The sequence below is a fragment of the Cynocephalus volans genome, chromosome 13, assembly GCF_027409185.1.
Source record: "Cynocephalus volans isolate mCynVol1 chromosome 13, mCynVol1.pri, whole genome shotgun sequence".
NCBI classification, from domain to species: domain Eukaryota; kingdom Metazoa; phylum Chordata; class Mammalia; order Dermoptera; family Cynocephalidae; genus Cynocephalus; species Cynocephalus volans.
The window spans coordinates 110,873,722-111,095,472 of record NC_084472.1 but is presented as its reverse complement, the minus strand read 5'-3'; the positions used below and the strand labels follow the sequence as shown (position 1 = coordinate 111,095,472).

The window sequence follows — 221,751 nt, the reverse complement described above, 5'->3', positions numbered from 1 at the left end:
ATTATCTCTGGAAAATAAGAAGAAAATGAGCATGGATTCCTTGATTTCCTAGGATTCAAACCTGCATATTGTGGTTTAACCTGCCCAGAAAAGATACATGAATACATATACATAGTTTAATACACACACATATGTGTGTATATATATACACACACACACACGTATATATATAATTCCACAGATAATTTGTAAGAAATGCCTGATTATGAGTTTTATGTTACATATTTCTTGTTTTTTAAAGTTAGCCCACACTATTTCTGTTAGTCAGTGATCATAAGATTATAGTATAATAAATGTGTTGCGATCATTACAAGCCTCTGTTATATTTTAAACTGCAATGATATGCTGTTATGTTATAGTCTGATGGTTCATAACAATTTGAAAGACAATGATCCTAAGATCTGGAAAAATTTCTCAACTATATACTGCTTACAAAAGATGTTTTCAGGTATATAAGTGTTCAAAGTAAAGGATAGAAAATATATGCATGGGAATTATACTAAAGAAAGCTGATAGACTTTAATGCTGAAAGTATTTGTAGAGATAAAAGAAGAATATATTAGTATGCAAAGGATCAGTCTATAATAGTAAAATTATCATATTTTATGGGCTCTTAAAAAAACTTCAACATAAAGCAAATATAAGGTTGCTTCAAAAAGTTAGTGGAAAAATAGAATTGAAAGATAATGTGAATCTTTTCATAACTTTTTGAAGCGCCCGTATTGACAGAACAACATGATGAACAAAATGGTCTGTTTGACATACAGAGCACTGCACCCAACAGCGATTGCAATGTATATGCACTTTAAGTCCATACGAAAGATTTACTGAAATTCTTGGGTACAAAACAAGCCCTAGCCAGTCTCTCATGGCTGAAATATTTCTGATTAGGTTCTCTATCTAAAATATCTTTAAGATAAATATACTGTAAAAATATATTTTAAAAATCCCCAAATATTTTAAATAAGCAATGTATTTCTAAATAATCCATGGATCAAAGGAGAATATACAAAAGAAATGTAAACATTCTTTAAAATGTATACCATAAAAGTATTACACAAAAAAAAATGTGTTAGTTAGGTCTTGCTGAAAGAAAATCAAAGCCATTTTATGATGTTAAGGGAAAATTGAAAACTTGCTTTAATTTTTTAAGGTAATTGAAGGTAGGAAATAATGTAGGAAAGAGCAAAAATTAATATTGTCGTTTTCTTTATCATAATCTTGAAAATAAACAAAGCTGAAGTTATCTATTTGGGAACACTAATAAAATTTATAAACCTCTTAGAGTATGCTCAAGGTAGAAAAAATTTTGAAGGCAAACACTAGCAATATCACAGGAACTACACTTAATAATAATAACAAAATAAATGTTTAGATGAAATAGAAATATTTTTATAAAAAGACACATTCAAAGCTGATTTATTAAAAATTTAAATATCTGCATAGAAGTGCAGTTTAAAAAGCAATCGTAATTAAAATGTGTTTCCTAGAGAAAACTCTAGGTCTGAAAACTTCCTCATTGAAATCTGGTAAACATTTAGGGAGGTGTAACATCAATCTTATGCAAGAAAATTCCTTTTACAAGGTCAGCAAAACTTAACAACAAACATGGCAGGGATTATTCAGCCTGAAGAAAGAAGAAAATGCTGTGACATGTTGTGACGTGGATGAAGCTTGAGGACACGATGCTAAGTGAGATAAACCAGTCACGAAAGGACAAATGCTGATTGCACTTACAGGAGGGATCTAAAGAAGTCAAACTACTGGATTACATTCAACACAATTGGCTGATTTGTAAACAAACACACAGGACCCACACGTGTCTTTAAGTCCTAGAAATGGATTTGAAGTTTCCTAATCTGAGGAAAGATTAACAAAATCATGCCTGCCAGTCAACATAATTAATTTTGAATTAATGTAATCTTCCCTTCTTTTATTATGAATAAGTTAAGGATACTCACTGTTAATGTTTCCAAATATTCTCATGAAAAACCTTGTCAGAAAAATATGGCTACAAAAGAAAAGTAAATTTTAAGAAGAAACCTTTATCAGATGATAAATTTATTACATACATTTGCCCCTCCTCATCTGTGGGGGATACATTCCAAGACTACTGCAGTGGATGCCTGAAACCACAGATGGTACCCAATCCTATATATAAACACTTTTTTTCTATGCGTACATAGCTATGATCAAGTTTAATTTATAAATTAGGTACACTAAGAGATTAACAATAATAATAATAAAAGTGCAATTCAAATGCACTGTAATAAAGTTATGTGAATGTGGTCTTTGACTCTCTCTTCTTCCCTCAATCTCCTTTAAAAAAATTTCCTCCCTTTTAATTTAAAACTTATAAGGTGACTATTTCTGGAATTTTCCATTTACTATTTTTGGACCTTGGATATCTTTTGGCCACAGATAACTGAAATTGTGGAAAGCAAAACCATAGATAAGAGGAAACTACTACATGCAGAAAATCTAAAAGAATCTATAATTACCAAGTAAACTTGGAAAATCCATTGGATACAAAATCAATATAAAATATCTCATTTCCATATAAAAAATATGAAAACTAGAATCTTTAGAAGCATACTAGAATTAAAAGCATACTAAAGTATTAGTCAGGGTTCTCCAGAGACAGCATCAATAGGATATGTTATAAATATATGAGAGGGGACTTCTTAGGGGAATTAGCTCATGTGATCATGAAGGAAAGTCCCATGATAGGATGTCTGCAAACTGGACGCTGGTAGCGTGGCTCAGTCCAAGTCCAAAGGCCTCAGAACCAGATGAGCTGATGGTGTCCTTGGTGTAAGTCCTGGAGCCCAGAAGCTGAAGACTCTGGAGCTCTGATGTCCACGGACAGGAGAGAAGAGTGTGTCCCAGCTCCAGCAGATAGAGAGAGAGATTTAACTTTTTTCTCTGTTTTTGTTTTCTCTGAGCCCCCAGCAGATTGGATGGTTCCCACCCATATAGAGGCCAGATCTTTCCCCCCCAGTCAGCTTAGGCTGTCATGCTATCTTCTGGAAACACCTTCATGGGCATTTCTTAATCTAATCAAGTTGATACCTAGAATTAACCATCACACATACTGCTATATTATCACCAAATATATCAAATATATGGAAAAATAAACATTAAAAAAAAAAACCTCTACACAGAAAATGTCAAATTATTAGAAATTTTAAAAGACTTACTTAAATTGAGTAATAAAGTTCATAAATTGAGTCAATATTATTTAAAATTTTAAAACAACCTAAATTATATTTTATATATTTTGAAGGTCTGTAATAAGTTTTATGAAGATTTTTAATGTATCATATATCTGGTAGAAGTCTTCCTTATCATTATTAAATGTCCCTGTTTATGTTAATACTTTTATTATTTTGTAAGATAAGATTTCTCATATTAGCTAAGCTTCACTAGATTTCTTTGAGTAAAACTTTTTTTCAAAGGATGAAACCTTTTTTTTTTTTAATCTTTCTGAGTTTTTGTATTTAAAATCTTAATTTTTAGATTTTAGCCATCCTAACTGGATGCAAATATTTTCTCCCACTTTGTTGGTTGTCTTTTCACTCTGTTAATTGTTTCTTTTGCTGTGCAGAAGCTTTTTACTTTGATATAATTCTGTTTATTTTTCCTCTGGTTGTCCATGTTTTAGGGGTCGTATTCATGAAGTTTGTGCCCAATCCTACTTCCTGGAGTGTTTCCCCTATGTTTTCTTTAAGGAGTTTTATTGTTTCATGACAAATGCTGGCAAAGTTGCGGAGAAAAAGGAACCCACGTACACTGTTGATGAGACTGCAAAATGGTGCAGCCCTTATGGAAAATGGTTTGGAGGTTCCTCAAACAACTACAGATAGATCTACCATATGACCCAGCTATCCCACTGCTGGGAATACACCCAGAGGAATGGAAATCATCATGCCGAAGGGATACCGTATGCCGGTGTTAATTGCAGCACTATTTACAATAGCTAAGAGTTGGAACCAGCCCAAATGCCCATCATCAGATGAGTGGATAAGGAAACTGTGGTATTTCTACACAATGGAATACTACTCTGCTATAAAAAAGAATGAAATGCTAATATTTGCAGCAACATGGATGGACTTAGAGAAAAATATATTAAGTGAAACAAATCAGGCACAGAAAGAGAAATACCACATGTTCTCACTTATTTGTGGGAGCTATAAATAAATAAATACACAAACGGAGGGGGAAGAAGACACAACAGTCACAACAATTCCTTGAACTTTTAAGACAAGTGAACAGAGATGATGTGGTGGGGGAGGGGAAGAGGAACAGGTAAAGGGACATGAAAATCAACTACATTGCAAATTGAGTAGTTAAAATAAAAAATAATAAACGGGTACAGGAAAACAGAACAAAAGAAAAATAATTGACTGGTTAACATAAGGTTACTTCAGGTTATCTCTTTCGTGTAAAAATTAAAGCAGAGAGAACTTCATTGTCATACCTATTAAAGTTTAAAACTGAAGTTGGGAAATTGGCATCTGTCTTTCTCCTGACATCTGGGAATGTCAGACCACAGCCTAAGTGACTCCATTCTGATTTTTAGTCTGGTCTTTGTGACCATGTTCAGGAACTTAATCCAAAACGATGGCCCCCTGAAATTTTTATTTAATACCCTGAAGATGGTTATGTGCCTTGGGAAGCCCCAAAGAACACATCATTTCTTTCCTTTACTAATGAGAAGTGCACTATGGAGAGGGGTACTGGATTCAGTTAGGAATTGATTATGGGCCATGTTCATGGTAGGAGGTGCTGTTAAGATCTGGGTCCCCTTGTTGCCATGGGGATGATGGAATCAGACAATACACAACAAGTGGTTTCTCTTAATAATCAGAAATCAGTGCATACAGTTATCATAAGTAGTGGTAAGATCCCAAGTACAGTCATAGGGCCTGGTTTATGAAGAGTTATGGCGATTTCCCCAAGTAGAAATGTGGCTCAATCTATCCAATAAAATGTAATTTGCAATGAATAATTAAAGGCTGAGAGCAGTTGCCCCAATAAAATGTCATAATTCCTTGTCCAGTTTCTGGAACTGAGCAGGGTTTTTGACCCTGAATCACTGACTGAAGGAGAAGCAATGTATTAAAGATACAGGTCCCTACGAAATGACATCAGTATAGTTCCATAGCCAATATTGCTCCAGTCCTTCCCTAACAGAAACTACCAGCATTTTCTCATGTAACTGCTCTGAAATGAGAGAAATATTCCAACATTTTGAGGACTGTTGAACACAAAATCCAATTTGACACTAATACCCAGAGAGTTGGAGAGTCATCCTAGCTTCCCTTTTAGGATACAGACATATAGGGTCCAGATAAAAAATGGAATCCTTTCCCAAGATAAACTGTGTCTTCAGACTTACCTTAAGTCAAGTCCACAAGTGTACATTTGAAATTTATATACATATGGATGCAGTGTGTTTCAAGTTTCAATGAGAGAACCACCATGAAGACTCTTGGGTTTCTGGAACAAGGTCATAACATCCAAAAGGGATGAGTATTCATTTTGGAAAAATAGCTCCTGACATGCTAGTGAGCCTTGAGAGAGAAGTTTTGACCATAGAACACCAACTATTCAGCCATCATTGCTGAGTCACAAATTCCAGTAAAAGCAGAAATAATTTCTTATATAATCTGCCAGTCATGCATCAGTGCCTCTCCCTCAGTTTAAGCTATGGACACATGAAGAATTTTATGACCAGCTGACAGAACAGAAAAATGCACAAGCTTGATTCACAGATGGATTGCCTTGGTGTGTGGGTACAAGCCAAATACAAATAGTGGCTTTCCTATAGCCCCAATAAAGAATGGCCTCCAAAAATCTTGGTGAGCGAAGATCCTCTCAACTGGCAGATTCCAGTTGGAAAACTCATCATAATATTGAGTGAAGAAAGGGGCTGATGTTAAAAATTTTACAGATTCATAGGCTATAGCAAACGACTTGAGCAGCTGATCCAGGAACAAAACCACGACAGTTTGAAAACCCTGGATTAAGGAGGTCTGGTGTACAGTTATATGGGTAAACATATGGGGTGGATGTAATTCATGACAATTTCATTTAGAATACTGACTTATCAGAAGGGATCAACTAAGAAAGAGACACAAGGTAGACTAAATGATTTGGCTAGTTGACACTCACCAGCCTTTATCACTGACTACGCAAGTGCTGACACAATGAGTGCATGAGCAGAACAGCCATTGTGGCAAGTATGGGAATTACGAATGAGCCCAAAAGGAAAGAATGCCACTTGCCAAGGCTGATGTAGTTATTGCCACTGCCTGAAGTCCAGCTTGGCAATAACAAAATCAATGCTGAGCTCCCGGTGTGGTGGCATCCCTCAGAGACTGATCAGTCCCTTGGAAGGAAGTTGACTACATTTGCCACTTTTTAGCCTGGAAGAGCCAGGAATTCATTTTGACAAAAATAAACTCATATCCATGTTTGAATTTGCTTTTTCAAACTTCAAAGCTTCAGCCACCACCCCTTTCCAAAATCTTATCTAGTATTTATTTCATTGGCAAGGGATTTCAATATAACATTATGTCAGATCAAGGAACCAATTCTCCAGCAGTGGAGGTGCCAGCCTGATAGAAGATTGAAATGCCCATTAATGGCGAAGCTGGAATGTCGGCTTTTAGGATATGTTATAAGAGTGGATGTCATCCTCAAGGATAAAGGTGAATTAAAGAACGGACCTGTTTTGGAATCAAGATGGATGTAAGAGTGGCCTCACTTACATTACTATCAGTGATTTACTTGGAAAATTTGTGCTTTTCATCATCACAACTTTAGGCTATGCAGGTCCAGAGGTCTTGGTTTCCGGAGGCAGAACACTTTCACTAATTTATACAGCAAGAGCCACTTGAATGAAAACTTGGACCGCTACCTGGGCAACTTCAGTTTCCTTGTGTCGAGGGACCATCATTCTAAAAAAAGGTGCCACTATCTGTAGGTGTAAATGATCAACACAAGGAAGTAAAGCTATTGCTACAAATGAGAGCAAGAAAAATATGTTTGGCACCCATGTAGTCTACCACGGTACCTCTTAGTACGTCCTTTCCCAATTTTGATATTAAACAGGAAAATGAAGCAATAATAATCTAAAGTAACCACAAATTGCTGTAAGTAGACAATTCTGTATGTTATAACAGCTAATCTACCCTAAGCAGTTAAGAGGGGAGTTCAGTAGACCTACCCTTGGAGGCTAATTCTACCAACCCTCCCCCAGTCTAGAAACGGAATGCTCCTTCAAAGCAGTGGGAGTGCAAGTGGCCTAAAACTGAATTTTTGATGATCAGAAAGACACCTAATAAAATTCCACTTACCTGAATGATAGGTGTGTTAATACAAATGGGGACTTCATCATGGAAGTCTTACATAACCTTGTTCTTAGGAAGCCAAGAAAACATTTAAAGGCAGTGATTTATCTGTTGACTCAGTTAATGTATATAAGGCTACATAATATAAAAACAGTCCAAACTGGAAGATAAGGCACAATAAAAAAGCAATAAAAATATGGGAGAAAGAGAGGAAATTAAGTGTAGGTCTTTGCCTTGGACTCCAATTCTGGGCCTGCCATGCTAAAACCAAGCACCAGGCAGATCCCTGTGATGCCTGACTTCAGACTGATATCCAAGGACTGATTATCTAGACATGCCCTGGCACCAAATAGAAACTTGTTTCCCCTGTGAGACAATCTTGAATTCTGGGCCACATCACAACCAGCTGACCACAGTGTCCTTGGGCTTTAAATAGTCGACATCAGTAGACAGGACTCAGCAGCTTTGGGCTTTGGGTGTGCCCCAGTGCTGTGCCAACCTTGGAATCCATGGGATTCTAAATTGTCATTGTGCCAGCTTTGATGGCCACAAGATTCCTGTGCAGTGTTGCACTGGCTGTAGTGATTTGGGCTTAGGGCACCTCCAAGGGCTTCAACACCTGCAGTGGCCACAGGCTTAGGGATGAAACCAGATGTCCTTTCCAGAATCTCTGGATAGATTTTCTGTTGTAAGACATTTTTAGACAAAGCCATACTGCAAAGAGTAAAATAAGTACCTAATTTTTCACTGTGTAGAAATCTACACATAACCACAAGGATTAAGAACAATCAAAAAAACAATGTTACCAAAGTGCCAGTGACTGACCCTAAACAGATTAAAATGTATTAATTGCCTAACAAATTACTCAAAATATCGGATTTAAGATCAACGAACTTAAAAAATATAAAGAAATGCTACAATGAAATATGGAAAGCAATTAGTGACAGAACAAGTATTTAAGGAAAAGATTTTTAAGAATTAAACTGAAATTCTAGAGATGAAAAATGTGACAGCAAGCATCAACAGCAGAATTAGTCAAGTAGGAGAAAGAATCTGTAAACTTGAGGACAAATTATTTAAAAATATACAGGCAGAGAATGAAAAAAAGAGAGCAAAGAAAGTTTGTCAAACTTATGGGATAATATCCCAAAGTTCAAATGTATGAGTTATTGGCATTCAAGTGGGAGCAGAAAATAATAAACGAGTAGAAAGCTTACTTAATAAAATATTAGTTAAAACTCCTCAAACCTGAAGAAAGATGTAAATATGCAGGTACTGAAAGAACAAAGGCCTAATCAGATTTAATCAAAATGAGACTACCACAAGACATATTCTAGTCAAACTGTCAATGATCAAAGATCAAAGACAAAGAAAGGATCCTGAAAGCAGCAAGGAAAACGAAGCAAATAACATATAAAGGGATTTTAATAAGCCTAGCAGCAGACTTCTCAGCAGTGATCCCATAGGCCAGGATAGAGTGAGACGATATGTTGAAAATGCTGAAGAAAAAAAATCTGTCAATCAAGAATGCTGTGGGCCGACCCGTGTCTCACTCGGGAGAGCGCTGCGCTGGGAGCGCAGCAGCGCTCTTGACGCTGGTTCGGATCCTGTATAGGGATGGCTGGTTCGCTCACTGGCTGAACACGGTCACAAAAAAGGACAAAAAAAAAAAAAAAAAAAAGAATGCTGTACCTAGCAAATCTGTCTTTCAAAAATGGAGAGACAATGACTTTCTGAGACGGACAAAAACTGAGAAAGTGCATCAACACTGGAACTGTCTTACAAAAAGTGCTAACGGAGTAGTTCAAGCTGAAAAAAAAGGGCACTAATGAGTAATACAAAAACATGTGAAAGGATGAAACTCACTGGTAAAAGTAAACATAGTAAAATTTAGTATAATTCTGTAATGATGGAGTGTAAATCACTTTAGTATGAAGGTTAAAAGGCAAAATTATTTGAAAACAAAAATATCTGCAATAATTTATCAAGGATATGCAATTTAAAAATACATAATTGGGACATCAAAAAATTCAAAATATCATAGGGAAAGTGGAGTTGAAGTAGAGAAGTGTTTTTTTTTCCCCAACCAAGTTTAAGTTGTTTCCAATTAAAAATAACCTATTATAACCATAAGATGCTTTTTGTAAGCCTCATGGTAACCACAAAGCGAAAACCTCTAACAGATAAACTAATAATAAAAAGCAGGAAATTAAAAAATATTTTAAAAAATCACTTTAACACATAAAAGACAGTAGGAGTGGAAGAAAAAATCTACAAAACAATTAGAAAACAATCAATAAAATGACAGAAGAAAGCATTTACCGATTAATAGTTGCCTTGAATGTAAATGAATAAATTCTCCACTTAAAAGACATAGAGTATCTAAATGGGTAAAAAACAAACAAAAAAGCAAAACACAACAATTTGCTGCCTACAAGAGACACACTTCACCTCTAAGTAAAGACATAGACTAAAAGTTAAGAGATGGGTAAAGATATTCTGTGCAGATGGAAATCAAAAGACAGCGGGAGTAGCTATACTTACATCAGGTAATATAGACTGTAAAAAACTTTTAAAAAGACACAAAGAATATATATATATATATATATATATATATATATATATATATATATATATATATACACACATACATTGAAACACTTAAATGTACAAAACAAATATTACTACTCATAAATGTAAATGGAGAGATAGACCACAACACAGCACCAGAAGATGAGTTTATACCCCTTTTCACTAATGGAAAAATTATCCAGACAGAAAATCAACTAAGAAACATCAGATTTTTACTGCACTCTAGAGCAAATGGAAATAGCTGAGATATGCAGAATATTCCCTCCAACAGCTGAAGAATACACATTCTGCTCCACTGTACATAGAACATTCTCCAGGATAGATTATATGTTAGACCACAAAATAAGTCTTATTAAATTTGAGAATATTCATATCATATGAGGTGTCTTTTCAGATCACAGTGATATAGGACTAGAAATTAATAACTGGAGAAATTTCAAAAAACTTACAAATACATGGAAATTAAACAATGGGTTCTTGAAAAACCAATGGAAAGTTCAAAATTTTCAAGAGAAATTAAAATGGAGCACAACCTACCAAAATTTATGGTATAGAGCAAAACAGTTCTAAGAGGAAAATTTACAGTAATAAATAAAATAAAAAGAAAGATCTCAAATAAACAGCCTAACACTGCACCTCAAGGATATAGAATAATAATTAAATAAACAAGAACTAGGTAAAACCAAAATTAATAAAAGGAAAGAAATAATAGAAATTGGAGCATAAATAAATAAAATAGAGACTAGAAAAGCAATATAAAAGATCAACAAAATAAAGTGTAAACAAAAACAAGTAGCTAGATTAACTCAGAAAAAAAGAGAGAAGACAAATAAATAAAATCAGGGATGAACAGTAAGACATTACTGATAATACCACAGAAATATAAAGGATGATAAGTTACTGTTATGAACAATTGTTGCTAACAAATTGGGTAACCTAGAAGAAAAAAATAATTTCTTAGGAACATGCACCCTACCAAGGTTGAATGAAGAAGAAATAAAAAATCAGAAAAGACCAATAATGAGTAAAGAGATTAAATCAGTCAAAGAAAAGCCCAGGATCTGAGGTCTTTACTCCTGAACTTTACCGTGAACTAATACCAATTCTTCTCAATTTCTTTCAAAAAATTAAAGATGAGGGAATATGTACACTTATTCTATGAGGCCAGTATTGCACTGATACCAAAACCAAACAAAGAAACAACAAAAAAATAAAACTATAGGCCAATATCCTTGATGAACATAAATACAAATATTTTCAACAAAATATTAGCAAAATGAATTCAACAACACGCAACACATTAAAAAGATTTTTCACTTTGGTCAATTAGGTTTCATCCCAACGGTACAAGGATGGTTTGACAAATGCAAGTCAATAAATGGGATATGTCACAATAGCAGAATAAAAGCCAAAATTAATATGCTCATTTTAATAGATGCAGAAAAAGCATTTGACAAAATTTAACACCACTTTATGACAAAAACTCCCTACAAATTAGGAAGGAATGAACCTCAAGATAATACAGGCCATATATAACAAACCCACAGGTAACATTATACTGCACAGGGAAAAGTTGGAAGTTACCCTATAAGTTATGAAGCAAGACTTTCACCCCTTCTGTCACTTCTATTTAACGTTGTACTGGAAAATTCAGCCAAAGCAGTTAGGCAAGAGAAAGAAATAAAAGTTCCACAAACTGGAAAGGATGTTGGCCATGACAACAAACTGTATGTTGGCCATGACATAATCTTATACGTAGAAAAACCTAAAGATCCCATCAAAAAATGGTCAGAACTAATAGATTTAGTAAAATGACAAGATATAAAATCATTACTCAAAAATGAAGAAATGAAGAGAACAATCCCATTTACAATAGCTACAAAAACCTAAAATATTTAGGAATTTAAGGAGGTTAAAGAGCTCTATATTAAAAATCATAAAAAACTGATGAAAGAAGTTGAACATGAAACAAATTAATGGAAGAGTATCTCCATTGTTTATGAATTGGAAGAATTAATATTGTTAAAATATTCATACTGCCCAAAGTGATCTGCAGATTTAATGCAATCCTTATCAAAATACCAATGGCATTATTCACAGTTTAGTAAAAACAATCCTAAAATTTGTAGGCAATCACAAAAAACCGTGAATAGCCCAAACAATCTTGAGCAAAAAGAACTAAGCTGAGACATCACACTACCTGAATTCAAAAAATAGTACAAAGCTATAGCAACCAATGGCCCTGGAATAAAAATAGGCACATTGACCTATGGAACAGAACAGAGAGCCCAGAAATAAATCCATGCATTTACAGCCACCTGATTTTCAACAAAGATGCCAAGAATGCACAATGGGGAAAGAACAGTCTCTTTAATAAATGGTGTTGTTAAAACTGGTTATTCAAATGCAGAAGAATTAAATTAAACCACTAGCTCCCACTGCTTACAGAAATCAACTCAAAATGGGTCAAAGACTTAAATGTAAGACCCAGAACTATGAAACTACTAGAAGAAAACAGGAGATACATTTCAAGACATTTGTCTGAGCAAAAAATTTATGGAGAAGACTTCTAAAGCACAGGCAGCAAGAGTAAATATAGACAAATGTGATTACATCAAATTAAAGAGCCTCTCAACAACAATAAAAAATATCAACAGAGAGAAAAGGCAACCAACAGAATGAAAGAAACATTTTCATACTATTCATCTGACACGGGATTAATATACAGAATATACAATTCAAACAAACTCAAACAACTCAATAGCAAAAAAATAAAATAAAAACCCAAAAAACAAATAATCTTATTAAAAAATGGGCAAGTAACCAATGACCTGAATAAACATTTCTGAAAAAAATACAGTTATTTCCTTCTACCTCTTGATAATATGAACTAAGAGACACTGGATGTAAACAGATTATTGTTATTTTATTTGAAAATGAATACAGAATAGGATTGATATAAGTATGTTGGCCATGTACTAGCAGAAATATCATTTTCAAGAGAGTAAGCTTAGACAAGAAAAGATGATGACAATTATAAAGTCTTTGATTGATAAAGAGAATCCAGACCATTGAGTTTATGACCATCCTTCTGTACTTCTGCGTCAGTTCTTACCCTTGCACCCCTGAAACCACTTATGGTTGCTGTAAAACTTATGCTCTTGTCATCAAATTTTTATGCTTGAAACTGTTAAGATTGTGTCAAGATGTCTTAAGAAAGAGCTGAGGAAAGACCTGTGTGTATAATATTATGTCAACTTACAACAATTTGTTGATTATGTAAACATCTATATAAATCTTGCAGAATACTAACCTAAATTTATTTAGTTTCTGCTAACTTAAAGATAAAATTGACAAACTTGGTAAATAAAAAGGTGCTGATGGAGATTTTTATATCATGATTTTATGTACATTTTTTTCCTTTATTATGGATCCAAGTGGTTTTTTCTTAATTCTTCATTCTCATTTTTCTAAATGTTCATTGCAGAGTTTGTGGCTTGCTTGGTGTTATGGAGTTAAAGTGGAGGGAAAAAGTGTACCTCCATTCTGATCTTAAAAACTGCTGTGGTTTGAATGTGTCTCCCATTTTCATGTGTTGGAAACATAGTCCCCAATGCAGCAGTGCTAAGAGGTAGGACCTTTAGGAGATGATTAGGTTACTGGGGTTCTGCCCTCAAAGGCATATTAATGTCATTATCACAAGACTGAGTTCTCATTAAAGCAGGTTTGGCTCCTCTCGTTTGCCTTCTCTTTCGCCTCCTGCCTTTCTACCTTTCACCATGAGATGATGCAGGGTGGAGGCCTTCACCCTGTTCTGGCACCACACTCTTGGACTTCCCGTGAATCAAATAAACTTCTGTTGTTTATAGATTATCCAGTCTGTGCTATTCTGTGATAACAGCACAAAGTGGTCCGAAACAGAAATGTGCGAGCTGCACTCATGATGTGCAAAATGAAGAATATTCTATGTGAACTCTCTTCCTTACTCTTTGTTGACTCCTGCTTTTCTCACTTCCCATGTATTCTGCTCAGAAAACCTGCTTCTATGACTTTTTATCCTTATTAACAACTTGGCACAACTGAATGTCAATGCAGAGACAGTGGGTTTGCTCGGGAAGTAGCCAGAACTTCTTAAAACAATTGTAGCCAACATGGCTTCCTATTTTAAAGGTATTGGGGAATTTACTGAGCAGTTTCAATTGTTCCTAAACATATAGGAACATACAGGACATCTAACTGCTTAAAATATAAAAAAATAAAATAAGCCAGGAACAGAGAGACAAATACTGCACGATCTCACTCATATGTGGCATCTAAAGAAGCTGAGCTTATACAAGTAGAGAGTAGATAGTGGCTACCAGGGGCTCAGGGAGGGAGAGTTAGGGAGACGTGGGCCAAAGGACAGGAAGCCTTAGTTAGGTGGGAGGAATAAATTCAAGAGATCTATTGTATAGCATTGTGACTGTGGTTAACAATATTTTATTCTTGAAAAATGCTAAGAGAGTGGATTAAGATGTCCTCACCACAAAAATAACTATGTGAGGTGATGCATATGTTAGTTAGCTAGATTTAGTCATTTCACAATGTATATGTACTTCAAAACATCATGTTGTATACAATAAATACATACAATTTTACCTATCAATTTGAAAATAAACAGATAAATAAAAAATATATATAAAAATAAATTTGACATATATTTGAGACATACTTAATATTCCTAAACTTTAATTCAATTCAAGCAATAATTTGGATCTATAATATTGTTAATTACATTTGAATTCTTATAATGCATTTCAGTATTAAATATAATAGTTATAAGTTACTTAATCTTCACTTACAGTTCCCTCTCTGTTCCATAATACCATAACTTTATATCATTTTAAAGTAATGATGGCAATTATACGGAGGGAAAATAGAAAAATGACATTTTTAAAAGTAGGACATTTTGATATAAAGGTGGATTTTAAATTGAAAATAGAGTATCTTTAAACATTTTTTAAAAATGATATTCGATGAGAATTCAAAATGATACACGCACATTGGATAATAAATAGTTTGGCAGTCTCTCACTAAAGTAAGCATACTTTTGCCGTGTGATACAGTAGTCATGATCCTTAGTATTTACCCAAATGAGTAGAAAGCTCATGTACACACAAAAAATGCATGCAGATGTTTACAGTAACTTTATCCATAATTGCCAAAACTTGGAAGCAACCAACATGTCCTTCAGAGTGTGAGTGGATAAGTAAACTGTGCTACATCCAAACAGTGGACTGTTCATCAATCCTAAAAAGAAATGAGCTATGAAGCTGTAGTGATTGAATTATGTCCCCTCAAAACTCCGTGAGGCTTGAATTGTGTCCCCCAAGTTTTATGCATTAGAAACTTGGCCCCTCCTGTGACTGTTAAGAGGGTGGGAAATCCTATTATGGTCATTGAAAGGTGGAGCCTTGAAGAGGTGATTAGATTGCGGGACCGTGCAGTAGTGAATGGATTAAAAATGGTGGTAAGGAGAGTGGTTCTGAGGGCTTTACAAGAAGAGAGAGGGGAGTCTGTCCCTCTCTCTGCTCTCTCTGCTCCAGCATCTTGCAATGTGAGACCCCTGTGTCACTGCCGCTGCCACCAGACAGACTTTGGACTTCCCAGGCTCAGAAACTGTAAGCAATATTTTCATTTTTACTTTTCTTTTTTTCTTTTTTTCAAATTACCCAGTTCTGTGTATTTTATTATAAGCGACAGAAGTGGACTAATACACAAGAATGAAAATACATGAAGAAACCTTAAATACATATTGCTGTGTGAAAGATGCCTATCTGAAAAAGCTACATATTGCATCATTTCAATTATACTACTTTCTGGAAAAGGCAAAACTATGGAGATAATAAAAAGTTCAGTGGTTGCCAGAATAAGGGGATGCCTTAGTCAGTTCAGGCTGCTATAACACATTGCCACAGACTGGGTGAATTAAACAACAAACATTAATTTTTTGCTCTGGAGGCTTGGAAGGCTAAGATTAAGCTGCTGACAGATGTGGTGTCTGGTGAGGCCCTGCTTGAGGGTTTGCAGATGACCGTCTTCTCATTGCATCCTCATACTGCAAAGAGCAGAAAGAGAAAAAACGAGTTCTCATATTTGTTCTTCTTAGAGCACTAATTCCACCCTCATGACCTAATTTCCTCCTGAATGCCCCAGAATGCTGAGGATTAAGGTTTCAACATATGTATTTTGAGAAGACATGAACATTCACCCATAGCAAAGGAGAAGGGAGGGATAATAGTTACTAGGTTAAAATTTCACATGATCAGCATCAGATGATATTGTTATAATTTTGATTATATTAATTAGAAAATAGGTGTTTATGTAGGTGTTATAAAGACAGATTTAAAACTATTAGAAAATCAGAGAGAAAAATTAAACCTATAGAAAATTTGTTCAAACGAACAACAAAAAATCAGATGCCTGAGATAAAATTAATAAATCAAGCAATCAAAATTATAACCAAAATAACTGTTATTCGAATAACTGTCAATGAATTTAATGCCCTCATTAAGAGACAAGGATTCTGTAACTTTTAAAAAATCACGCACACACAATCCAATTTCACCTAAAATCAGCTAGGTCAGAAAGTTTTATGTATTATAAAAAATGAATTGAAAATATATGTGCAAAAACTGCAATTAAGCTAAAACGAAGCAGTCTTATGCTGAGGCAACTCTTTCTTTCCCACTCCCTTCATCTCCACTAAAGATATACCAGAGGTATAAGAATGAAGGACAAGGCTTCTACTTCTGAACATTACTAACTAGTCGCTTTACCTCTACAAAAATTATAAAATGGCACAGAATAAGTGGAAAATTATATAAAATATTACAATAAATAAAGTAGTCTGCAGTTTATATTTTTAAGTTAGAGTTGTAATACTATTTCCATTGTTTTAAAAATACTTTATATTTCTGACATTTAATCTGGTGTATAATATGTATATAATATATACGCATATAATATGCATGCCTAGAGCTGAATTAATACAATGGTTATAAGAGATTAAATTTCAAAATTTGAAATATTGACGTATTTTTATTTTCAGATTGATTATACTAGACTTTGGTACAAGATTTAAAATACCTTTACATGGAAGTTTAAATCATTTTTTCTCTATTTAGGCTCTGGAAAAGTCTAAACATAATAAAAATAGTTATCTGATTGAACATACCTGGGAAGCTATTTTTGCCTAGTTACATAATCAATGGTAAATGGGAGTTTTTCTATTTGTTTTTTCAGAAACTTTAAATTTTGTGTAATTATTGAATTCTTTCAATTTTCTTCCTTACCTGAAATAATTTTTTTCTTTTAATTTCTACTTATAACCTTTCCCCTTTATTTGAATACTTGCCTTTTTTAATGACTAATAAAAACTATATTAAAGATCAATTCCTTATTTATCACATATTACTATAGGAGTAGCATTATAATAAGTCTTAATATCTGGCATTGCAAACCATCTAAGTTTGAGCTTGTTCTTTAAGGTTGGCATGGTTCTTCCTGGCCTTTGCATTTTCACATAAATTTCAAAAGCAGCTTGTCTGTATACAAACAAACACAGAAAGCTGCTGGAGTTTAAACTGGGGTTTTATGTTTACATACATTTGGAGAGAACTCACATCATTAATAAAGATTCTTATTTATAAACATGGCATACTTTTCATTAATTTAGGTTGCTTTTGATTTCTTTTAATTTTGTAAGAAAATTTCAAGTGCAAAGGAGTTGGGTATTTGTGTATTTGACAGTACTGTAAATATTTTTAAGTTTAACTACCTAGAGGTTTTTTTTTACTGGTATGGAAATATTCAGTTTGTTAAACTTGTACCAGAGAATTTGCTGAAATAAATGATTAATTCTGTCAAAAGACAAAATTACAACTCTTAATTGGCTTTATTTGTGGTTCTAGAATTAGGCAACACTTCATTCCATAAAATTGAATAAGTATTCCAGTGAGTCAAACAGAGAAGGTGGGTTTTATAGACAGTGAAGGGCAGAGGGAAGTAAAAACAAGAACAAAAAATCAAACTGATTATTTAAAAGGTATTTCTCTTGTAATGCAGAAACAGAGAAAAGAAAAATAGAGAAATAGCTGATTGTTTAACATCAGGTTACTTTAAGTTAACATCTTTTGTAAGGATTAAAGCAGAGTGAGCATTCTTATAAACCCAAACCCAATTGAAACTGGTCTGTTCGGAAAAATTAGGCTATTATCTCTCTTTCTCCTGATTTCTTGGAAGATCAGATACCAACTCAGTTTTCATTTGATGATGTGGAATCTTAGCATGAATTACTCCATTTTGATTTTTAGACTTGCCTTTTGGTGCTTAGTGCAAAAGCTTAGTCTAAAATAATTTTTATTTAGCAATTTGAATAAGATTTCCTGTAGATGTTTTTATATTTTATTTACGTAATTATGTCTCTACAAATAAGGATTATATATTGTTTTCTTCCGAATTCTTGGTGATGTTAGTAAAAATGGTAAAGACAAGACCTCAGAAATATTTCCCTATATAAGCCAAAAAAAAAAAAAAAATGGCAAAAACTTGTCCAAATGAACTATTTAAGAATTCTGTAAAATAACCAACTCTGGCAGCAATCCAGGAAGTATATTTAACAAAAACAGCTAAATCATGGTGAGAACACTGAGCTTTGTGTATGTTTATTGGCCTTAGTTCAATCCTCTGTTCTGATGCTCAGTGGTAGCCTTGAAAGAATAACAGCAACAGGTAGGAGCAGAACATAGCTGGAGATTTTTCAAAGCATTATTCCTAAAGCATTGTAATTATTTGGCATTTCTGGTGGTTTCCTGGAAGATATCACCTACAAGGCTGACTTGGAGCTTTCCAAGTGATGTAAGTCTTTGACCCATGGGTATTCTTTGAAAACAATTACTAGCAATTATTTTAACTTCATGTGGTATTTGGAGCAAATAGTAAACTAAACAAGTTTAAAAGGAAAAGCTAACTAATTAGATGTCCATAGAATTTTTGAAAAGTTCCAGCATACTCCTGGGAATCTAGAAAGTCACAAGATATGAAAAACTATGTGCCTACTTAAGATAGACCTGTGTAGGTCCTAAACTCTCACTTCTAGCTGATCTGGGACTCTGAACAAGCAATAACTGAAAGCTAAGGAAGATTTATAAACTGTCTGGATAAGTGAGAAAGGCATGTTCTAACAAATGTGCACAGTGCCCCTTAGCAAAGTCTGGAAGATTGTTGACTCCTGATATTTAAGAAAATCTCTGTCCAATTATTAGCTCACCACTATGCTAATCCAGTATGTATCTCAGTGGCTGCACATGACAACAAACTTTACAGCATTTGTTTTAAACGTCATTGAACAAACAAAAATCAACTACTTCAAAAACAAAACAAAACAGACAAACAAAAACTAGCAATAGCAACATGACCCTTGAAAGGAAGAAAACATTGATTTCCAGAGCAGTAATATTATTTAAAAGGTTCAGTTTTCTACAAAATTTACTAGACATAAAAAACAAACAAACAAACATGAATGTATGGTTTCCTTAGAATTGTTGCTTAAAATTCCTTGTCAGACATTTCAAGGACTTCCTGTTCTATAGGATCTGGTACTTGAGAACTGTTATATTCCTTTGATGGTGTCATATTTTCTTGTTTTCTCATATTTCTAGTATCTCTCCATTGATGTTTAGTCATCTGATAAAGAAGTCACTTTCTTTAAGAAGACTCAGTTAGACAACACAATAACATGAGAAAAAAGTACACAGGACCCAAAGGAGGAAAAGTGCAAAGAAATCAATTCCCTGAAGAAGAATGTAGCAGAGCTTGTGGAGCTGAAGGATTCATTCAATGAAATAAAAAACACAGCAGAGAGCTTAAACAGCAGGCTAGAACAAGAAGAAGAAAGAATTTCTGATCTTGGAGATGGTCTGTTTGAAATAACACAAGCAGACAAAAAAATTGAAGGAAATCTAAGAGAGATAGCAGACAGCATTAAGCACTCAAATACCTGAATCATGGGTGTTCCAGAAGGTGAAGAAAAGGGAAATGGCATTGGAAACATAATCAATGAAAAATAAAGCAGAAAACTTTCCAAGTATAGGGAGAGTACAGATCTTCAGATACAGGAGGCTCAAAGATCCCCAAACATATTCAACCCCAAAAGGTACTCTCCAAGACATGTTATAGTCAAACTGGTAAAGCTCAAAGACAAAGAGAGAATCTGAAAAGCTGCAAGAGAAAAGCACCAAGTCACCTATAAGGGAGTGCCTATTGGACCAACAACAGACTTATCATCAGAAACCCTAAAAGCCAGAAGGCAATGGAATGATGCATTCAAAATACTAAAAAAAATTGCCAGCTAAGAATATTTTACCTAATAAGGCTATCCTTTTCAAATGAAGGAGAAATAAGATATTTCACAGACAAACAAAAACTGTGGGAGTTCACCACCACATGACCAGCCTTATAATAAATTCTCAAAGGAGTACTGTGCCTGGTACCTGAAAAATAACCATCACTACCATGAATACACAAGAGAGAACAAAACTCACCAGTAAAACAAAAATGCAAATGATAAAGAGAAGTTTATCTAACATCTCAAGAAACCAGAAACATAGAAGACAAACAGTAAATCAGAAAGTAAGGAACAAAAGATATTTAAAACATCCAAAAAAATCAATAGAATGCCTGGAATAAATCAACAACTTTCAGTAATAACTTTGTATGTAAAAGGATTAAATTCCCCACTCAAAAGACACAGACTGACTGACTGGATTAAAAAGATAGATTCAAAATATGCTGTTTCAAGAGACCCACCTCACCATAAAGACACACATAGATTAAGAGTGAAAGGAAGGTAAAAGATATTCCATGTAAATAGAAATGAAAAATGAGCAGGAGTAGCTTTTCTTATATCTGATAAAATAGATTTTAAACCAACCCCCATAAAGAGAGATAAAAAGGCCACTATATAATTATAAAGGGATATATCCAGCAAGAAGATATAACAATCATAAATATATATGCACCCAACATCAGAGCATCCAGATTTATAAAGCAAACACTATTAGATCTAAAGGAAGAGACAGACACTAATACCATAATAGTAGTGGACCTGAACACCCCACTCTCAACATTGGACTGATTATCTAGGAAAAAAACAACAGAGAAACACAAAATAAGAAGAACAATTGGACTTGGCAGACAGCTACAGAACATTTCATCCAACAACCTCAGAATATACATTCTCTCATCAGCACATGGAATATTCTCCAGGATAGACCACATGTTGGGTCACAAATCGAATCTCAACAAACTCAAAAAAATAGGAATTATTCCATATGTTTTTTCAGACCACAATGGATTAAAACTAGAAATCAATAACAAACAAAACTCTGTAAACTATACAAATACATGGAAATTAAACAACATTCAATTTAATGACATGTGGATCCAAGAAAAAATTAAACAGGAAATCAAAAAATTTATTGAAAATAATGACACATCATACCAAAATCTGTGGGATACTGAAAAAAGAAGTACTAAGAAGGAAGTTTATCAGAATAAATGCTTACTTCAGAAGAATGGAAAGATGGCAAGTAAACAACCTAACACTTCACCTCAAAGAACTAGAAAACCAAGAACAATACAAACCCAAACATAGTAGACAGAAAGAAATAATTAAGATCAGAGCAGAAATAAATGAAATAGAAACCTAAAAATGGTACAAAAGATCAATGAAACAAAAAGTTGGTTTTTTTCAGAAGTCATAGAAAATTTGAACAGACCAATAACAATAAAAAACCTGTAATCAGCAGTCTCCCAACAAAGAAAAGCCCAGGACCAGAAGACTTCTTTGCATAATTCTACCAAACTTTAAAGAAGAATTAATACCAATACTCCACAAACTATTCCAAAAAATTGAAACAGAGGCCATTCTCACATACTCATTCTATGAGGCAAACATAATCACCCTTATACCAAAACTGGACAAAGTTACAACAAACAAACAAAACTACAGGCCAATATCTTTGATAAATACAGATGCAAAAATTCTCAATAAAATATTAGCTACTAGAATACAGCAACACAAACAGAAAATTACACAATGTGATCAAGTGGGATTTATCCCAGGGATGCAAGGATGTTTCAACATGTGCCAGTCAATAAATGTGATATGCCACATCAACAAAATGTGATATGCCACATCAAAGAAAAAAAACTATAATCATCACTATAGATGTTGAAAAAGCATTTGATAAAATTCAACATCCATTCATGATAAAGACTCTCAATAAATTAGATAGAAGGAAAGTATCTCAACACAGTTAAAGCCATATATGACAAATGCACTGCCAATATCATCCTAAATGGGGAAAAGGTGAAAGCTTTCCCTTAAGAACAGAAACAAGACAAGGATGCTCACACTTGCCACACCTATTCAACATAGTATTGGAAGTACTAGCCAGCCCAATGAGGGAAGGGAAGTAAATAAAGGTCACCAAGATTGGAAAAGATGAAATCAAATTGTTCATGTTTGCAGATGATATGATCCAGTAGATAGAACAGTATAAAGAGTGTACAAAATCTCTTAGAGTTGATGATGACTTAAGCAAAGTTGCAGGATACAAAAGTAATATGCAAAAATCAGTAGCATTTTTATACTCCAACAATTAACAAGCAGAAAAATAAATCAAGAAAGGAATAAAGTTAACCAAGGATATGAAATATCTCTACAACAAAAACTACAAATCACTGTTGAGAGAAATTAAAGAGGACACAAGAAGATGGAAAGATATCCCATGCTCTTGTATTGGAAGAATTAACATTGTGAAAATGTCCATAGTACCCAAAGTGATCTACAGATTCAACACAATCCCCATCAAAATACCAATGACATTCTTCACAGAAATGGACAAAACAATTCTAACATTCATATGGAACAACAAAATACCATGAATAGCCAAAGTAATCCTTAGCAAAGAAAAGCCAGAGACATAACACTACCTGACTTTAAACTATATTACAAAACTATAGTAACTGAAACAGCATGGTACTGGCATAAAAACAGAACCACAGACCAATGGAACAGAAGAGAGAAGTCTGAAACCAACCCATACACCTGCGGCCATCTGACCTTTGACAAAAGCACCAAGAACACACACCGGGGAAGAGACTGCCCCTTCATAAATGGTGCTAGGTAAATTGGACATCCATATGCAGAAGAATGACACAAGTCCTGTACCTCTCACCATATACCAAAATCAACTCAAAATGGAACAAAGAATTAAATGTACATCCTGAAACAATAAAACTCCTAAATGAAAACATAGGGGAAACACTTCAGGAAGTAAGATTGGACATAGACTTTATGAATAGGACCCCAAAGGCAAAGGCAACCAAAAGAAAAATAAACAAATGGGATTATGTCAAACTAAAAACTTCTGCACAGCAAAAGAAACAATTAATGTTTATCACAGCACTATTTACAGTAGCCAAGAGTTGGAACCAGCCTAAATGCCCATCATTGGATGAATGGATAAGGAAAATGTGGTATATCTATAAAATGAAATACCCCGAAAAACTCTGCTGTAAAAAAAGAACAAAATACTACCATTTGTAGCAACATGGATGAACTTAGAGAAAATAAGCCAGGTACAGAGAGAGAAAAACTGCATGTTCTCAGTTATATATGGGAGCTAATAAAAATAAATGTAGAAACAAGTAAGTGGGGGGGGGGGAGAAAAGATACAACAATCACAAGAATTCCTTGAATTTGTTAAAATAAGTGAACAGATATGATGTTGATGGGGATGGGACAGGGAGGGATGAAAATCGGTAAAGGGCTATGAAAATCAACTACATTTTACTTTGATATATTAAAAAATAAAAAACCAAAAGGAGGTATGGCTCATACCGAAAGAAAAAAAATCAACAGTAATTATCTCCAAGAAAGTCCCAATGTTTAACCTACTAAACAGAAACTTTGTCAATTACAGTAAATAATTTCAGAGAGTTAAGTAATCCATGTTTAAATGACTAAAGAAAAGTAAAACAATGTTTGGCCAAATAGAGAATATAAATCACAAGGCCTGGCCTGTTTGCTTAGTTGGTTAGAGCATGGTAATGATAACAAGGTCAAGGGTTCAGATCCCTGTGCCAGCCAGCTGCTGAATATGTATATATAAATCAAGGGACAGAAGTTTAAAAAATGGAACTAAACAGAAATTCCAGAATACAAATGTGTAACAACTGAAATCAAAAATTCTCTAGAGGAGCTCAAAAGTAGATATAAGCATTGGGAAGAAAGAATCAGCAAATGTGAAAGTAGGTAAAGTTTAGATTTTCCCATATATATTAGTTTGCTAAGGCTGCAATAGCAAAATACCACAGACTGGGTTGAGTGGATTAAACAACAGAAATTTATTTTTTCACAGTTCTGCAAACTAAAAGTACAAGATCAAGGTCTTGGCAGATTTGGTTTCTTCTGAGGCCTCTCTCCTTGGCTTAAAGATGGCACATTTTCTGTGTCCTCAGATGGCCTTTTTTCAGTGCATACACATTTCTGATATCTCTCAATCTGTATTCTAATCTTCTCACCATACTAACCACATTTTAACTGAATTATCTTCTTTGAAAAACGTATCTCAAAATACAGTCACATTCTAAGACACTGGGGGTAGGGGCTTCAACATATAAATTTTGGGAGGACACAATTCAGCTCATGACAACATCTGAGGAGTCAAAAATAAAAAGAATGCAAAGAATAAGTAGAGCCTCAGAGACCTGCCAGATACCATCGAGCAAACTACCATACACAAATTAGGAGTCTCTGAAGAAGAAAAGGGATAGAAAGGGCACAAAAATTATGTGAAGGAATAATTGCCAAGATGTTCCCATATGCAATTTTAAAAGTATGAATCCACACACCCAGGAAGTTCAATAAACTCCAACTGAAATAAACTCAAAGAAATACACAATTAGACACTTCAGAATCAAACAACTGGAAGGCAAAGACAAATAGAGAATTTTGAAAGTAGCAAGAGAAAAATAACTTGTCACATACAAGCAATGCTCAGTAAGAATAATAGCTGATCTATCATCATAGAGGCGAGAAGGTAGTGGGATGAGATATTTAAAGTGCTGAAATAAAGAAATGGTCAACCAAGAATTTTTTTTGGTCTTTTTCGTGACCGGCACTCAGCCAGTGAGCGCACTGGCCATTCCCATATAGGATCCGAACCCACGGCGGGAGCGTCGCCGCGCTCCCAGCGCTGCACTCTCCCCAGTGCACCACGGGCTCGGCCCTCAACCAAGAATTTTATAACTGGCAAAACTATCCTTGGAAAACAAAAATTAAGACATTTCCAGATAAACAAAAATTGAGAGATTTTTTTCACTAGCAGACCTGTACTACAAGAAATATTAAAGGGAGTTCTTCAGGCTGACATAAAAGGACGTTAGACAGTAACTCAAATCCCTATAAAGAAATATTAAACATCAGTAAAGGTAACCATTAGGTAATTATAAAAGACAGTACAAGTGCCTTTGTGTTGTAACATTTTTTCCTGTCTTATATAAAGGACAATACATAAAGCAACAATTATAACAATATTAATGAGTACACAATGGTAAGTAAATAATCTGTGACAATAATGCAGGCCTTAATTAAGAGGGGAACAGGACAGCACAGAAACTAATTTTGTATACTACTGCAATCAAGTTAGCATTAATCCAAACTAGATTGTTATATATTAAAATGTTAATTGTAATCCTCAGGCCAATCACTAATGAGATAGTTAAAAAATATATGATGAAATAGCAAGAAAATTAAAATGGCAACTAGAAAATATCTATTTAACTGAAAGAAATCAGTAATGGGAGAAAGAGGAACAAAAAAAAACCAAAAGACATAAAATAATTACAGCAAAATGGCTGATTTAAATCCTATCATATCAGTAAATATGTTAATATAAATAAATTAAATCCTTCTTCACCTGTATTCTTTCCTCCTTTTTCTCTGGCCTATGATAATACCAAAATAGAACAGATGAGGGAAAACTTATAGTATTTCCAAACTGAAGGAGATAGATTTCAAATAATCAGAATTCTGTTTGATATTTAGGAATGCATTATAAAAAGTTTGGTCTTTGTATCAATAATCACTTGATTATTCAAATATTGGTATCACTGCTCAGCTTACTTTTTATGTTTTTATTTCTTTTGTTGTAACCTTTGATCCACAGGAGTCTATTTTTGATGCAATAAGTAGTTTTCTTTTCCATATTCATATAAAGTTGATAGATTTATACTGAAGGATAAATTACTTGTTGTAATTTGGGAAATTAGAAATCTAATTTCTGGCAAATCACTAGTGTAAAAATGTCTTCTACATGTTAGAAGATATTATTCTACAGTGAATGTTTTCCCAAATTTTTCTGTGGTAAATACACATAATATAAAATTTACCATTTTAACCATTTTTAAGTATACTGACTGGTAGGATTAAGTACGTTCATATTGTGCAATTACCATCATTTATCTCCCAAACTCCTTTCATTTTGCAGAACTGAAACTCTCTATCTCTTAAAATTAGCCTCCTCCAACCCCTGGTAACCCCAGTTCTCTTTTCTGCCTCTATGAATTAGACCACTCTGGGTGTTTATATAGTAGACTCATAAAGTACTTTGTTTTGTGACTAGTTTATTTTATTTACCTAAATATTCTGAAGTCTCATCATTGCTGTACCATGTGTGAGAATTTCCTTTCTAAGGCTAAATACTACTCTATTTTTATTGTCCATTGTTAGACCCGTGAGTTCCTTCCACTTTTATATATTATAAATGATGCTGCTACAAGCATGGATGCACAAATATCTGCGTGAGACCCTTTTCTTTTTTAATTACTACAGCATAATCGATAATACATATTTGTGGGGTGCAGAGTTGAATATCAACACCTGTGTTCAATGCGTGATGATCAAATCAGGGTAAGTAGCATGTTCATCGTTACAAAATGTAACCATTCCTTGTGTACATTAACCAATTTCTCATTAACTCCCCTCCCCTTTACCCATCTCTAGTAACCACAGATCTGTTTTCTCCTTTTGAAACTCAACATACTATTGCGATTGTCCTTCCTTCCTTCCCTCCTTCCCTCCTTCCCTCCTTCCCTCCTTCCCTCCTTCCCTCCTTCCCTCCTTCCTTCCTTCCTTCCTTCCTTCCTTCCTTCCTTCCTTCCTTCCTTCCTTCCTTCCTTCCTTCCTTCCTTCCTTCCTTCCTTCCTATTTCTGTTATTTATTTTTAGCTCCCACTTATGAGTGAGGACATGTGCTATTTCACTCTCTGTGCCTCATTTTTTCACTTAACTTACTTTTCTCCAAGCTCATCTGTGCTGCTGCAAGTGGCAGAATTTCATTCCTTTTGAAAATTTGGGGTGGAGGGAAAAGGAAGAAAAGATTTATTTCATCCTACCTCCCTCTCTCCCAGGAATAATATAATTTAGCAAGGAAACCACCTTTCACTACTGCCAGGGCCCCACCAAGGCAGCACGTGGAGGCGGGAAGCTTGCCAAGGAACTTCCCTGGGAACCATGGGTAGCCTCCCCAGACTGACAGCTGGCAGGAACATGCCCTTGGACTTAGGCAGGGGCTGGAAGAAGCCCCCATTTGACAGAAGGCAGGAGCACTGGTTCTGCATGGTGGTCCACCACAGCCACTGGCAAAGCCATTGATGCTGAAAGGGCAGCTTGTCACCTCAGGAGCAGGCATTCCTACCATGCGGGATACACTCTACTCACTCCAATGCATTGACACAAAGAGAGACACCAGCAGAGCCTGGAAAAAGAAGATAAAATCTCCATTCTCAAAGCACACTCCAGAATAGTAACAGAAACAACTGCTCTGCCAGGCAACCAGACAGCAACATAGAGATACTAGAAATATGAAAAAACAAGAAAATATGACACCACCAAAGGAATATGGTAATTCTGAAGTACCAGACCCCCTAGAGCAGGAAACCACAGCCATGACTGAAAAATTAGTTGGAACAACAATCTTAAGGAAACTTAATGAGATATGAGAATACTCAGAAAACACAAAGAAATAAGGAAAAATATCAAGGGTATAAAGAAGAAAATTTGCAAAGAGATAAATAATTACTTTAAAAAGGAATACAGCAGAACTCCTGGAGCTGAAGGATTCATTCAATGAAAAAAAAAAAAAAAAAACACTGAGAACTTAAGTAGTGGGTTAGAGCAAGCAGAAGAAATAATTTCTAATCTCAAGCAAGTTCTTTTCAAAATAACCCACATGGAGAAAATAAAAAGAAGAAAGAAAGAGAAAGAAAAATAAAGACAAAAAGAATTTTTAAAACTGAATGAAATCTAATCCAAGAGAGCTAGCAGACAACCTTAAGTGCACAATCATCCTATCATGGGTGTTCCAGAAAGGGAGGAGAAAGGAAAAGGCATTGAAAACCTATCCAATGAAATAATAATGGAAAACTTCCCAGGTATAGGGAGACACATGGACTTTCAAATCCAGGAATCTGAAAAATCTCCCAAAAGATATAATCCAAAGAGATCCTCTCTGAGACATGTTATAGTCAAGGTGGTGAAGCTAGAAGACAAAGAGAGAATTCTAAAAGCAGCAAGAGAAAAACATTGTCCCCTATAAGGGAGACCCCATTACATTAACAGCAGACTTCTAAACAGAAACTGTACAGGACAGAAGAAAAAGGGATGATATATTCCAAATACTAAAAGAAAAACTGCCAGCCAAAAAAATTAATCCCAACTAAGCTATACTTCAAATGAGTGAGAAATAGTGTATTTCCCAAACAAAAACTGTGGGAGTTCACCACCAAACCGCTAACCCTGCAAGAAATCCTCAGTGGGCCCTGCATCTGGAATCCAAAAAAGAATAATCATTAACATAAATATACAAGAAAGAACAAAACCCAGTGGTAGAACAAAAATGCAAATGAGAAAGAGAAAAAAACTAAATCTTATCACCTCAAAAAGCCAACAAACGTACATCAAAGACAAACATTAAAAGGGGAAGAAAGGAGCTAATGATATTTAAAATATGCAAACAAAATCAATAAAATGCCTGGAATAAGATAATACCTTTCAATAACAACATCAATGTAAATGGATTAAACTCCCGACTCAAAAGACACAGACTGACCAATTGGATTAAAAACCTAGTCACAACTGTACGCTGTCTTTAAGACTCACCTCACCTGTAAAGACACACACAGACTAAAAGCAAAAGGATGGAAAAAGATCTATCATGCTAATGGAAACCAAAACCAAACAAGAATAGCTAATCTTATATTGGATAAAATAGACTTTAAACGAAAAACCATGAAAAGAGTCAAAGAAGGTCACTTTATAATGATAAAGGGATATATCCATCAGGAAAATATAACAATCAGAAATAAATATGCACCCAATGCTAGAGCACCCAGATATATAAAGCAAACCTGATTATACTTAAAGAAAGAGACAGACTACTATGACAATAGTTGGGGACATGAATCCACTTCTCTCAACATGGGACATATCATCTAGGCAAAAAATCAATAGAGAAACACAGTATTGAAACTACATTTTAAACCAACTAGACTTGGCAAATATCTAAAGAACATTTCATCCAACAACTCCAGAATATACCTTCTTCTCATCAGCAAATGGAACAGTCTCCAGGAAAGACCACATGTTAGGTTACAAATAAGTTTCAACAAATTTTTAAAGACTGAAATCATTTCAACTATCTTTGCAGACCACAATGTACGAAAACTAGAAATCAATAACAAGCAAAATTCTGGAAACTTTACAAATGCATGGAAATCAAACAAAATGCTGCTGAATGACCTATGGATCCAGGAAGAAATTAAGCTGGAAATAAAAAAATTTCAAGAAATTAATGAAAATAAAGACACATCATATCAAAACCTGTGGGATACTGCAAAAGCAGTATTAAAAGGGATGTTTATTGCAATAAATGCTTACATCAAAAGAATAGAAAGAGCTTCAAAAAATAATCTAATGCTACACCTCAAAGAACTAGAAAAATAAGAACAATCCAATCACAAAATTAGTAGATGGAAAGAAATAATTAAGAGCAGAGCAGAACCAAATGAAACAGAGACTCCAAGAATGATACAAAAGATTAATGAAACAAAAAGTTGTTTTTTTGAAAAGATAGACAAAATAAACAAATGATTAGGTAGGTTAACCAAGGGGAAAAAATAAAAGAAGAGACAAGACCCAAATAATAAAAATTAGAGACGAAAAAGGAGACATTACAAATGATTCCACAGAAATACAAAGAATCACCAGAGATTATTACAAACAACTATACACCAACAAATTTGAAAACCTGGAGGAAATGAATAAATTTCTGGATGCATAAAAACTACGAACACTGAACAAAGAAGACATAGAAAACCTGAACAGATCAATAACAAGCAATGAGATTGAGTCAGTAATCAGTAGTCACTCAGTAAAGACAAGCCCAAGAGCAGATGTCTTTACTGATGAATTCTAGCAAACCTTTAAAGAGGAATTGATACCAATTTTCTTCAAACTATTCCAAAAATTTGAAACAGAGGCCATTTTCCCAAACTTATTCTATGAGGCCAGCATCATCCTGATACCAAGAAGGAAAATTAAAAGCCAATCTCTCTAATCAACAGAGACACAAAGATCCTCAACAAAATACTAGCAAGCAGATTACAGAAACACATAAAAAAAATTATGCACCATGATCAAGTGGGATTCATCCCAGGGATGCATGGATGGCTCAACACACACACGTCAATAAATTTGATGTACCACGTCAACAAAATCATGGACAAAATCCATATGATTATCTCAATAGAGGCAGAAAAAGCATTTGAGAAAATTCAGCATTCCTTCGTGATAGAGATTCTCAGCAAATTAGGTATCAAAGGAAAGTATCTCAACACAGTAAAGGACATACATGACAAACCCACTGCCAACATCATCCCGAATGGGTTTCCCTTAAGAATGGGAAAAAGACAAGGATGCCCATTGTCATCATTCCTATTTAACATAGTATGGGAAGAACTAGTCAGAATAATCAGGCAAGAGAAAGAAAAAAAGAGCACCCAGACTGGAAAAGTCAAACTGTCCCTATCTGCAGAGGAGATGATCTTATACAGAGAAAAACCTACAGACTCTACAACAAAACAACTGGAGCTAATAAACAATTTCGGCAAAGTTGCAGGATGCAAAATCAACATGCAAAAATCAGTAGCATTTGTATACTCCAGTAATGAAGTAGCAGAAAAAGAAATCATGAAAGCAAGCCCATTTATAATAGCCATCATAGGAATAAACTGAACCACGGAGGTCAAAGATCACTACATGAAAACTACAAAACACGATGAAAAAAATTAAAGAGGATCACCAAAAGATGGAAAGACATTTCATGTTCATGGATTGGAAAAATTAACAGTGTGAAAATCTCCATATTACCACAAGCGATCTACAGGTTTAACGTCATTCCCATTCAAAATACCAATGACAGTCTTCACAGAAATAGAAAAGCAATCCTAACATTCATATGGAACAGCGAAAGACCTGAATAGCCAAAGCAATCCTGAGCAAAAAAAATAATGCCAGGGGCAGCCCTGACTTTGAATTATACTACAAACCTACAGTAACCACAACAGTACGGTACTGACATAAAAAACTGACACATGGATCAGTGGAATAGAATAGAAAACCTACAAATTAAGCCATGTTTTTACAGCCAGCTTATGTTCCACAAATGCACCAAGAACATACATCGGGAAAAGGACCTCCTATTCACTAAATGGTGCTGGAAAACTGGATAATCATGTGTAGAAGAATAAAACTAGACCCGTACCTCTCACCATATACCAAAATCAACTCAAAATGCATTAAAGTCTTAAATATAAGATCTCCTTGAGACACTTTCAATTCTTTTGTATGTATATTCAGTAAAACAACACCTGAATCATAAGGTATTTATATTCTTTACTTTTTGAGTAACTGCGACAGTGTTCCCATGCTGGCTGCACCATTTTACTTTCCCACCAACAGTGCACAAATGTTTCAATTGCTCTACATTCTTTTTTATCCTTGTAATTTTCTGTGTTTTTGAGAGTAGCCATCCTAATGGGTGTGAGATGGTATCTCATTGTGGGTTTGATTTGCATTATGTGTTTATTGGACATTTGTACATCTTCTGTAGAGAAATGTTTATTCAAGTCCTTTGCCCATTTTTGAACTGGGTTGTTTGCTTTTTGTTTTTTGTTTGTTTGTTTTTTAGCATTAAGTTTTAGACATTGCTGAGTTTTAGTTGTTCTACATGTAGTCTGGATTTTATCCCTTATAAAGTATAATTTGTAAATAATTTCTTTCATTCTGTTGGTTGCCTTTATACTCTGTAGTGTTTTCTGATTCACAAAAGTGTTTAGTTTCCATGAAGTCCAATTTTTTTCTTTTGTTTCCTGTGCCTTAAGTGTCATATTTAAGAAATTATTGTCAAACCCAGCTTCATGAACATTTTGTCCTATTTTTTCTTCTAAGACTTTTATAGTTTTAGATCTTGCAATTGTGTCTTTGATCCATTTTTAGTTAATTTTTATACATGATGTTAGGTAAAGGCCCAACTTAATTTTTTTTTTTTTTTTGTATGTGGATATCCCATTTTCCCAGCACCATTTATTGAAAAGACTATTCTTTCCCCATTGTCTTGGCTCCCTTGCTGAAGATCATTTGACCATATTTATAAGGGTTTGTTTCTGGGCTCTCTGTTCGATTCCTTTCATCTATGTACCTGTCTTTATTTCAGTACAAATTGTATTGATTTCTGTAGATTTGTGGTTAGTTTTAGAAGTTATCAGAAAGCATGAGTCCTCCAACTTGGCTCTTCTTCAAGATTGTTTAACTATTCATGATTGCTTAAAATTTCACATGAATTTTAGGATGCATTTTTCTATTTCTGCAAAAAGAAGTCATTAGCATTTTGACAGGAATTGTGTTGAATCTGTAGATCATGCTAGGTGGTACTCATATTTTGACAATATTCAGACTTTCAATCCATGAACATGGGATGTCTTTCCATTTATTTATGTCTTTAACTTCTTTAAGCAATATTTTATAGTTTTTGCTGTACAAGTCTTTTACCTCTTTGGTTAAGTTTACTTGTAATTCTTTTATTCCATTTAATGCTATTGTAAATGTAATTGTTTTTAAAATTTTTTGGATTGTTTATTGTTAGCATATATAAATGCAACTAATTTTTGAGTGTTGATTTTGTCTTAGGCTCCTTTGCTGAATTTATTTATTAGCTTCAGCATTTTTCTTTCTTTCTTTCTTTCTTTTTCTTTTTTTTGGTAGAATCTTTAGGGTTTTCTACATACGAGATTTTATCATTGGGAGCAGAGATCATTTTACTTTTTCCTTTGCAATTTGAATGATTTTTGTTTTTCTTGCCCAATTCCTCTGACTCTACTTTCCAATGACTCTACTTTACTTATTTTACTGTTAAGGAAATTAAAGATACAGAGAAGTTAGTTTTATTTAGAAACATAGCTATTTAAGTGATAGAGCATCATTTTAACACATTTTAGTTTTCTCACCATTGGAAGCGTCATTTAAACAAATTATAGCTTTCTCACCATTATCATACATACTAATACATTCTCAGGGCCCCAGTAGCCTTTGCTAAACTTTCTAATTAGTTCTAAGAATTTACATGTAAAATCTCTCAGGCTTCCAATTTATACAATTGTATAACCTGAAAAAGAAAAAAAAAGTAGCTGGCTTATATATTCCCTTTTAAACTGTATTAATTTTATATTTATTTTAAAAGTATATACAAAATAAATACAGTAATCCTCATTATATTTGTAAATTCACCTACTTGCTAAAATTAATTCATAACCCTAAAATGACTATTCATAGCTCTTTCACGGTCATTCCAGTTCAACACAAGGCAGCAAACACCAAGAGCCACATTTCCAGCTAAGGTGAACCAAGATGGTCTCTGTCTTCTTGTCTCAGCTCTCATATGAAGATGACCAAAGGATGGAGAAGGTAGGGGACAGGGCATTGTAGCGCAAGATGCTTGGGATCTTGGACCCCTTGGAGCAGGTTTGAATCTCTACTCCAACACCTGCTTAAAGGGCCTCTCAGGCAAGTCACTTTTCATTTCTGAACCTCCTTTGCTTCTTTGTAAACTAGAGAAAATAAAATCTATCAGGATGAGTTGTTTTTAGGATTTAAGATTATAAACTATATGAGATATGCAAATATTTCTCATATTCACTAGTTCAACGTTGCAAGACATTTTAACATAACTATTGTAGGAATTGACAGTATTAGTATGATCTCACTTATGTCAGAACAAATGTTTAAATGTGCATAAATGGGGAATGACTACTAATGATTCTGGAGTTCCTATTTTGAGTGATGAAAATGTTTTAAAATTAATTGTGGTGATGGTTGCACAATTCTAGGAACATGCTACAGACGACTGGATTATACACTTTAAATTGGTGAATTGTATTACATGTGAATTATCTCTCTCAATAAAGCTGTTTTTTTTTTAAAGGAAAAAGGTCAAGTGGGCTGTACGGCCTTTTTGTGTCATAGGAATTTGAGGCTCTTTTTTTTTTTTAAATATCTAAAAAAAATTTCCATGGTTTTCATACATGTGGAATAATGAAAAAAGTAAATAAATAATTTGTTCTCTTTCAGACAAAATGGCTCTTTACAAAGTAAATATGAGCATACATACTTTCACAAACTGATATATATCAAAACATTGCCATAGTTGGTGTGCTTGTCCCAGTCTTCTGAGGCACCATCATCTGCAGAAGGGCTGCTTCAGAATCTGCAGTAAGGAAAACACGTGAGCGTTCCCCAGTAAGCAGCGTCCTCTTTCATTACCTGCAGCTTACCTCCCATCACTTTTTAAAATTACACACCCCAATGCCTGTGCACATACCCAAAATCATATTTCAGGAAGAGGGTGCTTCCCCGGGGATGGGAGCATCGCCTGGGCGCTGCCCAGGTTCACCTGGGGCTCATGGGCCTCTGAGTGGGAGCAGAGGGTGGGCTGTGGGTCTTGACCATGTCCAGGTTCCTGCCTTCACCCACCTCCCCAGGAAGCCACGTCCCCTCATGCAGATTTGGTCAGAAAGGGACAGCGGGCCCGGTTCTGCGTAGAGCCCTCTGACCCCAGGGCCAGCAGAACCTCCACTGTTCTGCAGCCTGAACCTGTGCACTGGATGGAGTTTGGATGTGTTGTCCCCTCCAAAACTCATGTGGAAATTTGATCTCCAATGTGGCAGTGTTGGAAACTGATTGAGTCATGGGGGCAGATCCCTCATGAATGGATTAATGCTCTCCCTGGGGGAGGAGGGTAGTGAGTGAGTTCTTACTCTATTAGTTCCCCAGAGAGTTCATTGCTTAAAAAAGACCCTGGCAGCTTCTCTCTCTCTCTTGCTTCCTCTTGCCATGTAATCTGCTCATACCTGCTGGCTCCCTGCCACTTTCCACCATGAGTAGAAGCAGCCTGAGGCCCATGCCAGATGCAACTGTCCCAGAATCGTAAGCCAAATAAACCTCTTTTCCTTATAAATTACCCAGTCTCAGGTAGTTCTGTTATAGCAAACACAAAACAGACTAATACAGAAAATTGGTACCAGGAGTGGGGTGTTGCTATACAGATACTTGAAAATGTGGATGAAGCATTGGAACTTGGTAATGGGCAAAGGTTGGAGGAGTTTGGAAGACTTAGAAGAAGAGAAAAAGACGAGGGAAAGTTTGGAATGTCTTAGAGACTTATGTGGTGATGAACAGAATGCTGATAGAAATGTGGATAGTAAAGGCCATACAGATGATGAGGTCTCAGATAGAAGTGAGGAACTTATTGGGAATTGGACAAAAGATAACCCTTGCTACACCATAGCAAGGAACCTGGCTGCATTGTGTCCATGCCCTTGGACTTTGTGGAAGTTGGAACTTAAGAGTTGTGAACCAGAGCACTTGGCCAAAGGAATTTCTAAACACCAAAGCATTAAGGAAGCTGCATGGTTGCTTTTAAGAGCCTACTCTGAGTTATGGCAGCAAAATCATGATGTAATGCCTGAATTTAAAAGGGAATCAGAGCATAAAAATTTGGAAGATTTGCAGTCTGGTCATGAGCTAAAGAAGCAGAGAGCCAGTGAACTATGCAAGGGTAAAGCAGATAAACTGTTTGCTAAAGACATTATCTTGCCAGATGCTAAGAAACAGGACAATGGAAAAAATGTCCTAAAGGCATTTGAGAAGTCTGGAAGGATGCCCCACCCATCACAGGCCATGATGCCTAGAAGGACTGAGTTATCCTGGAGGACAGACCTGGGGCGCAGCTGCCCTGGGGATCCTGCTCCCTGCATCCCAGCTGCTCCTGCTGGAGCAGCCCCAAGTGTGGTTTGTGCAGCAGCCCTCGAGAGTAGAAGCCTGAAACCTTGGTGATGAAGTCTGCAGGCCGGCAGGATGTGAGAGCAGTGGAAGTGTGGCAGCCTCCACCCAGATTCCAGAGGATGTATGGAAAGGCCTGGGGGCCCAGGAAGAAATCTGCCTCAGGGGTGGAGCCACTGCAGAGGTCATCTACTAGAGCAATGCCAAGCAGGAAAGTGGGGTTCAGAGCTCCCACAGAAAGCCCCCACCATGGAAATGTCTAGTAGAGCCAAGACAGCAGGGCTGCTGCCAGGACCCCAGAACTGCAGGGCCACTGGCAACGTGCAACACCAGCCTGGAAAAGCCACAGGCACCAGCATGGCCCACTGGGCTGTGCCTGGCAGAACTGTGGGAACAAGCCTGCCCCATGCTTTGGGGGCCCACATGCCCCAGTGTGCGCAAGATACAGGACTTGGATACAAAGAAGATTATTTTGGAGCTTTAAAACAAAATGTCTGCCCTGCAGGGTTACAGACTTGTTTGGGGCCTGTTTTTCCTTTCTTCTGGCCTAGTCCTCCCTTCTGGAATGGGAATATGTACCCAATGTCTGTTCCACCATTGGATCTTGGCAGTAGATAAATTTGGTTTGGACTTTTACAGGTTCACAGCTGGAAAGACTTTTGCTTTTGGTCTCAGATGAGACTTTGGATTTTTAAGTTGGTGCTGGAACAAGCTAAGACTTTTGGGACTGTTGGGATAGAATGATTGTATTTTGTATGTGAGAGTGACAAGAGTTTTGGGGGCCAGGGGGGGAATGATGGAATTTGGGTGAGTTGTCCCCTCCAAAACTCATGTGGAAATTTGATCCCCAATGTGGCAGTGTTAGAAACTGATTGAGTCATGGGGGCGGATCCCTCATGAATGGATTAATGCTCTCCCTGGGGGAGGATGGGTATGAGTGAGTTCTCGCTCTGTTAGTTCCTGCAAGAGCTTGTTGTTTATAGGACCCTGGCATTTCCCCTCTCTCTCTCTTGCTTCCTCTTGCCAAGTGATCTGCTTGTACCCACTGACTGCCTGCCACTTTCCACCATGAGTAGAAGCAGCCTGAGGCCCTTGCCAGATGCAGCTGTCCCAGAATTGTAAGCCAAATAAACCTCTTTCCTTTATCAATTACCCAGTCTCAGGTATTTCTGGTATAGCAACACAAAATGGACTAAAACAGCACTCCTCTCAGCCTGGCCTGGGCTTCTGGAGCAAGGCAGGTGACACCCTCCTCTCCGTGGGGCCTGTGACAGGTGTCCCTCCTGGCAGGAGGGGAACACTGACCCACAGAGTGTACAATCCCAGGGGCACCACCCACAGCCTTGCAGAAGCGCTGGGGAGCCACCACGTTTACTCTCTTGGGCTTTATTTTCCAAAACGTTGACACTGAAAATACATTCAGGGGTAACAGAGGTTATAAAGGACATTTTCTCCTCTAGGCCACTTGCTGCTGAAGTCCTTGGCTGTGTTGATATTCCACGTCATTGCTTTCTGGTACAATGGGTGAATTACTGTAGTGAAGGAAAACAGAGAAAAAAGAAATTCACATTATATTTAGTAGCAGCTAATTGCCTATTTTTAAACATATCTACTGCTGGGTTTCTACTTTAAGTTTCAGGTCAAAACACACACACACTATTAAAAATCAATTCTTTTTATGGATAAGTTTGATTTTATGTTGGGAAAATAGAATAATTTAATCAGGTCCCTTTGCCTTAGGTCCATTTGGGGTTGGTACAGCACATTCGATGTAAACAAGTTGTGTGTGGGTGAAGTTAGTGTGCATGGGTGGTGCTGCCAACTTGGATGGCATCTAGTGCCTTGGGCAGCCGCCCCACACAGCCATGCTCTCAAATCGACAGCTCCAAGGACCTTTTGGCCAGTTATTTAGCTCATAGACCTGTGTGTGAGGGGTCTGGTAACACAGCCTGGCATATGAGGGGTTTGGAGACCCGGCCTGGCATGTGAAGGGTTCGTGACCCAGTCTGGAATGGGCTTGAGGTGCCTGTGAGCTCCAGACCCAGCCCTAGCCTGGCAATTGGCCCAGTCAGCAGGATTACAGGCAGGTAAAAGAGCCAGACAATTGGCGTAGTCTGTGACAGGATTCTGAGCAGGTACTGGAGCCGAAAGCCCTTGGAAGAAGGAGCAAATGTGGCTACTTGTGAACATGTTGTGCCCTAATGGCCGCTTTCCTGTTGACCAGTATCTGGTTGCTGCTCACCGTATTGCAAGGCAACATAGACTAGGCACTACGGCAGAAACCCCTTGGGAGGGGAGGAAATGTGGCTGTCCTTGAGCGTGTGGTATCTGGTGGCCATTTTTCTGCTGACTGGAGCCTGACTACTGCTAACTATGCTGCAAACTGATGGAGATTTGCAGCAGAAAGCAGAGTTGTTGGAAGCAAGGATGGTTATCCTGGAGGATGATGTGCAGATACTGGCCACTCCTGCCCCTCACACCAGGGAAGACGACCAACCCAGTGGTGAGTTGGGGGAAACTGTGCATCTCCAGGTACAACCTGTTGTGCATGAGAAAATGACGAACGAGAAGCCTATGGGACCGGATGGACTGGTAGGCGATCCACAGGTGACCCAGTTCACCACCTATGTCCCGTATACGCAGGTTGAACAGGTTGACTTGGGGAGACAGTTCAGGCAGAAACATGAGGAGCCCCTGGCTGCTTGGCTGTTGCAGTTATGGGACCTAGGGGTGGATAGTGTGATATGCTCTAGTGAGGAGGTGGAGAAATTGGCCTCCATCACCATGCACCTGTCCCTAAGGCAGCAGCTACAGAATAGCCACAGATATGCACCAGGGTGAGGTAATCACTCCTTGATGGACTGGGTGAGTGCAGCTGCCTGAAATGTGTGGGCAAATGCTGGAGAACTGCCCAAGACTGTGAGTAAATGGCAAATGTATGCTGAGCTGGTCCAAATCATTTGAGAGCTGGGGATGCGGCAGTCCATGTTTAATGTGAACACTTGTGGACCAGACGATGAGAACTTTACAGGCAGCATGAGAGACATAGTGCTGCAGAATGCCCCATCAACGTCCTTTGGGTCACTGATGGCCATACTGGCCCATACATTGGTCATCCTATACATGAAGTAATGACCATGATAGACAGCTTGGGTGCCATAGGGATAACAGACAAGCAAAAGGGGTCCGGAAGGTGGCTAAGACCAAACCCCCAAGAAGTACTCGGGATTTTATCCCAAAGGGACTAAGCAAGACTAGCTGTAAGCAGATGGGGCTTGACTTGCTCGCAGCAGGGGTTGATAAAAAGAAAATTGACCAGCAGCCAAATGCAGTTCTGTTTGCCTTGTGGCAGCAATTGCACAGTGAACAGCTTTTAACCAAACATCTGGAAACAGGTAGCAAGGTATGTTCAGTGGGTTTAATGGACTTTTTGGTTGCTCCCAAGGAGGTGGACGAACTCTTCCATTCTGATTAGGGAGCAGGCCAAGGTGCTCGTCTTTTGGGGCAGGCAAGGACCAGAGGCCTCATGTTGAATTGGCAATATATTGGTCTAGGACAAATGTGCAGCGTGTTTTGGTGTTGTGGGTACAGGTGCACAATGTAGACTGATATAAGGCAATTCAGATAAATTTCCAGGGGCCACAGTTCATACAGATGGCTACAGAGGACATACTGTTGAGGTCAAAGCTGTGTCATTGCCATTGGGCATAGGAAGATTACCCCCTCATGTGTATACTGTATATATACCCCCAGTAGCTGAGTACATCTTGGGTATGGATTTACTTTATGGTTTGCACCTGCAAACCACAGTTGGAGAATTTTGGCTGTGGATATGGACAGTAAAGCCCGTTATGAGGATATGCTAAACATTACCCACAGGTGTTACCCAAGCCAAGATGTGTGGTTAATGTAAAGCAGTATCACCTATGAGGAGGATATGTGGAGATAGGTGCCACCAAATTGGAATTAGAGAAAGTTGGCATTATTCATCTGGCTCATAGCCCATTTAATGCCCCTGTATGGCCAGTGAAAAAGCTTCATGGTACCTGGAGAATGACTGTACACTATCGAGAACTGAACAAAGTAGTGCCTCCTTTGCATGCAGCTGTGCCTTCAGTTCACGACTTGATGGATCAGCTGAGGACTCAGCTGGGAACTTATCATTATGTATTGGACCTTGCAAATGCTTTTTTGTCTATTCCAATCTCAGCTGATAGCCAAGATCAGTTTGCCTTTACCTGGGAAGGAAGACAGTGGACCTTTCAAGTATTGCCCCAAGGTTATCTGCATAGCCCAACCATCTGTCATAGTTTAGTGGCTGGGGACCTAGCCAAGTGGACTAGGCCCAGCATGGTTACAATGTTTCATTATATTGATGATGTGTTATTAACCTCTGATTCTCTTGCAGATTTAACCCAGGCAGCTCCAATGCTGTTAAGTCCTTTGGAACAATGTGAGTGGGCTGTGAACACAGCCAAAGTGCAAGGACTTGGGCTGTCAGTCAAATTCCTGGGAATGGTCTGGTCAGGTAAGTTGAGGGTCATCCCAGAAGTTATTGTAGACAAGATACAAGCATACCCTCGATCCACAACTTTAGCTCAGCTACAGACATATTTGGGACTTTTGGGGTATTGAAGAGCTTTTGTACCCCATATGGCCGAAATGGCAGCCCCACTGTGTGCATTAACAAAGAAAGGAGTTCCCTGGGATTGGATTGAGGAAGTAGAACAGACTTTCCAGGCTACAAAAATGGCGATATAGCAAGTACAGGCTTTACAAGTGGCTGATCCCATTAAGCCTATTGAATTAGATGTACATATAACCCAAGAGGGGTTAGGATGGGGTTTGTGGCAGAGACAAGACCAATTCCAAATACCTATAGGATTCTGGTCTCAGCTCTGGAAGGTGCTGAAGTGTGTTATTCTCTGACAGAGAAACAGTTAGCAGCTGTGTATTCTGCCTTGATGGCCACTAAGGCTATCCCAGAAACAGCCAAGTTCCTAGTAAGGACAACATACCCCATAATAGGTTGGCTGCACACGTGGGCAACAACCCTAAAATGGGTGTAGCTCAGACTACTACTCCGCCCAAATGGAGAGCATATATGGAACAAAGGAGCACTGTGTCAACGAGTCCTCTGTCCAAAGAGTTGCAAACTGTGCTAAGCCCAGTAGAGGTTGTGGAGGAAACTTTGACACAACCGTTACCCCTGGAGGTGGAGACCACACCTTTCCATGTGGGGCAGGGACCTATCACAGAGTGAGCTTGGAATACAGATGGCTCTAGCATGGGACCTTCAGCATTGTGGACAGCTGTTGCTGTCCAGGCCTTAACAGATACTATGTGGTATGAAAATGGCACAGGGCAAAGCAGTCAGTGGGCTGAATTGAGAGCCATATGGATGGTAATAAAAAATTAGCCTGGGCCATTAACCATCTGTACTGACAGCTGGGCTGTGTACAAAGGTTTAACCCTTTGGTTCTCTACTTGGAAATATCAAGGGTGGATGGTAGGCCACCAACCCCTGTGGGGACAAGCCAAGTGGCAAGAGTTATGGGAATTGAGACATGAGAAAGAAGTAACTCTTTTCCATGTCACAGGACACTTTCCCTTAGCCAGTCCAGGAAATGATGAAGCCAATGCCTTGACTAAGGTAAGATGCTGGAGAGAGCCCCAGCTGCTGATGTGGCCCCGTGGTTACATCGATGAATGTAGCATGCTGGCTGCAAGACCATGTGGATGGCGGCTCAAAGACGGGCGCTGCCTATAAAATGGGAAGATGTAGTGAATGCCTGTCATGCTTGTCCATTATGTGCTCAAGAGAGTCCACACCCCCGGTAGATGCCCCATACAGATGGGCAAATAACTCGAGGAAGGGTGCCCCTGACTCGATGGCAAGTAGACGTTGTCAGACCACTGCCAAGGTCAGTGATTTCGAGGTATATCTTCATGGCTGTTGATATGGCTACTGGTCTTCTGTTTGTATGGCCCTGTAAGGTCCCAGACCAGAATAGCCTTATGACCATGTACGGTCAGTCTCTGGTCACAGAGAGTGACAATGGACCCACTTTACTGGCCATGGGGTTCAGAGGTGGGCCTCGCAGGTGTCCATTCAGTGGAAGTTACATGTGCCATATCATCCCCAGGCAGCAGGAATGATTGAATAGTACAATGGTCTTTTAAAAAAGGGACTAAGGCTATCTACCCAACCCCCATCTCTGAACGGTGGACACGGCGATTATGGCCGGCAGTCAGAATTCTAAATGAGAAACCTCACAAGGGCGGGCCCTCTCTCCAGTGGAAGCTCTGTTGCATAGGACTGCAGCACCTACACAGCTGCAAGTCACTACTAAAGATAAGTTTCTGAAGCCAGCATATGGCAAGAATGGAAATATTCTCTTACGAGCCCCAACCTGTTTGCAGCAGGGACAGACAGTACAATGGGAATGGCCTTGGAGAATAACCCCCCCCCCCCATATGCTCTGGGTAGGTCTAATAGGGCCTTGGGGAAAAGGATTAGAAGAAGACTTGCAAGCCTCACCTTGGGTGAGAAGTACCTGGCCTCCTTGAGTAAAGGTAACATGGCCTGGGACAGATAAGTGCTCTACTCCAAAGGGCACATTTGTATTATCATTATGGCCAATTATGAGTTCCCCTATAGTGTTACATGTACAACCTACAGATCCAACAGTGTTAGCAGATAAAGTATGGTATTATAAGTCAGGTAAGATACCTATGCCTGCAACCATCCTTTCTCAGGATGACAGACTGGCATGTATCTTACCAGAGGGGCAAGAACTCCCCCTATTGGTATCAATAATTCTTCTATCTTTTCGGCCATAGTGTTCTGGCTGCAGGCACTGCACCAGAGTCGACTGGGTACATACATACGTTGGTGTGATCACCTACTGAATGTGTGTTGAACTGCCCATCAGTATGACTGCAGGATTCTCATGTAGAATCACACCAATGATGACTACTAACTGGACATATGCGGCTAATAGTTAAAAGGACAGAACTACAAGCCTTAAGGCATATTGAACAGACTTTGGTTATGTAAATGTAAGGGTCATTTATCCTCACTAAGGGAACATCATGGAAGATTCTGAATGCATAGAATGTACGGTGAGGGACCCTGAAGGGCTGGATTATTGGGAAAATAGAATAATCAGGCCCCCTAACCTTAGGTCCTGTTGGGGGTGGTGCAGCACATTCTTTGTAAATAAGTTGTGTGTGGGTGGAGTTAGTGCACATGGGCGGTGCCACTGACTGGGCTGGCATCTAGTGCCTTGAGCAGCTGCCCCACACAGCCATGCTCTAGAACCTACGGCTCCAAGGACATTATGGCTGGTTACCTAGCTCATAGACCTGTGTGTGAGGGGTTTGTGACCCAGCCTGGCATGTGAAGGGTTTGTGACCCAGTCTGGAATGGGCTTGAGGGGTCTGTGAGCTCCAGACCCAGTCCTAGCTCGACAATCGGCCCAGTCAGCAGGATTACGGGCAGGTAAAAGTGTGACATTTTGAAAAAACTGTCTAAGAAGACCTAATACAAAGCTAAGTTTAAAATGTATGTATGGACCTCTTTATACCTGGATCAGAGCATCTCAGATTTCCTCCCTCGGGCAGAGCCGGGATAAATGAGAACGAAGGGCCGGATAAAGTGAGCTGAGTTCATCGTGGACAAAAGGCAACAGGAGAACCGGTGCCAGAACCAGGACACACCCTCACTCCCGGCTTAAGTGGATCTCCATAAAGGGAGCTACAAACTTACATGTGCAATGACGGTCGCCACTTTTCATCAGCACAATGGAGAAAAGTTTGAAGAGTGTCCTGTGGCTTCCTTTGGGTTTCTGCCTCTCTTTACTGCATATGGAGGTCCACAGAGTCTGCAGGGCAGCCTGCAAGGCGAGAAGGGCCTGGGCGGCTGTGCTCAGCAAGCTCAGGGCGGGTGTTCCTCCCGTCCATCCTCATCCAGAGATCGGTGCGAGTGGATGGTCACTGCCCCCAGGTGCGGCCACGCAGCTTCTTCCCGGGCCACACTGATACTACCTCTGTACTGCTGGGGCTTGGGGCTGCCCTGCTGTGGTCTCCTCAGTGCACGCACCTCACGATTATGGGGAATACGTATGCAGAGAAGGCAGGACCCTTGGCACAGATGTGGATCGTCTCTCTCCTGTTCCCGTCATCTGGTGTGTGAGACAACTTGATCTTGTCTCTAGTGTTGGGCACACTCCCAGTCAAGAGGCCATCCCAGAGAAGCAGCTTGGGTCCCTCAGGGCCAGTGACCGCCTGATGGCCACCACTCCTACCAGGAGAGTCTAGTGGTCTACACCCTGCTCAGCATCTACACCGGGAGTGGGGTCCTGGCAATCCTGCCGACAGCCAACTTCTCAAACCCACACTAGATGCTCAGCAGAAAAGTCAAAGCGAAACAAACCTCCACCTTTCTGGTCCACTTTACTGTACACTTTCAAGCTCTTTAGAGATAAACATCTGTGTCTCCTAATTCTGCTGCCACTGTATGGTGGGTCACAGCAAGGATTCCTCTCTGGTGAATACACACGGTCTACACCCCTGCACCCCGGGCGTCCAGTTTGGAGGCTACACTATGATGTGCTCCATGCTCTGAGGAAAGGTCTCCCAGCACGTGGGCAGGATCACGCTCTTCATGCTGGGCGAGCCCACCCAGCTCTCCCTCCTCACTGCGCTCCTGCTGTGGAGACCTCGCCTGGGCCAGCTGGCGGTGATCTTCATGTTCCCAGCCTCTGGGGTGAGGCAGATGCCATCTGGCAGACACAGAACAAACCTCTCTATGGTGTTCCATTTGAGAACAAAGAAGATGCCTTTGCCAGTTACTGCCTCTGGGAAGTCCTGGGATTCGTCCTTGTCTTTGGACACAGCACACTTTTATGTGTCAATGTCAAACTCTACATTCCAGTGGGAGTCCTGAGTCTGACCATGGTGGCTTATGGAGCTGTTAAGTATGTGGAGTCCAAGAGCTCGATCAAGCCATTTGCTCCAGGACAGACAAACCAAGCAGAGGATGAAAAATACAAACAGAAATGTGGAGGCCGCAAAGTCCGTGGAAGATGAACCCAGAAAGTATAAACAGAAGAGTTTTATTTGAAGATTCTTCAGGGTAGATAGTTGATTCTTCACAACTATTTCAGCAATATTGACCATTCCGAAGATTAGATCATTTCACTTTCATGTTATTTTTTTTCTATCTAACAAATTTTCAGCCCACCCTCTTATCAATAGCGATCAGGAATACACATGAAGGTATCAGTTAATCTCATTTCAGATACAAAAGAAAACAGTTTAGAGTACAACCGGCCAATTAGAAAGTGCCTAGGATCACAGATGTTTTGTTGTTGTTGTTGTTAAGAATTGGAAGACTGTTTAAAATAATGTAGTCTAACACCATAATTATACACAGTGTATAAACTTTTAAAGTTCTAACACCATAGATTTTACACATGGCTCTAGACAAGTCAACTGACTTTACCTCACAGAGGCAGTAAGTGACAAAACCAGACCAGAGTTTATAACTCTGGAAGCTTAGAGTATGAGTTTCTAAATAAATGCAGTTATTTTATGAACTTAAAAATAAATAAATTCATTAATTAATAAAGTGTATGTGTTATTAGCCCTTTGTGTGTTGCTATAACAGAAATACCCGAGACTGGGTAATTTATAAAGAACATAGGTTTATTTGGCTCACGATTCTGGGACAGCTGCATCTGGTGTGGGCCTCAGGCTGCTTCTACTCATGGTGGAAAGTGGCAGGGAGGTGGTGGGTACAAGCAGATCACATGGTGACAGGAAGCAAGAGAGAGAGAGAGAGAGAGAGGAGGTGCCAGGGTCTTTTAAACAACCAGCTGTCGTGGGAACTAATAGAGCGAGAACTCACTCATTAATCCCCCTTCCCCCGGGGAGAGCATTAATCCATTCATGAGGTATCCGCCCGTGACTCAAACAGCTTCAGCACTGTCACAATATTGATCAGATTTCCACAGGAGTTTTGGGGGATCTATCAATGTGTTTTATTATTTTAGTGCTGATTTATAATTTGTTTAAATATTAGGCAAACAAAAATTACAACTATGAAATGACTCTGTAAAACAATCAAAATCCATTTGTTATTCAGTTTTGTTTACTTTTGTTTCTTAGAAAAACCTGTGGCTTAGAGAGACTAAATGAAGGTCTAGACATACATTCTTCCCCGTCAGTATGGGGCTCATACATGGAAAGGCAAGACTTCACAGGATAAGGATTTTCACTTAATGGATAACGTTCAAGCTGATGACTTGCTTAACTTCATTTTTTTCATAATTTCTGTTTATCCTAAAATAATACATTTTTATTGTGGTAAAATACACAAAATTTACCATCTTGACCATTTTTAAGTATCCATTTCAGTGCAATTAAGTACATTCCTACCGTTGTGCACGCATCAACTCCATCCAGAACTCTGCATCTTGCAAGACTGAAACACTGTGCTCATTAAAGAATAACTCTCCATCAAACAATACCCATTAAACAATAAATCCCCTATCCCTGTGGTGCATAAGCACAAGAAAAATATTCAATATTGCAAATCATTAAAAAAATGCAAATCAAAACCACAATGAGATATCACCTCGCATCCATTAAGATGGCTACTATTTTTTTAAAAAGCAGATTAAAAACAAGCTTCGGCAATGTTGGTGGAAATGTAGAATGGTAAAGCCACTATGTGACACAGTACGGTTGTCTCAAAAAATTAAACAGAGAATTACCTAATCTCTATTTTGCAAAATTTTTTTGGCTGGGCATTCTTAAGTTGTCTTTCCATGCAGTACACTCATGCTGCTATACCTTACATGCGATATGTATAGACAAAATCAAATATCGATTTTCGTTCCTGGCTTGTGAAAAACAAACAAAAAAATAAATAAGGATAGGTGTTTTTACAATTATTCTTTTCCATAGTTCTTTTTAAACATTTTTAGGGTTTATATATCAAGAAAATACTTGTTTGAGTTGCAAACAATAAGTAACATAAGAAAATTTAACCTCAAACGAGCCAAGTCTCCTTATCTCACTAAAGTATTTACTTCTTAAACGTGTTTTTTGTTGTAATGTATGCTATATATATATTGAATATTCTACATATCTGAAAGTCATTTTTCCCTATATTTTGCTAAATCTTATGACAAGTGATGGTAACTAATATATCAGGATTTATTGTGTTGCCCTTGAAGTACAATGACTTCTGACTATAATCTGAACATATTTTTGAAATCTAATATATATTGCTGAAGGCATGATAAATATTAAATAGTAATTCATGATTTAATTATAATTTCTGGTTGTCAGTCAAGTATCCAAAAAGGGAAATATATGTTCATTATTTAAATTTCTTACTCAGCTTTGACTGGTTGAAATTATTTATTTATTTGTTTGTTTGTTTGTTTATTTATTTATTTATTTATTTATTTTTTGTCTTTTTTGTGACCAGCACTCAGCCAGTGAATGCACCAGCCATTCCTATATAGGATCCGAACCCGCGGTGGGAGCGTCGCTGCGCTCCCAGCGCCGCACTCTCCCGAGTGCGCCCCGGGGTCGGCCCTGAAATTATTTAAATTTAATTAAACAATTATTTTTGGAATGCCTACTTTAAGCCAAGCAGTAGGCCTCAGTTTTAAAAATATAAAGCTCTGTGTCCAAGTAGGTCAGAGGCTAACAGAAAACAGGAAATGTATAAGAGATGTCATACTTAGAAATTATAAATTCATTGTCAGCACACACACAAATTTCTCTAGGAATGCAGCTATAATAATTTAGCTTTCTCTATATACTTCAAGAGAAACTAGAGAAAAGATGTCACATTTGAGATATGGAAAAGTAATATGAAGTAACCTATGAATCAACTGCTTTTTATATTATGCCATTTCAAATCACAAAGGAAGACAGCAAAAGAGGAAGAAAGTAGCACAGGAACTACAGTCAGAAAAGTACTAACAAAATGAAAATAGTGAGTTCTCACCTATCAGTAATTATTTTAAGTATAGATTGATTAAGTTGTCCAATCAATAGATGTAAAGTTACTCAATAGATAAAACACAATATCCAAAGAGACACCACCTACAAAAACTCACTTATGATTTAATTAAATGCATAGACTGAAAGTGAAAAAATTGAAAAAGATGTGTCACGCAAATGATAACCTAAAGAGAGAAGGGAGGATTGTTATATCAGGAAAAATAGACTTTAAGTCAAAAATTGTAAAAAGATACTCCGAAGGTCATTATATAATGATAAATGGGTCTATTCATCAAGATAATATAACAGTTATAAATATATATGCATCCAACATAAAAGTACATAAATGTGAAAAGCAAATACAGACAAAACTGAAGGGGGAAATACAGAGTCATACAGTAATAGTAGGAAACCAGTATAAACAATTTCAAAAATGAGCAGATTATTCAGAAAGAAAATCAGTAAGGAAACAGCAAATTTAATTGCTATATATCAAAGGACCTAATCGACATCTACAGAACATTCCATTTAACAGCAGCAGAAGGAACATTATTCTCAAGCACACATGAAACATTACTCAGAGTAGATCATATGTTTGGCCTTAAAACAAGTCTTAACACAATCATATCAAGCATCTTTTTTGACGACAATGGTATGAAACTAGAAATCAATAATAGGAAAAGAACTACAAATATGTGAAAATTAAGCCACACACACCCAGAACAACCAATGGGTACCCACATGATACAGCAGATGCAGTTCTAAGGGGAAAGTTCACAGTGCTAAAGGCCCATGTTAAGAACAAAGAAAGAAAATAAACTTCTTAACTCTACACCTTAAACATTTTTTTTAGAGTATAAACCAAGCCCAAATTTAGAAGAAGCGTAGATATATTATAGATTAGAGCAGGAATAACTAAAATAGAGACTAGAAAAACAATGAGAAAGATAAGCAAAACTAAGAGGTTTTTTAAAGAATTTTACTTATTTTTAACTGTAATGTAGTGATTGTACATATTTATGAGGTACAGAGTTATATTCTAACACATGTATACGGTATGTGATGATCAAATTGGGGTAGTTAGCAAATTCATCACTGCAAAATTTGTCATTTGTGCGTGTGTGTGTGTCATGAGAACATTTGAGCTCCTCTAAGACTTGATTTTTTGAAAAAAATAAACAAAATTGACAAACCTTAAGCTAGACTAAAAAAATATGAGAGCAAAGACTCAATTAAATAAAATTATAAATGTAAGAGGAGTGTTACAACTTATACCACGGAAAGGATCATGAGAGACTATTATGAACAAATATGTGCCATCAAATTAGATGACCTAGAAAAAATTGATAAATTCTCAGACACATATAACCTCCTAAGACTGAATGATAAACAAATAGAAAATCTGAACAGACCAATAATGAGTAAAAAGATTAAATCAGGAGTAGTCTCCCAACAAATAAAAGCTCAGGACCAGATTGCTTCACTGGTGAATTCTACCAAACATTTCAAGAAGAATTAATACCAATTTTTCTCAAACTACTCCAAAAAATTGAAGAAGAGGGAATCCCTTCAAACTCTTTATGAAGCCAGCATTACAGCTTTATCCTGATACCAAAGGCAAAGAAGGACACTATAAGAAAAATAAATTATAGTCTAATCCAATATTCCTGATGAACACAGATGCAAAAATACTCAATAAAGTACCAGGAACCGAAATTCAACAGCATACTTAAAGGGCCATATATATACCATGATCAGGGGATTTAATCCCTGGATGCAAGGATGGTTAAACATACAAAAATCAGTAAATGTGATTTACCACATTAACAGAACGAAGGACAAAAACCATATGACCATCTCAATAGATGGAGAAAAGCAAATAGCAAAATTCAACATTCTTTCATAACAAAAACTCAACAAATTAGGTAAAAGGAAAGCACCTTAACATAATAAAGTCCTTATACCAAAAGCCCACAGCTCAGATCATACCAAATGGTGAAAACTGGAAGCTTTTCCTCTAAGATCAAGAAGATGACAATGGTGCCCATTCTGGCCACTTCTATTCAACATAGTAATGAAAGTGCCACCCAGGACAATTAAGCAAGGGAAAAAAAGGGTTATAAAGGAAGGAAGATATAAAATTGACTATTTGCAAATGAGATGATCTTATTTATAGAAACTCCTAAAGACTTGACCAAAAAACTGTTACAACTGATAAAACAATTTAGTAAAGCTGTAGGATACAAAACCAACATACAAAAATAAGTTGCATTTCCATATACTAACAATAAGCTATCTGAAAAAGAAATTAAGAAACAAATCCCATTTACAGTAGCATCAGAAAGAATAAGAGACTTTGGTATAAATTTAACCATAACAATGAAAGGTTTCAACATCAAACCTACATAACATTGATGAAGAATTTAAGATAGACCCAGATAAATCGAAAGACGCCCAGTGGTTATGAATTGGAAGAATTAATATTGCTAAAATGTCCATACTTTCCAAAGTGATCTACAGTTTCAATGCAATTCCTATCAAAATCCTTGTTGCATTATCCACAGAAATAGAAAAACAATCTAAAATTAAGATGAAATCACAAAAGAACCCAAATAGCCAAGCAATCTTGAGCAAAAGAACAAAGCTAGAGGCATACCCTTCTTGATGTCAAATTATATTACAAAGCTATAGCAATCAAAACACTATAGTACTGACAGACACATAAATCAATGGAACAAAATAGAGAGTCCAAAAATAAACCCATGCATATATGGTCAACTAATTTTTGACAAGGGCAAAGGAGAAAGGATTGTGTTGGATAAACTGTATATCCACATATACAAGAAGGAAATTGGACACATCTTACACCATACACACACATCAAGTCAAAACGGATTAAGGAATGAGATCTAAGACCTGAAACTCTAAAACTTGTAGCAGAAAACAGAGAGAAATCTCCTTGAATAGGTCTTGGCAATGATTTCATTGGATATGACACCAAAAGCGCAAGCAACAGAAGCAAAAATAAACAAGTGGGATTGCATCAAACTAAAAAGCATCTGCATAGCAAAGGAAACAATCGATAAAATGGAAAGGCAGCCTATGGGATGAAAAAAAGTAATTGCAAAATATATATCTATTAAAAAGTTAATATCCAAAATATTCATGGAACTTATACAATTGAATCACAAGAAAGCAAATAACCTGATTAAAAAATAGGCAAAACTCAATGAACATTTATCCAAAGAATACATACAACTGACCAACAGGTATATGAAAAAATACTCAACATTGGTGATAATCAGAGAAATGTAAACCAAAACCGCAATATCACCTCTCACTTAGAGTGGCTCACTTCACATCCTAGATTAAGATAGCTGTTATTATTACTACTACTACTACTAATAATAATAATGACATTGACAAGGATATGAAAGAAAGGGAACTTTGTACACCGTTGGTGGGAATGTAACTTGGTATAGCCATTATAAAAAACAGTATGGAAGTTCTGTAAAAAATGAAAAATAGAGCTACCATATGATCCAGAAAGTCCATTTCTGGGTATATATAAACAAAGTACTTGAAATCAGAATCTCAAAGAGATATGTGCACTCCCGAGTTCATTGCAGCATTATTCATAATAACCAAAATATGGGAACAACCTAAATGTCCATTGATGGATTATTGGATAAAGAAAGTGTAGTTTACGTACCCTGTGGAATATTATTCAGCCCTAAAGAAGAGGAAATTTTCCCATTTTTGATATTATGAACGGACCTAGAGGGCATTATGCTAAGTGAAAAATGCCAGATACAGAATGACAAAAGTTGTATGGTCTTACTTACATGTGGAATCTAAAATAATAAAACTCATAGAAGTGGAGAGTGGAATGGTAGTTGCCAGGGGCTATGAGAAGCAGGAAATGGGGCGGGGATGATTAAATGCTACAAAGTTTCAGTTGCGCAAGATAAATAAGTTCTGGAGAGCTATTATATATCATGGTGCACATAGCTAAGAATACTGCATTGTGTACTTAAAATTTGCTAAGAGGGTAGATCTATGTCAAGTGTTTTTACTACAAAAACATCACCAGTAATAATAATATAAAGTGGGTGGAAGAAAACTTTGGGAAGTGGGAGGAAACTTTGGGAGACGTAGATTTATGGCCTTGATGGTGGTTTCAAGGGGGTATGGTTGTCCCCAAATTTATTGAGCTATATATATATGCAGAGATTTTTATAAGACAATCCTATTTCAATAAAGTTGTATAAAAATTGATAGAATAACTAGACAGAAAATCAGCAAAGAAACAGAAGACTTGAATAACACCATTAAGCATCCTGACCTACCTACAATATATAGAACTCTCACAAAAGTGAAAATGCATTCTTTTCAAGTGTACTTGGAGCATTCTCTAAGATAGACCATGTACTAGGTCATAAAAAAGAATCTCTACATAAATTTAAAATGATTTAAAATTTACAGTGATTGAAATTGAATAAAATATGTCCTGTGACCAGAGATAAATTAAATTAAAAATCAAGAAAAAAATATGGAAAATACATAAATATTTAGAAATTAAACAACATACCTCTAACAAATCCGTGAGTACAAGAAAATAAATAAAAATAGAAGATATGTTGAACTTAATGAAAATGAAGAGCTATTATATCAACACATGTAGGGTGCAGCCTAGCATAAAAGGAAATTCATAGATTTAAAAGCCTTTTTAGAAGAACAGAGATCTCAGAACAATCATCTAAGCATTGACTTTACAATACTAGAAAAGAAGAATAAACCAATCCCCAACTAAGCAAAAGGAAAGATAGAAGAAATATTAACCTGCAATCAATGAAACTGAGTAACACTAGAGAAAAATTGTTGTAACAAAAAGGTCTATCTTAAAATATCACTAAAATTAACAAACATTTAACTAGCCTAAACAAAAAAGAGAGAGGAGAGAAAACCCAAATGAACAGAATCAGGAATAAATCACAAGAATTCAGTACTGACCCTACAGAAATTTGAATGAACAGCAAAGGTATGCAACAAATGATACAATTGTGATGAAAGGGGCATATTCCTTAAAGACACAGGCTTCTAAATTTGACCCAGGAAAGAACAGAAAACCTGAATAGATTAAAAAAAATAAAAAGACAATAAATAATACTTAAAACTTTTCCCATTAAGAGAAGTTGGTTTTACTGATGATAGCCCATGTTTTTAATTGTTGATTGATTTACAAATGTTCGCCTGGGTATTTTTTAAACTGTACATACATGTATGCTCTTTTTTATGTTTTCTAGAATTCACATACAATTTTAAGCTATCAATGTAAGTCAACACTATTAGCTCATTATGCAATGAAAAATCATTTGATATAATTTAAACTTATTCCTGTTATATGAGCTTCAGAATACACCTATACAACTTAAATCTATCAGTCCTCTAACTACTGTATCAATTTAGTAAGAAGCCTTATACATATGTATAAGTAAAAAGCAGTACTAAACCATAAACAGAACTCCTACAAAAAGATAAACAGGGAAAAAGAAGTCAAAGGACATGGAAAGTAATTTCTCTGGAGAGAAAAACAGAATGGCCTAGATGAAAGTGAAAAGCTTTGCAGCCTCACTAGTAATTAGAAAAATATAAGTAAAAAAAAGGTTGATACAACTACTGCGCCGTCCCCTCACATACACACTCACGCACAGTAAGACTGGACCCTACCTGGTGTGAAATCTCGAGCACAGGTTTGGGTTGGAATTGGCCTCCAGCCAGATTTTGAATGGCCGTCTCTCATCTTCGGGATGGGTTTGAAGCCGAGACGATTACCAAGTTTCTTCCTAGTATCATTGCTTCACTTTGCCAGCTTGGCTAGACCTTTCCTCTTTTTAAAATTTTTTAAATTATTGTTCACTATGCTACCTTCTAGTGCTCCTAAGGGTTTTGCTTCATATAAACATTTTAATATTTTGTGAATTTCAATGACATTTGTATAAAGAATAGAATTACAGGTAGACCGTTACCATATTTTATGAGATGATCCAGTATTTTGTCTATTAATTTTACATAAGTACACTCAAATGAAAAACTAAATCCATCAAGGATAGCAAGGTCTGAGAGCGCATGATTGCAGACACTACACACGAAGATAACAAAGAGATGGATAAAAAGTTACTCTGGAATACTTAGTTAAACAAATAAGGGGGAAAAACAGGAAACAGGTAATCCAACTCCATCTAACATGAAATATTCACTCAAAGCAGGGGTGACAATCAATATTCCAGAGTCCAAGATTTTCTTACCTGTGGGGGGCGGATAATGAGTGAATTCTCGCTCTATTAGTTCCTGGGGGAGTTTGTTGTTTAAAAGACGCCGGCACCTTCTCTCTCTCTCTCTGTCTCTCTCTGTCTCTCTCTGTCTCTCTCTGTCTCTCTCTCTCTCTCTCTCTCTCTCTCTCGCTTCCTCTCGCCATGTGATCTGCTTGTACCCATCGACTGCCTGCTGCTTTATGCCATGAGTAGAAGCAGCCCGAGGCCCACACCACAAGCAGCTGTCCCAGAATTGTGAGTCAAATAAACCTCTTTTCTTTTTATTCTGTTAAGAATATACCAGGTATTCTGTTATAGCAGCAGAAGAACAGAGTAAGACATTGCCATCCTCAAGGATCCCCAGTGAAGCCAGGCAGTGGGACATACAGTTCTGTAACAGCTGTATCCACAGTTTGCTGAGCTGCAGAGCCCTTTATAAAAGTAAGGAGGTAATGCATGATGGAAATGAATATATTGCCACAAGGTGAAATACTTTTTTTTTTTCCAGCTGGTTAAAATACATTTTTTTCAATAGCCTCAAGTGTATGCTGAGTTGTGGTGTACACAGAAATGAAAGACCTGAGTGTGCACATCCCAAGCCTGCTGGAAGTGTTTATAAGGAGACAGCCATTGAGACAGGGTCAATAGTAATTTTTGGATTGTGGAGATGTATTGAGCATGTAAGTCACCCAGATCCCCTCAATGGTATCACATGTCAGGCATTTCTTTGGATTCCGGATTTTTTTCTCTGTAAAGAATCATGGTAGCCCAATAAAGTCACTTCCTCTTTCAGTGAATATGACCCATCATTACCCGAACCATATGTACATAATATGCGCACAGTGAAAGTCTCTTCATAAGATGGACCAGTAATAATAGCTTTCAAAGAAAAACTGCACTTTGAAGCTGAAACCACTATTTCTGATATTACATTTAGGGACGTGTATGAGGGATTCTTACCTGCAAAGAGTTAAACGTTTGGTCATCAGAAGAGAAGCCCGAATGTAGGAAGAGCATGCACAAACTTATACAAAACACTGTGCAATTTCAAAGGAAGTCTGAAGCAAGGGTGTTTACAGTATGCAGGACTGTTACAGAGTTAGAAGAAATAATCTTTTAATGAAAGTTTTAACACAACTTTTCAATTGGAAAAAGTTTTCCCTGAAGAAAACCAACACCAATACATGATTTAGGCTCAACAAGAAGGGAACTTAAAAGGATGCACCGGATACGTTCTTCTGTGACTTATCGAGTCCCCAGTACAGTGTGGAATACTCATCAGGAAAAGTTCTAGAACAGTTGAAATTTCAACTTGCCCCACTCCCCTAACAACAAATAACTGGAAAACAAAATTTTAAAAGTGACATTTATATTAGATTAAATATTACACATTTAGGAATTAATAGAACAAATGCTGTATAAATTTATTATAGTGGTCAATGACCAGTACAGTTTAACCTAATAAAGTAATTATATAAGTCATATTTACCCCTCAAATTCTGTGTTTGCTCTGTTGCATGGTTTTCTTATTTCATTTCTCTTAGTAATCACAATGATGAAAGTTGTAAAAAATGGCAGAAAAATGCAGAAACTCAGAATAAGCCAGTCGTTCTGATGTGTATTATAGCCTTTTTTAACAAAATATATATCTGGAAATAAACCATATCATAAATCGGTGGGAACTTACTGGATATTTAAACAAATTTATATTTCTCTTACTTTAACTATATATATGTATAAAATAATTAAAAATTTAATGCATTGCAAACTATCACAGGAAAAATAAAAGAACAATTAAGCTCATAAACCAAAAACTGCAGTGATGCATTTTTAATAGATTTCCTATTTGTCTTTTGTGCATATTTGTTTAAATATTTTGGTGCTGTATACAGGTTTTGAGTACTTTTTGCTGCATTCAGCTTATTTGTAACATCAATAATTTAAAAGTTAATACATCAATAGGGCTTAAGTTAAAATTTTAGAAAAAAGTATGCTTTGAGGAATACCCATCCCGTTCTTTTGCTAAATCACAGTATGTCTCCTTGGAGGAAACTATTTTTAAACGACTTATGTTTCTCCACCTAGTATTTATATTTTATGCATATAAAGAAAATTCATATCCATATGTATACCTGTATCCATATATATCTCTGCATCTATACATAATGTGTGCATGTGTGTGAGTGCGTGTGTGTGTAGATTTCCTCTTTCATTGATGTTCTAAAAGTATATTATGCCCTTTAGTTATTTTTACGCTTTTCCAAAATTAAGGTATTACATCATTCCAAAAAGCAGACATCCAAAAAGCACCCATATATAAAGTTATTAGCAAAAATTTGCAATGAATTAACAAAGTGAATATGCATAGACCTACAATCAAGGTCTCAAAATAGAGAATCCCAAAAGCACCTCAGGACATTTCCTAATCATCGCTCCTTTCCAAATGTTACAAACATCCTGATTTTTCCAATTGTTATTTATTTGGTGAATTTTTACTGAAGTATACAACATATCAAAAATGTGTGCATGTAATTATACAGTTCAAAGGATTTGCTCATTGAACATGACCATGTAACCAGTACCAAATCCAAAAATATTGCCAGTACCTCAATCTCCCAATCTAATTTTTTGCAGTCGTTATTCTTTCCAAGAAAAATCCCTATATTGGCCTCTAAGAGAATAGATCGTTTTTGAAAGATTTTAAATGTTATAAATGAAATTCTACATATGCACCTTTTTTCTGTCTGACATATGTGTTCAATATTACTGACTTTTAGGATTCACCCATGTTGTTGCTTTTATTTGTAAAATGTTCGTTCTCATTGATTCATACTGTATTTTTGCATAGAAATAACAGCTATTAATGCATTCTGTTCCAATGGGCATTTGGGTAGTTTGCAATTTGGGATATGGTGAATAGTGCTGCTATGAATATTCTACTATGTGTCTTTTGGTCATTATATGTTTTCGTATCTCTTGGATACATGTATACTTGGGAGTGGCAAAGCTTGTTCGTAGCATATGCCTATATTCAACATTAGTAAATATTTTCAGGGATTTTCCTAATCAGCTGTAACAACTATACTCCCATTAGTAGTGGATAAGAGTCTTGGTTTTTGCATATCTTTGGTATTTTTCTTTTTTTTTGTATGAAGTTATTTTTCATACAAAATGAAATACAAACATTTAACTGTAAAGCTGGATGAGCTTTGACAAATGTATACCACGAGGCAAATATTAAAAAAATTTTTTTGTTTTAACATGTTTAATGTAAAATTCTTATAAATTTATATTAACATGTAAATAAAATGAGTTTAACTAGTGCCTGAGATTTGGCAACCAAATAGTGTAAATATTCCCTTATACATTATTTTGTTGTGTTATTTTAACAGCTCTATTGAGATATAATTGACATAAAATAAATGCACGTTTAAAGTGCACAATTTGATATATTTTGTTATAAGCGTACCACCATAATGACAATCAAAATAATAAATGAAGATTGTCCATAATCTGCAAAGTTTCCTCTTGCTCCTCCGTGATCCTGTCACACTTCAAGTCCCCCCCATTAGGCAACCACTGATCTCATCTGCACTCTGTCATTACAAATTGGTTTGCATTTACTACAGTTTTATGTACATGGAAACAGCATATATTCTTTATAGTCTGACATATTTCACTTAGCACAAATGTTGAGATTCATCTGCGTTGGTTCATATAACGATAGTTTGTGTCTTTTTTATTGTTCAGTGTTGTTCCATTGTCTGGATCTACCACACTTTGTTCATCCACCACCTGCTGATTTATATTTGGGTTGTTTCAGATTTTATCTATTACAAAGTTTGCTGCTATGAATGTTTGTATACGAGGCTTTTGTATGGGTGTAAGCACTCTGTTCTCCTGGAATAGTGGAACGGCTAGACTTATGGTACTTGTAGATTTACCTTTTTAAGAATCTGCACAAGTGTACAATTTTATATTTCCAACAGAAGTGTATGGACACTGCCCCCACACCTTGGCCAAAGTTAATGTGCTCAGTCCTTTTAAATTTAAGCAACTTAAAGGAATATAGTGGTATCTAATTGTGATTTTAATTAGCGTTTCCTTGATGACCAGTGATGATGGACATTTTTCCATGTGCTTCTTTGACATGCACATATCTTCCTTGATACAGTGTCAGTTCTAATATTTTGCCCATTCTATAATTTTTATTATTATTAACTTTCAATGATTTACTATGTATTCTGAATACAAATCCTTTATATCGTGTTTTTTACAAGTGTTCTTTAAGTGGCTGTGGTTCCCCCTTTCATTCCCCAACAGTGACTTTTGAATAGCGAGTCTTAAATTTTGATGTTGTTCAATTTACCAGTTTTTCTTTTTGATCATGCTTTTGGTGTCCTATCTAAGAAATCTTAGCCTATTCCAAAGTCATGAAGGATTTGTCCTGTGTTTTCTTAGAGAGGTATCATATACTCATCTTTTACATTTTGGTCTGTAATCCACTTTATTTTTTGTGCATGGTGTGAAATATGGCTCTAAATCCATCTTCTTTTTTGCACGTGAATATATAATTGCTATAGCAGCATTTGTCAAAAAGCTAAACTTTATCCATTGACTTGATTTGTATTTTTACTAAAAATAGTTTTCCACAAACTTGTGTCTGTGTATCTTATTTCTAGTGTGTCTTTATTCTGCCGCATTGGTTTGTATGTCTGTGTCAATGGCAATGCGACACTGACTTGGTTATTGTAGCTTTATAGTGAATCTTGGAGTTGGGTCGTGCCCTTCCTTCAACGTTGCTGTTCTTCAAGGTCAATTGGGCTATTTCAGGTTTGTTAAGTTTTAAATAAAGTTTATAATCAGCTTTGTCAATTTCTACAAAAGAACTTGTTTCATGATCTTCGTAGGGATTTTCTTATGTGTATAGATAAATTCAGGGAGTACTGTCCTTTTAACAATAGTGAATCTTGCAATCTATGAAAATAAAATGTGTCTTCATTTATTTTAAATATTGTTTAGTTATCTAAGCAATGGCTTGCAGCTCCCAGTGTACGAATTATGCATTTTCTGGCTAGATTTATTTATTTTTTTATTGAAACATACTGATTATACATATTTGTGGGGTACAGAGTCATACTTCAATAAATGTATATAATGTGTGATGATCAAATCAGGGTGATTAGCATATAGTCATCATTGCAAAACTTAGTCATTTCAGTGATAAGGACATTCAATCTCTACTCTTCTAGCCATTTGGTAACATGCAGTAAATTATTGTTAATTATAGGTACCTAGCATGATTGTACACCAACAGAACTTAGTTTTCCTATCTAGCTGCTTCGTGTGCATTAGTCAGCATCTTGCAATCCCTCCTCCCACTTCCTCTTTCCCACCTCTGGTAATCACAGTTCTGCTCTCTCCTTTTAGCAGTTCAACTTATTATTATCATTATTAGCTTTCACTTATGAGTGAGGACGTGCAATATTTCTCCTTATGTGCCTGGCTTATTTCACTTAGCATAATTTTTCTCCAAGGTTATCCATTCTGCTGCAAATGGCAGAATTTCATTATATTTTATGGCTGCTTGGTAATCTATTGTGTAAATTACCACATTTTCTTTATACAGTCATCCATTGATGGACATTTATGTTGGTTCCACATCTTGGAACTTCGAAATGATGATTTCCATTTTTTTAGGTGTATACTCAGCAATGGGATTGCTGGATCAAATGGCAGGTCTATCTGTAGTTTGAGGAACGTCTGTATTGTTTTCTATAATAGCTGTACTAATTTACAGCCCCACCAACAGGGTAAGAGTGTTCGCCTTTCTCTGCATCCTCACTAACATTTATTTCCTGTCTTTTTGAAAATGGCCAGTCTAAATGGGGTGAAATGTTATCTTAATATAGTTTTGATTTGCATTTCTCTGATGATTAATGATATTGAGTATTTTTTTTCACGTACCTGTTGGTCATTTGTATGTCTTCTTCTGAGGTCTTTGCCAATTTTTTCATTGGGTTGCTTCTTTTCTTACTGTTGAGTTGTTTGAGTTCTTTCTATATTCTGGATATTAATCCCTTGTCAGATGCATAGTTTGCAAATATTTTCTGTCATTCTGTATGTTGACTTTTCGCTCTGTTGTTTCTTTGCTGTCCAGAAGCTTTTTAGTTACACAAGTGATTTCAAATGTCCTAATTTCCAAGAGACACTCACTGGTTAAATTCTTGGTTATTTTCTAGCCTGTCTTTTGTCCTAAACATTCCTGCTATGTCAGTCTAGCAGGGCAGCTAGTCCTTCATGTTTTCCTGACAGCATAATTGCCAGTGTAATTGGCAAAACTTCAACGAATCAAGTAATTTCTTCACCCCTCCCACCCTGAAGCCGTGGCAGCCGCACGAATGGTTTTCACTTATTGCTTCATCTTGGTTCAATACCATGTTGATAGAGTTGGGTATCACGGGAGGTATAATCAGCCTAAGAGAAGAAAGCCACAGACTTACACGCTTGTTAACAGAAGTAGTTTTCATGAATAAAAGCTTCTTAGTTTGTTCTCCTTTTGCTGATTTCCAGAGTGGTTTATTGGTTGGTTTTGACAGGGCTTTTTTTTTTTTTTTTTTGGTCCATTTTTTAGTTGCTTTTGAGGGGAGGAGTTGTTGACCTCCCCCCTGTATATTGAAGGCTATCAGAAGTCTACCTTGATCTGATTTAAAATTTCTTATCATTGGTTTTCAGCAACTTGATTATGATTTTCTTAGGTATAAATTTTTTTATCTTGTCCTTGCATAAGGTTTTTTTCTGAGCTTCATTGATCTGAATGTTGACTTTTTTCACCTTGTTCAGAAATTTGGGGCCATTGCTTTTTCAAATATCTTTTGTGTACAGTCTGTTTTTCATCTGAATCTCTCATTACATGTATACAAGAATGTCTGACCCTGTCTCACAAACACTCAAACCATTTACTGTTCCCTTTTTCTCAAAAATCACAATCCTATACTCTTACTTGTTGACAAATATCTCATATATAATTTTCTACTATTATTCTGTCTTGGCCAGGAAAATAAGTCATTTTTACTACTTTTTATTCGTTTTTAAAAGGATTATTAATAATCTCAGAGATTGCATTTCTAAACTACTGCTGCTACCTGAAGATATATCCAGCACTCTTATATCATCTACACACCTTTACTATTCCATGAACTACTTTGATTACCTTCACTATGAATTAAGAATCACCAATCCCTGATGTTCCTCATGAATAAGAAACACCATTGTCAAACACACTGTCACATGTTTACATGAACTCTCCCACGGAAAACCCAACTTCTATCAATCCAAAATGAAACTGGCTATCCCCATGCTCGGTCTGTCCTCTGATTCTGTAACGCAGGTTTGGCTATCATTCTTAACTTTCTGCTCCACATACAAAACACAATTGGTCATCATGCCTTATTTATTGTTATTGACAAATATCTGATATTATGTAGCAAATTATTTACCTTTCCTTGTATTGTCTTCCTCATGCCTTTGAACTAAAGCTATTGCTTTTCAAGTAATTTGCTTTCATTTATACTCACATTATTAATGCCGTGACCCACCTTGCTACTTGGGTGGACTTTGTGAAATGTAGATCTAAACGTTATTGCCTCACCAGACACACAACAACATGTTCGTGGAGGGAATATATAAGTGAATTAATGGTTGAATCAATTAATAGCCTTTGATATTGCCACCATTCATAGAAACAATGGAAAGTATAAATATGTACTCCATGTGATTGATTTACTGTTATTTTCTAATAAACACATACATTTGTATTTTGCCATATGGTTTTTACACATTTCATTCAGAATGAACACTGTATTCTACAGTTGCTTTTTAATACCTAAAAGTTCTAAATAACATGGTATGCAAATCATTTTGTGTAATTTTTATTCTTATATATGAAAAATTTAAAAAATTTAATGATATTTTTAAAACTTAGGAGTATTCTAACTTATTTAACTAAGTTGATTAAAGCTGAATGTCTCAGGAAATCTGATTACAGATGTTGTGTGATGTTATGGTGTCTCCCCTTACCCATAGTTTTGCTTCCACAGTTTCAGTTACCCATGGTCAATCAAGGCCAGAAAATATTAAGTGAAAAGTTCTAGAAATAAACAATTAATAAGTTTTAAATTACAAGTTGTTCTGAGTAATGTGATAAAATCTTGCACCATTTTACCTCTTCTTGCCCAGGACGTGAATGATCCCTTTCTCCAGCAAATCCACACTAAGTTACCCTCTAGTTAGTCACTTTGTAGCCATGTTGGTTATTAAGTTAAATGTTGCAGTATCTTAGTGCTTTTGTTCAAGTAAACTTTATTATATTTAATAATGACCGCAAAGCATTTGTGCTCAAGTAACCCTTATTTTACTTAATAATGACACCAAAACACAAGAGTAGTGAGGCTGGAAATTTACACATACTAAAAGGAAGACAAAACACACTTCCTTTAAATGAAAAGGTGAAAATTCTAGACTTAATAAGGAAAGAAAGAAAATTTTATGCTGAGGTTGCTCATATCTACAGTAAGAACAAACCTTCTATCTGTGAAATTGTGAAGAAAAAAATTGTGCTAGTTTTTCTGCTGTTTTGCAAACGTAAGTAACTGCAAAAATTACTGCTACAGTGCATGACAAGTGCTTAGTTAAGATGGAAAAAGCATTACATTTGTGTTGCTTGTGTTGTTCATGTAAGACATGAACAGTAAAAGTGTTCTGACTGATGGCAACATGTTGCACCAGAAGGCATTGAGCTTATGCAAAGACTTCAGCATGGCATTCTCTGAAATGAGTGACATTAAGCCATTTTTTGCAAGTTAGGAATGGTCGTACAGATTCAGGAACAGGTTTGGACTAAAAAATATATAAATAAATGGATAGGCTGCTTCTGACCCGGAAGGACAGTTAGTTATTGTTGTTAATATCTTATTGTGCCTGATTTATAAATTAAACTTTATCATAGTATATATGCATAGAAAAAATATGGCACTTATATGGTTTGGTACTATCCACAGCGTCAGGCTTCCACTGCAGGACTTGGAATGTATTCCTTACTATTAAGAGGGCACTACTGTAACTTAATAAAGCCATCATTCAAGATGACACTTTTAAATAACTTAGGACAGCATGAAAAATTTGACCCAGCACTAGATTTCTTTAATTAGCTCAGCTCCGTATAAAACAACATTCTATTTTGCTTTAAATATTTAATTTCTGCTCACCGGATTTCTGAACATTTCCATCATCTATACTGCCCCCTGGTGAACCGATCTGGAATTCACAACCTGGGGGCCTATGGTCAGGAAAGCATTGACAATTACCAAAATTATTGCATATCTAAAAGAGAAAAATACATAATCACTTTGCATCATCTTAGTCTTTATACCTGATACAAGTATCTAAATTTTATAGAATAACTATTTTTCTTAAATTACTATGCTTATATAATATAGGAAATGTGTTCGAAACAGTAGTTATAATTTTTTTTTATTTTGAATACCTTTATTTAAATACAATAGGAGACTTCTGGGAAGATGGAGGACTAGAGGTGCCCAGGGAAAGTTACTCCCACAGAAAGAAATCAAAACACAGGAGAAGATCAAAACAGCTGACCGCCACTATCACAGCAGTTGCTGGAGCCATTTTCTGGTCCCAGAACCATTATCCATCACAGAGAAGCTCCCCACACAGCAGCAACCCTGCTGGGGGCTCATCACTGCAGTCACGGACATCCCAGACATGAGAGAGACACCTGCAACAGTTGTCACTGCTGAAGCTGCCACAAGGTAACCTGCTGCCACTGTGGACACTGCAGATGTGAGGGAGGCAGTTGCAGCCACTGGTGCCACAAGGTAACCTGCTGCCACTGCAAACACCACAGATACAAAGAAGGCAGTTGCAGCCACTGGTGTCACTGCTTCTGCCATGAGGTGACCCACTGCCACCAGCTGCATGGGTGGCTGCCTCAGGCACTATGGCTGAGAGGGCAGCTGCTGTGACCACTACTGCTGCAGTCACTGCCATCACTGGCAGTGCCAGCCAGCGACCATCATTCTGTGAGCAGCCTGCTGCTTCAGGAGCCACTGCCATGGCCACCACTGCCACAAGAGTGGCCTACCACCACAGTGGCAGTACAACAGTTACTGTTGCTGTGCAGGCAGACCATTAACCATTCAACTGCATTGACCCAGGAAGGGTCACCAGCAGTCCAGGGAAGGAGGTGAGCAAGCACTTACCCATGATTCAGTGACTTAAGCCACATGGGAAATTATACTGCCCCCTGTGGTAGCACAACTGGGAGTGGGAGCTAATGTGTGGCCCATGCAAGTGCCTTAATCCAGAGAGAGACACATGTGGAACAACTGGAGACTTCAGAAATCCAGGATAGCCAGAGTAAGGAAGAAAATTCCCACTATACCTATCAGGGTTACAGGATGCTAGCTAGGGTGCCACCAGGCCCAGCCAGGATCACCCACCCCAACCAAAGAGTGACAGGGCAACAGGAGCTTCTCTCAAGAACTCAAGATCTTATCCACATCCTTGATGACCCAACATAGTCTCAATAACCTCAGTAAGGAATCAATAAGTGCCCCAGTGCCTAGGCCACAGAGGCACTTACACACAAATCCAGCATTGAATACAGCCCAGGTACCCACACAGAGATACACTATGGCATCTACCAACTAATGCTAAAACACCTTATTCAACAGTAAATATAAAACACATCTACAGGAACTTCTCTCCTGAAAGCCCACTCTAGAGTAATGGAAAAACCAACTGCTCTACCAGATGACCAGATATCAATGTAAAGATACTAGAGATATGAAAACAACAAGAAAATATTACACAAAAGAAATACAATAACTCTCAAGTATCAGACCAAGCAGAGCAAGAAACCTTTCAAATGCCCAAAAAAGAATTCAGAATAACGATCTTAAAGAAACTCAGTGAGATATATGAAGACACAGTTAGATGAAACAATGATCAGAGCAAAACTATCCAGGTGATGATGAAGGAAATTTACAAACAGGTTAATACATTTAAAAAAATGTAGCAGAACTCATGGAACTGAAGGAGTCGTTCAACAAAATAAAAAATACAACTGAGAGCTTAAGCAGCAAGTTAGAGCAAGAAGAAGAAAGAATTTTTGATCTTGAAGACAGTCTTATCAAAGTAATGATGGTGGACAAAGAAAAAAATAAAAAGAAAAAGAATTTTGAAAAACAAAGAAAATCTAAGAGAGATAGCAGATAACCTTAAGCACACAAACACCTGAATCCTGGGTGTTCCTGAAGAGAGAGGAAAAGGCATTGAGAACATATTCAATGAAATAATAGCAGAAAACTTCCCAGGTATAGGGAGAGATAGGGACCTTTAGATTCAAGAGGTCCAAAGATCCCCAAACAGATTTAATCATGAAAAGTGCTCTTTGGGACACATTATAGTCAAACTGGCAAAACTCAATGGCAAAGAGAGAATCCTAAAAAGTACAAGAGAAAAGCATCAAGTCACCTATAAGGGAGTCCCTGTGAGACTAACAACAGACTTCTCAGCAGAACCTCTACAGGTCAGAAGAGAATGGGGTAATATATTCAAAATACTAAAAGAAAAACACTGCCAGCCAGGAATACTATACCCATCAAGGATGTCCTTCACAAATGAAGGAGAACTAGTGTATCTCCCAGACGAAAAAAAAAAAAAAAAAAAAAAGAAAAAGAAAAAAGAAAAACTATGGAAGTTCACCACCACATGACCAGCCCTATAAGAAATCCTTAAAGGAGTCCTGTATATGGAATCCAAACAATGATAATCACTACCATAGATACACAAGAAAGAACAAAGCCACAGGTAGAACAAAAAGGCAAATGAGAAAGAAAAAGAAACTGTATCTCTTACCTCCTCACAAAAACACCAAAGACCAACAATAAAAACAAAAGAAACAAAAAGTATTTAAAATATCCAAATGAAAATCAGTAAGACGCCAATCAATAAGATGTTGTACCTTTCAGCAACAACTCTAAATGTCAATGGATTAAATTTCCCACTCAAAAGACACAAACTAGCAGATTGGATTTAAAAACCAGACCCAACTATATGCTGTTTACAAGAGTCTCACCTCACCTGTAATGACACACACAGAGACTAATAGTAAAGGAATGGAAAAAGATATATCATGAAAATGGAAATGATAAACAAACAGGACTAACTGTTCTTACGTTGGATAAAATCTACTTTAAACCAAAAACCATAAAAGGAGGCAGAGAAGGCCATTTCATAATGATAAAGGGATCTATCCAGCAAAGAAGACATAACAACTATAAATATGTATGCACCCAACATCAGGACACACAGATATGTAAAGCAAATACTGTTAGACCTAAAGAAAGAGACTCAAATATGATAATAGTTGGAGATCTGCACACTCCTCTCTCAATATTGAACAGCTCATCTAGGCAAAATATCAAGAGAAAAACAGGATTTAAACCAAAATTTAGACTAATTGGACTTGGCAGATTTCTAAAGAACATTTCACCCAACAACCATAGAAAATACATTCTTCTCATCAGCACATGGAAAATTCTCCAGGACAGACCAAATGTTAGGTCACAAATCAAGTCTCAACAAATTTTTTAAAATTTGAATCATTTCAAGACCACAATGGATTAAAACTAGTAATCAATAGCAAGCAAAACTCTGGAAACTAAGCGAACACATGGAAATTAATGAACATGCTCCTGAATGTCCTATGGTTATAAGAAGAAATTTAAAAGGGAATCAAAAAATATCTTGAAACTAATAAAAATAAAGACACATCATACCAAAACCTGTGATATAGTGCAAAAGCAGTACTAAGAGGGACGTTTATTGAAATAAACACTGACATCAAGAGAAAACAAAGATTTCAAATAAACAACCTAATGCTACACCTCAAAGAACTAGAAAGACAAGAACATTGATTGGATAGATTGAGCCATATTTCTATGGGGGAACTCTCCATAATGTGGGGCACTGAATAGCAAGCTGACAAACTCCTTGCTATTTTATGGAAATTATGCCAGCAACGCTGGGTTCCCATTTGCCTGCCTCCCCTGTCTCCCTCCCCTTGACGTCTGACATTTGAATAAAACCGGGACCCTGAGAACTTTGTAAAGGAGAAATTTATGCTCTCATTTTGCTGATAGGTCGTTAGCCATGAACGTTCAAGCGCCATGGCAACAGAAAGTGTTCTATAAACAGCTCTGTACCAGACATAACTGGCTTAATCAGTACAATATGCTATTTTTACTGGCTTATAAAAAGAACCTAAAATAAACTAAGGGGCTTCACAGGTCAGCAACCTGTGAAATCCTCCTGATCCCATAAACGTGATGCCTCTTCACCTCCGTACCATCTTCCCCTGGGTACCGGTCGTCTACAAGTGGCACCTGGACGAGGACCTGAGTACACAGAAGCCTCTTGGAAACAGGTGAGGGAACCTTTGTGTTTTAGGGTGCGCACCTATTCTCTTTAGGAACGAAAGCCTATAGTCAGGAGGAAAACTAATGGGACAAGGTGGAGCAAAGAGCGGGGCCTCTTTCTCCAAGTCTTGAAATCTATGCTTAAAGCCCAGGGCTGCAAGGTCTCTATCGTTGAGTTAGAGAAATTTATACATCACATTCAAGAAGTCTGCCCCTGGTTTCCTGAAGAAGGGACAGTCAATATTGAAACTTGGGAACATGTTGGGAGACGGCTCCGAGACCATTATTGCGTTGTGGGTCCTTCTAAGGTCCCTGTTGACACCTTTTCTTTATGGAATTTAACAGGGCCTGTCTTGGTGGAGGCGAATGCCTTTTGTGGAAATCAGAGTTTTCTGAACGCACTGGGAACAATCCGAGCGTAATCATAGGGAAGGACTTGAGGTTACTTTTGATATGCTAGCAGGAGAAGGTGAATTTGCTACAGTAGCACGGCAGCTTGGATTCTCTGCTGGCGTGTATCAGCAGATTAATACTCTTGCTCAACAAGCTTGGAGGAGGCTTCCCACAGCTGGCACTAAAATGGAAGAACTTGGTAAGGTCTGTCAGGGTCCTGATGAGCCATATCAGAATTTCTTGTCCCGTTTGCTGCAGGCTGTGGGATGCCTAGTGGCAGATGGGGAAGCTGGAATGTTGCTAACTAGACAGCTGGCTTATGAAAATGCCAACAAAGCTTGCAGGCTGCTATCTGCCCTTACAGAAAAAATGGAACACTCTCTGATGTCGTCTCTGCACAGATATTGGACCTTCATATATGCAGGGAGTGCCTTTTGCAGCTGCTTTGCAAAATATAACTCCCTCTCAATATTTTAGAGAACAAGAAAAGAAAAAACCTCAACATGGACGCAAAATGTGCTTTAAATGCAGAAGGCGGGGGGGTCATTTCGCAAAGCAATGTCCTAATCAGGACTATGATTCTGGCAATTCACATTCTACTCCTTCCCCTAATATCTGCCTGAGATGTCAGAGAGGACATCACTGGGCTAAAGAATGCCATTCCAAGACCATGGTACAAGGCTGGCCTCTTCCCCAATGGGGAAACAGGAAGTGGAGCTGAGCCTGGCCCCGTCAAACAATGGCAGCCATGTCCATCTATCTTCCCCAAATTCTGGAGTCAGCCTCCAAAACACCATCGCTGACCTCTCCTGAGCAACCAGAGGAAGTGGAGGGTTGGATCTCAGCCCCACAGCTCGGTTTGTGTTAACCCTTAATATAGGACCACAAGCTATCCCTACTGGTATATTTGGCCCTTTACCTTCAGGCAGTGTAGGGATTGTCTTGGGGTGGAGCAGCCATGCTTTAAAAGGTCTTCAGGTGTTTCCTGGAGTCATTGACTCTGATTATACTGGAGAGGTATGAGTTATGGCTGCTGCAGGGCAAGGAATCATGACTGTCTCTCCTGACATGAGAATAGCTCAACTAGTATTGGTCACTCTTCTAATTACAGTCAAACTACCCCACAGGGAGAGCAAGGGTTTGGATCATCTGATGAAGCCTATTTGGTACAGCAAATAGGAAAGGGATGCCCAGAGTTAGTGTTATCTATTCAGGGAAAACTTTTTAAGGGGTTAATAGATATGGGAGCTGACATTTCTGTCATGTCCCGAACATGTTGGCCCATTTCTTGGCCTTTGCAGCCAGCCATGACTGAGCTCCAAGGGATCGGCCAGTCAAGTGCACCTTGGCACAGTAGCTCTTTCCTCACTTGGACTGACAATGAAGGCCATTCTGGGACTTTTTGTCCCTATGTGATTTCTTCTACACCTTTGAATTTGTGGAGACGTGATGTCTTGCAGCAAATGGGAGCTTTACTATTGAGTCACAATGAAATTCTGCACCGTTCCTCTCCCCCTTTATAATGGGGGCCCTGATATCTCCTGTCACCGCTGATCCAATTTCTTGGCTCTCAGATACACCTGTATGGGTGGATCAGTGGCCCCTTACTCAGGAGAAATTACTTGCTTGTCAAAATTTGGTTTGAGATCAATTTCAAAAGGGCCATATTGAACCCTCTAATAGTCCTTGGAATACCCCTATTTTCGTCACTAAGAAAAAGTCTGGCTCGTGGAGACTTTTGCAAGACCTCAGAGCTATTAATGCAGTTATGAAACCCATGGGTATTTTACTACCTGGCCTTCCATCTCCTAAAGCCATCCTGGCTTCATTTTATTTAATGGTCCTGGACCTGCAAGACTGTTTCTTTTCTATCCCCTTGTCTCCTTCAGATTGCGAATGGTTCACTTTTAGCATACCCACGTCTGGCCATCAACAACAAATTACAAGTCATGCTGAAAGACAAACACACAAATTTAAGAGACAGAGCAAAGGACAAAACTAGACTTGAGATATGGCAGATCAGAACTATCAGACTGGAACTTTCAAACATGCTGACGACTGTAGGGAAAAGTAGAAAACAGGGAAGAACAAGTGGGCAATGTAAGCCCAGAGATGGAAACTCTAAGAAAGAATCAAATTAAATGCGACATAAAAAAAAAAAAACCACTGTAACAGAAATGGAAAGAATGTCCTTGAGCAACAGACAAGACACAGCTGAAGAAATAATCAGTGATTTTGAGGAAATGTCAATAAAAAATTCCAAAACTAAAATGCACAGAGAAAAAAGAAAAGACAGAACAGAATTTCCAGAGAGCAGTGTAACGTATTCTTCTGTACATGGATTGTGTGTGTGACCGTGAAGGCTGAGAAGCTCCATGAGCTGCTGTCTGCAGTCTGCAGAGCTACAAAGCCAGGGGTATAGTTCAGTCTGAATCTGAAGGCCCGAGAACTAGGAGCTCCAATGTTCTAATGTCCCGGCTCAAGAGAGAGCTCATTCCTCCACCTTTTTATTCCATTTGGACCCTCAACCAATTGTACGATGCCCGCCTGTGGGGATGAAGGTAGATCTTCTTTACTCAGTCTCCCCTTTCAAATGCTAATCTTTTCCAGAACCATTTCACAGAGACACCCAGAAATAATATTTTACCAGCTACTTGGGCATCCCTTAGCACAGTGAACTTGACACATAAAATTAACCATCACGAGGCAACCCCTTTTCAACTCTTTAAACTATGCCTAATGATGAAAGCAGCCCAATATAATCAATCTGCCACCAAGTGGCTGGCTGATCATTCCAGAGAGTGGTGCCATATTGGAGGCTCAGTGTTCTTTGTTGATGGCAGGTTGGGCACTCAGCAGTGACCATGCCCAGGTCAGCCTTGGCAAGTGAAATTTCATATTACTAAGCCCAGGCCTAACCTTCATCTCTGCCACTATGGCTACTTTGTTCATGAACATATTAGGGGCAGCTGGTAAAAGAGGCTAACTGGTACCCATGGAACAGGTTTTCCTATGCACTGGACCATTACATTTCTCTGCTGGGGTCACCTTTGCTGAACACAAGTATTTTCATGTTTTCTGCCCATCCACAGAGGTCTATCACATACCTCTTCCCCCAAATTTGTCATCAGTTTTTCAATCATACTCCTTCCAAGTCTCTGATCAATGTGGGAGCTCAGAACACAGCACTCCAGACTATGGCACTGTGGCATGCTGAGTACTTTGAACTAAAGAAGATTGGAGAAACCTCAGAAACAAGTCTTTCTGACCTTCTCCTGTTCTTCCATCTCCTGTTCCACCTTCTCCACTGAAGAGGGTCATAGAAGCCAGAATTCTTCTTCCCCAAGTTGGGTAACAGAAATTAGAACTCCTCTCCCTAAGCTGTAAAACCTTGAAAGGTCACTTCCTTCTCCTTTCTCCCATGAAGATCCTCATTCCAGAAGGGTCCTTCCCATACCCAGGAAGAAGAAACGCTGCACAGAGAGGCCAAGAAGAATCTCAACAGTCAGGCTTTGTTGGATTATCCTTCTCAGTCTGTCTCCAACAGATCATACTCTTTTGTCCAATCACAATTGTCCATTCTTCATCAAACCTAAGCATAAAAATAGTACTGCTACCTTTTCTTAATCTCTTTCTTCTTATTTTATTATTTATTATTAGCATATGCGTTATTACAAGTCTTGATTTTTCTTTATGCCATTTAACCAACCTATCACTCCCCAAACCCCTTCCCTCGCTCCCCCCATCTCTAGTATCCTTAGGCTGTGGTCTTTCCTTTCCTTTCCTTTCCTTTCCTTTCTCTTTCTTTCTTTTCTTCTTTCTTTGCACCCAGTTATGAGTGAGAACATGTGGTATTTCTCTTTCCTTGTTTGGCTTACATCACTTAACATAATTTCCTCCAGACTTATCCATGTTCCTGAAAGTGGCAGAATTTCATTCTTTTTTTATGGCTGAGTAGTATTCCATTGTGTATATATACCACATTTTCCTTATCCAGTCATCTGTTGATGGACACTTAGGTTGGTTCCATCTCTTGGCTATTGTAAATAGAGCTGTGATGAACATGAGAGTGCAAGTATCCCTTCAATATGATGATTTCCTTTCCTTTGGATATATACTCAGCAGTGGGACTGCTGGGTCCTATGGTAGCTCTATCTGTAGTTGCTTGAGGAAACTCCATACTGTTTTCCATACAGGCTATGTTAATTTACAGTCCCACCAGCAGTGTAGAAGAGTTCCCTTTTCCCCACATCCTCACCAGTGTTTGTTATTCTTGGTCTTTTTAATAATGACCAGTCTAACTGGAGTGAGATGATATCTTAATGTGGTGTTGATTTGTATTTCTCTGATGACTACTGATGCTGAGTACTTTTTCATGTACCTGTTGGCCATTTGCATGTCTTTCTTTGAAAGATGTCTATTCATCACCTTTGCCCATTTTTTAATAGGGTTATTTGATTTCTAACTGTATGGTTGTTTGAGTACTTTATATATTCTGGATATTAATCCCTTGTTGGATGTACAGTTTGAAAATATTTTCTCCCATTCCATAGGTTGTCTTTCCACTCTGTTGATTGTTTCCTTTGCTATGCAGAATCTTTTCATTTTGATATAATCACATTTGATTATTTTCTTTTGTTGCTTATGTTTTGGGGATCTTGTTTGTAAAGTCTGTGCCCACTATTAGTCCCTTAAGTGTTTCCCCTATATTTTCTATTTGTAGTTTTACAGCTCAGGTCTTATACTTAAGTCCTTAATCCATTTTGAGTTGATTTTGGTAGGTGGTGAGGGGTACAGGTCCAGTTTCATTCTTCTGCATATGGATGTCCAATTTTCCCAGCACCATTTATAGAAGAGGTAGTCTTTTCCCTAATGTATCATCTTGTTGCCTTTGTCAAAGATCAGTTGCCTGTAAGTATGTGGGTTGATTCCTCAGTTTTCGATTCTTTTCCACTAATCTGAGTGTTTTTATGCCAGGACCATGATGGTTTGATTATAATAGATTTGTAATATAATTTGAAGTCAGATAGTGTTATGCTTCTGGCTTTATTTCTTTATTTATTTACTCAGGATTGCTTTGGCTGTTTGGGATCTTTTCTTGTTCCATATGAATGTTAGGATTGCTTTTTCTATTTCTGTGAAGAATGTCATTGGTATTTTGATGGGGATTACATTGAATGTGTAGATTGCTTTGGGCAGAAAGGACATTTTCACAATGTTAATTCTTCCCATTCAAAAGCATGGTATGTCTTTCCATCTTTTTGTGTCCTCTTTAAATTCTTTCAGTAGTATTTTGTAGTTCTCATTGTAGAGATCTTTCACCTCCTTGGTTAAATTGATTCCTAGGTATTTTATTTGTTTTGTAGCTGTTGTAAATGGGCTTGCTTTCTTTATTTCTTTTTCTGCTAGTTTGTTATAAGAGCATGTAGTGGATTGAGTTATGTTCCCCCAGAACTCATTGGAGCTTGAACTGTGTCCCCCAAGTTTTATGTATTAGAAACTTAGCCCCACTATGACTGTTCAGAGGGTGGGAAATCCTATTATGGTAATTGTAAGGTGGGGCCTTGAAGAGGTGATGAGATTGTAGGACTGTGCTGTAGTGAATGGATTAAAAGTGGTGGTCAGGGGCATGGCTCTGAGGGCTTTAAAAGAGGAGAGTCTGTCTTTCTCTCTGCTCTCTGCTCTGCTCTCTCTTCTTCCACCATCTTGCAATGTTAGACCACTGGGTCACTGTCACTACCACCAGATGGACTTTGGACTTCCCAGCCTCAGAAACTGTAAGCAATAAATTTCATTTTCTTTATAAATCACCCAGTTTCAAGTATTTTGTTATGAGCAACAAAAATGGACTAATACAGAATTCCTTTTCAGACATCTCAAGGGTTTACTGCTCTGTGGGGTCTGGTACTTGAGAATTACCATATGCCTTCAGCAGTGTCATATCATCTTGTTTATTTGTAGATCTGGTATTTTTTCATTGATGTTTGGTCATCTGGTAGAGCACTTGTTTCTTCTATTACTCTGGAGTGGGCTATGAGGGGAAAGACTTCCTCCTCTGTAGGCTCTGCTGGTGACTCTTCTTGTATCAGCGCAGTTGGGTGCATAGTGGGCTGCATCTGCTCCTGCTTGGTTGGTGGGTGGGCTGCAGGAAGCTGGCATGGGCCAGCGGCTGTGTAGAGGGCAGTGAGCAGGACCTGGTCGCACTTTTGGTCAGCGGATCGGCCTCTCCGGGACGCCAGCTGACAGCTGTTTTGGGGGTGACTGGTAGGACTGGCACTACCTGGGTGAGCCCATTTGGTCCAGTAAAACAGCCCTTTTGAGAGTCTGGCAATTTTTTAGAAATCTAAACATGTGCTTACCATATGACCCAGTAATTATGCTCCTTTGTATTTACCCAGGAGATGTGAAAACTTATGTCCACACTCACAAAAACCTGCACATTAATATTTACAGCAGTTTTTTTCGTAATTGCCCCAAATTGGAAAGACCGAAAATGTCCTTCAACAGACAAACAGATGAACTGTGGTACATCTGTACAGTGGAATATTATTCAGTGACAAAAGGAAATGAGCTATGAAACCATGAAAAAACATGGAGGAAACATAAATGAATATTGCTAAGAGATATTAAGAAGATCATTGGTTGTTAGGAGTTTGTAGGATTGGAGGGAAGGTTGAATATGTGGAGCACGGGGCCTTTTCAGGGCAGTGAAACTATTCTGTGTGACCTTGTAATGATAAATACATGTTGTTATGTACTTTTCAAGACCTGTGGAATGTACAAACAAAGAGTTAACCCAAAGTAAACTATGGACTCTAGTTAATAATACTGTGTAAATAGTGTCAGATGAATTGTAACAAATGCATCACACTAATGCAAGATATGAATAATAGGGGATACTGGGAAAGGCAGGGGTTAGGGAATTAATGGTAGCTCTCTGTACTTGATATTTATTTTTTTGTGAAACAGAAACTGCTGTAAAAAATGTGTATAATAACTGTTTTCTTAAAAGCTACTAAAGAAAACATATAATAAAGAAGCACTAGCAAAATAGCATAACTCTGATACTAAATTAAAAAAAACATTATTGCAAAATATAAAACTTATTACAATCAATCCCATTTATAAACTAGAAACAATTATATCAAGCAAAATATTCAAAAATTCAATAAAAACATATAGTAATTGGTTTTATTCTAAGAATTTAGAATTTTACAATTGTTTTACTATTAAAAAACTCAATATATGTGTTTGTACATTAACAGATTTAAAAAGAAAAACCTTATGGTTAGGTCAGTAATGCAGAAAAAGTCTTTGATAAAATTTAGCATCTATCTGTGATTTAAAAAGTAGCAAATTAGGAATATAAAGATTTTTTTCATTGAAAAAGAATCATAAAAATCTTCTACAAATACTATACGTGTGAAGTACTGAAATGTTTTCTTTTACAACAGGGACAAGACAGGAATATCCACCACATATTCAATCACGCTGCACTAAAACTTTAAATTGAATATTCTGTTCTTTTCTTAACTTCTTGATATTCATTCTTAGGTTACTAATTTTTAGAGTAATAAAACGATAAATTTGTAGGTAGACTAATCAAGAGAAAAGTATATCATTAATTAAAAGACAGTAACGCTGCTATAACTGCCAACATTTCATGATTAATAATATTTCTGAACGACTACATACTAATAAAATTGAGCTGAAATTGTAAACCATAGAGCTGTCTGTCATTGCAGACTAAACACAGCTTCTCCTAGATTCAGTCAGATTTTACTTGACTTTGTAATTATTTTAAAATAAATAAGCAATCGAGAAGAAATAATTCTTTTTTTTTTTTTTGCATGAGGTTTCATTTCCTATTGGACACTTCTCCATGAGAGCAATAAAAAAAAAAATTCCCTGATGTGCCAACATGTTTTTATAGTATGTTCTCTGTAAAATAGTATATACCCATACATTTTAATTATTAAGTGTTTGAGGGAGAACAAAATATGTTCACAATAGAAGTGAAACATGCATTTATTTGTGTTTTAAAAAGAATAAATGTTTTTCATTTAAACATATTACTAATTAATAAGTTGGGGTGCTTAAAATAAACTTAATATACATCTAGCACAATTCACTTAATAGTGTTAGAATGAGCTAATTTGATTTTCTTTATTAAAATATAACAGATTCTCAATCCTCACAAACAGGATAAATGTTTACTTTGAATTACCTACAAAAATAGCACACAATTTAGAACTACAAAAGAGTTACTTACCCCTTTTCCTTTGCATTTTATAGAGGCATTACAGTTAGATCCCATTAAATGAACTGCTCTGCAAGTTTTATTTACACAATACTAAAATAAAACAAGCAAAAACATTTATAATTATTTATAAATTTCATATAAAATGAAAATGCATTAATAATTTGTTGTATATGCAAGAGATGCTGAAGTTGAAGGACCTCTTATTCATATTATTCTGATTCTGGTAAAAATATTTGCATATAGAAGAATTAAATTAGAGCCTCATCTCATACCTTATACAAAAATCAACTCAAAATGGATCAAATGAAGACATCAGGTAAAATCATCATGACCTTAGTTTGGCAGTGACTTTTTTGGATATGAACTGAAAAGCAGAGGCAACAAAAGCAAAAATAGACAAATGGGATTATATCAAACTATGCTTCTATCAAATGTGCTTCTGCACAGCCAAGGACAGTACCCACAGAGGGAAGAGACAATCTGTGGAACGGGAGAAAATATCTGCAAACCATAGATCTGATAAGGGGTTAATATCCAAAATATATAAGGAGCTCAAACAAATAAATAGTAAGAAAACAAATAACCATATTGGAAACTTGGTAAAGTATGAAACAGAAATTTCTCAAAAGAAGACATACAAATGGCCAACAGATAAACAAAAAAGAACACTGAAAATCACTAATCATCAGAGAAATGCAAATTAAAACCACAATGGGATATCACCTCACAACTTTTAGAATAGTTATTGTCAAAACCACTAAAGACAAGAAGTTTGGAGAGGATGTGGGCAAAAGGGAAACCTTATACACTGTTGATGAAGATGTAAATTGGTACAGCCACTACGGGAAATAGTATGGAGGGTCTTCAAAAACTAAAGATAAAACTACTTAATGATTCAGCAGTCCCACTACTCGGAATATATCAGAAGAAGCAGAAATCAGGACCCCAAAGCTATATCTGCACTCCCATGTTCACTGTAGGATTTCTCACAATAGACAAGATATAGAAGCAATCTAAATGTCCATTAATTGATGAATGGACTAAAATAAAAGTGTACACATACAGTGGAATATTATTCAGCCTTAAACAAAAGGGGATTCTTGCCACTTGCAACAGAGACCATTAGGCTAAGTTTATATATTTAAAAATACTGTATTGTATACTTAAATCTTTGCTAAGAGGGTAGATTATATGTTAAATGCTTCTATGAGAGATAATCATAATTATGAAGAAGTACAAAAATAAATAAGTAAAAGACTAGGAGGAAACGTCTGGAGGTAATAGGCTTCTGGCATAGATTGTGGTGATGGTTTCAAGGATGTACAATTTTCTCCAAACTCATCAAGCTGTGTACATAATTACGTACAGACTTCTGTATTTTAAAAAAAGTTTAAATAAACAATTTTACAAAAAAAGTAAAAATAAACTACAGAATAGAAGAAAATATCATCAGTACAGACATGTCAAAATGGCTACAGTAGGGCCAAGCCCGTGGCGCACTTGGTAGAGTGCTGCGCTGGGAGTGCGGCGACGCTCCCGCCGCGGGTTCGGATCCTATGTAGGACTGACCGGTGCACTCACTGGCTGAGTGCCGGTCACGAAAAAACGACAAAAAACAAAACAAAACAAAATGGCTACAGTAAAAAGTAGTGATAACTCCAGATACTGTGAGGACGTGGAGAAACTTGATCACTCACACATCAGTGGTGGAAATGTAAAATGGTACAGCCACTCGGTCAAGGACCGTAGCAGTGGCTTGTAGAACCAAACATGCACTTATCACATGGACCAGAAACTGCACTCTAGGGCTTTTGTTTTAGGAAAATAAAATGACACACATTTATCATCTCAGTTTCTGTGAGTCCTAAATTCTGGGTATGGCACAGCTTAGTCTTTCACTTCAGGGTTTTGTGTAATGCTATTACAGGGCCAGCAAGTTTTTCCTGAAGACTTTACTCAGGCACATCTGCTTTGGAACTTGTCACGTGGCTGTTGGCAGCCTGTTGGATTAACAAGCTCATTTCCTCAGTGGCTGCTGGATGAAGGCAATACTCAGTTCCTTCCCATGTATTCCTCTCCAACATGACATCTTGTTTCATCAGTGTAAACATTTAAGAAGGAGGGGGCAGGGAGAGAGAGAGAGAAAGCAAAATGAAAGATACTAATGTCTTTTGTAACCTAATGCTGGAATAGACATTCCGTCATTTTTGCCAAGCTCTATTTGTCAGAAGCAAGTCACTAGTTCATCTGTCACAAAGTAGGGTGGAGGGATATGTATTATACAAGGGAGTGAATGAGAAAAGGCGACATCATTGAGAAACATTTTAAAAGCAGACATCCTTTACACATGCAAACTGCATTCATTCCCAAGGTCTCAAAAATTCAAAAATTCTCCTTCCATTACAGTATCAATTCAAGGCCTGTCTGTCCGTCTGAGTTAGCTGCAGAAATGGATTAGGCTACTGGGCATACTTTTTGTGTGTATAAAATGAAAGAGTGGTTCTCTCTCCCCAACACCACGAATATACAGTGGTGAAACAGACATAGAATAACTTCCATAAATATTTTAATGCAAAGTGGGGTGGGGGAGTGGCTGTAGATGGAACTAAAGGGGAATCGCTGGTCCACAGCAACTCTGAAGTCCAGCAGAGCATGTGTTGGAAGTTCCCTGATTAGATTTCAAGGCCCGTGAATGATCTCTGTTGGCTCTTAATTACGGCCTCTCAGCTCTTGTCTGATCCTCTAAATATTCCTTCCTTGTCCATGGAAGATAGTGTGTGTTCACAGCTGAGAAAATTTCTCAGCCTATCTCCTACCAAGAGACTTTTTGGGGGCGGGCGGGGATCCAATGGCCTCTTCTCTTCTGTACCTTCTTTGTCCCTTTCATCCTTGCTGGCGGTTTGCTGGTATTTCTTAAAAACTACAGGCCTCTGTGATTCTCACTGGCGTTCATTACATTAGACAAAAGCCACACTCACAAACATTTTTGAAATAAGCACTTTTCTACCTTAAGGAGATGACGGAAGGACAAAGGCCTAAGGCTTCTGGATGCTCCATTTTTGGTTGTTTTCAGAGGATTTATGAGGCATACCCTTACTTTAAATGGAAATTGTACTTGTATAAGTGAATAGTGCTTTCATCCTTTGGTCTTTCTGAACTCTTGACTAATGTTGATACAGTCTCAGTTTGGGATTATCTCTAGGTCACATTTTTCTGACGATGCTTGGAATCAGTTTCGCGATTTGCTGTCTGGAGAGGCTGCTAATTTTCAAAATTATCAAGTCTTGGTTAAGCTGAACAGTTGTCTCGATTTCTTTCCTCGTGTTATAAGCAAGAAGAAGAAACAAGGAATTATATCACCAGGTTCATTAGGTACATGTTCTGCTTTCCATATACTGTGGAGGACAGTGTGCTAAGCTTTCTGACACTAAATAAAAAGTAACTTCTTCCTTCAGTTTCCAATAATATGTTCCTCACGATCTCTGGAGCTCTCACCAGCAAGGTCCTCAAAGTCGGGGGTTGTGTTCATGGCCTGTCCAAGGCAATGTGAGCTTCCTTTATCATAGTCTTCAACGTTTTTCTAGTCCTCACCCACTTCCACATTTTTAGGTATTTGTTACAGCAACAGCATATTTCCAGGTACCAAAATCTCTATTACCTGCTGCTGCATAACAAATTATTGCCAAAATTAATGGCATTAAGCAACACCCATTATTATACCACAGTTTCTGTGGGTCAGGAATCTGAGCACATCTGCTCTGGCTTATCTTCTTCAGTCTCTTGCACAGCTATAATCAAGGCGTCATCTAGGACTGTTGTCTCATCTCAAGGTCTGACCTGGAAAGAGCCTCTTCATAGCTCGCTCATGATTTTTGGCAGAATTCAGTTCCTCAAAATCTGTTGGACTGCAGACCCCAGACTCTCACTGGCCCACAGTTGCTTTCCTGTGGGCTTCTCCACGATGGCAGCTTGCCTCAGCAAAGCAAGCAATCTGATACGGCAAGAGAGAAGTCCGTGCAAAACAGAGATCACCGTCTTTTCTAACCCAGTCTGGTCAGTGATATCCTATAACTTTGTCACGCTCTGTTTGTTAGAAACAAGTCATTACATGCAGCCCACAGACAAAGAGAAGCTGTTACACAAGCAAGTGAGACGTTTGGGAGGCATTTTAGGAGCTGGCCACCACAGCCAGCAGGTTTCCCATGGGGTTAAGATTGCTGATCCCAGACATAGCAATTGGCTGACCAATCCACCACTTCCAGGTTTTGTTTTATTTTTATTCGGAAAGTAAGTGCTGAATGCCATTTACATACAACACACTGATCTATATAATCTCTGCTTTAAATTTCAGATGACTTATTTACTGTATCTTCTGGAATTGTGTGCCCTCGTGCCTTCCAACCCACTAACCATTGCTGTCCCCCTTTCCTCTACGACTGCATGGATGTAAGTGCTCATATGTATACGTACATGCACATGTACGTGAGCCCATGTGTGTACTCTAGTCATGCTTTCTAAGTACAGATTTCATGTTTGGTTCTTCCAAACTTCTCATACTGATATTTTGATCAGACACATAAGAAGCAGATAACTAAAGAAATATAAAACGTGCATTATGTCTCTTTGTGAAGCAAAGAAAACTAAGTATTAGAATTTTATCATTTAAAACTATTAAAATTCAAAGATCTAAAAAAAAATATCAGCTGTCAGTTAGTGGAAACTTGTGCTTAAAACACACATATATATATACTTTTTTCACATAAGAACTGATGAAAGGTTAATCCAAAAAGCAATATTATTGGATAACCGAGACTTAGTTTAATTATGTTTTCAATGTCATACGGGAAATAAATGCCAGAGCCAGGTTCAAATCCATTCAGTATCACTGTGATAGCTATCATGTTATACATCTAGTAATTAATATTATTCAACACAGCTAAATGTAACATTTTTATAACATTTTGTTACCATTTGTGGACCACACACAGTGCCATCAGCCACATAGGCATTGTCTGTTCCATCCGATCCCACAGAGAGCCCAGCAGTTATGGACAGACACACATGATCTTGAACATATGAATAAGCTGCAGACCGAACATCACTTTCGTAAGTATCTTTATGTGGCCAAACACAAGCTAATTTTCCACAGAGAACATCCCTGGAAATGGAAAGAAGAAAATTCCTTATCATTTTGTGTTTTAGTGATATCAGGCTCCAATTAAGTATTATATGGATGATACATTAAGCATTGTTTAGTTGATGATATAAAACCAGAAAAAATGTCAAAATAAAAGCATTTCATGGTGCATGACAATTAAATTCAACTAGATTAATTTGCACTGTAGTGGAAGGGAAGTGTACAAGCTAACCTCAGATGTGCAGACGTAATTTCGTTTCCTATCTTAGAGTTGAACTTGGTTCCCTTGCCCCCAGCTGTCTCAGAGCACTTGTCATATTTTACCACATTCTTGGGAGAACATCACGTGCTCCCACACTTTGATATGCTTTGCTCACTCCAGTCACTTGTTATCCATAATTTGCTGAGAATGGCTAATGGCATTTACTCTTTCTGTATCTTTCAGTTATGCCAATGACCCCTGTCATGATCTCCTTACAGTACACTTCTGTGGTATACAGACTCTTCATTTTGATCCCAAATTTCTGCTGACGTACAAATATTTCCAGTATATCTAAACCTGTCTTTTGAGAATTTAGGAACTTTTGGATTCCCTCCATGCCTCAAGCATACCAAAGGTTATCCCATAGACACTTAATTTCGCCATTTATAATCGATCATTGGGTAGAATATGGGGTTTCTCTAATAGGCTTAGAGTATTCCTACACTATGAACTGGAAAATAATCCATCTCCCAAGAGCAAAAAAATCACTCAAATCTATCAATCAAATATCATCCTCACTGGAAACAGCATGTCATTGTTATTTTGCCAAAAGTCTCCTCTCAGGAAATTTCATCCATTTGTCTTTAAAGACCATTCTGAGTTCTTTAGTGTCACAGGGATCATTAGCTTGATGACATCGAGAAGTGAGGCTGGGTGCCAAAAGCTAAGTCACTTTTCAAGCTTTCCTTCCCTCCAGCACTTTTTTTTTTTAAGCTTTTCAGATTTGGATATTTATTTTTTGATTGTGGCTCCCTTCTCTTTCTATGGAATATATTTTAAACCGCCCTTGCACGGTATGTCTTTTTCTAGTCTTGCTGTGGAATACAAACTTTTCCTTCAAAGTCCATTTTCTCAAAATTTTCATATATGGTTAAATTCTTAGAGCTGGTTTTTCTTTTCTGAAAAGGGATCTGATATGGATTGTATCCCCCAAGTTTTATGTATTAGTAGCTTGATCCCCTCTGTGACTGTTAAGAGGGTGGGAAATCCTATCATGGCCATTGTAAGGTGGGGCCTTGAAGAGGTGATGGGATTGAAGGACTGTGCAGGGGCGTGGTTCTGAGGGCTTTAAAATAAGAGCTTATGAGAGGCTAGTCTTTCTCTGCACTGCCATCTTCTGCCATGTGAGACCTCTGGGTCACTGCACCACCAGCAAGGCCTTCACCAATGTGTTCCCTGGACTTTGGACTTCCCAGCCTCTGAAACGGTAAGAAATAAATTTCGTTTCCTTTATAAATTACCTCGTTCTGAGTATGTTGTTACAAGCAACAGAGATGGACTAATACAGGGATCAAAGTCTCCTCTAAGCCGTTTATGCTATTCACTTCTAGTCTCATCTAGTGATTTTATTTCAGGAAAATCCACATAGTATTATCACAGCAGACAAAGTCCAGAGACGTCATGTTTGCCACTTTCATGGTTTCTCCCACCTTCATCTTCGTCTTCTCCTGTGGTAACATTAGATCAAAGTCAGCAGACACGCCTGTGGCCATCAGGGAGAGGTTCGGTGTGGCTGGCAGAGACCGTCTTCTGTCTGTGCTGGCATCTGCTGTGTGCAACTCGGTCTGCCTGGTCACTGACGCTCTTATTCGTAGCCAGCAAAGTGTGGCTGACCATGCCTCGCGTCTTAGAGACTTTGCAGGGTCTCCGCGTGTGACCTGCACTCATCAGCATTGTCTTTGTGATTCTACGTCCCCTCTTTCTGTGTCCTAGACCTGCTGTGTTGCGGCATGTGGGGAATCATGCATTCTCCTCGCGCCATGCACGGTCCACGGTAAGTTCACGTGTGGAGGAGGTGCTGGAGGACGCTGTCTTAGTCCACCCAACTTGACACTTTCTTCATGGACTTTTTATCTTCATAAAGGAACCACATTGTTTCTGAGCCATGCTGACTGTGGTGCTCAACTAAAGATTTTATAATTTTTCCTGGCTATGTCTTGGAGGCCAAGAGACTTTCTTGTCCCTGGATTATTCATCTTATCTAACAGTTTTTATATTTTGTTCCCACTGCCTTACTTCTTAAATCTGGCTTGGTTACTTTTTTTTTTATTATTCTTTTCTTTTCAGTACCTCCAAGAAATTCAGGAAGCATTTGTTACAGGGTAGGCACTATCTTTATTGGATTTCATGAATCCCTTTGTTATGTGGCTTACAGTAAAACTATGTTCCAACAATCCAAATTTAGCTATTGACATGTACTTCTATGCTTTACATATGACTGTTTTGAAAATAAACAACAAAAACAAAAATTAAAACTTTCTTCCTCTCAACAATTCTATCTCTTAAAATCAAACCACTTACTTTAGGATTATTTCAATTTATAGGCTTACTACAAAACTCAATTTTAAATTCTCAATATATAGCATGAGTTCTGAGTTTTAGCAGTTTTTGCTCACTTGCTTTCTCTGATAATAAGCATCAGCCCTCTTTTGGCCCAGTCTCATTCTGAGATGATATCAGGGAAAAATAAGAGGGAAAAAAAAAAAAAACCTCTGAATTGCACAGAAGAAAAATACATACATTAATATTTGAAAATATTGCCATGTTATACAATTTATTGTTCATTATCATTTAGTGTGTCTTGAGAAGAAATCTATATTTTTATGATTCAAAAGCAATCAATTTCTACATACATACTTCTGTTCACAAGGCAATGGTTGTGAATTTTTAGAACCACAGTTTCCAAATCCATTACGCAGAGCATTAACTTCTTTAAAACAGGCCAGTGGAGCACCTTGAGCACCTTAGAATACAAACATGTCAGTTGAATTATCATTCTTAATTCCAATGAAATGTTTCTCAACAGGCTAATGAAACTCCTATTTCAAAAAATCATATACTTCATCGTGCTTTTGTTTTTGCATGTACCTTTGTGAAAGCAAGTAGAAAGAAACAATTGTCTTACTAACATCACACAGAAAAGAATTATATCTATTGAAGTAACTTGTATTATTTTTAAAAACAATTTTCTGCCTCTGCCTGTGGTAGCAAATACTTTCTAGTCCAGTGGACATTGGCTTAGCCTTGTAACTTGATCTTCTTAATGAGAAATTTAAAGCATGTCACTTATTGGCAGAAATCTTGGGAACTAGTACACAGTTTGCCGTATTTTCCCATTTCTTGTTTGTTTGTTTCTCTCTGATGTGGGTATCAGCAATGTTTTAAGTACAGGCTCGTCTCTCAGACTGGGTGTCACAGTGAAGGCAATATGAAATATTGAATAGCTGTATGGGATGTGTGAATCTTGGAGATCTGGGGTTATTTCCAATTCATTAAATGTAGGAATTGAAACCTAGAAGCCTAAAATATGTGACACTGGCATAGGATCCTGGCAGTAGGTGGTGAGAAAACTATCATCAGAGGCCAAAAAGTGAGTAACTCATGCCATGTGATGGAGAAGAATTTGAAGAACTATCTTTTCAATCATTTAAAGAGAGATAATGGCCCCAATAAATGCATTGCCTTAAGCAAAGAGGCAAAGAACAGAATGTGTCCTGGTGACTCTTGGCTGCATTTGACCAAGTGGGCAAGTACTCAAGAAAAAGATAAGATAAACTAGAAAAATAGTCAGCTATTTCAAAAGAGGAAAAAAAGGAAACAGAGGAAGCACAGAAGTTTGTCTATACTGCAGACCCAGGGATGGGTGATGACAACTGTTGGCTGATGTCAACTCGCCAAGTCATTTTGTCTATTTCATTGTTTTGTGTCTCTTCCATAGTGGATGCTGTTTGATGGGTGTTAATCTGATGGATTAATATGCAGATCTTCATATTTCTTGCTCACTTCCATGTGTCTATTCATGCATGTCTATTCCAGAGCTTCTATTCCTCATCTTCCAAACTTTCTACATCCAGGCGCGCCATCAAGAAGTGGGGCCTGTTGTCACTGCCTATGAGTACATCCGTAGTCTAACCACTTCTAACCATTTCTACAGAAAATGGATGACCTGGTGGTCATCCCATAACTCCCAAGTGAGGCTGCAGTGTAGCCACTGTCCTTTTATGGTTTATAAGCAGTTACTAAGGCAGCCCACCTCTAAAACAAGCCTAGGCTTGTTCCTCCTGTGTCACTTGGACATAATGAAATCCCATGTGTCTGTAGGTGTGAGCCGAGAGAAAGGCAAAGATGTAAGAGGGGATAAAGGCATACCGTTCTGGATTTTTTGCTCATAAGTTTTCCTTCTGTGCTCTTTTTGCATGTGCTTGAATGCAGGTGAATGACTTCCATCTATCTAATCATATAACTTAGTGGGTCTGAAATAACTGAGCACAGTTTTTTCTTTCTTTCTTTCTTTCTTTCTCTTCTTTCTTTCTTTCTTTCTTTCTTTCTTTCTTTCTTTCTTACTTTCTTTCTTTCTTTTCTCTCTCTCTCTCTCTTTCTTTCTTTCTTTTTTTTTTTTTTTTTTTTGGCAGATGGCCGGTACAGGGAACCAAACCCATGACCTTGGTGTTATGAGGCTGTGCTCTAACCAACTCAGCTAACTGGCCAGCCCTTATGATGCACAGTTCTGAGCACACGGCCACTTGGTGTTCCAGTGTGATTCCACATCTCCACAGGGCCCTACAGCATGCCTGGAGGTGTTTTGTCAAAGCAATATCCTTCTCCAATTTAGATGGTTGCCTTGCACTAAGACTCCAGGAGATGCACGGTCATTCTGCCAAGGAGGCTTGCTGTAGACTCCACACAGCATTTTTTCTCATAACCTAACACCTGAGACCAAGGGTCTGCTGTGTTTTTTGATCAGAAAGGCAGGGTCATTTGCCTTGCTCCTGAACATGTTCCAGAGCCTTTTCCTGCTTTTCATTTCACTAAATGTGAGCAACATCTTATGTCACCCAGTAAATGCAATTGAGCAGTTGCTCCCCCACATGCCTCCAGAATCCAAAGAGGCTGCCAGCTATTGTACTTTTGCTTTTGTCACAGTAAAGCTACTCGACTACACCAGTTGTTGTGCCTGGGCTAATGTCGGAATCCTGTTGATGTCACCAATTGTAGGGTTACTTTTACCTGCTGGTAATTCTGCCGGGGAGACCAATTGTCGAGCTATGGCTGGGTCAGGAGCTCACAGACCCCTCAAGCACATTCCATACTGGGTCACAAACACTTCATATGCCAGGCCGGGTCACCAGACCCCACACACGCAGGTCTATGAGCCAGGTAACTAGCAAACATGTCCTTGGAAGCCATAGGTTGAAAAGGCATGGCCACTTGTGTGGCAGCGGCAGCCCCAGGCAGTAGAACGCCAACCAAGGTGCACTAACTCCACCCACATGCAACCTGTTCACAGCACATGCTCAGCAAGATTCTGCACATCTGAGGGGCCCCAACCATCCTCCCATGCTTTCCCAAAAGTCACATGAGGTGTAAAATACAATAGTTTGTTTCTTACTTGTAGCAGGTGTCAGGACATGCCTCTGACCACTGAGTTCTTAATAATTTTACTGATGTGACAGGTCCTTGAATACTTCTGCAGTCTACCTCCTCTCCTGTTCTTCGCAGCACACACATTTGACCTAGTCCTTTCGGCATGCTAGCTATATTTTGCTTATTTAGCCTGATTAGTATAAGATTGTTGGTTGAGTGGATCAGTGTGATATTTTCTGGGATGTCCAAATCTCTTCAACTATGTCATGACTGAGGGCAGGAGAGTAAATATAACCCTGACACAAAGGCCTAAATCATATTATGCATTCCATGTGAATGCAAATTGGTTTTAATCTACTTTTCAAATAGGAATAGAAAAGAATACATTTGCCAATTCGATGGCTGCACCCCTACTGCACATCTGGGGCCATGTTAATCTGCTCTAGCATAGACACATATCTGGCACAGTAAATGCAATTATGTCTGCTACTGGTTTGTATTTGCAATAGTTTGCTGTAATATTCCAGGACCATCTGCTTTCTGCAGGGATCATATTGAATAATTAAATGTAGTAATAATATAGCCAACCACCTCTGAATGTTTTAGTTCTTTAATGGTAGCACTAATTTCTGGGAAGTGATATTTACAGAGGCTTTCTCCATTATCTTACCAAAAGGCCAAGGACCCAGTGAGGGGATTATACACACTACTAAATATGCCAACCTCAGTTATACACACTAGAACTGAGAAATAACCACCAAATGGATTCATGGACCTAGCAGACCCACTGTAGACTGGAACATGGCCAGGACTCTATTTAATTCATGGACCCCATAAGTCCTCAGTCTCACAGGGAGACCACGATGGCACTGGGTAATGAAGTTTGGATGTGTTGTCCCCTCCAAAAATCATGTGGAAATTTAATCTCCAATGTGGCAGTGTTGGAAACTGATTGAGTCATGGGGGTGGATCCCTCATGAATGGATTAATGCTCTCCCTGGGGGAGGGGGGATTAATGAGTGAGTTCTCGCTCTATTAGTTCCTGCTAGAGCTTGTTGTTTATAGGGCCCTGGCACCTCCTCTCTCTCTCTCTCTCTCTCTCTCTGCTTCCTCTTGCCATGTGATCTGCTTGTACCTGCCGGCTACCTGCCACTTTTCCTCCATGAGTAGAAGCAGCCTGAGGCCCGTGCCAGATGCAACTGTCCCAGAATCATAAGCCAAATAAACATCTTTTCCTTATAAATTACCCAGTCTCAGGTAGTTCTGTTATAGCAACACAAAACAGACTAATACAGAAAATTGGTACCAGGAGTGGGGTGTTGCTAAACAGGTACCTGAAAATGTGGAAGCAGCTTTGGAACTGGGTAACAGGCAAAGGTTGGAGGAGTTTGGAGGACTTAGAAGAAGAGAAAAAGATGAGAGAAAGTTTGGAATGTCTTAGAGATTTATGTGGTGGTGAGCAGAATGCTGATAGAAATGTGGACAGTAAAGGCCATGCAAATAATGAGGTCTCAGATAGAAATGAGGAACTTATTGGGAATTGGACAAAAGATAACCCTTGCTACACCATAGCAAGGAATCTGGCTGCATTGTGTCGATGCCCTTGGACTTTGTGGAAGTTGGAACTTAGGAGCTGTGAACCAGAGTATCTGGTGGAAGAAATTTCTAAGCAGCAAAGCATTAAGGACACTGCATGGCTACTTCTAACAGCCTACTCAGTTATGGTGGAAAAGGCACGATGTAAAGCCAGAATTTAAAAGGGAAGCAGAGCTTAAAGATTTGGAAAATTTGCAGCCTGCAATGGTGAGCATGCAATGGTGCAGCCCAGTGAACATGCAATGGTGGTTAATACAAAGGAAAGGGATTATCAAGAGAAGGAGGAAAATGCCCTGAAGGCATTGCAGAAGCCTCTGGGGCCAACTCTTCCATTTCAGGCCCAAAGGCTTAGGGAGACAAAGTGGTCTTGGGGAACAGGCCTGAGGTGCCCTCCATGGGCTTGCTGCCCAGGGCCACCTTGAGAAGCTGCTTCCAGCACCAGTACCCCAGCTGCTTTGGCTGCTGCAGCTGTGGCTAAATTGGCCCCAGGTGTGGCTGGACATACACTTTGGAAAATACAAGCCAGAAGTCTTGGTGGCATCCATGTGGTGTTCGGTTTGCAGGCTCACAGAATGCCAGAGCTGGGAAGGCTTGGGAGCCTCCACCCAGATTTCAAAGTATGTATGGAAAAGTCTGGGGACCCAGGAAGAGATCTATCACAGGGGTGGAGTCACTGCAGACAGCCTTTGCTAGAGCAATGCTGAGCAGAAATGTGGGGCCAGATTTGCAGCAGAGAAACCCCAACAGTGCCATGCCTAGTGGAGCTGTGAGAGCAGGGTCACCATGGAGACCCCGGGCCTGTGGAGCTATAGAGTGTAACCCCAGCCTGGGAGAGCTGAAGTGTGGCCTGAGACCAGGAAAGCCATAGGAGTGTAACTGCCCAAGGACTTGGGGACCCATCCCCCAACACCAGTGTGCAGAGGCAGTTGAACATGGAATCAAGGTACTGATTCACCAGCCTTGAGATTTAATGCCTGCCCTGCTGGGTTTTGGACTTGTTTGGAACCTGTTTTTCTTTTCTTTTGGCCCATTCCTCCCTTTTGGAGTGGTAACGTGTACCCAGTGTCTGTTCCACCATCGTATCTTGGCAGTAGATAAATTTGGTTTTGACTTTTACAGGTTCAAAGCTGGAAGGACTTTTGCTTTTTGTCTCAGATGAGACTTTGCACTTTGCACTTTTAAGTTGGTGCTGGAGCAAGAATGAGTGCATTTTGTATGTGAGAGTGACATGAGTTTTGGGGGGACCAGGGGCAGAAGGATGGAGTTTGCATGTGTTGTCCCCTCCAAAACTCATGTGGAAATTTGATCTCCAACGTGGCAGTGTTGGAAACTGATTGAGTCATTGGGTCGGATCCCTTAGGAATAGATTAATGCTCTCCCCGGGTAGGGGGATTAATGAGTAAGTTCTCACTCAATTAGTGCCCGTGAGACCTGATTGTTTAAAGGACCCTGGCACCTCCCCTCTCTCTCTCTTGCTTCCTCTCGCCATGTGATCTGCTTGTACCCACTGCTGCCACTTTCCACCATGAGTAGAAGCAGCCTGAAGCCTGAACCAGATGCAACTGTCCCAGAATTGAAAGCCAAATAAACCTCTCTTCTTTATAAATTACCCAGTTTCAGGTATTTCTGTTATAGCAACACAAAATGGACTAAAACACTGGGTTTCTGGGTATCCAGGCAGTTTTCAAAATGCTTGGGTATTTTCCTTTCCCCAGTGAACAAATACCTGACTAAATGGTCATAGGCCCATTTGAGGACATTCTAGGGAAATTGTTAACACATAAATGAGGGTACTTCAAAAACTTCTTGGAAAAATAGAATTAAGAGAGAACACAAATCTTTCCATGAGCCTTTTGAAGTACTTTGTATTTGTCAAGTTGTTTGAAGAGCTTTCCCTCTAGGGCCTTAGACTGTCTCTAAGTCCATGAGTGCTGGTTCTGGAAACTGGTTTAGATTCAGAATTTGAACATGAGATTATGACGTCTATTAAGGTAACTCTCTTCAGTTGACTGGTCATCCCTGTTTTACTTGTATAGATGGTGCAAATTGAGTAACATCCTTGTTGGCTGCATATAGAACACAAGAAAACTGTATTCTATTAACTATCTCCCTGACTTTCTTTAGGTAAGTTACCCATGTCTGCTACTCTGTTCCTACTTTTTATTACAATAATTTCATCCATCTCATTTCTAGCAGTTCAGTGCTGCTATTTGGCTTTGATTCTTCCCAGATCTTTCAACACCGTTGTTGTCACTGAGCCTACTTCTATAAAGGCAACTCCTACCATCAGCCTTGGCTTAGAGAGGAGGCCGTCATTGAGACTTATGGTGACCCTGGTACCCCTCTCAGCAGCACATTCCCTACAGACTTGGGCCTTCCTCCTGGGCCTAATCATCTGGCCTTAGACACGTGCTATACAGTACAGTGTTTTCACTTCCCTGGGCCTTCTCTTTCTTTCCTCCACTATCTGCAATGGCATTTAGGTCATTTAAAGTTCTGGAAGTCATCCTGTAGGAAGTTTTTACCATCTTCTATCGTCCTTGACAGGACATTAAATGTTGTACCTTAGCAGTCTCCCAAAGCAATGCATGCTCCCCTATCCAATACTATGCCCCCTTCTTTAATCTTATGAGCAAGCACTCTTTGAATCCAGTCTCATGGCTACTCCCCTGATTCTGGCAGCAACTGCTGGCAAAGAATACAGCTCTCTTGGGGTATAGTTTATTTACTTCCTTAAAGGTCCAGCACATCTCTGGCTCTCTTACGCTGTGCCTTACCATTATTTTAAGTCAGTGTTCAGGAGGGACAGGGGAATATCCCAATTAGAATACAATTTGTGTTATGAGCAAGAAGCTTTTGCATTATCTTCAGGCAAGAGGGACATTCTTAACTGGCAAGGGTGAAGGGATAGGATGGAACATTCTGTACGTTCAGAAGTGTCAGAGAAGTCTGAAGGCTCAAAATTTAGGGGATCATATTTTTAACTGTTCCTACCCCAAGTGCAGATACTATTCTTTTCCCAACTAGAACCTTAACTCTGGAAAAATAGACCTGATTGAGAATTTAGCCTTCTCAGGAGTTCCTTCAACTTGACAATTAAGTCCTCACCTCTCTCTAACTTCCTTTGTTAAGAGATGAGAGCCTCTTCCTTAGTTAGCAGGGGAGCCCTTTGAGCTCGCACCTTGCTTTCAGACGCACACGTTTTTGTTATCTTTTCCCAGGTTTCATTGGTGTTGGTAATAGCCATCGAGTGCTACTGTCCTTATAGTCGTTATTTCCTTGATGTATTCTAATTGTACTGCATGGCGCATTCTCTTTCACTAGGACTCTACCCCCGTCCATCCAGAGAGTGTATAATCAACTTCCACCCACGACAGGGTGCTCAGTGACAGCCTGGCAAAGACGGATCTGGTTTGAAAGCTCATCTTATAGGCTATTTACTCACACCACTCTAAGTACCAACTGTTAGTGGTAGGGCCTCCAGAAGCTGGCAGCTGGATGAGGTGTAATGTGAAGGCTATTTATTAGTGAACAGAACGTCAGGTAGTGAGAGGGAGAAAGCAGAATGGGGTGGAGCAGTTGCCCAACTGAGGAGCAAGCCCAACAAAGACTGAGACAAGGCTTCAGGTAGCTGCGCAGTATAAATAGCCTGCTGCAGTGTGTCTAATTGGGCCTTTGTATAAAACCCCTACCTCAATTAATTGTTGAATTTGAGCTTCCCTGGGAAGGGTGTTCTCTTGGGCATGGTGTCTATGTGCAGTTGAGACAAATTCGGAAGGAGCTGATAGCTGATAAGAGCTAGCAATATTTTACTTGTTCACTATACCTGATGTTTTTCTTTTTTTTTTTTAGCATGCTATTTTCATTCCTTTAAATGCACTTAGCACAAGTAGAAATTTTTTATTTCTTTTGTGTTTTTGCTGTTTTTGTCTCTTGATCACAATATAACTGTGTGACTATGTCTTTCTTGTTGAATACTATCAGCTCTCTGCACATACACATTCAGTATACATTTTTTTGATGGTCAAATGTGGTTGTACTTTCACAGCTGCTTTAAAAGATTAAATTCACTCAAAGAAAGGATGCAAAATTCATGCAGCTACTCGTTAATTCACATGTCTTACATAGTAGGCTACCTTAAGAACAGCGTTTTGCTGCGTGGATTTTGGTAACATAAGAAAAAAATGCCTGCAGATAAGAAGCCAAGTAATTTAATCAAAGGGGAGTAAAAGAATGAATGAATAAATGAACAAACTGCATCAGAAGATGAAATTTTTAGACCCATTTATGTCAGTTTTGTGATGATACTAGAGTATATGTTAAAATAAAAAAATACACGAGTTGTTAACTCTTTCCTAAACATTCTTTTTCAATCAGAACTCAAAAAGTTACCAAACATCAGGTAACTCAATTCTGTATCAAAGTGTTCTTTTAATTTAAAAAGTAAAGACTATGTTTGAGACCTCCTTACCTGACCTTACATGAAGTATTTATTTAATTCCATTTTTAAGAAATGATTTAAGTTCTGATAAAAAGTTCTTGTGACAAGAACAAATAATAATATTCAACTACAAATAAGCATTTTTTTAAAACCACAGAAAGAAATGCAGAAACGTAGCATCCTGAAAACATAGCAAACAGAAAATAGCACTGACCTGTGATTTAAGAAATCATAACTCTACAGATCTGGTTGAATTTTGGTTGAGTCACCAAATTAGGAAGACAGCATGTACTATATACCATGTATATAGTACATTCCCATAGTTCTAATTAATATTAAATCGATTTAATAAAAAAGCACTTAGAACAATATGTGGTAAACAATGTATGTAGTAGCTACCACCACTGCCATCATCACATTTATTGCTATTATCTGAAAGCATAAAGGCCTCCTTGCTTAGCTCAGATGAATAGAGAAGTTTCTGTGAAATTTTTGTAGTCTACAGACTATATCCAACTGTACACCTTAACTTATCACTGGGCAAATAATTGAAATTTGGTATTAGACTACTGTTATTCAATTAGCAGATGATTATATTTGAATGTGTCTCACTGGGCAATTTTTATGTGTTCAATTTATTTTAATTACTCTAAAAGTATAAAATAATACTGGGATATTATGAGTAATCATTTGCCAGAAAAAGCAAGCACGTATGCATGAGGCCTTACTTGAATTACTCTCAAAAGCTGTTAGAAAAGCAAAACATAAAAATAAATTTGATCAGGTGGCCTATGACTATTGGCATCCTAGCAATTGTCCTTCAGTGTGAAAATATGGTTATATTTGAGTAAAATTTACTATGAACTTTGTAAGTATTATGCCATTAAAATTGGATAATTAACTCAGGAAGTACAAATAAATTGAGTAAAGTTTTGGAATCTACTGACTTGCAATTCCAATCTTCATATGAATCACAAGCTATAAACAAAGATTTTTGCCTGGGTAGCTCACTACCGAAAACAAGAATCAAATCATGCGTTAAAAGTAGAGAGTAGAACCGTGGTTAGCAGAGATTAGTAAGGAGAGGGCTAGAGGGGATGAGGAGAGGGTGGTCAAGGAACGCAAAATTGTAGAGAGAGGAAGAATAAGATATAGTGTGCAATACAGGGAATCTACAGTCAACAACGAATTACTGCAGAACTTCAAGTAACTAGAGCATGTTGAATGTTCTCAACACAAAGAGGAGACAAATGTTTGAGGTGACGGATACACTAAATGTCTTGATATGATTATTGCACACCATATAAATGTACCCAGATATCACACTGCACTCCATAAATATATACAATTATCATTAATCAATTGAAAAAGAATAAATTATTAAAAACCGAATCATAAAAAAAGGAATAGACAGTCCTATTCTTGGAAAATATCTAACACTCCTACAAAATATAACCTTCTTTAATTCAAATTTAATCTCCATTGAGCTTGTGATCTAGGTTTTTCCAGAGTTGCATGGTTTGTAATATAATCTACATAAGAATCCAAATTTAAGGTAAAATAAATATAAAAGAAAGAGCCATACCTTTTCCAAATGTCTTGGCACACTGGTTATCAGTAGTTTGGCATCGTCCATTATAACAATATGCAGTTCCCAACCTGCACACGTGGCCATCAAATGCGTAAGTGTCAGGAACGCAATTAGCAGAAGTTCCATTGCAATACTCTATAAAATCACACTCTGGATCCATACTCTTTCTACATGGAGTGCCTGCTACTGATAACTAAGAGGGTGGGGAGAGAGAGAGAGAGAGAGAGAGAGAGAGAGAGAGAGAGAGAGAGAGTCATGCTCTGTGAATTACTGTTCTCAATCACTTAGGGAAGAGAATATCAAATAAAATGTGTCTGATGATTGATAATTGAGAGAGTAACAAGAGTTCCCAAGGCTGTGAATTCTTCAAAAGAAAAACCAGGCAGAGCATTCAGAGAAAAGTAACTGTTCTGAAGATACAGAAGAATCCCTCTGGCAGAGGACTTGCGACTGCCCACCTGCTGTGGGTTCTGTTGAGAGGCCTCTCACTCAACCAGGGTTTGGAGGGAGACTAAACGCATTGGTTTAAACGCACCTGCTCCTTCAGATCAGGCGAGCACTGCCTCCACCTTTTTGCTCCTGGAGAGACCCAAGAGCCAGACTTCCCAGTTTCAGTCCCTGACTCTGACTCTAATTAGCTTATTTGTGTGGGTGAGACATGGAATATCTCTGTTTTACATTTGTAAACTTGGGATAATAATCATATTCCCATAGTTCTAATTAATATTAAATCGATTTAATAAAAAAGCACTTAGAACAATATGTGGTAAACAATGTATGTAGTAGCTACCACCACTGCCATCATCACATTTATTGCTATTATCTGAAAGCATAAAGGCCTCCTTGCTTAGCTCAGATGAATAGAGAAGTTTCTGTGAAATTTTTATAGTCTACAGACTATATCCGTTACTCGCTACCTTCCATCATGAAGCTTACCACACCCAAGTGATGACTTGCTGTACATGTTGAAGTCGCACGCATGCACACACATATATTACAGTCTAGGTTGATTGAATTAATACTTAATAATACAACAAAAATGAGTAATAAATGAATGAAGTAGTATCTCAAAAGTGATGAAAGAAAACAAAATTTAAACTTAGAATTCCATTCCCTAGAAATATATTCAAAAATGAATGAGAAATAGACTGTCCCAGACAAACAATAACTAAGAGAATTCATGTTCAGCACATCTAAATTGCAAGAAATAGTAAAGGAAGGTCTTCAGGCACAAGGAATATGATGCTGTACAGAAATGTGTAAAAGGAAATAAAGAGAGCTGGAAATGGAATAAAAAGAAATTTTACTTGCTCTAAAAGATAAAAGACTATATAAAGCAAAAATAGTAAATATATTTAGTGTCCATAGTATATGGGAATGTCTTATTATCAGATCCACTCACTACACCAGAAGTGGTATATCATATGAAATTAGTGTCATTAATAAAAGATTTGTGAACTCTGGGGCAACCAGTAAAATGGTTTTTAAAAGCTATACACAACAAGCGAATAGTAAAAATAAAATAAAACTACGTGTTGCATAGTTTTAGTGTTTACATTTAGTTTGCAAAGTCTCGTACGTGGCTAGTGAAAATTCAAAATAGCATAGTCACTTTGAAAAACAGCTGTTTTTTTTTTTTTAGGTCCTTTTTCTTTCTATATTTAGATAACAATTGTCTTGTGTGTTTTTTGACACAGTTGGCAACTAGATTGTTTTATATACACTTCCTAAGCTGTGTAATGCTTTTAACTAAGTAGCAAACCAACTAGTTATTAGCTTTGGGATATAGAAAGGAGCAGAGCAGGCCATAAAGGAGCAGAGAAGGTCATTCCCTTCTGCTTTCTCTATTTTAGCTTTCTCCAAATAAGAGAGAATGAAGCAGTGTTTTAGAAGAGGAAACCACAGAACCACCAGCGTAAGGGAGTCTTCCACACTGTGGTTCACAGATGAGAGCTTTGTAATCTTAGTAAGTATTCTTTAGAGAGAAGACTCCTTAGTGGCAGTAAGACCTTGGCTTAGGGAGAGGGAACACACAGCCTCCCTTAGTAAATCTAGGCACTGGAAAAGGACCTGCAGGTGGTGAATCCAGCTGTCCCACTGTGTACACCCCTGCCACCCAGGTTACCTTTTCCCTGAGGGAGACTCATTCATGCTCAAGTTTGCACACAACTCTCTCTCTCTCTCTCTCTCTCACACACACACACACACACACACACACTCACTCACTCTTGCCACCATGACTGTCCTTAAATACTCAAGACAGATAAATCCCCATCTCTCACAGCTCTGTAAAATGTTTGAGAATGACAAAAACTTCCAAAAAAACTCAATTATAACTGTGGTATATAACCATTCTTTTTAAAAAGTGAAATGAAGAAAAGTATGGAGAAGAAAATTAATTCCAGAACTTGCCCCAATTCAATATCCTATAAAGTTCCATATCCATTTACTCTGTGATCCAGCAATCCCACTCCTTGATATCCAGGTAAGTGAAATGAAACACGACGTTCATACATGATGTGCTTAAAAGTATTATTTATGATAGCTGCATTTTCATCACCAAATCTGAAAACAACCCAAATGTCACTGACTAGGGAATAGGTAAACAATCCCTGGTCTATCCCTACAACACTTGCGATGCTGTTCAGCAAGAAAAAAGCAATGAGCTGCTGATGAACACCACAACATGCATGAATCTCAAATGCATTATGCCGAAATGCCTAATTCATATGTTTACACATGTTGTGTGATTCAATTTATGTGTTATTTTGACAAAAGCAAAATTATAGATGCAGAAAACAGATCAGTGGTTACCAGGGGCTGTAGGTGGAGGTTTAGAGTGACCACACAGGGGCACAGAGGGATTTTCCAGTGGGGGGCAGTGATAGAATTGCTTACTCTTGACTATGATGCTAGTTAGAAGCTCGAATGTGTTTGTCATAACACTCAGAACTCTTCACTAACAGAATTTTATTGTATTAAATTATACCTTAATAGCATAATCTAGGAAAAAAATAAGGAATATTTCTATATAGGTGATTTACCAGAACTGGAATCATAAAATATTTTGCATTGCAGAAATTTCATTTTTATCCAAACACATCTTGGAGATAATATTATATTAATATTAGTACATGTATATTTAGCCCACGTTTACTAAAGCTTGTACAACATACAATAATTTATGTGACCAATACCAGTAACATTGCTTCTATTGTGTGTATATGTGTGATTTGCCTTTCACTTATCAATGTGTGAGAGTTCTTTGCATATTCTGCATGTTACACATTTTGTTTACTAATTCATGTTTTTTCATAATTAGTTATCATTTATTTCATTTTATAATTTTTTGAAAGATAATAATTTTTAATATAATATATTCTTTTTCTTCTTTTTGAAAATTTTGTGCTTTGAACACTATAGAATAATCAGTGCCAATGTGAGATGTCTTCTCTATTTTGTAGTAGTTTTTCTTACAGACTTGTGTCTGTTTTGCTTTCTGTATTTTATTTCACCGAATTATTCCTATATTCGTTTTATTAACACCATACGGATGCAGTTAATAGAGGCTTCTATTAGAACAGCTCAAATTTTTTTCATAAATGTTGGCAACTTACCTCACATTTTGATGTGCAGCACGGCCCGGAGCCACATTTTACGGAACCTTTCAGTTTACATGTATTAGAATCGCAGCACTTTTTAAATTGACATTTCTAAAATTTAATAAAAAGAAATATTATTCAACTTTAACCACTTAACAGCTCTTGTTTCTTAACCTCGGCTTTAATTTAGTATTCGGCAGTGCTCAAATTTTTAGTAATACAATATAATTACATTCAATGCAGATTTACTCTTTTACTGTTTCTAGAATATCCAAAGGTACTGATAACCGTAAGAAGAAAGAAACAACATCTAAACTAGTAGTTGATCAGTTACATTCACTAGATAAAATAATTACAAAATTACCAACATGGAAACATGAGTTCCCAGGAGAAACATAAACTGATCTCTACTGTCTTACTATTGATTTGTTTCCTAAAGATTCCATTATGAATAAAGTTAAAGTAGAATTAAGCAATAATTATAATAAAATGCATTTAGTATATATTCACGTATCATGTTTTACTATAATGGAAATAGACAAATATGGACATGCTCATACATTTTTACAAGGTGAACGGGAGTCAACAATTATTAAAATTAGGTGATAATTTAAAGAATGTTAAAAGCAAATATTGTTTTCATATAAATACATTGCGTTTTTACCATATTTATTTCTTAACTTTTTATTAAATATTTTTATTTACTCAAAGATCTAATTCCAAAGACCTTGTTCTTTAGTATAAAGGTAGGATTCTCCTTCATTTAAAAGTTTTCATCTGCTTCCACTTTTATGTTTGTGTGCGGGTGAAATATGCAATCAAATAGGAAAGAAAATATGGTGTAAATAGACGAGACATTCAGAAGAATGAAATTCCGCCAATGCAGCGACATGGATGAGCTGGGAGAAAATCACGTTAAGTGAAATAAGCCAGACACAGAAAGAGAAATACCACATGTCCTCACCCATATGTAGAGGCTAAAAACGTTGATACGTAAAGTAGAGAGTAAAACAGCGGTTAGTAGAGACCGGTTGGGGGATGGTGGTGTGGAAGGCAGGGCGAGAGTGGTCAGTGGACACAAAGTCGTAGCTAGACGGGAGGAGTAAGACCGAGTGTTCTACCGCGCTCGTCGGGGAGTGTTCCAAATGCAGAGACGTGGCAAACGTTTGAAGGGACGAGTAAGCTAATTACCTTAATGTGATCATGGCACACTGATGAGTACGAGCAGGATTTATTTGTAAGATGGCAAGAAAATTTTGAAATAGATAGAGGTGATGGTCACACACAACATTGTGAACGTAATTAACCCCAAGGAATTGCAGGCTTAAAAAAGATTTAATCACTTTGTATATTTGTATAGTGTTTTACATTCCCAAGTTCAATATCAGTGTATGAAAGTGTGTGCGCGTGTGCATGTGCATGTGCATGTGCGTGTGCGCGTGTGCGTGTGCGCGCACGTGTGTGCGTGTGTGCGCACGTGTTTGTGCGTGTGCGTGTGTGTGTGTTCTTTCGCAGTTAATGAGAATGCTCCACGCACCACCGTGCTTACCAATACTAATGGGAAAAATGATATATCAAAGTTTACATTCTCATTTCTTTGAATAATACTGTTCACATCTAAAATTACCTTTTGAAATTTTATTTATTAGTTAAATGTGTATATTTTGACCATTTTTCATAGTAGGACTTTTTCCCCTTTCTCCATTAAATGGTAGGAAGAGATTTTGTTTGATATCCAGTTATCCTCTTTCTCTTCTGTATGTTTACAGCGTTGTTTTTCTTTTGCAGTCTATTGTTTGTCGTGTTAATGGTGCCTGTCATTTTGAGTAATTTGTAATGTTCTTCCTTTGTTAGCTATTGTGTTTTATGTCTCAATTATCAAGACCTCCACTATGCCAAGACTATAAAATATTATTGGTTCTTTATCCCATTTTATTGCTAATTTTAAAACTTATATCTTTACTTTTTCTGAAATGTATCCCTCTATATTTTGTGGAATATTTGATCAAATATTTATTACTAATCACTGTACTTGCAAACACAAGAATAGATAATGCAAACACCCACATGTGTATATGAATGGGTGCATAAACACGGTTTGGCAGCACCAAGTCCTCGCTGGTATTACCAGGCCAGATCCTTGATGTCAGGGGTGCTTTTCCCTTTCTCATAGGAATGCATCGGATTTATAGACAAATAGTTATAACATTAACCGTTTCCATCCTGGAAATAAATGTTATTTCTCTGTATAACTTTTGCATGTTTAGATAGATCAGCTGATAGATGCAAACGTTTATGTATAAATAGATAAAAATAGATATATAGATGTCTACTTTTATTTCTTTACCCAATAGTGAAATTAAGCAACCTTATGGTATATTTTGATATTTTGTAAGGCAAGATTTCCCCAAACTCAAATATTTTTGTAAAATTTCCTTTGTATTCTTCGTTAGTTTGTTTTGACAAAAACTTTTGAATAACACTATTCCTCATGGGGTATTCTAAGTATACCAAACAGTTGATCCTTATCCCCTGATAAAAAACTGACATATTATTATAAAGATAATTACACTGTCCTCACATTCATTCAATCAACAAGCATTTGTTGACTGCCTAATACGTACCAAACACTATTCTACTTCCTGGTGACACAGTAACGTTCAAGATATGTACTATCCATTCTCTTTACTTTTCTGGTTTTTTTTTTTTGTTTTTTTTTTTAATCTTTTTGCCAATCCCACATCACCTTAATCACAGATTTTTTTTTCCTCTATAGATGGCCACTGTTCCAATTTATTAAAATTGATGCACGTGCTTGCTTAGTTTTTATTTCTAGATAAAATTTAGAATCTGCTTTTGTAGAGAGTTGTTCAATTTAGGTTAAAGGGGGAGTATTTATGGGCATATAATAGAGAATGAATTGGATGTATTTTGATTTAAATATTTTTGTCCAAGAAAAAACTATGTACTTACTCACATTTCTTAGTCTTTCAATTTTGTTATATAATTCAGATCTTTGAAGTACTTATCATTCAGATCTTTGAAGTATTTATCTTGCAAGGTGTTTATTAACTGTATTCATATTTTTCAAGTTTTAATTTAAGTGTAATAAAGTTACTTTTTAAAATTTCGCTCTCTAATTATTTATTGATTTTTTTGAGCAATGCAATTACTACTTTTTGTCTCTTATTTTTATACTCAGCCTGATTTTGAATTCTCTTGGTTTTTAAATTATCTTAAGTTGATTGTTTTGTATTTTATAGAAATGCATAGAATCTATAGAATTTCAAGGCTGTATTCCAGGAGTGATAACCGGCACTCTTCCTTATTGTCAGATATGATGAATGTGCTTCTGGTGATTCACTATTATGTGCATAAAGTTTGTTGTAAATTACTGGTAGGTAGTTTCCTCAAACTGAGGATGTTAAGTTCTATTCCTAAGCATGTTTTTGAAAAAAACGGTATTTAGTTTGTTTCTCAGTTGTGATTTTTTTTCCTTTAACTGTATGATATGGTCATCAAATGGATAAATTTACTTAGTCTGCATTCTTGAGGATAAACCTCAATTGGTTATAATATTTTTCTTTTAATTATACTTGTAGATTTGCTTAATATTTATTATAGGAAATTTGCACATTTGTTACACTGGACTCTAGTGTGTGTGTGTATCTGTGTGTGATTGAATTTTTCTTTACTATTAGAATGAGTTGAAAATTATATCTTTATTGTCTATCAACTACTTTAAATCAGAAGTTCTCAAAATGTGGTTGGAGACCTCAGGTGGTCTCTAAAGTATTTTCAGTGGGTGCATGAATTGAAAACAATTATCTTAATAATTCTTTATTTGCTTTTTTTATTGTGCTGACACTTTCACTGATCATGCAAAAGCAACAGTAGATAAAATTATTGAGGCTATAAGGCCATAGTATGAATCAAGGCTGATAGTCACTGTGTCATTCACCATCATGCCCTCCAAAAAAATTAAGACTGTCCTTGATGAAGCATTACGAAAAGGTAATTTTCTAAATCTTAACCCTTAAATACTCCTTTTAATATTCCGTGTGACAAGTGGGGAGTATACGTAAGCACTTTTCATGCATAACCAAATATAAGAGATTCTCAAGCAAAAATACTTATGTGATTGATTACAGAATGAACTAGCCACATTTATTATGAAAAACAATTTTTTACTTGAAACTGACAGGCAAAGAATGGTTATTTATTTTTGTTTGGTTTTTAAATCTATTTTAATTGAAATATAACTGATTGTGCATTTCTGTGGGGTACAGCAATAAATATCAATACCTGTGTGCAATAAATGATCCTCAAAAGAATGGTTATTTAGATTTGGGTATCAGGCAGACCTTTTCTTGCAATACATACTCTCCATTTAAACATGTTACATATTCATTCATTACAAATGAAGTATGCCTGTCATTTCAAGAAAAATAACTGAATTTCCTGCCACTGGTATAATTCAATCTTTCAAGTGGAAACCAGAATTTTGGAAAATTTCTATCGAAAGGAGTTTGATTTTCTTATTACTTAAAGAATTTTCAGATAATATTGATGATATTATTAATGAATGAGGCTTTTACATTTTATAATGAAATACGTCAACATTTAAAAGATCTGCATAACTCAGTAAACCAACATTTTCCCACATTATCAATGCATGATGTTAAAAAATTATACATGGGTAAGGGGTACATTTGAAGTGTAATGGAGACCAATGGATCTTACTATAACAGGGTATTAAAAAATCCGTTAATTTGTATTTCAGATTTGACAATGCAACTAACCTCTACGAAATTTTTGTTTGTCAAGCTTGGTGTAGTACTAAAGTAGAATATAAACAATTTTCTGAAAAAGCTATTCAAATGTCATCCCTTTTCTAACCACATATTTGTTTGAGGCTGAGTTTTCTTCATACTGCAACGTTCTTCCCATTGCAATAGATTGAATATGGACACAGATATGAGACTCTAGATATTTTCTATGAAACCAGACATTAAAAAGACTTTTAAAAAGGCAAAACAGTGTCACCATCAATATATTTTATTTTGTTTTAGAAAATATGTCATTTTACTTAAATGTTATGTTAACATGCAATGGGTTCATTGTTACTTCAAAATAATTTATTAAACAAATATATTTAAATGTCTGTTTTGATTTCTAACAGGATAAATATAAATAGAAAATTAGAATCCTTTTGGAGTGCTCAGTTTTTAAGAAGTAAAAGAGGTTCTAAGAACATATAGCTTGAGATTCATTCCTTTAAATGAATATGACTTGTGTGTTCCTCACTGGATGGAATATCTCAAATACAGTCCAGGATAGAAATGTATCATAAACGCTTTGAATATTTGTTGCACTGTTTTTGTAATTTATTACTATTTAATTTTTCCATGGTAATTGTAGTATTGCTGGCTTCTCTTATGAGTTCATTCTTTAAATTTACATTATAAAATCACCAATATTGTAAAAACATTAAAATATATTAAGAAAATCTTGAATATTCTCCATATTTCTAGTTAAGCCCTTTTTATCATTCCTAATGTCCCTTACATGTTTCCTTAACTTTGCATAAATAAGTATGCCAACGTTTAGTTCATTGATGTTTTCAGGGTCTCCAACACCACAAATACATTTGTTAATTAGCTATAAACATTTATGAGACTTAGTGTATATACTTCAAAATGTTTGTGGAAAAATGTAATTGAAAGATAATACAAATCTTTCCACAAAGTTCTGAAGAACCTTCATAGTTGTATTCACAGACAAAATTCACTGTGACAATACAGCAAGAGTACATAGCTGGATTAGTAAGTGATAAGTACATATTAGACAGTCTAGAGATTTTCTTACACAGATTTCTCTGGCCAGCCCAAGAGAAGGCACAATGAGCAAGTTCCTTTCTCCAGCACCACAAAGGCAGCATTACACATAAGGCTTCTGCCCAGGGAAACACAGTTGAGACTTAGAATTTTTATTTGGGTCTAGTCATACAGGCACCCTGTCCCTACATGATCAATCACAATAACCTAAATTCTACATCCCCAGAAGGAAAGGAGATGTATATCACAAATCACATTGTTTATATGAACAGTCTTGAAAAGCAAAGCAATATTATCAGCTAAGGAATATTTCAAACATCAAGTTCCCAGACCCCAACTTAAGGCCACCTTGCAGGCAAATTCTTCTAAAGACAGAAACATCAGGCCTACTAGGTCAACTCTCTTCCTGCACAATTGCATTGATATTTTCACAGATTATGTATGCATTTTTGCATTTGCTGTTATTAAAAATTACTACTGTGTTTATGCTTATTTGTCTCTTTTCCTAATCATAGGACTGGAATGTTTATATACATATTTTTAAAATAAATTCTGCAGTTTTTCCTGATTATTTTTTGTATGGTTGATCATAGTTGAAAGTAGACTATTGAAGTCCCCTACAATTATTGTATTGCCATTTATTTCTCTCTTTATGCCCATTAATATGTGCTTTATATATTTAGGAGCTCTGATGTTGAGTGCATATATATTTGTAATTGTTATGTCTTCTTGATGAATTGTGCTGTTTATTATTAAATAATGCCCTTCTTTGTCTCTTGTTTGTTGACTTGACATCTATTTTATCTGATAGAAGTATAGCCACCCCTATTCTCTTTTGGTAACCCTTTGCATGGAATATTTTATTTGATACATTTAATTTTAGCCTATGTGTGTCCTTAAGGCTAAAGAAGGTCTCTTGTAGGTAGCATATATTGGATTTTGTTTTTATATGCATTCAGCCACTCTGTGCATTTTTTTAAATTGAAGAATTTAATCCATTTACATTCAAAGTAATTATCGATAGGTAAGGACTTATTACTGCCATTTTGTTAATTTCCTGGTTGATTTGCTTATCCTTTGTTTCTTCCTCTCTTGCTATGTATCTTTGTGGTTTGGTATTTTTCTTTAGTGATGAGTTTTGATTCTTTTATCTTTATCATTTAAAGATAATGTCCTATTATGGTTACCATGAAAATTGCATAAAACATTTTATAGTTATAACAGACTATTTTACACTGATAACAACTTCACTTAAGTTGCATATGAAAAAAGTTGAGACTTTTACTCTCTCCTCATCACAATATAAATACCTTCAAAATAAAGCATTTCTCCTGATTTTTAAATGGATTTTTCAGAAACAGTGAGTGTATGTTAATATTCAGTTTCCTTGGGTTGTGGAAATGGATGTTTATTTTCAGATTTTTGGTATCTATAATTATTTGCTGCATGGTCTAATGCATGATGGATTTTTTAAATATTCCATGGTATTTAGACAATTATGTACTTTTTTATTACAAAATACACTTTATATTAGATTATGCTTGTTAGTGATTACTGTTATATGTCATCATATAATTGATTAGTTGTTTGTTAACCTGAGATAGGTGTATTAAAGCTTATATTGACTGTGGATATGTACATATTCCATGCATTCGGTTTTACATATTTCACAGACATCTCATTGGCCACATTAAGTACAATATCTTCTTACTCAGTTTTAACTTTTTCAGTAACAGCTACTGCTTAGTTCTTGTCTACTGTTATTGGTTTAAAATTTGGCTTTGTTTCTTAATAATATATTACACACATCCTACTTTGTGATATTTTCCTTTTTTAAGAAAACTTGTTTATTTCAATGTCACAGGATCCTTAGGAAATATTACTTTGAAGATTGAGAATTCTTAGGCCATTTTTCATGAACCCAACCAATTATTTAACTTGAAGAATCATGGGATTACAATTGTCTCAAATTTCCCTAAGGCATCCTATAGTAAGGCTTTCATATTTTCATTCCCCACATTTTTTTTTTTATTGTTGTTTCTGTTATTGTTTTTTTTTTTTTAATTTTATTTTGTCGATATACATTGTGGCTGATTATTGCTCCCCATCACCAAAACCTCCCTCCCTTCTCCCTCCCCTCCTCCCCCCCAACAATGTCCTTTCTGTTTGCTTGTCGTATCAACTTCAAATAATTGTGGTTGTTATATCTTCTCCCCCCCCCCCCGGTTTGTGTGTGTGTGTGTGTGTGTGTGTGTGTGTGTGTGTGTGAATTTATATATTAATTTTTAGCTCCCACCAATAAGTGAGAACATGTGGTATTTCTCTTCCTGTGCCTGACTTGTTTCACTTAATATAATTCTCTCAAGGTCCATCCATGTTGTTGCAAATGGCAGTATTTCATTCGTTTTTCCATTGTGTAGATGTACCACATTTTCTGTATCCACTCATCCGATGATGGGCATTTGGGCTGGTTCCAACTCTTGGCTATTGTAAAGAGTGCTGCGATAAACATTGGGAAACAGGTATACCTTCGACTTGATGATTTCCATTCCTCTGGGTATATTCCCAACAGTGGGATAGCTAGGTCGTATGGTAGATCTATCTGCAATTGTTTGAGGAACCTCCATACCATTTTCCATAGAGGCTGCACCATTTTGCAGTCCTACCAACAATGTATGAGAGTTCCTTTTTCTCCGCAACCTCGCCAGCATTTATCGTTCATAGTCTTTTGGATTTTAGCCATCCTAACTGGGGTTAGATGGTATCTCAATGTGGTTTTGATTTGCATTTCCCGGATGCTGAGTGATGTTGAGCATTTTTTTAATGTTTTATAACAAGATGAAATTTGAAATGAAAAGTGTTCTGTAAACTTTATTCTGAAAAATCAACTTATTTAAAATGTCCATTGCAGAATATAGAAGTACTCCCCTCCACAACACACAAAAAAAGTTTTTATTGGGGCCGAGCCCGTGGCGCACTCGGTAGAGTGCTGTGCTGGGAGCGCGGCGACACTCCCGCTGCGGGTTCGGATCCTATATAAGAATGACCCGTGCACTCACTGGCTGAGTGCCGGTCACGAAAAAACGACAAACAAACAAACAAACAAACAAACAAAAAAAGTTTTTATTGGACGTCTGCATGCAAATGTTTAGGTTATAATAAAGAAGGTCAATGCCCTAATGCTGTTGTTATTTTTACTTGGATTTCTGGAAAACAATCTCAACAGCAGAAAACTAAAAACAAAACAAAACAAAAAAAACAGAGGAAATAATCTACTTATAACTTAATATCATAGAATTTGTTTCCTATTATTGCTGTTACAAATTACCACAAACAATGATTTAAAACAATACAAATGAGGGGCTTGCTAGTTAGCTTAGCTGGTTAGAGCACGGTGCTAGCAACACCAAGGTGCAGGGTTTGATCCCTGTAATGGCCAGCTGCCCCTCCAAAATAAGTAAAATAAAACAGTACAAATGTATTATCTTATAATTCTGTAGTTCAGAAGTTCAACATGGGACTCAATGGGGTAAAATTAAAGTGTTGGAAGGGCTGCGTTTGTTTCCTGGAAGCTCTCTGGCAGAATCTATTTTCTCGCCTTTTCCAGCTCACACAGGCCACTCAAATTTCTTGGTTTCTAGCTTTTCATTCAGCTTTAAAGCCACCAAAGACAAGTCAAATCCTTCTCATATTGCATCACGATTACATTTTTTTCCACCTTCCTTTTCTGCTTTAAAAAATCTCTAATTAGATAAACCTGAATAATCCAGGATACTTTCCCTATCTCAAAGTCCTTAACGTAATTATATCTGTGAAGTGCCTTTTGCCATGTAAAGGTAACATGTATACAGGTTTAGGGATTAGTACGGGCATCATTGAGAAGACATTATCCTGCCTACTGCAATCATATTAATACAAAATTAAAGGGACTTGCAAGGATTCTTTTGGTTTATTTCCTCTGCTTGTTTTATGAGTGTTCCATCTCACTCAGTCAATGAAAAGCACCAATACTATGTTAAAGAGAAGCAGGTATCCTCTTGTTCCAGCTCTCAAAGGAAAACCTTATGTTTTTCCCCATTCAGGATGATATTGGCATATTTGGCTTTGACTGTGTTGACATACTTTTTTTCTATACCTAATTTGCTGAGAGTCTTTATCATGAAGTGATGTTAAATTTTGTCAAATGCTTTTTCTGCAACTACTGAGATGATCATATGGTTTTTGTCCTCAATTTTGTTGATGTGTGTGTCACATTTATTGCTATGCATATGTTGAACTATCCTTGCATCTCTGAGATGAATCCCACTTGATCATGGTGTATAAACATTTTAATGTGCAAATGTATTCTGTCTGCCAATATTTTGTTGAGGATTTTTGTGTCTATGGCCATCAAATAAATTAGCCTGCAGTTTTCTTTTTTGTTGTATCTTTGTTTGGTTTTGGTATCACAGTGATGCTGGCCTCATACATGAGTTTGGGAGAATGGCCTCTGTTTCAGTTTTTTGGGATAGTCTGAAAAGGATTAGTATTAATTCTTCTGTAAGATTCTGTAGAGTTCAGTAACGAAACCATGCAATCTTGGCTTTTCTTTATTGGGAGACTACTAGTTAATACACTTCAATCTCATTGCTTGTTATTGGTCTGTTCAGATTTCTAATTTCTTCCTGCCTCAGTTGTGGTAGTTTGTGTGTGTCTAGAAATTTATCTGTTTCAACCACATTTTCAAATTTCTTGGCCTATAGTTGTTCATAGTAGTCTGTAATGATTATTTGAATTTCTGTGGTGTCAGTTGTAATGTCTCCTTCATTTCTGATTTTTATTTGGGTCTTCTCTCCTCTTATTTGAATTAGTCTTGCTAATGGTTTGTCTATTTTGTTATCTTCTCAAACAAACAACTTTATGTTTCATTAATCTTTGCATTATTATTATTTTTTTTGATCTCTGTTTCATTTAGTTCTGCTGTGATCTTAATTATTTCTGTCTACTGATTTTGATGCTGGATTGTTCTTGTTTCTCTAGTACTTTGCAGTATAATGTTAGGTTATTTATTTGAATTCTATTCTTTTGATGCAAGTGTTTATTGCAATAAACTTTCCTCATAGTACTGTTTTTGTAGTATCCTCTTAGTTTGAGTATGATGTTTTTATTTTCATCAGTTTCAATTTTTTAAAAAAATTTCCTGTTTAATTTCTTCTTTGACTCATAAGTTGTTCAGGGAAGAGCATAAATTTTGTTTAATTTCCATGTATTTGCATAGTTTTTTAAGTTTCACTTATTACTGATTTCTAGTTTTAATCTGTTGTGATCTCAAAAGATACTTGAAATGAATTCATTTAAAAAAAATGTTTAAATGTTGTGACTTAATTTGTGACCTAACATGGTCTATCCTGGAGAATGTTTCACGTGCTGATGAGGATAATGTATATTCTGTAGCTGTTCAATGAAATGTTCTATAGATGTCTGCCAAGTCCAACTGGCCTAATGTGTAGTTTAAATCCTGTGTTTCTCTGCTCATTTGTTGCCTACATGATTTGTCCAATGTTGAGAGAGGGGTGTGAGGTTCACAACTATTATTGTATTGTGGTCTGTCTCTCTCTTTAGGTCTCATGGTGTTTGCTTTATATATCTGGATGCTCCAATGTTGTGTGCATATATGATTATTATATCATCTTGCTGGGTAGATCCGTTTATCATTATATAATGTCCTCCTTTGTCTCTTATAGTTTTTGGTCTAAAGTCCAATAGCTACTCCTGCCCATTTCTGGTTTCCATTGGCATGGTATATCTTTTTCCATCCCTTTACTATTAGTCTGTGTGAGTCTTTACAGGTGAAGTGAGTTTCTTATAGGCAGCATATTATTGGGTCTAGTTTTTTAATCATTTTGTGCAGCCTATGTCTTTTGATCAGGGAATTGAGTCCATTTACATTTAGGAATGTTACTGAGAGGTATTGTCTTACTCTTGACATTTTATCAATTTTCATTTGGATGTTTTAAATATCATGCTCCTTTCTTTCCCTTTTACTATTTGTCAGTGGGTTTTGTTCTTTCTCATGTATTCATGATGCTGATTATCATTTTGTGGATTCCAGATGCAGGACTTCCTTGAGGATTTCTTGCAGGGCCAGTTGTATGGTGGTGAACTTCCACAGTTTTCTGAAGGATAACCTGGCTGGGTATAGAATTTTTTAGCTGGCATATTTTTTTCTTTTAGTATTTTCAAAATATCATCCCATTCTCTCCTGGTCTGTAAGGTTTCTGCTGAAAAATCCACTGTTAGTCTGACAGTGACTCTATTATAGGTGACCTGACACTTTTCCCTTGCTGTTTTTAAGATTCTCTCTTTGTCTTTTACTTTTGACAGTTTAACTACAATGTGTCTCAGAAAGGACCTTTCTGGATTGAATCTGTTGTGAATCTTTGAACCTCTTGGATCTGGAAGTCCATATCTCTCCCAATATCTGGGAAGTTTTCCAGTATTATTTTGCTGAATAGGTTTTAATGCTTTTTTTCCCCTCAATTTCTGCAACACCCATAATTTGGACACTTGTATGCTTAGGGTTGTCTGAGAGTTCTTGTAGGTTTCCTTTACTTTTTTAAAAATTCTTTTTTAAAAAATTTTTTGTCCACCCTGGTTATTTCAAAAAGCCTGTCTTCAAGGTCAGAAATTATTTCATCTGTTTGCTCAAGCCTGTTGCTTAAGCTCTCAGTTGTATTTTTTATTTTGCTGAATGAATTCTTCAGTTCCATGAGTTCTCTTATGTTCCTTTTTAAGGTATTTATGTCTTTATAAAGTTCCTCCTTCAAATCCTGGATTTTTTTTTCATTTCATTGTATTATGTATCTGATGTTTCTTGTATCTCATTGAGTGTCTGTAAGATTGCTGCTTGAAATTCCTCTTTAGTCCTTTCATAGGTTTCCTATTTTGGGGGGTCTGTTACTTGAGAATTGTTATATTTTTAAGAGGGGTTTTCATCTTTTCTTGTATTTTGAAAAAATGTGTTTTTAATATCTCTACATTGATGTCTAGGCATCTGGTTGAGCAGTTGCTTCTAATAGTCAGGAGTGGCTTTTGAGGAAACCGACTCCGTTCTGTCGATGTGTTTTATATTGACCATTGGTAGGGTATTTTGTTTTGGTTCTCAATAGACACAGTAGTTTAGGTTCTGCATGGTTATTTTGACCATATTCAACATCAGAGTCATCTTTGCGTGTCTTCATGGCCTAGGTACTGGTGCATTCAGTGGTTCCTGCTAAAGTGGAGGACACTGGTTTGGGTCATCAAAGTCCTGGGTAAGATCCTGTGGTCTTGGTAGAAGCAGTGGGATACCCTGTCACTCCTTGACGGAAGTGGGTCACCCTCAGCAGCTTCACTGACACCCCCAACTAGTGTCCCATGACCCTGATAGTTACTCTGGAGTGATCTGCAAGTCTTCGGTTTAAGTGGATGGCCCTGGGCAGGGTTTCTGAGGGGTTAGGAGTCAGCAAACATTTTCTGTAATGGACCAAATAGTACATATGTTCCAATACACTTGCTGTAGGGTCTCTGTTGCAAATACTTAACTCTGCAGTTGTAGCACAGATGCAGCCATAGCCAACATGCAAACAAATAGTCATCCCTGTATTCTAATAAAGCTCCATTTACCAAAAATAGGCATCAGCTGGATTTGACAACTGGCCACAGTGTAAAGAACTCTGATCTAGAATATTCCACAAAAATTTCCTCATGAGGGGCAGGAAGTCTAGGACATTTATCCACCGATTATGAGCTTCATAATTATCCGAAGCCTGATCATTAGTTCTGGGACTCATTGGGCCCACCCTGCTAGTGAATGAGCAAACTGCTGAGGCCACAGGAAGCACTTCCGCAGAAAGTCTCTGATACTTGAAATGAAAACACTCATCAGAAACAGTGAATCTCGAGGAGATACTGGTGGGCACTGACAGTATCTGCTGTAGGTGCCAATCTGTTTGCACGGTAGTTGCAGAAACCCATGGTCTTGCTTTATTCTATCCTTCATTAAATATATATACATATATACATATACATTATATATATACATATATATTAATACATGTATATTAAATGTATGTTACATATACAGGTACACGCAGACTCATACAAAATTTTACTTTGTGGAACGTAGGGTGATTAAAAGAACTTGTAGGAATTTAATGGTTTGTAAACGTGCGGTGGCCAACAGCTTTTGTAGGGGAAATGAGTTCATACAACTGCTGGGAGATAAATCGTAAAGAAACTAGACTAAATATGTGGTCCCACCTCTTGAGAATAGTATGCATCAAAACTTGTTTGATGGAATTATAATAAAGTGCATATCTATATTTAGAAATAAAGGAATAAAACAAATTTTAGTCATCCAAAAACTTCTAAATGCAGAAATGATTGAGAATGATTTTTATTATAATGTTTAGAAATTCTTGCAACCACAAGAAAAAGGAAAAAAAAATGAGCTGAATTTAGCAGAAATTTGTAGAGACAATAGAGAATAAGGTCATTTGAATTAGAAACTGAACTGTGAATAAAAAGGACTTCCTTTAGTACATATATTCAAAATCTATCTGCCTGCATGACTGGGGATAGTTATGCAAACCAAGTGTCCATGACACACTTGTCTTCTCAGTTTGAGAGGTGTGGGAAAGTTATCCATAGATCTTAACTTATCCTTTTTCTCATCTCAGTTCTAAATTGAAGACATAGTTGCATATATTATTCCATATGTACCATGACAAAAGTTTTATGTTTTATTATAAACATAAAAGTTGTGCTAATATTTCAATCTATTACTCACCTCTTCATTACCACAGTCACATTCTTCATTAGGTTCCAAAATCCCATTACCACACACTGGTTGATTTTGATATAATGGTTGCAAATTTGAAAGGTTCTGAAGGCATTTAGACTCAAATTTTGAAACAAAATGTCTATAGTCATGCATGCTACAGTTGCTAAAAATCTTTATACCACTGGCAGTCCTAAAATGAAATAATATTCCTCAGGTAAATAAGCCTTGCTAATGAAACCACATCTAAACAATGCTTTATATATAATCATATGAATTGCAAGATGCCCTCCCCCCACAAAAATTGAATCTTAGTACAGATTAAATCAACCATAATTAAATTTTAATTATATTATTGCTCACCTTTAACACTCTCTTAAGAAATTCATCAAAAGAATATATTTCTAGCAAAGCAATGCAGTGAGGTATGATGGTTAAATCTAAATATCTAAGTATCTGTGAAATTATAGATCTATATCTTTATCTACGCCTATGTCTGTATCTACCTGCACCTGTATTTATATCTCCATCATCCGTCTATCTGTCATCCTCACCGTCTGTCTCTTGTCCCCTCCACCTGGTAGGCTCTTCTCCGATATATTCCGATCTTTCTTCCCCCATTTCAGTCAGATGTCTGCTCAAATGTCACCTCCCAATGAAACAACTCTTGACAATAATACCTGAAATTGTGCCCCCTCTTCTTTCTCCATCCACTTTTAATGATTGTTTTTCTACATAGCACACTTTTGCATTATATAAAAACACACTTCTTTAATTTTTATTTTTGCAACTTCATCTTATATGACCTAAATTATATGCTAAAATGTAAGTCCCAGGCAAACATTTATTCACATGTTCACAGCTGTATCTCCAGTGGAATATATAAGAAGTATGTCTAACAGATGCATAATAGACATTTCAAATATACTATGTACAATATTGAACTAATAATTTTCTCAAACAAGTCTGCTCCACCCGTAGTTCTCAGTTGCTGGAAACTCCATTCTTCTAGCTGCTGAGGCTAATAACATCGATGTGATCCTGGACTCTTTTTTTTTCTTTCTTATACCCTACACCCAACATGCACACCACATACCTAAAAAAAATGAATTAAAAGATAATTCAAATATTTCCATGAACTTTTTGAAGTGCCCTTATATACACACTCTCTCACACACACAAATGCATCTGTAGACACATCCCTAACTATACAGAATTTCAGTAGAAACAAGGCAATTTAAAGGAAGTATAAAATGATTGGCTTTTTGTGGAGATTATCATTCTGGCCCAAAGACAACTGAAATAAGGTAAGCTAGGCCAGCTGTCTCAAAATACTTCTATTTCTTATCCAAAGCTCCAAGTTTGAAGGAAGAAAAAATTGATATTTAGTTATTGCAGGAGTATACAGGTTTTTCTACAGCCCTCTTCCTGAATTTCCTGGACATTAACCCCGCAAAATCTGAGCTCTCCACTTTCTTTGCACATGCAGCTCAGAAGCTGAGATCGAATGAACCAAAACAACCATGCTGTTTGAATTCACATTATGTTTGCAATTTAAAAATTTTAGTTCGTTATCAAAATGCTCAACAACCCCATTACATTTTCTAATTATTTCTAATTTCTGGTCTCCCGATGACTGTTTCATACCTTCTATCAAAACTCCTCCATTGCTTGTGCTCAGCTTCCTATCTTGGGAAATTGTCCCCATCTTTACATTCCCAATAATCAAACTACCTACCTCCCCACATGCTTACTCCTCTAAGCTCCTGTCACAGTATCTGCACATACCCAGCTCTGTTAAACACCATCCCGCTACTTATGCACAAAACTGTCTTATATCCAACATCGTCCTCTGTCCCCTCTTCTGTTTATCTCTAGTCTACAGATATGCAGGGTCTCCCGTTTATAAAATCCCTCCTTTGACCATAAATTTCAGCTCATCCTCCTCAAACTGTTGTCTAAATTTACCATCTCCACTTTTTCACCTAATATAGTTTATCAAGTTCCTTAAAATATAAAATGTTGATTTGCACTATAATAAACTTACATACCTATTCTGGAAAATCAGATATTTTATAATAGGTCATTTCTTTGCTCAGTGCTGGTTTTCACATACTATTGGTTTTTTAAAATTTATTCATCCTACTAAACTTTTGTTGTTGTCCTGACTTTATATTGATTTTGTTGGTTTTTCTGTGTGGTCAATCATAATATCTTCAAATAAGAACAATTTACTTTTCTCTAATCCTTCCTCCTTTTTCTTCTTTTCAATTTATTAGCGAATGCTGCTATTACTATATTATAATATTGATGGAGCAATTAGGCATCTTTGTCATGAGCAACGAAGGCCACAACAACAAAACAGTAAAAGCATCAAATGTTTATTCAATATTTTATGGTTTTCATCAACCTCAACTTTCTCCCATTAATTCCCTTAAATGAAAATTTCTTAACAGGACATATCACTTTCCAGACACCTGCTTCACTTAGAAAATATTTTTGTTTGATATGCCTTCAAGCATAACATACCTTTTCAATATTTGAAGTGGAGTTGAAAATAAAACATTAAATGTTTATCACATCTCAGAAACAGACTTATGAAAATATATGTGAAATGAATTAAGAGTAAAAAGCCTTACACTGCTTCCCGATTCATTATGCACGTAGCTCTCACACAAGAGCACTTATCGATGTCATCATATGTTAATCCCAAAGCAAGGCCAAGCAGTTGAGCCACGACAACTGAAAATCCCTCCAAACTTATTGCATCTGGATACTAAAATAAAGAATATTAAAGAGAAAACCATTATATAAGAAAACAAAAGTAAGTACTGGCTTGAAACATTTGTGTTCTTATAAAATTTTAAATTTTGATACTTTTGTGTTCAGCATACTTTGCAATATATTTTAGTATTTCATTGATATGGATATCTGTGCTAATATATTTATTAAGAAGCATGAAACCTAGTAAAAAGTAATCAAGCTATAATATTTTCTGGTTAAAAATTTGGCAAGTCCAAATTCTGTAAATTTAAACACAGTATTTCTAATACAGTCAAAGGAAAAAGATTTACTTTCTCATTAAATCAATTAATCCAGTGAACAAATAGTAATTCAGTGTACTCGGCTGTCAGGAACTATGATAGGTGATGGGAAGATAGTGGAACGCAGGAAAGAAATGGACTTTGTCCACACCTACACATTACAGTATAGAAGGGGAGAAAGGCAATAAACAGGAATCCACAATTAACTTCCTATATATAAACAGATCATTAAAAGTGCTATGAAGAAAATAAAATGTACTCCAATGCAGAATTTTATGGAGAGGTAAAAGATAACATTTTTCGGTAAGGTAGTTAGAAAACCCCCTTTGTGGAACTGATATTTATTCTGAGCTATAGAGTATAGGAAATGATTCAATATGAATATGAGCAGGGTGCTTGAATTGGGACGTGCTAAGGGCTGGTGTATAATAAGAGAAGTAAAAGAATGAAAGGACAGAAGTTAGAGATAGAGGCATGATCATGTTAAAAAAATTTAAAGTGGGAATTTGTTAAAAAATGGTTGGTAGCAGGTCGGACTGGCAGTATATTTCACATTACTTTGATAAATAAATTGTGATTTTTTCTCAGTCCATTACAAGCAAAATTCTTAGAAAATCTCTATTTTTTTCTATACCAATTGAAATTTATAGTGAGAAAATTTAAGTAATGAATAGCTAAAAGAAAAAATATTATATGTATGTGTATGTGTGCAACTGAAAACATGGGTCATCTAGCAATATGTACAAGTAAGTTAATAGGTACCTTCTCCTTTTATCCTATAAAAAATAAGCTTGAAAATTTTAGTGTCAGAATATGAAAGGAGGTTAACCAGAGCAGAACATGAGGACAATATCTGGGCTGACCATTAGGTTTTGGGGGAAAATGTAGAGATCAAAGGATGAAGTTTTCATGCTAGATCAGAGAAGGAAACATGGTCTTGTACTTCCATAATTTTATAGCTGAAAATAAATTTCCAGTACAAAGTCATGGAACAGGAGGAATCCTCTCAAAATAAAATAACCCCCTAGTTAAACTGTATAATCAAAGAAGAGAGATGGTACAGATAACTAATATTAAAAATAAGAAAAGAACTGGCCAGTTATCTAAGCTGGTTACAGCATGGTGCTAATAATACCAAGGTTTGGGATTTGATCCCCATACCAACCAGTGAAAAAACATTAATAAAATAAAAAAGAAGACGTCACAACTACAGATGGTACAGGTTTAAAAAAAGCTATGGTGTGTGTGTGTGTGTGTGTGTGTGTGTGTGTGTGTGTGTGTGTGTGTGTAGAAAGAGAGAAAGAAAATAGAGAAAATAAATTAATATATTGAAAATTTCAGTAGAGAATTGGAATCTATAGCATAAATTTGATCATTTGCTTCAGGTAATAACGTCTTTGGATCATATTATACTTGTTCCCTGGGACACGATACAAAAGGCAGTTACCCAAAGGTGCTAGAAGAAGCTGGCAGCACCGGTTGGAAATTATGCTCAGTGAAAAATAATTGTAGAGAGTGCAGTGTTTGAGACATTTAGCAGGGGACCAGTTGTAATTTTTGTGACATATGCATTTAGAGGGCCCTAATGAGAACCATTTTCTATCTTTGGCCTGGAAAATATAAAATATGAATATGAGGAAATATTGGCTACTGGATAAATGAATAAACACAAAAGGAAAAGTACAGAAAGAGGATACTTCACAGAATTCTGTCTCCACATTCTGGTTGAATCCTGACACATTCACACATAGAACAGCCTCACCACAATTTAGCTAAAGATTAAGGGTATGATGAGGAAAGAGCTGCTTTCCATGATTCAAAGTTGCTGCTATGAAAATAAACAAAAACATTTTTTTGATAAAACAAGTTGAAAAAATCAAGGTGCTGAAGTCATCAGAATGGCAGAATAAGAGATCCTAGCTCTTGTACTCCCATGGAAACACTGATTAAGCAATGATTCACAGACAAAAATACTTTTACGAGAGTTGCAGGGTCTTGTTGAGTGTATCCATCACCCTTGTAGAAAAAAAATCACAGAACAGCCACACTGAAAAAGGCAAGAAAAAAAGAATCACCTCTCCCTAAAGCTGGCACAAGTCAAGCCTAAGAAAGGGCCGCTCAGCCTGCAACTTCTCTCACAAGAGGAAGAGAGTACAAGGTGGATGTAAAGCTCTGCCAGCCTCTCTGGGTAGGGCCTGCTTTGTTTTGTCTTCCCCAGAATGCTGAGGAAATAGGTAAAAGTAGATCATGTAGGGGCAGCTAAGAAGAAGAAAAGGCGCAGGTGTTCATAGAAACACGTGTGCATGTCCCATCAACTGATGTGAAGACCCTGTCATTCAACCTGCTCACAGACCCTGTCAGTCAGTTGACACATTCACAGGCACTGTCACTCTGTGCCCCACCTGCTCCTGAAACAGGAGCTCCATGTGCCTTCACAGCCATTGCTCCATGTGCCCTACATACAGTGCAAACACACTTGAGAGAAAGCATGTTCACCCCAGCAGATAGTGCATATCCCAGAAGCCAGCTAAATTTCAGGAAGAGAGAGAAGTGTAACCATTATCCTGTCATCTCAGTGCACTTCCCTAGGGAAAAGGGGATGTGTTAGTCTTTCTGTTGCTTATAACAAAATGCACATAACTGGGTAATTTATAAAAAAAATGAAAATTATTGCTTACAGATTCAGAGGCCGGGAAGTCCAAAGTCCATGGAACACATCTGGTGAGAGCCTCATTGGTGGTCACAGTGATGGCACATTGTGAAAATGGTGGAGCAGAGGGAACAGCAGTTCCTCATTCACTCTCCTTTTAAAACCCTCACAACCTCTCCCCTGAATGTCATTATTAATCCGTTCACTACCGCAGGGTCCTACAATCTAATCAGCTCTTCAATGCCCCACTTTCAACTACCGTAATAGGATCTCCCACCCTCAACATATACAGTGTGGATTAAGTCTCAATGAAGCTGGAGTGGGGAAGACATCCAATCTACGGCTAGGTAGGTGACTCATACATGACATGACTCTGCAGATTGAGAGAAGGTGTGTGAAGAGTCGAGTGGCTGCACATATAAAAAAAAGTCTGAGAGCTCCACAGAATCCCTGTCTGGGCTAACTCGTCTTTTTATGCTGACACAGCTCATAAACACTGAAAGAAGTGACTGCTTCTTTAAGTGCACAGGCAAAGCTACACAGATGATAAAGAACCGGGCACACATGACACCAACAAAGGAAACCAATAAAGCTCCATTAAACAATTGAAAAAGGATATAGATTTATAAGCTGCTTTACAAAATAAAAGTAAAACGCAAAATAAGTGTTTTGAAGAAGCTCAATAAGATATGAAAACATAGTTTAAAACATAGTATAAAAAATAAGCAAAATCAGACTTCCGGTCAAGATGGCGGAATAGACAGTCCCCAGCGTCACTCTCTCCCACAAATCAACCGATTTACAATTATATCATCAAGTGTGTACGGAACTGGGAGACGTCCAGCAGGGGAGGTGGAAGCTCCCAGAGACCATACCACCGCTGCATGATCCAGCAGCCCAGCCCAGGACGTGCGGAGTGGGGAGATGTCCAGCAGGGGAGGCAGAAGCTCCACAGAGACCACACACCCTGTGGGGCTGCTGCCGTGTGATCCAGCAGGTAGGCTTCACCGCCGCCACCCGGCTCCATCCTAAGCCTGGCCCAGCGAGCACGGAGCTGGGTGACGTCCAGCAGGGGAAGTGGATGCTCCGCAGAGACCACACACTCTGCGGTGCCTCTGTGCATTCCAGCAGCCTGGCCCAGTGTGCATGGAACAAGGAGATGTCCAGCAAGGGAGGTGGAAGCTTGGCAGAGACCACACACCCTGTGGTTCCACCCTGTGACCCAGCAGCCCAGCCAAGTCCATGCTGACCAGAGAGGTGGCTCCCCGGAGAGGTCCAAGACCCGAGGCAACCACACACTCAAGGCACTAGTGGCCAACTGAGTAGTCACTGAGGTAGCCATACCAAATTGGCAACTCCAGCAACAACTAAGTCAGGCAATAGTGTGAAAACTGTGGACTGTGAAACCCCCTGCCACAATGAATAAACATCAAAGAAAAGATACCAGAAATATGAAAAATCAAGAAAGTACACCACCAAAGGGTAATAACTCTCAAGCTCTAGATCCTATAGAACAAGAAACCCTTGAAATGTCTGACAAGGAATTTTGAGTGATAATTCTAAGGAAACTGAATGAGATACAAGAAAACTCAGCTAGACAACATGATGAAATGAGGAAAAGTATACAAGACCTGAAAGAAGAAATGTACAAGGAAATCAATGCCCTGAAAAAGATGTAGCAGAGCTTGCCAATCTGAAGAATTCATTCAGTGAAATAAAAAACACAATGGAAAGTTTAACCAGCAGGCTTGCGGAAGTTGAAGAGAGAAACTCCGAACTTGCAGATGGGCTGTTTGAAATAACACAGGCAGACAAAAAAAAAAAAAAAAAAAAAAAAAAAAGAATCAAAGGAATTGAAGAAAATCTGAGAGAGATATCAGATAACCTTAAGTGCTCAAATATCCGAGTCATGGGTATTCCAGAAGGGGAGGAAAAAGGAGATTGCATTGAAAACATATTCAACAAAATAGTGGCAGAAAATGTCCCAGGTATAGGAAAAGTCAGAGATCTTCAGATTCAGGAAGCTCAAAGATCCCCAAACGTATGCAATGCAAAAAGCTCCTCTCCAAGACATGTAATAGTCAAATTGGCAAAACTCAAAGACAAAGAGAGAATCTTAAAAGCTGCAAGAGAGAAGAATCAAATGACTTATAAGGGACTCCCAATCAGACTAACATCAGACTTTTCATCACAAACCTGAAAAGCCAGAAAGGAATGGGATGATATATTCAAAATACTAAAAGACAGAGATTGCCAGCCAAGAATACTCTACCCGGCAAGGCTATCCTTCCAAAATGAAGGGCAAATAGTATATTTCTCAGACAAACAAAAACTGCCACCACACGACCACCCTTACAAGAAATTCTCAAGGGAGTTCTGGGTTTAGTTCCTGAAAAATAATTACCACTGCCATAAAAACCCAAGAAAAATCAAAACCCACTAGTATAATAAAAATGACATTCATGGAGCAAAAACAAACAAACAAAAATGATATCTACAACCCAAGGAACCAACAAATACAGAAAACAGACAGGAAATCAGAAAGCAAGGAACAAAAGACACCTAAGACAACCAAAAAATAATAAAATACTAGGAATAAATCAACACCTTCCAATAACAACTCTTAATGTAAAAGGCTTAAATTCCCCAAACAAAAGACAGAGACTGCCTGACTGGATTAAGAAGGAGGACCCAACTATATGCTGCCTTCAAGAGACTCACCTCACCCATAAAAACTCACACAGACTAAGAGTAAAAGGATGGAAAAAGATTTACCATGCAAACAGGAAAAAAAAAACCGAGCTGGAGTAGCTATTCTTATATCTGATAAAATCGACTTTAAACTAAAAACCATAAAAAGAGACAATGAGGGACACTACATAATGATAAAAGGATTGATCCATCAAGAAGACATAACAATCATAAATATATACCAACCCAATGTTGGAGCAGCCAGATTTATAAAACAAACTCTATTAGACCTAAAGAAGGAAGTAGACACTAATACAATAATAGCAGGGGACCTGAACACCCCACTGTCAATATTGGACAGATCATCTAGGCAAAGAATCAGCAGAGAAACACAAGATCTAAACAACACTCTAGACCAATTGGACATGGCAGATATGTACAGAACATTCCATCCAACAACCTCAGAATATCCATTCTTCTCATCAGCACATGGATCATTCTCCAGGATAGATCCCATATTAGGTCACAAATCAAGTCTGAACAAATTCAAAAAAACTTGAATTATCCCATGTATTTTTTCAGACCACAATGGATTAAAATAAAAAATAAATAACAAATGAAATTCTGGTCCGTTTTTTTCAAGATGGCGGTGGCTGCGGCAGCTGGCGCGGAGTAGCTGAGGTGGAAAAGGTGGCCACTGGGCCTCAGGCAGCCGGGAAACTTGTGGACCTTCCTCTCACCATCTCTTAAGGAAGGACCGCTGCTGCTGGCCGGTCGTGGGGGGTGACCGCCACTTTGTCCCTGGCAGGAGAGGCTGCCTCACTTACAGGCAACAGCTTTGAAGTGTGGAGCAGGAAAAGAACTGTTTCTTAGCTGCAAAAGCGAGTCTCGAAACAGGGAACACGGCGCCAGGGCTGCTGTGGATGCAGAGAGGATCCCGGAGGCCGGGGCCGTGCTGAAGGCGGCCAGCTGCCCTATTCAGGATTCGAGATTTCAGGCCGGCATTAAAGAAGATTCCTGGGAGCGCCCGAGCCGCGCCGCGACTGAACAGCCCGAGGCGGCAGCGGCCGAGAACGGGGAAGGCAACAAACCAGAGACAGAGAGTGAGCGCCCGACCTGGCACAGCACTGTGAGTGACCCCTGGCACAGCTCTGTTCGGGGGGCGGATGCCCACCCGGCTCCCGCCTGCACCACCAGGCCACTCACCGCCCCGGGGCGGCCTCCATTTTCCCAGGTGCTAGCAGTTCCACCCGGCTCGGCCATCACTGAGCCTTCCCACTTGCTTGGCCCGGCGCGGGGCTTTCCGGAGCCTGCGGGCCAGCCTCCCCTCCCACTCCCTCTGCGGTTCTCTGGCGGGGCTGGTGGTGGGGGGCGTCCCTGGCCTGTGTCAGGAGGGCAAGGACATACGGGCGGGCTGACTGTCACTGCACCACACCCTGGACTCCGACCCCGGTAAACTTCCTGTTACTGGGAGGCAGATACCATCTCTGTGGCCACCAGTTCGGCAAAAAGCCTAACCAATTTCTGGTTAGGAATAGTGTGGTAGGAGAGTTCCCAGGTCCGCTTGAACCTGCCAGAGAGCAGGCTGCAGGCGGGCACTAGACTCGGTTTATACCGGGGGGATACAAAGGTGAACAAGACCCGAGAAAGATCTACATAGTGCTACAAAGGCACCCAGAGAGACCGGTCGTCTGTGCCTAGCAGAAACCTGGTAGACTTCCTGGGCGAGGCGGTGCCGAGCAGGGTCTTGAAGGCCTGACTGATAGACGAGGGGTGCAGAAGACATGCCCCAGCCCAGCACAGTGCGCACAGATTGGGGAGACGTGCGGCCAGGGAGGCGGAGACTCAAAAGAAACCACACACCTGGTGGGGTCACCACTGCATGATCTAACAGCATGGGCCAGAACACACGGAACAGGGAGAAGTCCTGCTCAGGAAGTGAAAGCTCAACAGAGATCACACATCCTGTGGTACGTGATCCACCAGCCCAGCAGAGTCCAAGCTGACCAGAAAGGTGGCTCCCCGGAGAAGCCCAAGACCCAAGACAACCACACACACAAGGCACTAGAGGCCAACTGAGCAGTCACGGAGGGAGCCATACGAAATTGGCAACCACACCAAAATCCTAGTTAGTCATTAGTCTCTAACGGGTGGACTGTGAAAGCCCCTGCCACAATGAATAAACACCAAAAAAAAGATACCAGAAATACAAAAAATCAAGAAAGTACACCACCAAAAGTTAATAAATCTCAAAACTCTAGATCCTATAGAACAAGATGCCCTTGAAATAACTGACAAGGAATTTCGAGTGATAATTCTAAGGAAACTGAATGAGATACAAGAAAACTCAGCTAGACATCATGATGAAATGAGGAAAAGTATACAGGATCTGAAAGAGGAAATGTACAAAGAAATCAATGTCCTGAAAAAAAATGTAGCAGAACTTGCTGAACTGAAGAAGTTATTCAGTGAAATAAAAAACACAACGGAGAGTCTAACCAGCAGGCTTGTCGAAGTTGAAGAGAGAACCTCTGAACTTGAAGATGGGCTGTTTGAAATAACACAAGCAGACAAAAAGAAAGAAAAAAGAATCAAGGACATTGAAGAAAATCTGAGAAAGATATCAGACAACCTTAAGCGATCAAATATCCGAGTCATGGGTATTCCAGAAGGGGAGGAAAATGGAGATTCCATTGAAAACATATTCAACAAAATAGTGGCAGAAAACTTCCCAGGTATAGGAAAAATCACAGATCTTCAGATCCAGGAAGCTCAACGATCTTCAAATGTATTCAACCCAAAAAGACCTTCTCCAAGACATGTCATAGTCAAATTGGCAAAACTCAGAGACAAAGAGAGAATCTTAAAAGCTGCAAGAGAGAAGCGTCAAATCACCTATAAGGGAGCCCCAATCAGGTTAACATCAGACTTTTCATCACAAACCCTAAAAGCTAGAAAGGAATGGGATGATATTTTCAAAATTCTAAAAGACAAAGATTGCCAGCCAAGAATACTCTACCCTGCAAAGCTATCCTTCTGAAATGAGGGGCAAATAGTATATTTCTCAGACAAACAAAATCTGCGGGAGTTCACTACCACACAACCACCCTTACAAGAAATCCTCAAGGGAGTACTGGGTTTGGTTCCTGAAAAATAACTGCCACTGCCATAAAAACCCAAGAACAATCTCAACCCGCTAGTATAATAAAAATGGCATTCATGAAGAGAAAAGAAGCTAACAAAAACACTATCTACAACCTAAGGAACCAACAAACACAGAAACTAAACAGTAAATCAGAAAGGAAGGAACAAAAAACACCTAAGACAACCAAACAACCAATAAAATGCTAGGAATAAATTAACACCTTTCAATAACAACTCTTAATGTAAAAGGCTTAAATTCCCCAATTAAAAGACACAGACTGGCTGACTGGATCAAAAAGCAGGACCCAACTATATGCTGCCTACAAGAGACCCACCTCACCCTTAAAGATTCACACAGACTAAGAGTGAAAGGATGGAAAAAGATTTACCATGCAAACAGAAAAGAAAAACAAGCTGGAGTAGCTATTCTTATATCTAACAAAATAGACTTTAAACTAAAAACCATAAAAAGAGACAATGAGGGACACTACTTAATGATAAAAGGACTGATCCATCAAGAAGACATAACAATCATAAATATGTACGCACCCAATGTTGGAGCAGCCAGATTTATAAAACAAACTCTATTAGACCTAAAGAAGGAAATAGACACTAATACCATAATAGCAGGGGACCTGAACACCCCACTCTCAATATTAGACAGATCATCTAGGCAAAGAATCAGTAGAGAAACAGAAGATCTAAACAAGACTCTAGACCAATTGGAATTGGCAGATATCTACAGAACATTCCACCCAACAACCTCAGAATATTCATTCTTCTCATCAGCACACGGATCATTCTCCAGGATAGATCACATATTAGGTCACAAATCAAGTCTCAATAAATTCAAAAAAATTGGAATTACCCAGGTATCTTCTCAGACCACAATGGATTAAAACTAGAAATGAATAACAAACGAAACTCTGGAAACTATACAAACACATGGAAATTAAACAGCATTCTACTTAATGACATGTGGGTCCAAGAAGAAATCAAGCAGAAAATCAAAAAATTTATTGAAACTAATGAAAACAATGATACATCATACCAAAAGCTGTGGGATACTGCAAGAGCAGTATTGAGGGGAAAATTTATTGCATTAAACGCTCACTTCAGAAGAATAGAAAGATGGCACGTGAACAACCTAACACTTCACCTTAAAGAACTAGAAAATCAAGAACAATCCAAACCTAAAGTTAGCAGATGGAAAGAAATCATTAAGATCAGAGCAGAACTGAATGAAATTGAAAACCAAAAAACAATTCAAAAGATCAACGAATCAAAAAGTTGGTTTTTTGAAAAGATAAATAAAATTGACAAACCATTACCATGGCTAACAAAAAAAAAGAAGAGAGAAGACTCAAATAACAAAAATTAGAAATGAAAAAGGCGATATTAGAACTGATTCATCTGAAATACAAGGAATCATTTGAGACTACTATGAACAACTATACGCCAACAAATTTGAAAATCTGGAGGAAATGGATAAATTTCTGGACACACACAAGCTCCCAAAACTGAACCGTGAAGACGTAGAAAATTTGAACAGACCAATGACAATAAAGGAGATTGAAGCTGTTATCAGAAGGCTCCCAACAAAGAAAAGCCCAGGACCAGATGGATTCACAGCAGAATTTTACCAAACATTCAAAGAGGAATTGACACCGATTCTTTACAAACTATTCCAAAAGATTGAAACGGACGCAAATCTCCCAAACTCATTCTATGAAGCAAACATCATCCTGATACCAAAACCAGGTAAAGATATAACCAAAAAAGAAAACTACAGGCTGATATCCTTGATGAATATAGATGCAAAAATCCTGACTAAAATACTAGCAAACAGAATACAGCAACACATACGTAAAATTATTCATCACGATCAAGTGGGATTCATCCCAGGGATGCAAGGTTGGTTCAACATATGCAAATCAATAAATGTGATACACAATATTAATAAACTCAAACACAAGGACCATATGATCATATCTATAGATGCTGAAAAAGCATTTGATAAAGTTCAGCACTCATTCATGACAAAGACCCTCTATAAGTTAGGTATAGAGGGAAAGTATCTCAACATAATTAAAGCCATATATGCCAAACCCACTGCCAATATCATCCTGAATGGGGAAAAGCTGAAAGCATTTCCTTTAAGAACAGGAACTACACAAGGATGCCCACTCTCACCACTCCTATTCAAGATAGTGTTGGAAGTACTAGCCAGAGCAATCAGAGAAGAGAAGGAAATAAAGGGCATCCAGATTGGAAAAGATGAAGTCAAACCGTCCCTGTTTGCAGATGACATGATCCTATATATCGAACAGCCTAAAACCTCTACAAAAAAACTCTTGGAATTGATAAATGATTTCAGCACAGTAGCAGGATACAAAATCAACACACAAAAATCAGTAGCATATCTTTTCTACAATAGTGAACATGCAGAAAGAGAAATCAAGAAACCCTGCCCATTTACAATAGCCACCAAAAAAATAAAATACTTAGGAATTGAGTTAACCAAGGAGGTGAAAAATCTCTATAATGAGAACTACAAACCACTGCTGAGAGAAATTAGAGAGGATACAAGAAGATGGAAAGCTATCCCATGCTCTTGGATTAGAAGAATCAACATAGTGAAAATGTCCATACTACCCAAAGTGATATACAAATTCAATGCAATCCCCATCAAAATTCCAAAGACATTTTTCTCAGAAATGGAAAAAACTATTCAGACATTTATATGGAACAATAAAAGACCACGCATAGCCAAAGCAATGCTGAGCAAAAAAAAAATAAAGCTGGAAGCATAACACTACCTGACTTTAAGCTATACTACAAAGCTATAATAACCAAAACAGTATGGTACTGGCATAAAAACAGACACACTGACCAATGGAATAGAATAGAGAATCCAGAAATCAACCCACACACTTACTGCCATCTGATCTTTGACAAAGGCACCAAGCCTATTCACTGGCAAAGGGACTGCCTCTTCAGCAAATGGTGCTGGGATAACTGGATATCTGTATGCAGGAGATTGAAACTAGATCCATACCTCTCACCGTATACTAAAATCAACTCAAAATGGATTAAGGATTTAAATATACACCCTGAAACAATAAAACTTCTTAAAGAAAACATTGGAGAAACACTTCAGGAAATAGGACTGGGCACAGACTTCATGAATATGACCCCAAAAGCATGGGCAACCAAAGGAAAAATAAACAAATGGGATTATATCAAACTAAAAAGCTTCTGCACAGCAAAAGAAACAATTAACAGAGTTAAAAGACAACCAACAGAGTGGGAGAAAATATTTGCAAAATATACATCTGACAAAGGATTAATATCCAGAATATATAAGGAACTCAAACAACTTTACAAGGAGAAAACAAGCAACCCAATTTAAAAATGGGCAAAAGAGCTAAGTAGGCATTTCTCTAAGGAAGATATACAAATGGCCAACAGACATATGAAAAAATGCTCAACCTCACTCAGCATCCCGGAAATGCAAATCAAAACCACATTGAGATACCATCTAACCCCAGTTAGGATGGCTAAAATCCAAAAGACTATGAACGATAAATGCTGGAGAGGCTGCGGAGAATAAGGAACTCTCATACATTCTTGGTGGGACTGCAAAATGGTGCAGCCTCTATGGAAAATGGTATGGAGGTTCCTCAACAATTGCAGGTAGATCTACCATACGACCCATCTATCCCACTGTTGGGAATATACCCAGAGGAATGGAAATCATCAAGTCGAAGTTATACCTGTTCCCCAGTGTTTATCGCAGCACTCTTTACAATAGCCAAGAGTGGGACCAGCCCAAATGCCCATCATCAGATGAGTGGATATGGAAAATATGGTACATCTACACAATGGAATACTACTCAGCTATAAAAACGAATGAAATACTGCCATTTGCAACAACATGGATGGACCTTGAGAGAATTATATTAAGTGAAACAAGTCAGGCACAGAAAGAGAAATACCACATGTTCTCACTTATTGGTGGGAGCTAAAAATTAATATATAAATTCACACACACACACACACACACACACACAAAAAAAAAAAAAAAACCCGGGGGGGGGTAGAAGATATAACAACCACAATTATTTGAAGTTGATACGACAAGCAAATAGAAAGGACATTGTTGGGGGGAGGGGGGAGGGAAAAGGAAGGGAGGTTTTGGTGATGGGGAGCAATAATCAGCCACAATGTATATCGATAAAATAAAATTAAAAAAAAAATTCTGGAAACTATGCAAACACATGGAAATTAAACAGCATTCTACCTAATGACTTATGGGTCCAAGAAGAAATCAAGCAGGAAATCAAAAAATTTATTGAAACTAATGAAAATAATTATACATCATACCAAACCCTGTGGGATACTGCAAAAGCGGTATTAAGGGGGAAATTTATCACATTAAATGCTTACTTGCAAGAATGGAACCATGGCAAGTGAACAACCTAAAACTTCACCTTAAAGAACTAGAAAAACAAGAACAATCCAAACCCAAAGTCAGCAGACGGAAAGAAATCATTAAGATCAGAGCAGAACTGAATGAAATTGAAACCCCCAAAACAATACAAAAGATCAATGAATCAAAAAGATGGTTTTTTGAAAAGATAAATAAAATTGACAAACCATTAGCGTGGCTAATAAAAAAAAGAAGAGAGAAGACTCAAATAACAAAAATTAGAAATGAAAAAGGTGATATTACAACTGATACACCTAAAATACAAGGAACATTCGACAGTACTATAAACAACTATATGCCAACAAATTTGAAAATCTGGAGGAAATGGATAAATTTCTGGACACACACAAGCTACCAAAACTGAGCCATGAAGACGTAGAAAATCTGAACAAACCAATAACAATAAAGGAGATTGGAGCTATTATCAGAAGGCTCCCAACAAAGAAAAGCCCAGGACCAGATGGATTCACAGCAGAATTTTACCAAACAGTCAAAGAGGAATTGACACCGATTCTTCACAAATTATTCCCAAAGATTGAAACAGACACAAATCTCCCAAACTCATTCTGTGAAGCAAACATCATCCTGATACCAAAACCAGGTAAATATACAACCAAAAAAGAAAACTACAGGCTGATATCCTTGATGAATATAGATGCAAAAACCCTCACTAAAATACTAGCAAACAGAATACAGCAATGCATACATCAAATTATTCACCACGATCAAGTGGGATTCATCCCAGGGATGCAAGGTTGTGTTCAACACACACAAATCAATAAATGTGATACACCATATTAATAAAATCAAACACAAGGACCATACGGTCATCTCTATAGATGCTGAAAAAGCACTTGATAAAATACAACATTCAGTCATGACAAAGACCCTCTGTATGTTAGGTATAGATGGAAATTATCTCAAAATAATTGAGCCATATATGATAAACCCATTGCCAATATCATCCTGAATGGGGAAAAGCTGAAAGCTATTCCTTTAAGAACAAGAATTAGACAAGGATGCCCACTCTCACCACTCTTATTCAACATAGTGTTGGAAGTACTAGCCAGATAAATCAGAGAAGAGAAGGAAATAAAGGCTATCCAAATTGGAAAAGATGAAGTCAAACTGTCCCTTTTTGCAGAAGATATGATCCTATATATCGAACAGCCTAAAGCCTCTACAAAAAAACTCTTGGAGTTGATAATGGATTTCAGCAAAGTAGCAGGATCAAAAATCCACACACAAAAATCAGTAGCATTTCTATTCTCCAATAGTGAACGTGCAGAAAGAGAAATCAAGAAAACCTGCCCATTTACAATAGCCTCCAAAAAAATAAAATACTTAGGAACTGAGTTAATCAAGATGTGAAAAATATAATGAGAACTACAAACCACTGCTGAGAGAAATTAGAGAGGATACAAGAAGATGGAAAGATATCCCATGCTCTTGGGTTGGATGAATCAACATAGTGAAAATGTCCATACTACCCAAAGTGATATACAAATTCAATGCAATCCCCATCAAAATATCATTGACATTTTTCTCAAAAATGGAAAATCTATCCAGACATTTATATGGAATAACAAAAGACCACACATAGCCAAAGCAATGCTGAGCAAAAAGAATAAAGCTGGAGGTATAACACTACCTGACTTTAAACTATACTACAAAGCTATAATAAACAAAACAGTATGGTACTGGCATAAAAACAGACACACTGATGAATGGAATAGAATAGATAATCTAGAAATCAACCCACACACCTACAGCCATCTGATCTTTGACAAAGACAAAGACCCCAAGCCTATACACTGGGGAAGAGACTGCCTCTTCAGCAAATGGTGCTGGGGGAACTGGATATCAATATGCAGGAGAATGACACTAGACTCATACCTTTAACCATACACTAATTTCAACTCAAAATGGATTAAAGAATTAAATATACACCCTGAAACAATAAAATTTCTTAAAGGAAACATAGGAGAAACACTTCCGGAAGTCGGACTGGACACAGACTTCATGAATATGACCCCAAAAGCACGGGCAACCAAAGGAAAAATAAACAAATGGGATTATATCAAACTAAAAAGCTGCACAGCAAGAGAAACGATTAACAGAGTTAATAGACAACCAACAGAGTGGGAGAAAATATTTGCAAAATATACATCTGACAAAGGAATAATATCCAGAATATACAAGGAACTCAAACAACTTTACAGGAAAAAACAAGCAACCCAATTAAAAAATGGGCAAAAGAGCTAAATAGGCATTTCTCTGAGGAAGATATAGAAATGGCCAACAGACATATGAAAAAATGCTCAACATCACTCAGCATCCGGGAAGTGCAAATCAAAACCACACTGAGATACCATCTCACCCCAGTTAGGATGGCTAAAATCCAAAAGACTCTGAACAATAAATGCTGGCAAGGTTGCAGAGGAAAAGGAACTTTCATACATTCTTGGTGGGACTGCAAAATGGTGTAGCCTCTCTGGAAAATGGTATGGAGGTTCCTCAAACAATTGCAGATAGATCTACCATACGACCCAGCTATCCCAGTGCTGGGAATATACACAGAGGAATGGAACTCATCAAGTTGAAGGTGTACCTGTTCTCTAGTGTTCATTGCAGCACTATTTACAATAGCTAAGAGTTGGAACCAGCCAAATGTCCATCATCAGATGAGTGGATATGGAAAATGTGGTCTATCTACACAATGAAATACTACTCTGCTATAAAAAAGAATGAAATACTGCCATTTGCAATGACATGGATGGACCTAGAGAGGATTATATTAAGTGAAACAAGTCAGGCACAGAAAGAGAAATATCACATCTCACTTATTTGTGGGAGCTGAAAATAGATAATACACACACACACACAAAAACAACCTGGGGGTGGGAAGAAGAGATAACAATTTCAATTCCTTGAAATTGATATGACAAGCGAACAGAAAGGACATTGTCATTAGGGTGGGGGGGGGGGAGAGGGAGGATGGAGGGAGGTTTCGGAAAAAAATATAATTTAAAAAAATAAAAAGATTTGAGAGATCAAAAAATAAATAAATAATTATTCAGATCTTAACTTCATTGTATGCTCCATGCATATTAGAGTCCTCTACCCATGGCTACCTATTGGTTGTGTGATTAACTTATTAAGCAACTCACTAAATGAGAACAAAACTTTGAAGAAAAAAAAAAAACTAAACAATACATAACCAAAATGAGAAGTTTTATAAAGAAATAGAAACCATGGAAAGAACCATACGGAAACTCTGGAGCTGAAGAGTACAATGACTGAACTGAAAAATTAAATAGAGATCTTTAACCGCCTATTTATTAAATGGAAAAAAGAATTAGTGAACATGAAGACAGGTCATTTGAAATCATACAGTTACAACAAAAATATAAAAGAATAAAAAGAGTGAACAAAGCCTGCAGGACTTATGGGGTACCATCAAGTGAACCAATATACACAATATGGGATACCAGAAAAATAGGAAAAATATTTAAAAGGGTAGAAAACATCTCTGATAATCTACTGGCTGAAAATTTCCAAAATTTGAGAATGAAAATGGACAGTTTGATTCATGAATCCCCCAAACCCTAATAAATATTGAACCCAAAAGTTCTATGTGGAGACGAGTTACAATGAAATTGTCAAAAACCAAAGAGAAAGACAGAATTTTGAAGTAAGCAAGAGAAAATTGATGTGTCACACACAAGAATGCCCCTATAATACTATCAGTGCATTTCTCAACAGGCACCTTGCAGAGCAGAGAAGAGAGGAAGATATACTTAAAATACTGAAAGAAAAAAAAAAACTACCAAAGAAAATTACTTTACCTGTCAAAATTGTCCTTTAAGAATGAAGGAGTTATAAAGACTTTTCCATACAAACCAAAACTGAGGGAGTTTGTCACCACTAGCCCTGCCTTACAAGAAGTGCCAAAGGGAGTTCTCTGAGTTGAAATAAAGTCACTAACCTGCAACTCAGAAGCATATAAAAGTATAAATAAGTATCTATATTAATTGAAGTTGTTTATCAACAAAAGACAGACTAACATAAGTAGAAAATGTTCAATGGAAACCCCATGAGATTAACAAAAAGTACAGTAAATTTACAATAAAAAAGAAGAAGCACACCACACACACACACAAAAAAGCCCCACAAAGACAAGAGAAGAAGAGAAAAATGAGAGAACTACAAAACAGAAAGACAACAATTAACAAAATGGCAGCAGTAAGTCTACACCTATCAACCACTTCAAAGTTAAATGGGCTAAACCCTCCAACCAAAAGATACAGAGTGGCCATATGGGTTAAAAAAACAAAACAAAGAAGAAAAAAAGAAAAGAAAAAAACACCCAGCTCAACTCTATGTTTTTTCATGAAAGGGACTCACTTTAGATCCCAGAACACATATAGCCTAAAAATGAAGGGAGGAGAAAGACTTTTTATACAATTGTTACACAAAAGTTTGCAAGGAAAGTGATACTTACATCAGATAAAGTACATTTAAATAAAAAATAAGACACAATGGAGGTCTTTATATAATAATAAAAGGGTCAATTCAATCGGAAGATATAACAAGAATTAATACATATGCATTCAACATCAGAACACCTAAGTATATAAGGCAAACAATGACAAAACTGAGTAAAGAAATAGACGGCAATGTGGTAATAGTAAGAGACTTCAATACCACGTTCTATATAATAAATAGATCACCCAGAGAGAAAATTATAAGGAAACAGTATAACTGAACAGTACCATTTCAAACGGACCTAACATACATAGACAGAACTTCCCACCCAACAGCGGATTTCTCTCAAGTACACACAGAACGTGCTCCAAAACAGATCATGCATTTAGTCACAAAACAAGTATTAACAAATTTAAGACAAAATAATTCCAAGCATATATTGTAACCACAATAAAATAAAATTATAAATTAAGAATGGTGGGAAATTTTTAAAAAATTACTAGTACATGACAACTAAACAACACAATCTTGAAGAACCATTGCGTCAAAGAAAAAATCAAAAGGGAATTTAAAGGGTATCCCTAGACAAATGAAAATGAAAACAAAGAGACATCATACCCAAACTAATTTTATACAGCAAAAGCAGTACTAAGAGGGAAAGTTATAGCAATAAATGCCCCCATTTTAAAATAGGAAGCTCTCAAATAAGCAACATACTGTTACACCCCAGGAATTAGAAAAAGAACAAGATAAACCAACAGCCAGCGGAAGGAAGGAAATAAGGATCAGTGAAAAAATTAATTGGATAATAGAATAATAATAGATAAAACCAACCCAATAAAGTGTTTTTTATTGAATAAAAATAAACCAAATTTTAAAAGTCTTAGCTACAGTAACTAAAAATAAAAAAGTAGATCCAAAATAAAATTAGAAAAGAGAAGACAGTATAACAAATGCCTCAGAAATAATAAGCAATTACATGTCAACACATGGGTTATTCCAAAGATAATGAAAAATTTCAAGAAACATGCAACCTACGAAAACTGAACCAAGAAGAAATAGAAAGCCTGAACAGACTAATTACAAATAAAGAAATTAAAAATTAAAACAGCAATGGAAAACAAAACAAAACAAAATAAAAAACCTCCCAGCAAAAAAAAGCCCAGGACAGGGTGGTTTTATGGCTGAATTCTATCAAAAATTCAAAGGAAAAAATCTCGCTTTAACGCTCTCAAAAAGCAGTAGATGGAATACTTACAAACTTATTTCAAGACGCCAGCATCAGCCTGACACCAAGTCAGACAAAGACAATACAAGAAAAGAAAACTACAGGCCATTATCTCTGGCATGTTTAGATGCAAAAATTCTCAATGAAGTACTCTTAAACAATGTTCAATGGCAAATTTAAAAGATTATGCATTATGATTGAGTGGGATTTATCCCTGTGATGAAAGAATCTTTGACATATGCAAATAATTCAATGTGATACCGAACATTTACAGAATAATAATAATATAATAATAAAAACATGATCCTCTCAGTAGACTTAGAAAAAGGCTTCAACAATGTTCAACACTATTTCATGATAAAAATTCTACAAAAAATGAGGGTCCATCAAAAGGTTCATGGAAAAATAGAATTAAATGATAATGTGACTCCTTCCATGAAACTGTGAAGTACATTTATAGGTACAGAAAGAAGTTTCATCAACATAATGAATGCCATTTATGAAAAGACCCCAGCTAATGTCATAATAATGGAGAAAAAACTGAAGGCTTTTCCTCTAAGATCTGATACAAGCCAAGAACACCAGCTCTCACCACTTCTGTTTAACACGTACTGAAAGGTACGATTAGACATTGTACTGAACGTACAATTAGACATTAAGAGGAAATAAAAGGCATTTAAGTCAGAAAGTAAGAAGCAAAATATGTCTGTTTACAGATGACATGAACATAGCAGGAATCCCTAAAGACTCAACAAAAAACAGGATTAATTAACAAATTCAGCAAAGTCTCAGAACACAAAACCCAGCATAAAAAATTCACTGGCATTTCCATACACAAGCATGAAGCTATCTATAAAGAAATTATAAAACAATTTTACTTATAATAGTAACAGAAAAATAAAATACCTAGGAATAAACTTAACCAAAAAGGAGAGTATATTGATAAAAAAAAAAAATTAAAGGTGACACAGATAAATGGAACATCTGCGTTTATGGATTGTAAATTAATGTTGTTAAAATATCCATGCTAAAGTGATCTAGATATTCAATGTAATTGCCATCAAAATCATGATGGCATTCTTTACATAGAAAAAACAATTCTAAAAAGTACATAAAACCACAAAAGACTGAACAGCCAACACATTCCTGAACAAGCTGACAAAGGTGTAGGCATCACACTTTCTGATGTCAGAATATATTACAAAACTACAGTAATCAAAATGGTGTAGTTGTAGCATAAAAACAGCTATATAGATAAATGGAATAGAGAGCACAGAAATAATTCCAAGCTTTTATACTCAACTGACCTTTGACACAGGCCCAGAAATACTTAATGGAGAAAGAATAGTCTCTTCAGCAAATGGTATTGGGATTCCACCATAAAAAAGAAATCCTGTCATTTGCAAAATCATAAGCGGAACTGTAGGTTATTATGTTAAGTGATGTGAGCCAGGCACAGAAGACAAGAACCATATGCTCTCACTCATTTGTGGAATCTGAAATGTTGATCTTATAGAAGTAAAGAATAGACTTGTGGTTGCCAGAGGCTGAGAGGTAAATAAGGAAGGGGGTTGATGGGAAAATTTGGGGTTAATCGATACAAAGTTACAGACAGATAGAAGGAAGTCACTCCAGTTTTCCAATACACAGTGAGGAGACTGTTTAACAGTAATATACTGTATATTTTAAATTAGTAGGAAGAGAAGATTTTGAAACTTCTGCCAATTACATGTATTGAAACATCACACTGCACCCCATAAATATGTATAATTATTACATGTTAATAAAATAAAAAATGGTATTAGGAAACCTGGATGTTCATATACAGAAGAATAAAATTGGATTCATATCTCATGGCATATACAAAAATCACCTCAAAATGGATTAAAGACTTAAATGGAAGACCTGGTAATGTAAAACTTTTAAAAGAAAACATATGAAAAAAGCTTCTTGACATTGTCCTTGGATATGACATCAAAGCACAGTCAAAAAAAGGAAAAAAGACAAGTAAAATTGCATCAAACTAAAAAGTTTCTGCACAGCCAAGGAAATAATCAACAGAGGGAAAAGGCAACCTATAGAATGGGAGAAAATATTTGTCAAACACATATCTGTTAATGCCCAATATATATAAGAAACTCAAATATTAACAGCAACAACAAAAATCAAATAGATTTTTTAAAAATGGGCTGAGAACCTGTATAGATATTTCCCAACAGAGAACATACAAACAGTCAACAGTTCTATAAAAATGTGCTCAACCTATTAAATGCTACAAAAATACAAATTGAAGCAAAAATAATATGTCTCACACCTATCTGAATGATTGTTATCAAAAAGATAAAAGATAAGTGGTGGAGAGGATTTGGAGACAAGGGAACCCTTGTACACGACTGGGAGCAGCGTAAATTTGTACAAGCATTATAGAAAATAGTACTGATATTCTTCAAAAATTAAAAGTAGGAGTACCACATAATCTAACAATTCCACTTCTGGGCATATAACCTAAGGAAAAAAAATCAGTATCCCATAAACACATCCACATTCTCATGTTCATTGTAGCATTATTCACAATAGCCAAGATACAGTAACAACCTTAGTGTCTAAAAACAGATGAATGGATAAAGATAACGTGTTCTCACTGTATATACCAATATTTATATCTGTATCTATATCTCTCTATATAGTGAGAGATACATATGATAAGTGTATGTGTATGTATAATACATATAATGTATTTATACACACTATATAAATTATAATGGAGCACTATTAGCCTTAAAAATGAAGGAATACCCGTTATTTGCAACAATATGGATAAATGTAGAGGGCATTACTCCAAGTAAATTAAGCCAGACATAGAAAGACAAATACTATGTAATTTCACTTATATGTGAAAGCTAAAATAGTCAAACTCATAAAAGCACAGAGTAAAATGGTGGTTGTTTGGTTTGGGGGTAGAGGAAAATTAGGAGATTTAAGTCAAAGGGAACAAAGTTTCAGTTATGGAAGATAAATATATTCTGGAGGTCTAATATACAGCACGGTGACTGTAATTAACAATACTGCTATATAATTGAAATTTGCTAGGACAAAAAAGTGTTCTCAACACACACACACAAATATAACAATATTAAGTGATGTAGATGTTAACTAGTTTGATTTTTGTGATCATTTCAAAATGTGTATATATACATATATATATATATAAACATCAAGTTGGACATGTTAAATATATAAATATTTTGTTAATTATATCACAATACAGTTGAAAAGTGTATTAAAATGAAGAAAATTCAGAAAAGCCAAATAAAAATTCTACAGAAGAAAAATGCAAGTCTGAATGATAAACACACTGGGTGAGATGAGATTACCATTTGTATAGAAAATAAACAAAAAATTCATGAACTTAGAGACATATCAATAAAAACTACAAAACACACAGTGATAAAAATCAAAAGACTTATTCGAATCAACAGCATCTGTAGGGAGTGGGACTTTAAGTATCCTAATATAGATTTAATCGTAGTCCCTAAATAAGAAAAATCAAAGGGAAGAAAAAAAATGTGGATATATTAAATCCACAGCTTCAAGAAGCTCAACAAATGCCAAGCATGTGAAACATTTTTTAAAAAGAGCCTGTTGTATGTTTAATTGTGTACCCCCAGCACCAAAAATTTATATGTTGAAATCTTAAGCTCCAGGATCTTGAGATAAAATAGTATTTGGAAAATAGGTTTTTTATGGAAATAATGAAGTTAAAATATCGTTATCTGCATGTGCCCCAATCTAATATTACTGGTTGTCTTATACGAAAGGAGAATTTGGACACAGAGACAGAGACACAAAAAGATCATCATGTGAAGATAAAGGCAGAGATTGTGGTAATGCATCTACAATCCAAGAAATGCCAAAGATTGCTAGCAAAATACCAGAAGCTAGTGGAAAAGCATGAAAAAGTTTTTTTTTTTTTTTTTTACTGCCCTCAGGAGGAACTAACTCTGCTCATCTTGATTTCAGAATTACATTGTCTCCATAATTGTGAGACAAAAAGTTTTTGTTGCTTAAGTCACTTAGTTTTAGGTTTTTTTGTTATGGCAGTTCTGGGAACCAAATAAAGACTGCCAAATACATCATGGTCAAAAGTAATAAATCTTAAAATTACTCAGCCTTGAGGATGTTACATTATACACTGGGAAACAAAGGTAAGCATTACAGCAAACTTGTCATCAGAGCAATGCAAAAAAAAAAATGGGGGGTGGTGATGGAGACTTCTTTGTCACTCTGGGAGAAAAGGAAAAAAAAACTGCTAACCTAGAATTTTATAGCAAAAAAAAAAAAAAAAAGTGTATCAAAACTAAGATAACCAGCCAGCCGCACACAAAAAAAGATAAAAACATATGAGTTATACAAAAACAGAAAGGATTCATTACCAGCATGTTCACTTATGAAAAAAAGTCTTTTATGAAACAGAAAAATGATAGCAGTCAGATCTGCCCTAATGAAAGTGAACAGGAAATTTTTATAAAAAGAGTGGATTAATTCAAAATACTTTTTATTGTTCTTTAATGTCCTTTTTAAAAACTCAGTACACTAGTATATTGTGGGAAGTGGGAAATGAAAAAATACTCTTGTAAGATTTATATACTATATTTAAAGTAGTGTATAATTAATAAAAATTAGAGGTTTGGTATGTGCAAGATGTACAGTATAATCCCTAAAGCAACTCTAAAAGGGAAGGGAGTAACAGATAATAACCAAGAAACGGGACAAGTGAAATTAAAAATACTCATTCTAAAAGAAGTCATAAAAGAGGGTGAATGAGAGCTGGCTGGTTATCACAGTTAGCTAGAACACAGTATTATAACACCAAGGTCAAGGGTTCATATATCCGTACTAGCAAACTACCAAAGAAACAAAAGAAAAGAAAAAAGACAAATAAAAGAAAGAAGATATAAAACAAATATAAAAATAGCAGATTTTAAATAATGCATGTCAAAGACTGCAGTGAAAGTTTATGATCTAAATTCACCAACTAAAAGATAGAAATGTGAGACTAAATAAAAAAGTCAGTCCAAATTATATCCTGTCAACCCTCTTTATATATAATTATATAAATAGGTAAAATATAAAAGATGAGAAAATATATTAAATGTTGAAATGAATTTTTTAAAAAAGCATTCATGTATAGCTATGAAGTCAAATTTGGTTTCACATCTAAACTGTAAAGTGAAAGAGACAGGTTCTCAGTACACTCAGAAATTTCACTATCCTCTCTCAATAAGCAAAATAACAATAGACAGAAAATATGTGCAGTATATAATACTTAAAAAAATTAACAACCAACTTGACATACTTTAAATTTATGAGCACACTACCAGACAACATAGAATACACATCATTTTCAAGTAAACACAGTAAATTTGTTATAATACAACACAATCTGAGCCAAGAAATGTCTCAAAAAATGTAAAAGGATACAAATTATACAAAGACAACACCAAGAGTGAATACAGTCAAAGAAGTCACAGAAAGTCTACACTACCATGCTCACCCAGAAACAAACAAAAAATGCCCAGTCTGACTGTCAATGTAGAACACTTCTGTAGGAAAGCCATCAGTGTAAAGATACAAAAAGCATGAAAAACAAGGAAACATGACACTACAAAAGGAAGACAAAAATTCTCCAGACTGCAAACAACAGGAAATCTGTGAAATGCCTGAGAAAGAATTCCAAACGTTAATTTTAAAGAAATTCAAAATGATGCAAGAAAATATACATAGAAATCACCATAAAGTTAGGAAAACATTCCAGGACCTGAAGGAAAATTCAACAAAGAGATCAATACCATGAGAAAGAACCAACCAGAAATCCTGGAACAGAAGAATTCATTCAACAAAATAAAAAATACAACCGAGAGCTTAGGCAACAGACTAAAACAAAATTTTCAGAAAGAATATCTGACCTTGAAGACAGGATTTTAGCACTAACTCAGTTGGGCCAAAAAGAAAAAAGAATTTTAAAAAATGAAGAAATCCTGGGAGGCCTATCAGACAACCTTAAGCATACAGACATCCATATCATGGGTATTCCAAAAGGAGAAGGGAAAGGGAAAGACGTAGAAAGACTATTGAACAAAATAATAGCTGAAAACTTCCCAAGTTTGGGGAAAGATATGGCCACCCAGATCCAAGAGGCTCAAAGAATCCCAAAGAGATTCAAACCAAAAATGTCTTCCCTGATACATATTATAGTCAAATTGTCAAAAGTTGAAGACAGAGAGATTCTAAAAATAGCAAGAGAAAAGTGTCAAGTCACCTATAAGGGGGGAATCCCTATCAGACTTGTAGCAGACTTTTCAACAGAAATATTACAGGCCAAGAAGTGAGGTAATAAATCCAAAGTGCAAAACACACAAAAAAAACCCCTGTGAATCAAGGATACTATCCCAAGCAAAGCTATCCTTCAGGAAAGAAGGAGAAATACTGTATTTCCCAGACACATAAAAATTGAGGAAATTCACCACAAGACCAGGTCTACAAGAGATCTTGAGGGAGTCCTACATCTGTATCAAAAGAGCAATAAATCCAAGTTTCAGCCAGCTGCCAAGAAAAAGGTGATAACTGCCATCATTAATACACAAGAAAGAATAAATCCCACTGATAAAACAGATATACAAATGAGAAAGAGAAATAAACTGTAAAACATAGGAGAAACATGTTAGGAAGCAGGACTGGACACAGCCTTTATGAATAAGAGTGCAAAGCACAGGCAACAAAAGAAAAAAGAAATAAATGGGATTATATCAACCTAAAATGCTTCTGCACAGCAAAGGAGACAATTAACAGAGTGAAAAGACAACCTACACAATGGGAGAAAATATTTGCAAACAATGCACCCAACAACGGATTAATATCCAGAATATGCAGGGAACTCAAACAACTTCACAGTAAGAAAAACAGGAAACCCAATTTTAAAAATGGGCAAAGACGCTGAGTAGACATTCTTTGAAGGAAGACATACAAGTGACCAACAAGTACTTAAAAAGATGCTCAACCTCATTTATCATCAGGGATATGCAAATTAAAACCACACTGAGATATCATCTCACCCCAGTTACATTGGCTATAATAAAAAGACTGAGAAAAACAAACGCTGGTGAGAATGTGGACAGAGGGAAGCTCTTCTACACCCCTGAAGGGACTGCAAAGTAGCATGTCCACCATGAAAAACAATATGGAGTTCTCAAACAACTACAGATAAAACTACCATACGCTATAGAAATCTCACATCTATATAATCAAAGGAATGGAAATTATCATGTTGAAGGGATACCTGCACTCATGTTTATTGCAGCTCTATTTACAATAGCCATGATATGGAACAAACCTAAATGTCCATCAATGGACAACTGGATAAGGAAAATGTGGTATTATACACACTAGAGACTACTACTGAGCCCTAAAAGAGAATGAAATTCTTCCATTTGCAGCAACATGTATGAGCTTGGAGAAAATTATGTTGAGTGAAATAAGCCAGGCATAGAGGGAAAAATACCACATGTCCTTGCTCATAAGTAGGAGCTAAGAGAGAAAGAAGGAAGGAAAGAAAGACCACAGTGGTGCATTGGACTTGCAGAGGGAGAGAACATATCTAGGTTGGCCAGGGGTGGAGAAGGGGAGAGGGAGGGAGATTGGGGAGAGATTGGGTTGGGGACATAGGGAATAGTTGCAATTTTTGGTAATGGGCATACTGATAATCTGACAGTCACATCTTGGACACAAGTGGTGATGGTCAGCTTTGTGCCCCATGAATATGCATAAACAATAACAATAATAATAAAGCATTGAACATATGTATTAGTCCATTTTTGTGCTGCTATAACAAAATACCTGAGACTGGTTAATTTATAAAGAACAGAGGTTTATTTGGCTCACCACTCTGGGACAGCTGAATCTCACATTTCTACCAGACAACATAGAATACACATCACTTTCAGGCCTCAGGCTGTTTCTACTCACGGTGGAAAGTGGCAGACAGCAGGCAGGTACAAGCAGATCACATGGCTACAGGAAGCAAGGTGGGGGGAGGTGCTTGGCTCCTTTAAACAGCCAGTTCTCATGGGATCTAACAGAGAACTCACTCACTACTACCACCGAGGGTGTCAATCTTTTCATGAGGGATCTGCCCTTATAACCCAAACTGCTCCCAACATTAGCAAGTTAGGGATCAAATTTTGACATGAGCACTGAGGGGGACAATACATCATACTCTATCAGCATATTACTTATCAATGCTTAGTTTTTTCCTTATCTGTGAAATGGAAATAATAATACTTAAGTTGAACTAAATAACCTTTCCACATTTGTAGTCAAAAATGTTAATAAAATGGCAGGAGTAAGGCAATGCTTTTTAATAACAACCCTGAAGGTAAATGGATTAAATTCCTCACTTAAAACATATTGACTGGCTGATTGGATTAGAAAATTAGACCCAACTATGTACGACCTACAAGAAACTCACCTCACCTGTAAAAGTTCACCCAGACTAATAGTGAAAGGGATGGAAAAAGATATTCCATGAAAATGAAAATCAAAAACGAGCAAGAGTAGCTATACTTATATCAAATAAAATAGACATTAAGTAAAAAAACTATAAAAAGAGACAAAGAGGGATATTATATAATGATGAAGAGATCAATTTAACAGGAGGATATAACTATCAGAAATATATGCATACAACATCAGAGCACCCAGATATATAAAGCAAATATTATTGGATCTAAAGGGAGTTATAGAACCCTATACAATAATATTTGGGAACTTCAACACACCTCTTTGAGCATTGGACAGATTATCTAGACAAAAAATCAGCAGAGAAACATTGGATTTAAAATGCACTTTGGACCAATTGGCCTTGACAGACATTTACTGAACATTTCTCTGAACAATTTCAGGATTCTTCTCATCAGCAAATGGATCATTCTCCAGGATAGATCACAAGTTAGGTCATAAATCAAGTCTCAAAAAATTTTTAAAAGATAGAAATCATATCAAAATTTTTTTCAGACCACAATGGAATAAAACAAGAAATCAATAACAAGTGAAACTTTGCAAACTATATAAACACGTGGAGATTAAACAACATGCTTCTGAATGACCAATGGGGCAGAAGAAGCAATAAAACATAAAATCTAAAAATTTCTTTAAACAATTAAAAATAGGAGCACATAACACCAAAACCTATCAGATATGGTAAAAGCAGTACTAAGAGAGAACTTTATTGCATTAAGTGCTTACATCAAAAAAGTCCAAAAACCTCAAATAAACAACCTAATGTGATGTCTCAAGGAACTAGAAAAGCAGGAACAACCCTAAAATTAGTAGATGGAAAGAAATAACAAATGTCAGAGAAGAACTAAATGAAATAGAGACCAAAAAATTACAAAACATTGATGAAACAGAAACTTGTTTTTTTGAGAAGATAAACAAAATTGCAAACCATTAATTAACTAGCCATGTAAAAAGAAAGAAGACCCAAATAACAAAAATCAGAAATGAAAAAGGAGACATTACAGGTGATTCCACAGAAATACAAGAAGTCATTGGAGACTACTGAGAACAACTTATATGCCAACACATTTGAAAACCTAGAGGAAATGGATAAATTTCTGGACACATACAACCTATACAGACTGAAACAAGAAGAAATAGAAACCTGAACAGACCAGTAGTGAGCAATGAGACTGACACAGTAATCAGCAGTCTCCCAACAAAGAAAATCTGAGGATGGAATAGCTTCACTGCTGAATTCTACCAAACTTTTAAAGAAGATTTAAAACCAATACTTCTCAAACTATGCCAGAAAATCAAAGCAGAGGATATTCTCTCAGTCTCATTTTATCAGGTCAACATCAACCTAATACCAAAACCAAAGACACAACAAAAAAAGAAAACTACATGCCAATATCCTTGACAAACTTAGATGCAAATATTCTCAACAAAGTACTAGCAAACAGAATCTATTAGCACATCAAAAAGATCATAAACCACGATCAAGTTGGATTCACCCCAGGGATGCAAGGATGGTTCAGCATACACATATCAATATGTGTGATACACCACATCGATAAAATCAAGGACAAAAAACCTATGACCATCTGAATACATGCATAAACAGCTTTTGATAAAATTCAATATCCCTTCATGATAATGACTCAACAAATTAAGTATAGAAGGAAAATATCTCAACACAATAAAACACATATTAAAACTCACAGCTAGCATAATCCTGAACAGGAAAAAGTTGAGAGCTTTTTCTCTATGAACAGGAACAAGATGAAGATGCACACTTTCACCATGCCTATTTAACATAGTTATAAAAGTTCTAGCCAGAGAAATTAGGCAAAAGAAAGGAATAACTGGCATCTGAGATGGAAAAGACAAAGCCAAATATACCCCTTTTGCAGGTAACATAATTTCATATGTAGAAAATCATAAAGATTCCACCAAAAATTCTTAGAACTGATAAACAAATTCAGTAAATTTGCAGAATACAAAATAAGTATACAAAAATAAGTAGCACTTCTATATACCAACGATGAACTAGCAGGAAAAAAAATCAAGAAAGCAATCTCATTTGCAATAGCTACCAACAAAATAAAATACCTAGGAATAAATTTAAACAAGGAGGTGAAAGATCTGTACAATGAAAACTACAAAGTACTGATGAAAGAAATTAAGAAATACACACACAAAAAACCGGAAAGGCATTCCGTGCTAATGGATTGGTAGAATTACTGTGGTGAACATGACCATACTCCCCTAAGTGATCTACAGATTCAGTGGATCCCTATCAAAATACCAATGGCATTGTTCACAGACATAGAAAAAACACAATCCTAAGTTCACATGGAGCCACAAAAAATCTCCAAATAGCCAAAGCAATTCTGAGCAAAAAGATCAATGGTGGAGATCCCAAAATAACCTGACTTCAAAATATGCTCCAAAGCTAAAGTAACCAAAACAGCATGGCACAGGCATAAAATAGACACATGGATCAAAGGAACAGAATGTAGTGCCCAGAAATTAATCCATGTATGTACAGGCAACTGATCTTTGACACAGATGCCAAAAACATATATTGAGGAAAGGACAGCCTTTTTAATAAATGGTGCTGGGAAAACTGGATATTCATGTGTAGCAGAATGAAACTAGACCCCTATCTCTTCTCCATATACAGAATCAACTCAAAATGGATTAAAAATTTAAATCTAAGACCTGAAACTATAAAACATCTACAAGAAAATGCAGCACATGGGACTGAGCAATGGTTATATGAATGAGACCTCAAAAGCATAGGCAACAAAAGCAAAAATAAACAAATGGGATTTTGTCAAACTAAAAAGTTCTGCACAGCACTTGAAATAATCAAGAGCAAATAGACAATACTCAGAATGGGAGAAAATATTTGCAAACTACATGTGACTGGGACTAATATCCAGAATATAAAAGGAACTCAATCTACTCAATATTAAAAAAAAAAATTTAAATGTGCAAGGTGACTGAATTGTCATTTCTCAAAAGAAAACACATAAAAAGAAGACATATGCTCAACATTGCTAATCATTGGGGAAATACAAATCAAAACAATGGTGAAATATCCTCTCACCCCAGTTAGACTGGCCATTTTTAAAAAGACAGAATAACAAATGCTAACAAGGATGTGGAGAAAGGGTAATCATTACACACTGTTGGTGATACTGTAAAGTAGGGAAGCCATTATGGAAAACAGTATGGAAGTTTCTCAAACAACTACGGATAGAACTACCATGTGACCCAGCAATCCCAACAGTGGGTATATACCCAAAGGAATGAAAATCATTACATCAAAGGGACACCTACACTCTCATGTTTCTGCAGATTCATTCACAATATACAAGATATGTAACCAACTTAAATGTCCATCAAGAAAATGTAATATATACACAATGAAATTCTGCCATTCATGGCTGCATAGATGAGTTTTGGGAAAATTATGTACAGTGAAATAAACCAGGCAGAGAAAAAGACATACTGCATATTCTCACTCATACGTGGGAACTAAAAAATTAAAATAAATAAATAAGTTGAACGGTTAAAAGGGGAGAGAAAAACTGAGATTACTAGAAAGGGGAGAAGGGATAGTGAGAGGCTGGTTAATGGACACTAAATTACAGATCGATACAAAAAATAAGTTCTATTGGTTCACAGTCAACCCAGGAATCTATAATTAACAATGATTCAGTGAATATTATTCAGCAACTGGAAGAGAGGAGATCAAATGTTCACACCACAAAGAAATGATTAAGATCTATAATTATGAATATGCTAATTTCCCTGATTAGATCATCACACACTTTATTCATGCATTGAAATATAACTCTGTACCCCATAAATATGTACAATCAAATTATCTCAATAAAAAATTTAAAAATGATAAAACACAATTCAAATAAGGTATATAATTATAAAAAAGGAGACAGCAAAAGGTAAATGTAGTGAGCTATAGGAATGTTAAATCCCAATTTTAATAATAGGAAGTTGATAGATACCATCTGCATTTGAACACTCAGTAAACTTCATGGCATATTTTTTAGAAATGTATATTAAAAGAATTAACAAACTTATGCATATAAAGATGATTTTCACAGACATAAACTAGAGCAGATAAAGGTTAACACATTGTGTTCCATTTACATAATTTTGAAAATAGGTGAAAAGGTGAAACTAACCAAGAGCAATAGGTGTCAGGATAGTGGTTTCCTCTGGTATGGGTAGTAGTGGGAGAAGGCATGATTTAGGGAATTCCAAAGTGTTCATAATATTTTATTTCTTGATCTGTGTGGTATTTATAATTATGCATCAACTTGGTAAAAATTAATTGTGCTATACACTTACAACTTGTGTAATTTTCTCTATAATGTATTTCAATAAAACTTTTATTTAAAAAGAAATAGATATGGAGTCAGTGTCAGCAGAAGAAATATTTTTACAAATTGGGAAAGAGGATTCAGGGGATGTAGATTATGCATATGACTGATTTTTTTTTCAGTATTAGTCTTGTAATACAATATGTATTTATAATAAACATATGTATTACTTGATGAAAAAAAAATTCAAAAGGCAAAGTAATCACACTAGAGTTGCATGTTTCAACATGTATATATATCTTTTAAAAAACTGTTCTAAATAGTTCTAAAATATTACATAAAATAAGAACAATGCAGAAAATAATATGTATTGTTTATGGATACATACATTGATTAAAATAACATAAGGTATGCATGAAATGGCAAGCACAAATTCATAGCTTGATTTTTTTTGGCTTTTTTTTATTATTGGTTATGAATATTCATGAGATACAAAGCTGATTGTCACTACTCGTGCCCAAGATGTGATGGCCAGATATATACTGGCAGCATGTCTATTACCACAAATTGTGACTATACCCTGTGTCCCCCACCCAGTTGTCCCCAACCTCCCTGCCCATCCCCTTTTCCCCACTCCACTTTATATCCCTAGGAATGCTCTCTCCCTCTGCAAGTCCAACGCACCACTGTGGTCCTTCCTTCCTTCTTTCTCTCTTAGCTCCCTCTTACAAGTGAGCACATGCGGTATTTATCCCTCTGTGTTTTGCTTATTTCACTCATCATAAGCTTTTCCAAGCTCATCCATGTTGTTTCAAATGGGAAAATTTCTTTTTTTATGGGAGAATAGAATTCCATGTTGTATATATACCACATTTTCCTCATCCAATCCATGCTATTACTTGAACTTGAAGGAAACATTCAAGAGAATTTAACTTTGCTCTAATGTTTTATCTCCTCAAAAATGTGAAGCAAATGTTAGTGTCCATTATGACTAACTGGTGAATGGAGATACTCATATTTATTCATAATATATTCCTTGTGTTTGAAATTTATAATTAAATTAACCTTCTGAGATCCTAATAATTTTGTCCCGCCAAATAATAATGAATATGTAGATAGAAAAAAATCAAGTTGTCATACACTATTTACTACTTAAAATAATACTTATAAAATATATTTAACTACTTAATACCTATAAAATATAATGTAAGGTTTAAAAATAGTAATGCAAAGAAGAATAAAATTTACATACCATAGCAACACCTGCATCATAGCTCTTATTGCATATGGTGCCAGGAAATGTTGCTCCCACGTATTTAGGATGTTTCCTGTAACTACATCATTAAAATATTGCCTTTTTATTAACATAGTTATTCAGAACAATTTATAACCTTATTTACTAAACTAGATTTCCTTCATATAAAATTTTGAAAATGATTTTGTAAACATACAAAATTCCAGTATAAATATTTCTTAATTATACAAAATGCCCCAATCATGGAAAAGTATAATTCATTTTAATACCAACTTTTTTTCCTCACCTAACTCCTGGAGTTGATATAATTTTGTTATCTCAAATCAGCTTAGTTTCCCTTATTCTGCATCCACTGTTTTGGTTGCGAAATGTTAAAAAAAATTTTTTTAATTTGTGGAAGAAGCAATTTTACCTGTCTTAAAGATAAGCCTTTTAAAAATCAAATATTACCAGTAAAACAAGTCTCTCTTAGTCAAAAGTAAACATGAAATGCATTAACATATCATGGGTAATGTTAACTGAATATTATAAATTTTTACATTATTAATAAGCTAAGGGTTATAGATATTCTGTAGTAAAGTAGATATCATAAAAGTTCATAAAATACAGATTTTCATTAATTATACTCTAAAATATAAAGATATTAAACTTATTGTTGTTTTTATTTTTATTATATTTCTAGCTACACTACCATCACTATGGCAAAAACTATTTTTTTTAACATCTCAAAGGGGCCTACAGAAAGTTGAAGAACACAATAAATGCATTAAATTACCAATCCAATGGAATCATTTATGCATATCTCTTTTTAAATGCAGAACATTGTGCTTACATAAGTAAATGTGCTATGTCGTGGGGCCGCAGAACAAGATAGTCCTGATTCCACGTCAAAAATCTCTGTAATACATCATCAGCATTCCCGTCGGTGGAAATTTGGTTTTTATCTGACCACAGTTCCAAGGAGGACAGTATAACAGTCAATTTGAACTGGGTAAACATCTAAAAATAAGATTTATGTTATTTTTTCATGTAACATAAATCATACATTAAAGCAGTACAGAAAATATTAAGAAAAGTTCATTTGTTTATTTTGAGAATTATTGGTCATTCATTTGCTGTGAGAGAATGCAAATTATTTTCAGTAATTTTTTATAAAAGTAGAAATGTTAAAAAAATTAAAACTTACAGTGTTGACAAGCCCAATAATCTGGATAATTTTCTGCGTCACAGCCATCTTTTCAGAACCCATGTAATCATACTGAAAAGCAAATTTTATTTATTATGATTTTTTAAAGATACAAATAACAGCAATTTTTTTAGATGGTAGATATGCTTTGGTGATATCAGTCAGGAAAAGCATAAGCTTTGTCAAACAACTTAAATCATACCAATATAAAGATGATAATTTTTACAATAAAAGAAAAAAAAAACAAGAAAAAGAAGCATATTTGAGAATTCATAATAGATTCTTGTTGTATATTTTAGAGATACTCTCAAACAGAAAAATTGAAATCACCAAGAGATACTAAAATAAATCTGCAGAGATTTCTTCCTATTATAAAGCAATTCCTTGAGCTAGACATTTTCTGTGAAACAGAGGAAATCAAAGTTTCTCCCACTGAATGCCTGGTAAACAGAGAAGAGCAAATAAATTAAGAAACGAAAAATAATTGAAATGCACTCAAATGACTATAGGAAAAAAGAAAAATTAACATGATGTTTAATAAAAATTATGTGAAATAAATGATTCAAAAATGTTTTAAAAAATAAGATGAGATAATGTAAAAGAAAAGGAGAAAGGAAATGTTCTTTGAATTTAGCAAATTTTTGAGAAGATATGGACTCATTTTGGGAGCTTAATGAATATCCATTCTTTTGAGTCATCTTTGAAAAAATGCTTAATACCTCTGCCAAGATTAGCAATTTTGCAAGTTGAAAATAAGAAATCTTATCAAATCTTAGAAATGTTTATGGCTTATCTACTCAAAATTACTATATTTAATAAATGTACTGCTTACAGATTTTGATGAAAAAGGAGTGTATAATTAATCATGTATTTTCATTGATTTAATAAATATCCAATATATTCTTGATAAAATGCTTTTCTTGTAATACAAAAGATACTGCATCTGGCAAGTGTTAGATATGTAAAATATATTCACATAAAACAGACAAATAAGAAAAATAATAATTTATGACATTCTTATATTTGTGAATACTCAAGGTTATCAGATAATAGAAATATAAATTCCTATAATAAATATTGTGACACAACCTACTGTTCCATGGGGTCATTGTTGTGTCTCTTGGTGGCAGCATTCTTCAGCAGAGCATGAAGTCATGGAAACAGGAAGAAAAAATTTTGCTAATGGGTCCCTCGGGGTAATCATAAGTGGCGCCCCTCCCATTTCCACCCCTTGATTCCTGGACCCATGAACCCTGGCCATGGGAGGAACAGTACCATACACTGAGCACTGATTTAGAGCATATACAGCCTTCTGGAGAACCTTGACCCAATCCTGCTGGGTATTGTCACTTAGCTGGTGCTGTAACTGTGACTTCAAAAGGCCATTCCACTGTTCTGTCAGACCGGCTTCAGGATGATGGGGAACGTGGTAAGACCAGTGAATTCCATGAGCCGGAGCCCATTGCCGCATTTCTTTAGCTGTGAAGTGAGTTCCTTCATCAGAAGCAATGCTGTGTGGATACCATGACTGTGAGTCCATGGTTGGTAGTTTTGGCAGAAGCAAAATTGTGTTCAGGGAAGGCAAATCCATATCCAGAGTGTCAGTTCCAGTAAGGACAAAATGCTGCCCTTTCCATGATGGAGGTGGCCCAATGTATAATCAACCTGCCACCAGGTAGCTGGCTGATCACCCTGGGAAATGGTGCCATATTGGGGCCTCAGTGTTCATCTCTGCTGATGAACTTAGGGCACTTGGTGGTGGCTATAGCCAGATCGGCCTTGGTGAGCAGAAGTCCATGTTGTTGAGCCCATGTGTAACCTCCATCCCTGCCACCATGGCCATTTTGCTCCTGAGCCCACTGGGCAATGACAGGGTTGGCTGGAGAAAGAGGCTGACCAGTGTTCACAAAACAGGTCATCATGTCCACCTGATTATCAAAGCCCTTCTTTGCTGGGTCACCCTCTAGTGGGCATTCACATGGGAAACAAATATCTTCACATCCCCTGCCCACTTAGAGAGGTCCATCCACATACCACTTCCCCAGATTTCCTTCTCACCAATTTTTCCAATCCTGTTCCTTCCAAGTCCCTTACCATCTGGCCAAACCATTGGCTACAGTTCACAAATTGTATACAGTTGCACATCTGACAATTTCTTTTTCCAAGGAAAGTGTACAACCAGGTGCACTGCTTGAAGTTCTGCCCTTTGAGAAGATTTCCCTTCACTACTTTCCTTCAAGGATGTTCCAGAAAGGGGCTGTAGTGCTGCAGCCGTCTACCTTAGGGTGGTGCTTGCATATCACACAGAGCCATCTAAAAATCGGGCCCTAGCCTTCTTTCCTCTGTCAGCTGACCATAGGGAGCTCCCCAAGGGGCCACAGGTGCAGGTTGGGGGAGAGAAGGCAGTGCAACAGGAATAGGAACCATGGCATTCGGGCCACTTCTTCACGTAACTTGCTTGTGCCTACAGGACCTGCTCAGGACCAATCACATATATCCCACTTCCATTTGATGATCGAGTGCTGCTGTACACACCCAACCTTATGGCTTGCTGGGTCAGATGACACCTAGTTTGTGATGGGTAGCTCAAGTAGCATGGTAACTTGGTGGCTCATAGTCAAGTATTTAGTTTCTATAAAGGCCCAGTAACAGGTCAAGAGCTGTTTCACAAAAGGAGAGAAGTTATCTATGGATGACAGCAGGACCTTGCTCCAAAATCCTAAGGGCATTTGCTGTGATTCACCTACAGGGGCCTGCCAAAGGCCCTAAACATCATCCCTATCTGCCACTGACACCTCAAATACCATTGGACCTTCTGGATGATATGGCCCAAGAAACAGCAGCTTGCACATCAGCCTGGACCTGTTGCAGAGCTTTCTTCTGTTCTGGGCACCATTAAAAACTAGAAACTTCTGGGGTCACTCTATACATGAGCTGGAGTAACATGCCCAAATGGGGAACGTGTTGCCTCCAAAATCCAAATAGGGGTACTAGGCATTGTGTCCCTTTCTTGGTTGTAGGAGCAACCAGATGCAACAACTTGTCCTTCACCTTACAAAGGATATCTTGACATACTCCACACCATTAAAGCCCTAGAAATTTAACTGAGCTAGAAGGGCCCTGAATTTTAGATTCATGTCTCATTTCCTGACACCCAAATGTCTTACCAATGGCAATTGTGATCCCTAAATTGTGACATAGAGCTAAAGAACTGATATATCCCTGAGGTAACACAGTGAAGCTGTGTTTCTGGCCTTGCCAGATGAAGAAAACTGCTTCTGGTGAGCCTTATGGATGCAGATGAAGAAAAAGGCACTTGTCAGATTAATAGCTGTACACCAGGTACCCGGAGATGTGTTAATTTCTCAAGCAATTAAACCACATCTGGTACAGCAGCTGCAATTAGAAGTCACCACTTGGCAAAGCTTCTGGTAATCTACTGTCATTCTCCAAGGTCCATCTCTATTCTTGAGGCCAAATAGAAAAGTTTCTAAGGGATGTGGTCAGAATCACCACTCCTGCCTCTTTCTTGATAGGAGCCGTAACCTCTATAACCCCTCTAGGGATGTGGTATTGTTTTTGATTTGCTATTTTCCTAGGCAGAGGTAGCCTTTAACATGATAACAGTCCCACTCCACAGGTCAGGGAACCAGCGTGGGGATTCTCCCAGCTGCTAAGTACGTCTATTCCAATTACACCTTCTGGAACTGGGGAAATGACTAGAGAATGGGTTTGAGGACCCACTGGACCCACTGTGAGTCAGACCTGGGCTAGAACTCCATTAATCACCTGACCCCCTGTATTAGTCTGTTTCTGTTGCTTACAACAAAATGCCAGGAACTGGGTAATTTATAAGAAAATACAACTTATTGCTTACAGTTTCAGAGGCGAGGAAGCTCAAAGTCTAGGGAACACATCTAGTGAGGGTCTTCTTTGGGTGTGGCTTTACAGAAATGCAGGGGTCTCACAAGGTAGAAAGTGGCAGAGCAGAGAAAGAGGAAAGAAGAGAGCCTCACTGCTGTCCCTTTGAAGCCCTCAGAACCCTGCCTATGACCACCATTCACTAGGCATGGTCTTCAGAATGTAGTCACCTCTTCAAGGCCCCACCTTTCAATGACCGTAATAGGATTTCCCACCCTCCTAACATTCACAGTCGTGATCAAGCTTCTAATACATAAAACTTAGGGGACACAATCCAGATCACTCCCGTAAGCTTCTATTCTAACTGGAAGGCCACTGAGACACTTTGGGTCTCTTGGAATCGATGTTAGTTCTGATCCGGTATCCAGTAGTCTTTGAAAGGTCTGATTATTTCCTTTTCCCAAATGCACAGTTACTCTGGTAAAGGGCCATAAGTCCCTTTGGGGAAGAATGAGAGAAACGTTAATAGTACAGATTTTTGGTAGTGTACCTGGGTTCTTCTCCAAAGGGAGCTGGCCACCACTTCATTCAAGGGTTCTGGGTCTGTGAGCTACCTCAAGTCTGGGAATTCATTGAGGGGCTGTGACTCCCTGTTTTTATGATCTGAGCTAGATTTTTGTTTGCTTGACCTAAAAGTTTCCTTCTTATACAGCTCAAGTCAAAATTTAGTAGGTTTTCTATTTGACTTATAAGAACACCATGATTAACTATCCAACACCACAGACCTACACAAGTCAGACTGTTCTGATTGTCACTTTGCTGCTGCTCTCTACTATGGTAATTACACCCACTTTGCCTTTTCTAGTTAAGTGCTGCCACTTGGCCCCTGCCATCCCAGGATCCAATCAGTCCCACTGCATTTAAGTGTTCTAACTGACTGACTGTGGCTCCCACTGTAAGGCTCCCCTCGCAGATCTATTTCTTAAGGTTTGGGTGAAAGGTAAGTCTTTTGAGGCCTTCAGTGTGGGTGAGTAGGTTGAGTAGGTTTTACATGACAAATGCATCACAGAATTTCAGTCTCTCTAAGCCTGTAAATTCCATTCTCTACATTTAACCAAGGGAGATCAGGCATCTCTATCTCACTCACGGTGGGCCATCTTTTGATCTATATTTCACCCAACCAAACAAACAAACCATTAGCACCTTTCTTAACTCTCCAAGCTGCAACATTAAATACAGAATCTCTGCTCAGTGGGTCCATATGGATGTGGCCTGATCCAACTTTATGTTCTTTCCACAATTATCTCATGCCCTTAATATACGTTCCTATAAATGTTCTCCAGATTTCTGCTTATATGAATTAGAAAACTCCAGCAGTCCTTCTGGAGTATAACATACCTCCTCATGGGTCACACTTTGGACCTCACCTTTAGGGGCCTGCCAGGACTTGAGTTCAGTTATAGGTCTAGAATCAAAGAGGGGTTGTGGGAGTGGATCCTGAAGAGAACCTGAATTGGCTTGCTTGGTAAGTGCCTCAGGGGAAACCATGACTATTTCTTTACGCGACGCAAAGTTAGTCCCCTCAGTCAGACATGGAAAGACTGCTGCCTCTGGGGATGAGGGGGGGAGTTCATTTCTGGCAAATGAGATGCATGAGAATTTAGGGGTTCCATGTCTCCAGCCTTATCAGGGTCTTTCCACACATCGCCATCACAACCTGCAGGGTCCCATTTTTTCCCAACTAGCCTCATGACCTTAACAGTAGATACTTTGCAAGGCTGGGAGCTCAACTGTTGTTGTAGCTCAGCCAAGCATATGATGAGGCCCTGTGTTTAATTTTTGGCAATTTTAGCCCTGTGGGCACTGGAGAGAGATTCTGATCAAGAGTACACTTAGAAAATTTTAGGTCATCTATGCAGTGCTTGGGCCGAAAATTCAAATCCTTGAGCTCTTCCTTCATTCATCGCTTTGTCCAGTGATGCTAGGAGCAACCAACCAACATTATTATATTCCTTGGATTTCCACAAATACTCAAAGTTGTCATGTATAGAGTCACTAAACCCCTTGCTTCTTACAAGTGGTGAATTTACAAAATAAATGAATTGAATTTATTTTGCATATCTCTACAAAAAGCTCACACCATGGACTATCAGTGCTCTCTGTATAGTTAGAGTCAAAAAACAAAAGAAAAAAGAAGTCAAGCTATTAGCATTTTTAGGTTTAAAGCCTTGAAGCCAATTAAAGAAATTCATCTTAATATTCTGTTTCTCTAGAACCACTACTGGTATCAAAACTTGTATTAATCAGGGTTCTCCAGATGTTAGAGTGAACCAGACTGAAGCACCCCCCTCAAGACTGAGAAAGAAACATGAGAAGGAGGGAATTGTAACTGCAGGACCCTCATATTTGGATCATATTTAACGCTTTTCCCTCAGAGAAGGAGCAGGCTTCAGCCTTGGAGGAAATGTGCGAGGCAAACTTGCTGGCTGAATGCCCAGAAATAGGAGTATGCTTGTCCAGCAGGATATAAGGTAAGCATAAAGGCTGGTTTACATGCATTTCTCTAAGTTTCCTCTTTTCCTATGGTTATTTGATATTTTGAACCTTGGTATTGGGGCAGGATGATACTGTTTGCATTAATGTGGAGCTGTCTTCCAGATAGCCTGGAGCTGCAAACTTGCTGTAAGACACATACTATCCAGAACCTGAGAAACCAGAGAAGACACCAGTAAAGCTATGCTGGTTCCACTCCAAAGCAAATTAAAATCCTGCAGGATCCTAAAAAAAATGTCATCGATGAGAACAGAAGCCAGACAGAGCCTTGGTGAGAATTTACACCTGGCCCCTTACACTTCCTGTTCCCTCCTGCTTTTCACTTCCCACTTCTTACCCCATAAAAACCCTTGGTTAGCTTGAGAATATGAGATGAGTCAGCCAAACATCTCCTTCAGTTTTGCCAGTCCTGAATAAAGCTCCTTCCCTTGTCACTGACATTTAACTTTTGAGTCATTGTGGTGGAAGGCAGCTGGACTTGGGTTCAGTAGCACAGAACCAGTAGGATATGTATATAAATATATGAAAGGGGATTTATTAGGGGGATTGGTTGACATGATTATGAAGGCTGGGGGGTTCCTTTTGTGGGGGTTGTATGCAAACAGGACGCTGACGTGTACCTCAGTCCAAGTCTGGAAGCCTCAGAACCAAGGAAGCTGAAGATGTGACTCTCAGTCCAAAGCCAAAGGCCCAAGAACCAAGGGTGCCACTGGTGTAAGTCCTGGGACCCAAAGACTGAAGAGTCTTGAGTTCAAATGTCCACAAGCAGGAGAAAAGAGTATATCCCAGGTGCAGTGAAAAAAGAGAAACAGACCTGCCATTTCCTCCATTTTTGCTCTCTCCAGGCCTCTGGTGGACTGGATGGTGCCCCCCATACCAAGGGGGAACCTTTCTCGCCCCATCCACTCATGCAAACTCTTCTGAAAACACCCTCATAGGCACACCCAAAAACAATGCTCTACCAGGTTTCTATGTATTCTTTCTTTTTTTCTTGAAGAGAAGATATTTTTTAATTGATTATGCATATTCATGGGGCTCAAAGCTGACCATCACCACCTATGCCCAAGATGTGATGATCAGATCAATACTATCAGCATTCCCATTACCACAAATTGCAGTTATTCCCTGTATCTCCCACCCAACCTTAAATTGCAGTTATTCCCTGTATCTCCCACCCAACCTTCTCCCAGCAGCCCTAGGTCTGTTCTCTCCCTCTGAAAGTCCAACGTACCACTCTGGTCTTTCCTTCCTTCTTTCTCTCTTAGCTGCCACTTATGAGCAAAGACATGTGGTATTTTTCCCTCTGTGCTTTGCTTATTTCACTTAACATAGATTTCTCCAAGCTCATCCATGCTACTGTTAACAACAGAATTTTATTCCTTTTTCAGGGCTGGGTAGTATCCCATTGTGTCTACATACCACATTTTCTTTATCCAGTCATCTGTCGATGGACATTTAGGTTGGTTCCATGTCTTGACTATTGTAAATAGAGTTGTGATGAACATGGGAGTGCAGGTGTCTACAACATCATGATTTCCATCCATTTGGGTATATTCCCAGAAGTGGGCTTGCTGGATTGTGTGGTAGTTCAATCTGTAGTTGTCTGAGAAACCTCCATACGGTTTTCCACAATGGCTGCACTGCTTTACAGTCCCACAGACAGTACAGAAGAGTTCCCCTTCCTCCACATCCTCACCAACATTTGTTATTCTCAGTCTTTTTGATTATAGCTGGTCTAATTGGGGTGAGATGATATCTCAGTGTGGTTAGTATAAATTCACTAATATATCCCAAGTACATATGAGGTAAAATCCAAGCTCCTGTCTTAGGCTGGAACTCAGTTGCCTTATTTTACTTCTTCCCAACTCATATCCTTAAAGCTCTACTTTGTTTACATTTTAGCAACATCAAAGTGCTTTTACGATTTTACAAACATAGCGGTTGTTCTTCAGACTCCCGCGTCTGATTCATACAATTGTGTCCATTTGATAAATTCTAGTCATGCCTCTAAAATTCTTCTGTATGAAGCTTTTCCTAAACAATTTAAAAATCTTTCTCTATCTCACCATTTTATTTCGCATATATTTCTATGAATGTACATAGTGCATCATAGTGTAATTCTCTTGCGGAACATTTGTCTCACTAATTAGAATATGAATTCTTGAAACCAGAATTTTTAGTGACTAGTCTGTGCTTGGCAATTAGTAAACATCCAATGGCACTAATGTAAAAGTAAATATATACTGAAGACCAGAGGCTTATTCCTTCAAACACTATGCTAAGACATATTTTAGGAATAATTAACAAAAACCATAAAACATTGGTATTAGTGAAGTGAGATTTTAGTTAGAAGGGAGATTTTAAAAAGTGACATTTGAACAGAGAGAACTGAAGGAGTTGAAAACTTCCCAGAACATAGGAACTGTCAAGTGAACGTGCGCCGTGAGATGGTAAATGCCTCGTGTGTCCAATGAAACAACGTGGACAGAAAGTCCGGAGCAGGTGAGGGAAGGGCGAGGCTGTGAGAACAGGAGGTCAAAGAGATACCAGGCGGAGCGGGAGGTGAGAAAAGTAGACAGTGGAGAAAATTCTAGATTCGTATGAGCTTTACTCATAGTAAAATGTAAACAGTCACAACTACTGATTTGCTCAACACACCAATAAAAAAACCTTTTAGGAAATATTTTAAAAATTTAATTATATCTTTGAAATTAAGATAAAACTTTTATTAAGATAAAGGAAGATAGAAATAATGAGAGAGAAAGGGAGGAAGGGAGGGGGAAGGGAAGATAAAGGGAAGAAGGAGGCGGAAAAGGGAAAAGGCAAGAAAGAGGAAGTGGAGGCAGGAGGGAAATGTGACTTACCAAAGCTTTCTCCACTACAATGTGCATTTCTAGATACTGAGGTAATAGCTTGGGGTGAGTTTTTTTCTGAAAAAAAACAAAACAACAAAATGGGATTTATCAAGTATTAACATGTATTGAATTTGTTCAGAGCAAAAGGTGACATGTGAAGAAGGAGAAAAAGATACATATAAAATCTTTATGAGACCATAAATTTAAAAATTAATTTCAAAGCAGAAAATTCAACTTCAAAACATTTTTCAGGCCTAAACGATTCCCAGTGAACCTGCTAAGGTAATCCTGGAGTCTGAGTATTTTCTGTTAATAGTGAATGAAAGAGAAAGTGAGCAAAATATACACACTGTGCTGTCTTCGTCTGATGAAAATGTACACGAGTGGCTCACGCCTGAGAATCCTTCACCGACTTCTCCTAAAGACCATGGTGCACCAACTGCAGCAGACGAGATCCTCCACTTATTCAGTGGAAAGGAATATAGGGCACGTTTGAGGACCCTAGTCTACGTAGAAACACTGGCAAGTAGTGCGGCTTGCTTATTAACCACATGGGTGCACGGGAAAGAACAGAATGTGAAATGCCAGGAGCGACTCAGTGGTTCCAGAGCTCAGGCCCCACGTCCCACTTGAGCCGGTGCAATAATCCTCGATGTTGCCGAGACAGTCAATTATAAATAATCAATTTCTTACATCATCACTTCACTGGTAACCTTTACACGAGCTGCATTTCTAACACGCTGAAATGTCATTTCACAGATAAAAATTTTAGAGAAGGTGAAATAATTGCTTTTTGATTGAAGCATTAGTCACCAAGTAGAAGAATACGGAGGGTGGAAAAATTGGGATTTATCATAAAATAGCCCGGGTTAAAATAAACGAGCGAACAAACAAACTGGGCTTAACGGGTAAAGCCTCGGCTTAAAGGGGTTTGTTTAGGGTCAGCCCCGTGGCGCACTCGGCGGGTGCGGCGATGGGAGCGCCGAGGCCGGGGGTTCGGATCCTGATCCTTCCCTCTGTGCGTTTCATAGAAGAGAAAACTCTCATTTTCTCTCGAGTCTCTGAAATAAGTGCGTTCGGTCCCTTAAGCTCTCTTTATTGCTTTTTCTTCAATATTCCAACACTTACTGGAGTCCTGCGACAGTGATCGTGCGATTTATTGTTCATACTGGAATAACGTGGACTGGGAAAAGGGGACACTGAAATAATTAAAATTATAGAATAATCAAAATGAATGTTAATGACAGAAAGTTTAGTTTTATTGCTTTGGTAGTCCTAAAAATGCTTCTACTGAAAATTTATCTTCAAAATTGAATTTTCTTCTTAAAATAAATATAATAAATCTGAAAACCCAAAGCCAAACTTACGTTTTTATTAATTGAAAATTGCATGAGCAAAATAATTGTCCTCAGTTGATACTCATGTGCTTTGTTTTCTTAGCTGTATCTCCTTCTAATGCTGTATTTATGATATTTTAGAACAATATATATTTTTCAATATATCTTAATATTTTTATTACATTGCCTGTGATTTTGTTCAAGATTGCATTTTATGGTTAATACATTTGAAGTTGTTGACACCTTTAACTAACTCTTTTCTAAATACCAAAATGTCTTAAATACCATAATATTTTCTAAATACCACAATATTTTTACCAAAATATTAGAGGATATTTCAAATATCGTCTTTGTAGATGATGACATAGTTGCTAAATTCAGAACAAATTCTGCTATGTGGAGTATAATCACAATTATGTTTATATTATGATAAAAATCAAAAATATTTCAGGCCAAATATATTTTCATTAATATTTTTAACATCATTCAGAATAACCTTATTTGACCATTTTTACGAGATCCATTTGTCATATATGTTTCTTCTATATGTGATCCTTTTGCCAACTGTTGAGCAGCTAAGAGAAAAATCAAATACTGATGATGCTGAGTTTTGCCTTTGTATTCAGCTTTATCTTCAAAAATAATTTGTATTTTGGTTATTCTTACTGCATCTCTATAAAAATATAAGTACATTTTGACACCACGGCTTCTACATTGCAGCTTGATTAAACATAATTATAAATTCTGTGCACACCATAATAGATTTCAAGTATGTTTCTGAAAAATAGGTTTTATATTTTAATAACAACATTTTTTTTTTGCCCTGGCTCTTTCTTCTATCAAATTAATATTCTTATTATTATCAAAACCAAATTTAACTTATCTGCAATATCTTGAGTTCTAAAATGAATTTACAATATTTTTAATAATGTCAGACATACCACCTTCAATGAAATAAACTTCTAAAACCATTAATGCATTAATAGATTAGTTTTATTTTGTTTACTTTTTAATTTTTATTTTTATCCATTTTAAAAAAATTATTGAATCACTGGAAATTGCCAATATAGATCAGGGATCTCATGTACCACTCACCCAGTTTCCCCAAATAGTTACATCCAACTATAGGGCATAATTAAAGCCAGAGGCTTAACATTGGTTCAATCTGTGTGTGTATAGTTCTATATAACTGTGTCAGCATAAATTCACGTAACCACCATTGCAATTGAGAACTATTCCCTGACACCACTACTTCCATTGCTGTACTTAAAGGCACTTAGCTCCAGCCTCTCCATTACCTCTAATTTGTGGCAACAATTGATCTCTTCTCCATCTGCATATATTCTCACTTTAAGAAAGTTACATCAGTGTTGTCATACTGTATGTGACCTTCTGACACTGTCTTGTTTCACTCCTGATAAAGCCCTTGATCTATCCAAGAGTGTGTGTATCAAAAATTTGTTCCTTTTTGTTGCTGTTTAGTACTTTGTGGTATGAATGTACCAATTATTAACTATTCATCTATTGAAGGATATTTTGGTTGTTTCCAACTTTTGGCTACTGCAAATGGAGCTTCTGTGAACATTCATGCATAAGTTGTATGGATACAAGTTTAAATTCTCCTGGATAAATGCCCAAATGTTTGCTTGTTGGGTTGTATGACAAGCATAGCTTTAGTATTTTTTAAGAAAATGTCTTACAATATTTGAGAAATGCCTATTCACATAATTTGCCCATTTTAAAATTAGATTATTTGTTTTCTTTCTGTTGAGTTGAGATCCTATACATTCTGGATATTAATCTCTTGTTGAATGGATAGTTTGCAATAATTTTCTTTCATTCTGTAGGTTATCTCTTCACTCTGTTTCTCTTTCCTTTGCAAAATATTTTTAGTTCGATATAATACCAATGGTTGATTTTTGCTTCCATTGCCTGTGCTTGTAAGGTCTTACCCAAAATATCTTTACACAGACCAATGTCCTGAAGCATTTCCCAGAAGTTTTCTTCTAGTACTTTAATAGTTTGGGGTTTTACATGCAACCCTTTAATCCATTTTGAATTGATTTTTGCATATGGTGAGAGATAGTGGTCTAGTTTTATACTTCTGCATATGGATAAACAATTTTCCCAGCACTATTTATTGAAGAGACTATCCTTTTACCAATGTATATTCTTGGCATCTTTGTCAAAAATGAATTGGCTGTAATGTGTAAATTTACTTCTGCATTCTCTATTATGTTCCATTGGCCTATGTGTCAGTTTTATGCCAATATCATGCTGTTTTGGTTACTATAGCTTTGCAGTATATTTTGAAATCAAGTAGTTTGAGGCCTCTACCTTTGTTCATTTTGCTCCAAATTGCTTTGGCTATTTGGACATTTTCAGTGGTTCCATATGAATTTTAGAATTGTTTTTTCTATTTCTGTGAAGAATGCCATTGGTATTTTGATAGGGATTCATTGAATTGGTAGATCACTTTGGGTAGTATAGACATTTTAACAAGATTAATTCTTCCAATCCATGAGCATAGGATATCTTTCCATTCTTTTTGTGTTTATGTCCTCTTCACTTTATTTCGTCAGTGTTTTGTAATTTTCATTGTATTACTTATTAACCTCTTTGGTAAAATTTAATCATAGGCTTTTATTTTTTCTGTTGTGAACGTGTTTGCTTTCTTGATTTCATTCTCAGATTATTGCTGTTGGCATATAGAAACACTACTAATTTTTTATGTTAATTTTGTATTCAGCAACTTTACCATATTTGTCAATCAGTTCTAACAGTTTTTAGGTGAAATCTTTTGGTTTATTTAAAAATAAGATCATTTCTGCAAAGAAGGAAAATTTGACTTCTTGTTTTTCAATTTGAATGTCCATTATTACATTACTATTTAAATAAAAGTTGTAAAAATGAGCATCCTTCTCTTGTTCCAGATCTCTTACCTGTGTGTGTGTTATATATGGCCTTTATTGTTTTGTGGTACATTCCTTCCATATGTAATTTGTTTAGAGTTTTTACTATAAAGTGTTGCTGAATTTTATTAAATGTTTTTTTTTTTTTTGCATCATATGGTTTTGGCCTTCATTCTGTTGATGTGGTATATCAAATTAGTTGATTTGCATATGTTAAACCATTCTTACATCCTTGAAATACTTCCCACTTGATCATGGTGTATAATCTTTTTGGTGTGCTGTTAGATTCAGTTTATTAATATTTTGCTGAGAATTATTGCACTTATGTTCATCAGGGATATTGCCCCATTGTTCTGCCAGTGGTGGTGGTATTGTGTCCTTGACACTTTGGTATTAGGGTAATGCTCACCTCATATTATGAGTTTGAAAAAAATCTCCTTCTATGCAATTTTATGCAATAGTTTGAGAAGAATTTGTATTAGTTATTCTTTAAATGTTTGGTAGAATTCAGCAGTGAAACCATCTGGTCCTGGACTTTCCTTTGTTGAAAGACATTTTTACTACTGATTTAATCTTGTCACTCGTTAAATATTAGTCTGTTCAGTTTTTCTCTTTACTGATGGTCCAATCTTGGTAGGTTGTATGTGTTGAGGAATTTATCCATTTTTTATTGATTTTCCAATTTATTGATGTATAGTTGTCCATACTAGTCTCTGGGCTGGCCAATTAGTTCAGCTGATTAGACTGCAGTGTTATAACACGAAGGCCAAAGGTTCAGATCGCTGCATTGGCCAGCTGCCAAAAAAAGAAAGAAAGAATGAAAATAAATTATCTCAAAATTGTCTCTAATGAGCCTTAGTATTTCTGTGATAACAGTTGCAATGTTGCCTGTTTCATCTCTGATACTATTTGGGCATTCTCCCCCTTTTTCTTAGTACAGCTAAAGGTATGTCATTTTTGTTTATTTTTTCAAAAAAAGAACTATTTGTTTCATTGATTTTTAGTATTTTTGTCTTAATATTATTTATTTCTGATTTGATTTTTATTATTACTTTTTAAATACTAATTTTGGGCTTGGTTTGTTCTTGTTTATCTAGTTCCTTGAGGTACATGGCTAGGTTGTTTATTTGAATTCTTTTTCTCTTTTTTTCTATGTAAGACTTTATTGCTATAAACTTCCCTCTTATTAGTTTTTTTGCTGTTGTGTTTCCAATTTTATTTGTTTTTAGAAATTTTTTATTTCCTTCTTAATTTCTTGATTGACCCGTTAGTCATTTAGGAGTATGTAGATTAATTTCCATGTGTTTGTACAGTTTCCATAGTTCCATTGTTGTCAGAAAAGATACTTGATATTATTTTGATTTTTAAAAATTTGCTCAGACTTGTTTTGCAGCCTAACAAATGGTGTATCCTGGAAAATGTTTCATGCACTAATGAGTACAAGGTGTATTTTGGAGCAGTTGGATAAAACGTTCTGTAAATATTAGTAAGGTCTTTTTGATCTAGAGTGTAGTTTAACTCCAGGGTTTACTTGTTGGTTTTCTGTCTGGATGATCTGTCCATTTCTGATAGTGGAAAGTTCAAGTTCCCTACTATAATTGTAATGTAGTCTATTTCTTCCTAAATCTATTAATATTGCTTTGTTTATTTGGGTACTCCTGTGTTTGGTATATATATTTACAATTATTATTTTTGCCTGCTGAATTGACACTTTTATCCTTATATAATGACCTATGTTTCTTTTTTCATTTTTTGATTTAACATATGTGACAGCAACTCCTTATCTCTTTTTGGTATAATTTGCATGGAATGTCTTTGTCCCTCCCTTACTTTTCAATCCATATGTATCATTATTGGTGAAGTGAGTCTCTTGTAGGCAGCACATAGTAAGGTCTTGTTTTGTTTATCCATTTGCCACCGAATAAATTTTACTTGGGGAATTTAATCTATTTAAATTCAAAGTTATTATTGATAGGCATGGACTTACTCATGTCATTCTGTTAATTATTTTCTTGTTGTTTTGTAGATCATTTTTTTCCTTCCTCTCTTGCTTTTTTTGTTTTGCTTTGTTTTGTTTGTTTGTCTGATGGCTTTCTGTGTTGGTATGCTTGACCTTATCTTTTTATTATAGGATTTTGTTGTATGGTTATCCTGAGGCTTACATCTTATACTCATAACAAGCTAATTTAAACTGACTACAGCTTAATTTGGATTGCATACACCAATTCTTCACTTCTACTCCATTTCTTCCCCTATTTTATGTTTTGGTGTCACATACTTCATATCTTCTTATAACATATATTCTTTAATATATTATTGAATTATTGTAGCTTTAGGTGTTTTTAATAGTTTTTCCCTTTAGAGATATATTTGATTTACCTGTCACCATTACAGTATTAGTGTGCTTTGAATTTGACAATTTTTTTTTGTTTGTTTTACCAGTGAGTTTTATACTTTCACAAAATTTTATGTTACTAATTAGTTTCCTCTTCCTTTGGTTTAAAGAACTTACTTTAGTGTTTGTGTTTTTTTATAATGCACATCTAGTGGTGATTAACTCTCTTATCTTTTGTTTGTCTGATAAAATCTTCATCATCCCTTCATTTTTGAAAGACAGGATTGCTGGGTATAATGTTCTTGGCTGGCAGTCTTTTTCTTTCAAGATTTTGAGTGTATCACCCCACTCTCTTCTGTCTTCCAAGGTTATGCTGAGATATCCACTTATAGGCTTACGGAGATTCCCCTATACATGACAAGTCACTTTTTTGTTGCTGCTTTCAACACTCTTTGTCTTTAACTTCTGAGATTTTGGCAATGATGTGTTACAGTTTGCTTATCTTTGGATTAACATTATTTGGTGTCTTGTGGGTTGTTTATACCTAGCTTTCTAATTCCTTCCCCAGACTTCAGAAGTTTTCTGTTGTATCTTTGAATATGTTTTATTTCTATCTTTCTCTTTTTTCTCCTTCAGGCATACCAGTTATGCATGTTACTCCACTTGTTGGTGTCCCATATGTCTGTTAAGCTATTTTCATCTTTTTTTTTATTCTTGCTTCTCAGATTGGATTATTTCCACTGATCTTTCTTCAAGTTCACTGATCTTTTCTTCTGTTTGATCAAGTCTGTTGTTAAACCCCATTATTGAATTTTTCAGTTTGGTTATAACATTCTTCAGATGTATTGTTTACATGTGGGACTTTTTAATACATTCTATCACCTTATTGAAGTTCTCAGCTTGTTCTTGCATTTCTGTATTCACCTCTGTAAGTATCTTTATGACTCTGTGTCTTGTTAGACTGGTCTTGAGTAAGAGAAAATTTTCACCAATCCATCCGACCAGAGATTTTAAGCTGCGTCTCTAATCTTGGTGTTTGTCCACACTGCTATCTCTGGTTTTGGTGGCCCCTGGAAGTTAGGATGTGCCACATTTTGTAAGTCCACCAGGACTAATATAATAGGAGCAAGTTTCTTTAGATATAGTTGGAAAGAGTTGGAAAGGGTGGAGTGTTGGATGTGAGTTCCAGTTTTCTCTGTCTTCATGATGAAGTTAAGTGAGGGTGTTTATTTCTTACTCTTTTTAGACTAAGCCAGGGAGAGGATCTGGGTCAAATGCCTGTACTCATGTTCATACTGCACCTTCTGATTCTGGAGAGACAGCTACTGAAAGTGAGCCTGTAATATGCACACCTGTTTGTTTTCTGTAGTCTTGTGTGAGTCGGAATCACAAAGGCTGCTCCACTTCCAAAGCTAGGTTATTAAGGAAAATGTCCCTTAGCTGGGTGGGAGCTTTGAAGATGGTGGTACTCAATTCATAGCCAAACTCCTTCCAGGGAAACTGAATAATCCTCTAGTTTGGTCATGAGGTGAGCTCATGAGGTGCCAAGCTCTGGCTCCATCTACTGAAGGGCAGTTGATTGCTTGCCCCATTAGCAACATGATGCAAGTTTATTAGAGACCAGGCCATCAAGTAGCCACTGGGAGTGTGCATCCTAAACTTCTTCCAGGAAAAAAGTTAGATCTTCACATTCCTGCCCCCTTTCTGTACTGCTCCAAGAGGGTGGAGACCCTGAAAGTTTTTGGCCCCTTTTTAAAGCCTCCTCTTTGTTCTTGGATCAAGTGACACTCATATATATCTAGGCCCTTCTCTTCCCAGAGTTATGAGGTTTAGGATGAAGTCCTTTGGGAGGCAGCTTTATCAATTTGGCCTCTTGATGTATGTCCTAAACCCTTTCTGGAGAGAAAGAGGGAGTTGCTTTTTTAAAGGTCTTTTCTCTGCACCACTCAAAGGGTATTGTGTCCCTTCAGGTACTTGCACACCTGAGTGAAGATGCTTCTTCTTTCCTGCTGTCTAGAGAGACATACATATGCCAGTCTCTTCTGCTCCCAGAGTTAGAAGGTTTAAGATGAATTTTCTTAAGTGGATGTTGAAAGAGCTGGGTGCTTGGTGTGAGTGCAAACTCCTTCTAGAATGGCAGTGGGTTAATAATTGATCATTTCTTAAACTCCCTGGTGCACGTTAGTTAGAGACCAGGCAGTCAGACAGTTGCTGGGAGTGGGTGGTTTGTAGACTTCTTCCAGAGGGAGACAGAGGCTGATTTTTTAAGGCCCTTCTTCATCCAAGAGGATGGAGTCCTTTAAAGAACCCACACTCTATATTAAACCATTGCATCATTTCCTGTGGTCTGGAGAGATGCACATGTTTCTCACCCCTCTACTCTCACTGCTGGTGAATTAAGCATCAAACCATGCAGAAACTTGGGATTACAGTCCTGTATGTGATGTCCAGGCCCTCATCTCTACAGGAAGAAACTGAGTGTTGGGAATCATTTTCTCGGTTTTGTGGTTAGGTGCCAAGTGTGACTTGGCTTTTCCTATCATCCCATGTAGATATTTTCTTAGTTGTCTGGTGGGCAGAAATCTCTCCATTGGTCTCTGACTTTCTATCAGTGGATGGATGTTTATTTGGTGAATCATGGGTGGAAGGAGTCAGGAACTTCCTCTTCCAGCATGTTGGTAAAGTCACTCTCCCGTTATCAAATATCTTGATAAATCAAATTATAGCAGTAATTTTTCTCATTAAATACTTTACATTTTAGCTAACTGCTGCCAAAAGCATTTACGGTGAAAAGAAAAAAAAAAAAAACCTTTCTTTCAGGTTTCAGGATTCAGATGAGAGATATAGAAAACTGAGAAGTGCATGGCTATCACACGTAAAAGGGTAGCGGGGTAAAAGTTAGACAAAATGCATATTAACAATTTCTATTAAATCCTTCAAAAAGAGGAGATTGCAGATCAAACTTTTAACCAAAATGTGGAGAATAAAATGTGCCTGCAGGTGTGACAGGAACCAAATATTTACATACCTGCTGTGGGTGACACCAGGTGCCATGTAAACTGGTAAGTACATTCAGCTAAAAAATCTGGCTCAATTTCTACAGCCTAAGCTTGTGCTGGCATAAAAGTGTAAAGTCTCTGGAAACCATAAAGGTAGTTGGTTTTGTAGCTCTTTCCAGGCTTTTTCTCCAGAAATCCCACAAGCTACTCACAACGAAGACTGGAGAGAGGAGTAAAAAAGATTCCATCATAGTGCTTGCTGGAGGAATGTCAGCCACTGCAGAAACTGCCCAAACCCATTTCCTCTATCTCTTTTGTGATTCAAAGACTTAATCTTCAAGGGAGAGTGCAAAGAGGTTTGTAGCCTAAAGGCACTTGTGAAACCCATTAAAGCTGGGGAAGGAAGAAGGAAAAAAAGTTCTACCTCTGGATGGAGGCAGGGGAAGAAATACTTGCATTACATCTGGAGAAGGAACATGAACATTTGTGAAGACCACATCCCCATACCAAGGTTCATAGTGCCTGCCTCGCAATGAGTCTCATTCATAACATCAGAAAGTGCCCCGTTCTCTGTCTCATGCCAAGACCACGTCCTGTATTAAAATGTCAAGGAAAAAAAAAAAAAAACAGTGGAGATAACAGCAGGCTCTAGTGGACAGATTTTTTCTGAAAAGAAAGTAAACAAAACCAAGTGTAGAAATTCAAAGTCAAGCAGTTGACAGGCATTTCTGTAACAAATTATTGCTCACTGTCAACACAAGCTATCACCAGAGGAATGTGAAGCTTCTGGTGCACTGAGGATAGTCATAGAAACAACGAATGTCAAATGAACCTACTTTCTCACTAGATTAACACAACCTTTCAAACTAAAGACCTGAAAGAAGAAAGCACGCACTTTTCTCCAAGCCTAAAAAATATTAGTTTAGTATCTACTGCCTAATGAAACATGTCTGGCTTTCAATAAAATAATAATAAAAAGGAACACAAACAGGCAAAAGAAATTTTGAGAAACACAGTAATCATGAGAATAGACTGATGCATGACACAGATATTATAGCTATCAGACATATGTTAAAGGCTCTAATGGAAAAGATTATACAACATGTAAGATCAGATAGTAAGTTCAACATCAAATACTTCTACCCAGACCACCCAAGACAGAAAGGAGATCTGTCCCTATCCACATGGGTCTAAAACTTATATTCGATTATTGAGTATCCTTGCATTCTGTTCTTAGTAAGGTGTTACTTTGCAATTGGAGATAATCTAGCAAAGAGAAAGGTGTTCTCTCTGCTTGCCTCTGAGAGATAGCTCTTATGATTTTCTCACAAACTTCTAGACAAAACTGATGAAAGTCTGAAAGTAAATAGTGAACTTTGGTCAAACTTGTTTTGGATTACTTTAATGTAACAATTAATAATGATACATCACTTCAAAATTTAAAATGCAGAACAAAGCTTAAAAATTTCTTACAAGAAGAGTAGTATGACAAAAGAAATAAACAATGAATTCCCTGGGCCACCCCACACCCCCCCAAAAAACCCATAATATGTAGGCAATAGTAGTATTGAACAAAGCAAACAAATTAATCTAATGGACATCTGTATGTTACACTTCTCACTGTGTGATGGAGATGAAAAAAGGATTTACTCAAAGCACCATGAATGCATTGAGAAGCCCAAAGGGACAGCATCCCAGAGCAAACTGGGTACAGCAACCACTCAAAGTTAGCTTCTCTCTTTTATTGTAAAGACAAGGACGTTTCACAAGAAAATTCAGTTGATTCAGTCATTACACAAGTACACAAGGACATGGGCAGTGTTACAAAAGTTATCTATGGCTAAGTATAGCTTAACAATGGAAACTAGTAACATCAGTAAAATAAACAAAGTGACATTCCAAAGTACAATTAGTGAAAAGCTAAGTTGGTCAAATTTGCTCATTATCTAAAGTACAAACTCTCCTTAAATAAAAGTTACATTCTTATGATAAAATCTAAGTACAATTATCTCTAAAGTTTCCCCCAACAGACAGCTTGCCCCTAGCAAATATTTTTTTCACATCTTTTCCTTCAGCAATTCTTAAAATTTCTTAACAGGATCAGTATGACAACCGTCTGTCAGCTCTAAAATTATTAAAGTATACAGTCCCTTACCTAAGCAGTGATTAGAGTTGGTTAGATGGGCTGCGGCCCAGCTGCCTGTGGGCTGTAGCCCCCTACGCAAGGGCTTTTGCCCCAATATGTATTTACCTTAGAACCCTATTCCAAAAATCAAATGAGAATCAACATTATTTAACTAGAATTGATTAAATGGGCTTTTGCCCTCTATCTGTAGACTTCCGTCTCCTATCCGAGGGTGTTTTCCCTATATATGCATTTACCTAAAAGCCCTATTCTAAAACCAAATAAGAATCAAGATTACTAACCCTTCACGTCTGCAGGACCGTACACAAAACAGCTGAGTATACAGAGAAACATACAGACTAAAGCTGAATATAAGGACACTTCAAAAAGTTCACGGAAACATTCTTATTACCTTTCAGTTTTATTTTCCCAGAAACTTTTCAAAGTATGTACATTATCAGAACATGATGAAATGACATTTAAAATTAATACCAAACATATCTGGAAAATCCCCAAATATGCACACTTCTAAATGTCCCATGGGTCAATGGAAGAATAACAAGGGAAATTAAAATACATGTTATATTAAATGCTTACAAGTACATGGCATATAAAATTCATAAAATAAAGTGACATCAGTGAAAATCAGAGTTCTGAGACCCTCCAAAACTTCTACATAAAACAAACAAGGGAAATGGCAAAGAGTGTCAGAATCAACTTTTTCAAAACTCTTGAAATTAACCAAAGTTTAGAAATATAGGAAGAATGCAGACTTTTTATACTCTTTTGCTCTGTTCTTCCTGAATTTCTAAACTTTTTCAATAACATGCATTTTGTTTGATAAGATATAGAAAATAAATATTGCATAATGTACATCAAACAATAAACTTGAAATATATTATTATATAAATTCTATATATTTAAGACAGAATTTTATTTAAAGGCAGAGAAAATAATACACAATTTAATATTTCTACACAGCAGCTAGCTAGTTTCCTTTCCTGATTAAAAAAATCTACAAAAGTAAGATTAAAAAATCTCCTAGTAAGTCATAACATCAGAACCGTCACAGTTACCTGTGCGCTCAGATGAACTTTATAGAGATGGTCTTTCTGCCAAATACTGCTATAATTTTCTGCTAACCCTGGAATATCTGAATCGTAATTTTTCACTTGATAAATTATATGTTCAAATCTTGCTGAAGATTCCAGTGGTTCAATTCCATAGCTGATATTTTCAAACTGAAGAAATCCCCTAAGTATTCAGAAGACACTCATTGTAAAAATCCTGCAAATAATCCCATCAAAGCTCTAATCTGAAATGGTGTGAGAAATAAGAAACCATAGTAAAAAACATGTTTTAAAACCACTTTTTTCCTATTTGTTTTTTGCAGTCTACTACTAGTAACAGCCACCACATCTCCTTAAGTTTTGTTCACATTTGAAAGAACTAAATGTAGCAAAGAGTATTTTGTAATTTCTAGAAAGTAATCAGATTCATTCAAGGTATATTAATTAAGGCTAAGTTTTGCCAGGAACCAAGATATTTGTTGAGAATTCTAAGAGTAAAGTTCCTGTTCTTACAAAGATTAAAATAAGGAAAAGCAGGTATGTAGGGTGGATATCTAAAGAGGTTGATATCTATGAAAACTACAATCAGAGAATTGCAATTTTCTGAGTTTACATGAATAAAATTTGGAAATCAAGTAACTGCAACAAAGGAAAGTTAGAGCCTTTTTCTGGGCTATGGATTCTTTCTCCTCTGATGAACTTGTCATAAGTAAGTTTCCCAGTATCAATGATGAAAACCACTTATCCTGACACTTACCTTTGAGGGATCTTCTTAATTAGCTGTTTCATGTCTGGCACTAAACTGAAAGCATACTATAAGTGCCTGTTATACTCAGGTAACTAATTAATGCCATTTCCCATCACTTCTTGAGATAATGACAGAGAATGCAACAATAATATTTAGGGAGATGTTCTAAAGTTTCCTTTTGTGAAACTATCCCTTTCTGTAAAATGTCCTGAAAATATATCCATTCAGAATTCCCTGAGTTGATTTTATTTAAATTAGCACTTAAGTCCAGGTATTACTATTAATATCAATAAAAGTAAGACCATCATAAAAAGAACTTTCAGATTTGGATTTCTCTTAAAGAAAGATTTGTGTCTGCTAGTCACTAAGTTTCATCTTAAAGTACATCCTAAATTCTCCACACACTGACATCCTGTAAGATGCTATTACCTGAGGAGAGGCAAATGGTGGAACAGAGGAGCCCAGGTGTGCTCCTACCACAGACAAAGACCAAAACAAGGAGTGAACAGCTAAGTACTAAAGAGGGCATCAGTGGGAGGCATGGGGGGCAGCAGGAATCTGGTGAGAACCCTGTGGAGAAAAACCCAGGAGGGTGGCATAGAGAGGGGAAAGAGACGCACGACTTCAGCTGCCACATTTCTGACACCGGAATCAGCATAGGAGGAATTGTTCCTCACAGTGAAAAGAATCTGCTCTGCCATGAGCACTTCCTCAGTGGCCACTGACATTGTCCCGCCCCAAGGCCACTGCCCATGTCTCCACCCCAGCCTCTGCCACTCCTGCCCCCTCCCATCATCGGTGCTCCTGTCTCCCTGCACAACAAGTCATCCTTCTCCTTGCTGCAGACATCCCTGCTCTCACCACCCAGCCCAGGTACCACCAGCTCCACCTTGCCCAGATCTAAGTGTTCCTGTGTTTTACCAGGCAGGAGAAAACAGGAAAGAAGTAAATGAGTGCAACCTGGAAGAAATGGATAAATTTCTGGACACATACAAACTGCCAAGACTACACCAAGAAGAAATAGAAAACATGAACAGACAAATACCAAGCAGTGAGATTGATGCAGTAATCACTAGTCTCCCAACAAAGAAAATCCCAGCACCATATGATGCTTCACTGCTGAATTCTAGCATCTTTAAAGAATTAACACCAATCCTTTACAAACTATTCCAAAAAATTGAAACACAGACCATTCTCCCAAACTCATTTTATAAAGCCAGCATCACCCTGATGCCAAAGTCAGACAAAGACACAACAACAAAAGAAAGCTAAGGGCCACTATCCTTGATGAACAAAGATGCAAAAATACTCAACAAGATATTAGTAAACAGAATAAAACAGCACATCAAAAAGATTATACACCATGATCCAGTGGGATTCATCCCAGGGATGCAAGAATGGTTCAACATACACAAGTCAATATATGTGATGTACCACATCAACAAAGTTAAGGACAAAGACCACACAATTATCGCAATAGACACAGAAAAAGCATTTGACAAAATTCAAATACCCTTCATGATAAAAACTCTCATCAAATTAGCTGTAGAAGGAAAGTGTCTCAATACAATAAAAGCCGTATATGACAAACCTACAGCCAGTAACACCCTGAATGGGGAAAAATTGAAAGTATTTCTTTTGAGAAGAGGGACAAAACAAGGATGCCACTCTCACCACTCCTATTTAACATAGTATTGAGCGTACAAGCAAGAGCAATCAGGCAAGGGAAAAATGAAGAGCATCCAAATTGGAAAAGACAAAGTCATATTGTCCCTGTTTGCAGATGACATGATCTTATGTATAGAAAAACCTAAAGACAATCAAAAGACTCTTAAAGTTGATAAACAAATTCAGAAAAGTTGCAGGATACAAAATCAGTATACAAAAATCAGTTGCATTTTTATATTCCACAACAAAGTAGCAGGAAAAAAGAAAATCAAGAAAGCAAGCCCATTTACTATAGCTACCAAAACCAAAACCAAAAACAAAATAACAAAAAATAACCTAGGAATAAATTTAACCAAAGAGGTTAAAAATGTCTGCAAGAACTACAAATCACTGCTGGAAGAAATTAAAGAGGATACAAAAAGATAGAAAGACATTCCATCTTTATGAATTAGAAGAATGAACATTGTGAAAATTTCCATACCACTCAAAGCAGTCTGCAGATTTAATGACATTCCCACCAAAATACTCAAGACTTTCTTCACAGAAATAGAAAAAACAATCCTAACATTCACATGGAGTAACAAAAGGCCCCAAACAGCAAAAGCAATCCTGAATAATAAAAATAAAGCCACAGGCATTATAGAACCTGACTTCAAATGACACTGCTAAGCTATGGTAACCACGTGATAGTGTAGGAGCACGGTACACGCATAGAAATCAACACACAGACCAATGGATTGGAATAGAAAAGCCAGGAATCAATCCACGTACTTACAGTCAGCTCAGCTTTATTAAAGTCACGAAGAACGTACATCGGGGAGAGGAATGGTCCCTCTCCATTGCATCTTCAGTGAATGGTCCTGGGAAAACTGCACATCCACGTTGACTCGCACTTCTCACCAGATAACAAAATCAACTCAAAATGGATTAAAAACTTAAATATAAGACCTGAAACTATAAAACTCCTACAGAAAATACAGGGGAAACACTGGAGAATGTAGGACTTCGCAAAGACGTTATTAATAAGACCTCAAAAGCACAGGCAACGAAAGGAAAAAATAAACAATTGGAATTATATCAAACTAAGAAGCTTCTGCACAGCAAAGGAAACAATCAACTCAGTGAGAAGACAACATACAGAATGAGAGAACACATGTGCAAGCTATATATCTGACAAGGGATTAATATCCAGAATATACATGGATCTCAAACAACATAAAGGTAAAAAAAAGAAAAAAACAAAAATCCACAAATAATTCAATTAAAAAATGGCAAGGCAGCTGAATAGACATTTCTCAAAGGAAAACATTCAAATGGCCAACAGGTACAATAAAAAATGCTCAAAGTCACTAACCATCAGGGAAATGCAAATCAAAACCACACTGAGATATCTCACCCATTGAGGAAAACAGTATGGAGTTTTCTCAAACAAATACAGACAGAACTGCCATATGATTCAGCAATCCTACTGCTGTGTGTATACCCAAATATACAATGGAATACTATTCTGCCATAGAAAACTAATCAAATTCTGCCATTCACAGAAACATGGATCAGCTTGGGGAAAATTCTGTAAATGAAATAAGCCAGGCACAGAAAGTGAAATACCTCATGTCCTCACTCATATGTGGAAGCTATGAGGAAAAAGAAAAGAAATGAAAGAAAAGAAAGAAAAGAAAGAAAGAAAGAAAGAGAAAAAGAAAGAAAGAAAGAAAGAAAGAAAATCACAATAATACATTGAACTTTCAAAAGGAGAGAACTATGGTTACTAGAGGTAAGAAAAGGGGAGAGGAGAGGGGTTAGTGAGAAATTTGTTAACAGACACAAAGAATAATTACATTTGTAATGATGGATATACTAATTATCCCTATTTAATCATTATATATTATACACAGATATTGATATTCAACTCTGTACCTCACCAATATACATAATCAATTATGTTTCAATTAAAAAAAAAAAAAGATGCTATTACCTGAGACCAGAACAGATACTGAGTGTTACAACTGAGTTTGGAAATTCTACAACATATCCTTGGTAATGGCAATGCGTCTGAAAAACAGAATAGTAAGTTAAATATATAAATGCTTCATATGTCAAAAATGTATTGCCAAACATTTCAGAAGACTCAAGACATTAACAGACTTAATAAGAAGATTATAAACTATACAGAATTGTTAATGCAAATTTTCAGGAGAAAAGATTTTTGACAGCTCTGTTCATTTTGTACCACCTCTGTTTATTTTGTGCCCACGAGAATTCTCCTGTACCTGGGTTTCTTCTCTATTTCATGCCATTTCTATGTATAACAGTCAACCATATAACCAGCCAGAGTTATTTAGAATAAAACATTTTTATTAAACTGTCAACATAGGACAATATATCCTAATGGTAATGATATGTCCATTTAAGAAAGAAACATAATAAATATCTAAGACATCTGGCTCTTACCGTAACATATGGAGACTCAGAATGCAAAGATCCACTTTCATTATACATATAAATCAAGAAGTTCTGGGGTATGAATGAGCTAAAAAAAATAAATAAAGTTTGAGTTATGAATTTAATGTGAATATAAACATTAAAATAACAAAAATACATTAATTGCACAGAATTCTTATAATGACATGATTTAGAGTAATTTTAGTGTGGCGTAAGAGTTAAAATTCATAGAAGTAGCATATCGGAGTTCAGGATTTCTTAACTCTGGAATAGACTCTGAGACTCCTCTGCATCAGATATGCATGCAGCTGTGCATGAATTCATTCAACAAACATTTGCTGAGTGTCTGTTATCTGAAAGACCCTCTCCAAGGAGCTGGGATATAGCAATAAACAAAAACCAGAAATCCTCGGTCTTCGTGACAGCCAGGGACACATAGTGCCATCATCTTATATGATGATAAGGCCTGGGTGGGGGCTGGTGGTTATCAAATGAAGACAGGATGGCTTAGAAAGGATCACTGGGTAGATGATGGAAGTCATGAAGAACGAGCCACTTGGACTTTCACAGAAATGCTATTGTAGAAAGAGGTAAAAGACAGTGCAAAGACCCCAGAGTGGAAATATGCTTTGTGCATGTAAAGAACATCTAAGGGGCAATTTCCCTGGAGTGGAATTTGGAGTGAAGAAGAGACAGTAGTAAGATCTGATGCCACAGAGATGAGAAGTCACTGCAGAGTTTGAGCAGGAGAGAAAGTATCAGATCAAGGATTTAATAGAATCGGACTGAACGCTGTGTTGAGAATAATGTGCAGGGCAAATAAGAAAAGAGGGGGACCAGTCAGAAGGCGATTGAAGCCATCCAGGCAACACAGGAGGGTGGCTGGCGGAAGGGCCGCAGGAGTGGGGGACGTCCAGGTCTGGATATATCTGAAGGGAGAACACACGGGACTTAATAGACCATTGGGTATGGGGGAAACAAAGCAAAGAAAGACGTCAAAGAAGACTACAAGGATTGTTTAGTTCTGAGAAATTGAAAGAAAAGTTTCCATTTACTGAGACAGTTATGAGAAAGATAAATTTGGAAAGATACTCAAAAGCTCCGTTTGAACATGTTACCTATGAGAATTATAGTAAGCACTCGGTCATCAAATAAGCAGTCATGTAAATGAATACGGCATTCATTGGAGAGCGAGGAGGTAATGGTATAAATTTAAATCCACGACAGTAAATGAAATAACCAAGTGATTAAATATAACTAGGAAAACAAGATTCAAAATTCAAGACATGAGAAGAAATCTGAAAGAAAAAGAAAGAAAGAAAGAAATGAGAGAGAGAAAGGGAGAGACAGACACAGAGAGAAGGGGTCATCACAATGGTAGCAGACAAGCCAGGACCAAGACTGTGGTATCCTGGAAGCCAAAGGAAGTATTAACAGGGGAGACACTTATCACCTGTGCCAAGTGCTGTAATTGATCAGTAAAAATGAAGACTAAAAAGTGTCCATGGCATTCAAAAACATTAAGAACACTAATGACCTTACCATAAAACATGTTTAGTGGAGTTATAGAGGCACCAAAGACCAACATGAGCTTAGTAAACCTGAATTAAGTAGGAAAGACATGAATTAAGTGAGAATAATTTTCTCTAGCCCTGTCCAACGACAAAGATGCGGGCAAACAAGGAGCAGCTATTACAAACATATATTTTTAAAGATGCAGGCAGAGAAGAGGCTATTTGATTGTATTTATATGAAATGTTGAAAATATACAAATTAGGATACAGAAAGTAGATTGATTGTTGCCTGAAGTTGTGGGTGAGAACAGAGATTAACTATGAAATGACGTGAGGGGTCTTATATTGGGAGACAAACGTTCTAAAGTTGATGGTTTCAACACTGCATAAAGTTATTAACATCATTAATTTACACTCTGATGAATTTTACATGTAAAATAAATTCAATAAAGTTGTTAAAAATAAACATATATACAATTAATACGTCATAAAAAGCATGCCACTAGTTAAATTTCCCACAATAATCACTTTATGTGTAACTTTGATTTCACATCAGACACACTTAATGTAACTTGCAGTTTGGCGGTTCAATGGCTTATACTCAGTTGGAGATTTACAAATAGGTAGCTTATTTCTTAACTTGAAAATGTCAAGCTGGAAAATTTAAATGCAAGGGCTTCGTAGATCTAATATTCATGAACCAATGAATTCTAAATTGAAAAGTGGGTTGATAAAACAAGTCTGCACTATGTTGCCTTCCTAAATGTAAATACTGTGCAAAATCTTTAAAACAGTAAAATCCAAGCTTAAAACTTTCTGTTTTCCTTAAAGGGAAAATCATATCTTACTGTTTTATGAGATGCAGAGTATATGGTTTTCCATCAATTGTCATGACATAAATCACCTAAAATAAAGCAAATCAATAAAGATGATTTAATAATCAGAAACATGCAAAGTAAAACAGTATTTTTCACACAAGTTAACAAGAAAGATTTAGTCCATTAAAAAATAAAAATATTCTTCAGAATTTATTACACTAAATAGTAAAATTTAGTATCTTGATAACTTCAGGAACAGTATAATCAATTTAATGCATAGAGATAACTTTTTGAAAAAAAGAAGAGTACATTTTGAAAAATATGTAATTTTAACATTATTAATACTATATTAATTGCTTTTATTTAGCAAAACATATAATTTTTTAGACAAAAAGAATAAGACATGCCTATTGGTTTATATTCCAGACCAAACAGAATGAACCAATAACAAATTTATAAGTACTGATATAGACATAGATATACACTACCACATATACTTAAAAACATTTAGCAACTCAACATAAAGCTATAAGGAAAAAAAAAAAAAACCTGAGAGACTGAAAGCAGACAAAAGCCTGTGAGGAATGCCACAGCTCCAGGAATGAGACTGAGTAGTAATTATGTTCATCATCCTACTGTGATGGTATCTATAGAATCTCACAGGCAGAGTAATCGGACTGTGTCCACAAATTCAGATAAACATCTCTGCTAGAAAATCTATAGTTTCTTTACAAGACAGATGTCTGATTTTAAGCTGGAACAGAGTTTGTGGACTTGGTAGAGAGAAATAGGGCAGTGCTGCTTATGACTCTAAACACCCAGACAGTACAAGGAGCACACAGACTCAGAAATCCACCTGCTAATAACCCAGACCCGAGGCAAATCTTATTCCCCTAAATCTAATGTAAGCTACGACAGCAGATCCAATGCATTAGCCCCAGTTGAATGCAAAACAGAGGCAGCAGAAAGTTGACAAAATCTAAACTACCATGGCAAGTACATAAGAAAAAAACCAAACATTTAACTTGTGAGAAATGTCTCCACCAAGAAGAGAAGATAACAAATTCAGCAAATGAGAAAAATTACTCCTGAGAAAACCAGAAAGTATTTAAATAAAATAGGACCTTAATATAAGTATATTTAATATCCTTATAAGACAGTGGGTATTAAACCCAAGGACTAGGGATTAGGTGTAATAGAACACTATTTCTAAAATTTTCTAGCAGTTCATGAGTGTCTATCATATGCCTAGCACTCTCTTAAGTACTCTATATGTTTTTCTAACATCTTTATCTTCACAAAAAACATAATTTTTTATTCTGAGAAAAAGTGCTTAAGTAAATTTCCCAAGATGACACATCTAATGAATGTTAGGGCTTGACAGAGAGGTCATGTGCTTTACCAGTATATTGCACTGCTAGCATGTGAAGAAGAGCAGATAGTTCTCACTGAAGGAAGAAAAGATAATTATGAAAATGAACCAATTAATTACACAGCATTTTAAGTAAACCATTTCCTGAATACACAATTTATCTGAAGGATAAATTAGTGAGATTGAACATCAAAGCTAAGAAAGTTTTTGATAATTAAATTCACAGTGATTTTAAAAGCGGAAGATCTGCAAGAGTAAATAAGAAACAGAGGTGCTATTTCCAGAATTTTCGAAAACAGATAAGAATTTAAGTAGGCAAGAATAAAGAAAACAAAGAAGAAGCAATAGTTAAGAAATATTACTTCAAAATTAGAGAAGAAGATATAAGTATACTCATTTCACCAAGGGCAATAAAGGAGTAAACCTCTGTGCACTTGGTGTCGGTGATAAGTTTTTAGATATGACAGAAAAAGCACAATCCATAAAAGAAAAATAACAATACTTTGGTCCTCATTTAAGTGAAAATACTTAGCTCTAAGAAAAATATTATTTAAAAAATTGTAAAAGAACAAGCTATACATTGGGAAAAATTAAAACACACCCAAAATTTGTAAAACAACAATGAGAAACAAAAAAGTTTTTAAATGGTCAAAAGATCTGCAAAGCCATCTTACTAAAGAAGATATACAGATGGAAAATAATAGGTATAAAGAAAATGCTCAATGTCACTAATCATTGGTAAAATCCGAATCAAACCACAATGGGATATCAACCCACACCTGTCACAACGACTATTATTAAAAAAGAAAAAATACAACATGTATTGGCAAGAATATAGAGAAATTGGAACACTTCCATAGTATGTGTGGGAATGCAAAATGGTGCAGCCACTATGGAGGACAGTATGAAGGTTCCTGAACAAACAAAAATAGAATTATCATAATAATCCAGGAGACGTACTTCTGAGTATTTATCCAAAATAATTAAAATCAGGATTTTGAAGAAATATTAGCATGCACAGGTTCATCGCAGCATTTTTCATAATATCCAAGATGAGAACCAATCCAAATATGCATCACAGATGAATGGATAAAGAAAATGCAGTATAAACATACAATGGAATACTATTTAGCCTTTTGAGAAAGGGAACTTCTGCAGTGTGAACAACCTGGACGAACCTTGAGAACATTATGCTAAGTGAAGTAAGCCAGTCACAGAAAGACAAATACTGATCATCTAAAACACACAAGTTCATAGAATCAAAGAGTGGAATGGGGTTGCCAGGGACTGGGACAAGGGGCAAGTAGGGACTTACTCAGCAGAGAGCATACAGTGTGACTCAAGAAAGATACGTGAGCCCTAGAAACTTGTATAACATTGTACTTGTAGTCAAGAATAGTGTATTGTACACTTAAAATTTTGTGAAGAGGGTAGATCTTGTGTTAACTGCTCGCGGTAAAGATAAAAGTAAAGTAAAAATGAAAACAAGAGTAAAGTAAAAGTAAAGGTAAAGCCAAGGTAAAAATAAAAGCAGAAAAAGTGACAATATATAAGGCAATTTTCTTTGAGAAATGCATAACCCAGTTAGGAGACTTCTGCAGCAGAGGCAGCGCGTAACCAAGAACCTCATTGCATCAGGGGAAAATCTGTGGCTTTTGCTCACTGTAACTCTTGTCCCTACATGAGTTCAGTGTAATCAGGAGATGACTCCCAACTGCTGGCTTCTGCTGGCGGGGAAACAAGGAGCACACTTCTATGCCATCTGAATCTAAACTCAAATAGGAATGGTTACAAGGGTAGGGGTGTCACGAGCAGCCTGGTCTGGCACCAGAGACTCTGCGGTACCACGCGTCTATTAGGCAGAGCTCTGGTACCCTGGCTCGCCACAAAACGGCGGAGGCTGTAGAACCACAGACAGACACCCCGGAGAGCTCCTGAGCAAAGACACTCTTCAGCTAGGAAATTACTTGGAAAAGCATAGAAAGAATGTATCTCCAGAAAAAGCCCGAGAGGTTTCCAGAATCTCAGGCTGAGCTGATAGATGAAGATCCTCTCTGTGTGAAGCAGACCGTCAAGAGCAGGAGAGGTGGACAGGTTTTTTCCTCAAGTTCCCAAGTCCCCCCCTAAAGATAACAAGGCCTACAAAGAAGCAGAGAAGATCCAGTCGAAGAAACAAATTAAATATATAGAAACTGTTCCCAAACAAATAGGGATACAGGAATTACCAGACAAAGAATTTAAAATAACCATATAAGGATGCTCACTGGGCTAAAATACAGCACAAATAGACAAACAAAATCAGGAAAATGACACACAAGCAAAGGAAAATGTCAGCAAAGAGATAAAAGCTATGAAGTTGAACAAAACAAATTATGGAACTCAATACTACAATAACTGAATTTTAAAAATTCACTGGAGGGGCTAGACAGCTCTTGACCAGGCAGAAGAAAGAGTTGGCAAACTATAAGACAGGGCCTTCAAAGTTATTAAGTTAGAGGAACAAAAAAGAGAAAAAGAATAAAAAATTAGACAGTGCCTAAGAGGTGTGTGTCACCATCAAGCAGAAAAACACAGGCATTATAAAAGCAAAAAGAGAGAAAGAGAAAGACGGGCAGGTGCCCGTGTCAACAAAGGACGGCTGAGGCCCAGAAAGAAATACCTCAGCTCCTTACTCAGAAGAGGGAAGAAAGGCAGAAAGAAAGACCACAGCATAGCGTGGAAATTTCAAAAGGAGAGAACAGGCCTCTAGTTACCAGAGGTGAGAAAGGGGGAGGAACAAGGGGTTAGCAGGTAACGGGGCAAAGGCACAAAGAATAAGTACAATTTGTAACGAGGAACATGCTATAATATTGATTTGATCTTCACATACTGCACACAAGTACTGATAGCGAACTCTGTACCCCATTAATATGAATGAACAATTGTTTCAATTGCAAAAATAAATAAAATAAATGTTAATGAAAACAAATAACTACTAAAAACTTCTCAAATATGAGGAGGAAAAAAGACATACAAATTTAAGAAATTCAAAGTACTCTAAGATAAATTGAAAAAGGGGTACACTGAGAAATATTATAATTAAACAGTCAAAAGTCACAAAATGCAATCTTAGATGCAACAATAGAAAAAACATCTTGTTATATACAAGAGAGCTTTTGCAAAATTATCAGTCAAATGCTCAGCAGAAACCTTGCATATTAGAAATGAGTAGAATAATACATTCAAAACCCTGAAAGAAATAAAAACTGCCAACCAAGAATACAATATCTAAAAAAGTGTTTCAAAAATTAAAAAGAAATAAACATTCACATAAACAAAAACTGAGGGAGTTCATCACCAGCAGATCTGCCCTACTAAATACGCTAAAGGGAATCCTTAGAGTTGAAATGAGAAGACGCAAAACAGCAACAGCAAACCACACAAAAACCCAAAACTCCCGGGAAAGGTAACTATACAGACAAATATAGAGTCCAGTAGTATTGAAATGCAGCTGCATAAATCACTTCCAAAGTTATACGGAATTTTAGAAACAAAAGCATAATAAGTAATTATAAATCTATGTTTATATATGTGCAATATAAACAGATTAATTTGTGCCATCAATAACATAAGTGTGAGAAAGCAGAAATGTAACCGAGTAAAGTTTTTATATGCAGTTGAAGTGAAGTTATCAGTTTAAATAGATCATTATAACATTAACATGGTTTATGCGATTGCAAAAGTAATCATAAAAAAAGGGAAAACAGAAGGGAATGGAAACACGTCATTACAAAAACATCAATGAAACACAAACAAAGGCTACAAGGGGGGAAAGGAAAGATAACAAGCTACAAAATACACATAAAACAAGTAACAAAATGGCAATAATAAGACCTTACATACCAGTAATTACTTTAAATATAAGTGAATGACTCCGCAATTAAAAGACATAGATTGGCTAAATTGGTTTTAAAAAAAAAAAGAAAAGAAAAGAAAACGGGACCCAAACATATGCTGTTTATTCTGAAAGTGAAAGCATGAAAAATACATTCCGTGCAAATGAGAGTTAAAGAAAACAAGAATGTGCATATTTAAACGAAACAGACTTTGAGTCAAGAACTTTCACAAGGGACAAATAAGGGCGCCATACAATCATATAAAGAACAGTCCACTAGGAAGATACAAGTAAAATTACATTTGCACCTAACATTAGACTCTCAAATATATAACGTGAGCATTGACAGGACTGAACTGAGAAATAAAGAGCAACGTGACGTAAAAGGAGACGTTAACATCCTGCTTTTGGTTGTGGATGGGACAGCAGGACAGAGCGTCGATAAGGAAACAGAAGACGCCCCTAGTATAACCCAAGGAACCGGCTCGTTCCCTGCAGAACCCTCCGTCCCGAGCACACGGAGCGTCCTGCAAGGTGGGCCGCCAGGCAGGCGACAAAACGTCCTAAAGCTGCAGGAAGCCTGAAATCACCGAGAGCCCCAGCTCTGACAACAACGGGATAACGCTGAAGTCACCAGCAGAAAGGCAACGGGAAAACGCGCAGCTGTGGGGACCAAACAGCTCCGCCGTGACCAGCGGGTCAGAGAAAACGCTCGCAACGTTCACAGTGTCCGAAGAGCAGTGACGGACAGCACAGCGCGCCGACGTTCGCGGGACGCAGCAAAAACGGTGTCCGGAGAAAACGTCACAGCAGTGAGTGCTCAGCATAAAAAAGAAGAAAGATGTCAAAGCAACAGCTGACTTCACACCTCAAGGAAACCCAGACGAAGAACTAACTAAATCAACAGCTGGAATAAGACAGTAAATGACAAAAGTCAGAGCGGAGATGAAAGTAAGAGAAACAGAAAACTCGATGAGACGGGCAGCTGGTTTTCTGAAAAGATCAACGTAATTGACTCTTAGCCAGAGTAACTAAGGAAAAAAAGACAAAACTCAAATTCAGTCGGAAGTGAGAGCCTGAGGGAGGGGCCGACGGGGAGCAGCGCTGCGACCGCGCCACCTGCCCCCGAGGCGCTCCAGCTGGGGCGGACGTTCCCCCTGAGACACTGAGTCCCCTCTGGGTGCCGAACACCTCTGGGTGCCGCCCGATCCTCCTGCCCCGCTCGCCGTCACCACCGCCGTCTGGCCCGGGGCAGGGCCACCTCCGTCTGTGGGGACCCCCTCCTGCGCTCGCTGCTGCTCGGCTCACCCCGTCTGAACGCCCCGGACACGGGGACTGGAGCAGGCGCGGCCACCGCGGCCACTGCACAGCCCCTCGCCCCACGCCGCGGCCGCCGCAGCGTCCAGAGCCCCATCCCGAGAGGCACCCACGGCGGGGCTGGAGCCCGCGGGCAGCAGACCTGAGCCCCTGCTCCACGGCCCCACCAGGAGGGACGGGAGACCCTGGGCGCCAGCCCTGCCAACCCCCCATTCGTGCTTCTGCCAGGAGGGACTTGGGCTCTTTCACACTGACCCCAGGAGCCCCAAGTCCACGACCTTCACGGGCAGAGGCCACAGCCCAGGGAGCCCCAGCGCTCGTGACTCATGCTGGCCCCAGCAGCCCCAGGTCCACGACCCTCATGGGCAGAGGCCGCAGCCCAGGGAGCCCCAGCTCTTGTGACTCATGCTGGCCCCAGGAGCCCCATGTCCACGACCCTCACGGGCAGAGGCTGCAGCCCAGGGAGCCCCAGCCCTCGTGACTCATGCTGGCCCCAGGAGCCCCATGTCCACGACCCTCACGGGCAGAGGCCTCAGCCCCTGGGGGCTCCACCCGTCATGGTTTTCACCCAGAGCCCTGCCTCTCACGGGGGCAGCCTGAGTGACCTTCCACCAACCCGGGTGCCCCAGCCCTCAGGACTCATGCTGGGCCCAGAAGCCCCACATCCCAGGACTGTCACAGGGAGAGCCCTCAGCACCCTGGCAATAGCACCCAGAGTCCCACTCCTTAAAACCTTCACCAGGAGAGCCCCCAGCGGTCTGGCTCAGGCCTCAGGAGCCCCACCCCTTGTGGGTCTCACTGGGAGTGACTTGAGTGCCTGTACACCAGCCCTGGGAGTCCTGGCTCCCATAGCTTGAGCTGGGAGAGGCCTCGGCAGCCAGTCACCAGCACAAAGAGCCTCACTCTTCACAGCATTAGCCAGGAGAGGCCTGAATGGTCCTAAACCAGCCTTTGGAGCCCCGCCCCTCCCAGCTCTCCCTGTGAGAGGTGACACAGGCTCAGTGCCAGCCTGGAGACCCTCAGCCCTTGCAGCTCCCACCCAAGGACGTGTGAATCACTGGACAGCAGACTCAGCAGTCTCCTCCCAGCCATGTATCCTACATCATAAAGGCTTCAAGCCTCCTTGCAGCAGTCTCCAGAGCCCTGCCCCACATGTTCTCCATCACAGAAGGTTTTAGCCACCAGGCAGCCACCACAAGATCACTGCCCCATGTGGCCTCTGTCCAGCTGCACCCTCTTTAGTCATGCCCTCTGTAAGAATCTCACATTACCCCTGTCACACCACACCTGTCAGCACGCCCCAGTCTGCTGACTCTATCTGAAATACCTGAGTATTCCTTAAACACTGGAACTGTATAGCCTATGTGGAATCAAAATTGAAATATCCTACCCAACAGGCAACATAGAACAATCTTCAGGAGAGATTCTTTCACTTCAAAAGAAACTCAAGTAACTGAAGAAGCAACTGCTCCACCAGATAACCAAACATCAACACAGGGATACCAGAAATACGGGAAAAAAAAAAAAAAAAAAAGAAAGAAAGAAAGAAAAACTAGAGCACTGTCAAAGGAATGTAACAACTCTCAAACACAAGATCCTAATCTACAAGAAACCATGGAACTGTCTGAAGAAAAATTCCAAACAACAATCTTAGGGAAACTCAGTGAGATACAAGAAGAGACACATAGGCAACATAATGAAATGAGAAAAACAGTCCAAGATCTGAAGGAGGAAATCTACAGAGATTAACACTGTAAAAACGGATGTGTCAGAACTCTTGGATCTGAAAGACTCATTCAGTGAAAAAAACAGCATTTGAGAGCTTTAGCAGCAGGCTAGAGCAAGCAGAAGCAATAATTTTTTATCTCAAAGGTGCTGTTTTTGAAATAACCCAAGCAAACAAAAAAAAAAAGAATTTTGAAAAATGAAGAAAATCTCTGAGAATGACCAGACAGCCTCAAGTGTACAAACATGTGAAGTATGGGAGTGCCGGAAGGGGAAGAAAAAGAAAAAGGCATTGAGGAACTATTCAACAAGAAAATAGCAGAAAACTTTCCTGGTATTGGTAGAGAAATGGATTTCCAGATTCAAGAAGCTCAAAGATTCCCAAACAAATTCAATCCAAAAAGGTCCTCTCCAAGACACATTGTAGTTAAACTGGCAAAAGTTACAGACAAAAAGAAAATCCTGAAAACAGCAAGAGAAAAACATCAAGGAGTCCCCTTCAGACTAACAGCAGACTTCTCAGCAGAAACCCTGCAGGCCAGAAGAGAATGTTTTTAAAGTAATAAAAGGAAAAAACTGTCAGCCAAGAATATTAAACCCAGCAAGGCTATCCTTCAGATATGTAAGAGATGTAGTGTAGTTCCCGGATAAACAAAAACTATGGGGATTCAGCACCACACAACCAGCCCTACAAGAAACTCTCAAGGGAGTCCTACACCTGGAACCCCCCAAAAGTAATACCCACTGTGAATACACTAGGAGGAAAAATAAAAACTATACCATTCCATTTCAAAAATCCAACAAACTGTGAAGTCATAAAACAACAGGGAAAGAAAGGAACAAAAGATACTTAAAACAACTGCACAAAACCAATTAAATGACAGGAATCAGACAATATCTTTCGATAGCACTGCCAAATGTTAATGGATTGAACTTCCCAGTCGAAAGACATCGACTGGCTGGATGGATTAAAAAACTAGACCCAACTATATCCTGCATACAAGAAACCCACCTCACCTGTAAAGACTCTCACAGACTAAAAGTGAATAGATGGAAAAAGATACACCAGGCAAATGGAAACCAAAAAACAAACAGGAGTAGCTATTCTTATGGCTACTCCTAAAAATAAAATAGACTTTAAACCAAAAACTATTAAAAGAGACTTTAAGCCAAAAACTATTAAAAGAGACAAAGAAGGCCATTATGTAATGGTAAAGGGATCTATCCACCAAGAAGATGCTCCCAACATTGGTGTACCCTGATTATAAAGTAAACATTACTACAGCTAAAAAGAAAGATAGACCTCAATACTGTAATAGTTGGGGACCTGAACATTACCTTATCAGCATTGGACAGATCATCTAGGCAACAAACCAACAGGAAAACACAGGATTTAAACTACTACGTCGAGACAAATTGGACTTGGTGGACATATACAAAAGAGTTTACCCACGAACCAATACATTCTTCTCATCAGCACATGGAACACGTTAGGTCACAGATCAGGTATCAACAAATTTTTAAAAATTAAAATCACTTCATGCATCTTCTCAGACTACAATCGAATAAAAGTAGAAATCAATAACAAAACTTTGGACATCAAACAAATACTTGGAAATTAAACAATATGTTTCTGAATGCCATATGGGTTAAAGAAGAAATAAAACAGGAAATCAAAAAATTTCTCAAAACTAATGGTAATAACAACACATCACACCAACCCCTATGGGATACTGCAAAAGCAGTACTAAGAGGAAAGTTTATTGCAACAAATGCTTACATCAAGAGAATAGAAAGATCTCAAATAAACAACCTAACTTTATACCTCAAAGAACTAGAAAAACAAGAACAATCCAATCTCAGTGTTAGGAGGTGGAAAGGAATAATTAAAATCAGGGCAGAACTAAGTGAAATAGAGACCCAGAATATGATACAAAAGATCAGTGAAACAAAATGTTGGGTTTTTTTGAGAAGATAAACAAAATAGAAAAACCACTAGCCAGACTAACAAAAAAAAAAAAGAAGAAGAAGAGAGAAGACCCAAATAACAAAAACCAGAAATGAAAAAGAGGATTTCACAACTGATACTGCAGAAATACAAAAAATCATTACAGATTACTAAGAACAAGTATACATAAAAAAATTTGAAAACCTGGAGGAAATGGATCTATTTCTAGACACATACAAACTATCAAGATTGACCCAAGAAGACACAGAGAAACTGAAGAGACCTATAACAAGCAACAAGATTGAAGGGGTAATCAGAAATATTCCAACAAAGAAAAGCCCAGGACCAGATGGCTTCACTACTGAATTCTACCAAACCTTTAAGGATGAATTAATGCCAGTTTTTTCCAAACTATTCTAAAAAATTGAAACAGAAATCATTCTCCCAAACTCATTCTACAAAGCCAGCATCACCCTGATACCAAAACCAGACAAAGATAAAACAAAAAAGGAAACTATGGGCCAATATCCTTGATGAATTTAGACACTAAAATCCTCAACAAAATACTAGCAAACAGAATATTGTAACATTTCAAAAATATTATAGCCCATAATCAAGTGGGACTCATCCCTGGAATGCAAGGATGGTTCAACATACACTAGTCAATAAATGTGATACACCGCATCAACAAAGTCAAGTACAGAACCATATGATCAGCTCAGTAGATGCAGAAAAAGCATTTGACTAAATTCAACAGTACTTCATCATAAAGACTCTTAACAAGTTAGGTATGGAAGGAAGGTACCTCAACTTAATAAAAGGCATATACAATAAGCCCACTGCCAATATCATCCTGAATGGGGAAAAGCTGAAACTTTCCCCTTAAGATCAGGAGCAAGACAAGTATGCCTGCTCTTTCCACTCCTATTTAACATAGTATTGTAAGTACTTGCCAGACCAATTAGACAAGAGAGAAATAAAGGGCATCCAAATAGTTAAAGAGGAAATCAAATTGGCCCTATTCACAGATGACATGATTCTATATATAGAAAACCTAAGAGACTCTACCAAAAAACTCTTAGAGCTGATAAATGAATTCAGTAAGGTTGCAGGATACAGAATCAATATAAAAAATCAGTAGTGTTTGTATACTCCAACAACAAACTAGAAGAAAAACAGATCAAGAAAGCAAGTTGATTTACAACGGTCACCAAAAAAATAAAATACCTAGGAATTAATCTCACCAAAGAGGTGAAAGATCTCTATACAAGAACTACAAATCACTACTGAAAGAAATTAGAGAAGACACTGAAAGATGGAAAGACATTCCTTGTTCATTTATTGGAAAAATCAATGTAGTAAAAATGTCTATACTACTCAAAGCCACTACAGAGTCAATGCTATCCCCCATCAAAATACCTATGACATTCTTCACAGAAATAGAAAAAGCAATCTTAACACTCATATGGAACAACAAAAGACCCTGAATAACCAAAGCAATCCTGAGTAAAAAAAAGCAAAGCCAGAGGCATTACACTTCCTGACCTCAAACTATGTTATAAATCTATAGTAATAAAAGCAGCATGGTACTGGCATAAAAACAGGCATGTGGACCAATGGAATAGAACAGAGAACTCAGAAGTCAACCCATGTATTTACAGCCAACTGATCTTTGACAAGGGCACCAAGAACATACATTGGAGAAAAGACTGCCTGTTCAATAAATGGCACTGGGAACACTGGATATCCATTTGTAGAAGAATGAAACTTTATCCGTACCTCTCACCATATACCAAAATCAACTCAAAATGGATTAGAGAGTTAAATATAATGACTGAAACTTTAAAACTCCTAGAAGAAAATGTAGGGGAAATGCTCCAGGATTTAGGACTGGGCAATGACTTTATGAATAACACCCCCAAAGCACAGGCAGCATAAGAAAAAATAAGCAAATGGGATTATAACAAACTAAAAAAGGTTCTGCACAGTAAAAGAAACAATCAAAAGCATGAAAAGACATCTTACAGAATGGGAGAAAGTATTTGCAAACTGTGCATCTGACAAGGGATTAATATCCAGAATACACAAAAAGTTCAGGCAACTTTACAGCAAAAAACCAAATAATCCAATTAAAAAATGGGCAAAAGAACTGAATAGACATTTCTCAATGGAAGACATACAAATGGCCAACAGGTATATAAAAAAATGCTCAGCATCACTAATCATCAGGGCAGTGCAAATCAAAACCACTTTGAGATATCACCTCACCCTAATCAGACTGGCTATTATAAAACAAACAGAGAATAACAAATGCTGACAAGAATGTGGAGAAACAGGAACTGTTGGTGGGACTATAAATTAATGCAACCATTATGGAGAACAGTATAGAGGCTCCTTAAACAACTAAAGTTAGAAATTCCATATGATCCAGCAATCCCACTATGGGGGATATATCCAGAGGATTGGAAAACATCAGGTTGAAGGGATATCTGCACTCCCATGTTTATTGCAGTTCTATTTAGAATAGTCAAATGATGGGACAGAGTGGATAAGGAAATTGTGGTATATAAACAGAATGGAATACCTCTTGTCCATAGAAAAGAATGAAATTCTACCATTTGCTGCAATGTGGATGAGCCTGGAGAAAATTATTCTAAGTGAAACAATCCAGGTACAGAAAGAGTAATGCCACATGTTCTCACTCATAACCGGGAACTGAATCCATAAGTAAATGAATGAACAATAAAGAGAGACAGAGAGAAAGAAAGAAATAAACAACAATCACAGTAGTACATTGAGCTTTTAGAAAACTAGAGTTGGAAAAAGGGAGGGGGGAGAAAGGAGGACTAATGAGGAATTGGTCAATGGACATAAAGAATGATTGCATATTGTAATGATGAATAAGCTAATTATACTGATCTAACCACCACACATTGTACACAATTGTTGAAAATTAACATTGTACCCCACATATATGTATGTATAATAAATTATCTATAAATAAATTAAAATGTAAAAAAGGAAATGAGAGAATGAACATTACAACTGATATTACAGAAATAAAAACAATGGCGAGAACTATAAACAATTATATGCTAAAACATTTAATAACCAGGAAGAAGTGGATAATTTCCTAGAAACCTACAGCCTACCATGACCAGCTCATTGAAAAATAAAAATAAAAAACCTGAACAAATCTATGACTAGTAAGAGAGATGAAGCAGTAATCAAAAATCTCCCAACAAAGAAAAGCCCAGGACTAGATTGTTTCACTTGAGATTTCTACAAAATACATGAAAAAAATTAATACAAAGCTTATTCAAGCTAGTCCAAAGAATTGAAGAGAAAACATTCCCAAACTTATTTTATGAGCCCAGCATCACACTGATACCAAAATCAAACAAAGATTCAAAAATAGAAAATGACAGACCAATATCCCTGATGAAGATTACACAAAAATCCTCAACAAAATGCTAGCAAACCAAACTCAAGAGCATTGTAATAGTATTATAAAATTAACATGATGAATTTATTCCTGGAATGCAAGAATAGTCCAACATGTGGAAATCAACCGATGTTATATAACACACTAATAAAGGGAAGCACAAAAACATGATGTCAGCCCATTTGTGCTGCTATCACAAAACATCTCTGCTTCCAAGATGGCACCTTGTTGCTGCAGTCTATGGAGAGGAAGAATGCTTCATACTCATGTACTGGAAAGGACAAAAGGGCAAAAAAGGGAACATTCCCTCATCAAGCTCTTTTATATTGATAGTAATCCCATTCAAAAGAGCAAAACCCATATGACTCAACCACCTCCTAGAGACCACACTTATTTACGCCATTGCATTGGAAATTGTTTCGACATGTATTTTGGAGGGCAGAAAAATTCAAATCATAGTATTTTACCCATGATCCCCTCAAATCCATGTTTTTCTCACATAAAAAATATACTGATTACATCCCAGTAGCCCCAAGTCTTAACTTTTTCAAACACCAACTCAAAAGTCTAAGCACCAGAGTTTCATCCAAATATTATTTGAACCTGATATGAGAGAGACTTAAAGGAGTGTTTCACCTGAGACAAATCCCCACCCAGCTATGAGCCTGTGATGTCATTATGTCTTTCCAAAATACAATGATGGGCAAGGGAAAAAATAGACATTCCCATTCCAGAAGGGAGAATAGACAAGGAGAAAGAGGTAACAGGTCCCAAGGAAATCCAAAACCCAACAGGGCAAACAACATTAAATCTTAAGTCTTGATAATAATCTTTTTTGACTCCACGTCATACCTTCTGGACACAATGCGGTGGAGTTTGGGCCCACAAGTTATTAGAGTGCACAGCCCACACGGCTTTGCTTAGCACAGCCCACACAGCAGCTCTCGTGGGTTGGAGTCAGGTGCCACTGGGTCTCCAAGGCTGGGGCTACACATTGATGGCTCCACAATTCAGGCATCTTGGAGGAGGCCCTGCCAACATGATACCACCAGGTATTGTCCTTGTGGAGGTTTTCTGCAGCAACCCCATTCCTGCAGCAAATCTCTGTGAGGGACCCAATGCTTTCCAAGAAATCCTTTGAAATCTAGGTAAAGAAAGCCACAGCTTATAGCACAGATGGTACATTCTATTTGTCTGCAGAGTTAGCACCATGTGGGCACCATCAAGTTTTACAGCTTTTGCCTTCCAGAGAGGCAGCCCAAGCTGCACTGAGGCCAGCTTCAGCCACAGCTAGAGTGGCCAAGGAATGCTGTACCATTATGCAAGCAATACAGACTTAAGGTCTCATTGGGCAGTGAGCCTCAAAGTCCCTCTGGTGCCCTGGGCTCATCTTTTGAGACCACTGTACCTATATAGCCCTGGTAGTCTGAGATTGTGATGTGCATGGCAGCCTCAAAGATCTCTTAAATACCTTCAGGGTCATTCTCCCATTCTCTTGATGAATAGCATCTGGCTTCCTGTATTCATAGTATTTTTTTTTTCGTCAAATGATTTCTTGGCCACACCTTTGGTTTTCTCTCTTAAACAGACTTTTTAAATTCTTTACATGACCAGGTTAAGAATTTTCCAAATATTTATGTTCTTCTTTCTTTATGATGACTAACTCCATTTTTATATTGTTTCTCTCTTTTTGCACTTTACCATAATCAGTTAGGAGAAATCATGTAGCAATCTGAACACTTTGCCTAGAGATTTTTTTCCTTCAAAATATCCTAGTTCACGCACTCTTAAATTCTGTCTTCCTCAAAGTACTAGACCATGGATATAACTCAGCCAAGTTCTTTGCCACTTTATAACGAAGATGGCCTTTCCTCCAGTTTTCAATGAGATATTCCACATTGCTGTCTAAGACCTCATCAAAATAGGCTTTCCTGTCCATATTTCTACCTGTATTATTATCATGACCACTTTGATAATCACTAAGAAGAATGAAGCTCTATCTACATTCTTCTCTTCTAAGCCCTAACTGTAATTGCCCTTAATGCTTCATTTATGTCAATCTAAGCTTTTTTTTAGCATGCAGCTCCAAGCTCTTCCAGCATCTACCTAAAGCTACTTCCACATTTTTCGGTATTAGTTTTAACAACACCCCGATCTTGGTACCAATTTCTGTGTTAGTTTGTACTGCTATCAGAAAATACACAGGCATTAATTTATAAATAAATTTATTTCTCACAAGTTCTGAAGGCTAGGAAGCTCAAAATCAAGACACTGGTAAGCTTGGTGTCTGGCAAGGGCTGCTTTCTGTGCTTCTAATAGGACATATTGTTGCTGCATCCTCTGGAGGGGAGAAGTCTTGTGTCCTCACTTGGAAGAAGAGACAGATGGGCAAAAAGGCAAACTCCCTCTGTGAACCCTTTTATGAGGACACCTAATCCCATTCATGATGGCAGAGCCCTTATGAGTCAATCACCTCTTAAAGGTTAAACCTCTTAATATTGTTGCATTGGGGATTAAAGTTCAACATGAATTTTTAAGGGAACAAAAACATTAAAACCGTAGCATCATTTCAATTTATGAAGAAAATGTATCTGACAAAATTAAACATGCCTTGACATTAGAAACACACAATAAACTAGGAATACAAGTAAACTACCACAATATAATAAAACCCGTATATGAAAACCTCACAGCTACTATGCTCAATGATGAAAGACTGAAAGCTTTCCATCATGTATCAGGAATAAAGAAAGGATGCCTATTCTTATCATTTCTATTCAACATAGTACTAAAAGTCCTAGGTAGGGTAATAAGACAAGAAAAAGAAACAAAAGGCATTCAAATTGGAAAGGAAAAAAGTAGTATTCAGGAAAAAAGTAATATTCTCTCTTTGCAGGTGACATGATCTTATATGTAGAAAACCCTAAAGATTACACATCAAAAAATAAATATATTAAAACTAATAAACAATTTGAGCAAAGTTGCAGAATACAAAATTAACAAACATTATGCTAAGTGAAATAAGCCAGGCACAGAAAGACAAATACCACATGACCTGAAGTATATGTGGAATCTAAAAAAGAGCTAGAAATAGAGGGTAGAACAATGGTTGCCAAGAGGCTGTGACGGTGCAGAGGGAGAGAATGGGCAGCTTCCAAACAAAGGGTATGAAGCTCCAGATAGAAGGAAACAATAAGTTTGAGATCTCTTGCACCTCAGTTCATAATAATTGACTATAATAATATACAGACTATAGTCAAGAATAATGTATTACATATTTCAAAATAACTAAGAGAGTACATTTCAAATGTCTTATAAAAATGATAGGTTAGTGAGGTGATAGATGTGTTAACTAGCTTAATTTAATCATAACTCATTGTGTGTGTGTGTGTATGTGTGTGTATACATATATATGCATTTATATTTACATATATATATCATTTTGTACCTCCCAAATATATACAATTATAATTTGTCAATCAAGAATTATATTAATAATACTTTCAAAAATAAATCAGCAGAATTCAGGATTAAAATTTTTTTAAAAAAAGCACAAAATTTAATTGTGTCTCTGTACACTAACAGCAATCAATCTGGAAAGGAAATTATGAGAATGATTTCATTTATAATAGCATGAATAAAACTTACATAGGAATAAACTTCACCAAGGAGGCCAAATACTTGTACACTAAAAACTATGAAACATTGCTAAAAGACATCAAAGAAGATACAAATAAATGCAACCACATTCTGTGCCATGGATTGGAAGACTCAATATAGTTAAAATGTCTATATTGTCCTAAGCAATCTACAGATTAAATGTAATTCCTATCAAAATCCCAATAGAACTTTTTTTAAAAAAGATAGAACCATTTAAAAATTTATATGGAATTTCAAGGGAGGGACCTCAAAAGGCTTAAATGATCTTGAAAATAAATAATGAAGTTGTTGTAGGCTTAGCACTTCCGTATATCAAAATACTGCAATGTAACAGTAATCAAAATAGTGTCCTACTGGCATAAAAGACAGACGTGCAGAACAATAAAGTAGAATATACAGCCTAGAAATAAACTCATGTATATAGTCAAATTATCTTTGACAAGGGTTAACAAGATCACACGATTAGGAAAGAACAGTCCCTTCAACAAATGGTTTTGAAAAAAATGAAGCTGGGCCTTTACCTTATACTATACACAAAAATCAACTCAAGATGAATTAAAGACCTAAATGTAAAACCTAACACTATAAAAGTCTTAGAGGAAAACCTAGAAAGAGTTTTAGGACATTGGATTTAGCAATGATTTTCTGGATATGACATCAAAAGAAGAGGCAACAAAAAACAGACAAATGAGACAATGTCAAACTTCAAAACTTGTGTGCATCAAAGGAAATAACCAACAAAGTTAAAAGGCAACCTACACAATGAGAGAAAATATTTGAAAGTCATACATGTGATGAAAGGCTAATATCCACAATATATAAGAAGTTCCTATAATTCATAACTTAAAGCCAGTAATAACAACAAAAGAAAAATAATGATGTAAAAATGGGCAAAGAAATTGAACAAATCTCCAAAGAAGATATAGAAATGGCCAACAAACATATAAAAATATGTTTAACGCCACTAATTATTAGAGAAGTGCAAATTAAAGCCTCACACACATTAGGACAGAAAATAAAACAAAAAGTGGCAAGTATTGAAGTAGATGTAGAGAAACTGAAATACTTATGTACTATTGATGGAAATATAAAAGGATGCAGCCATTATGAAAAATAGTATGGAGGTTCATAAAAAATTTAAAATAGAATTATTATGTGATTCAGAAATTCCACTTCTAATATGTCACTAAACGTTGTTGCTGTAAAAGAACACCTGAGAATATGCAAATTATAAAGAAAAGAGGTTTATATGGCTGGAAAGTCCAAGAGCGTGGTGCATCACAACATGTTGGAGAAGCAAAAAGGCTGGTGAGCATGTGAAAAAGAGACAGACTCAGGAGGGTTGGCTTACATTATAACAATCTGCTCTCAAAAATTGCAGGCAAGATGGCCAAACAGAAAATGCCAGTGATCGTCTCCCCACAGATACATCAATTTTGGACATCTATCAATGTAGAAAAAAAGTCTTCACAAGAATTAAGGAAACCAGTCAAGAGTTTTAGCATAATAAGAAAAGATGCATTGAAGAGGGCAGGAAAGACAGAATTGCAATGCTGGCTTTATTCCTCCCCCAACCCCAAGCAGCACAGAGAGAGACAAAGCCAGCTCAGGGGAGAGGGAAGTGACTGCAGGACTTTGAAGGAATACCAGTGCTGGATGCCACACCCCACACCCCACGGCAACCAGCCACTAACCTTAGGCCAGGCCTGCAGCTCCTCCATGATCAACTAGTATCCCAACTGCACTACCACTGGCTGACTGAAGTGGTTTCGAGCAATAGGAAGGCCACAGAAGCATGGGCCTTGTGCAACCCTTGTCTTGTGCTGGTCCCAGCAAAAATCAATGTTAAGGTGTCTGGTGTGGTTGTGCGATTGCCTACCCCACCCCTCACTAAACCCCAGACTTCAAAGCAAATAGAGAGACACTGTACTCTTGAGAAAAGAAAAGAAAAATGGACGCTAGGCTTTGCCTTGGGGGTAAGGGCCAAGCCCACCATGGTGAGCTCCAGATTCAGGCAGAGCCCAGTATCCCCTAACCTCAGGCTGGGAACCATGTATGTAACATTTGGACACACTCCAGACATAGGCAGGCACCCATAGACATGGCAAAAGGAGAACTACCAGCTTTAGACCCTGCCCTAGTCCACCCAGACCTTAGCAACAGCAAACACATGGCAAACCTGCGCATAGGGCACCATCTAGAGTTGAGAAAGTGACAACATACTAACTGTGGACATGCTTCAAACCCAGAGAGTCATCTACTACTGAAAGAGGAAGTGACCTGATGTTCAAAGTACATAAATAATCTGCTTAAAAGCTTTGGAAAGATGGGCATAAACAAAGCCAGACAGTGAAGACTGGAATAAGTAGCCAGTCCTTCAGTGTGCAGACATTGTCAAATGCTCACAAAATATCAAGAAAACTAAGGGAAACATGACCTGACCAAATGGGTGAAACAAAGCACCAGAGACTGACCCTAAAGAGATGGAGATGTGTGATCTCTCAGACAGAGAATTCAAAATAGCTGTTTTAAGGAAATTAAACAAGATTCAAGAGAATACAGAGAAGCAAATCATTAATTTAACAGAGAAATTTAACAAGAAAATAGAAATTAAAAAATTGGAAGCTGAAAACTTTACTAAACCAATGAGAAATGCAATGAGGGCATAAACAGGAGAATTGATCAAGCAGAAGAGCTAAGTAGTGAGCTCAAAGACAGGCTATTTGAAAATACACAGCTGGAGGAAAAAAAGAAAAAAGAATGAAAAGATACAAAGTCTACAGGTTTTATCAGACAGGGCAAAGAGCAAATATTCAAGCAATTGGGGTAAAAGAAAGTGTGGAACCCACTGCAGATGCCAGCGAGGCCCCAGGCAGGTAGGAAACCTGAAGCAGTTGCTGCTGCTGCACTGCCCACAGAAGGCAGGAACTCCCACCACAGATGCCAGGGAGGACCCAGGCAGGTAGGAAACCTGGGCAGCAGTTGCTGCTGCTGCACTGCCACACAGAAGGCAGGAACTCCCACCACAGATGCCAGGGAGGCCCCAGGCAGGTAGGAAACCTGGGCAGCAGTTGCTGCTGCTGCACTGCCCACACAGAAGGCAGGAACTCCCACCACAGATGCCGGGGAGGCCCCAGGCAGGTAGGAAACCTGGGCAGCAGTTGCTGCTGCTGCACTGCCCACACAGAAGGCAGGAACTCCCACTGCAGATGCCAGGGAGGACTCAGGCAGGTAGGAAACCTGGGCAGCAGTTGCTGCTGCTGCACTGCCACACAGAAGGCAGGAACTCCCACCACAGATGCCAGGGAGGACCCAGGGAGGTAGGAAACCTGGGCAGCAGTTGCTGCTGCTGCACTGCCCACAGAAGGCAGGAACTCCCACCACAGATGCCAGGGAGGACCCAGGGAGGTAGGAAACCTGGGCAGCAGTTGCTGCTGCTGCACTGCCCACACAGAAGGCAGGAACTCCCACCACAGATGCCAGCAAGGCCCCAGGCAGGCGGAAAACCCAGGTGACAGTTGCCACTGCCCCACCCCACCCATCCAGAAGGCGGGACTCTGCGCTGCATGGACGGCTTGCTGCTACAGTAACATCCATGACTACCGTGAAGGTGGCCCACCACACATCTGACTTCATTGACAGAAGAAGAGTCACTTAAGGAGCCTGGAAAAAGAGGAAGTCTTCCACTTCAAAGTCACTGCAGGGTAATAGCATAAGCAACTGATCTAACAAAAGACCAGAAATCAATGTAGAACAGATAACAACAACACCAAGAACAGAAAATATGACACTAGCAAAAGAATATAGTAACTCTCAAGTACCAGACCCTAACAGAAAAGGAAACCCTAGAAATGATAGAAAAGGAATTCCAGATACTATCTTAAGGAAACTCAATGAGATAAGAGAGGACTCAGACAACACAATGAAATGAGAAAAAAAAATATCCAGGATATGAAGTAGGAAATGTACAAAGAGATTAATACCTTTAAAAAAAATGTAGCAGAACTCCTAGAACTGAAAGACTCATTCAATGAAATAAAAAATGCAACAAGACCTTAAGCAGCAGATTAGAGCAAGCAGAGAGAATTCCCAAACTCAAGATGGTCTTTATGAAATAACCCAGGCAGACAAAAAAAGAAAGAAACAAGAATTATTTTAAAAAATGAAGAAAATCAAAGAGGGCAAGCAGACAACTTTAAGTGCACAAACATCCAAATCAATCACGGTTGTTCCAGAGGAGAAGAGAAAGGTAAAGGTATTGAAAATCTATTCAATGAAATAATAATGGGAAATTCCTGGGTATAGGGAGAGACAAAGACCTTCAGATCCAGGAAGCTCAAAGATCCGCAAACAGATTCAATACAAAAAGATCTCTCTGAGACCCATTGTAGTCAAAATGGCAAAGCTTAAAGACAAAGAGAGAATCCTAACAGCAGCAGAAGAAAAGCATCAAGTCACTTATAAGGGAGCCCATATTGGACAAACAGCAGACTTCTAAACTGAAATTTTACAGGTAAGAACAAAATGGGAAGACAGATTCAAAATACTAAAAGAAAAAAAAATGACATAGAAGAATACTCCTCCCAGCAAGGCTATCCTCCAAAAATAAGTGAGAAACTGTGTATTTCCAAGACAAATAGAAAACCGTAGGAGTTTATCACCACATGACCAGCCCTGCGAGGACTTCTCAATGGAATCCTGCATCTGGAATCAGAAAAGCAATAATCAGTACTATGAATACACAAGAAAGAACATAACCCACTGGTAAAAACACAAATGCAAATGAGAAAGAAAAAGAAAACTAAATCTTACCACCTCAAAAAAAAAAAAAAAAGAAAAGAAAAGAAAAGAAACTTCAAAGACAAACAATAAAAAGTGAAGGAACAAAAGATACTTAAAGCATCTAAACAAAAAGTGATAAAATGCCAGGAATAAGACAATACCTCAAAACAACAACTCTCAATGTAAATGGATTAAACTTCCCACTCAAAAGACACAGACAGATGGATTGCATAAAAAAGCTAGATCCAACTATATGCTGCCTTCAAAAGATTTGCCTCACCTGTACAGATGTGCACAACTAATAGTGAAGTGAGGGGAAAAGATATACCATGCAAATGGAAACCAAAAGTGAATAGGAGTAGCTGTTCTTATATTGGATAAAATAGACTTTAAACCAAAAAACGTAAAAAGAGACAAAGAAGGCCAATATATAATGACAAAAGGATCAATTCAGCAAGAAGATATAACAATCATAAATATATATGCACCCAACACTGGAGCACTGAGATATATAAAGCAAACAGTATTACCTAAATAAAGAAATAGATGGAAATATTAATAATAGTGTGGGAAATGAACACCCCTCTCTCATCATTGGACAGATCATCCAGGCAACAAATCAACAGAGAAACAGGATTTAGAATACATTTTAGACCAATTGGACCTGGCAGATACATACAGAACTTTTCATCCAACAACTGCATAACATACATTCTTCTCATCAGCACATAGAACATTCTCCAAGATAGACCACATGCAAGGTCACAAAACAAGTCTCAATAACTTTTAAAAGATCAAAATAATATCAAGTACCTTTTCAGACCACAAGGGATTAAAACTAGAAATTCAGAACAAGAAAAATTTAGGACTATAAACAACTACATTGTAATTAAGCAACAGGCTCCTGAATGACCTATGTATCCAAAAGAAATTAAACAGGAAATCAAAAAAATTCTAAAAAACAGTGAAAATGAAGACACATCATATCAAAACCTGTGGGATACTGCAAAAGACGTACTAAGAGGTAAGGTTACAGCAATAAATGCTTACATCAGAAAAACAGAAAGATTTCAAGTAAACAACCTAATGCTGCAGCTCAAAGGACTAGAAAAACATGAACGATACAATCCCAAAGTTAGTAGCTGAAAAGAAATAATTAAGATCAGAGCAGAACTAAATGATATAGAGACCCTCAAAAATGATACAAATGATAAATGAAACAACAAGTTGGTTTTCTGAGAAGATAAACAAAATAGACACACCACTAGGTAGGTTAACAAAACAAAAAAAGAAGAGAGAAGATCCAAATTACAAAAATCAGAAATTAAAAAGGAGACAATACAATTTATACCACAGACATACAAAATATCATTAATGACTGTTACAAACAACTATATGCCAACAAATTTGAAAACCTGCAGGAAATGAATAATTTCTGAACACATACATACTTCTAAGACTGAACCAAGAAGAAATAGAAAACTCGAACAAATCAATAACATACAACAAGATTGAAGCAATAATCAGCAGTCTCCCAACAAAGAGAAGCCCAGAACCAGGTGGCTTCACTGCTGATTTCTACCAAACTTTTAAAGAGGAATTAATACCAATTCTCTTCAAACTGTTCTCCAAAATTGAAACAGATGCCACTCTCTCAAGCATTTATATGAGACCAGCATCACCTTGATTCCAAAACTATACAAAGATACAACAAAAAAAGAAAATTACAGGCCAATAGCTCTGATAAACATAGAAACAAAAATTCTCAACAAAATACTAGCAGTCAGAATGCAGCAACATATCAAAAAAGTTATATGCCATGATCAAGTGGGATTCATCCCAGGGATGCAAGGATGGTTCAACACTTGCAAGCCAATAAATGTGACACAGCACATCAACAGAATGAAGAATAAAACCATATGATTATCACAATAGATGAAGAAAAAGCATTTGACAAAATTCAACACCCTTCATCATAAATACTCTAAGAAAATTAGGTATAGAAGGAAAGTATCTTGACACAATAAAAGCCATTTACAATAAGCCCACTGCTGATATCATCCTGAATGGCGGAAAACCAAAGGGGTTTTTTCCTTTAAGAATGGAAATCAACCCACAGATTTACAGACGATTGATCTTTGAGAAAGGCACTGAGAACATACATTGGGGAAAGATGCCTGTTCAATAAATGGTGCTGGGAAACTGGACATCCATATGCAGAAGGATGGAACTAGACCTGCACTTCTCATAATATACCAAAATCACATCAAAATGGATTAAAGACTTAAGTATGATACCTGGAACTACAATACTACTAGTGGAAAACACTTAAGGAAGTAGGATTTGGCAAAGACTTTATGAATAAGAGCCTCAAAACACAAGCAACAAAAGAAAAAATAAATAAATGGGATTATATTAAACTAAAGAGCTTCTGCACAGCAAAGGAAACAATCAGCAGAGTGAAACAACAATAACCTACACAGTGTGAGAAAATACTTGCAAATTATACATCTGACAAGGGATTAAGATCCAGAATATACAAGGAAGTCAAACAACTACATAGTAAAAAAAGAAATAACCCAATTTTAAAAAGAGTAGAGAACACAAATAAACATTTTTTCAAGGAAGACATTCAAATGACCAATGGGTACTTAAACAAATACTCAACGTCACTCAACATCATCAGGGAAATGCAAATTAAAACCACATTGAGATATCATCTCACCCCAGTTGGACTGGCTATAGTCAAAAAGACTGAGAATAGCAAATGCTGGCGAGGGTGGAGAGAAAGGAACACTCCTATGCAGTTGGTGGGATTGTAAAGTAGCACAGCCACCATGGAAAACAGTGTTGAGTTTTCTCAAATAACTACAGATAGATCCACTATAGGACCCAGCATTCCCACTTCTAGGCATATATCCAAAGGAATGGAAATCATCATGTCAAAGGGATGCCTGCACTACCATGTTCATCACAGCTCCATTTACAATAGCCAAGATATGGAACCAACCTAAATGCCCATCGATGCATAACTGCTTAAGGAAAATGTGGTGTGCATATAAGACGGAATACTACTGAGCCATGAAATAGAATGAGATTCTGCCAGTCACAGCAACATGGATGAGCTTGGAGAAAATTAAGTGAAATTAGCCAGGCACGGAGGGAAAAATACCACATGTTCTCACTCCTAAGTGGGAGCTAAGAGAGAAAGAATGAAAGACAGGCCACAATGGTGTGTTGGGCGTGTAGAGGGAGAGAACAGAGCTAGGGTTGCTTGGGATAGAGGGTTGGAGGAGGAGGGAGGTCAGGGAATGGTTGGGTAGAGGACGTGGGGAATAATGGCAATTTGTGGTAATGGGCATGCGGATAGTGTCGATCTGTAGTAAAACCATTTCACGTCCTGCATGCTTGCTGTGTGCTTCTTGACAAGCAGTAAGCAATTCGAAGTTCAAAGTGATCATTCAATGGCAATGTACACACAGTAGTAAATCAGAAAAAAACAAATAGAAGAAAATAGATTTTTTGCAAAGAATTTTTCAACAGAAGACAGTTTAGTGTAGTGAAATTGGACTTATAAATTAGTGGTTAGACTATGATGTAACGCTTGCAGCTTTGATGCCGTTAACATTTTTTAATCTTCTTCTAAAAAATGTGTGTGTGTATATATATATATTTCTTAATTCAGAAGGTTAATGTGAGAATTATACAAAATTAGTATATAAAAATACAACTTCTCTAAAAGAAATTATTTTATTGTGATCACCAAATGAAATTTCACATGCAATTAATTTATTTTTATTATAATTTTTCAGTGCTAGAATGTAATCATGGTAGGTTCCAACACTGGATGCCAATCAAGAAAATATTCAAATATGAATGCCTTAATTTAATCACTTTTAAAAATAGCAGGTAAACATTTTTCAACTGATTTTTGCAGTTAGTATTTACAGTGCAATGTTACGGCATTTTTATTTTCCTTTTCTTTTTTTCTTCCTTTTGCTATCCATTACTGCTGCTAAGTCTGACGCTTATGTCAAATTTTGCAGGCCTAAATTCTGCTCAAGACCGAATTCATCATACAGTGGCCACTAGCAAACTTTCGAATTTGTTGGCTGGACCCTGTTGTGCATATTTCACATTGATTTTGTTTTTCTTACTAGCACGATTGCTGCAAAGTGTTCACAGTTTCTTGAGAATTGTGAACACGTAAGTATGTAAGAAGCGGTGAAGGGATAGACAGAAAGACAAGGGGGTTAAACTGCAGAGATGTGGGAATATGCGGGTCAGAACGTGCCGAGACCAAACGGCGCAGTCGAAACACTGCTTTGCAGGGGAGTCCAAGTGGCCGGTGAAAATGGTCTAAACACTCAGACATGAAAAGTAGTCTTCGCTACTTACCTTCATCTCTGAAACTTCACCGTCGTTCGACCTCATCTTCCGAGGAACTGTGACATGCAGGACTGTTCCCTCGGAATCTGCGGTAAAAACGTTTTGGGTTTGGAAGGTTTTTGCCTGTTTCATCCCCAGTCTCAGCCCAGCCTGGGTGCTTGTCCCTGAGTTTATGACACGGTCTGAAACTGCTGAATAAACTGACTGCATGAACCGGCTCTGCACAGTCACAGCTTTCACGGGATTTTCAAGGACAAATTGAGAACGGCCCATTGGAAACGTGGCTGGAAGGTTGAGGCCGATCCGTTTTAACTCTGAGAACGTTTTAGGTTGAAAGAGAAATTTAAAAAGTAAAAGCAAGAAACACATTAAAAATCCATTAACACTATTTAGCTGAGGTACAAACAAATAAACCGAAAGTCAGACGTCGCCGTTCTGCGTGACCGTCCTGCAGCTTCTCAGAACCGCGTACGTGGACGTCCCCGCGGGAGGAACACACGGAGCGACGCCCGCCCGCCCACGTCCCCACCGCTGGGACGCCAGCCCCGGACCCCCGCTGAGGCCTCTGCTCGCCTGGCCCGGTCGGGGACGGGGGACACTGAGGAGGTCACAGCAGGGGTCGGGGACGGGGGACACTGAGGAGGTCACAGCAGGGGTCGGGGACGGGGGACACTGAGGAGGTCACAGCAGGGGTCGGGGACGGGGGACACTGAGGCGGTCACAGCAGGGGTCGGGGACGGGGGACACTGAGGAGGTCACAGCAGGGGTCGGGGACGGGGGACACTGAGGAGGTCACAGCAGGGGTCGGGGACGGGGGACACTGAGGCGGCCACAGCAGGGGTCGGGGACGGGGGACACTGAGGAGGCCACAGCAGGGGTCGGGACGGGGGACACTGAGGACGTCACAGCAGGGGTCGGGACGGGGGACACTGAGGCGGCCACAGCAGGGAACGGGGGACACTGAGAAGACCACAGCAGGGGACGGGGGACACTGAGGAGACCACAGCAGGGGTCGGGGATGGGGGACACTGAGGCGTCCACAGCAGGGGTCGGGGGACACTGAGGAGGTCACAGCAGGGGTCGGGGACGGGGGACACTGAGGAGGCCACAGCAGGGGTGGGGGACGGGGGGACACTGAGGAGGCCACAGCAGGGGTCGGGCCCCGAGCGAGGGGACCCGAGCTCCAGGACCTGTCGTCCCACAGGAGCCCCGCGGCTCACCCGGTCCGAGCCCGGACAGCAGGGCCAGGAGCAGGAGCATGTCCGGCCGGGGCAGGAGGCGCGGACGGAGCTGGGGACCGTTGGTGGCCTGAGGCTCGCGGGCAGCCCCTCAGTCACGGGCCACCGGGGGACAAGCGCCGCCCGGGCATCTCGGGGCAGGACCGGTGACAGCGGTGACACAGTCCACGGACGGCACAGGGAGCGCGGCCCCGGCACACGCGTCTGGGCGACTGGCCTGTCGTGCGGAGGCTCAGATGGTCCGAGCCCCTGGCGGTGACACAAGGACAGAGAGGAGGGATCCGCCGTCCGAGCGAGGTCCCGGGAGCTCCGCTTCTCCGCCTGACCATCTTCTGACGGTTGTCATCACTGTCACGTGGGATAGAAACACTAACTGTTACTACTGACTATTGTCACCACCACGCCACTGCTGACTTCGTGACTTGTTATCTTGGCAAACAAGGAAAAATCAAGAAAATGGAACTTTTCTGACACCAGCGCTATGTCAGCATCGTTCACAATTGCCACGATACGGAAGCGACCTCAGTGTCCCCAACGGACGTCTCTGAGAAGAAGGGAACCGTCACTGTGACAGCACGGAGGACACTGGGGGACACTGCGCTGAGGGAAACGACCAGGCACAGAAGGGCAGACAGTGTCGGGGAGAGAGGAATGGACAGAAAGAAGATGAGGACCAAGGGGCACAGAACCTCAGTGTCACCGAAGGAGTGACCTTCAGGGACAGGTCGCACCACCGTTAATAGAACGTATCATATGTCTCAGAATTACCAAAGCAGATTTTTTATGTCCTCACCACGAAAAAATAATAAATTGGTGATCTGTTAATCAGCTTCATCAAATCTTTCTATAACACAGACATGCATCGAAACGTTACACCTCATAATTATTTGTCAATTAAAAATGAATTTAATAAAAATGAAACGGGATTTCATCGTGATGTGCAATCGAAAAGCACGTGTCCTCATCTGTGCACGTTCTCACTAGACGGTGAGGGGCAGAGAAAGGGGCACAGAAGCTCTGAAACGCCGCCTGTGCGTTCTGTTAACGACGCGCTGAGCCCTGGATAAGACGCTGCAGAGACGGAGAGAGCAGCAGCAAGTCAAAAATCTGGACTATGAAGGCAGCAATTAACACACATCCAAAGAGAATAAACCGTAAGCGGATGGAATAGAATGGAGAAATAATCAAATCATAGTTATGACTGGAATTTTTAAAAACTCCTTCTCAGTAATTGATGCAAGTAGAAAAGGGATCATTTGAATGAGTTCCTCAGAGAGCACAAGCCATGCAGCTCCCGTGACTAAGATGCAGCAGACGCTAAGAACGGCTATATATCTATGCAGAAAATAAATACAAGTTCTTGAAAGACTCAGAGAGGATGTTAACTGTTCTCACTATAAAAAGACAACTGTGTGAGGTAATGCGTTGTTAATTAGCCAGATTTAGCCATTCCTTAGTGTATATGTACTTCAAAACATTGCATTGTATACAATACATACAATTTTATCCGTCAATTTAAAAAACAATTTTTAAAAATAATGAAAAGATAGAAAAAACTCTCCCCCCCAATTCTCCAGGCCCATAAAAATTTATTGTTACCAAACATCTTTTAAAAATCATACCAATTTTAAGCAATCACTTGCAGAATATAGGAGTAAACACTTTCTGATTCATTTTGGGAGGCCAGTATTAACTGATAGCAAATGAAATAAAAACAGAACAAGAAAGAAAAAAAGATCTAAACCAATATCTGTCAAGAACATACACACAAAACTCCTCAAGAAAATATTACAAATCAAATTTAGTAATGAACGATAAGAAATAGGTGAAATTTTTAAAAATAATAGCATAAGAAAATAATAATAATAAAATAATAGATCGTGTCATGACAAGGAGAATTTATTCTAGATTTGCAAGATTAGTTCAATATTCAAACATTTATGTAATCGGTCATATCAACAGGCAAAGAGGCAAAATCATATGATCCCCCCAATTGAAAATAAAAGTATTTGCAAAAATCAATACTACTAATTAAAATATGAGAAACTAGATATTGAGGGGAATTGTCCCACCTCACACCTGTTGCATGGGCTATTACCAAAAGAATAAAAGATAGCAAGTGTTGGTGAGGATGTGTAGAAAAGGAAACCCTTGCAGAGTACTGGTGAAAATGCACAGTCATTTAGGAAAACAGTACAGAGATTTCTCAAAATTCTGTAAGTGGAATTACCATATGATCCAGGAATCCCACTACTTGGGTTACACATATCATTGCAGATCAGATCCTGGCTTAATGAGGAGGCTTAGTTTTTCAAGGGAAAACAAGCTTAAATATCTATAGCAAAATTCAAAATAAAAAAAATGATACATGGTGAGGAAAAGGTTTCTCTGACCAAAAGAAATTCTGACTTTGAATCTTAAGATCATGAAGTAACCAAAATTTGTAACAGTGATCATAAATAAAAAATGTTAAGGTGTCTCTAATCTATTTCTCACATACACGTATATGGACACACAAACACAGACACATGCACATTGAATATATAGTATCAAGTAAAATTTGTACTTACCTCACTTAAGCCACACATAGCACCAACATAAGCTTTATCCTTTCTTGCGTTTTTTGTCTTTCTTAAAAACACAGACATACATATATGACCTCCAAGGAAAGCATATTGAACATCATAAAGTGTCATTGATACTAGTTCTGTAGTTTTCCAGTGACAAACTATTTTTCCACAAAGGATATTGCTGGCAACAAGAGGCAGAAAAAAATTACCCATTTGTGACGCAGGAACACTGCATACGAGGTAGGTAACAGTTGAGAATGTGAGGATAATTAAAAATGTTACCTAGATCATCACACCAAAGCTATTGTGAACATATACCATTTAATGAGGCACAAAGTACAAATTAACATGTATATAGTAAGTTCATCTCTCATTTCTATTACGTGACTCTTTGCAGTACACACACACACACACACACACACACACACACACACACACGCATTTGGAAAATGTATGATTTTTAAAATGCATACTCAAAATTGCAAGCCCTTTTATCACAGTTTCCAAAATCATCTGTATGTATATTCACTTCTTGTGTACACAGATAAGCAGTACCCCGAGAAACCGAAAACATAAAAACGTTCCAATTACTCATTTTTAAAAATTACAAGAGTGGTAAATTAATATAGAAACATATAGACAACAGTAGGGCCCAGCCAGTGTTATCTACTATATGTTTTTGGTGTCATCTCCTGGCTATACATGTAGGAGAAACTCTTACTAAAAACTACCCACTTGAGAATAGGAAAATTGGTATCTTAGTGCAGAAATGACTGAGAAATCTGTCATTTGCTCTTTTATCAACTATTCTGTTATTCTTCTCTCTCTCTGCCAATCACCCGATGTTTGACTAATGTCTTATTTTTTTTTGTCCTGTAGTTGTTGTCCTGTAGTTAGGTCCATTTTACCTCTCCATGTAGTTCAAAATTGCTTTTATTTGCAATTTCTTTTTAAAATTTGGATTTAAAGAAAAACTTTTTAATATAGCTACAGGATGAATTACTGACTTTAGAAAAACTACAACTTAAAAATGAACCCCAGAAAAAAGACACACTTATCACATTTTCCAAATAATTCTACACCTTATCTTAGCAAATTCTCCAATAGCAATATCCAGTGTTACTATCGCACAGTTTGAAATTAGCAGCTTTGGCATCAGACACACAAAACTCAGATGTGCCATTGCAATAAGAATATTGCAAATATTGCAAAGACATCGAGATCTTTCCTTTTTCTACATTCATGTCCTCTTTGGCTTATCTGTGAGGCAAAGAAAAATACATTAACCACAAACATTAAAAAATTAAATAAGAACATTGTATTTGTGTCTATCATTTCTATCATTATTGTATTTTAAACTACTTAAAGTTAAATTATGGATTTAGTACAAAGTTTAGTACAATAAATGAGAAAGAACTCAAATATCCACCTATAAAGGAATGGATAAATAAACATTAAACATACATACAAGGAATGTTTTTAGCTGTAGGAAGGAGTGGAGTACTGATCTGTGCCACAAGGTGGACGAGCCTCAAAAGCACAAAGATAAAGAAAGAAAACCAGACACAGAAGGTCACGTACTGTATGATTCTACTCACATGAAATGTCCAACACAGGTGAATCGACAGAGACAGGATGCAGATCGAAGGTTCTTACAGCCAGTGCCTGAGGGGAAGGGAGAGAGAACATCTGCCTAATGCGTAAGGGGCTCCTTTTGGGGGTGATGGATGTGTTTGGAACTAGGGAGAGGCGGTGATTCCACAGCACTGAGAATGTACTAAATGCCACTGAGTTGTTCACTTCAAAACAGGGGATTTTATAATATGTGAATTTCACTCCAATTCAAAAGAAAAAAAAAAAAAACTCTAGTGAAAACTCCCATAGATAAAACACTAGGTCATCCTGAATATTTTCTTCAAGATAAATAGAAAATATTTACACTTAATGAAAACAAAATGCTTAACGGGCATCATTTTCATTTTGCCTCTCAAGTGATCTTTTTTCAAGCCCTGCTCCATCTCCACCATGAAGGGCTTATAAAACACATGAATCTGCTTCTGACTCAGAATGGCTGTCAGAGCACTTCTGCTTAGACAGTGCTTGGTACAGTGGTGGGAAGTTGCACTTGCCAAGGCCAGTCAGGTTTTCCTCCACGTCCAAGAATTGAGATTGGTGTTGGGAAGGACAGGATCTCTCTACTCTTCTGCAATACCGTGCAATACAGACTAGAAAAGCAAGGAGCTATGAGGATCTGTCATTATCACACACAGAGAAAGCTCATTTGAGAATCGTCAACAAAAAGGCGGGAATATCTAAGATATGACCAGAATGAGAATCCTACTGTTACCATTTGAAGCAGAGATTCACCGAAGCACGAAGCTAGACTCCTTCACTATTTATGCTTCTCACATGTTTGTTTTTCTTTTCTCGGCCATTTATCATCAAGATGCAACTTACCAATATATAATTGGTATTATTCGGTACACTTAAGTTTAGAAAAACACATACTAAAATGTCTGAATAATGGTTAAAAACTTGTTAATCACTATTATATGTTAGTAAGCTGAAAATTTATAAGAAAGAAAAATTGGATCAAATCTGTCAATTTCAGACAAGCTTTGTGGAAACTGACCTATTTCACAGTAGACAGAGAAGAAAATAGGATCCTTTTAACCTTACGTGCAATAAAGGAGAGCAGAGTGTCAGACACCTGTGAACATTTGAATGACAGCAAGAGTCCAATTCCGTCCCAGAATACACGATACTTGTTTGCTGTTAAGTTGTTTGAGTTCCTTGTATATTCTGGATATTAATCCTTTGTTGGATGCATAGCTTGCAAATATTTTCTCCCATTCTGTAGGTTGTCTTTTCACTCTGTTGTTTCTTTTGTTGTGCAGAAATTTTTAGTTTGATATAATCTCATTGTTTTATTTTCCCTTTTTTTGCCGTTGCTTTTAGGATCATATTTATAAACTCTTTGCCCATTCCTACATACTAAAGTGTTTCTCCTACGTTTTCTTTCAACAGTTTTATAGTTTCAGGTCTTATTTTTAAGACTCTACTCCATTTTGAGTTGATTTTGGTATATAGCAAGAGGTACAGGTCTAGTTTCATTCTCTACATATGGATGGCCAGTTTTCCCAGCAGCGTTTATTGAAGGTGTCATCTTTCCCACAATGCATGTTCTCGGTGCCTTTGTCAAAGATCAGTTGGCTGTAAGTATGTGGGTTGATTTCTGCGTTCTGTTTTCTGTTCCATTGGTCTGAGTGTCTGTTTTTATGCCAGTACCATATATCTTTGAAGTTCAATTACCTATATCTTTGAGGTATAATTACCATATCTTTGAGTTATAATTTGAAGCCAGGTAGTGTTGTGCCTCCAGCTTTTTTTTTTCCCCCCCTCAGGATTGCTTTGTCTATTCAGCGTTCTTTTTTTGTTCCATGTGAATGTTAGGATTGTTTTTTCACTCCCATTTAACATAGTATTGGAAGTATGAGCCAGAGCAATCAGGCAAGAGGAAGAAATAAAGGACATCCTGATGGGAAAAGATAAAGTCAAATTGTCCATGTTTGCAGATAATGTGATCCTATAGAGAGAGATACCTAAAGACTCTACAAAAAAACTTCAAGTTGATAAATGATTTCAGTAAAGTTGCAGGATACATGATCAACACACAAAAATCAGTAGCATTTTAATATTTCAACAATGAACTAGCAGAAAAAGAAATCAAGAAAGCGAGCCCATTTACAATAGTCACCAAAAAACAAACAAACAAACAAACAAAAAAACAAAAACAAAAAACCTAGGAATAAATTTAACCAGGGAGGTGAAAGATCTCTACAAGAACGACAAATCACTGCTAAAATACTTTGAGAAGGCACATTTTATGTCAGTCACCATGTATGCAACATACAGTCAGTTTATAAAAAGCCAATTATAAAGTAGTGTAATATAAAAATCATGTTGCAGTATCATAGAAAAGAATATGCCTTAATTTGTAGGCCAGGAGCAAAACCTGAACACTTCTATTCCTTTTTAGAGCAACTTGTCCTTTTAAATAAAAAAATGACTGCAAAGGTCTTTTGAGCTAGGTATATACATTATTATGTTGATTTTGCAGCTGAAGAAACTGGGGCACTTTTGAGGTTAGTGATTTGACCACTAACTTGGAGTTAGTAGGAGATAAGCTATTAGTAGAATCCAGTCTTTTCCTACAAGCGTGGCTCACAGACATAAACTAAACTGACTTTACTCTTCTTTTTCCTCTTATGATCATATACAGTTTGATTGAATAGCTGCACTCTGTAATTTCACAGTGATTACATGTCCCCGAAGATCATTTTGTTAAGTAAATATTTTGACACCAAAGATAATCATTGTTACACAAACATAACTCTTTTTCTTATGCCATATTCTCCACCCAAAATTTAACCAAGCTAACGTTATACTTTAGAGTCTCTGTAGCTGGCTCTAGGCTCTGCTCTGCATTTCTGGAGCTCTAATTCCATCAGGCTACCTGGAGGTGAGTATTAGTACTGTTCTCTGGCCTCTGGGATAACCTCTACACCTTCCACTGCAGGACATATGCAGAGAAAGCTGCCACCGTGCTCTCAACATGAGTGCTACAAAATATAACACACCAAGATGAATCAGAACAGAGGCCTTGCATGGTGAGATGTTCAAAAAGGAAACATCCTGTTCTGAAACAAAATATACTCCTACTATTTGGACATCAAAAAAGTCCTCTCTTCGGAGAAATCTAATTGCTTGAACATCTCAGGTTCAAGTGTTCTCCACTCGGGGTTGGTATAGTAACTCAGAACTACTACCTAGTAATTCTAGAGGGAAGCTCATAACTTTGGCCTTCTCTAGTTCTCTATTGACAAATAAAGCAATAAACTACAGTATTAGACAGGTAATCATGCCCCTTGTTTTAGGTAATCTATATTTTCTGCATTTTCAAAGCTGCCTTAAATTTTTATAAAGAATGATAAAAATTTAGATTATGCTCATTTATAGACCTACACAGTGAATGAGACTAAATGATATCACACACCATGGCCCATCCCCACTTTGATGGCAAAGCTATGGCTTCCTTGTGGCTCTCTTCCCATACACACTCACAAACCTTAAGCTCTCTTGGTGGGACAAACTTGGTGCTGCCTTCCCTAGGCAATATTTCCTAATCTTGATCTATCTTGGTCCTTGGCATCACTTTGTGTGGCTACCAGATCATCTGCGTGACTGTGGTCAGGTCATCCAACCTCAACATCTGCAGAAGGAAAAACTCATATCTGTGCATCAGTACCGTTGTCATCAAAGCAAAAGCAGAGGCAAGCATCTGGGGACTAAATTATTTTGACGATTGCTTAAATTACAATTACTTTGTGTCAAATGACTACATTTTTCTTGAAAATGAACAGAGCCTTCTTTGAGATAATCTTTATCCTGCTGCAAATTCACAGACTTGTTTATCCAGCTTCATGTGCCTGCTGCCATAGTGGCTACAGGTTAACTCTTAAACTAAGCAAAGTACATTTTTCCTCTAAAAATTAATAAAGCAAATTAAATTCTTGGCTGTCAGTTTCATAAGAACAAGAAGAATACCTGCAGACAAGGAACCGAATACATAAATAGCAGAGGAATTAGTGAAGGGCTGAATGAGCAAGTGAATGAACTTCAGGAGATGAAATTTTTGACCTCTTTAGGTCAGTTTAGTAAAGATTCTAGAGCATATGTTAGAGGAGGAAATACATATTGCTATGGGTTAAATATGCTCCCAAAATTCATGTGTCGGAGACTTGATCCCTATTGTAACAGTGTTAAGATGAAGGGAAATTTGATTACGGTATTTGAAAGGTAGAGCCTTTAGGAGGGGATTAGACTGTGAGGACTGTGCCCTCGTCAACAGGCTGATCCATCCGTGGGTCATGGGCGTGGTTCTGACCATCAGCTTTCCCTTGCTCATGCTGTTTGCTCTCGTAATGGGATACGCTGTGTCATTACGGATAGTCACCACTCAGGAGAAGGTCCTCACCAGATGTGTTCCCTGAACTTTAGACTTCCCAGCCTTTGAAACTGTAAGAAATAAATTTAATTTCTTTATAAATTACCCAGTTTCAGGTATCCTGTTGTAGGCAATAGAAACAGACTAATAGAGAAAATTGGTACCGAGAAGTATAGTGTTGCTTATAAAGAATTCCTGAAAGTGTGGAAGCAGCCTTCGAACTGGGTAACAGAAGGAAACTGGAGGAATTTTGAGGAGAAAGCTCGAGAGAGCCTCGATTTCGGTTAGGGCTTAGAAGGCAAGAAGACCAGGGAAAGTTTACATCTTCTTAGCGATTGATTAAATGTTGTGACCAGAACGCTGATAGACATATGGACAGCAAAGGCCATCTGAGGAGGTCTCAGGTAGAAATGTGGAAGAGCTTATTGGAAACTGGAGCAGAAGTCACCTTTGTTACGTAGTTGCAAAGAACTTTGCTGCACTGTATTCATGACCAAGAGCTTTATGAAATGTGGAACTTAAAAGTGATGAACCGGGGTACTCAGCAAGAAAAATTTCTAAGCAGCAAAGCACTCAGGCAGCTGTGTGGATATTTGTAACAACCTACACTGTTACGGCAGTGAAGATATGATGTAAAGCCAAAATTTATAATTAAAAGGGTTGCAGAGGGTAAAAAATTGGAAAACTCTGAGCCTGACCACATAAAGAATAAAAAGGTATGTTCAGTAGAGAAGATCAAGGTGTAGTCCAGTGACCTAATGAGATCAATACAGAAAGAAGGAATCATCAGGAGAATGGAAGAAAGACCCTGAGAGCATTTCAGAGATCTTCGAGGTTGCCCTTCCATCACAGTCCCAGAGGCTTAGAGAGGCAGAATGGTTTCAGGGAACAGGACCAAGCTGTCTTCCACAGGCTCACTGCCCAAGGCCACCTTGGGATGCTGCTCTCTGCACCCTGACTGCTCTGTCTGCTCCAGCCATAGCTAAATTGGCTTCAGGTGCTGCTGGACCTGCTGCTTTGGAAGATACAAGCCAGAACCTTTGGAAGTATCCATGTGGCGTTAAGTCTGATGGCTCACAGAATGCAAGAGCTTTGGACTCATGGCAGCCTCCACCCTGATTTCAAAGGATGTATTGAAAAGCTCAAGGACCCGGGAAGAGATCTGTCACAGGGGTGGAGTCACCACAGACAGCCTTCGCTATAGCAATGCCAAGTGAAAATGTGGGGTTGGGGTTGCAGCAAAGAACCCCACCAGGGCCGTGTCTAATGGAGCCATGGGAGAGGGACCACTGCTGAGACTCCAAACATGTAGAGCCACCAACATGCAATGCCAGGCTGGGATAGCTGAAGCACGGACTGAGACCAGGAAGGCCGTAGGGACATGGTCACCTGAGGAGTTGGGGACACAACCCCCACACCAGTGTGCAGAGGATGCAAGACATGGAGTTAAACGAGGTTATTCTCCAACTTTAAGATTTAATGCTTTCCCTGGGTTTCTGACATGTTAAGAACTGGCTACCCCGTTTTTTTGTTTTTTGGACTATTTCTCCTTTTTTTAATGGAAATGTGTACCCTATGCTTGTCCTACAATTGTATCTTGAGAGGAAATAACTTAGATTTCACAGCTGAGACTTAAGACTTTTGAAATGAAACAAGTTAAAGCTTTGGGGATAAAATAAATGTATTTACATGTGAGAAGGACATGAACTTTGAGGGCCAGGGGTGGAATCCTATGGGCAAATGTATCCCCAAGTTCATGCATTGGACTCTTGATCCCATCATAACAGTGTGAAGAGGATGGGAAATCCAACTATAGCATTTGAAAGGTAGGGCCTTTAAGAAGTGATCGGATTGCAAGACCTGTTATCCATTCACGGACTCACGGGCCTGGTTCTGACGGCTTTATAAGGAGGCAAGTGGGAGGTTAGCTCGCTCTTGCCCCTGCTGTTTTCTCTTGTGATGTCCTATCCTGTGTTGCTATGGAGGGTCACTGCCAGGAAGAAGGACCTGGTCATATGCACCCCTGGACCACGGACCCCCCGCCTCCCAAACTGTAGGAAATAAATCTTATTTATTTATAAGTTACCCGGTTTCAGGTATTCTATTATAAGCAACAGAAAAAAAAAAAAAAAAAAAAAAAAACTAATACACCACATACGAATGGTCAATTCTTTATCAAACATCTTTGTTTAAATTAGGATTAAAAAGTTGTTAAATGTCAAGCAGTTTTTTTTCTTTTTCTTCTTCTTTCTTTCTTTATTGTAACAAAGTTGATTATACATATCTGTGAGGTACAGAGTTGAATATCAGTACCTGTGTGCAATATGCGATGCTCACGTCAGGATAACTAGTATATTCAACACTATGCACCGTAATCATTCTCTGTGGTCTTTATCGATTCCTTCCGCACCTCCATCTCTCTCCCCTTTTCCACCTCTGGTGACCTCAGTTCTGTTCTCTCCTTTTGAAAGTTCGGCAGTGCTGTGATTGTTGTATCTTTCTTCCTTTTTAAAAAAAATTGTTTATTTTTTTAGGTCCTACCTATGAGTGACAACATGCTGTATTTCTCTTTCTGTGCCTGGCTTATTTCACTTACCATAATTTTCTCTGAGTTCATCCATGTTGCTGTGAATGGCAGAATTTCATTCTCTTTATAGCAGAGTAGTATTCCATGGTGTATATATGCTACATTTTCCTTATCCAATCGTCTGTCAATGGACATTTAGGTGGGTTCCTACTCTTGGCTATTGTAAATAGATCAGTGATAAACATGGTATCCCGTCAACATGATGATTCCTGTTCCCTTGGGCATATACCCAGCAATGGAATTGCTGAGTCGTATGGCAGTTCCATCTGCAGTTGTTTGAGGAATTCAAACATTTCTTTTTTTTTTTTTTTTAAGAGTGTATCCTAGACTCTCCTTAATGAATCTTACAAAAACTATAGTTTAATTTTATTTTTAATTGACATATTAAATCCTGATCAAAAGTTATTGTAACATAATAATTATCAAATACAAAGAAACATTTAAAAACAAAAATTAAAAAAAAAAAATAGCATCCTAAGAAAATAGTATACAGAAAATAGCACTGACCTTTGATTTCAGAGATCATAGCTTTGCAGTTCTGGTTGAATTTAGGTTAAGCCACCTAATCTGAAACTTGTTACTAAAGACTTGTTTCAAATAATTAGGAAAACAACATGGACCACATGCCATGTTATTTGGTACAAACAATACTCCTTATATTACCACTGGATAAATGAAATTTGGCGTTATAAGGAAAGCAGAAAAAGTTTAGTCAGGATCCCTTGTGTCAGATCTGTTACAAATGGGCAAGATTCAGCACATTCACTAGAAACAAATTATAAAAGTAGTGTAACTGCGCATTCATGCCCGTTTACTGATTCAGCATGATTGTTGTAATTATGTAATGCTTGGCTCGTGGCCGCTATTGTGTACCAAGAGTATAAAGGTAACTGCTCTGAACTGCTCGTCAGCAGAGCATGGAAGGGGGCAGAGCATGGAGGCTCAGTGGAGTAAAGCCTGAGCTTGTGTCTGAGAATAAAGCATGTCTCTGAAGCTCATATCTGAAGAATACGGTATGTCTACCTTTCATAAAGCTGCCAGTATCTCCTTTCGATTACCTGACTCACGACCTGCACAGGAAGGGGCAGAAGGACCTGAGATTCCTGTGCCACAGGTGTAACACTACCTTTAATCAATTAGCAAATGATTACATTTGGAAGTATTTCATTGGGTAATTCTGATCTATTAGAATTTCATTTAGTTCTTCTAAAATACAAGAAAAAGAATATCAGGTTATTATGAAAAATTGCTTGCCAAAAAATCAAGAATATATGCATGAGTCATTTAAATTACTCTCAAAAGCTATTTGAAAATAAAAATATAAAGATGAATTTTGATAAGGTAGCCTATGAATACTTTTATCCTAGTAGTTGTCTTCAGTGAGAAAATACTATAATTGAATAAAATTTACTTTGAGCAATTTAGGTTTCATGTCATTAAAATTAGATCATGAATGTGGGGAGTAAAGGAAAATCAAGTAAAATTTCAGAATCTACTGATTAGCCTTTCCAATCTCTATATAAATTATGACCTATAAACAAATGGAGTTTTGTCCAGGTAGCTAACTACCAAAAAACCATGTTTTCTGAAAAACATAAAACACTTATAGTATAAGGGAATGTCCTATTAGTGGGTCCATTTGCTACACATGAAGTGGTTTGCTATAAAAAAATTAGTCTCTGATTAATTAAAGATTTGTAAACTCTGGGCAACCAGTAAAATTATTTTTTAAGGATAAAAATAATAAACCAATGGTGAGGATAAAATGGAACAATAGATTGTATAGTTTTAAAGTTTACATTTAGTTTGCAAAGCAACTGAAAGTCTCAAAAGTGGCTGCTGGAAATTGAAAATACTACAGCCACTTTGAAAAACTGTTTTCAATTTCTTATCCCACTCCTAGGTCTCTAGCTAAGTGAAATGAAAACCTATGTTCATACACAATCTGATTAAGAATATTATTTATGAGAGCTGTTCTTTCATCACTAAATCTGAAAACAACCCAAATGCCACCGACTAGGGAATGGGTCAACAGCCTCTGCCCTATCCCTACAACACCTGCAATCCCGTTCAGCAAGAAAAAGCAAGGAACTGCTGATGAACATGACAACACGCATGAATCTCAAATGCATTATGCCACAATGCCTAATCCAAATGTTTACACATATTGTATGATTTAATTTACGTGAATTTTTGCAAAAGCAAAATTATGGATGCAGAAAACAGATCAGTGATTAACAGCAGCTCTGAGGGCGATATGAACTGACTGCAAAGAGATATGGGGATTTTCTGAGTGGTTGTGATAGAATCGTCTTTCCCTTGATTACGATGCTAGATATAAGATTGAGCATGTTTGTCATAACACTCCAAAATAGTCACTAAAATGATTGTGTTGAATTAACTTATACCTTAATAAAAAATTGGGCAAAAAGAATACATGGAATATTTATATATGTGTGACTTACCAGAATTGAAATCATAAAACATTTTGCATTCTGGAACTTGCTTTCTTATCCAAATATATGTCTTGGAGATAATCTTATTTTAGTGCATGGATATTTAGCCCACATTTACTAACTCTTGTACAACATACAATCATTTATGTAACCATTCCAATATCAATAAATACTGTTTGTTTCTAGTGTGTCCATGTGATTTGCATTTAACTTATCAATGTGTGAGACTTCTCTGCATATTCTGTACATTATACATATAATGCATTCACATTATAATTTTTTTCAAAATTAGTCATTTACAATTTATTTAACTTTTTTATGGTTTCTTTGAGAAGTAATAATTTTTTGGTATAGTAAAGTACATGTTTGTTTTCTATCTGATAATGTAGAATATAGTAAACTTTGTGGTTTCAGCACTATTGGATAATCAGTACCAATGCAAGACACCTTTTTAATTTCAGTTTACATGTCTTA

The 221,751-nt window shown here is 37.3% G+C and overlaps 1 protein-coding gene and 1 pseudogene across 1 annotated transcript; one reads left to right on the top strand and one right to left on the bottom strand.

Moving 5' to 3' along the window:
• The first annotated feature begins 44,258 nt into the window (after nucleotides 1–44,258).
• On the top strand, nucleotides 44,259–45,545 carry LOC134361755 (protein unc-93 homolog A-like; annotated as a pseudogene).
• Nucleotides 45,546–56,285: 10,740 nt separating this feature from the next.
• LOC134361754 (disintegrin and metalloproteinase domain-containing protein 18-like) lies at nucleotides 56,286–185,980 on the bottom strand. The gene is given in 19 exon segments (XM_063076732.1): nucleotides 56,286–56,321; nucleotides 56,324–56,442; nucleotides 64,060–64,174; nucleotides 76,961–77,041; nucleotides 81,920–82,109; nucleotides 84,988–85,093; nucleotides 95,337–95,535; nucleotides 98,960–99,055; nucleotides 113,591–113,774; nucleotides 116,221–116,357; nucleotides 149,482–149,563; nucleotides 150,317–150,483; nucleotides 150,671–150,742; nucleotides 159,949–160,014; nucleotides 172,724–172,901; nucleotides 177,109–177,185; nucleotides 177,585–177,663; nucleotides 179,938–179,993; nucleotides 185,744–185,980. Coding segments are annotated over 19 exon segments (2,277 nt in total).
• Nucleotides 185,981–221,751: the final 35,771 nt, after the last annotated feature.